The sequence below is a fragment of the Columba livia genome, chromosome 1 (assembly GCF_036013475.1).
Source record: "Columba livia isolate bColLiv1 breed racing homer chromosome 1, bColLiv1.pat.W.v2, whole genome shotgun sequence".
Taxonomy (NCBI): domain Eukaryota; kingdom Metazoa; phylum Chordata; class Aves; order Columbiformes; family Columbidae; genus Columba; species Columba livia.
In genome coordinates this window covers 188226888-188515245 of record NC_088602.1, presented here as the reverse complement: position 1 = coordinate 188515245, position 288358 = coordinate 188226888, and the positions used below count along the sequence as shown (strand labels likewise).

The 288358-nt window shown below is 39.7% G+C and overlaps 5 protein-coding genes across 12 annotated transcripts; 1 reads left to right on the top strand and 4 right to left on the bottom strand.

Moving 5' to 3' along the window:
• Nucleotides 1-80430: 80430 nt before the first annotated feature.
• Nucleotides 80431-111369, bottom strand: LOC102087427 (ADP-ribosylation factor-like protein 8B). 2 transcript variants are annotated; one of them, XM_065048873.1, is made up of 7 exons: nt 110895-111352; nt 106517-106597; nt 90458-90531; nt 90001-90094; nt 87832-87899; nt 83632-83702; nt 80431-80824 (listed from the first exon to the last, which is right to left on the bottom strand). In XM_065048873.1, the coding sequence occupies exons 1-7, from the start codon at nt 111081-111083 to the stop codon at nt 80775-80777; spliced, it is 627 nt and encodes a 208-aa protein (XP_064904945.1). In that variant the 5' UTR covers nt 111084-111352; the 3' UTR covers nt 80431-80774. The 2 variants fall into 2 exon arrangements, with proteins under 2 accessions (XP_064904945.1, XP_064904946.1); XM_065048874.1 differs by lacking the exon at nt 83632-83702 and having other exon boundaries at nt 110895-111369.
• Nucleotides 111370-116812: 5443 nt separating this feature from the next.
• LOC102087606 (hyaluronidase PH-20) lies at nt 116813-157415 on the bottom strand. 6 transcript variants are annotated; one of them, XM_021281248.2, is made up of 5 exons: nt 137139-137164; nt 131457-131594; nt 123940-125124; nt 122312-122401; nt 116813-120481 (listed from the first exon to the last, which is right to left on the bottom strand). In XM_021281248.2, exons 3-5 carry the CDS (start codon nt 124900-124902, stop codon nt 119822-119824), a joined length of 1713 nt encoding a protein of 570 aa, XP_021136923.2. In that variant the 5' UTR covers nt 124903-125124; nt 131457-131594; nt 137139-137164; the 3' UTR covers nt 116813-119821. The 6 variants fall into 6 exon arrangements, with proteins under 6 accessions (XP_021136923.2, XP_064904942.1, XP_064904943.1 ...); XM_065048870.1 differs by lacking the exon at nt 137139-137164 and adding an exon at nt 125903-129508 and having other exon boundaries at nt 131457-134081; XM_065048871.1 differs by lacking the exon at nt 137139-137164 and adding an exon at nt 128849-129508 and having other exon boundaries at nt 131457-134081.
• Nucleotides 157416-173186: 15771 nt separating this feature from the next.
• On the bottom strand, nt 173187-176248 carry HYAL4 (hyaluronidase 4). The gene is given in 8 exon segments (XM_065053682.1): nt 173187-173273; nt 175460-175505; nt 175507-175577; nt 175579-175790; nt 175793-175962; nt 175964-176070; nt 176073-176188; nt 176191-176248. Coding segments are annotated over 8 exon segments (867 nt in total).
• A 13051-nt stretch (nt 176249-189299) lies between these two features.
• On the bottom strand, nt 189300-199136 carry LOC102096865 (hyaluronidase-1). Its single transcript, XM_005507743.3, has 3 exons — nt 198200-199136; nt 191072-191161; nt 189300-189931 (listed from the first exon to the last, which is right to left on the bottom strand). The coding sequence occupies exons 1-3, from the start codon at nt 199115-199117 to the stop codon at nt 189506-189508; spliced, it is 1434 nt and encodes a 477-aa protein (XP_005507800.2). The 5' UTR covers nt 199118-199136; the 3' UTR covers nt 189300-189505.
• Nucleotides 199137-233871: 34735 nt separating this feature from the next.
• Nucleotides 233872-285960, top strand: WASL (WASP like actin nucleation promoting factor). Of its 2 annotated transcripts, XM_065048866.1 has the most exons (12): nt 233872-234395; nt 260898-261032; nt 262245-262331; nt 262876-262972; nt 267163-267186; nt 271751-271919; nt 275120-275162; nt 275572-275725; nt 276542-276559; nt 278962-279482; nt 280952-281060; nt 283272-285960. In XM_065048866.1, exons 1-12 carry the CDS (start codon nt 234276-234278, stop codon nt 283331-283333), a joined length of 1539 nt encoding a protein of 512 aa, XP_064904938.1. In that variant the 5' UTR covers nt 233872-234275; the 3' UTR covers nt 283334-285960. The 2 variants fall into 2 exon arrangements, with proteins under 2 accessions (XP_064904938.1, XP_064904939.1); XM_065048867.1 differs by lacking the exon at nt 276542-276559 and having other exon boundaries at nt 233877-234395.
• Nucleotides 285961-288358: the final 2398 nt, after the last annotated feature.

The following is a 288358-nucleotide window of genomic DNA, read 5'->3' as shown; positions in this document are numbered from 1 at the left end:
GGGATTAGAAATTCAGACACATGAAAGACAGGAAATGGCCATGCTTCTATCAATATTCAATGTTTACATAATAAAAAAATCACTCTTTAGTATCTGTGAAACATTTAGATTCAGTGATGAAAAGCCCCTGAGCATACTATTTCTCTCTTTGTGGTAGTAAGCAGTAAATACCCAAGGGGCCACAAACTAAATGACTAAACAGGAAACAAATATCAAGTACTATTTTATTAAGTAGCTGCCATCTATACTGTGCATTGAATAAGGAGTTAAAAAATAGTGAAAGATAATGTAACTTATGCTTGTCATAGCTGTAGCTGGTCAAGAGTCCAAAGAGATTTTAAAATAACAAAATGACTGCTCCTTTTAAAAATATTTGAATTTTCAGATTTCTGGTGAAGAGAACATCAAAGTGGCAAGAACCGCATGTAATTTTAAAGCTTTAAAGGCATTTGGAAATACATTGATCCCAAGAGATATCTCAGGGTGACCCCTGGAAGCCTCAGCACTGGGAGCTGGAGTTGTCAGACTCTTCTTTAGACAGCAGAGAAACTCTTACACCCTCCCATTTAAACTAAAGCTTGTGTAGGTAGGAGCTCAGGGTCCCCTGAAGAAGAGACACAGGATCCCTGAGTCTGACATCAAGAAATGAGAAAACGACAGTCATGAGAAGACTTGGACCGGTAGGCAATGAGACAAGTGCACAGCTGGCCAGTGGCAAGTCTTTCAGGTGTTAGACCCCAGGCTCCTATGAGACTCTCCATGAAGAAGGCAAGAAGCCTTTCTGACTGCATTTTGCCTTAACTTCATTCAGTCTGATAGGGCTCTATGAACCATTTCAGTTTTGAGGGATCAGCAGTTTCTGCCACTATCTCTTTAATTATATCCTGGAAATTTACCAGTCCTCTATAATCCTATTGCATGTTCACCTAGGGATCATTGTACAGACATCCCCAAAGACATTTCCTAAATTCTGAGCACTTATTCTTGATGCACTTTCTCAGTGACTTCAGATTTTTTGTGTGTTTACATGTATATGTGTGCTTCTAGTTTCTCTTAAAAGAAAGAAAAAAAAAAGCAAAACCACAAACCAATAACAATAACAAAACCTAATCCCCTCAAAAACCACCACAAAAACAAACAAACAAAAAAAACAAACAAAAACCCATACATACAGGCACAGGAGAATTCATGATGCTACAGATCTCTTTCTAGGCTCTGGGAGACCATGTTCTTGAGTCACCACAGCCTCCTCCCAGCCTCTTCCCATCAGAGACCTTTTCTGCCATCCTTTCAACCTCTTCCTGACCTCTTCCTGTACAGACATCTTTCCTCTTTTCCCTCCCACCCATAGTTCCCCATCCAGTCCCAGTCCTCACTCCCTGAGTGGTTCCAATCAACTCAACCTCTCCTCCCTGCAACACTACCTCCCCGTTTGCATATACCCACACTTGTCACTCCTTTCCCATTTTTACTGGCCACCCCCATTCTCAGCTGCTTGCCCAAGCAGGTAACTGACTTCTGTGCATTGCATAAAGCAATAATGGTCCTGGTTACCTAGTGAATTAATGTCCTGACTGAAATGCAAGCAGAGATACAGCTCCTTCTTTGGAAGGACTCCGGTATTAATTTACTTGTTCTTACATTAAAGCCTTCTCATAAATCAGCACTTAAAAATGCAGCAGATCCCTAAAACACTAATAAGTTTTATCCTCAAGCAAATGAGCAAGTCATATGGCAACTGATCCAACCTGTTATGAAAAACAACATATGAAGGAGTGTTGGATAGCTGGAATATGGAAATGAACATTTTGCTGCTAGCACGACTGTTACACAGTTTTTAAATTAGCATGCATTCTGGGTCCCAGAGTTCGGTATGTATTCAGAAAGAGTTGTCTCCAGCAGTGGAGCTTTACCTGCTCCTCTCTAGGATATTATTTGCTCAACGGAGACCCAGAGTACACTGAATGCCGGCCACTACCTCCTGAAGAGAAGCAGTTTTCTTTGGACTTCTTCCAGTCACGTCACAAACACAGCTATTCTTCACTTACACTACATGCTGAGATTGCATCTTAGGGCTGAATCATTAGTGTACAAGCAATTCTATCAACGTGAAGTTTTGTGAGCTTGGATAAAGATCAGATGAATGTCTGGGTGAAGCTAATGGTAAGATCCTCTACATAACATGTGCATTTTGTGAAAATCCTGAGGAGATTTCTGTTTGTACCCTTTTTCTCTCTGTTTATATGGCTAGATGGCTGAAGCTGCAGGAACTCCTGTAGCCAAGCAGTGATTGTTTTACTTCTCAGTTATTGTAAAAGGTGCTCTTTCAGCCATCATTTCACAAATCCAAGACTGCAAACCAAGCTTTTCTGAGCAAGAGTATATTCCTGCTTCGGACAGAGTGGCTTGCTTTTTTTTTTTTTTCTTTCAATAGCATTGAACTATTTAAGACATAGTCTAATAATTATTAAAAAAAAAAAGGGGGAGGGACTTCACTAAAAATATTTTTTTCTTTTTAATTATAAAGGCAAGCTTATCTGTGTTGCTCAAAATATGATTGATTTTTTTTTTTTTTAATTGAATTTCAACAGTTTCTTAACTTACATTTTGTTACTCTTGCATTGGTTTCTTGTCATGTTTATGCAGGTCAAAATGCCTTCTTGCACACGAAACTTTAATTCACACTGATGCGTTAGATTTCAATGCAAGCATTTAGGAATCTCTGAGGCACAATAGATCCTGCAACTGCAAGATTCAGTGTAAGACTCCCAACACTATTCAGTGCAAAGCCAGTTATATGGTTATGAACTATCTTTAGCATGTCATGGGATTTTAACTTGAGCACAGCAGTGGTGCCCAGCCATGGTCCTGGCTAGGCTAGAACTGGGAGAGCATCAAAGCTGGGACGTGACATGCTGAAGAGCTAGAGTAGCCAAAGATCCTTCCGGTGTAAGTTCTGGTGTAAAGGTGAACTTGTGAGCCAAGAAAAGAAGCAAGAATGTAAATCACACTGAAGAATAAGGTAGGAGCATGCTCCAAAGCCAAATTGAATACTGTGAAATTAAGAAACCTAGGAAGATTTTGAGATCCATGGAAGAAGGGTATCCTGGAATAGCACCAGGAGCAGGAATGAAAAATCAGACTTGTGAAGACAATAAAAATTATTAGAAGAAATTGCCAAAACTCAGAAACTAGGCTCTGGAAGGGTATCCAGGAAGAAAGCCTTTTTCCCATGTGTCATCAGAGGCCATTTAATACTTGAAGTATTGCTTTGTGCTTCTTTATTTATACACAACATGGCTAGTTGTATGAATGGATGACCTTGTGTTAACTGTCGACCTACAGACTTAAGTAAATCTGATAAAGACATAATTAGACATAAGATGTCACATTCTAGCACAAAACCCAAGCCACATAAATGAAAAACTCATTACTCATTATTTTATTTCATACTCTTTTGTCAAATTTTAGTAAGCAGAATTTTTCAGTATCAGAGAAGAATAAACAGTCAGATGACAGCCATTATAGCAGTGGGACCAGTAGTTACACGTCATCTGCAGCCCACAGAGGGTGACAGACACCTCCACAACAGACCTCTTGTATCTAAATAGCTTCAGGAAGTATCTGTGCCTGTGGTTACAATACTAATTTAAATGTTCAGTGTTTATATGAAGATGAAATGAATCTGAGCTTCAGACTGCTTAAAAGACTGGTGACAAATGAAGATGGGTTTAAGGAGGTGCCATGTCTGACATTGGCTAATGCTGTCTAGTGGTTGCTTGAGAACATTTCTTCTGCCTGTGTACAGAGAAGAGCCCTGGTTTAATTTTTACAATCCAACTGGAAGTGTTTCTGTCAACAGGTTTTCCTCTAATATATGAGGAAATGGTTCCTGTTAACAAAATTTTCGTATTTCTTCTACCTTCTAATGAAGATAATGATCTTTTTATTCAATTGCTTGGCACGCATTGATATAAAATAAATATGATTATCTGCAGACTTTGAAATCATGTATTTTAAATGTCCAGCTATCTTGTAGTCTCTTTAACTGTTTTAAAACTCATCATGTCAGAATATGTGAGAACAATAGGAATTTTTCTGTGTATAATGCCTGTAGGGGATTATGCAGATTCTTCTTATGTTTGTTTTATTTGCATCCCAAGACATTTTGAGGTCTTTATTACAAAAATGCTTATTTCCATTTTTCTTATATTTGTCTAAGATGCTTTTATGATTAGTGTCTTGCTCTAATACTGATTAATGAAAAATGTAGATCTAAAATAATAAGCCACTAAAAATGATAAATCATGTTGTTTTCAGAATATCAAAGAGAAAGCATACCACAGCTGGCATTGAATTTGCGGGACTAATCCTCTGACATGCTAGGTGCTTAAGCTTTAGTTAAATTCATTGGGAATTGTTAAAAATAAATCTAGCTGGAGTTACACCTCTTGTACAAACTAAATTAAATAATTGATAATTAGTGAAATTTCAGAGTGAGAAAGAGTATAACACAGGAGTGAAAACAACAGTTTGAGTGTCCTTGAGTTTGTCCAATCTCAAGCCTCTATGTTTTTTAAATAGTTGCCATGTTTTGTTCTTATTATATAATGTTTACAATTATGTTTTAATTATTTTATCTTTATTTTCTTTTATGACGTAGGTACATTCTGCTGCCCAGTGAAATGCACTGCCCAATGAAATGGCTGTTGCCTAATCTGGTACCAGTCTGCTACCGGTACCAGAATCATTTTGAAAGCCAGTCTGGGACTGCTTCCATTTCAGTGCGGAACACACAGAGCTCATCACTGGACCAGGCTTATTTTTCCTTTTATCTTTCCTTTCAGCACAATTCTCCCCCGGATGACGAAAATAACACGGAATAGTAATGAGAGTCTGATCAATATCTCAGTGCAATACCTCAAAGATCTCACCCTAGTGAGGAAAAGTCTCAGAATGAAACATCCTAATAAAAAAAAAAAAAAAATAATAATAATAATTCCTCAAAAATAAGAAGTACAAAACCCTGACAAAAGCACTTCTTGGTGGAAACTGTGAAACTAAGAACAAGTATTTCTGAACATCGGTTAATAACTTTTCTTTAGATATGTTATTATATTTTCCCTAGGAATTGCCCAGTTCCTTTGGAGTCTTTCCAGTCCTTTTTGACCTACAGGGTGAGCAGTACAAAGCAGGTTTTATAACACGGTAATGGAAAAAATATTTGCTGATATTGGCTGGTCGAATGCCACAAGGAGGCGGACAGAAAGACCCTCTGAAATGAAGTCTTCAGCTTTGCTTTGCAATTTTTTTATGCATGCACTGTCACTTTCTAAGATTGTGTGTACAATGGGACAAGGTCCAGGAGGTGCATGTAAATAATGATTTGCGAAAATATTTTAATTAGAAGTACTAACCTAGTAACACTGAATGTGTCTAATGACTTAAGATAAGAGTAGGGCAGAGGAAGTTTGCAAAAGCAGGGATGGATGCAGCCATAAACCAAAGAGGAGAGTTGAAAAGCCAGATAGTTAGTGCTTGGAAGGGGAAGGAGGAACTATGAGTCTCAGTGGTCCCACAAGAAATCTAAGACTTGCATATGGAAAAACAAATAAAAGTTTCTCTGAGGAGGGCAACTGCTGGATGAAATGTCCAATAGCAAAATCTGGAGTCAGTTAAAGCTGAGAGTTCGTTACAGTGAATAAGATGAGGAAATAAATGAATAATATTGCTGCTAAACTGAGGAAGTGTGGTTCAGACGATCAGGTAGTGAGGTGGATTGTGAGCTGGGTGAAGGAAAGAAGCCAGAGAGTTGTGGTCAGTGCGGCAGAGTCCAGTTGGAGGCCTGCATCTACTGGAGTGCCTCAAGGGTCAGTACTGGGATTAGTACTATTCAATATATTCATCAATGACTTGGATGAGGGAATAGAGTACACTGTCAGCACTTAATAATTTTGAAAAACTGGGCTTTAAATGGAGTGTAGCTGCCTGTTTTCTATACCAAAAGAAAGAGAAGGAGCTATGGCTAGACTACTGCTAATTGAAATCACAAAGGAAAAGTTGCTCAGGTAGAGTAAGCACTGCTGCTCACCTTCTGTATATGAAGACAAAGTTCTAGACAACAGATTACAATAACAAATATCACTGCTGAAGGCTATTCAAAAGCTAGATGACTCTTCATTTCTTTGTTTGTACTTATCACATCACCTGAATTTAAATTCCAAAGGTAGATCTTAAGGACAAGTTGGACATACATACCTTTCCCAGAAATTGCATAAACTTAGCCATTCCCCTTGCAGGCTGGATGGTTCGGTTAGTATTTGAAAACACTTCCAGACCCACTTTCAAAATACTCTGATTTTTCTAAAGGTGTGCAAATGCTGAGGAAGACACATAACTAAACCTATTGATGTCTTTAAAAATGTGTTGGCAGCCACAGGGATATGACAATGTGATACCTCCTGCTCCAGAATATCTGCTTCACAACAAAGGAGTCTCACAAACACTACCATGGAGTGACCCCAGCCCATGGAACTGCATGCAGAATGGACAGAGTCCTCATGAAGTGAGCACAAGTACAGCAAATATGAAAAAAGAGTGAGGATAAAGTCTCAAAGGGATGTCACAATGTAAACGAGTCCTGATGGAAGATGGAATTGATGGCTCAGAAAATCTCCAGTCAGGGAGAGCAGAAAATTACAAAATAACCACCCCATCGTGCCAAGAAGTTCAAGACTGCAGAACAGACCAACAACCTCCACAGCCGTTTTCATTTTGAAAAACATAATAAAAACATGTACTTAGTTGTTCACGGGTATTTATGTCAGGTGGTAAGAGAGGACACATAAGAAACACTTCTGCTGCTCAAGGCTTGTCTGTACACAACAAATCACAAAATACACTTTTTGAAAGTGTAGAAATATATATGGAACTCATATTACAAAATCCAAACGTTTCTACTCAACCTATTACTCCAGCTAATAAGGAAGTCCCAAATTTATATAATCCATTTGTAGGAAATGCTTACCTTATACACTGTTTCAAGTAATAATTCTCTGTTCATTTAAGAGTTGTTTCCTAGGAAAATTTTAGCAAAATGGCTGCTCATTGCTCATTTCTTGCAAATATGTTACCAAATATGTGGTGGTACAAACGCTCTGTTCAAAAGATCATAGCCACCAAAAAGCCAAGGGGTTATGATTCAATCCAACAGTGTTACTTTATTAATTTGCCTGTAAAGCGGTACATGATAGAGTAAGAAAAAGGGAAATATAAAAGAAATGGTGAAAGAAAAGGAAAATAAAGTGGGAATGAGGATGCGTTTACCGCCAGTCGAGCTTCAGAGGTGTACCTCTGCCTTCCGGTCCTGTAAAGTCCTGCCGGTCTTCCATCGTGGTTCGAGATCCTCTGGTGGGAAGATCTCCCCCTCACTCCCATTGTTTGAGGCCAGTCTCTGCCTTGATTTTGCAACCCAGGCTTGTACTGCACAGGCTCGAAAGACTCATGCTTTCTTTTGCCAACGCTTATATGGCCAGCATTCAGGGGTCTTTCTCTGGTCCATTGGGTGACCTCAGGACCCTTGATGAGCTTCTGGACATGCCTTTTTTTATTGGCCATTGTTTGAGGGATCCAGTGGGAGACACGTGTGACTGAGTCTGCAGGTGAGAACACATTCTTCTGGACAGCAGCTATTGTCCCTGGGTTGAAGAGATCCTCATAACAATAACTTTCAGGAGGTGGGGACTGGTTTGACTGAAGCAGCAGACAAAGTCTATACAGTGGCCATTGTAAGCAGCAGCCCCCCCATATCGGAGAAACCAGTGCAACATGATGCTTCTCCTCGGGCCTCTCTCCAAGTCATTGTCCATGCATTCTTTCTGTCAGGGCCTCAGTTCTCTCAGTTCCTGATGGCGATGGTCAGGCAAATCTTCAGACTGACTCTTACACCCTCTCAAATTCATTGTTAGTACAGTGAGGTGTATTAAACAAAGCTGATAGTCTCAACGGTGTTCTTTATATAATCGTCAGCCATTCAAACTACAGGATAAATGATGTCACATTAATGCTCACAATTAGCAAACTCCAGAATGCTCAGAGGAAAGTCACAAGGAATAACTTATCACAGTATCACAGTATCACAGTATGATTGGGATTGGAAGGGACCTCAAAAGATCATCTAGTCCAATCCCCCTGCTGGAGCAGGAACGCCTAGGTGAGGTCGCACAGGAACATGTCCAGGCGGGTTTTGAATGTCTCCAGAGAAGGAGACTCCACAACCTCCCTGGGCAGCCTGTTCCAGTGCTCTGTTACCCTCACTGAGAAGAAGTTTTTTCTCAAATTTAAGCGGAACCTCTTGTGTTCCAGCTTGATCCCATTACCCCTTGTCCTATCATTGTTGGCCACCGAGAAGAGCCTGGCTCCATCCTCATGGCACTCACCCTTTATATATTTATAAACATTAATGAGGTCCCCCCTTAGTCTCCTCTTCTCCAAACTAAAGAGCCCCAGCTCCCTCAGCCTTTCTTCATAAGGGAGGTGCTCCACTCCCTTAATCATCTTGGTTGCCCTACGCTGGACCCTCTCCAGCAGTTCTTTGTCCTTCTTGAACTGAGGGGCCCAGAACTGGACACATGATTAACTGATAAAGCTTGAACTGGTTCCCATATGGGATCTACCTTCTAACTACAAATAGGAAGCACGTTTATTGAAATTATAGTGTGTTGCAGACAATTCACACATATACACAAAGGAGCAGGTTGTATCTGCTACATGAAACCTTCCTAACCAGCTGTAGAAGTGACAAAGATGAGACCTGCAAGTCTGAACTTCTTTATTCAAGGCTTGAAGGAAAGAGGCAAGGTATTAAGGAAGAAGGAAGGTTTCTTGTTTTGCAGGCTGACAGTTGTCAATATCATTTGTCATCTCCTGAATGGATTTTTACTGATCTAATACATTTTTTATTACATTGCAGCAATTTAATGGTTCATTCCAATCTGCCAAAACCTGAATGTGGGTCAAAACCTAGCATTTGGAAATTGAGAACAATATGACCATAAGAATTTTAAAATTAAAGAAGTCTTGTCTCAGAAGCCTGAACATCGTTTTCTGTGATTTTGAGTTGTCTCCACTTTTCTTGTCAATGCCAAAGGACAAGAGACAAACAGGAGATGAAGGTAGAAGTTCTATTTGAAAGTTCCCTCTTTGCATTCTGCAGAGTTCCTGGGTGAAAATCTGAGCACTGCTCTTTTCAGATTGGCAGAGCTGGGATTCACACCTCCAAAGCCACTGTCTTTTTGATAGATTTGAAGAATTCTACTTGACATAAAGAAACAGCATCTATTCTGGCCAAGTGACCCCCTAGTATCCCTTAGTTACTATGGTTTCTGCAGAACTGTCCTCCTTGGGTTGGATCCTACCTGCTGGAGGAAAGGAGTATCTACAGCAAATCCAGGCAACACCGAGTCCATTCTGAGTTTTTCAACAGGGCTGCTGATGTGCCATGTTGCTTTAGGGAGGAAAGAATATTGAGGCATTTGTTTCACTTCTCCTCCAGATCCTCCAATTTGACAGTGTCTAGTTCAATAGGATGAAGTGGGAAGAGGACAGAAATGGTAAAATAACAGGAACACTGACAGACATTTTAGTACTCTTTGATGGCGATAAAGGACAACACAGAACTAGGAATAAGTCTTTATGACCAAGGTAAATTAATGAACACGGGAGGAGAAGGCTAATGCAAGAGGCAGTGAAGCCTCTTTATCTCTCTCTCAGCAGGCTGCCAGCCAAGATGATAAACAACAGTTACAATACAGAATGTTCCAGGGAGCATTGCATTTCACCCCCATCCTCTTGTAGGGTTTTCTGAGCCTTTGAAGCAAACAAGAAATCATTTCCCCTTTTGTTTTCAAATTCTGAGCCACCAGCACTGCAGAGACAGGCATTTATTTAAGGATGGTGGCCCCACACCCTTGGAACCACTCTTATTTCCACTGCGAATTGAGGACAGAATTATGTGTTGATTCATTAAACACTTTTTCCTTGCAGAATTTGCGCTGCATCTCTTCTATGGAAGAAGCTCACATAATGTTTACACCAGCTGTTCAGCAGGGTCCTTTCAAAATTTTCCACTTTATACCACATATAAATATATATACACACACACACACGTGCCCAGAGAATTTTCCTGCCACTCCCTCACCTGCACCCCAGGAATCTGTTGGGGCTTCAAAGGAGCTTTACAGCAGCCTGCTACTGCAGCTTTGCTACAGCAGCTGATGGAACTGACAGCATTATAGATAGAGCACAAACACGAAAGCTTGTCAGTACTAGTACTTAGTGCAAAGCCTCAGTATCAAGGGTTTGAGTCTAAGAGTTATTAGAGCCTCTGCAGCTGTCAGCCTTCAAACATGAAAATGCAGATTTCAGTTTTAAGACATAAGCACGCAGCTAGGAAATGTTATTCCATTGCATAAAAGAATCTATATTTGCTATATTTAGTAGAGTCAACAATTGTAATGTACAGAATAAAATGATTTCTAAGTCACAGTCAACATATATGCTAACTTAGATTTTGATTTTAAGACATAGCACTCAACTGGAAGATTGTATTATTCATATGCATAATAAAGTGACTTCTATGTTTAGGATAGTTGTTGGCATTGAGACATGGAACAAGCGAGTTCTTCCTTGGAGAGAAGGCACTTTTCTGTTCTTCTGAACACATGCTTTGATCACATATAAACTCATCAATAGTGTTTCTTCTTTTGGGTTCATTCTGAACATTTTCTCATTTTCCTTTATCTTTGTCATCTTAGAGACTGAATCCCGTGTCCATATAGTCCTAGTTCTTTCTGTCATTAAGTGCATTCTTAGCAAGTGTATTATTAAGTTAATAAGGTTTAACTTTGATTCTTTTTTCTGAACAAATCAATCTCTGTGCTCAATTTCCTTCTGTTTTATGATTTCTCAAAAGCTTCAGCATTATGAATAAATGCCTACTTTCTCTGATATGCCCCTCTAGCATTTATACTATGAAATGTAGCAGCATTGACCAAAGAATAAGCTTTTCTAGTTCCTTTCCATCTAGGCCTTTTTTCAAGAAAGAAATATAGGAGCTATATGATGTATTCTCTTTGCCCTGCAATGAGTATTTACATGGATAATACTTATGAATTCTAATGTGATTTGCACATTGTGCAGAATGACATCCCTTTTCAAAAATTCATCTGACAGAGAGCCTGTTTGGCAGACTGATCTCTGTTTAATAAATACAGAGAAAAAAAAAAAAAAAAGCTCTTTAGCCTTAGAAATATTTTATAGTAAAATACAGTAAAATGAAATAGAATTTTGTTTTCAGTTCTTCACGTAAAATATCTAAATACTGTAGAACTGTTATTGTAAGTATTAAGTAAATTTGTTTATGTTTTAAATAAGAATTCCACAGAAGTTAGAACACTGCCTTTTCCTTTAATAATAGTGTTTGCTTTATCTTGTTCCTGTTGTTCTTCACTTGGGGACAATTTGGGGTTAATTTGGCGATATATTTCTTCATTTGGAAGATTTTCACTTAAGCATAATTTATAATATATCAGCTATCTCTATTTCTTAGGATGAATGAGGCATATAAGAAATAATGAAAGGCATATAATGAAAATAATAAGAATGAAAAGAGGTAGATATTGCCATTCAAAAGGAATAAACATTCTAGAAAAGATTAAAAGAGACAAAAAGCAGAAAGAAAACAACAGGAAGTTAAGCTCTTTGTAAAATCTGAAAGCTGGTCTGAATACATAGTTAACAAAGATGCACAGCTTAAAATAACAAGGTTATAAAATATGCTTAGACATTTTGAAGGGGACTCATATGCTCGTATTTCAGGAATGGCTTTATTTATATTACAGAGGAGAAACTAGGAAGATGCTTTTCCAGAGAATGTCCTTCTGTCACTGACTGCTGATGGGATTCTTTCAAATTCCTCTGTCGCACAGAGCAGTGAGAGCCAGTACACAAGACTAGCTGGGCCACCAGCTGTCTCAGCACAATAAAAATACCTGCTTTGCTACAGAGTTGATTTGAAGCAAAACAGGGGGAATTAAAATGAAGAACAGAAAATATTATTTTGCATGGAAAGGATGGAAATGTTTCAAGGGGTATTGCTGAAGGGCATTTTTCCTTGCAAAGTCAGAAAGAAAATATTTGTAGGAAATCTAAGGCTTTTAATTCCCACTGGGACATGTGACATAGGAGCGGATGCTTCTCTCAAAATGTCAGTTTTACTGACATTTCCAACAGAGTTCCCAGTTCAGCAGAAGCTATGACTTCACCCAAAGGCAAGACAGCACTCTTATGCTCACCAGTACATGAAAATAGCTGTACCATCCAGCTCAACACTTACCTCAGCTCCCTGGTGGCAATAGTGGGTGCCAAGAGAGGAATACAGGAACACAATAAAAATAAAGTCACTCCTCTTCAGAGTATTTTCACGCTGTCCAATGTTTTATGAGTTAGGAAATTCTTGATCCAAAGTGTTAAATTTGTAATAGTTGTGGGAGTTGTCCCTCCATTAATTTGTCTAATTGCTTTATCCACAACTTCATGCGGAAAGTTGTTTCACAGTTACCCAGCGTGAAGCTGTTTTGTCTTTTGTTTGTCTAGGACCTGGCACCTAAAAGTTTTGCACAGTAAATAAGAGTCAGGACAACACTTGCTCATCCTCCTATGGAGATGGGAAACCACAAGACCATACTGATCATGTGTAGTTCTCCTTACTCAAACAATTCCCCTTGCAAAAACATCACTTCCCAGCCTTACTGGCTTGCCACAGCTTGGGAAGTGAAGCAGGTGAAGTAAAAGGGAATATAAGCACTTCAGTAGTTCTGACACAAGTACACATTCATTTTAAGGAATACGTGAAGTGAATAATACAAGAATGACACAATATATCAAGAACTAGATACAGCAAGTCAGTGTCTATATTGACAGTTTTGAATTGAGTCAGAGGATACTAGAAGGGGATGGAAATGACACAGAATATTTTACAGCTTTGTGTTTGGAAGATTTCCTTTTCTCCACAGCATACTCTTTTTCAAGAGCATGGAGAGTTCCTCCCCTGTGGCAGACATCTTTCTGCTTTTGGACTCTTCCTCTAGGCCGGTAACTCCTTCTTTCTTTTATAATCCTCTGTTATAGCTCCCTTGTTGCTCCCTGTCATCACACGATCATTGCATAATTGATTTTACTCCCAGGTTACCTCAATCGTGTTCCAGCTTTGGGTGCCCAAAGACAACCACTGCTTTCTCCACTCTGAACTTCAACCTGCCATTAATATGCAAAATGGACATAGTAGGTAAGTAAGCAGCCCTCCATTCAGAATGAAGTTTCTAGTTTAACAGTCATACAGGAAGAGTCCCAAATGACATCTAAGAGAATTTGCTAGCTGAAGATTTTGCAAATCATTGTAAGTAGTAAGCATTTAGATTTTTTTTTTTGAGCTCTCTACATACTCCATTGTCTTCGGTATTTTAGAAGCTAGAAAATCTGTCAGAGAAGCAGTGTATAAAAACAGATCTTACAATTTGCATTTACGTAAGTAATAGAATTATTCTGAGTCCATTTTCAATTCTGTGTTTCTTTCATAACACAGGAAAGCAACAAGAGAGAGAATTCTGAAATACTATGAAGTCTGAAAGGGAATATGAGATGTATTGAAAACAAAAGAAAATGGAGAATGCTGCTATTAGGTTTTTGAATAGCATCCTGATCTAAAGATGTTAAACATCATTAAGAATGTCTGGACTTGGAGATGGGAGGACTGAGAGCACTCGTTCGACAGCCTGGCAAAGAGCAAGCTCATATAAAACAAAGAATTCAAACAAGATTTGATAGTACACAAGGGGAGAAAAATAAGGTAGTTTTATTTGAGATATAATCTAAAACCTATCATTTCTTTAGCTGAACAACCTCTTTGAAAACCACGATCTAAATTACAGGACTGTGGAAATTCACAGAAACATTTATCCCCAAGAAGAGCGATAAATACCCACATCACTCTAGCTCTTTCTTTGTCCTGCACTCATTACCTTATGCAATCTAGGTGCCTTTCTGTAACTCATTTACTAGGTGGTGGTCATCTGCCAAACATAGTTCATTCTCTCTCTCTGGCCCTCGAGGACTGTAATCTCTAGTCAGAGTTTTCTTCTATGTTTGTGTGATCTTACATGTCACTATTTGCAGCCAGCACTTTCAGGAAAAATTCAATACAAACAGGCAAGAAGTCTTTCTCTTCTCGTGTACATCCTACCACAGAAGTAATGTACGCTTTTCACAGGAAAGATCCAGTAGAACTAGGACTAGCTGGCGTCCATGGGTTATCAGATTACCTTCAGGACAAACCTAGCACTTGCTGTACAATCACAACGTAAATACATGGATAGATTTTTGCACCCTTCCAAAATGATCTGAATTTTTAGAGAGGGGAGCTAATGTTCTTCTAGGATGGCACCCATATGGCAGAGTTTGAGATTAAAGCTTGGCAAATGGGAATCAAATAATTAAACTGTCTGGTCTTCATAAAAGAGTTTCAGTGCTGAAACTGGGGAAAGCAGAAACTGTGCTGGGAAAGAAAGTAATACACACATCTGGAAAACCTCCACTATTACCTTCTGTGGTGTGGTCAAAGGGAGAAGCGGAACTGAGAAACTTCTAGACTTCAAATTATGTCTAAGGTAGGCTGGAGTGAACGATAACCACTGCAGTTACCACTAAGAAATAATGGAGTTACATTTGTGACTGTGGTTTCAAAGTTAACAATAACCCAGCACTGCATGCAAACTGTTGACCTCTACTGAGAATAGAGGATGTATTTCCCTTATTAGCTGATGGCCAACATGGTAAATAAAATGTACACTCTGACATAAGGGCTTTTTTAAATACAACAAGCCAGTGTTAATGATATTAGTCTCATCTGCAGTTTGTGAACTAGCTATGGACGTGCTTTACAAAATATTCCTAATATTCAGAGTTAGGGCTTGTGTACTAGATTAAAATATGGAGAGAAAAAGGCAATAGAAAATAATATTAACTGAGGTGCCTCTTGTAATGTCTTCGCACTGAATAATACACTGTATCTTCATCCAAATAAACAGCTGGCTTTTATTGCAGTTCATAGCTTCTTCATTAGAAGAATTTATCAATAAGTTAGGATTTGGGGCAGATATTTCCATTCCTCTGGGTCTTACATACATTCCAAAAGTGTTCCACTGTGAAACAGGGCACACAACCTACTTCAGCCCGTTTATCATTAGAGCAATATCATCTGATGCTTATTTGGCTAGAAAAACATTGCCACTTATTCAGAAACATGGACAAAGAAGTCCTTCCTTCCAATGTGAGAGCTTTCCTGGAGCATAATACGCACCTTAAATTGTGTTTTATACACACTGTACATTTATTTTGCCATTAATGAATTACAGGCATATTTTAAGTTAAAACAGTACTGATGGTAACTAAGAGTATTCATTATATAGGGATGGCTCTTTGCTGCAAGGTAGTTTTATTACTAGGTTTGTACTGACAAAAGTGACTTGTTAGAGCTTTCATTGATATGAAAATGTGGCTTGCTGAGATCCTCACTGAAGGAAATAAAAAATAAAACAATAAACAAACAAACAAACAAACAAACAAAAATAAAAAAAAAAACACTTCCTGAAATTTCTTTGGACAATGCCTACTTTGCTGAAATTTGTTACTGTGGACAAATGCCTTACTAAAACTCATACTGACTAAAAATGACATGCATTGAAAAAGTGAATTATTTTTTTATATGATCAAAGCCATTGAATTCTCCACTGTCCATAAATGCAATTCAATTTTTTCAATTAACCAGAAATAGAAAGAGTGCAGTCACACAGCATGGGATTGGACAGGGCACAGACAACCCGTGTTAGGGTGGGACAGTCCAGCCAGCAAAGAAGTCGGCTATGACAGTATAATCATTTTGAGAACAGAGTTCCATTGCTTTGATATCTGATCTGCAAAAGTTTTGAAATGTGTTTGTAATGGTGATAATGCATCTGGAGATTTTCATGTCCTTTTACAACAGAAGATGTTATAAAACTACATGAATTGAGAAATCCTTAAATATTTTTGGAGCCCTCTACTACTCTGTTTTTTCTCCCAGTTTTTGGAAACCACTATCCCAGGGCTACAGCAGCGTTGGTGAAAATGTTGCATTGGTGGAAGATACCATGGTCTTGCATGTTCTGTTGAGTTTAACAAGGCATTTATGCTTCCTTCACTGTAAATAAACCACCTATGGTTATATTGGTGAACTCCTCTGAGAGAAGAGGATCACTGATTAAGTCAACATTTTATATTCTGTTAATCAAAATAAGATGAAAGGTGAAGAAGGTGCTGCTGAAGTTGTGAGAGTTTCTGTGTGGTTTATATTGACACAAAATTCACTTCAAGCATGTAAACGGATGTTGTAGATGCCCTGTATCCAGTAACCCACATGGCTCCATCAAACTTCTGGTCCTGTAGATGACAGACCTCTTGGACATCAGGGACCATCAATGAGCTAGTCACCTGCTTCATGCAGAGAAAGAAGCATTTTTAAAGTGAATCACTGAAGGAGGAGACCTACTTTTGAGATTAATTTCACCATAAAATGTCTTTTTCTTTTTCAGTGGAGAAAAGGTCTACATTGGAATTTTTTTTATAATTAGCTTAGCTATGGACGGATACATTGTCCATACTTTGTTGAGATGAATCCCAAATTTTTGTCCAAGTGCATAAAAATAAGAACAGTAGAAGCTGTTATACTTCTGCCTCCATCACTGCCCATTTTTCCTGCTGAGCCACCTCTATTTCCCTTCAATGCAGGGATCACCAGTATAAAAATAAGTAACAGAAGGATTTATTTCAAAACCATCAGGTAATGCTTTCTTGCCTGTCTCTAAGCCTTCCCAGAGTCAAAGGTTTTGACACCATCTACACTCATTTGATGTACACTAGAAGTTTTACTGACAAAAAATTCAGGGTCTTTTCCCTAAATCGGTATTGCTTTATTACAAATTCACAGAGCAAGAACAGAATGAAGAATGTAGTAAAGGAGATGCAACAAACCTGTACATAAGAGCAGAAAATAAGCACTCCCAACCTAAATTTTCATATTTAAACCAGTTTACTATGACTTCTTATTCTTATCTTTGCTACACAATAACTCATCTTTTGTGCCACCATGTGAGTACTTTAGCAGTGCTGGAGCTTCTTTACAGCACTTATTTACTTATTTTTACTGCATCTCTACTGTGATGACACATTCTTACGTGTATATAAAATTAATGTTTCTTAAAGATTAGAGCAGTTTATTGACTGCTGATTCTGATATACAATCTTTTTTTTTTTTTTTTAATTCCTCTCAACACTGGGAACAATTATTTTCACATTTAGTTTTTCTGAAATATGTATTTTTGAAGACACATTACTGGTTTGTTTCCCTCTCCAAAATTATTCTGAAGGATTTGGGGAAAAGCGGTCATTCACTTGATGAAACAATTAGTCATAAATAATCTGTCATTTTTAAATAATATCATCATTGCTTTACAGTTATTATTATTATTTTTAGAGGAGGAAGAGGATCCTAGGTGTAATGAAGTAAGAAATTCTGCAATGTATTACTCTAAAGCCATGCCAGTCCCCAAAAGAGAGATAAAGACACAAGATATGACACTGATTAAAAAATATGTGGTCCTGAGGCAATGCAGGGCAAATTACTTAGCTGTGCTGTAGAGAAATTGTCAATGCCTGTAGTAGCATAAGGAAGGTCTTAGAGGAATTTGGGATAATACACATCCATGCCAACTGGTTAAAAGTTAGAGGCAGAAACTACCTTGAGTGTTAAATGTTAAAATACAGTGAGTTCAGCCCATGGATGGGAAGGGTCAGTGATGCCGAGTCTGTAGGAAACTATGGCCAAATGAAAGCATTAACTTTTAAAACTTTTCCTGAGCATAGTCTTGTTGTTGGCATCTGCTTTTGATGACAGGCTGGAAAGCACAAACAGCAGGACCTCGTTAACATGCACACACTGTAATTAAAAAAAAGAAAAAAAAGATGAAAAATACAGGCAACATCTCTTCAGAGCAAGGATTTAACAGTAAAGCACTGCAGATTGACATCCTACTTCATCTACCATTACTTCCTGAGACAAAAATGGTATTGTACAGTTGCCAAGATAAACAACTAGGCACATAACATTCTTGACTTTTACTGTAAGGTCATATACCTGCTAATACAGCAAATTCAATTTCACATTGAGGGTTCACACAATTATAGCTGAGCAGTGAGGAATGTATACCAGGCACTGTTAACAACTTCAGAAAGCTCATGCATTCTGTTAACATACCAAATAAAAGACAACCTAGAGGGGTAATGTACTGTCATCCTCTTAATCAAATATGTATTTCTATTTATTACTGTCCATAGTCAGTTTACAGTGCATCTGCAATGTGGTTTTTGCATGCAGAGCTAACAGAATACTCAGGAATTATGAATCTTGTAATAACACTAGCAACTGCCTTCTGCAAACTCCTCTTGTGAATCATTCATCACACTGAATCCAAGGAGACTGCTTTCATAAGAACTATTCTTACAATTATGTGGTTTCAGAATTTGTTGTAACAGTTTTATAATCTACGCAATAAATGCATTACTCGGTGTTTTCTTTAATATCCATGTGGAATCTCTGTTTCTGTTTTAACATTTATTGAAATGTTGATTTATTCAGAAGAACAGAAGTCATCATAACTCAGTACAGGTTTTTAGAAACTGATGACTTCTATGAAATGGACAATTCATACATTTCATTGACATGAGACATGCAGCCATGGAATATCCTACTGTGCAAGTGGTCATGGGAGACTTCAAAGGAATATGTGAAACTTCAAATGATAAAAATGTGAGCTCAGAAGATACTTGTTTTGGTATCAGGTCTGAAATCACAGTAGTCAGTTCAAAAGTGCTCTCTTATTTAGGAACTGTTATTGTTTCTAAAAATACTGTTTTAAATGAGAAAAATCTTAGGGGAAAGGAGCACAGAGAGACAGAGTCAAAGAGAGCACACTTGTATTTTAACTAGATGTGACTTGTTAGAACTATAATCATGAATGCACCGCATTGGAGAAGACAATGTTATGAGACATTTTCACAGCTCAAAAGAGAAAAAGAAAAGACTGGAAGGTCAATCAGAATTGACAAATGTTGAAAAAAGACAAACAAAATCTGTTGGTAACTCACAGCACATCAAGAGGAGGAAGAAGTAGCTTTATGTGTTACTCTCTTGAAAGCAATTCCATCTAGAAGTTCTTCACAGAAGAGGCCTCTGGGTTTCCGTTTCTGCCTGTGTCTTGTCAAAAGTCACTTGTTACAATATAGGAAAAAATGCCCTCAAGTTCTTTGATTTCAAAGAAACTTTGGATATTTCTGTTTTCTGCCTTAGTTAATGCTTTTTCTGTTTTCTTTCTGCAGCTCCACAGCAACTCAATAACGACCATCTCTTATCTTCCAAGTCAGAGGGAGACAAACGCAGGCTACGGCTAGGCAAAATACCTTAAGCAGTCAAGCCCACAGCAAGCAAGAATGTTGCAAACAGCAGAGGGAAGAAGTGCTTTCATGGATTTTTCATTTAGTATGCAGTACTGCACAGGGATGTTTCAGAGCTGTAAATGGGATATGTGCTTTGCAGCTCTACTTTTGAGCACGACTGATGGATAGTTAACCCTCAGCTAAACCGAAGAAAGGATGGCTTTGGCAAAGCCATTTCAAAAGCCTTTCATTATAGCCAAAAGCTTCCAATTCCCTTTCAAAAGCAGCTTTCTCTGGGCTCGCATATGCTATATATCCCCAAAAGGCTAGCAGATCAATGAGGGGCTTCTCTGTACATTCAAATATCATCCTCTTGTCCTACAGACCATTCTGTCCATATTTGAACACAAAGCATGGCTAGACATTAATTGCTGCATCCTATCAGTAAGTAATCTTTAAATTCTTCCAGAGAAGGGCATTTTTATACAGAGCAATTGTATATTCTGTGTTTTTCCTGTCGGTGTGCCATGGTGCATTCTAGAATATTCTTTGGTCTCGGAACCAACAGCTCTATCAGAGCTTTTCTTCCTGAGAGCAATACCACATGGTGTGCCCCATGCACAGAAATCAACATTTAAAAGCCCCTGCTTCATTATTTTGCCTTATTTCCTGTCCTGATTGAGCGAGAAGGGCAAAGGGCAGGGAGCCTGACAGTATGCGATTATGGGCAGACCCCAGACAGCAGCAATGAGGAAGCTGTTCAGATGCGGTTGCTAAAGAATGAATATTTATGATTTCTTATCCTGTAACCTATTTCAAAGCACAAAACCCACAGCACAATAATGCTCAGGGCTTGGCAAAACCCATAAAGCAATAAAAAACATTTTTATGTGAAGGGGGAGACTTGTGTGAAGGTAATTGAAGGGAGATTTTGACCATGTCTTTGATACTGACTCTGACTTAACTCTAAATCTAAGGGCTAAACTATGTCTGCAGCTATCCCTGTACTAAAGAACCAACAGACCTGGGTGGATGTAGATAAGAATAGTATCTATCCCATGATGGGTAGTTTGGAAAGGAGATTCACTTCCTGGGAGAAAAACATACAGAAAATCACCTTTGTGCTTTCATCAGTGCCTTATTCAATTTTAGTTAAGAATAGCTTAGTTTAGAATAAAACCTTTTAAAAATTTAAACTACCTTTATTTGAAATGTTTCCATTTTTTATAAGTCCAAAGTACTTAGATCACAAGGATGCTTTTGTGTCAAAATATTCCATTTCCTGCCCAGAGTAACTTGTCATTCAAATGAAGCATGCATTTCTCCAAGCATATCCAGTCTCAGTTCTCAAGAACACCGTCCAGAATTATATTCAAGGAGTCCTATTCAGAAACAAATCAAATGCCTCAAATAGGAATTTTGTATCTCAGAGACAAGTGTCTAAAGGAGATGCCCAAAATAGTTTCAATGCATTGTTGTCTGGAAATTATTCTTTCCTGCACCTCTGAAGGAAACCTACAGTGACTGAGACATACTTTGGTTTTAGCAGTGTTCACCTCTGCAGATTTAGAAGTGTCTCAGTATGGGCACAGCTGGGCAGCTGAGCACCTGCTTCAGACTGGGAAGGCAAAACCCAAGTGTCTTTCCACCTGACTCCACTCCATGGTTTATTCCACTCCAATGTTTAAAAGATCTGCAGGGAGTCTTGGTCTCAGCACGGAGTCATGGCTACCATCTTCTTCACAGTCAAGCCAGAGGTGGAGAGTCATCATTTGACATAGTGACTTTGCAGTATAAAAACGGAATAGGGAAAGCAAATTCTAGTGTCATCTTCATTTTGGTGTCACCCCTGGAGCAGGTGATGTGGGCATTAGGCAGTAATTATTCCCAGCAGACCCGGGCAAGGGGAGGTGTTAACAATTTCATACCCTGGTTGGTAGCCATCTCCTCCAAGAGCACACCCATTTACTTGTTGCTTAATCAGGAAGGTTTTTGTGGATCCTCCTCTGAAACATCAAGCTCTCTCCTTCAACTCCAGTTCAGGACCACAATACCTATGGCCTTTTTGGATTGCCTGCTTAAGTGCTTTACAGCATTCCTCTTTCCTAGGTATAAAAATTATAGGATTGCTCCTTGTCAGCCCAGTGCTAGCACCGCAGCAAGGGTCAATAAGCCAGTCAGGCTTTGTTCACACAGCTCACCTTTGCAGCTTTCTCTCTTTAAATTGTTAATCCACCTCAGGTCCCCTAGAGAGTTTTAAACATAAATCCTGCCTTTGGGGTTGGCTACTTTGTGCTTCTGGGTGCAACAAAAGAAATGGAATTCAGTTGAATTGTTGAAATTTAGCAGAGGAGGCTTGGGGGACATGATTCCTCTGAGCACTCAGAATGACACCACACATTTGAGTCTTGGCAGCCTGGAGTTTTGCCCCTTGTACCTGGAGGATACCTTTCACCTGACCTTCATCCAGAAAGTAGAGGGGGAAATGCAGTGACTAGCAAATTTAAGACTGCTAGCAGTTTGTTTTCTCCTCTTTTTCAGATGAATCAGCTTTTATCTCTGCAGTCTTGGGGGGTGGGGGGGGGGAGGGGAGGAGGGTGAGTGTGCATGATTGAAGACTGTGCTTCCAAAACACAGGCAAAATACAGAGCTACAGAGGGAAGAGAGCAACATGAAAACATGGCTTATAAAATTAATTTAACCTATTCAAACTGAATTTGTGCATTCGCATCTGACAGATGGGGCATAATAACATAACCTATCCTGTCAGCCTGCCTGGACACTCACATGTAAATCCTGTTTAAAAAATGAAAAATAAAATTTAAAAAACATAAGCCAGCCTGTTTTCTGAAAAAAAAAAAAAAAAAAACAAGCTTGCGGATTAATATTCTTTCTCTTCTTCCTTCTCTTACCACAATGAATGACATCACATACAGTCCTGGCTCTGTTCCTCACCACCCACGAACCAAGAGATTAAATTCATTGACTTCAGTCTCCCCATGAATCTGTATGAGTTATCAGGCAGCTCCAGCTACCCCGTCTGCATTATTTTTCACTGTAGTTTTGGCTTGCTAGGGCAACAGTAAATCTTTAGTTCATTTCTCTCCACATCCCCTCCTTCCTTGCAGGGTCAGACAGAAGGAACCTCCAGCCCCACCAAACAGGAACTGCTCTCAAGATGACAAATGCTTGAGGCATGAGCATCCCCTCCAACTTTCAGGTGTTATATTGTAGTGGTGACTGGATCAGCCAGGATGCCAATAAGACAGTGCAGACTTCTGGCTTGCTCATCCAGGTGAAAAAAAAAAAAAAAAAATAGATGGTTCTAAGAAAAAGCCTGCTTTATTGATCTGTGTACATTCCTTGAAGGTAATTAACTGTGAAATGCCTCAGATTCCTATAATAAAGTCTGTTAATTTCTTTCAGGAACAGGAAGGCACATCCCTCCCCACATTTCAAGCACCAGCAATTCCAAAACAACAAGGAGGTTTCTATGCAGGTGTAAAAAAGCTCTCAATGTATTATTGAGAATGACATTTCAAACAGCAACCTGCTTCTACCTAGGGTGAAGTGAAAATGGCTCAACATTAGAAAGTCTTGCTCAGATTTGCCCCAGTTCTCAAAGCACTGAGTCAATCCCACCCAAAACAAGGCATCTCAGCTCAGTTTCATTTGTGTGCTGCGCCATTCTGAGGCATTCATAAAAATAAGCTTTACTCACAAGTATACCTCTCTAAATACCATTTCTATGATGCCTCCGTTCAGCATTTCAGTCAAAAAGAAACAATCTGTGCCAGCTACTCACCTAAAGAACAACTTTCCATAACGTGTCAAGGCTAAACAACTGTGCTACTTGACAGAGACTTTGTAAAGCTTCTTAGGAAATGAAAATGCTAAACCATGGTGCTAAACGGAAAGGATAGGCATAAAGTCATTCAGGCACAAATGCTGGTCATAAAAGATCTTTGCATATATATGCATTGCTAAATCTAATTCCTGGCAGCAGCAGGAAAGTCCTTGCATATGGGTGTCCTCATTTGTTCCCAGCAGTGGGTATGGCCTTCCTGAGAGGTTACAAGAGCTTTCCCTTCAACATGTACTTAGAGAGCAAACACCCTCAGTAGAATATAGCTGTGCTTCAAGGTAGCAGAACTATGGTTAGCAACAAACTATGCTAGGTGTGAAATATTTCAGTGTAAATAAAAGTATATCACATACGATGTGTCCTTTATATTGCAATGCCTGGCTCCTATATTGCCCCCTCCCTTTAGAAAACTTTTCTAAACAAAACCAGTCAAGAAAGAAAACTGTCCCTGTCTTTGGAGATATTCTTCTTGCTAGCATCCATCTAACAGACAGAGAAAGCAACTGATAATAAAAAAACCCTGAAGAGTTCAAGGGGAAGAGCAACCTCTTGTAGCTGCCAATAGCAGTTCCAGAAACACATCCTAAATTTACAAAACTCTCTATAGGAACCAGAAAACAAATTTCTACCTGCAATCTCCTTGTTCGGCAACAAAGGTCAAAAGAAAGCCTGATCTAGTGCTGTCTGTATTTTTATTTGACTTCTCTCCTGGTGCAGAAAATGTATATCCTGCAGAACATGTAGTTTAGCAGGAAGCAATGGTTATACACCTCAGATTGTTTTTGGTTTATGAACCTGCAATAAGATGGCATAAGAGGGCATGAAGATAAAAACGACTCCAAGTATCCTTTATAAATTGTTCAATTGTGGAGTTTTTGTGAAACAGATGCCTAAGAGTATCTTCATGCAACACAGATGTTATAGTATGTAACCTGTGTTTCCACAGATTTGGGTGGTAGAGAATTTCCCTTCAAAGCAGCACAATCACAGTTTGACAAACATAACCTTTGCCATGTGCTATATTTGCATATGTTGATAGCACATTAAATTGGACCTCATAGCTAAGCACGGGACTATAGCAGAGGTAGAGGTGTCTCACTTTCTTGCAGCTCTTTTTTGAAGAGTCATTTGCAAGATCACATGAAGATAATCCACACCTTTTCCCAGGTGAAAGGTGGGAGTTTCTTGTTCTGGTATTCAAGTGGGTACAAGATGACCCCAGTCAGAAACCTGAGAATTAATCACAACTCATTATAGTGAATGATGTTTCAGATGGATGAGGTCTACTCAAATTGCATGGGCACTAATGAGGTAAAACAACATGTGTTGGGTTTTAGAGGGTATGGAGAGGGGTTGGTCCTTTGGTAGTAGTTTGAACTTAGATCAACTTAAACTTCTGGTCAAACTTCACCAGGAAGAAAATTAATGGCAAAACTCCACTCCATAGGAGACTAATTGGGTGTAAAGTGAATGTTTTCAGATGACTAAGAAAATGTAGGTTTTTTGTTTGATTCATATTTAATTAGATGAGAGATAAATATAGGATTACATGTTGTTAGAGCTCAATTCCAGGCAATCAGCAATATAAAGTTCAATGTTTTTTACATTTTTTTTCTTCCTCTCACTCTCAAATGCATTCTGGTCTTCCCACTCATGAAATAGTCATATACAGAATTGTTCTCAGTTTATTAAAATGCAAAGGAATTTTCTTCATCTATTGTTTACACAAACACCTACTAAAATCCTAAGATTTGCCCAACTCAGTATTACAGGGTATCCCTCAGTGTTGTTGTTCATCATCACTGAAGGCTCAGGTTGGCATATCACAGCAGTAACATGAGAGAAAACAGGTAATCTTCCCATTATTATCTCTGAGATGCACAATGCAGCCTTTTCTCACACTGTAGCAGTCTATTTCAGACATTAAATACCTAACATAGATCTAAAATTAATCATTTTGCCCTGGTATGCAGAGTCCAGAGTTAGTCAAAAATCCATATAGTATTCCAAACCCAAATCATGAATTCCACTCAGGCAAAAGTTCCTTAAGTGGGAATAAAGTGATTTCAGATTTTATGCCTGAAGGTATATTTTTTACAAGGATATAAAACAAAGATTGTAAAAACAATTTCCCCTGGATGAATGCCAGCAATCTGGCAGACAATCTCTGGGTGTGTTACAGATACAGATAGGAAATCTGTAATATTATTAGAGAAAGAAATATTACCTACAATTGTTCCATATAGATCATTAGTAGAAAGAGCTTGGAAAACATTTTCCTGGATGTGATAGCTGTCAGGTTTATTCATTACATAGTCACTGAAACAAGAAAAAAGGTGCTGTTTAGACTTGATTTTATCAAGTAATAAGATAATTCATAACCTGTTGTACAAAATAATCTTGTATTGAGAAGTGATGAGTTATTTCTGTTCAATTAAAATCAAACAATAAAAACATAGATCTACAGCTAAGACTCTTTTGAACAACCAGGTTTGAATAACCTTGAAAACAGACTTCATTTCAAAGGTGCTAACATGATCAGGAGCCTGAAATCCTCAATGAATGAAAACCTTGGACAAAGAGCTATGTGATCCACTGGAAAACTTAGGGAGAAACAAGTCTGATAATAAAAAGGATACTAAAAATAAGAAGCAAATAGAAAAAAAGTACAGACATCTATATGTTAGACATCAATTCAGGCAAAGTTTGCTGTGGTTGTGACCAAAAAATCAAGCTGATTTCAGCTTTCTGAAAGAGAGCAGAGAGAAATGTTCTCCAGCCATACACATAAAATATTATAGAACAAGGATACAAGAATACTAAAGCGGTAGACAGTGAGATAATGTTGGTGAGGTCCAATGCTAAATGTACTCTGGTTATCTTCCAAGACTGACAATGTAGAAACCTAATGTACAATGAGACCAGATAATGAGAATGCATATTTAAAACTAGAAATTGTCACAACTGCTGTAGAGAAAAAAATTACAGAACATAGCTCAGGTAGTGAGATAATTTCCTCAGAATTGGTACTGAATTTGTAAATCCCACAGCAAGTATTTTAGCAAGTCCTTCTGCACAACTGAAGATAGCAGATTAGGTACCTATATTTAGGAAAGTGATGTGAGCAATTTCGGACCTCTCAGTCTCAACTCCAGCATAGCAAACTGGAGAACAGACTTGGAAGTAAGGGATAAGTGAAAACTTAGAGGTAGCTGAAATAAATGTAATATAGTTTGTTAAGGAGGCTTCTTGACAGATTGACTTGAAAGTGTTCTTTAATGGTCTTGGGCCAAACTTGATGAAATATATCCAGATATCTCATTTATCTGGATTTCAGTAAATATTTTGGTGTTCTTCTGTAAATATGCAAGTATTAGTTAAGCTGTCAAACACAGAGATTAATAAAGGAACCATAAAGAATACATTATAAATAGTGTGTGATTTATTTTAATTATCTGCTATTCTTTATGTTATAGTCTGTTAAAAGAGTGAGTAGGTGAGGTGCAACTCTTGGAAAGAGCAGAGTCTTGTCCCTTCTTTTGGAGTCAAATAGATATGTCTGAAAGTCAGCAGCTTTGAGACACTGCCATGAATCACAGCCAAGGAAGGAGAGAGAGAATACACAAGGCTAGGAGCTGGATCTCAAGCAAAGAAACTCAAATATTTCTGTAAGGATGGGAGAGGACAGGCAGGTCTCAGAGGGGACAGAAAGAGTTCCCAGTCAGCCAGAGGTGACTGGGCAATTTGTTGTAACTCAGAAGTCATTGAGCTAACTGAGGGTAAACACAGAAGGAAAGAGTTTTCACAAGGGCCAAGTAGGCATGAGGAAAATAACAATTAGCCCCTTTTTTACTACTCTGTCTTGCCTAGCTACATTGTGCTTTCACTGTTTTGGAAGTTAATTATTCATATCCTAATTAAAGCTGTTTTTTTGAGTTCAAGCTTTCATGACCTTCTTGAGGTAGTTTGCAACAAGAAGATCTTGCCTACCTCATTTTAAAGCTGTAGCTGACTCAGGGTCCTGTCACTCCAGGGAAGAGATTGGCATAAATAGTAAATGAAAACTGGTAGGGCTGAAGGGAAGGATAGTTGGGGTGAAAGAGGTAACCAGTGGCATCAAGATAATGGCATCAAGAGCCATTATTTACATTAGTGACTATAAAATACTGCAGTCCAGGCTCATGAAACCCATCCCTGGCACAACATTGAAAGTAGCATCAAGGCAGAGAATGTTGAAGTATCATACAAAGAGAAAGACATTATTAAAGGACTAGAAAATATGAAGTAATTAGATAGTGTAAAATTAACTAGCAATAACAACAGTAAGTTAGGAGCTCTTTGTGTAGGAACAGCAGAGAAAGATTATGTGGTTTTGAACTCGAGTGACTCTGTCACCCATGTAATGTGGACAGAGTTACATGTGACTCTATGATGTTTTAGAAGAGAGGTTTCTAGTAGGACAGTAAAACTGCTTATATTTGTCCCATTTTACAAGGCATTACTAAACCCCTGCCCACAATTTCTAGAACTTGTCTGATCCCCTACATTAAAGAAAGATGAGGTCAAACCAGAAGAGACACAGAGGAAGTATATAGGGCTGAGTTTCTCTACTTTGTGAGAACAATCTATGTCAGCATGGCAAATTGAAGCCTGAGAGGGCAATTTACTGCTTTCTATGAATATATGAAGCAAGCGAATGATAAGCACAAAAAAAAAAAAAAGCTAAGAAATAAGCACAAGTTAGAAGTGAAAGTTATGTCTAGTGTTGCCACTAATACATTTATGGAAATTAGAAAGTTTCTAACAGTCAGAGCAAAAAAAAATGGAACTTGTCTTCTATTAAAATGTTTCAACATCTTCCCTGTCTGACTGTAGGAGATAACATGGAATTATACAGCAGGTGCTAAATTATATCTACCTGAAAGTTTGAGGAGACCAAAAATGGTTTGCTTTCTTTTTTTTTAACTTTCTTTCCAAAATATCAGCACTACTGAAGAAAAATGCTAAAATAAAAGACTCCATAGTAACAATGAAAATGATGATTTGGAAAATAAATGTAATTACATTTTCATACCTCACTTTTCTCAGGTGTTTCCTGGGTGTTTTTGTTTTAAGGAGAAGCCTAATTTTTTTATCCATGTCTGACCAAGCCTGTTACATATCAGGCCTAATAGCAAGTGCAGTTAAATTCTATTGTTTTCCACTGATTTCATCCTTGTGTTCTTGACCAGCAGAACTATCATCTCCATGTTCATGTCCTCCAAAGGCAAGGCACATTCTTCACCTGGGTTTTGACTGCCATAGACAGTTTGACGTTTACTTAAAAAATAAGCTGCTATCAAAAATTGGTGCTGATACTGTATGCATGAGAGGATGAGGAAGAGAGTTAACAACATGAAACAGATGGTTGTGATGTTGCTTAATCAGTTACTAGAAAGTCCTGAGATACTATGAAGATGGAACTATAAAATAAACTATCCCAAATGGGCAAGACTACTATTTAATGCTTAAATAAGAGATTAGTAACTATCTAGGGCACATCTGTGCTTCATCACAATTGAAAATATGTCTTGTAAATTCAACTTAAGCATCATAGCCTAACAATATTTGATAAAAAATGGGGCTTTAACATCTTTGGACTGTCATATCTGAATCTGCAGCATCCAACAGTACCACAAGCTTCACCTAAATTATGAATTGCAGAACAAACCATGACTGATTCCTTGATTTCCATTTTAATGGCACTACAAATGGCAATATTTACACTCTTTTGGCATTGCACCTCATTTTGGCACCACAGAGACTGATAAATAGCATTTTATGTCCATTACCAGGAACATAGATTGTTTACAATTTATTTAATCTTGACAGTTTAGATTTACATGAGCTGGATAGAGAATAAATTTATCTAAAATCTAATGTTTGTTTTCTTCAGTAGTTCCATCTCGAGTTGTAGTTCAATCACAAAACTAAATAACGAGAGGAGAAAAAGTAGATTAAATCTTTTGGGACCAATCCTACCGTTTGCTGCAGCAGAAACAGCACCAAATCCTTCATGAGGAGATAATTATGCAAAGTAGTATAGTACAGCAATTTTTTATTGTTAATGTATACTTCTGAATGTTTATTTTTACTACATTGTGGCGACTGAGGATCCAAAACTCTTATGAGGATACAAATAAAAGGACAACACTTCTGGTTTTTTTTATTAGTGATATTGACTTTAATCTAAGGTTTCAAGACATCTCTTTTACAAAGTCAGTGAGTAAATGATGTAATACATAAGCCAAATGGATAAAGAGCCGATCAAAATGTGTTTGAGTGTACTAATAAATAAGGAAGATTAAACCCATTCTGTTAATCTATTTTTCTTCTGAAGTATTTACTTTTCAACACTTTCTAGAAGATTCTTCATTGTTGAGATGCCAAGCATACATCAACATGCCTTTTCATTAATCTGGCCCTGCTGTGATCTTTCTAGAACTTTTATGAATGTTTAAAGCTGAATTATTATTATAGAATCAGCCGATTCAAATAATCCCTTACATTACATTATATTGCAAGTATATGGCTGGTAAATAAACATTTACCCAGAGAAGTTAAGTTAATCTTATCATGACTAAGTAAAAACAAGGTTAGTACAGTGTAGTTGGGGGCTGCAGACATGAACATGTGCATTCAGCTGACACCTATTAAAGACAATTCTGACCATTGTCTTAGAAATGCCCTAAGCACAAGTTCTTGGTCCTTGGAGACTCTCTGGAAAAGTACTACTCTGGAAAAGTATGCCGCTCCTGTTCTTTTATTCCTCCCTGGTCATCTGTTAGCTATTGTCAGAGGCAGGACACAAAGCAAGACGGACCTTATCGCTGCCACTTTTCTGATACATTCTTATATTAAAAGCCAAAAGAGGCATCAGAGGTTATTGCTGGTGGAAAAGGGAGGATTTAATGGCAGGGACTCTTTCAAGGGTGTTTCTTATTAAACAGAGAACTGAATTTACCACAACCACCTATGCAATTCCAAGAGCTGCTTTATTATCCCTCTGCTGTAACCATTAAAGATTAGTAAGCAACTGAGCACCGTGCTAAAGATCGCTATTCACATAACAGAAAAAAAAGAGATAAAGCCTCTATTTCCTTTTTCTAATCACCTCCATTACTACGAAGATTCAATAGCTTAAGGGCTAATCAAATGGAAACGAAACCTTCTAGGTTTAATGTTCTTGCTTTTTTGTCCATTGTGCTTTTCTTAATTAGCTGCCCTAAATGCTGTCCTTAGACTGGTCATGTCTCACTGAAAGACATTTCTCTATGTGACATGAGCTTCACAGTTAATGTCTTTTTAGTTTCTTTATTTCCTTCTTAGAAAAGACCACAAGTAACAAACGTTCCTCAAGAGCAATCACTTCTCAGTATTTTCCATAGAAATTGAGAGTCATTTTGTACTTTAAAATATCCTTAACTTAAAATCACAATGGAGGAAAGATATTCAAACGTTTGCTTCTTCATGTGAAGTTTTAATGGGAGTCCCTGAAACCATTAGGGACTTTATGTTTTCAAAAGAGGCAGTTCTACTTATATTATGAAAAGCTGTTGTGTATCTTTCATTACTGGCCAAATATATACTTCAGGTTTATTGAATAGTCAGTAACACATAAGATTTTCTATGTTGCTGCATTATCCAGATTTCAGAACAACTGGAAGGGAGATAATAAATAAATAAAAATTAAAATATACCTCTAACCTGGAACCGGTATACTATACATAAGGCATTTAAAATGGGCAACAGTAATAACTCCTTGTACATTGAAAGCACAGCACAGACATCTGTTAATCTTCGTAACACCTAGCAGGCAAGAGGGCATATACACTTATCGTCATTTGACAGATAAGATGAGAAAAATCAAGTCCCAGCTTGCTGAAGACTGTGCAACGAACAACAGACAGAGTGAGCCTACACTAAGGACCAGAAGACCTGTGTGCCTTATTGTGCCCCATAGCAAGCCCATAAAATAAATAATTAATAATCAGGCTGTAATAGCACTGATGGTGAGGGGTTCTGCATATGTTATAACTGGACTATCCCATGTTACTTAGCTTCCACAGCATACCCTGTGGAGACTTTCAAAACAGACTTTGCCTGGCAATGTGTTTGGGAATGTCTGCAAGAGGACCCGCTGCCCGAAGCCTGCCTTCACCTGATCCATCAAGCCTATTATTTTCTTATGCAAAATAAGCATATGCTTTATCAGTAGGGTTGATCAATCCTAAGCAACCGTGCCATACAATTTTTACCCATCTACTCAAATCATGGTATGTTACCAAAGCTGAGACAACTGGATTAGTGGGCTACCGAAGGGTACAGTCTGCCAGCACTTGGTCACTGAACTCAGCTGCATGTTTTCAGCTATTTGTCTCAATGAATATTGCTTTACCTCTCCTGGCTGCTATAGAGTTGAGACTCATACAGCTTTGTATAGAAGAAGATATTGCTGTGCTATGCCCTGTTATCACTATCAAGGCATGGCTTTAGGGATTTCCCTAAAAAAAAAAAAAAAAAAAAAAAAAAAATTTTTCTTCTGTAGAGGGAAAAAATACCAGTTCTCTTAAATTCATCAATGCAGGAAATAAACAAGTGTGAATAAACAAGTGTGCAGATTTACATGATGCTTTCACAGCCCAGCTCAATTCCTTGTGAAAAACATTTTGCCTTCCTGCCCTGGCTGCCCTGCTGATAGTAAAGGAGAGAGGCAGAGCAAGGGAGAATAAAGCAACAACAATGAAGACAGAGGAATAACCTATTAATTTAGTAATCCTATAAAAATTGTCACCTTTTCTGTCTCTGTGGACAGATAGGTCTTGGTTTATTATCCCATTTTTATGACTATTTTTAAAGCATCACTTCCATCCATTCCCAAACACTTGTTTTGTCTTAATTCCTAAAGATGGATAAGGTGCTGTTCTCTGTGTGTTGACATAAATGCACATAAAGTTTGAAGTATCAGTATGAAGCATTTGGCTTTATTGCTTCAGCTTTGCTCAATGTTATCTAAAGACTCTGGAGTGCTGGACCTTTCAGGTTTGCCACAATTGTTTATAAATGAAGTACACAACGGCATTATAAACTTCTCTTCTTTCAACATATTTGCATTTATGGTATTTGTAAAATACTGTAATTCGACTGAAAATGGGACTTTATTTATGTCTACAAAAGACAGAATTTACTTCATATGAAGCACAATAATTTTTACAATTCTGTGTCTGATTTTTCTGTGATTTTCTTTTTTGGTGATCCAAACATCGCTGTTGTTAGTGAACAGAGTGAGGAAGTCGTGTGCTGCACAACACAGTTCTTACATCATGGAATCACAGAATGTTAGGGATTGGGAGGGACCTCAAATGATCATCTAGTCCAATCCCCCTACCGGAGCAGGAACACTTAGATGAGGCTACACAGGAAGGCGTCCAGGCGAGTTTTATATGTCTCCAGAGTAGACTCCACAACCCTCCTGGGCAGCCTGTTCCAGTGTTCTGTTACCCTCACTGAGAAAAAGTTTCGTCTCAATTTTAAGTGGAACCTCTTGTGTTCCAGTTTGAACCCATTACCCCTTGTCTTACCATTGGTTGTCACCGAGAAGAGCCTGGCTCCATCCTCGTGACACTCACCCTCTATATATTTGTAAACATTAATAAGGTCACTCCTCAGTCTCCTCCAAGCTAAAGAGACCCAGCTCCCTCAGCCTTTCCTCGTAAGGGAGATGCTCCACTTCTTTAATTATCTTCATTGCCCTGTGCTGGACTCTCTCCAGCAGTTCCCTGTCCTTCTTGAATTGAGGGGCCCAGAACTGGACACAATATTCCAGATGTGGTCTCACCAGGGCAGAGTGGAGGGGAAGGAGAACCTCTCTAGACCTACTAACTGCCCCCCTTCTAATACACCCCAGGATGCCATTGGCCTTCCTGGACACAACGGCACAGTGCTGGCTCATGGTCATCCTGTTGTCCACCAGGACCCCCAGGTCCCTTTCCCCTATACTGCTCTCTAATAGGTCATTCCTCAACTTATACTGGAACCTGGGGTTGTTCCTACCCAGATGCAAGACTCTACACTTGCCCTTGTTATATTTCATGAAATTTGTCCCCACCCAACTCTCCAGCCTGTCCAGGTCTTGCTGGATGGCAGCACAGCCTTCTGGTGTGTCAGTCACCCCTCCCAGCTTGGTGTAGTCAGCGAACTTGCTGATAGCACACTCTGCTCCCTTGTCCAAATCATTGATGAATATATTGAATAATACAGGCCCCAGTACTGACCCTTGATGCACTCCACTAGATACAGACCTCCAACTGGACTCTGCCCCACTGACCACAACTCTCTGGTTTCTTTCCTTCAGCCAGTTCACAGTCCACCTCACCACCCGATCATCCAGACCACACTCCCTCAGTTTAGCTGTAAGGATGTTGTGGGAGACTGTGTCAAATGCTTTACTGAAGTCAAGGTAGACCACATCCACTGCCCTGCCATCATCTATCCACCTCGTTATGTCCTCATAAAAGGTGATGAGGTTGGTCAAGCACGACTTACCCTTGGTGAAGCAATGTTGACTGCCCCTAATGACCCTCTTATCCCTGATATGCCTTGAGATGGCACCAAGGATAATTTGTTCCATTACCTTCCCAGAGATGGAGGTGAGGCTGACGCATCTGTAGTTACCTGGATACTCCTTCTTGCCCTTTTTGAAGACTGGAGTGACATTTACTTTCCTTCAGTCCTCAGGCACCTCTCCCATTTCCCAAGACTTGGCAAAGATGATGGAGAGTGGTCCAGCAATGACCTCAGCCAGCTCCCTCAGCACCCACGGGTGCATCTTATCCGGACACATGGATTTATGGATGTCCAGACTGCCTACTTGCTCCCTAACCCAGTCCTCATCAACCAAGGCAAACTCCTCCATTTTCCTGCCTTCCTCTGGGGCCTCAGCGGTACGGGGCTCCTCAGGACAGCCTCTGGCAGAGTAGACAGAGACAAAGAAGGTGTTCAGTAACTCTGCCTTCTTTGTATCTTCTATCACCAGGGCACCCACCTCATTCATCAGTGGGTCTACATTGCCTCTGGTGTTAGTTTTATCTGCCATGTATTTGAAAAAGTTCTTTCTGTTGTCCTTAACCTCTCTCACCAGGTTTAATTCTATGGAGGTCTTAGCATTCCTAGTTCCCTCCCTACACCCTCTGACAACAGTCTTATATTCTCCCCAAGTAGTCAGCCCCTCCTTCCATGATCTATAAACTCTCCTCTTCCACTTGAGCTTACCCAAGCAGCTCCCTGTTTAACCAGGTGTCCTGGCTCCCTTCCTTGACTTCCTATATGTCGGGATGCTCTGATCTTGAGCCTGGTAAAATAGGCCCTGAACACTAACCAACTGTGTTGGGCCCCTTTACCTTCAAGCAGCCTTGCCCATGGGATTTCCCCTAGAAATTGCTTGAAAAGGCCAAAGTTTGCCCTGCTGAAGTCCAGGGTTGCAATTCTGCTTGCTATTCTGATATGTGATATATTAGAAATTCTCATGTTTATGCTTCAAAACATTATGTTAATCTGACTTTTCCTGTCTTTAAAAACTAGCAGTAAGTATTAGCACCACGGACTGGCTCTTTTAATATATAACAGCATGTCATATGCAGAGAGAGCTGCATAACCAGACCTTGAAATCTGGCCAAGCTTCCATATGAAAATGTTGATGACTGATCATACTGAAGTCAATAGTTCTCACCCATGACAAATACTAGTGTCCCATTTGTTCTATTAAGAAATTTTGATTGAAAAGTCAGTATATTATGTAAACTGTATAAATATATATGGTGATCCAAGCTCTAATATTTGTTCATTTAAAGCTTATAAAAGAGATAAAATGTGTTCTGCACTAGAGGTGTGGTTGATGTGAAGGGGCAGAGCCCTGCACAGGGAAGTTGTCAATGTGACCAACCAGTTTCTCATCCATGGTAGAACACAGTGAGAGAAGAGGGCAGCAGAAGAGAGCCAGACAGCTCTGGTTGGGGATGTGTGTTTGTCAGTTACTTGACTAGGCAGGCACCATGTTGCATGGAGTGAGATAGGGCCAAGTGTTGACGGACCGGGGGACAAGCCATAGCCAGGCACTTTCTCCTTCCTGTCTTTGACCACTCAGCAGGCTTAATGCACGGAGATTAAATACTAAATCTATCACATGTCTGATTTTCAGAAAGGTCTTTCTGGCTAAAGTCAGTGTCACTTTCCCTCTTGAGTATTCTGACCCTTGTGGAGACCTGAAGTGCAGAAAGGACCCATTCCTTGTTCCTGTAGCCCCACAAGCAGAATCAGTATGTCACTTCACACAGTAACCCACAAGTGGGGTCCTTGCTCTTTTCATAAATATCATCAAGTGTTGCATCTTTACCTGGCTCCAGAAGAGCTATTTTCTTTGGTTTTGTTACATGCAAACTTCGAGTTTCTACTGCACTGGTCTGCACCGGTGTGCAATTCATGTACAGTCCATTATCTCCACTTGATTCCATTTGAGACAGTACCCTGAACTGCTCAGTGTACCTTTGCACCAAATAGTGTGTCTGGTGTAAATTCCTTTGGGGACTAATTTTGGGGACTGTAGACCTCCATATGTTTTCTTTCTGCTTGCAGCTGCCTCCTGAGGGCAGCAGTCCTGCCTGTTTGCTGTGCCGGTGGGACAGACAGATGGACGACATCTGCAGTCAGTCAGCATGGGGGACAGCAGAGAGGAGGGTGGTAGCATTCCTTTCTGCTGTCCTGTGGATCAAGTAGCTGCACAAAGTAACAGAAACAGGATGCAATCCATATATAAAAAGGAGAAAGTAACATCCAGGATTTCTTACCTGCCAGTGTGAGATTGAAAAGTGTGAAGGAAGGATGTATTTCCCTGTGGATCTAATCAGTCAGGATGTATATGTCAAAAGGTGGTTAAAATCAGTATAAATATATTTTCCTTTTCAGTTTCTTATATTGGTGCTTGTTCCTTAAACAATGAAAATTGTCATCTTCTACAGTTTCAGGAGATGCATTACAAAAATTAACCTGCCTGTTGAAGAAACTGTCTGCCATTAACATTTCTTTCTTTGACTGTTAGCAACTATATCTCACTAAAAATACCAAAAATAAAAACTTCTCATGATAACTTCAGCAAAAGCATATAGAACATGTACCACTGGACTTTGGACAGACACTCAACACATGCCCTGCTCATTTCATCATTGTCATTCAGTGAATGTGATATAGAAAGTCAGTGGAAATGAGTTTTTCCTTCTTCCAAAGTAATTCCTGTCTTGGTAGCTGGGTTCTCTGCTTCTTCATCAAATAGTGAAACTCCTGAAGCAACCAGGTAACTTACTTTGTATCTCACATCAGAACACAGTGAGAGTTCTCACCAGGCTTACCTCACTCTAATTTAAAATTGAAAAGCTCTCTCTTGTTTACCCATAATTTACATTGTAAAATGTGTGACAAAACTAGAAAATCCCAGTGGGCAATGCCATCTCTCCTGTCAGTTTGGATACATTCTCACAGATATTGTGAGTCTCTAGGATTCTACAGTTACTCTGCATACCCCAAGGCAAACAAAAACAAAAAATAAAAAGCCAGAGAAATCTCACTGTGTCTGTGACTTAAGAACAGTCTTATCACTTTTTTTGATTTTCAGTGACACCATGCAATACGTCAGCCTTTGGATGAGCCTTCCTCTGCCCAGCACCAGAAAAGGCCCTTTAGAGGAAAATGAGTAATGCTACAGGGGTTTGCATGTGTACCAGAACAAAGAATCAAAATGGTCTCTACTGTCTCCCTTCCACACTTTGGAAGATTAACGACAACAGAACTAACTCATTAGAATAACAAGTGTGTGGAGTTTCAGATATTTGTTTCCCCCTTCCCCACATAATTTTATGATGAGTGAGACCAAAGTGACAATAATGCAGATAGACAGGAAAAACTGCTATGGCATGGTTAACAGCAGCATAGTTTCTCTCCCACTGCTTCATCCATATGGTTCAGAGATGAAATGCTGGAACTACTTTCCTAAGATAGCTGAGTGTATTCTGTCTTTTTCCTCTGTGTTCAGGTGTCTGGCAAGCCCTGCTGATCAGGTCCTGGTGACAAAGTTTGTCGTACAGGAATCCATCCACTTGAAAGGAAGTTTGCAGGCCACCAACAAGATTTTAGATAGCATTCAGGCACAGAAATCTAAAGGATGCTGAGGTGAGAGGATCACAGAGCATTTTATCAGAGAAGTATATGTCCCAGGGGTTCTTCACGGGACAGGATCTGATCCTGTACCTTTCAGTATTTACATTACTGGTCTGGAGTCATACAGAAAATAATTGCTGATATAGTGTACTGATGATGTACCACACTGGAGGATGGATCTTTAACAGTGAAGAAAGGAAGACTCATATGGAATGATGTGAAACATTTGGCAAGATATACTCCTGAAACTCAACATTTTTTGAGAAAGAAAATAAAAAATAGAGACACTGTATGCAACTTAGTGTTTCAAGCATGAATTTAATTTTTATGTGACTAACTTTTGCTTTGAAAAAAATCCTTATTTTGCCTAGAAACTCTTTGTGAACTTGGTACAATTTCTCCAAATATTTGTAGCCATTTTTGTGTTTGAGGGAATAGCATTATTGGCGTTCCTTTTTATCCACTAGCTTAGGCACTTATTCACCGCATGAGAGACTATGAGGGATCAAGCCTTTCTGCCTGAAGGAATCTGAACTCACATCTGCCACACACCAATAAAGTACTATCAGTCTGTTAGAGGTGCTGTGCTCAGCGCAAACTGTTTAAAATTCATTGAACCATCATGTGAAGGAGTGAATTATTTCACTACCTGGCTTGATCCACTGGGCACTCTCATAAAATGTGGGACATTTTCATTCCAGTCCCTGCTCCAGTAAGTCTTTTAATATTAATATGAAACAGCATATGACCAACAAGACAGAGGAAGGACACCTCACTGTAGGATGATGGTATTTATACCAGCATGGTAGGTATTTAGGAAAGCTTCCTGAGATGTATTAGTTCAAAACTGTTGAAGCAAAGTGCAGAAATTAATGTCAGCCTTTGGCCTTCCTGAGGATTTTGTTAAACCATAGAAATTGGATAAAAGAAGATCAATCACTAAACTGTCATTAATTCTAGATCTTCATTTCATTGCCTGTCCCAAAGTGTATGAAAATCAAATATTCTGCTCATGTTTAATGTAATGCTTCAGTAGATATATGAATATTTTTCACTCTTTTTCTGGTTTGGCAAAGACAAAACAAACCAAAGTATAACATTTTTTTGAATTAAGGGAATTTTCATGTACTATTTTATTCAGCTGGTGAAGAGAAAATAACTACTCAGAGATCTTTAATTGCATCTATATTAGGGTGAAAGGATGTTTAGCACTGTATTCAATTGTCACCTAAAAACTTTATCAAGCCTTTAATGTGCACTGGCTGAAGTCTGAATAATTGCATTGGTGGTGACTGAAAGCTTACTATGTGATTTTAATTACTGAGAGGGCAATCAATCTCCATTCCCTGTAGCTATTACTGTGCAAAGTCCTACTTAGTGCCCATTTTCCCCATTTTCTTTTTTTGGGTAAAGGACAATTGACTGGATTAGGTTTTTCCTCTACTGGTAAAAATATATATATTTCATTTTAGGATTTGATTCTAGTTGCCTTACATAAGCAAGAGGAGAACCTAAAAACAGTGCATTTCTCACTATCAGTATAGGGAATAACATTTGTTAATAGCTCTGTATTTGCTTGTTCAAATCTTTGTTTTGCACAAGCAGGTTTGCTGGCTGAGTGGCTTATTGCGCAGTTGATTTTTTTAACTAAGTAGTCTAATATCAAAAAGACATTGCTCAATGTGGCCTACATAGGCAGGGGAGATAAAATGTTTTCCAGCTTTAGATTCTGGAGTGTTTATCCCCTTTACCTTTTAGACCCCTGCAGCTGAGGATGTCAACATGAAAAGGATGAGAAGGCTAGAAGTCCTCAAAAACCTCTCTGGTGAAGTGAAAGCAATGAAACTGGTGAAGGGTCATGAGGACAAGTCTTACGAGGAGTGGCTGAGAGAGAAAAGGAGGTTGAGGGGAGACCTTTCTCATTCTCCACAACTACCTGAGAGGAGGTTGTAGCATGGAGGGTGTTAGTCTCTTTTCCCAGGTAACAAGTGGTAGGATGAGAGGAAACGACCTCAAGTTACACCAGGGGAGGTTTATACTGGATATTAGGAAAAATTTCTTCCCAGAGAGGGTTGTTAGGCATTGGAACAGGCTTCCCAGGGAAGTGGTTGAGTCACCATCCCTGGAGGTATTTAAAAGATGTGTAGATGAGGTTCTTAGGGACATGGTTTAGAGATGGAGTTGGCAGTGTTAGGCTAACAGTTAGATTCAATGATCTTAAAGGTCTTTACCAACCAAATGATTCTATGATTCTATGTGTTGTCCAATTCTAAAGCAATTATATCTTGCAAAGTGAAAAAAGTCTTTGAATTTTCTTTCAGTCCTACTTCAAGTCATTCTGCTATAAACTAGGCTTAAATGAGAGCCCAAAACAATCTAACTCATTCCCTACCCTGTGACATTGTTGTCATTTATTCTGTCACACCCCTATATGCAACCACTTTCATAAGTACCTAACCGAATTCAGTGTGACCATTCTTGCTTAAATTCCAGATTTCTGTAATGCTCAGCTAAACATGGATCAGAGGATCATGCAACTCATTTTTCAGTATTATCACACTGTCTTGGAATAACATACACAACTATTTTGTCTAAGCTGATTTCTAGTAGGTATTTGATATGTTCATTTTTCTTAAGATCATGTAGCATTTGAACCTACCAACCAATTCATTTAATCTGAGCAAGTTTCACTGTTCTCACTGTAGTTAATGAGGGAGAGTAGCAGTTAAAAAGAAAGTATTTCATTTGGACACTTTCTCTTGGCTATGATTATAAAGAGGATCAAGGTGATTTGCTTAGACCTTTAAATAACTAATACTACTTGAGCTGAATTCCATATGGCATTTAAATGAATTAAGCCTATCTCTAATCAGTATTAGGATTTGGAAGTCATTGCTGTTTTTCAGGCTTCATGATCTGGCCATTTTTATAATTCTATATGTTCATGAAAATATTTCACTAGCACTTGGCATAGCTGCATTGAAATTAATGACATGCTGCACAAACATTTGATTATATGGAGAATAACAATTTAAACAATTCCAAATACCTTAACTTATTCTTTATATCCAGTGGATTACTTCAGCAGAAATGAATGAATAAATGATAAAATCAACTCAAGGATGTTTAATTTTTCTGTACTGGGAAATCTCTACTGCTAATTTTATGTCATGCACCTAAATCAGTTCTTTATAAAATAAACAAATCTGTTGAAAGATAAAAATAGATCAAAGGTCACTTTGGCTTAGGAGTCTCGGTGACATATAATCAGCTTAGCTTCATCTCACCATAAAGAATACTTTGACAAGCAGGACACTGCAAAGACCTATTAAAAGTTCTGTGGAACTTTGAAGTATTATGGTAGTCAGTCCTGGCATGAACCACAATCACTAAGATTCATTTCTTGTCAGTACTATTTTCCCTTTTCAAAGAATGACTACTTAAAAACCCTTCCACAGCAAAAGTTGCTGTTACTGAGGTTCATTGCTTGTGAGCAGCAGAACAGAAAAAATTATAAAGAACTGAGATAAATGTGCAGAAAACTATTCTGCAGATGCTGATCTTTCTGTATTAATGGACAATTCTTAGAGGATATTACATATACTGTGCTGGCATATAGCTTTTCATTTGTACTTTTACTGGCTGTAACTTCACAGTTCTTCCAGTTTCATGTCACTGACTCTTCATTCTCAGCTCTTACAACTGAGCTTATTTGAGAGCAAGAGAGCAGGAAAGAGAAAAGAAATCTCAGAAAGAAATCAGCCTGTGAGAAAGTGCAGGAACATAACCTGAAAATATTATTCAAACTGACACCATGATTAATATTTTTGGCCTTCTCTCACCTACTCATCAAGACTCCTTTGGAACCAGCAACATCATTTACTCTCAATTCTGCTTTATGTCCAGGTCTTTTATTCTTTTGCTCCATTTTTCTGAAGTTCTGCCTTGCTCTTTTTCACTCTTGTACTGTCTACCTCTCCATTTTCATCACCTGCAGGCCATCTGGGTGAGTTTGTTTATCACTCACCTGAGAGAGAAAGGTGGCTTGGCTTAGCCACCTGCTATCACCAAAGACCCTCTGCTCAGCCTAATTATTATTTCCCTGCTTATTTCCCTGCACAAATCTACACCACCCTCCCCAGATCCCATTTCTTACCCTGAAGGTTTCACCCTAGCCTGCGTAAATGTACTCTCATCAACCAAAATGCACTCAAGACTAAACAAAAAGCTGAACAGAGGTTTGGGGGTTTAAATCTAATTTTTATCTAATTAATTCTGCTTTGGTACATGAGGAAGATGACAGAGAAAAAAATATTTTGATCAAGTGTAAGCGATTTACAGATCTGGTCTGCACATACAACACAAAACAGGTTTCAGAAAAACAAAAGAAAAGTTCAGGCCTGCTCTGAGAACAACACAAGAAGACAAAACAGCTTGACAAGGAATTTTTCCTAATGCAAATTTAAAATTTTGGTAGGCTGTAACATTTATATTAGAATGATATATCAGAGCTTGGACATCAAGGAATCAGAGATGATTATTGCATTTCAGGTAGGAGAGTGGAGAAATACCATCTTAAGGATTTACTTTTAAAATTTATTAGTTTTCATTATCTTAAGTTATTTCAACATTTAAAGCATGAAAGTCACCAATTTGCCAGGCTATCCTCCCTTTTTAAATCCATCGGCTGTTGTACCCTAATGTTATGTCTGATCAAGCATACTACAGTGCAGCTAAAAATGTGGACAATCAAACAAATTCATCTACTTGCATCCATAATTATCCAGTTAGGAATTAATCTCATAAAATAATTCAGTCTATAGCTAGATAGAAACATACATCGGAATTCAGTATTACTATGAATGACTACACTATTTATAAGAGGCTAGGAAAGAAATGGAACAATGTACGTAAAGGACAGAAATTATGATAAAAATAAATGCTCAGTGCTATGTGCTTCATACAATCAATTTCTGCCTTGTCTCTAAGGGATTTTCTTCTTGACAAATCTGAAGTCTAGCAAATACTAAGGTTATGTTCTACAGCTACATCAGCTGTGGCACCAATTCATCACAACTGCACACATCTGGCAGACTGTTATACAGTTCACATAGTTTATTTGCTTGCTAAGGTAGCTAAACCCCAAGTTTTTTCTTGAAGGGATTATCTACAGATGTTCCCTCTGATAAAAAAAATTATATGTGTTTCCAGGAGCTATCTCATTACTTTAACAGGGCTGTATCAAAAGTGGTACACTGAAATCTGAGTGCTCGGCACTAGACAGTCAGATTGTTCCGGCTGGAAAAATTGCTACCAGCTGTGCCGAATAAGGCTGCAACGGAATACTAGCTAGTGGAAGAAAGTAGGAATTGCTTTTTCCTTTTTTGTTTTGGGGTTTGTTTGTTTGTTTTGTCAGAAGTCCAGCTCTCCCCATATTAAAGTGCTTACCTAGTACAACAAATAACAGGACCAGATCCATAATGTGCTATTTTCCTTACGTTCAGGAAGATATTCTGTTCTGTGAAATCACAACACAGTTCCTACAATGTACCTGCCTCTCTCCATAATTCTGTGGGTGAGTCAGTACACCAAACTTAGCATGAACTGGCATACTCTGACAGGGTAGGACCCAGCAGCAGATGACCCTGTTTCCTGTAGTGCTATTTCTACCTTAGATTTTAAAATCAGGAAGCAAAAAATAGGGGTAGAATTCCATTTGAACAGTTCATGTCTCAACTTTCAATATGCCTGCATGTTGGCCTGAGTGAGAGGAATCAGAGGAGATGTTTTCCAAGTCTCCTCAAATAACTGTCCAAATTCTTGATCAGTTAATGGAGAAAAACATTAAGCTGCAGAAGGTCCAGTCTACCTTGTAGACATGCTGGTTAGGGGCATGGTATAGTGGTGGACTTGGCAGTGTTGTTTACAGTTGGACTCAATGACCTCAAAGGTCTTTTATAACCTAAAGGATTCTTTAATTCTATGATTTTATGATTCTGTGGGAAAAAAACTCTTCTCCAGTGAGTTACATGACCAAAAAGCACAAGTCCTTTTGCTTAGTTTTGCGAACTACTACTCTCATTGAGAGTACAAGTGACTGCAATGGAAATAAAACTTCATCCACCTAGCATCCCATTTGAAGGGCTCTCTTACGTAGAAAACTGGGAAAGAGCAAAGGGGTTGATGGTAGGGCTCGAAAGACACATTACTTGAAATCTCCACAGGGAAGGAGTCTCTTTTGAGTAAAAAGATGAAAATCCTCCCTTCGTCTTCCATGCCTCTCCCAAACTGAGTATTAAACTCACATTGATTTACCTATTAGCTGAGCTTCCTCTTGCTGTGACATTGCCATGCCTTTAGGTATACACAAAAAGAGAAGAAAAAGATGTAAGCTGTAGGAGAAAGAAACTTCAGATTTGCAAAACCTGCCTGACAGAAACAGCTCTGAGAGAAGCTGAGGAAAAGCTGAAGAGCATCTGTGGCACATCCGGGCTAGGGCAGAGGAAAGCAGTTGTCAGTGGTTTGTTCACACCAGTGCTGGTACCTCTGACCAACACAGATCTGAAGGGGGCCTCTTCTATTTTCGTAGGTTCCTCATCTTTTCACTTCATGTATGCAGCTGCATGTATTTTAGTTCTAAATGGATGCCCGTGTTTTCATTCCTTTGCATTTTCCATTCTAGCCTTCTTGACCAGTTATTTGAGGCCAATATGTTAATAGCCGTAACTCTTGGTAGCAAAATTTGCTCTGACACCTAAAATCTTTCAGAATTAGAGAGCACTTTACACTTTCTGGCTAAACCACAATTCACGAATACTTCAAGTAGCAATCCTTTAGATATGTGCAAGTATTTAGTGTCCACAATACAGAAGTGAAAACTATTTACATTACAATGGTATTCAGTATTCTCTTTCATTTGGGCAGCTAAAATTATCACCCACTCAGCTTTACTGTTCAGATAAATAATAATCCTAGTATGTACCATAGCTATTCACTACTAAAATATTAAGGGAGACCTGCAGGCAGAGGAAAACTAGAGAAAAACTGTCTTTGTGGAAAGGAAAAAAAAATTAAAAAAGAGGCCAAATGGCCTTCAAGACATCTAAAAACTATTTATTACACAAGAAGCTTTTGAGCTGCTTTTATTCACCATGACAGGACAGTAGAGAACTGTAAGTTCCAGCTGTCCTTGAATTACAGACTTTGGCTCTGCTCTTACACAAGAAGATGAGGCTGCAACTGGTTGTCTTATGCCAGCAGGGTTAAAAAAGTTGGTTCATTCACTTGCGCCTGAATGATTTCTGATGCACTATCCATAGGCCTAAAATCATCCAATACTGAATGTTTATCTCCATACCCCTTTGTTTTCTCCTCAGAGGGTAGTTACTTGGAGGGGGGTGGGGGGGAAGGAACTTATACAGATATGGTGGCAGCTGAAAAGAAGTACATTCGAGAGTTAAGAAAACAAATCAAAGTGGTGTTGTGTCAACATGTCCATTTGTTTTCTAACAGAACCCCACATGATATTTAAGTAGTAAAGTGAAGCCAATTAATTAAAATTGCACAGAATATGTTAATATTTCAGTCTGAAGGCAACAGAGGCACATGTGAATGCATACCAACTACAGGTTAAATGACACAGAAAATCAAGGGAAAATAATATCTCAGACCTTCAAAGTTTGAATGCTCATTCAAACTTTCCAAAACTCTTTGGTTCCCTACATATTCACTATCGGATGTTGTGAAAAAAGTGCCCCTTTGGTGAAGTGTTTTTTTCTGAGAAGGCTTTGAGATCTGCTTTTCCTTCTGTCTTTGTATCATGGAAACACTGGTCATTCCTACCCTGGTGAACCAAATCCAAGAGAGTGCCATCACCCTCTCTTGCTTCTTTAATGCGATGTTGAAGGGTCCTCATAAAGGTTTCTTCTGCCACTTAACTTTTAGCTTTACTACAATAACCCAAATCCAGTGATTATGTTGCTATGGACTTATAAAAAAGAACTGTTCTCTACCATCATGCTTCCTTCAAGCATCTTCCAGTCCACAAAAGTTTCAATACACCATGGCACTTTCTTAATATCATGCAATAAGTATTCTTAATAGATCTGAGCAACTTTTCTTCACTGAATAATATTGAGCAGAAGAGAAATTTGATATATCAAGCTGACTGCAGCTGCTGCATTCTAGAAGATGCACTTTCAAGTTCCTCCAGGTAAAGAGTTGAATTTCAGTTTGCTCATTGGAAACTAGTGCTCTAACCACTAGCTGAGTGAATCAGAAGCTGAGTAAAACCAGTTTACCAGTAGTTGAGTAAAATACTAACATTCCCTTAGTAATGATGAATCCAACTTTATTGCCTATGTGAGAAGTGCTTGGGAACAAAATGGGGTAGCACGGGGAGCGGGTTGGGGACCAAATAGAGTATTTAATCCAGTGTGAATTAGTGGATTACTCAATTTTTTACTAGTTTTGCAAGGAAAAGAGAAGAAATTCTTATTTACATTCAATTAGAATTGAGGTCTTCACTTTCTCTTCTCCATTTAAAAGCAAAAATAATCACACTGATAAGTATTATTGAACAGAATTGTATCTTTAATGCAATAGGATTAAAATTAAATTACAGAGGGACAAGAAACACTGGTCAAGCATAGGTCCAGTGGAGTCCAGTACAAGCACATTTGGGGGAATATAGTCTGTGAGGATGTAAAGAAGCTGTATGTGACACAGGACTGAGGTAAGGTATTGTAGGATTGTGTGAATTCCTCAGAAACAGCATGGGATCTGAAGAAGCAGCAGTTACCAAAAGCAGTACAAATGTAAGGAAGAACTGAGACTAAGATATAAGTATTTTCAATGGACTGATGACATAATTACATGTGTTAATTTATGTTATGTTAGCATAACCCGGTCACCCATTTAATATTTTCAATGTGTATGAAGAAATAATCTTATAACATAATCTTAAAACACTTTAGCTATGACAAATGACTGCTTCTCTCATGTTATGCATTGTTATTTGCTTATTTAACACAAAAGGAAGGTTCTTTATTTTTTTAAACATATACCATTTAAGTAATTTATGTTATCATCAATTACAAACTGTAAGTACCTTTTCTGAAGTACCACGGTTTAATCAGGTACCGTATATGCTATACCTGCCTATTGACTCTCATGGCACTCCCATGTGAAATTGAGATATTGCTATGAGGCAGATGATCATATAGATGACCAAAGTTGGAAAATAATTCTCAGTTCATCTTTACCCTCTGAATGCAATTCCTCTTCCTAAGCCTCTTCTGATTTCCATTCATTTTTCAGCTTTGTCTGACACTTGAGCACTGTGATTATGTATATCAATGTACATATTTAAAGCTCAGTGAAGTCACGGGACCCTCTCCTCTAGCTGAAGTGGGCATTGGATCAGGATTCATATAGGTCAGCATAAAATCACCAAGGAATCATTTAGTTACATGCAGACTCCTACCTCAGGAGAGTGAAGAATAGCACTTATGGGGTCAAGCTCTCCCTTCAAAGAAGATTAAATACATCTATTTATTGTTAATGGGGAGGGTGCATCTAATTAATCAGAAATACCACAGATCGAACACCCTTAGTTGTCAATCTCTCCCCTGTTTCAAAGGTTTCTTGACTGTCCGTATAATAAAGCAGAACAGGAAAATCACTCAAGTTCTTAATGCTGCTGGAAAGGCTCTGGACCTGACTGGTGGGCTGCCCACCACAGTATCTGTGTGTCAAACAGGCCAACCTGCCACAGGCTGACAGCTACGTGAACTGTATCTGATGAGCCATAAGTGTTTACTCTTTCTTGTTTTCACGTTGTTCCTTATTCTCATGTTTTTGCTCCTGGGAGCACACTTTGCTCTCTGTCAACTATAAAATTGGTCAGAACTGCTGCCCTGAAAGAATGGTCAGTCTAAACAAATAAAAGGGAGGTAAAGCGCCCAGCCAGAAATCACCCAGAAGGCTGGTCACGGGATTCAGGTTCCCTCAATCCTACACCACGGCTTGATACATTATACTGTTTTGCCTTTCATCATTAGTGCTCCCAAATCCTCCTGGGGTTAAAAGGAAATGCCATTCATCTAGCAAGCTACCGAAGTGCAGGCTGCACAGTCCTTAGTGTCTTTACATACACTTCCCTCTAGTGTTAAAATGGAGCAACTCAACTGCTTCCTGGAGCAATAAACTTGCCTTTGATTTTTACATGTAGTGCGAACCCCAAATTTCTTTCTGCAGTGGAATAACATCAAAATAAATAATGCCTTAAGTGTCACAGGGGAAATTAAAAAATTAATTAAAAAAAAAAACAAAAACAAAAAAAACTACAACCAACTAGCATTTACTGACTTTCCAGAGACGTTGCAAGTCATGAGAAGAAAAACAAAGTCAAGGTAAAAGATTCAGAGCCATAACACTTTCACTAAATTCTGTCAGGCATTTATGCACTACAGCTGTGTATTAATATTGGACCTGACCTTCAATCATCACCTAAGACAGCATTGCTGATATTAGGAGTATTCCTAAAGTAAAATATGTTTGTGTCTTAAGATGAAGAAAGGATGTACTGGCAAGTAATGCCCTTCAACATAATAACCTTGGCAAGCCAAATTTAGAGGACACATTTTGTAAGTCTCTTATTCTCACCATGGTCAAAGAAACCACTGAGTTTGTTAGGACATATGCTGGCTTAAAATTTGAAATACTGTAGGATAACCATTCTAACCTATAAACACAAAGTGAAAGATTCTTTTTAACCAAAGACCAGACTTAAAGAAATTTGAATATTGTGAAGCGAGCACTTGAGCTGAAAGAGCATCTATCTGAAAACAGTCAAATCTTCTGGTGGGTTAGGAAAATTCATTCAATAACAAAACCAAAACTTTATCAGTATTAAAAATAAATTAATAAATAAATAGATAGATAAATGTATATAAATAAATAAATAAGAAGCCTTTGTGCCTGAAGCAGTGGGTACATGGTTTGGCTGATCCCTTCCTGAAGCCATTTCTACTTGGGAAATATATTTCCATTAACTACTGTGAATGTGACAAAGCTACTCTAAACACTAACACTAACACCTTAGCTACTCTAAACACTATCCTTATGCAGCCCGTTCCATCTTTTCATGTGTTAATTAAAAAAAGTCCTAGTTAAACATCTAAAAAGTGTCCATGGATGTATTTTAAGCAATACAAAAGATCCTGAAATTTGCCACAGTAAGGTGAATATGAACTTTCCAGTATTCTCCTGCTCCTTTCTTATTAATCTTTTCAGCTCCTATTTGGATTCCCTATTGTTTTGCTGACGCAAATTAATGTAAACTATTACTATTCTGATTAGCTAGTTCTTGCTCCACCTACTTCATGTAGCTGTAAACGTCCGAAGAAAACCAAAAGCACAAGAGATTTAGCTTCGCTGTTCACAGGGGTGCGTTATGATATATTCCGGAACTTGAACACAACATCTGAATAATGCTATCACAGAAAAAGTCTTCTGGGATTTAATTTAATTTAATTTAATTAACAAGGCTGTAGCCCTGAAATTCTCCCTGCATGGGTGTGCTTGTTGTAGCTTTAAGACTTTGAGAAGCCATATGCATACCATTTATTTGGTTCACAGTTCAAATCAGACAATGAAACATACAGGATCAGGTCCTAAGTTCAGATGATTTACCTCATCTGAAAAGCTGAAATAGACAACTAAATCTAGACCTTATGAAGAAAAGCTGGGCAACATTTCTTAGACTGATAATTTGTTGAAAAAGAAAAATCAGAGAACCTGAAGCTAGGACTGAATTAGCAAATAGCAACCTTCGTGTCTTCCTGTGACTTTTCTGAGCTTTTTTTTTTGATCACAAAGCCAAAATGTAACCCAGGTTTACAACTTTCTTTCTCTTATGTGGTCTTCTAGATTTCCTCAGTAATTGGTACCTCCAATGAGATAAGCCTGCAGTTTTTCTTTGTGGGAAGAATAAAATGCAAAATTATATTGAATTCTGCAATTACAGAGAGCTGCTTAGAAAAAGAAAGCAGAACTAAAAAGACTCATAAGATATGTTTATACTTTTATATGCATATTTATGCATGAATGTGGAAAGGAACTAGTTGAGTAAGAGACGCAGTGGTATCAGCTGGAGGCAAATGGAGACGTGCCCTTATCAGCCACTTTTATGAATGCTGCCTAAAAATGCTGCCACCATTTCATACTTTTCTTTCCTTATATAAATTGTGTGGCATTTTACTCCTAGAGTAATTATCTTCAGAGGGGCATCACTTAGAGGAAAACACTCAGCACTATAACCCAAAGCAAAACTTAGTGGCCCATTGTGCATAAATATTAGCAGTCTGCCAAGAAAAACTCCGGATTTCTCCTGCAGAGTTGAAGTCTCTAAAGTTTAGTAGTTAAGCAAAAATAAATTAGGTGGGGTTCGTCCATTCTAACTGAAGTAATTTAGCAGTTACATGTCCAAGCCTTGCTAATCACCCTTGGCTCTGTGTAGTCAATAGAGTGAAAGAGCTTCCAGCAGATGACTCATGTGTCCTCTCTTCCTTGTGAGGGCTGGACACAATGACCAATTGGAGGTTAATATTTCTCTCCACTGAATGTAAAAGGGCTCAAGGGTTAAAAATTCAGATATACCAATCCAACTGTTTGGTGCAGATGAATCTTCCCATTAGCTCATCAATGACAGCGGATGTTCTGGCCAGATGAGAGACTTCTCAGAAAGGTAGTATTTCTACCTTGTGATGCACCGTAAGTTGGTGCTATAGTGGTTAGTCTAGCTGGGGAGTTAAGTCAAACAGACCTCACAAATCCCAAATAAATTAATAAATAAATAATACATTCAACTGACAAGGTATTTTTTGACTGATAGGGTTAACTTCTGGAGAAAACTTGCTGTGTTTTTGCAGGTGGGTTTTGGGGGAAGGGGCTAAACTATTGAGTTTTTAATGATCTAAAACCAGTTTTAATAGAAAACAAAGATAGAAAAGAACTTTCCACAATACTCTACTTGTGATTTTAATTGGAAAACTTACAGTTCAGATTTTTTTTTCTGTTCATGTAAATTGAGGAGCACAGAGCATTGCCCTATTAATGCAATTATTATTCAGATTCATTGCAGATCTTCTTTTGCAGTTAATCATAAAAGTTTTGGCCTTCACTGCAAGTACCTGGGTTTTATGTGATGTACTCTGAATTTAGAATTTGTGAACTGCTGCACATAATTGGGATCAACAAAACTCAAAATCATGTTTGATGCATCTCAGAAAAGCTGATTTTTTTATGGGTTGTTTTTTTTTTAATTGCATTCAGGAGAGGTTCAGAGAAGCTAGATGTCAGTCTGGTTTTTATCAAACTTGTTCAGATCATGTCTGCAGCTGCATTTTACCTAAGACATTAGTATGCTAAAAGTAAGGGATGCTTCTGGGTAACAGAGTATAAAAGTAGGTCAATATACAAAGACATTCTCTCAGTGACAGTTTTATGATTTAAAGCAATAGAGCACCCCAGGCTACCTGTGTTTTGAATTCTAATATTGAATTTTCAAGTAAAGATATGACATTAATACATTATCCTTCAGCATTTGGAAGTAATAAGTTCTCTTAATTTAAATCTGTCAATGGAAATTTCAGTTCTAGGTACTATCTTTCCTAAAAGTTCAAAGTGAGTGGAATAACAATTGTCTTATTCCTTCTTTCCTCTTAAGGGAAGTTCTCACACCTTAGCATTGATCTGAATGGTGTTATCTTTAAAATATCAAAGGGTTGATAATTATAAGTTTAATAATCTCTGCAAAAACTATCAGAAGTACAATTGCTGGGCAAATGTAAGTTGATATTCACTAACGTAAGTTGATATTCATTAATGTAGACTCATATGGGTGCTGGAAAAGGAAATATAGTGTTCTCAGTTTTTTAATCTTTTCCTAAAGTCTGCAACAGCTTCAGTGTTAAAAATGCTTAAAGACTGGGAAAGATGGAGAACCAAATGGTTAACTTAGATACTTATTAAAGAATGTTGAGTTTTATTTCACCTTCTATTTTCTGTTTGCTAAAAATTTGCAATGCCATCTCTACTCAGTACGGATGGCTTATTTGGAAGCATTGCTAAGGGACTAGTCTTTGAATCTGTTGATTGAAATTATTCATTTTAATTATGCATTATGCTACCCAAGCCTGTTGGCATTGTCCTTGTTTTCTGCCTGTGACCAAACTTTTTTTCATGTTGAATAATGAATAATGAATGACAGGCACAAGTCCAAGATTTTAATCACTAGCAGAAAAATAACAGTGAAATGTTTGAGGGATTCGCAGGCATTTGCATACAATAGCCTCCAGTCACAGTGACATTTATGCACAATGGACCACATGACCCCACAAGAAGCCACAATCTCAAGGCAGCACCAGGTATTAAAGGGAAACTATGATCTCAGCTACTTCTCAGGGAAAACACGTTCCTTGACATTTATAGGGAGTGCTGCTCTGGTCTTTTCAGGTTAGTGAATACTAGGAATGAAAATATCAGTAGCAGAATAACATTTTTCCTCCTTCAAAGCTCTAATTTAAGAGGTTTTCTTGCACAATAGGAGAAAAATAAGATCTCAGGAAAGAGTTGTCACTTCCATGGTTATTTTTTATGTTGCTTTTGGGTCATGCAAATAGCAGGATCTGTTTTCATTCATTATCTGTAGTACAGTAAGTTCTCAAGGCTTGAAATAGAGCATAATCCCACTGTGCTAGGCATAGCACAGACACAGAAAACAATTTTTTTGCTGTAGAACTTACTATAGAAAGAGAAATGTAACTGTAAAGAAAAAACACACCAAAGTATGATGCAATCAGGCTTGGCAAAATGAAGTAACAAAGACTTTTAGGAGCTCAGGCAGCATAAAGTCACAGAGACATCGACTTTTGAGTTCTTCTGTGATCTATTGAACAGCAACAGTTTTGATTTTGATTGCCTACTTCAGAAAAAAAAAAAAAAGTCAGTAGTCAGAAATTTCCTCATTAAGAACCTTAAGACCTGACTGCCTGAAACTTTATTTTTGAAAACAAAACAAATCAAAACCAGCAACAAAAAAACCCCACACTATAGTACATAATGTAGCTGGACAACTCTGTTGAGTGTGGGCTGCAGCATTCCTGGGCACTAGAAAGCCAAAGACCACATCAAGAAAGTCCAGTGATGAGCAGTCAGAGTGAAAAGATGTCTAGAAAATATATTTTGTAATAGCTGATTGTTTAAATTGACATTGATAATCATTTGTACCATCAAGACACGAGCAACTCCTTTCTCAATTACACACCAGCTAACATAGCATTGCCTCACATAGTGACCTCCCAGACTGACAAAGTACAACAACAAAATGAATGCACAGAAGAGGAGCAAGGAAAGCAGGAAGACAGTGAGGTGTTTCTTTCCAGAAGAGAAGAAATAGGCAAAACATTAGGTTGGGAAATCCTAGTGGCTCAGCTTGCCTGCCTGAGGAATGCAGGAAAAGGCTCTGGAGACAAGAAGCCAGAACAAGCTTTTATTTAAAATGCGTTAACTGTGATACCTCAAGAAATGAAAGTGGAAATAGAGTAAAAAGCAAAGCCTAACAGAAAAGAGTTTTTCTTCCATGCTGTCCATTGATGAGAATATACTCTGGTAAACTGAAAGTCTGTGAACTCCGAATGTGTTTTTCCTGTAGAATTGCATATGTCATGCTGAAACTGTCAGCAACAACTGATAAATAGTATAAATACAGTAATAAAGTAATTATGCTATTAAATTTTGAGTTTCTTTTGAAAATAGAAGGTGGCATTCAATATGAGCAGATTCTGACTAGTTGAGCATTTGGGCAGTATCATCTGAGGCTGAAAGTCTTCTTACCTGACATTTATGCTGACAATGCTCTTGGGTGAAGAATTACAGAAAACAACACTGGAGGGGACCTTGGGTGGTCTCTTAATTTTCTCTTCTCATATCCAGTAGAGCAGAGTTCACACGTCTCATTCCTGGTTTAATTCGTACTTTAAACAGCTCAACAAACTGTGATTTCACAGCGTCCTTGTACAGTCTATTGAGTTCTTAACTCTCCTCCCTGTTAGAAGATTTTAGCCAGTATTGACCCTAAATTTTCTTTGCTCCAGTTTAAGCTTCTCAGACCTTGCCCTGTCTCCAGTGTGTATGATAACAGTTTTCCTTGCCCTTTGCAAAAGCATTTTAATATTTTTAGACTACAGCTATGCCTCCAGAGTTAGTCCCTTCTCCATATTAAGCAAATCTACTTCCTTCATTCTGTACCCACAAGTTTTGTTTTCCTGATGATTTCCTCTAAAATTTGATCTACCATTTCCATGTTTGTCTTGACCTGCAATACCCCACATAGATTCAACATAGATTCAATATTTCAGTTGAGGTGTTATTTAATGCTGACTATAATGAAAGAAATATTAAATGGGATCTATACTACTTCCTATTTGTATATCTTGCCTTTTTTCAATGGCCAATGGCTCTCCTGTTATTGTCCTCTTTATCAGACTGGTCTCATGTACCATAGGGTGCAATTCCCACAGGTGATTTAGAAGATTGCAATAAAATTATGCACTAGGAACTGCACTTTTTGGAGGGAGTCATCTGTATGTAGTCACAGTCTTCAGCTCACTCTCCGACTCATAAGGGAATCTCCCTGCCTCATTATAGTTTGACAAACTGGAAGAAACAAAATGGATGGACACAAAAAATGGTGGACACAAAAAAACCTGACTTCAAGTTATTCAGTGTTAGTGGATAACACTCAGCACCAGAAGGCAAATACTTTTGTAAGTCCCAAAGCTGAGTGCTGGTAGGTACCCCTGTCCTCCCCAATCTAACAGCCTGCTCAGAGTGTCAGAGCTTTGAACTTCAAAACATTTATCAAGATGTACAGAAAAGGTCACAGGGAAATGCAAGTCAGACAAGTGATTTTTTTTTTTTGTGAACATGTATTATTCTTTTGTGAGGTTTTTGTTCCCTCTATGAGAGAGTATGGCTGAACAAATTTGATCAGGATTTAGGCTAATCAAATTACAAGTCCTACTCAGATGTTCCTCATTTCCTTCACTTTCCTTCACTTCCTTCACTACAACATCTGACCAACAGATATTCTTTTTTACCCATCTGACACTACTCCTCTCAGATAAGACAGTACTGTTGTTCCCACTAACAGGCGGGAACTGAGACAGCTGTCTGGAGTAGGCTTAGGTGTTTAAATGCTGAAAGCTGCAAGGCTCTTGCAAGGTGCCTGGATCCCTAAGGGGAATTCCCCCAGATGGGAGTGTGCCTGAACAGTGTGTGGGGGAAGTCAAGCATCTCCAAATAGGGTTGACAAGACCCATTATATTGTAATATATCTTTGGAGCTGCCTAAGATAACCATTAAAAAATGCTAAAGAGAAAGCTTTACCTAAATTCCACCTCTGTCCAACTTTCTCCAGGCTCAGGGCGTGGACTCAAAGTCCCTCCAGACTAAAGTATCTATGTCAGAACAGCATTTTGGATATGGAACTCTCTTTCAAGAGATGATCTCCTGCAGGTAAGAACAGGGAGACATGGATTTGTTGCCCTCCTCAACCAAGGGACCCCAGTGGTTTGGAATAGGCATCTGCCAGAGCAGGACTGTGGGGGCTTGGGAAGCTTAGTACCTGAAATCTGCACTTCTGAGGGTTTACCTAAATATTTTGTGGCTCACACTTTAATATTTGGGATTAAAGAACCTTATATTAGTGCCAGTGGCATTGATGTAACAGTGTTTCTGGGCACATGTGACTAGCTCAAAGCCACACAACACAATCTAGAAAGTGTTGAAGTGTTATAAGAGCAGAAACAGTCCACCATCCTGATTGACATTAGTTAATATCAGATAGGTCCTTCTGGGAACATGGTAAGAGCCATCACGCACACAGTGTCTCTCAGGCCCGCAGTGTAGATGCAAGGGACGGCCTACAGCCAGACAGGGTCCCAGTCTGTATAGCACCAAGCTTTCCTCTAGAGATGGAGACAACTGGAGGAATTTCACAGGTCTCATTTCATACAATTGATCTCTGTTAATGGTGTTGGTTTGCTTCCAGATGCTTTCCAGTATAAAACTTATTGACTAAATAGCAAAATGTACATACATGAAACAATGGTGAATGATATCAGTACAGTTCATGGAGCACCAATTAATGTGAACACAGCATAGGCAACACATGGTTTAATGTTAGCTGCAGATAAGTGCACCTCTGGAAGCTCATACTGGTGATTTATCTTCAGGTAATTCCTCTCCTTAATTACTAATATAAAGTACAATAAGACATGTATGAAAGTACTTCCCATGTCCAAATAGACTCCTGGTGGCTAGATGAAGGTTAAAACTCTTGTTGGCTAATTGCCTCAATTTAATACTGTTAGCAGATGCATTTATAGTTTTAAAACCCTTTTTATGATGTCTAAGTAATCGCACCAATTTGGCAACCATCTACTTAATTTTAAACAGCTTTAACACAATGCTTACAGTTGAAAACAATTCTTGTAAATGTCACATAAATTGGCTCATTTTAACTGGTTTTTTTTTGGTGCGTGAAAGGGGGCAATTTGAACAATTACTCCGCATTGACAACAGCTTTTGTCACTGCTAAATTGAGTCACTTGAACTGTTATTTACATGTCCTATAAAATTGTATTTACTGTCAAATTACTTTTCTTACAACTGAATTTTCATTGTGACTCTTAGATTTTGTTTAGAGTGAAATGGTTAATTTATTGCCTTTTATTATACACTCTTAGTTGGCAGTAAAGTGATTAGGAACAGGGTCTGGGTTTTTTTGATAAAATGAATCTCCACCCAGCACTACTCAGGTAAAAATCATTACCATTATTCACTTCCAGCAGTAAAAGGACATTTCTTGAAAGGTGGGAGAATCACTGATTGAGTTTTCATCATCTTCCATCTCAAAGTCCAGCTTCCCTCAGCACTTTGTAGCCATTTCAATTAGACAGCCCTTATATACCAGGGTAACTGTAGATGTAGCAACTAATGCCAGATAAGACATGAAATATCCACTGCTTATTAGTGACTAGCTAGTCCATGAGAAAAGGCAGCGCAGCAGTGCTGACAACAGTTGTGTCACTTATGTCTTACATTTTCACAGATGAATCCAACTGGTTGTCAGAAGTTCCAGCTTGCCAGCTTTGGTGAGTAAAGACTTATTTAACTAGAAAAAGACATGACACAGGCTGTTTGCCCTGCTTTGCCTTTTCAGTCTGCATTGTGGATTGATGGAGAGCTCACATGAGACAATTGGTTTGTCCTCTGACCATTTGCAAGATCCTCTGCCAGAAGGAATTGTCTCATGTCAGCCCTGGTGGAGCTGTGCATGTGGGCTTGCCCCCGTTAGGAATGGATGTTTGTCTGATGAGTAGTTATTTTATCTGACCTTAGGGATGGAGTTGCATTGATAATTCACAAAGTGAGAAGTCTTAATAAAGAGAGGGAGTGCAGTAGATATTTGACATTTTAAAACACCAACTAGCCTCCACAGTGATGCAAAACAATCATACCTGGTTGAGTGAAAGAGTAGGGATTTCATGTGGATTTCAGCATCCTTGCACCCACTACAATGAGGACTTCGCTTGTTCAGGAAGACGACAGGAGGAAAGCTTGATTGTGCCTTGGGCTAGTGGGTGGATTTAGTGACCTCTCTAAATCTCCTTCCATCTGATTTTCTCTGATAATTCTTCAGGTTATTCTACCCCTATCCCCTGTGGCATACCCTCTCTCCTGCAACTTTTCCTCACTCCTAGGAGTGTGTTACCTCCTTCATGCAGAACATGCTGTGAGCCCACCCAGAACACACGTGCTTTGCCTCCTCTGCTTCTGGCTGACAGCTTCTTGGTTTGTTTCTTGCAGATCCGCATGCTGTTTCATTGATTTTCTGATCACACACACATTCTTTTCGATCATATTATATGTGCAGCTTGTGGAGGGTATTGGCAAGGTCCTTTGTCCTCATCTTCTTGAGGTTGCTGTCTCAGGGTTTCACTGCAAATTAAGTACAGATCTCTGTTTGTTTTCTTTGATGCTGCAGTATGAATGATTCTCTTGTGCTAATGGCAGAGCTGTCACAGGCAGACGAATCTGTTGTGTTTACTCAAAAGCAGCAGTAGCAAATTGCTATTATTCCAGACAGTTTTACATTTCTTTAATGCCATTATCTGTTTTGCTGCCAGAATCCCAAATGTTTTTCATCTTGGTTCCAAGACTTCTTTGACCTTCTTTGACTTTTTTTTTTTTTCCTGTGTTTTTGCAACTGTGGCAGCAAAAGAGCCAGATGCCGTCTCATCATTTCAGTTTAAATAACTACAGCTTTCTTTTCTGTGCATGCTCAGGCTCATGCATGCTCACTTCATGGGAATTCAGAGATAAGTGTGCTTGATTTTAAGAAAATCATTACTTACTCTGCACATTCAGGCATTTTGCAGTGAGTCAGACCGATATAAAGTGGGTTGTTTTCGTTTGTTGGTTTAGTTTTCAATCTTTGTTTACTACCAGATCAGAACTCAGTATTAAGCTGCATTATACATTAAAAAAATGTTCACCTCATAGCCACCCACTGAAGCCACGCTACACCAAACAATGAAGCTAGTTGGCATGGTAAACCAGTCCATTAATTCTGACTCCTTAAAATGCTTTGCAGTTCTAGACTTCTCCCTAGTTCGCTGAAAACCTGGTACGCATTTGGGAAGCCTTCCTATACAACACAAATATGCTGTCTGTTACAGGGCACCAAGTATTCCATCTGCACATCTGCAGTATACAGACTCACATCATGTACTGTTCAACAGGTGCTGGTCTCAGCCAGAGGCTGATTAACCCCACATCTGGTGTTAGAAAGAGGGCCCTTGGCAGAGGTCTCTGGGGGATCATAATCCAGTTTTTATCTTCTAAAATGTGAAAGGTGCTTTTATTTAATACAAGAATAAAAGAAAATCTTTCAAATATTTTGCTAAAAAGGAAATTGTATTGGTCTATCCCTTGAGATGGAATATGCCAGGCATAGTCAGATAGTCATAATATTGATTCAAAGCTATTTTTCTTTTACCTCCTTGATCACTTTCAGCCAGAGAGGCTAGGAAATTAAAAGAATTCTTCCATCTCTTCCCCTAATGCCCAAATCACCAAGCACAGAGTCTCTAGGGAAATTTTTAAATGCATTTCTACATTTCCATGAAACATTTTAGGTTAAATTAAACATACTTTGGAGACATTTTATGTAGCAAAAAATGTTCTGGACTGCTCTGCTTACCTGGTACCCCCATGACTAGAGCTCATTCAAGTAGGGAAGCTTACCTTCCTCTTTCAAATGAGCAATATTATCTCTGAAACTCAAGAAAATGCCCTAGCTACCCTGGTGCTAGTCATCAGCTCTTCCATGTCATGCCCTCCATTCCTAACCATGTGCTCCTAAAAGGTACCAATGCTCCTCTACTCATATCTAATAAATTGCATTTATATTCGGCCCTATCTGGATGCAGGCAGGGCAAGACACTGAAACAGCTTTGGTAGCATGGGAGGATAATCTGCAGCTGTCTGCAGATATTGTGCAGACATCCCTGTACATCCCCCTGGCCTTCTGCACCATTAATACGATCAGCATGAGGATATGTCTGCCTGGCATGAGAAAGATTAACAGATCCAGGCATCACAGGCCATTTATGGTGCAATGTACATAAAGGTCCGCTAAAAACAGTATGTGTTCCCGTGAGCAAAGAATTAACCACAACATCCCTGAGCAACTGGGGGTATGTAGGTATCCTTGACAAGAGCCACTCTGGAGTGCTTGTTTCATACTATGAGAGTATTGTTTTGTTTTCTATGATTAGATCTAATTTGGATGAAACCCTTGAGGTTGTGGGGTTTTTTTTTGTTGTTTTTTTTTTGTGAGATGCTGTGGTTATTTAAATATCTTTAGTGAAGTGGTGTTTTAGTTTTTGCAGCACATGCATCAATTTTGAACTTGGCAATTAAGGATGGAGCCCTTGTCAGACTTATGAGGCTGCATTTCAAAAAGAGCAGATAGCTGAGAGATGGGAAATGAAAGACTTTGATTATTGAATAGTTTCTCTGTGAGCATTTATTTCCCTTTGTAGCTTCTATATTTGAAAGCCACTTTAGTCAAACAGGTAATCTAAGAATATCCTGGAAAATTCAGATAGATGCTGAAAAGCCCAAAGTAAAGGGCAAAGAAGTTACAGGAATAGAAGTCCTCTCTATGTCCTTGTCATAGCCTCCTTAAATGGTAAATGCTTTTACATCTGCATGAATGGATTTTAATTAAATGTATTCATAAATAGAATATTGAGATGACACATCTTGTTGCAAATACAATCTGTCAGCAAACAGCATCTGGAAGAAATGGTGCTCTGTCAGCTAAAGCAGATAGAGGAAGCCTGAGCCTGCTCCCCTCTGAAGACAAGTGCTACCTCTGTTAACTGAAGATGATCCACGCGGTCTCTTATTTCTCTTAGTTACACTGAAGGACCAAATCTCTGAATTTAGAGCCAGGCTGACTAGATTTCAGTAACAAATTTCTGGTATCCCATGTTATCCCAACTACTCTGAGATACCGTCCAGGTATCAGCATCCATCAGCTGAGGTAGGAAGCCTATCTTTCCTTCATTGATTGCCGGAAATATCTTCATGGAAAATAAAAGATGATGCAGATATATGCCAACGACAAAATAACATGGACATCTGTGGTGGGTCTACTTGCATTTTAACATCATGTACACCTGTTAAAGAATAGGATCATTCTGAATAATAAATTTGAACAAACAAAAGATGACACACAAGAAGGATGGGCTGTGTGCCAGTACCATCACTGACTGCCACACTGTGCATGCACAGCCACCTGCCATGTGCCATGGGGGTGTTATAAGCTGTTCCAAAAGCATGGCTACTTTCATTATTTTTTTTTTTTTTTTTTGCATTCTTTCATACAATAATACTTCTTTGACTGGCTCCAAAACATAACACTAACCACTGCAGGTCACTCACTCTTGAGCACAAACACTTCATTGAGATTTTCCCTCAGTTTACATATCTGAGACAAAGTCTGTTCAGATGTTATCAGCCTATAGGTGTTCACCTTAGTACCTGGTGTGGTCTACAGTGCACATTATCACAGCAGGGCTTGCAGGCTGAGGCCTCTGAGCTCTGCTGTCTGGTAATAATAGCACTCATCACATCTGCATGGGTATGAGAGAGTGGAAGAAAAGCATAAATCTGGGCCCAGCAGGGATCTGGAAGTTTTTTGTGTAAGATACTAAGCAATGAATACACAAGGGTTTTGAAGATTATTTTGGTGATAACACAACAGCAGCTTTTGGTAGGTGCATTTAATTAGCACAATGTGACACAGGCAGTAGTACATTTTCCAGAAGAGAATAATTTGCTAGGCACACCAACTTTTTCACATTATACTAAATCTGAGGGGGAGTTGCCTAGACTCAGTATTGCATTCCTCCATACATTAAGACAAAGCAAGGCCCTTCCTGAAGTTTGATTACCTTTCAGCAGTTCCTTTCTTCTGAAGACAATCAGTTTACTTATCAGCAGTGCTTTCACCTCTTCTTAAAAATGGTCACTCTCTCCTAAACCTTTTTGGACTTTACTCAACTGCCCAGCTTTTTTGAATGTCTTCCTTATTAAAGAAATAATAATATTTTTTGCAAACTCAAATACACCATAGATCCAGAACTTGAAAAGCTTACCATGTGATTTAGAAAGCATACACAGACGAAAGACGAAGCCAATTACACAAGGAAAGGATGAGAGATCCCATTCTGTCATCGATGTTGGGAGAAAGATAAAACATAATCCCAGAGACTGTGATGTATCTTAATGAAGAGCATTTCTTAACATATAATGTTTCATCCTTAGCCCTTATTAGTCTTTTATTATCCATCTGGAGTGCTGCTAATTACCTGTAACATTACCTTAGGTTTTAAATACTTCCAGCTGATTTGTCTCTGTCTCAGAGCATATTCTTAAGCAAAAAGAAGCAGAAAAAAGGCAAAACCACGAACCCTGAGCATTATTACATGAGTGGGGTTATGTGTGGTTATGTTGTGTTCATCTTTGCAATGTGGCACAGTGAAACTTAGTGCTGGAATAAAATTCAAGAGCATGTGCTGTAACTTTGACAGATGTTACTGCTTGAGCCCTGCATTGCAGAGCTACTGACCACATGAAACTGTTGAATTAAACTACAAATTCATTATTTAAGAAAACTGAGTCTCAGAATGTATATTCTTATTCCCAGATATTTAGGCATATCCCTGGAGAACTGGTATCATTTTATATTCTTTGTACATCTGGTGAGCTGCCAATAAGGCTTCTGGTTCCTATTAACAATTGCTAAATGGAATATGTGATGTTTCTCATGGAAGAGATTGCAGCAAATACAGCCTTAATAGAGTGGTTCCTTTCCACAAATTCTACATTTTACACATAGCCATAGATTTGCATCATGTTCCTGTTATGTTTCATTAAAGGCAGGAAATGATGTAGTTGGACAAAAGTACTTCGGACATTACGATTAACAGCTCAGATGAAGTGGGGCTGTGAAGGGGTTCAGTCTCTCAGTCATAGGCGTCAGCATAATCAGAGGCCCATCAGTTTCCCTATATATACAAAAATACACAAATTAATGCAAGGTGCTGTCAGTTCCATTTCACAGGTGGAGAACACAGTAAATATTGACTGGATTGCATCCCACCCCGAGTTTATGTCCAAATCAAGTTCATCTTAAAATCAAGCAACTATCCTTTTAAATGTAACGCAAGCTGCACAGAAAACACGCCCAACTGCTTTAAATACACAGCAGAGGGAACAAGACAGCTCTGAACACCTCCAGAGAGCAATTTAGACAACCTAAGTTAGGAGTTTACGTCTCTCAGCTTCTCAGTGTACATAAAGATTCAAAGTGCCACGTGTCCCTGCCCAGACAAGCAGGCAGGCAGCTAGAGGCCACCAATAGCAAACACTGAGCACAGGCCCTCAGCCCTTCTCTTGCCTTGTGTTTCTTGCAGAAGGCAGCAGTACCCCTGTCTGTCCTCCTGCACAGCAGCCTGCTGTCTGGGGACCCTTGCCAAGCAAAGGCGAGCCCTGCAACCAGGCTGTCTGGGAGGAGTCTCTGCCAGAGCTTCCTGGTCTAGAGAAGGTACCCACACATTGGAAGATGAAGCATCCACAGTGGGAACACTGATACGTCTCCCTGCTGAGTCCAGACCACTATAAAGCTCGGGAACATAAGGCTTGGCCTGTGAGAAGCTTGAGAGAGTATGATTTTTACCTAGAGCATTACGCTCTTATTAAAAGACAGCAAAGTCACATGATAGCTTGCAATCTTTGAGTTATTTCTGCTTTTGTCCTACAGATGTCAGATGCATAAACACTCTTACAGGCAGGTGTGACTGACCTGCAAGGGAATGCACGAAGTAACCTTACCTATCCAATTGCTTCTGCCTGATCATTGGATAACAGGACTTTCCTCAATACATAACATTACTTTGTTGGTTGTATATCTGCAGTATCCAGGTCTACGTGTCTAAATAAGATCTTTGATTGTCTCTGTGGTGGTACAGCAATACCAGTAAGGGCATAATGGCACTACAGAAACTTTGGCTTTGCAAGCAACGATAGATGAAGTAAAGGCCATCTTTTCCATGTCTCTAAATTTTACTATATTAACAGCTACTATAAAACCAGTGGGTGGAGATGTTGTTTTTCCTCTTCTGAATTTTTGGTTTTCCTGCTGAACAGATTACCATGATAAAAAGGCACATAAAGGAAACCAACACTTCATTCCTTTTTTCCAGACTACTGTAGCATTGTTTTCTTCCCTTTACCACACAGCAGAGAGCAATTCATCTCATTCAGAGGCTGTATTGGTTTTATTTTCTTTTTTACACACTGTAGTGCCACACAAGGACTCCTGCTTTAGCAGAGGATGCTCTCTGTTTCAACTGTAGCTATAATACCTCTCTGGAAATACTTTCTTCATGCAACAGAGTGTTTGACTTGGTTTTGTGGAAGCTCTACTGAAGAGGAAATTGAAAAGAAAGCCACTTAGATAAAGCAAACAGTTACTTTCTTACAATTACTGCCATTGAACAGAATTTTTAAAAAAGCGCTGTGATTATTGCTGAGGAGCACAGCTGGATAACCAGCCATTGCTTAAAAAATAAAGATGCAAAGTAAAACTTCCTGGGTAAACCTTGAACATGAGTTGAAAAGAAATCTGGTTGCTTTTCACAGCAAAGTCAGTATATTTTAACTTAGGGGTTAATATAAATATATACATATATATCTATTCACAAGTCTACAGAATGGCAAAAACTTACCAGAGAGCTTGCTTGATTTCTCTATTTAAATAAAAAGATATTAATAACTTAATAATACTTGATTAATGTAATAAGATTGGAGAACTTAACTGATCCTTGTAATTCTTCGATGACATTCGTTTACATAATTAATGGCAAAACTGTGAATTTTGGTGCATACATTTTTGAAATGGGATTTGTACTCTCTTGCAACATTAACTTAATGTTGCTGGCTTCTCAGAGAAGGCAAAAAAGTTAATTTCTCATTCACAGGACTTTAAAATAAATACATTCTTTATGTCAGTTCTTCACTGCCAGTTAATCTGGGTGAAAAATAACAATGGTATATACTGTATTTTCTGGTTTGGAACTCAAGCTATTGGAAACTGAGGAAGACTCAAGTCCTATCTGCTAACCTTAATTATTCCATAATATATTTTGCCATAACATTACATTATAGGAATGAATTCAAAATAGCAGTTTAGGTTTTGCTTTAGTTCACACAGCCTGATGTACAGATGAATGAAAATATGGTTGACGATACTTCCATACAAGTCAAAATTTCAGCAGTGTTTCTGGAACTGATAGACTAGCTGATTTTATCTCATAGAGTGATCACTGGATACATCCATCAGAAGAGTCTTTTTTCCCAGTTAATTAGCTGTAGAAAACAGGAAACATATAAAAAATATATGTGAAAGACTACCTAAAGATGTTTCCCATATGGAAGCTTCTCAAATTCTCTGATGTCTCTTAGTTATTGGCAACTTGTCCTTTTTCTATTTTAGAACAATTTCACATCTTCCCACCCACAGCAAAGAATTGATCTCATTTTGACACAGATTATTAAATATGTTGTGGATGAAAACCTGGCCTTATTGAAGTCAGCAGGCATTTTGCCAGTGATTTAAGCAGAGTCAGGATATTACCTGGCTGTCTATAATGCCTGGAGCCTTATAGTAAAACTAAAGTTGTTCATTTTTCCCATCAGAGATAAATCTATTCCCCTACTCAACAGTCCAGGTCTTTGAACCATGCAGTATCTTTTGAGATAAAGCTCCCCATGACAGGAGACAGGTGTACAGGTTTTTATGAGCCTTCCAACAACACACCATTAGTCTGTGGAACTTAACTTTACAAGGCTTTGCTGAACTTAAGGAAATTACTGAATAGTTATAAAGTTGATATGAATAACTGTAATAATTTCAGTTTAATAGAAAAGTTTGTGAGAATTTAAGCTTCCAGGCTGTGGATTACAAAGAATACTGGCAAGGGTTATTTAATATAACCCTTTATATTTTATAACCCATTATATTTAATATAATGCTGCATTTCATCACATCTTCTTGAGAATATGCACAACTGGTATGATTGTAACTAACTGGAAAAAGTATTAGAATTTAAATCTGCAATAATTATTCACCTATATCCCTACTGATCTTGCTTACCCCTTTGAGGTTTAATATCCTTTACTGGTTTCGTGAAACAACACATTGAAAACACACAGATTTGAAATAAGTACTGATCTCCTGAAACCTGATAATGACACAGTTGCCATTATTATTACTAATAATATATTTTTTACTTCTATTCTGATAAAAACATAAGGAGATGCAAAAGCTCTTGGCTTGTAGGGGAGATCGCCAAGTAGAGGCAGTTCAAGAATGGTTGACAAAAGCAACAAAAGAAAATACTCCTAAAACATCTGACTTCCCTCCCTTCTTCAGTGTCTTAATAATGATCCCCAGGAGAAGACTTGCAGAAAGAGACACTGAGACCAGGTTCCTATGACCAAGTAACTTTCAAGACTGTCTGAATATAAGTTAGTATTTCCTTCCATCCTGTTAACATCTGTGAATTTGGCCTGGATTCCCTGTTGTGGTAGGCATCATATATGTAGATAACAGAGTGCTGATGTTATCCATCAGTATAAGGCTGAATGCCTGTTCAGGATGGTCACCAGGACAATCAATCAACGCCAGAATGGCTCTTCATTCCACCTAGTATCTTACATGTCTTTCCATGGCCATACTGACTGTGGTGTGTCTCAGAAGCGGCTACTGCACATGAACAGATAAATCACCCCATTTGCTCCATCTGTGCAGACAGACAGTTTTTGTTATGCCATATGTTCAAAGGTTCTGACTGGATTTTAATAAGCATGTCATACAACCGTCCTGTGTGCATACAGGTTTTCTGCCTGGGATGATGGAGACCCCTCCAGAAGTATTGTGCCAATGGCCTCCAAAATCCTGAATGCAGTCTTTACAGCTCTCTGTGGGTAGTAAAAAAAAAAGATGAGATGGTGGGGTAGGAAACTGAAATTTTAAAAAGCAATGGAATTTAACAGAAAAATGAATCTTTGTCCAACTTGTCTCTGACTTAAGGACATCAATTTTATTGTGATACAACGGGCAGAAGGAAGGTTGTTAGCAGGAATGCATTGGTGTACAGGTATTCTAAAGAAATGATTAACTGCTTTGTCTGAAACAGCATGAGCAGAGACAGTATTGATCTGTTTTAGTTCTGTGGGCTCTTCCATCCCATTACGTCTAAAGCACCAGCAGGATCTGCCTGCTACCTGCTCTATAAAGTCTGTCTCACAATCAATTACATCCCACACCAAAATTGTGTCCCACTGCTACACTGCAAACAAAGTCACCCCTATCAAAAGATATTATCTTTCCCTTTCTTTGAGTATTACATGATCCTAGCTAGTGTTGCAGGACAGGACAAGTTGCATTTTATAAAGGTATTTGCTAAAAACCACCATACTAAGATTGTGTATATAAAAAGAAATCTAATATTTTCAAAGAACTGTGAAGAACTAACAAAGTCCCTGTTTTCACTGTTTTTATCCAATTCAGTTAAGACAGAATTGACTTTCCACATAATACAAAGAGTTAAACCTTTCCCCTGTTTCTCCCATATTTTAAACACCAGACTACAGAGTGCTGATTCCTGTTCTTTTCACTGAAGAAGCAGCATTTCAGCTAACTTTACTGGTCTGTCCAATAATGGACATAGCATACAGCCCCAAACCTTACCAGAGATTTATGTTGTTTTAAATATATTTGTCTTGTTGCAATACCTGAAATTCAGCTCACTATTAGTCTCAAGGAGAATGATGAAGTTACATCGGCTGGTGGCAAACAGAGCAAGTGGATGATTCTGGATAGCCAATTTATCTTTCTGCCACTCAACCCTCCTAGCTTGCAAATATATAGCTGTAGTATTCGTCCTCAATGCTGACTGCATTATCAAGAGCAGGGTGAAGTTTGTTTTGACATCTCTATATATATCTCTCGAAACACCTTAGTTTATTTCTCTCCTCCTGAAAGGAGAACAGGGCACACATTGCATTGTTTACTGGTTTTGGTATAGTGCATTTACCAGGAGAATCTCTCCAGATTAAATTTTGCATTACATTTTTCAAATATTCAGCTTCTAATAGAAAGAAAAGTAGAAAAGAAAAACAAGTAATAAAGCTAGCAGGTCATTGACTTACAAAGCAAATTTCATTTCCCTGTGACTGCAAAATAATATCTACTGAGTTTTCTTTGATCTGGTGTCTCTATGTGTAACTCCAGCTAGAGCAAATGAGTGGTAAAAAATAACTTCAGTGCATAAGCCCTTGTTACCCCAAGCTATCTATTCTAGCACTATCTAGGCCAGCAGTTTAATAAACACAGCAGGACATTAATGTCTCCAGGTGCCAATGAAAAGCAGCTTCTCAGACAGAGAAGAGCTCTTGACTGTATCAACTCCATGTTATATGTGTGTTAAAAGGATCATGACTTGTTGAAAAAGAGACTGAATCAAGGGAATAATACCCATGGGACTATCAGATAACAAGCCCAAAGGTATAAATAACAGCTTATGCTGGGTTGCCGAAGCTTCCAAAACCAAACAATTGTTTGATTGTAAAAAGCATGCGCATTTTATGCACATTTTGATTTTGTAATCTGCAGGTTCTGAAGACTTAGTGAGATTAATGAACAGGATCTTTTTTCTCTGTGGACTGGTAAACTGGGCTTTTTTGCATCCACTCAGTATTTAACATAAATCTTTGCAAAGAGAGTGGACACAAGTCCATGGAAGAGTTTTGAGATCTTTTCTGTAAACCGTGGTGACATTTGCTGAAAATCTTTTTCATATTCCCAAATCTTTTGTGAACACGGACAAACTCTTGAAGTTGATTCAACAGCACATTTCACAACCCTTCTCAAACATCAAATAGTGTGATTGCCTTAACACCTTGAAAATTCTTGCCCTTTACATGTGTGCCTCACACCCCACTATAGGTCAGCCAGGTTCCCTGCTCTCTGCCAGCCACAGGAAGACACATCTACCTCTTGACTCCCACACCAGTAATCTTCAACCTGACCAGCTAATATGAAAACCTTCCTATCACTTTTAAACACTCTCCAACCTGGAGCAATTCTCAGAGGAATCAAGGAGTTGTTAGGTTTCCCAGTCTCATACTTCAAAAAGTGGTAACATATGCAAGGAAGGGATGGCTTGACATTTTGCAAAGTGACCTTAAAAATAGCTTTATCTCATGGCAAGCTAAGGCGAAAGCAAATGCTTATTTGCTAAACAGAAAGCAGAAAACACCATTTGCAAAACACAAAGCTACAAATGTGCAGAAATGAAAATAAATGAGCATTTATTTGTAAGTTATCCCACACTTGAGTAAGGAATTTAGCAAGTTTTCTAATGCTGATGCTTTTCACCATAACAGCTCTTCTCACTGTCCTTGGAAAAGCTCAGACTTCAGGCTGAAGCTCATTAATACATTATATCTTGTATTTAAATAGAAAGTACCCCAACTATCATACTATGTATATGTGTGTACATACATGTGTGCGCACCTGCACATGTATTTTTTACCTGTGTTCTGCTGTTTTAGATTAAGAGCAGATAGAACAGTAACCAACCACTTTGTTACAATGTTTGGGGTGAGTTTTTCCTGAACCCTGCATTTGAGGGAAGAGGGGGCTGGTTTTCCTCAGTTCTTCTCCCTTTCCCTCTCCTCTGCTGCGTTCTTTTCTCAAGCAGACTCAGCTCAATACCATTATCTTCAGAGAAAGCCACCATCCATCTCACTTCATGAAGTAGGCTGCCTGTTGCCAATTGCCTCTCATCCTCAGGAAATAGCTGCTAGTACCATTTCCAGAAGGAAGGAAAAATTTCTAGGATTAATTACTTTCCAGTTACGTGCAGAAAACACAACCCCCATGATATATTTATAATCTCACAGCATTCAAAAAGGCTAACATTTGGCTGCCTAAATGGAAAGCCAGGGACTCTATTCTAAGAAGTCTGAATCTCATTTCAGATGGAGCAGAGAGATGACAGGGAAGGACTATGAGAGGGAAGGTGGAAGTAGAGAAAGGTGATCACGTTGCTTTAAGCAGAGATTTGTGCACAATGTGACAGGACAGAAATGAGGTGTGACTCATGTTCTGCTCAAGTGGATCTCTTTATTCTTTTTAATTATCATAGCAGAATGGAGTTTTGTGGATAATCTAAAGCCAATGTCTTGTTTTCATTAAAAGCAGCAGGAATCCTTCCGCTGATCTCCACAGACTCTGGCTGAAGCCTGATCAGCCTGACTCTGCCTCACCATTTCTGTGGGGTTTAAGCCTGGCAGGCAGAGGCCAGCCAAGTAAAACAGTTCACCCATGGCTCAGTCAGCTCACAGCCTGGTACATTAACTGAAATTGCCACCCATTTCTGTTGAACGCAATACCAAGGCTGTGATCTGCAGCAGCTGTTCTGCAGGGCCATCCTACTATCTCTGATGTGAGATCAGCTCTGGCACAGAATTAGCATGAAGAGATGGGCAAAATAGCTTTCTCAGCTGCAACAGCTCAACCACCGTAAAAAAAAAATCAGAAGGGATTAAGAATGAGAGGCCAGGAAGGTGCAGCCCTGTGTGAGCCTGGCACACAGGAGTGGCATTGGAGGAAGGGCAAGCAGCAGTAAGTGAAGCAGACAAATGAGCATCATTAGGGAACAGCACAAAAAAAAAAAGGAAGCCAGATGAAAGGGATGAGGGAAACAGTCACATAAATCTTTGTCCCCTTTGTGTATCATATTAATTTGCATGGTTGTTATTTTTGTGAGGAGAAATTTTTTTCCTGAGGAGTAATCTGTCAGTTTTCATTAGCCCCTGGACCAGTAAGCCTCAGCCTTCAATGGTGACCTCCAGTTCTCCCTCCCCGAAAGGTGCCATTCCTGCACTTCAGGTTTTACACAGCATGTCTCACTGTTTACACTGTGTAATAGACCAGATTGGCTGCACTTAAAATAAGAGACTTGAGCCTCAAACAGTGTATCTGTGCCTCCAGCGACTTCAGTGGCGTTTCACTGATTTATAACAGCTCAGCATCAGGCATTTGATTTTATTGCATTAAAAACTAACAGCAAAGATTTTACTGTGCCCATTAAAAATCCCCTGTTAAAGGCTTAAAGTACAACAATTAAATGTAATTAAAACTATGCACTACAAATATCAAAACATTTTGTTCTGTACAGTGTGAAAATATTTCTTGCTGTTCCCTCATCTTTCATCTCTTGTTTTAAAGACATTGATTTATTAGTTTACAGCTTCAGTAAATTGAGAAAGCCTGATGCTCAGACTTCTTACACGTGACTTCTGAGCCTCATTTCTCAAATGTACTGCACGGTTATTTTGACAGTTATGCCAGATTTCTTTAGGAATCAGCTTTTCAACAGTTCAAATGCTAGAGAAATACTTTGCCAGTGTCTCCCTCTTTAAGTTTAACGTAGACTGAACTACAACTTCAAACTTTGTTTTGGTACACGTAAGGGAGTGTGACAGTTTTGACTTTATTCTCAATTAAAACCAATTAATACACACCAGGAAGAAAATTCTTAGAAAAACAAAGCCCTTTTGAATGATAATTCCTCCTTTCAGTAAAGTCTTCCTTGTTCCCCAGTTCCTTTAATTTGCCTTTTTCACAGAGACCTATAAAGCCACTTGTAAAATATTTCATGATGATCACATAAACATAAAGGCGAAAAGGACTTCAATGACCCTACCATAATTCAACTTTGAAAAAATACTCTAAAGGAAGATTTTAAGCAATGAAGCTGCAAACATGCATAGGATTAATTGCTAATCTCTTTAAAATGTAAAGGTCATAAATGTATTACATGTTCTTTCTCCATTCTTGCATTTCTAAAACAAAATGTTTTCAGAAAGAATGGTTGATTCTAGAACTATAGATCTTTCTGAGTAGTCTTTATTAAATATGGCTTTCTTGAAGCATTAAAGGTACCATTCTAACTCCACTTACAGGCCACTCAGCTCTGAGTTTTGTGTAGTTGATGCAAACAAAGCATGTAATAATGTTTTGTCAAACGCATGAAGAACAGCTTTAGGACTTTTTAGTCATAAGAGAAATGAGAATGAAGAGAATTTAATAAGTTTTAAAAGGTCAAGAACACATTAGGTGATTTTCATTCTTCCAAAGCACAAAAATACTTACTCCTTGTCTACATCCAAGCTTGAATTGATGTGCTAACCTTAACCTTTTGCAGATAAAACAGCTTTACTTCCTAGATTACCAGACAGACTGAGTATATTAGCAGCTATGTGGGTGACATCTGTAACAGGTCATGTGAATTTGTTGATGGTTGTGGGTAAAACACAAAGTACTTCTGGGTGTCAGGCTCATATTTAAGCATCACTGTATTAACTAAAAAGTACCCTCAAACAGAGATTTTATGTTATACCCATTTGCTTTTCATTTAGCCTTTTTACAAAAGAGGCAGCTGCTAAGCCCTAAGGTTGAATCTCATAATTTGTAACGTTTCAGAAGCTCAATACTGGTTGGGCCATAAACACTGAGAGAAAATCTCAGAGTGTAGGGAAAACTGCGTAGAGTCAAATAGATAGGACCTGAGATAATAAAAAGGTTAAAAAGCTGCCTGGAATATCTGACTTCCTCACAAGCAAAACTAACAAAATCAAGCTCTCAGGTCCTGGAAATAGAAGACAGCCCTCCCAAGTAGTTCATGATGAAAACATAATTTTTCCATTTCATTTCATGGCAGACTCGCTTTACAGTGCCAGTAATTCATCTTTCTCAAAGATTATGCAGTGTTATATGGCAAGCAAAACTTACTTTTCGACCAAGCCATTTCTCCACTCCTCAGGAGGTCCTCCAGCAAACTGGTGGAGTTGTCTGTACAGCACGAGAGAATAAACTGTCTGATAAACAGATGCATGATAAAACTGTTTTCCTTCAGCCAGTATGGAAGCTGAGGTTGTGGAAACATGAAAGGTGTCTTAATATGACAGTCTTCAGATTAACATTCAGGCCCAGGATGCTGAAGGCACCTTCCATCTGCTGCATACCAAGCACCAAGGAAACAGGTAGCGCAATGGCTTGGGAGCTGAGTTTTGGAGTGCTGAGGAATGGGACTTTGATCCAGGATGGCACGTACCAAAGGCCATCAGATGTGGAGTGGTATCACAGGCTCTTAATTAATCTGATCTGGAACCGGAATTTTATGGCACAGCACATAATAAATATTGAAATATTCTTGGACCATCTTGACAGGTTTCTTGTGGAGCACTTGCAGACCTCTACACAACATGAATGCAGCAAAAATACAGTTAATCCACATTAATCTCTACAGAGGCATGTTGGGCTCTTTCTTCCTTGTGACTGATGACCTATCCTGACTAATTTTGACATTATTCAAATAGGCAGGCAGCCAACTAGCCATCTGCATGTACAACTATATGTAAAGTACATAGACATACAGTTGTACATCCAATCAAAGTAGATGTTTGTGTGTTTGGGGCTGTGCATGGATCAAGACCTAGTGTGCGGATTTGAGTTAAAGGTTTAAAAATAAAGGTAATGCATAAATCTTAAAAACACAGTATACACCTCTGTAGGTATTGAAAATGAATGACTGTTCTCCTGAAGGTCTCATTTTAGCTATTTTAAAAAAAAATACACTTTCATATCATCCAAGAGACGTCAAAAAATCATTTTTGTCTATAAGTGATATACATTTTGCCACTTCATCCACTAACATATACCTTCCTATGCTGTCTTCTGAATTGCAGAAGCACCAGGTCAGCTCTTCATTAGTCAGAAAGTCAGCTCTTTACTCATGCCTGGGATTTCTGTGTCCATATGAGAATATAAAGGTGAAGAGAAGCTGACGCACAGTGACTCTCCACTAGGCTTTACTACACCTACTAAAACTAAAACATAGCTATTTGATTGTTTTAAAACACTCCTTGCAAGTCCTACTGCCATAAACTTGGGAGATAAGACAGCTGAAGGAAGGTACGAGATGCTGCATAAACGGTCTTGATTGCCATGGGATCTACTCCAGTCTCTTTTCCAGATTGGAGGACAACCTCTCCATAGCATGCAAGGGGGAGAACCTTGCTCAGGGATTGCTCTCAGCAGTTGCTATCAGCATTAAGGGGGACAGTTTGATTCAAAACATCAAAACTCTTTTATTTTTTAACCTCTGTAACAAGGTTTTTGGCTCAATATGGCTGTACCATGCAGCCTCCAAATCAAGTGGCATGCTGCAAATTTGCATTCCTTGCCCCTTAATTGATAAATAACTTTAAACACCAGCAGTGCATGTGATTGCTTTCACATTGGAGGATGGATTAGGGAAATGTATTAACTTGTTTTTCAATTCAGTGAAAACACTATAGCTGACAATGAGCAAAGAGTCAGGCAATGCTGCTTAACAAACCCACTTACTATAAGTGCACTTATCTGTAAATACCCTATTCCGGAAAAAGTATACTGCCTACATAAGTGTATCATTGTGCTTCAATTTTTGAAACTGGAAAGCAGATGAGATACTCTCCTTGGGGACTATTTTACAAAATTGCGCGCACCAGGTGCAATTTGGGCCACTCAGTCAAAAAACTAAAGCATTTTCTAAATGCCTGTCTGTGAGCCCCAGGGATGAGTTGTCTTTGGCAGCAAGGATTAGGTATTCAGAGATGACAGAGAAATTGCCTCCCTTTTTCTTCAGCTCACGAGTGTGGAACTTTGACTCCATCATGGGATGTGCTGGACACGGGAGCACAGCCCGTGAAAAGCAGAATCACCAGGGCAGCAGTTCTCAAAGGAGGTCTTAGGTGCCCAAATAAACATTTGAATTGCTACAAGGCCCCATAACTTGTCCACACTATCATGGCCTTGGAGAGGCATTGGCAAAATCAGTACAGAGGTGGCTAACGCTTCCAAATGTTTTTTCAATGCAAAATAAAATGCTTCTGCTGACACAGGCCCCTCCATAAAGCCAAGGCCACAGCCCCACCCAACAGCAGCCGGGCAGAGCCTGGATGCCAGAGGGCTGCCTGTCCACCCTCCTGAAAGTTGTGCTTCTGCAAAGTCTCTTAGACACAAACAGTGATCTCAGCCCCTTCCTTCACCAGCCTGAGCATGCTCCTGTGCCAGCAACAGGTGTGTGCAAGGAGAATTACCAAACCAGGCAACAAAGAGTTCACCCTGGGAGATACTATACAGCAGGGCAATAGCTTTCCTCATTCTGCTCCCTCTCCCTCTGAAGTGAAGAGCAGAGACCCATAGATGGCTGCTGTGAGCTGCGCATCTCCTGTCCTTTTGCCCTTTCAAGCCAGAAGGCCTGCAAGGCTCAGCAAGCACTGAGCCTCGAAGGACCAGCTGGCCCTGTGGCTGTGGTGACATCAGCTGTTTTCCCTTTGCACTGACCAGCAGAGACCTGATCGGCAGCCATACCTGGACAGGCAAGAGAGGCAGCATTTGCCAGAGTCAAGTGGCGTAGAAGACACAATCACACAGGTAGAGAAAAATCTGAAGAAAAGTGGGAGGTTTGGACACTATGCAGCTCACAGGTGCTGCCATTGCCTGCTGCTTGGCTTGGCCTGGCTCTCAATTTGCTCTCCCCACCCTGCTCCCACTATTCTCCTTCAGGCCAAAGTTGCTGGTATCATGGGCACTGACTACAGAGATCATGACCATGAACAACGCACACAGAGGTGCTCCACTTCCAGTCCAAGTTCTGACTGCTTCAGACCACATCAGAAACAGAGGGCAGAACAGTTTGGCTCATTAGGGGTTGGCTTCATGGCCCTTTTAGAGCAACTCAGGAGATGGGAGCCAGCATAAGGCACCTCTTCACCTCAAACATTCTGCCTGCTGCCTCACACCTACCTCCCACCTGGCTTATCCATATCCCAAGGCTGATTTATGAGAGTCTTTCTCCATGGAAAGTCTACTTTCCAAGAAACATTTGGCTACTCAGCTTGTAAATGCTCATATTGCATAGACAGCTATTGGGATGTATCTTCTTGCTCAACTGACCATGCTGACCAAGACAAAGGAGACAAAGAAATGCTCTATATTCAGGCTGAGAACATCCATAATAATCAGTTCATGGGTCAGCTGTGTTCCCCCTGTTTATCTGTTTTGAGATCGCTGTGACAGAACAGTGCTACTAATCCAGTAGTGCTACCTGCCCAGTCTTGACATTCTTCCACGGTAGATGTATCTGCAAAACGCTCATGTAACAACCTTTCCAGCATAATGTGCATGTTCTGGAGGGAGCAAAATGCTGCAGGCCATGCCATGGGGCACATCAATAGCCTTGGGAGAACTGGGGCTGGTGAAGGGACTGTCTTGGATGGTATATGACAAGCTCTTTTTTCTCAGATACCCATCCCACAGGGATTGCTTTCCTATCCAGTACTCCTTGTTAGTCCAGTTACAAATTCCTTTTTCTTCTTGGGGTCCTGTATGCGATGTCACAATGAAGACAGAGTGTTCTCAAGAAGTGGGACATGACGTTTTCTTTCAAGGGGACTTTAGCACTGAGAAGACTGTTGACTAAACCCATTTTGCCAGGAAACAGTTAAGTGCAGAGAGAATGGAAACAACAGAATAGACTGCTCATTTTGTGCAAAACACCTACAAGAATGAGTCCAAGACCTTCCCAGACCTACCCTGGAACTGACCAAGTTTGAATTTGGCTCTCACACAAGCTAAGCCTTGTGAAACATGTTAGATTCTGATAGTGCTCCAAACAGCTCATGAACAAGGGTTAAAGCCAGGACAGACATGTGTGAAGGTCACTTGCCTGAGTTGCAAGAGAAGATGGAAGTCTTGGCAGGGAGCCAAATGAGAAAGGCAGAGCTCAGTATTTTTGAGGGCAACAACATTGCTAGTAGGTCACAAGGAATCTGGAAAGGCTTCAATTGAAAGCTGAAAGCAGGAGAGCTTCCAGTCTAGCTAGACTTGAGAGACTGCAGTCTATCGTGGAGTCCATGAGAGACTTCAGCTCTTATGAAGACCTTGTGTCTGTGCTGGGAGAGCAGTGTGTGACTCCTCACAGACGTCCCATTTTAGTGTCTTCTGCAGCAGAGGAAGAAAGTTGTTGCACCCTGTCCCATACCCTGGCGGCTTTTACATGACCATAGCTTCTGAGAACCTGGAATACTCTTTTATTTTTGTTTATCAGTGTTGGCTGGTCTGTGCCTCTAGTCTGACTGCAGGATGACATGAATCATTTCACAGCACTGTCTCTTGCCAGGGATAAAATTTGATCATATCACATTTGAGGACACATGATGTTATTCTCATTCATTGCCCCACAGATCTGAAAACCATCCTTCCCCATAGGTAAGGAGGATGCAAGAACATTTCTCCTCACACTTTGCTTTCAATGTCCTGTTCTGCATCACTCCATGCTCATGATCTCTGGCTCCAGACCAGGTTTGCAGGAACTCCCCAGAAGAGAGGGTGTCAGTGCATTAGGTCCCAAGCACAAAAATATAATGGAGCAACACCATGGCTCCTGTCAGTGTACCCCAGGATCTTTGAAGGGAAAAGTATAAATGCGTCCTGCTCTTTGAAGGCATTGGAGTAAGACAAATCCTTAGGAAGAAGTGCTGCACAGACATACTGTATAGAATGCCATATATTGGTTCCAAGGCATTGACTGGCCTGGAAACCACGGTGCAGAAAACTAATAACCAACAGCCAGCCTTTCACACGTGTCCCACTTCCCTCATGTTCTTTTGAGCCACAACCCCATGGCCTGAGCCAGGTAGAGTTTGCTTTGCAGGCGCTTGCACGATCACAATGTGTTACAGACCAGACTGGGCCACAGCAAGAGGCAGAAGAGCCTTGTGGGAAGAGGCTGGCCAAGGGTACAGTCTGTTCTGTTTCACAAGCTTTAAAATTTTGGGGTCACTATACACAATTATTGTATACGTTCCATTGGCCTGATCAAAAGTCTTGTGACAGCCGATATGTACGCCCTGTCTGAAAGTGCAGAACAGCAGCATTCCATTTAGCATGCTGCTCAGGTGACTGAAGTAGCAGTGTTTTCTGAAATAGCTTATTCAGGAACAAATTATGTATGTGTCACTGATCTCTGCAATAAATGTAGAAAGTTTTATAGTGCATTTGGTAAAAAACTTGACTCAGATTTGGGGTTCTTTATATCATTTAACTAAAATTTTATGTTCATGATTGCTTTCTACAATACATAATGCAAATGGAAAAGAAATATGGGGAAAAATACATCGCTAGCAGGAAAAAATAAAAGTGCTGGAAGTAAAACAGATGGTTGGCACCTGGTGGTTCTGTATAGCCCTGAGTAACAGATAAGCTGTTCCTAAGTTTGGAGAAGGAATAAAGGGAAGGGAAACATGTCTGTATCGCTGTTACACTTGTGCTATTTTAAGGCTCTTGATGTTGTGGAGTCTGGGGTTGTGAGCTGTGCCTGAACTGAAGGCTAGTCCAAGTTCCTCAACTGTCCACATTCCCCAGTGCTGCTCTTTTCCCAGCCTGGAGGATGTTGCACACATGTCAGACTACCTCACACACGCCTGGCGATGAGGCGTCACCACCTCCCAGTCAAAGCCAGAGCACAACAGCAGCCCCTGCTGCTCTGTCCTGCAGCCAGCTTCTCAGGAGTGCCGAGAAGCAGAGAACAATCACAGAGTGGTCACTCCATGCATCTCCACACCCTCCCTGCTTCTGAAACACACCTAATGTGGATCTGTGCAAGGCACTGCACTATTTATTTCTGTCTCAGCAAGGGGACATTCCCTGCACAGAGGCTTTTCTGCAGAGAAAGTTTGTGACCTCTCCAGATAACGTTGCTGTCTCCAGTGGTCCAGACCTCTGCAACACTTCCTGACCATATGCAGTGTCAGAAATAAGACGTCAGAGTTGCCAGTCATCTACAATTCATCTTTCCCACAAAGGTATTGAGTATGACAGTAAACACTCATCTTCAGCTAAACCCATTTTGAAAAATTACTTGGAGGCAAGTTGTTGAAAATCAGACAGGCTGTTTGAAACAGGAACAGCAAGGCCAGTGCCTGCGTTCATTTGCCTTAGGTTCTGATACAAGGTCACGTAGGAGAAATGAGAAAAAAAAAAATATGCTGTATAACAGGATAATTTTGATAACAAAATTGCTCATTCTCATCTCCTATTCACAGAGATTCATTCAGCCAACCTGGAACCTAACCTCCGCCCTCCACAGGTTGTCTTTAGCTTGGATTGGTACTTGGTGACATGTTCAGCACAAAGAGGGAGATGATAACTTCTTTAGTCATCTCCCAAGGAAATACTACATTGAAAAAAAGCAAGAGAAGAAGGACAGGAGTCAGCACCGCTTTTCTCACCAGTGCTGTCTTGGAAAACTGGCTGGTTCCCATCAACCTGCACAGAGGTTTCTTCCATCCCCACAAACCCATTGCAGCAACGGAGCAAGAGTGGTCCAGACTAAGCAGTGATGCATTAAGATTTGACATGGAGCTCCTATGCCAGAAGTAAGACCTTGCAAGCCATTATAGTAGGTTGGAAGGATGAGGCACTACCATCACACACTTCTACACAGCTACAACTACCAGAAGAATACTGAGACCACAGTTACACAAACGGCTTTTCTCTCACATCGTATGCATAGTGACTGCAATTCCAACAGCTCTACTACTTTAAAAGTCCATGAGCAACAACAGTGTTCAAAATTCATCACTTTAGCCATCTAATGCTGTTTTTTCAGCATACAAAATGTCACTGGATGGATTACATTTCAGATTGTGAAAGGTCATTTCCAACATCCCATTTCAGGAACATCCACCATTTACTTATTTACTGAGAACTCAGCATTTAACACATACTTAAATTATTTTCATGTAACCATAGAAAAATTAGTCCCCTGGCCAGACTTCTGCATGTAATACTGCAAACGTTTATGAATAAGTGCAATAACCTGACTATCATGCTTTTAGTAGCATTCCTGTGACACTCGAGAAAGATTTTATGAATTCTGTGCAGTATGTTTTATGCAGCTTATCAGGGCCACTAGCCTAAAAGCATCCTCAAAACGACATGATGCTGTTTTTATAGTTCATGCAAGAACTGTATAAATGACTTACGACTTTTTTAATACTATAGCAATCAGTCCATTTATCACATCTTTAGACCAGCATCCCAGAACTTCTGCCTCCTAGATCTACAAGTGTCCTTCAACCATTTGGCCACTGAGCATCTACCTTGTAAAAGTTTGAAGTCTATCTACTTTTTCTTCAGATGGAGTCTCCATATTTGATAGAATTTCCAAACTCACAGAAGAATTCCCATCAGAGTGCTTCTAAGTGAAGCACTCAGAAGCAGCAGGTATCTGTAAGATGTTAGCAAAGCATCAGAATTTTAAGAAGTGAATTGCCCCTTCAATCTCTCTCAAAAGAACTAATCCTTCTTCAAAGCCCAGCTGTATTAGGCTGCATACTTGAAAATACTGCAAGGCTCAGGAATGGGAAGAGTAGTTCAGAAACACTGTGAAAGTTATTTCATATACAATTAAAATGCTTAAGAAATCCAGGAATTTTGAGGGTAATAATGTCAGAAAAGATGCAAATGATCTTACCTGCTCTCCCTCTTTATTTCATTCTCTGTTTAAGAGAGAAAAACATCCACCGCAATTCTACACTCTAGATTCCAATCCCAATCGAGGATGACAGGACTGTCTAGAATTTGTTTTATTTTTCATTTCCCAAAGAATATTAGTATGAAAAATGTACATCAGTGACTGGAAAATCTAGATAACTACAGATATGCGACTTTGGAAATAACTTCTCACCAATCAGAGTATTTGAAAGTGTTCTGATTAACAGCATTTTGTTCAAATAAGATGCTTTTAATTATGGTTTTAATTGGTTATTGATACTTAACCACAGGTGCTTGTAGGGAAAACATTCTGCATGAATGATTACATAATACATTCAAAAAAACCCCAGTCATATCTGTTTCCACTGTGCAGTTTATTCAGTTTCAAATTAGAAAAAAATTACTAAGGATCTGACAATTCGCATGCATGAACTCAAACATTTCTGCCCAAAAAAGTATTGTTTTCTGTCATACTTGTATTAAGGCGTTCAGGAATTTTACCTAGGCAGATAAATATCTGGATTTTTAAAAAAAGAACAAAAATAGAGAGACAAGCTATAACTCAGTTTTACTTCTGTTAACAAATATGACCAAAGTGAGTCCTGGTAGCACACAGTTGTATTCTTTATCTTTTCAGTTGTGTAAAGCTGATACAAGTCAAAGTGATTGGGAAAGAGTTATCTTCAGCAAAAGTTTTCTTCAACAGTGTCTTGACTTGGAGTGCTGAATAAGCCACTGTAATGTTATGTCTGCCAAGACAGATAAAAGAAAATTAACATCTCAACAGCCTGCTTGCAGAGTGTAAAAGGACTACAGAACACCAGCAGGTTAACACAAACTAAAAAAACCCCAAAACAATAAACAAAACAAAAACACCCACAAAACCCCACACAAACAAAATCCAGAAAACACAGGCCCTCATTTACACTTAATTAAAAACTCAGTACTTAAAACTCCTGGTAGGGTTTTTTCTGTTGTTTTTGTTAGTTCTAAAATGATGTGTATTTTGTGTTTATGAAAGATGATGACTGACATTAAGTTCTCTAAGCCATGGATGAAGAACTGTTGGAAAAAGCAAAGATTTAAGATGTACATAAAACGGACTGTAAAATTCAGACTAGAATGAAAAGCAGAATGAGAACAGAAAAGCAGAAAGGCAGAAATACTCAGCCAGAAGGAAAGAGAAGGCAAACATCAGACAAGGCATTAAGAAGCCATTTAGATAGGTTGCAAGAGTCCAAGGTCTCTGAAAGACACGCAACACTGGACTAAAATTTAATAGCTGAAATTGGTACCCCCCCTGACACAACCTAATGCACTGGGCTGAAAACTGCAGCAGTTCACAAACTGATTCATGAGCAGATTAGATGTTTTTGCCTCAAGGTAGTAACATCTGTCAGGGTAGAAGGAAGGATGTCAGGGGGCAGCAACAGCTCCAGCCCTCAAATTCAGATTTGTTGCCACATCTGCTCTAAGTTTAAGACAGCACTCCATGAATATCCTGGCAGACCAGCTCAGGCACTGAGACCACAGACAAAAGCATTGTGCAGCATCTAAAACAAAGCTAATAACTATGTACTTCTACAGTCTCTCAGGACACAGAAACTGCCAGCCTTACACCTACACCTCCTGATGAGACCAGTTAGCCAGGCTGCAGCTTGCATTGAAAAATTAATCATCTCATTCAACTGCACTGACATCAATCAAAAATGCAGAGGAAGAAGACAGCTCCCAGTCTGCTCCTTAACAGCCTAGTAGTTTCATCACTTTAATAAGCTAAATAGATTTTCATTATAGTTTTTCATTATATTTTTCAGTCCTTTGATCTCCTTAGGTTCTTGCCCAACCTCTTTTCAGTTTCTCAAGGTCTTCCTCAAATATGGCACACACTGCTCCAGTAATGCCTGCACAGTTCCAAACACCTGTGATTTATGCAGTCTGCTCCCATTTGTTATTTCTTTGGGCAAATATTCAGGAACCAGTTCAGCCTTTCTAGGCACAATGTTACACTGGAAGATACTTGCCTGATTCTCAGTTAGGATTTGAGTCTTTTTCATCAACACTCCCAGGACTTCCACAAGTAAGTGATCTACATGGTTCCACAGTAGTGATTGTTCTTTTCATGACTTTCCCATTTGCACATGTTAGTAAGCTTTTTTTTTCGTACTTTTCTCCTCTAAACCACTCATATAAGTGAGCCAGGATCAAAACCTATTTTCTCCAGGATCCTTTCAGAAATTAAACTATTTTTATCAGTTTCTAGTCACAATACCACTTTTGAGGTCGTCTGCTGCAGTCTTGCCAGTCTGATGAGAATCAAGCACTGCATTTCTAAAACCTCAGCTTCACTGTCCTTCACCTATGCAGATAATCCTGTGTTGTCTTCCTCAGTCCTCATATCCCAAAGTCTAACCTTCTCTACTATAACAGTATATTCTGTGTACTTCCCTTATTCAGAGATAACTGGTGCACCCCAAGCTGCAGCAAAGCTGGGTGTGGTCTCCTTCAAACCAATGTTCCCAAATGGTGTACACCATTTCCAAGAGAAGTCCTCACTGCCCAACGTGTCCCTGTGTACACCTGAAATTGCCCACAGTTTTCTGAAGCCTGCGTGTCATGGTATAGCCTCCTTACAACATCTAACACCTGGCCCTCTCTGCCTAGGATGGAGATCTCCCCTGCTGCCGAGAGAAACTGGCTTTCCTCCCATTCCCGCTCCCACGGTCTCTCATTTGGCTGAGCCCTACAGAGCTGCCCGGCTCTTCTAATGAGTCTGGCTCCCTCAAGAAGCAGCTATAAATATCCACCCAGGCTGGATCCCTTCCATCCAGCACCACTTGTCTCAGCAGTGTGCAGGGAAGGGCGGCGCAGAGGCAGCATGGCCCCAGGCAACCGCTGCTGCTGGCTCAGCCTGTCCTTCACCCCTTTCTCCTGCCTTGTGGAGGGAAGGGGAGAGCACGACAGAGGAGAGGGACAGGAAAGTGGAAGAAAGCAGGAAGAGGAAAGGTCAAAAAGCAAAGGCAGATAGAAGACAACTTCACGGAGCTTTTACAGGTCCTCACTGACTTCAGGATACAGCCTTGGAGTCTCCAGAAGAACAAAAGCACCAGTCCCTCAGTTTGAGGAACACCACCACACAGCCACATGTGTAAGGCCTGCTTTCAAATTAAAATCATGGATGGAGTAAAATACCACAATTTTTTAAGTACCACCTAATAATTGGAAGGCCTTCATATCCAGTTACTATTTTTTCAAAAGTAACACGGTTTTTGTGAGGGATTCAATGACTTTGGGCTTTAAATACGCTTTTCCAAGGCTCCTGTCAAATTAGTTTCTTAGCTTCTCATGGAAATAAATAATTCTACATGCGACTTTTAAATTATGTGTAATTCTATGTTAAAACAAACACAACTGCATGCAATATTTGCAGTAAAATCTTTCCAAAGAAACTGAGATTTTCAGTTATATATTTGAGTTAGGTATTAAAATATCATTAACATTTTTAACATCTGATCCAAAGTATACACTGATGATTCTGTAAGAAAAAGCAGCTTACCGATGTTATCCTTCTCCTTACAGGAAATAGAATAGCAACAGATTTCTCTGTCTTGAATAGCCGAAAGGTTTCTACAGGAACAAAAATAATAAAATAAGTAGTTCTATCATGCCGTTAAAACTCACAACAGAAATTTCCATCAAATTATATGTTTTCTGCTTTTTACTCAGTGGGTTCAATTCTATCCTCAGATATTAAATTTTTAAAATATGCTTCTGCACACAAAACCCCCACATTTCTTAAACTATAAAGATTAAAAGGTTATAAAGTCATCTCACAAAAATTCAAATTTGTCATTAAGTCAGTATAATAGTGAATAATAAAAACACAGAAACCCATGAGCTGAAAATAATACTTTGCAGAGGCAACCAAGTAACATTACCATGTCTCAGCATTCACCTGTCACTCTTTTCACCTAGAATTCAGAGTTTTTACCTCTAATCACTCTTATAATCAAATAACAGCACGCAAATTATCAAACCATTAATCTTCAGGATGTTTATTATACTTAATTATATCAGATCTGATTCCTAGTGAAAGGATGCCTCTACATTTAGGAAGAAACTAATTCTTGATTAACTTCTTTTTCTTCCTGCAAATTTCCCTATTGCCCTCAGAGTTTCTGAGCACTTTGCTATTTTTTCATTTATTTATCCTCACACAAGTGACACAGACATGCAGGAAACACATCATGTTCCTGAAGCAGATGTGGAGTGGAAGCACCGAGAAGGAAAGAGTCTTGAGATCACACAAGAGACTCTTATAAACAAGAGAACTAAATAGTGACTCTCCTTGGACTTCAAGAGAGCAAGCTTGGCCTCTTCAGGGATCTGCTTGGTAGAGTCTCATGGGATAAGGCCCCGTAGCAAAGAAGAGCAAAGAAAGCTGGTTAATATTCAAGCATCACCTCCAGGCTCAAGAGGAGCCCATCTTAATGAGCCTGGATAAAAAGCCAGGAAGCGTAAGTGGGGCAAAACCCAATCGCAAAAACAAAGTGTACAGAAAGTGGAAGCAGGGACAGGTAACCTGCAGGAACACAGAAACTGTCCAGGCATGCGCAGGACAGCCAAAGCCCAACCAAAGTTTGATTTCCTAAGGGCTGTCAAAAGCAACAAGAAAGGCTTCTGTAAGTACGTAACTGACAAATGGAAGTCAAGAGAAAATGTGGGCCCACTGCTCAATGAGACTGGGGATCTGGTTATACAGGATATGGAAAACGCATTAGTACGGAAGGCCACCTTTGCTGGCAAGATTAGCCTTCAGGAATCCCAGGCACCAGAGACCAGCAGGAAAGTCTGGAGCAAGGAAGCTGTACCTGTGACAGAAGAGGATCAGGTCAACACAAACTGGACATAGAGAAGTCCGTGAGCCCTGGTGGGATGCACCTACAAGTCCTGAGGGAACTGGCTGATGTCTTTGTGAAGCCACTCTCGATAACCTTTGAACAATAACGGCAACTGGGAGAGGTGCCTGGAGAATGGAGGAAAGCAAATTTCACTCAGGTCTTCAGAAAGAGCAGTAAGGAGGACCCAGGGTACTACACGACAGTCAGACTCACCTTGATCCCTGAAGGTGATGAAGCAACTAATCCTGGAAACCACTTCCAGGCACATGACAGACACGAAAGTAATCAGGAGCAGTCAGCATGGATTCACAAAGGGGAAATCATGCTTGAACAACTCGATAACCTTCTACAATGAAATCTATAGCTTAGCAGATGAGGGGAGAGCAATGGATATTGTATACCTTGACTTCAGTAAGGCTTTTGACACTGTCTATCGTAATATCCTCATAGATGAACTGTAAAAGTATGGGTTGGATGAGCAGACACTGAGGTGGACTGAAAACTCATCGACTAGTCAGGCCCAGAGGGTGGCAATCAGTGATACCAAGGCTGGCTGGAGGCCAGTAACTAGCAGAGTACCCCAGGGATCAACACTGGGCCCAATCCTCTTTAGCATCTTCATCAGTCATCTGGGTGATGGGGCAGAGTGCACCCTCAGCAACTTTGTTGATGACACAAAACTGGGTGGAGTAGCCGATACATGTGCTGCCATCCAAAGGGACCTCCACAGGCTGACGAAATGGGCTGACAGGAACCTCATGCAGATCAACAACGGGAAGAGCAAAGTCCTGCTCTTGGGGAGCAAGAACCCCAGGCACCACTACATGCCAGAGGCCAAATGTCTGTTCTCAGACACATGGTGTGAACTGTGGAGTTGTCATATGCAGGGACAGGAGTTGGACTCGATGACACTTGTGGGTCTCTTCCAACTCAGGACATTCTATGACTCTATGAAAGCAGTTTTGCAGAAAAGGACTTGGGGATTCTCGTGGACACCAAGGTGAACAAGACCTAGCAATGTGGCAAAAAAAGCTAATTGTATTCTGGGCTGCATTAGGAGGTGTTGTCAGCAGGCCAAGGGAGGTGATCCTTCCCCTCTATTCAGCACTGGTAAAGCCATACCTGGAGTTCTAGTCCAGCTCTTAGCTCTTTAGTCCAAGAGGGACATGAAGCTCTTGGAGAGAGTCCAGTGAAGTCCCACTAAAATCATTAAGGGACTTGAACACCTCATATATGAAGATAAGCTAAGAGAGCCGGGACTGCTTACCCTAGAGAAGAAAAGGCTCAGGGGGCATCTTATTAATGCGAACAAAGATCTGAAGGCAGGCTGCACAAAAAATGGAACCCAGTGACAGGAAAAACGGTAATAAGCACAAACTGAAACAAAGGAAGCTCCCTCTGAACACAAAGAAACACTTTTTACCTCTGAGGGTGACTGAGCGCTAGCAAGGATTACCCAGAGAGGTTGCAGAGTCTCCAGCCTTGGAGATATTCAAAAGTCGTCTAGTCCAGGGCAATCAGCTCTAGGTGGCTCTGCTTGAGCAAGTGGTGGACAAGATGAGCTCCAGAGGTTCCTTCCAACTTCAGCCACTGTGTTTTTCCTAAGTTACAGTTTATTTGCTAATCTTTGGATCATGATTCTATACTGCAAGTTCACTTGACTCCCCATTGATTAAAATTATGTGATTAGAGACAAAGAATCCTCTTCTGCAAAATTAGTGCTAAACTGGCCATTTTTACAAAATTGTACATTTCCTTTACAATTGCCCTTACAATGCATCAATTTAAGTCAGTTTCAGTAATTCATAAGTATATGCTTTGGATACATGCCAAAAATATCTGAATTGTTTGAATTTACAGATAATAGTTGTTTTAGTTTTGTTAGAAACAAGTTTCTCTTTTAGTGAATTTTACCTGTCAGCTAAAGCTTTCATATTAGCTGCATTTTCCTGGAAAATCAGATACATCTTTTGGTAATCATAGCAATGGAATGTGAGGTTATCGATAAGGATTGATGCACATCTCACGAGAGGGGCAACGAGAAAGAGGTGACCAAGAAAATGACCAACGGAGTATAACATCCCATTCACGTGAATACTTCATATAAAAGTGGGAGATCACAAGGATCTCGTCCCTTTTTCTTTATGGCCGACATTAGGAGAGGACCTTGCTAGTCGCCCCTGCAAACTGAGGCCTAGTGACAGACTGAATCCAGCTCCAGTTGGCTGCAGAGTCCAGTCCAGGACTTCAGGTGCCAGCTCTGCAGTTGCTGGGTCTTTGAAGATTTGTTTTGTATATTTTGTATTATTTTCTCTATTCTTATTAGTAGCATTAGTAAAACATCTTTAATTTTTCCAACTCTCTTCTCTCTGTCCTTCTTTTCCTCCCAATCACCTGTCATAGTGGGAAGGGGGGAGAGGGAGGGACTAACAGAGGAAGCGGGGGGAGAGGGAGTTACCAATACATTTGCCACTGTTTTATTGTCACCCCGCAATCAAAACCTCAACAGTAGTGTGGAATAGTTCTGTTCTATTGCCATTCAAGCATTAAACTGCCACTACAATGTATTCTGACAAGTGTGAGCTTATTACTATCTATAGCGGTTGTATCTTCAGTGGTGGAAAAACAGGATTATCTGAAACAACCTTATACAACCGAAACAAAAATCAAGAGAGGTTCAAATCTACTGCAGTTATCAGCCTAGATCACTATTTCAACTGCCAGCAGAGCTCAGAGTATCTGAGAATGTAAAATGAAATCTGTTATAGCTGGTTGTTGCCATAGACTACCAATGATTTTCTCTCACATATCAAACTTCACAGTGTCTCAGCTTTTTACACAGGCCAGCTACTTACAGTTTCTCAATTAACTGCTTTTCATCCAGTGCACCTGGGAGGTCTCTTTTATTCCCAAGGACTAAGACCTGAAATAAATATTCATGTTAAATCCAGGAGCAATAAAAGTTTGGTTTTGTCTCTGTTTCTTGGCATTATTTTGAATCTTGCAGCTAAGTACTCAGAACACAACAGCAGCCATATTCAAAATGGCCAATGACTGTGGAAGCATCATGAAAATCCTGCTCCTAGTCAGGGTCAGATATTGGATGCACACCCTCTGAAAACTGGATCCAATTATTTCTGAGTGTATCAGTATCAGAAGTCACTTCTGGAAGTAAATCTTCCCATTCTGGATGCCATTATGGGATGGTGTCAGACTGCATGCAACTAAATCTGGAGGAGAACATGGTGCTCTCAAGCCACCAATGGACACCCAATTCACAGGTCCAGAATAATGTTCATCAAAAACAGGGCCCCTGCAGTAGAGGCTGAGTCCTCAAGCCTCAGACGTGATTCTCTCTATGGTTTTGCTCCCCTGCTTGTTAACACTGACATACTAAACAGCCAGGCATCCAAACCATATGTGACACAAGGACCAGCCAAATGACTGATTCCTCTCCCTCCATGTTGAGCATCCATTGTAGAAATCAGAAAGGCAGCAATTAGGAATTAAGTCTGAGAAACGCAGAAAATTTACTGACTGGATGCTGGAACTTAATGAGTTTCTACCCAAGACTTCAGGCTTCAAGTATAAATTAAGGTCAGATAAATGGGTTGAGCACCTTCTAAGATAAAGTAAGCAATGGAAGGTTTTTCTAATTATGGTTGCATTATTGTTTTCCAGATGTGTTACCATTCTGAGTCAAGACTGCCCCATTATTTCCCATGAACCTCAAACACATTAAAACCCATTACTTGCAGTCTCAGGTTAATAAAGCTACCTTAAAATCTATAACGCCAAAGCCTGAGTACAATAAATTGAAGGAAGTTCAATACTAGTTACTACTTATGAAAAAAGAAGTAAGTAAAAAGTGCATTACTGCACCTTGGAAATTACTGTGCTGGTCAGACTGGGCAATTGGAATGTGATATTAAAACATAGAAAAGGAACGGAATTTAATTAAATAATTCTGAAGTTATGAGAGATCTGTCATTTCAGGAAGGAAAAGTGAGAATTAAAACAGGATGTGAAGACAGTACAAAAGGCAGAAAATGTCACTTGCCATGAATAGCATGACTAGATTTCTGTGGGATTTTTTCAACAGGTATGGAACACATAACACAACAATAACAGCAAACCTTATAAAAACAGATGGAAAGTCACTAGAAAAATTCTCCTTCAAAAATGGATGGGTGAGAACTTTATTTTCACAATGATTTTGTGTTGGCTGACTGTCTACTCATCCTCAGATGACTTTTATCACTTGCAGTGCCCAAGTGTCCAAATATTTGCTTACAAAAAAGGCACCAAGCAAGAGCCATCAAGTTGTAATTTCTTCCCGATTTGTATGAACACCTGCTTGGTATTGTCAGCATCAAAGATCAGTGCCAACCTGATGGATTTCTACTAGGTCTACATTGTTAGATTATAACATTTAATTAAATAACATTGGTCTGTACATCCATAATTCCTCACTAGAATTTCAGCAGAATATACTATTCTTTGACACTTCCTACTGGAGAACAGATGCATAATTGCATTTTTTCCACATAGCTTAGTTTGAAAAACTAAGAAGTTGAGAAAAAGTCAGGACACTTAAAAGTCAAGTTCATCCACAATCTCTGGAAGCAGAAGCCACTATTCGACGTTAGCATCTGGCAGCCTTCAGAAAGACACATCTTGCGTGCCTTATGATACTGCCAGAAACATATCTGGGTCATTGGTTCAAACCCAGCCAACAAGGGGACTGACTGGAAGTAATGACTGTCTGATAATGCCACACGTGAAAATTAATTTCTTCCAAATATATTCTGACCTTTAGATGAGAGAACGTGCAAACACACTGGAGCACTGATAAGATGCTGAGGTCTCTGAAAAAATGTCACAACAGCTTTTGTAAGCACACTCAATGTGTCAGGGCTGCATCGTGTATAAGCTAGTATTTTCAAGAGTCCAGAGGAACCAATTCATGAGGATTTAGGCTACACTGTCTACATTCAGGTAAGAATAATAATCAAAATACTTACTGGAATTCCATGCAATTGTGGCTTATCTATCAAACTGTGTAGCTCATTCCTTGAAGCTTCTACTTTTTCTAAGTCTGCTGCATCCACCATGTAACTGCAATGGGAATATAGTTACTTAGGTTATTGTCCATTACTTGCAGAAAGTTGCACTAAAACGTCTAAAATGTGAAAAATGTGTTCACATTGACAATAGCATTAGAACGGTCCTGAGTTGTGTAAGTCCTGCATTTATTAATGCAGGAAATAAAGAATTAAATACAGCCTGTGGGGGGGAAATGACCTAGAACATGACATTACTTATATATCTGGGTTGTTGCTTGTATAAAACACAGTACTTTTATCGTATTATTGTGTTGGGTCTTCTTATGTGATGGAGGTGGACAGGAAGAAAGGCATGTCTATATTAATAATATATATTTTAAAATACATTTTGTACGGCATACACAAGAAAACTTACACAACGGCATTGACTCCTCTACAATAACGCTCCCACATGCTGCGAAATCTTGGCTGCCCTCCAATGTCCCATACCTGGAAAAGTAACAACACCCCAATTCCAAAATGTTTTGGAATTACACAGTACTAACAGAACAGAGGAACACTTACATGCAGCATGCTGCTTGTATTGACAATGCCTAAATGTAGGCAGTTTTTTCTAAGTGATTGCCCTCAACAGACTGGTGGTCTCAGCCCCTTCCAGTCAATGGGAGGGGAACAAGCGTATTCAGGGCAGGTCAGTCCTGTGACATTAACAGCTACAAATGTCCATTTGGACAACAGTACCCTTTCCCACTCACGGCAAGACAAGTCTTACTCGGATATGAAGGTGAACTCTTGCAAATACACAATATGAACTCCAGAAAGAATAGCATCATACAAAGTTGTATTTTTTATAGGGCTAGGGAGACCCGAGTTAAGAATACATCACGCCTTTCACAAGATGAAGACAGATGTTAAGTAAATAAGGAGTTGGCCGGAGAGCAGCCTGATTGCACGTAAAGGCTGACACACGCTAGGGAGCTCAGATACCTCCCCAGCTCTCTCATTTGTTCATCAAATGTGCTTTAAAAGACACAGGGATTAACTGATCAAAACCAGAAAGGACACAGTAGAATAGGGTAGGCCTGAAGAGATTAATCAGTGAATCTTAAGGAAAGGAAACTCAGATTCTACTTGGGATTTTATAAAGCTCCAATCCTCCAAATACTTATGCATGCTATTAGTGTCTAGCAATCCCACAGAATTCCTTATTGTTACATGGCTAGCACAGTATTTTTCTGTACAGGAGTTATTTATTCTGCTTTGTTTGCACCAATTCAGTATTTTTGGTGGATGACAATAATCTTGTTTCAAAATTTCTTCCAAGATCAAAACACCAGGGAAAGGACTTAAATCATGCAGGCAAGGGCTGTGTGATGACAGAGCTGTTGCAGCTACATCCAAAGATGGCTGTGAGTAATACACCTATTAAAATAGTGATGAACACCAAAAAACAAATGGAATTGACCTGTTCCTATGTCAAGGACAAAGAGAAGTAACTTTTTCTTATTTTAATCAGATTTAACTATCAAATGCATGTACCACATAGCAGACCTAGGAGGCATATCCATTATAGCACAAACTATATTTGGAAGTAACATACACAGAAGCAAAATTTTCTTAAGAGTTGTCTTCGTATTTATACTTCATAAATCAAAACATATTAAACATGCTGGGGCAACAAAGACTTGCACAAAACAGTGAGACTTAGTAGACTCTTGGGATACAGCCTTTTTCAGCTCATGTGGACTACTCTTTTAATTCCACAATCCATAGATAATATTTATGTATCAGTTTCTCTGTCATTTCCCACACCTTATGTTCATATTTTAGAAAGAATTATTTCCCAATTCACCATTAAAATCATTCCCTGATTAATACCTTGCCATTCCTTCTGGCATAAAATTATCACAGCACCTAAATGTGGACTGCCTTTGATCCCTTTTATAAGATCACTAATTTTACATATGAAAGAGAGTTGAGTGAACTTCTGACCATGAATTGGGTATCAATTACTATCTGCACTGACATTTTATGTGCTGTTTCAGAAGTCTGAATAAAATAAAACTTTAATTTTAAAAGCTTGAAAGAAATAACTACACAGTTCAGTATTACAGTTAGTTGACAAACCTCACACCAACACTAATTATTCCAATAACTCATCAGACCTCGATAGTATCAGTAACCATCTGGCGCACATCTGTGTGTGTGTGTCTGGAGAAAGAAACTAAATTATTTTCTTGGTGGATCAGAGAATAAAGAAGGGGAAAGAAGACAGGGAAGGCCAGTAGTAAGATTGGATTTTTGGAGACCGACAGTGATTATTCCTGGTAGACACAAAAAATCTACAAGATGATATAGCCTGGACTAATCATAAAATAAATAATACAAGATAAAACAATACTGGGTTTGTGCTTGTTAAACAATATACTATATTAAACTGCACTGCAGAACAAGCAGCATTACCATTAGGAAAAAAAGTCACCTTGAAACGATGGAAAGATAAGTCATTTCCAGTCAGTTTTCCTAATAAGGCTGAAAGCTATTCATTGAAGTACATTACATGAGGGACACAAGATAGAATACATGTTTTTAATAGTGTTTGGGAAACAAGTTTATGTCAGTATAGTAAGTTAAAATTATCTGAAACAGGGAAAGAAAGAAAATAAATAAATAGAAATCTTCAATTCTTTGCCTATGATATTTAACCGGTGCTAGTAGTAACTTTCTAATAGCCTTTCCTATTTTGAATAGCCAATGACAGACTTAACTACTTTATTCAAAACAGAAATCTCTGCCCCAAACCATTCCTGCTGTACATGACTGAGCAGACAAAACTGTGAGAATACAAGATGCACCCAGAAAAGAAAGGGGAGAGTTCTTAGTGTTGAAGAAGTTGTCTTGCATGGGTCTCGCATGTTTTGTACATCACTTATTTTTGTATCCCAATATTTAATGCACAGACAAAACGTATATTCTGTGTGCGAACTGGGAGAGGCAGAAGGCTACAGCTTAACTGCAGAATATACAGCTAGCTATAAAAAGATGTTTATTTTGTCGGGTGTTTTTAAAAAGAGACTGGACTTCAAATTGCTCCCATGGCTTTCATTGGTCCTTAAGGAATAAAGTTTTAATAATATTTAAGAGGTAATTTTATCCCATGCTTGTAGGTCTGCACTCTCATAAAATAATGTAATATTTTAATTTGTAAACTAGATGAATCACCATCATCATTTACCACAGTGCTTATACTTACCTGTTAAATCAAAGCTTTCTAAAACAGGAACCTCTCTGGATATGTGTCTTGTTCAATTTCTCCATGTGGACCTAAGGCTCCTTCTTAAGATTGCAGCTATCAGCTGTGTTTAAGGAGCAAATTGTTTTCTTTTGCACAGCAAAAATGCAGCTGGTGAACAGGTTCAAAGGTTTTTGAAAGCTTCCAGTTACAGGAAGGCTCATTAACACTATTGTTGTGTTTCTTTTAATTAGCTTATATTGTGGGAAGGCTTGACGGTTAATGAGAAAGTTGCAGGAAGCACATTTTCTAGATGTCACTTTTACATGGCTTTTTTCAGACATGCTGGGTACAATTTTTTTGTGGAGAGAGATGTGCACAATGACACAAGTAACATGCGATAAGACAACAAGTGGAAACAGCCTCAAGTTGCACCAGGTGAAGCTGATTAGATATTACGAAAAACTTTTCCACTGAAGGAATTGTCAAGCATTGGAACAGGCTGCCCAGGCAAGTGGCTGAGTCACCATCCCTGGAGGTGCTGAAAAGTCATGTACATGGGGTTCTTAGAGACATGGTTTAGAAGTGGACTTGGCAGTGTTAGGTTAATGGTTGGACTTGATGACCTTAATGGTCTTTTCCAACCAAAATTATTCTATGATTCTATGATCTTTATCTCAGTGTCAATGCATTGGTCCAGTACTTACAATCTCGAGGTAGTCAGTGAAGCCTAAATATCTAGTCAGCTGACCAGATGTAATGTCTTCTTTAGGATGACAGAATTACACTCTAGGCTTGACAATACTGGCTAGAGCTCCTCTGGATATTATTAAAGGAGCTTAACCCTCATTGAAGACATAGCTGTTTACATTCAGGCATCCTAATTTGCAAGCTAAATCCAACACTACAAATACTTGAACTGACAAATATGTTTCTGCTTGGACGTATTCAGAACATATCAGCCATAAAACCTAACCTGAACTAACAGATGAGGAAATTCTAAACATAGAAGAGTATTTGGGCAGAATAGAGTAGCACCAGCAATAACACCATGTTGTACACAGGCAAGTCCACATATACGGAGATGTGACTAATGAACTTATGCATACACAGCAAGCAGTCACAGCACTCACAGCCAACTCAATGTGTAATGACAGGGAGTAACTGGAAAGCATGGGATTCATTCCCCTCAACTCCAGCCACCTAAAATGTGGGCATCTAACTCAAGTGACTAAAATTTCTCTGTGGCTACTGAAGAGCTCAGAGGGCACCCCCAGAAGGAGATGTCTGCATCTCTCTTACCCCCCTTGCCCACCAGGTGAACCAGCCTTGCAAAGCACCCACTGGTTACCACTGAGTTTAGACAACTGGCTTAGGCTGGTGTCCTCCCTTTCACCTGGCTGAGGTCCAGGGAGACAAATCCTAAATAGCCACCTATTCTAGACTGGAATCTTCAACCAGGAATGTTCAGTTTCCCCATCCAATAAACAGGAAGAATAAAAAGAGCTTAATTAAATCACCTTAAAATTTTTAATAAATTGTGCTGTGGATACAAAACCATAGAGCCTTACTTGTACTACCAGTCATGTAAACTATTACGGAAGTTAGAACGCATTACTGCCTTAGAATACTTACTACCCATCTATTATCCTATATTTTGGAAATGCCTTTACAGTTGCTTGTAAAGCTGGATATGCCATATGGCCACATTTTCTGCAGGCAACACTTCCCAGAACACCATGCTCTTCAAAATCAGTCTTGGTCCTGTAAAGAATGCTGTTGTCACTCCTCACTGGAGATTGAGTCCAACTTTTAAACATTTTCTACAACTATGTATTATATTTTAGGTACAAAAAAAAACACTATATGCAAACTTCACAGTTTATAATTATTTGATTTTAATCATAGCACTCACTGAAGAACTGGAAATGGTCTTAAGATTTGCATCACAAAATGTCTGAGTGTCTTCAACTCCTGAAAACAAGCACAGAGCCATTTTAATGGGAGGGGGTATTTCTCAACGACTGGAGTATACTTGCCATTTTATCAGAGACACAAGGTACAATGCTGAAAGGATCCACAGGTGTATTTTAAACGGGACACAAAAGTTAAGTGTGTTCTCAGAAACTGCTTTCTGAACCTTGTGCTGCTTACCTCCGCATTGTGTTCTAAAGCAGGAAGGCATCAGGGGACCCAGCGTTAGAGGTAAGACTGTAATCCCTTCCATCAAGGCGTAATACACCTCTAAATATAAGGCGCTAATCGATCCTAGCCTCAATATTGTGTCCTCCCCAAGTAGAAAGCCCCAGTTCTGCATGACCACATTCAATTCTTTATACCTTCTTTTCACATTATCATGAATCAGTGCTCTAGACATCAAAATCCAAGAGATTCTGGTGAAAGTAAGCATATTGAAGTTGTAGGCAGAAATTGCATTGGAAAGACCGGGGGCAAGGAGACCAGAGGCAAGGACACTGCTAGCTCAAAATGGCCGATCAATAACTACTGTAGTGATTATTAATTTTGCTTGTCCTTGAAGAACACACAACCATGAAAGCAAAAGTAGGCATTTGCTCAATAGCAGAGAAAAGCCAGGAGGATGTGCAACAGTGTGTATGCTGGGAAAATGTAATCTAATATTGGTAGATCAGACAAGAAAAGAACACTCTTCCATGACAGATTTAACCCCACAAAACAGTTCCCTGGCACTCTCCTTATGTGTCCCCCCTGCTCTTTAGCTCTCAAGTCTGAGCAATCTGGAGGTTCCCAGCATTTACCAACGAGGCAAAGCTGCTGAGGACAGAGCTAACCAGGGGCTGCATTTATGGTTCCCAGGTGTCCCAACAAGATGTTGAAATGGAACACATTTATGTAAACTACAGATAAGGTCAAGCTGGGAGTAGATAAAATATCAGAATCCTAAAGTATCTGGACTAAGTGGAGGGATGGTCTGAAATAAAGCAGCTGAAATTTAAGACACACAAGTTCAAAACGCTACATTTGAGCAGAGGGAACCAAATGCAGTAGCACAAAATGGATAATAACAAGGTAGAGGAAGAGGACAAAAAGTTTGAGCATTTCACAATCTATGCTTTCAACTGTGTTGCAGATCTTAAATCAGCAGATAGTAGCAGAAGCATCTTAGGTACAATTTTGGACATATGCACTGCCCTGTCCTCGGTGCCACAGAAGTTCTGGTTATGAGCACCAGTCTGTAGAACTGACACAAATTTGAAAAAGTCCAGGTGAGAAAAGAAGGAAGGAGAAGAGATTTTGAAAATATGAACTATCAAGACGGGAGAGGGGAGCAAAACCACAACATTTCCCAGCAAATGGCTGCCAAATACAAAGGAGAAGAAAAAAGCAGCTCATTTTGTGATGATGGTAACTCATGTTAGATATTAGGAAAAATGCTTTCTAACAGCTAGAGTGAAAGAACATTGTACAAAACAAGGGATACTGTAGAACCTTCTTCATGGAAGAACACATTTTAAGAAACAATTACCTAAGATATTTGGGTAAATACCTGATTCACCTCAGAGCACAAGTTTGGTTTAAATGATTCCTTGAGATCAGCTCTTGGTTCTCATTTTCAGGAGTCCTAACAGTTACTCGGAATGATCACTGAGACATTCACACTGCCTGTCCTGACTCTGGACACTGGCTTCTGGTCCCACGTGTTTGTCCAGACCACTGTAGACGTTCCTATCTAATGCATGATCCCGCTTCACAATCTGCAGTGCACAACTCCCAGCATACGTACAGTTTCCAACGCTTCTCTTCCCAAACTGTCAGATGGGAAACTGCTTTTATACTTTTCCTTCTTAGTTTATAATTGACTCATTATAAGTATGCTCCATACATATTCTCAGAGACACTCTCCAACCTTCATTTAATTATTTTTCACAGAACCACTGAGGCTAGCAGGGGCCTTTGGAAACTGTACAGTCCAACTCGTCCTGGTCAAAGCAGGGTCACCTAGAGCAGACTGCTTCAAGGATGGGCACCACTGAGAAAAGTTTGGCTACATCTTCTGGCTACATTGATGAGATCTCCCTGAGCCTTCTCTTCTCTAGCTGAACAGTCTCAGATATCTCAGCATCTCCTCATATGATAAATGCTCCAGTCCCTTTATCATTTTTATGGCCCCTCTCTGAACTCTCTCCAGTAGCTCCACAACCCTCTTGTACTGGTGAGCCCAGAACTGGACACAGTACTCCAGATATGGGCTTATTAGGGCTGAGTAAAAGGGAGAAATCACCTCCTTGACCTGCTGTCAAAGCTGTTCCCAATGCAGTCCACAATGCTGCTGGTCTCTGCTGCAAAGATACACTGCCTGTCAATTGCAGAATACTTTGGGCTGGAAGAGGCCTTTAAACATCATCAGTGGTCAACTTGGTGTCCACCAGGACTCCCAGGTCCCCTTCTGCAAAGCTGCTTTCCAGCCAGTCAGCCTGTAGTGATGTCTGGGGTGGAAGCTTCTCAAGTGCAGGACTTTGTCCTTCCCTTTCTTTAACTCCATAAGGGTCCTGTCGATCCATTCTCCAGCCCATCAAGGTCCCTCTGGATGGCAGTGCGACCCTCTGCTGTGTCAGCCACTCCTCTCAGTTTCATATTTTTGGCAAACTTGTTGAGGGCACACTCTGTCCTTTCTTTATAGAAATCATCACTTTGACTTGAAATCAGCCCAGATACAGTGCAGCCATTTCAGAGTGATCCAAGCCATATGGAATAGACAGTACTTGCTGAAACACTGATGGAGGTACACACAGAGCCTTGCATCACTGTACGACACATGAGACAGTGACAAGACAGGTAAGATGTTTCTTAATTGTTGCTGAACAGCAGGATGAAGCATTACAAAGCAAGAGGACTCTATTTCTATGAGGATGTTTGGAGACTTGGAAACACTACTATTCAGAGGAGGGAGGAGTGCTGCAACAAAGGGAGCTGGAAGAAGAACGCACACAGCTGGGATACTCCTCCTCCTCCTCCCTTTCTGCCACTTCAGAGCAAACAGCAAGTAGCAAGGAGCTCGGTTCCCCACTCCAGCAGACCCGCCTGCGCTGTCCCAGACTGCCGCTCCGTGGCCGGACACTGGCCTCTAGCGATGACAGCCAGGGTGGCCACAGCCCTGTCCCCACAGATCCTGTCCCCCAGCAGCTACTCACGGCTCCCTCCCAACCGCCACATTCAGGGTCAGGCAGAAACTGCCTGGTGGTGCTATTTTAAGAAAACAAAGTGCAAGAGCATGGCAAATGAGGCTGCTGCATTGCCTGTGTGTATGCATGTCTCGTATTGCTCTACATCTTCTTTATACCCAAGAATATTCTAAGATCATCGTTGTAAGAATCAAAGGTTAATTAGCTGGAGCTTCACAAGCATTTAAAATGTTTGTGACACATGTCTTCTGAGGCTCTTGAAATTTGGTTTGTTTAAAGAATTTTCTTAGCTACTGTCTAGCTTGTTAAACAGTAAACCTCAGCAAAGCAAAAAGATTACTAATACTAAGGTAATCCAAAAATAGAGACATTCCATCAAAACCAAATGACTGAGAAAATAACAAAACTTGCTGGGAACTAAAACCCCAAAATTAATTCAAGTGATATGTTTTTATATCAGAAAAAAGTGCTACCCATCAGTTTTATTATGAATTTCATCAAAAAAGTTTTAACAGATCCCTCAATTGCAATACATTAAATATTTTGATGCTGGAAATCATCCTATAATTTAATACCTCACCCACAACCTCAAAATCCATAAAGCTTCCTGCTCAGATTTCAAATATTGCCTGGTAAAATCTCTTCTCTTTGTCTCCTCTTCTTTTAGAAATCATAGGTGTCAGGTTTTATTAAATACATTGACAAGACAAAATCTGACAACTCATGATTAAAGCTGACATCTTTCCATTTCTGATCATGCTCAACCTCAATTAAAGACTATAGGAAACTGGCATCTTCCTATGAAATGTTGTGGCTTGTATAAATCAGCATTTTTCTTTCAGTATGGTTCAGATAAATACTCACACACAAGAGGCACGCCAGTGACCATATTTCTATACTCTAGGATTAGAGACTAAATACGAGAATATATCTGCTGGCTTCTGGAAACGACTGCCATAATTGAAGAAAGAACATCATGGGCTCCTTAGCTCTTGTTGCCTTCTGGAAATTGTATGGAATCTAGAGATAGAGCCATAGTCAAGAAATCAGGTAGTGACACTGCACTGGGGCAGTACATCTTTCACAGTGGCCTACCCCAACATATGGCAAAAACTACATAAAGGATTAGTTTCACCTACTACTTGGTGCTGCAACTCTCTTCCAGGGTGATCAGTCTTACCCTTCTGGAATGCCATTTTTTCATTTGATGACTTCTTGACCCAGATGGTTTCTCAGACTCACAGTAAGTTTAACTGATTCTGTCTTGCAGTGTCCCCTGAGACCTCTGAAAAAGGTCAGATGCAAGACCTATCTGCTTACCATGTTTGAGTAAAATAGCAGGTTTAGTAAAATAGCACTTTACCCAGGAATTTCAATAATAGTTGCAGTTTGATATTATAATGTTCCTATGAGAAAAGTAACCCGTTTTGTTCAGATAAACAGGTTAAAGAAAATTTCACTCTGAATCCTTCTTAACTAGGCTGCAAATAGACCATAAAAGCATTCCAGCAAGTGGCATGCCCCTCACCATCCCTCAGTCATCAACTTACCAACAAATGATGTCATTCTTCTCACAGTAAAATTATTTTGGAAACTTTATGTAGCAACTAGGCTGTAATATTTTAACAGCTTACCTAGATAGGGGAATAGTGATGTACAAGCACTTCATCTTGACAGGCTTTTAAGGAAATAAGCTTCTATACCTAAAAGCCATGTTCGCCTACACCTCTTACTTTCACTGTATGCTGTTGTAGCAGAGACCATGAAGACTGGTTAAGATAAATAATTTCCTGTGCAGACTGGCTTCCAAACCAAGTCTCATTTTTGAAACTAATAAGTGTATTAATAATGCTAGCATTATCCCCTTCTTCTTAACAACTCTATTATAACAACGATATCTAACATGACTTTTGCGATCAAAGTGTGAAACAAGGCACAATTCCACAGAAACTCAAACAACTCCTCCTTGCATGAACTTGATCTTGCAATATCATCTGTGCAGACTATTCCAGTACAAACTTATTAGTTTGTTTGTATTCATCTACTTTTAACTATCCTGGCTCAAAAAATACTTTCTTTTGAAGACTCCACTTGTGTATGATTTTTGTTTCTCTAGTTGAATGAACCATCAACAGCTTTCTCATCTTTTTCCACGTCTGACAATTCTGTAGCAGCATCGGTATAGGACTCTAACTATCCTTATGCTTTCTCTACATAAACTTTAAATCACGGCCTTATTGTTTTTATGAAAAAGACAGAAAACTAAGGAATTGAAATGAAATTCCTATTCCCATGGATTATTTATGAACTATGGTATAAGGCAGTAACTTTTTTATTGACTGTGGCATCTGTGGACTCCTTCAATCAGTGGTATATCAAGGCAGATGTGATGAAAACTGTATGAAACTGACATTTAGGAATGAACAGAAAGGGAAGTGGCTGGATGGTCACACTCAAAGAACTGCAGTCTATGGCTCGATGTCCAAGTGGAGACCAGTGACAAGTGGCAGACCCTTAGGGGCTGGTATTGGGACCAGCACTGTTTAATATCTTTATGAGTGACATGGACAGAGGGACCGAGTGCACCTTCAGCAAGTTTTCCAACTACACCAAGCTGTGTGGTGCAGCTGACATGCTGGAGGGAAGTGATGCCATCCAGATGGGACCTTGACAGGCTTGAGAGGTGGGACCATGCAAACCTCATGAAGTTCAACAAATGCAAGTGCAAGGTCCTGCACCTGGAGCAGGGCAATCCGAAACACAAATACACGCTGGGCGAAGAATGGCTGAGAACAGCCCTGAAGAGAAGGACTTGGGGGTGTTGATTGATGAGAAGCTCAACACAAGCTGGCAATATGCGCTTGCAGCCCAGAAAGCCAACTGTATCCTGGGCTGCATCAAAATAAGTGTGACCAGCTGTTTGAGGGAGGTGATCATCCCCCTCTGCTCCACTCTCACAAGACCTCACCTGCAGTACTGCATTCTGCTCTGGGGCCCTCAACATAAAAAGGACATGGACCTGTTGGAGTGAGTCCAGAGGAGAGTTGGAGCACCTCTGCTATGAAGAGATGCTGAGAGAGTTGGGGTTGTTCAGCCTGGAGATAAGAAGGCTCCAGGGAGACCTTACAGCAGCCTTCCAGTACCTAAAGGAGACCTACAAGAAAGCTGGAGAGGCACTTTTTACCAGGTTATGTGGCAATAGGAAAAGAGGTAATGGCTTTAAAATGAAAGAGGGTAGATTTAAATTAGATATAAGGAAGAAATTCTTCACCATGAGGGTGATAAGGCACCAGAAGAGGCTGCCCAGAGATGCTGCGAATGCCCCATCTCTGGAAGTGTTCAAGGCCAAGTTAGATGGGGTTTTAGTAACCTTGTCCAGTGGAAGGTGTTTCTGACCATGATAGGGGGTTGGAACTAGATGATCTTTAAGGTCTCTTCCAACCCAAACCATTCTATGATTCTAATGAAAAGAGAATCCTTGGCTGGATGAATTGGGAAGCACTGCTAAAGCTCAAGTGAAAGGTTCTCCTTCAGTACATCTTATGAAAGAGAATGGAAGGCTCAGGCAGGAAGACAAAGAACGCCTGCATACCTGAAAAAAACAGTGCAAAAAAACACCTCTTTGAATAAGTGAAAACTTAAGGCAGTTTGACCACTTAAACTGAAACAAACAGCTTTTCCTTCTGAGTCTGCATTTGCTGCTTCATATCACAACGTTAATCATAATTTTGCTGCAGGTCCCATTCTCCTACACATCTGCAATTAATGTGTAAGAGCTCAGGAAGACATGGGATAGCCTTAGGGTGCATTTGCACTTGTAAGGCAGTACTTCTGATGTTCCTGTTGTAAATACACTATTTGATTTGCCGTCATAGCTAGTGTACATGTTGACTTGTGCATAATGAAGGAGAATCTTGGGAAAGAAAATCTATACAATTAGCACATCAGACTGTTCTTCTGATATCAGTTCCCATTGACTTATCTATAATTTTGCTTTCATAACTAATATGAATCATGAATTAATCATAAGGACTAGAAACCACCATCCAACATTTGTAAATCCTAACGATATATCATTAAACATTTATTTTTTGAAAAATTGTCACTGATCCATCTGAATCCACAATCAGTCTATGTGTGCGTACTGAACACACCATTCTGGCAGCTCTCTAGCAATACGCTGCATTAGTTGCATTTAGAAATTTGTATCTACCAGAGTGGAAGGATGAAGAAAAACTTCATTTTTCCTCACCAAAAGGAGAGACTGCTATCGTCCTGTTCAGATTCCGTGCTCTAAATGTGGTGTTTTGCATCTATCTAAGTCAACCTATTCAGGCTGCCCCCAAAATGCATCATTTTGCCTGTTTCTGTATCCTGCTTTCCCACGCTGCGGTGGCATCAACAATCACGCTGCTGTTTGGGGTGCACACTGCTTAGGTAATCTGACTGGGGAGGAACTCGCCTGGGGGCAGGTTTGGTTTGGTTGGTTTTCTTCAGAGGCTGCTTTCACCTAGATCAGCTGACTGATCTGACTTCTGCTTTGCATGTGATGACTGGTGCTGATGGAAAAGGGGTGCAATGGTGCACAGCCAGGCTTAAAGTAGAATATAAAGCTTCACATTATGATTTACTTAAGCTGACTGTAAAAGCTGACCTTTGATCTCTGCCACCCACACTAGGCTGGACTGATTCCCTCTTAGGTTTCCCGAAAGGTAAGTCCAGTTTGCCCCTAGCATGAGGAACATTATACTGAGGTTTCGAAGTGCTACCATGGGCAGGAAAGTGAGTGTGTTTAACAGGTTATTTCTGAGGTGGTTTTCTTTAAAGAAGGACTGGTTTTATTTCCCTTTACAAAAAAGTTTCTGTTTGAAAATCAGAATTTGGACCCCAAAGGAAAAAAATATTCATAAGTTCTGATTTTGGTTAAAAAGGCACTCTTTGGGGAGAAGATAAACAGGAATGTATCAAGCTACCATTAGGCCAAAGTATGTTCTTTACATAGCAGAACTCAGCTCTTTGCTCAGCAACGCGTGGATGGTTATTGAGACATATTCAACCGACAGACTCATGACTAGAACTTCTTTTTCACTGACAAAATCAGTCCTGGACTAAGTGAGGACATTGGTTGCTTCGTCTTCAAGGAACAGGAACAGTATTTTGAGGAATGAGTGGTTTAGGGTTTGGCCTTTGTGTGCATGTGCATATGCAAAGGGATGAGGCACAAAGAAACCAGGCAGTGGAAGAGAAGAACACGTTTGATGAAGAGAGGCTAAGAGGCATGAAGAGAGCAGAAGGTAAAGTCCACTGCAAGGAAAGAGAGGAAACGGCTCTCTGCCGACCAGAATACTCCGTTTTGCAACATGAATACTGCCCTACTGCAATTAAAGCAGATTTTCCTGTAAATTGAAATTTGCCCTTACCAGCCTTACCTTACATGTAGAGAATGCACTACCATTAGCAGAACTGGCCACAGAGATATCGACCAGCAGAGATGAGGGACAGCTTGGATGCTCTTGTATATAATGACAACAGAGGTGAAGAAGGGCCAAGACCAGAAGTTAAATCTCACTGTCGATGAAACACTGTGGTTTTTTTGCCAGTTTCAAACACAGTGTTCATAAGAACTAACAGAAAATGTCATGAAATAACAGCCTTCACCTACAAGAAAAAGCTGCATTACTACTACTCAGCAGAATGTTCACCTTGTACGCTACTTCTGTCTCCTGAAAGACCAGTTCAGTTAAGTTTTACTCTTTCTGATTCCTGCATCTCCAAAAGAAACTGAGCATAGAGGGCTGGCTGCAAGATCTGAGAGGCTTTTGATTCTGGTCACCTACATTTTTTCCCAGATAAAATCCAAGTGACACAGGCTTACTCATATTGCCATATAAATTCCTCTGTTTTGAGAGAGCTACCCACTGTGTAAAGTAATGCTAATCTTGACCACCTATTCCAGTAGACAAGCAACTAGTAGCGAATCCCATGAAAACAATGCTGAAAATTTTGATCTTTGGGAATAAAATGTAAAATGAGAGGCATTGCACACTCACATTTGTAGGTGTTAGTGGTTCAATCAGCTCGCATTTCATCCCAGAAGAATTCATAGAAAGAAAGAAATCAAGACAAAATTTCTTCTTCCATTGTGTGTGCAGAGGGAGGGTGTTCTCTCAAAATCTCAGAAGTTTCTGCCCTGTAACTCTTGCAGTAAGTGCTTTTCTTGCTACAATATATTTTAATTAAAAATATAATAAAGGTATAATAATTTGTATTTATTAAAACATTAAATTGGACATTTTCCCCTTCTACCACACAAAAGCTGGTTGTTCAAGGCTACAGAAAGGCATTCCTTACTGAAAAAATTCTCTATTGAAATTTTTGTATCCTGGGAGGACACACTTTTTACTTAAAAGAAGACTTAGCCATGTTGCATTGAGTATCACACTGCTCATCATGTGACAGTTTGGGTTTTTTTAAACTCACTACACACATGATCTACACTGAAAAAAAAGTTTAGGCTATCAATCATTTTTCTTTCAGGAAATGTGTCAATTAAAAATGCTTATATGGTGCTACTTTGTCTTCTTGCACACCTGCTCTGTGACAAGAGTATGGGCAGATTCTCTCCCAAAGTCGGCTCTAATAACATACTTATCATAATGATAAAGCACAAAGTCACAAAGTTGAGGTTACCATGGCAATAATGATTCTCCTTCAGTTTAGTTTTACTCCATTTTACATTTTACTCTATTTTCCTTTTAAGTCTTTTACTGTCCTCAGTGTGGACCTAGTTTCAAGATACTCATCATATTTTTGGCAATCTGCCAAAATTTCCTGAGAAATTAAAATCAGGCCAAATCATGGGTAATGTTAAGAGGTTTTATTTCAGCCAAACCTGACGTGAATTTCAAGAGGGTATGTGGGAAGGAAAGTTGAGGTGATGAGAGGAAGTAGGTAACATTAGACTTTCCATTTCAAAACGACTGGCTTACTAAGCACCCTAACATACAAACAGTTTTACAGAAACCTACTGATTATTTTGCAAGATTGTAACACAGAAGTAGATACACAAGTGAAATGTACAGTCCAAGACCCTAACTCATATGAAATTTTGAAGAAGTATAGCAAGATATTAAGACCAGAAACAGACAGGCAGTCACAGTATCTATACCCCTATGGTCATCTTAGGTTTAGGGTTATTCAGTTCAGCTTCAACATCTCCCAATCAACAGAAGTAAATTACCCCTTTTACCAGCCTTTACCTGCTCACTGTTTAGAGAGAGTGGTTAGACAGTTAGCAACTGCTTATATTCACATTATAGGTTGTTTCAGAAAATCCTCCCTAGATTTAGGAGTCATACCAAATCAGAGGCAAAAGAATATCTTTAGAACTGAGGGAAAAAGGAGAGGAAATGAAGGAAAAGGAGGGAAAAGTCAAGGCAAAGGCAAAAGCCTGCATTTTCTTCACCTAATTTTAGATAGAAGTTATGAATTTGATCTAGACTTATTAACAAGGTTCTCTTTCTAATCAAATAACACAGAGCACCTTAATGCTACCAGAGCGATTTATCTCTATTTTGAAGCCTATGGCATGAATCACAACCAAACTACAATAATCTCTACAGTTCTCTGTAAGTCTAAGAGATGGTTCCCTGACAACTGACTTACATTAGATGTCCTATTTCCACAAAACTGACATCATGTGAGCTAAACTGCACTCTCCACTGGTAAATCAGGAATGAAGTTGCTTCAGATTTCACTTACAGTTGTGAGGACGAGACAGAGAGAGAGAGAGAGAGAGAAGGGAAGAGGGAGGCTCCCTTAGTATCTGAGAATTTATGGCCTTTTTAATCCGAAAGAGTGCAGCAAAGCTTCTGCCTGGCATAGATATATGAAATCAAACAGATTAATGTAACAAAGAAATATATGACTATATGCTTTTAAAATAGTTACTTTTGAGCTAGAAAAACAGATAAATTATCCTATCATCTTAAAAGGAATTTCCTACACTCTCACATTCCAAGTTGAAATCACTTTGTCTATTATTTATCCACTTTGTATTAATTCAAACATGCACACCTACCTTTATGGTAACGTTTCCTTTTGTTATTTTTCTCATATTGAAGCCTACTGTAGGAATCATATCTTCTGTGAACTGCCCTGACTAGAACACACAAGAAAAGAAAAAATTGTATTTATTAGAAAATAGTTGATCAATAACAGAGAAGTTTCTTGTTTGCAATCTAAAGTTTTTATTTTACAACACAGTAAAATATCACATTAATTTTCTACAAAAGCACTGGCCAGCACCTCAATTAATGCATTGTCATGCCCAGGAATACTGCTCATTTCAGTCCCTTTAAATGATCTTTTATTCTCCCCAGTGACAAAGATCACCCCAGAAACCACGAGACTTCAAATAATTCCTCATCTGATCCTCAAGCAAACCAGAAAGCAGCACGGTCAAAATACAGAACCATAGAATGGTTTGGGTCGGAAGGAACCTTAAGAGGTCACCTAGTCCAACCCCCAATATGATAAAACTGACCGCACCAGGATTTTTCCCTGTAGTTTCTCACTATCATTGCCAGTGGTTTAACTCAAAATGTAATAAATGGTGAAAGAGTACTCATGTAGTACTTATAGAGTACTACACACAGACATTAGCCTTCTGAGCAGGTGACAGCAGAGGAGTCCCCCTTTGGAAGCTAAGAGAATGCCATTAAGATGGAAAAACTCAAGATACTAACTCAGCACACCATAAACTCAAAACATAAAAGCAAATTTCTGCCTCCTCCCCCAGTTCAGAGAAATACTTCTACAAGACAGGCACTTGTCCTACTGCCCATGTGAACCTTACACAAATCTATCCACTACAGCAGACAGCTTTTGAGGAGAAAGGTGAAATCAGCTCTAAGTAGATTACTCATTATTCATTCTTCCTTTTCAAAACGTATCATTAATACGGTATTGTGTCTCCTAGGAGAAGTGCATTAAGACATGCAGACAGTTAACAGTCATGCCCACACAAAGGCTCATACTCTCCGAAACGTATACAGTAGTCCTGGTTTTCCAGTCACCCAGGAAGGAGAGCAGGACTTTCTGGATTTGCCACTGCACTTCCATATCCATCTGCCCATATTCCTTTCACTACCTCATCATCCCACGTGCACTGTGGTATTTTTGGGGAAATAAAATATGGATATGTGAATAAGGAGAGAAGTAGCCATGCTCCAACATGGCCCTCCCATCTGAGAATTGGACGATCAGAGCTTCGGGGTGCACTGGAGCAGCTACGTGCCTCACAGTGCACACTCTGTCACCAGCGACCCCAAGTCTCTGCTTTCTGCAACTTTTCACTGTTTGAGGCAGCCTCCAGTCTGTGTTCACGAACTGAAACTACTTTTAATCTGGGTCTTTAAAAGCTGCATAAGCTTTGGCAATTACTTGATCTTCTTACAAGATTTTGGGGTTTAGAATTAAGACTCTTCACACAAGAAACAATACTTGTCCAACCTTACCTGTGAGAACCTTCTTGCTAAATTCTGTATTATACTTCTTCCCTGTCTTTTATTTCTGAAAGTCTCTTTTTTCCCCCCTCTTTCCTTGCTTCAGCAATTTCTCAAGAAGCGGAAGGAAAAAACAGTGAAGACAATTGCATCCAAGTTTCGTACAGACACATGTACCTAACAGTGACAGTGATTTTTAATTGGACAAAGTAAGACAAAGCCAATCAGTAACTATCTCCTGTAGCAGGTACTGGCCGAATTTGTTAAAATATATAGTACATTTATCTGAAAAGGACAGATGTATAACACAGGCGAACACAGAAACCCTGTGCATCAGAATGCCTGGAAGACCAGCCAGCCAACTCAGGAGGCTGTTGTTTAAATAAACTCATAGACAGTCAGGATTCCACTTTTGTTAGCAAATTATACAGCATGTGTAATATAACAAACTGGAACACAAAGATAAAAAATTTAAAAAATCATAAATGCTCTGGTATTAGGGACAAAATGCAAAGAATTAGTGTCCCCTTTATTCATCTTTAGTCTTTTCCTTGAAAAAATTGTCCATTCTGGTTGAGCAGAATCAGATAGTATGATGTTTAAGGTTCTTTATTTTCCCACACAATGAAGCAAAGAAAGTAGTATACTGAATCTTTTGCCCACATCAGTCCAAAAACTCCGATTACTGTGTCTTGTTTCAGGTGCTGTAAGCATCATAAAGTAAAAAATCTGTTTTATTTTCTTGCTAAGGAAGTTTTTTACATGACCAATTGCCTGTTTTTGTGAATATTCAAGATGTGCAAACAAGTTTACGGTTGTATCTCAGTCAAAAAAGATTACATACTGACACAGATGAAAGAAACATGCTAAGAAGTCTGCAATGTCCTCTTTAAATGATGCTGACTATTGAACTGACAATGAATACTGCCATTACCCCCACCATATCGACAACCATGGGCCAGATTCTACTTAATTACATCAGTGAACAATCCACAGTAAAAGGCAATGATGTTATCCAAGGTTTCCACTGGCTCAAGCTCTTCAGTGAGGATATTGTCTCAAAGGGTGTTTATTCGGTGTTAGCATGGTAGGATCTCTAAATACTATTGCAAAATGGAAAAAATGGTAATTTCCTACCATTTGTTTTTGTGATCCATTGCAGTTGCATTTTAAGGAGTCACTAGTTTGTGATGTTTATTTTCATCTCATCACGCTCTAGCCACATACACACAAACGCACAGAATTCCCAATCTATTTGCCACCCCCATATCAACTGTATTCAAAAGTACGCTATTAGCCATCGCCTTACTCCCAAATTCTTCAGCCAACCTTCGACAGTGATTATCATGGCATGTCATCTCTGGATGGGAAGATCCAAAAGTTACAAAACCTGCAATCTGTGACATTCCACAAGTCAGAAAACATGAATGCCTCATAGAATATTCTTAAGTTACAAGTTTGCTGGCAAAATTAAACCTGCAGTAACAGCAGTGCTCTGCTATTAAAGATACTAGGATAAGAGAAATGAGCACATATGATGCCATTCCACAGGTAGTGTAGTATAAATGTGCGAACAAACATTTACACACACAAAGTCTAATACCACACATTAGTGTTAGAGGTCTCTGAACTGTTGTGCTCTTCTTCACTCCGTTTATTAAATCAATCCAAGACAATATACTTTGTTGTGCCTTCTCCCTCTTCCTCAGCAAAGCCCACCTTGGGAGATGAACACTTCCAATAAGCACAAGCAAAGCTTGGACCTGTGTTACCAAGACCGTCAGGGTACCTAACAAACCAACTAAAATAGCAGTTCTGTTTATTGATTGTGGATGTCCCCCAATGCATACGTTCATTGCTTTCTGTACTTTCCTCATTCTTCTTTTTCCTTTTCTCTCCACTTCTTCACTCGCACTAACCTCCTATTTTTGCCTTAATCCATAATTGTATACAAAAGCAAACAACAAATACCACATATTCATATTCATAATTGTCTTAGTCTCTTCGGCTTTAGCTGTATACCTCCCAGGCTGGTTTTGATTCTTGATCCAGTAACTTTTCAGTATAAGGACCAAAGAACATCTGGAAGTCCATATCTCATGGCAGGTGACACTGCAGTACATCTAAGAGCAGTGATCACCTTGCAGAAAAAGGTATGCATTGAGAAGTTTCATGGTCAGTATAAACCGCATTTAACATATATATTTGTCTCCATTTTCCAATGGAAAGTAAATCTCTTGGATGGACCCAAATGCGGAAGGGTGGAGGGCACAGCAAACAAAGATGAGGAACATATTTCAGCGTAGCAAAAGGAAAAATATCATGGCAGGTGTCAATGTTACAGAGGAACAGGGATGCAAGGCCATCATCAGTCACCGTGGGAAGGGAATGCCAATCAGACTTGAATCCTGGGTGCTATCAAGGAATTGTGAGAAGCATTAATATTGATACAACTGATAGGAGAACTGGACAACACACAATATATTGACTTATTCTGAGATATACTGGCCATGAAAAGACAACTCTGAATCATGGGCAAGAGTCCGTGCCCAGGAACCTGCTCTGAGAGGGGCACGCTTTGCAGTCAGACACAGGAGACATCTTCTTCTTCCACTTAAAACGATTTCACACCCACCTGAGCCTACCGTCAAATTCTCGAGGTTGCAGAAGATGCAAGAGCTGCCTCCCGCCCGCCGCCCTCCTCCCTCCGCCGGACCTCCTGACCGGAGGCGGCCCCACCGCAGGCCCAGGAGGCAAATCCCGCACTTGTTGCCGGGGGACACGACGCGGAGCGGCCGGCTCGGGGCGGGCGGGCCCCTCCAGCCCCGCCGGGCCACCGCACTCGCCCCACCGCCCGCGGCGACCCCCCCTCCCGCGGGCCACCGCCCTGAGCGCCCCCGCTCCGCCCCACCCTGCGCCTGGCCGGCGGGCGGCCGGGCCGCGGCAGCGTACCGCCAGCACGGTGAGCAGCGTGGTCTTGCCCGAGTACTGCAGCCCCACCAGGGTCAGCTCCATCTCCTCCTTCCAGAACAGCGAGCGCAGCCACTCCAGCAGCCGCGCCACCAGCGTCAGCATCCCGGTCAGCGCCCCCGACCTGCGGCAGGCGCCCAGTCCCAGCGGCACCGCCTCACTGCTGGGCATGGCAGCGCGGGGCGAGGCGGCGGCGGGGCAGGGGACGCGCCGGGGGGCGGCAGCGGCGGCGGCGGCGGCGAGGCTGCGCGGGGAGCCGAGCGCCGGGCAGGGCCCTCACGTGATGGCGCCGCCGCCCTTCTCCCGCTGCCACTTGCTGCAGACAGGGGAGGGGTCTGGGGTGGGGTGGCTTGGCTTGGCCCGGCCAGGGGCGGGGAAGCGGCGGGGTCGCCCTGCGCGGGGCCCGGGCTGGCGAGCGTGAGTCGGGGCCGGGCGCCGGCCGGGGCGGGCAGGGAGGCGCCCGTCGTGTGAGGTGACGGCGCCGCGGCTGCAGCGGGGGCGGGCGGGGCGGCTCCCACACGACATGGCGGGCGGGGCCGGGCCTGGGCCCTGGCCCGCGGCGGGGGCGGCAGGCGGAGGAGTGTGTCATCCCCCAAGGGGCCGCTGGCCCGGGCATCGCGATGGGCGCGGGGGGCACCACGATGGGCGCGGGGGCACCGCGATGGGCACGGGGGAACCGCGGGGATCGTGTGAGGTGAACAGCTGGTCCCGGCGGGAGTGTGGCTGGACGGGTAGCCCGGCGTAGATCTGCCGCCATGGGCTGGCTGCCCAGCACCCCCCACTCAACAAGGGATGCCCGGGGGCTGCGTGTGCACCACTGGCTTTTGAGATTTGTAGGACTTGGCGGGCTTGGTCTCCTTGACAGGAGGGATTTTAGAGGTCCTTCACCACTAGTGATGGCAGTTTTCACATCCCTAGTTCTGCTCTTCTCGTGAAACTTTTCTCAAACTGTTCATCATGTAGGCACAGACTTTCAGATCCAGGGCTTATATTGGCTTTATTTGGGTCTTTAGGAACCCCAGTTTTTGGAGAGTCGCCGTTAGCGCTTTTCTTGCCCCAACAAGAGACGCTTGTGATGGTGGTTTTGTATAGTGGGCAATGATGGGATAGGTGGCTTCACCAGGAATCTTCTGCCTCCACTGGTTAAGTGATAATTAATGGATTGTTTTGCTGCACAGCATTAGAGAAAGGCTTGTTCCCCCCTAAATGTGCAGACCTGACATTTAGCCTGGATCCATCTGCCAACCTCTGAAGTTGTCACACAGGATGCTCAAGAAGGTTGCAATGCTGGTGGTGTTGGTTGATGAAGGATTTTCGCACAGATGTAAACAAGGCACTTAAAAAATTTAGTATGGGTGCTTCTACTATTGAAACATAGGAAATTCATCAAAATGTTTAGAAATTTGTTTTTCATGCCATTTTTACAGACATTATTCAGCATTTTAGAGAATGCAATTTGTGACAAACCTCACTGGTTACATCAGTCAGACCACACAAACTTGTGACATTCATGTCATGAGCAATTGATTCTGGGCTAGCTGTAAAGATGAAAAAATTTTATGCTTTTTCATGCCCTGGTTGTAGATACAGTAAAAATGACTCATCTTGTATATTTTTTTTTTTTCCAAATATACTAATTTATTTACCCTTGTAAATTTAATTGGACATTTTCAGAAGGAAACTGGACACTGGGACTGGCCCTGCCACCCAGTGGTAATGTTAGGGAATTATTTTTCGTGTTTTTCTCTTAATATAGAACTGGAGGAAAGCAGACAGATTTCAGTGGCAAGTCCCAAACACACAAAAATAAGTAGGTTTTTCCCCACTAGCATGACGTATTGCCCTCGATACAGGCAGTCCTTTTATCCTAATGCTACTCCCTAGCCTTGGTGTTTTGGGTTAAAATCAGAATTTTGAATGCCACTCAAAACTGAGGCATTGGTGGTGCCATGAGCAGTTTCAGAGCATGGTACAGCTCTCAAAGTTTCTTGAAAATTGGTGGCACAGTGAAAGAAAGAACGTTGATCGTGTCCTGTATTAAAGGATCTGTTACAGAACTCTGCTGCTTTACTTGCCTCTTGGTAGCAGCCAGATGGCCGTTCAGTACATATTTACATCCTCACCTCAGCCAGCGGTCACAAATTTACTGTTCAATTACCATTTACTCTAACTGCAGAGATCACTAGAGACAGAGGTGGAAAAGCTGACGTTGTGGAAATGAGTTATTCTGGTTGGATGGGTAAAAGGACCTCAGGAAATAATTTATAGGCAAAACACTATTATTTTATTTTTCTGCTATGGATCTTGATATCTTTAAAATCTTGTTTCAGCCAAAGCAATTATCATATTTTGAGTGAATAGGTGAAATGTTTCTGGCTGCCTTAAAACTGAAAAATATAATAATTTCTCCCATCTCCACATATCACCCAGCTGGCAATGTCTGGTATAAAGACAGTCCGTTTGTGGGAGTGGTTTCTGGGAATGAAGTGGTCCTGATTACTCCATGGGGGAAAACTCAAAATTGAGCAGTCACTGTTTTTGCAAGGATTTTAAAAGTCTGCAATAGTGCTTAAGGTTCATACTGATGGAAGCTTGAAGAAACTATATATTGAAGATACAGTAGCATTATGAAAAAAATAATTGTCATATTCTCATAAAAGACCAGCTGAGCATGGGCAGGTAAATTCTAAAGCATAATTCAGCTATACACTGCCTGATATCTTTTACTCTATCTATGGGGTCAAAATATCATATAGGAAAAAATCTTGGAGGGTTTGTCCAAGTTCGAAGCTCTGTTATATTGTTCTAAAATCTGTTATATCTTTTGAGAAATTATATGATTACGAAAGGCAATTATTTATTTTGCAGGCTGTTTGGTAATAGAATATTGTATGTAAAAATATTGCTACCTTGCTACAATTAGCAGCTCAGAGGACATTTGTTCTTGTAGCTAAAAGCCAGAGCTGGGGCACAGGAGGCCACAATTCATTATCCCATTTGACTGTAGACAAGCTACTTAATCTTTCTGGGAAACATTTAATGATTGATAAAATATTTCATTTTTCTGTCTTGCCTATTGAGATTTACACACTTGAGAACCAGTTCAGCAGCATTATGGAGCTGTGCAGCACCTACCGTATTGAGCCTTCCAAGTGTCTGATGTGATAGTAAAGCAGCTTACCCCATCACAGAAACTTACTTGTGCTATAGAATTTATACAATGTATCTTACGATTCAAATGGCGATGGTGATGATGCTATAAATACATAGTGAGCAAAACTTGACCTGAACCAACAGTGCATATCCAGATATTTCCACATTTGGGTAGAGGCAAGATGTTTGGCACCCACATCTCTAGTTCAGAGTTCTACCAAAGAGATCAGATCACAGTATCTGCAGTTTAAGCATGGATTTTAGTGACAGCTGAAGATCTTAATGAGAAGAAACTTTCAGCTGAATGAAATAACCATGGAGGAGAGCATGAAAAGAGATGATGTCTTACTCAGGTATTTTCAAGTTTGCCCTGATATACCAGATGGAAAAAAAAAAAAAAACAAACAAACTGTAGAATAAGCCATACATCTTTTCTGCTGATGAGGCACGGCATTAGTGAGAGATGAGTCGTCTTCTCTGTTTGTAAGCCAGAGTCAAGCAGCTGCTTTACTAAAGAGAACAGGAAGACTGTGTTGACCTTTTCAATGAAAGCATCGTCATGTGGCCACCAGTGTCTCTGTGCATCATCCGTGCCCTCTGCTGGTTGGAGCATCGGAGACTCTTTAGTATGAATCTTAATAATTTTTCTCATGATCCAGTAAAGGAAGGAGTGAAAACAGGTTTCTGTAAGGATTCTTACACTGACAGAGTGGAACAGATAAAGGCTTTTAACTCAATAACTCTCCATTTTGGATACCTAAATTTGGTATATGCAGTGTGAAAACTGAAACGTGCATAGGACTTTAAGACAGTCTGTGTATTATTAGTCCAAGCATTAAGGTACTTCCAGCTTTGTTGTGACATTAACTATATTATTGTTATGGGACTACAGGGTGCCCTTAGCCTCCTTTTGAATGGGAGGTCCCTGCCTCAGGAAATCATTACTTGACACTGGGAAGCTGTTGTCTTGTCTTGACCTGCAAGTAGCCTGAGGGAGCAGTGCACTCCAGAAGGCAACTGCCAACATATGGTGTGTTTCTTCTGCATGATTTTGAAGTTCTGTTGAACAAATGTATTTTCGGAGATGAAAACAGAGAAGGGTGACTGTGTATTGTCTGATGTCCACATACATATGCCACTGGACACCATGCTCTGGAATTGCATGTACAGAAACAAAATATTGGCTTGAATATATAAAGTAGTGAGTCACATTAATTTTCATACTGTTTGTGTCTGATCACTAATCAATAAATATCTTAGCAGTTATAAACTAGGGGGTATACAAGCATAAACTGAAAAATCTCACCTAATTGCTGCTGGCTAAGGAGAACTGTGATCAATATGCCATGATGGTGGTAACACATTAGCGAACATAATGAAATCCAGAGTTATTCTCTTGAGGATGTTAATATTGATAGGTGCTCTTTACCTCTTCGTCCTTTATTATACTTTCTCATATGTAGTAAGGAGACAGCAAATGCAGGAAGATTTTACAGTCCTGAGTAGTATTGACAATGAAAAGTACTCGTGGAAGGTTCAGAACACCTACAAAAAATGAACTGTTCTCTGAAGATCCTGATAATTGACTGGTATACACAAAAACTTAGGATGAAAAATTCCATGGTGTGGGGTTAAATTTGTGTAGCCTTTCCAGAAAAATAGACTGAAGTGTCTGGAATAGCCACATATCAGGAAACTTTTAGAAGGATTAAGGGATGAAATTAGACCAATAAGCTTTTTGAACCTGTTTCCGGCCACCTATACAATGGTTTTCAGTAGGAGAGGAAAAACTGCCAAGAAGAAACAACAAAAAAATAAATTTCTCTAAGAAAGGTGAAATCATGTTAAGTAAAGCAGGGTGGGGTTTTTGTTGTTTTTTTTCAGTTGGTTGGTTCATTTATTTTTGGTTTTGTTTTGAAGGCATGCAATAATCAGTGTTTTGTATCAATGTTATTCTTCGGAATGAAACTCATAACTGTCTTGAAATCTCAAGCCTAATTGTGAATGCTGTTTTGCTTTGGCAGCCCATGTATCTGCCAGTGACAGGGGCTTGCACAAGCACGCTGTGAAAAACCTTTCAAGTAAGTTTTAAGTGTGTATGCTTGAAGGGGTGGAATTTACTTGTCTTTTTAAAAAGGTCATCAGTGTGCCATAACTGAATATGCTTCAAAATGATGTGACTGTCTTTGTTGTCTTGTTTGTATTGAAAAGTGATGGATAGGTACACATACAAATCTAATCTGTGCCTAGGAGCTGTCTGATGCATATTGCACAGGTCTGAAATCTTCCACACAACTCTTCGCTGATATATATACAACAGGATGTCCCAGTGTGATGCAGGGATTAGATCAAATTTTGCTGGATTCCTTGAGATGCTAGTCACATCCTAGGCTGTCTGCAAAGTGGTCTTTTGCCTATCTCTCAGAATCTCTCTCCATGTTCTTATTGTTAATACAGAGAAGCAAGAAACTATAAGGCAAGGACTAAACTATGATTTTACTTCTGTTCAGAATCTGTGAGTGCCAATAGGCATCTCTCTTAAAAGTACCAATATCTTTGGGTTTCCCAGAATAAGCAGCACACATTCCAAATTCTTCAGGTAGAAAAGCAGCATTTCTAGACATTGAAGCACAAACAGCTTTCATTTAGACCACTTCATCAAGCCCATTTTAGCATTTCCCTGAGTACGGCCAGCCTGAATTCTGCCTGGATGGTAGAAATATAAAATAATGAATGGCAAAGTGAAATGAATGTTCCACTAGTATTTAATCTTTAGAAAAATACAAGAACATAAAAAACTGAGACTATAAGGCTACAGAGACAACTTATGATTCCAGGAATTGCAGTGAGTGGAAGGTGAATGGGGGGGCATGCTTTGGGAGAATAAAAGTTTGGCTTTGAACATAAAACAATCACAGCAATGGAAGGCATTACACCCCTTTTCCTTTTTTTCTCTCCTTCCTCACTCCATGGAGACTCGCTGACTCCATGGTGACTTTTTAGCGTAGAATATAGGCAAGATAAATATAATACAGAGCAAAATAATATATTTGGAAAATACTGTAATTTTACACAGAAGGTAGCCTGAATCTCACTAGGACAAGTCTGTAGGACTTAAAGCATGAATTGCAGATACATATAGGTAACATAAATATCCCAAATGAACAGTAGAAATGTGGTTGGTAAAGCACCATGCATCTGAGCACAGGACATATTTATGGATGGCACTTAGGAAGACATGTTTCTGTGGACAGCTCATTGCAATATTCTGCTTTCCTCTCACCTTACTTGTACTTCTCTGGTCCTGATGGCTCTCAACAAAAAAGAGATGGGATCAGATGGATAGGTCTAATCTACCCTGTCAGTTATTGTATTACTTTATCTTTACAATGGGCCTCGGGGAAAGGTTGTTTGTATTAAATCGCAGGTAGATAAAAATTGTTGAGTGGGAAGGGACTGGTCTGTCCACATTCCCCACTGCTTCACTCTTCACCTACCAGTTCACTTCCTCTGCATCCACTGGGAGGTCCTGGGTGCTCTGTCTCAACTCTTCTGTGATTTTAACTTCTCGTTCCTCTTTTTCTGGTGATTTCACACTTTCCTCATCCCAAATGCTCTGCATGCTATTGCTTGGCTGATAGTCAAAACTATTTATGGCAAGACTTGCAGATTTTGTGAAGCTGCAAGCTCCCTTATCACAAAGTGCTACAGATCCAGTGTCTTTCAGAGCACTAGATACAAACAAGCCTAACCTCAGGAAACTTTCCCAATTTGTGATTTAACAAAGCAATGCAGTGTTTTGAACTCAAATGATGTGTGCCAACATAAAATTTTAACCGTGTTAAAGCATTCTGCTGAAAAAATAAAACTCCATATGAGTTATACAAAATACTCTAAGGCATTAGCAGTGACATTTCCAGTTTTTAGAAATGCTCTGATAGTTATCACAAATCCAGTAGGAAAGGGAGGTACCTCAGGTACAGGTATTATATAGAAGACATAATCATGACTTTTGTTTACCCAAGATCAAATAACTAAAATCAAAGCTGCAGTGAAGAAACAACATTTTTAAAGAGATGATCAAAACAGCTGGCTTCTTTTGTGCTAGACAGTCTGCTACACATATACTTCTTATTCATCATTCTACTTGGAACACTGGTGGCAGAAATAGCTTTGACTTGTGGACTCAACACCATATCTGCGATGAGAAAATTGTCACTTCCTCTTGATAACTTGTTATCTAAAATCCATAAAACATTATTTCTCCTTGTTGAATCTAAAGCCTTTAGCTATTTTTGCGCACATCTGTTATGACTATAAATTCAAAGGCAATGGATATAATACATGTTTTCTGCTAAATTAAAGTATTAAGTTTTCATAAATAAGGGCTACTATATTGAAATGCCAGGTATTTTCATTATTGAGGCAGGTTGTATCTGTAGAAGGTAGTGATTTATTTATGCAGATCATGCCTAGCTCTAGGGAAACTTTTTTAATCTATCCATGCCAGCAGCCACTCTTCACCCATCAGAAGTCCAGCCATCTATTAAACATCTGACATAATAATCTGGAAAGGATATTTTATCAAAGGAACTACAATTAGTCTCTTCTAAATGATTAAACTGACTATACATAAATCATAACGGGACTCTTGATGTGAATCTAGGATTGGTTTTCTTCTGAGGTATCTCTGCTACTTTTACGTTGCTTTTGGCAATGAAATAATATTAAGCAAATAGTCCTGGTTCTATCAGCAGACTGGATCAAAAAGGCGGTCCTGAGATTGGATGGGAAGAAAGGGAGCCCTGGGTTCCCAGCATCACTGCATCTTGCAGCCTTCACTGCCGAGTCTTCCTAAGGAACAAACTGGTTTCCGCCAAACACTCAGGCATAGAGAAGGTCTCACACTCACAGGTTTTGGTCCAAATGGCACGGACAGTCCTAGCCAGTTGCTAGGGCTGGCTGGCTGGAGAAACTAGGAGTGGTGAGCAGTGCTGGCCGGGAGTGCAGCGGGAGGTCAGAGGAATTGCGAGTATTGGCCAGACAAAAAACTGAAGGCCAAGGGGGGGACATCTGACATAAGCGGGAGGGCTTTGGAAAAGAAGGATAAACCACTACAGCTCAAATTTTAAATAATCAAGCTGTAATATTTGAAGTCAACATTAAAGTTAGAACCTTTTGGAGAGTTATGAACATATTTAACTAAAAGAAAAATCACAGTGTCTCTGTAGATACTGTGAAAAGTGGAGAAACGTTACATTAATCAGCTACATTTTATGCTGCAAAGTCCCACAGATCTAAAGCTAAAACAAATATTTTTAAGAGCTAATTATCATATGGAATTGAATTAATTCCTGCATAGAGCATCAAACCTGTTGACTGCTGAGACTCAATGAAATCCAGGTTGAGATGTATTTAACTAGCTTAGCTTAGCATATACAAAACAGTATTTTCAAGAAATATATTTTTTTCAAATATAAATGTTAAAAATGTAAACTATAAAAAAATGTCCCTTATTCTGGATTATCCTTTCATATGGTATAATCAGTATATACAGACCAGTATATCTTTCCAACAAATAGTAGTTCATAGAACTAAACTGAAGAAATATATTCAAGCTGAAGTGTGACCTATGGTATAGAAAAAGCTACCTGATACAGATAATACCATATGCCTTTCAGGAATGGTTATTTTGTAGATAAAACCTTTAGAAATTAAAGCAGAGGGAAGAGAATATTCTCACTTTCATGGGTCATTTATGTTAAATTTCTCAAAATTAGAATTAAACAAAACAGATTAAACGTCCTTATGTTATAGGATGGAGAACTGCTGAAAGTACGAGTATCATTTGCTCCTAAATCAGATCTAGTGGCAGCTGCAACACTCTTATTTCTTGCAGCTGTTTTATTGAGTATATTATTTCCAAAGGTATATTGGAAATCTTCTATTTCAGGATGTGTAGATAATGTCACCTTACTTGGAGAGGTAAATGAAAATATAGTTCCATTAGACGGGATCTTTTCTTCAGAGGCTTCTATATTAGAAACTGAATTTGAAGATATCTGAATGCAAATATCTTCTGAAATGCAAACATGGAGATAGTGGATGTCATTTATATCAGCTCTAGGTTCACAACTGTGCCCTGCATAACAGTGGCAATCAAATTTTTCTATGAATGTTTGCAGATCCTGAAATGTTGGTTGCCCTTGTAGAGTGTATTTTCCATCCTTTGTCATTTGGATGACAATATTCTCAGGGTTCAAGTGAAGATAGTCACTGGAATTCCATTTTTTCCGTGCGCAAGCGCCAGAGTCTTGGCATAACACTTGGCTACAGATTCTGGCTGCCATGGTGACATTGATGAGGTACGGGGTCAAAGTCCTCCTAAGGTAGTTGTCCAGAGTTCTACAGGTGTTCTGTGAAAAGCACATCATATCTGCTTAGTTTAGTACAGAAACCGTTAAAATACTGTCATTCTGACAACAGTACTGCAGTGTACATCTATGAATGTTTCTCCTGAGGTTTTGATAATAGTTATAACTGGTTGTTGGAAGCAAGTTTATCTGAGAAGTTGCTATATAGTTCAAGAATCACAGCAAATTCATGTTGGGTAGTTCCTGGAGATGTTACAAAAAGCACTTACATCAGAAAGCAGATGACTTTAAGCTTTCATTTTATCTGTGTATTACCTGTAGTATTTTGAGTCAGATGCATTTAAAGAATTTGCATTAAGGATCAAAGTTCCTTTTTATGTCTTGAATTATTTGAAGGGATCTTGGAAAAAAATGCATGTCTTCAACCTGAGCAAATAGGTTTTCTATCAAATCGTCTCTGTGGGACTCTTCAGTTTTCCCCTAACCTGAATATGTAGGCTGCAAGAGTAGGGAGCCTTCATGGCATTTTTGAACAGAAAGCATTTTAGGAGGATGGTCAAATTGAAAGTATGCTAAGAGAATTGATTATTCTAATCGATCATGAAGATGGCATATATTCTGTATCTGCTTGTCACAGTTTAATAACCAGAGGCTTTGGGAACTCTTTATTTCTGACACTGTGTCTGCTTAGGGCATTTGCCTAGTACCACATATAGATACAGCTAATATTTACACCTATAGAGGTCACTTTGATGAATCTGAGGTCTATGAGGTTTTGTGTTTTTCTTTTAGATATATATAAAAACCCTGCCTAGAAATTTTGGTTGATGCAATTCTCACAAAAGTAAGGCTCATAGAAATATTTTATTGCTGAAAGGCTACTGAGTTGTGATAGCTGTGAAAAAAAAAAAAACGGTGCGATTAATGCACAAATACATAGTCTGACTGGGCTGTGGAAAGTTGTGTTTGTTCACATGAATCTCGAAATTCAAGCAATACAAGTTGTTGTTCATTTGTGTTCTGGCATTGGGGTAATGGGCAGAAAAGCCTCAGGTGCAATTGATGCGCTTTTTCAAAGGCAGGCACATACAAACAAAGAGTCAAAGTGGGATGCTTTTGGGTCTTTGACCCTTACAGAGCTGTAGAGCTTTATTTGGCCATTCTTTCTGTCACAGGAAGTTTCAGTTTTTTGCTCTTAGAAGACTTCAGAAGAGACTTCCCATACAGTTGTTTATTGTACCTAGCTTCCCTGGGTATGAATGAGCTAGTTTGAAAGATTTATTTGAACATCCTTATAATGATGTTTCTCAAACTATGTATTTGACCTTCCTAAAACAAATTGGATTTTTTTTTCGCCTTCTGACTCAGGTCTTCCTTACAATGAAATTAACCAAAGTGCTGCTTACAACATACAAAACAGACTAGGGCTGGAATTTCACAGACTGACTCCTCCTAGAATTTCAGCTATTAAATGCACCACTTTAAAAAGCAGAAGGATCTTTTAAAAGTTGTTCTGGGAAGCACAAGTAATCTTTTATTCATCTCATGACTGGATTTTAATGAAGATACAGGAATTCTCTCCTTAAATGAACTATTAATAAACAAATGCTAACTTGCCTACAGTTATTATGGCAGCTTGTCCAGTTACTCAGAACCAACACTGGTATTCTAAAGATTGAACTCTTACTCTATGTAGTCAATGAAAATCTTCATAAGCCTCAAATGTGCTTGTTTTTTAACTAGATAAGACTGCTGGCAATATGGAATCATCATTTTAAAAGGGGAAGGTATTATGTAGGTAACCATAACGCTTTATATCCTTCTCACTTTCTCACTTTTAAAAAATGTCATATAGTAATTAATCTAACATACCTTATTTTGTGTTAAATTCATATCACCCCATATCACAATTCCAGAAGCGCCCAGTGCAGCAGATTCTCCAATGGTGTTTACTAGGTCATCCTGAGAGGAAATGTACAAAGAATCATGCTAGTGTAGGTAAGCTATAACGTAAGGCCAAAGGTATAATGCGTAAACTACAAATACAAAATAATTACTTTGAAGAGCAAACAATTATACATGATGCAAACATTCTGCTCTCAATTACACTGTTTTATTCTGAGATTCAGTTGCACAGGTGATGCTAGAAAATGTTGCCAGCTATATCCACTTTATATATGTCATCTGGTTAGAAAAACAAGCCTGTAAAACTAAGCCAGTGGTTAGTCATATGACATACACTCCTCCAACCTTTTAATATTATATTTTGCTGTATTGCCTCCTGGCCTTTCAGCATTAGTAGGAACTGGTTTCAGTAATGCTGCCTCTGCCACCTGTGGGGTTTTGGTTTTTGTGGGGTTTTTTGTTGTTTTGTGTGTGTGTGTGTGTGTGTGTGTGTGTGTGTGTGTGTGTTTATTTTGTGGTTTTGGTTTGGTTTTGTTCTTTGGGGTTTTGTTTGGTTTGGTTTGTTTTTTTGGTTTGGTTTGGTTTTTAATTTCATTTCAGTTTTTCAGTACTTTCAGTCAGAATGTACTAAAGCAGAAAAGTAGCAAGAGAAGGAGTTTTCCACAAGGGGAATCTCTTTTCTCCAGAGAACAGTTCTGGCCTTGTACAGAGACTGATCTGGGAAATTTGTTTCTGTTCAGTTCTCACTTTAGGATTAGCCCAACCCTAACAAAATCTTAAAGCCCATCTGTGATGGAAGAGGACTATGGGTAGAAAAAGAACAAGGCAAAACCACCATACAACACATGAAAAAGAAGAATGTAACGATTATAGGATATAAATAGGATTTAACTAGGGGCCCAGGAGGACCCTGGCAGCACCCCTTGCTTCCTGAAGGTTTCCATGGTCTGGGGGCACTGCCTGGTGACACTGTGTCCAGGATGTGCAAGACCACCAGACACAACACGGTCACCAGGACCACAACCTCTGAACTGCCTCAGTGCCTGCATGACCAGGAAGAGATTCTCCATATTGATGGTATCTCTGATGGGGTGGGTATGTATAAAAATATGAAGGGAAGAGTGTAGCCAGAACTGCAGTAAGATGATTAGATCTCAGCCAGAGCCTGACTAAGTACAGAATTTTCTCACTAGCATTTAAACCCTTTTTAAGGAAAAGGAAGACTCTCTTATTGCTTTTTCTTATAACCTAAAAAGCAGACATTAGGCTAGCCCAGTTGTACTAATTCTCTTTGGAAGAGGTTACTCAATTTTTTTTTTCTGACTTAATGTACTAAATATGCTATATAGCTTTGTAATATTTTGCTAAACATGAGAACTACTCAGGGAATAAAACACTATTTGATAAATATCATGAGGAAGGTTTAACAACAGACCTTTTACTGTTCCATTTGATCACATTTCTTTGGTAGATTATTGTTTTATACAAAGTATACTTTTTTTCTGGTTGGCATATTTGCATATTTGCATATTTGCTACGTACGTGTAATTTCTTTCCACTTAAATTTAAAATATTTAAGTTCTAGCTCCACTCACCTGGGAGAGATATTCCTCATAGACATCTGTGAATACTGGACGTGTATATACAATAACTGGAAGGGGATGAGTAGAATTAGAGACATACGAAATTCTCATGGCTTCTTGAACTCTGTTGCGAACAAAGAGTTGGGCATTTCTGGAAGATCTTAATGCTGTCTCTAGATAGACAGATGGATAAAGTGCTGTGCTTTCCTCCCACAACCATTTAAGCTCATTATTTCTTTCTATTTCAATATCTAAACAGGTTCCTGTATAATTATGTGGGTTTTGGTTGTAATCATAATTATAACAATCTGGATAAAGGTAATATCCCCACAGACGATTTGGCCTCATTTCTATGCCCAGTTTTAAAGATTCCAACATTATTGATTTTGCTGCAGCTTCAAATTCCGTTTTAGCTATAGCCCTGGCTTCAGCTTCTGATAGACTGAGGTCTCTTTGCTGAACCAGTTCAATGGATTCCTGTCTATAAATGTCTTTTGATCCCCAGTTCCTTATCCACACAGGCCTCCAGTTTTCCCAGTCAATGACAGCCAATCCAAACTGTTCATCTGAAGGAATATAGAATTGGATGTCCTCTTTGGCTTTTTTTAAATGATTCTCCAGCAGCGAGAGTTGGGGGAGTCCTCCGTTGAATGCCTCTCCTGTGACTTCATTTTTGTAAGGGTAATATCCAAGCCTGTCTGGGTAGAAAAGAGTGATGTTTTGCCCAATAGATGTCTTCAGTGTGCTTCCGGTAAGAGAAAAAAAATTCATGTCCAGCTGCACTCCAGCCTTTTCAGTGCAGAGTTCTGTAGGAGCATTCCAGATTGAAAGGAAAGGTAAATTAGAAAAAAGTGGACGAGCTCTTATGTTCAGGGATGAGCAGCAAGAAACTAGAAGAGTGGCAAACACCATACTGGATGCTATAGGATACGTACAGGTAGCACCGATACCAAAGCTTTGTCTTGAAGTTTCCATTGTAACATGTGCAGTCACATTAGGTGCTTCTGATCAGACAAAAATTAAATGCTCTCTGGGTGTTCAGAAAATTGGTAGGCTGTCAAAAGCTTTACCTTACAATATATTTCTTCCAGTTAATACCTATTAAGCAACATTCCTTGGATGTAAAATAGAGGTGTCCTTTATACAAGGCTCTCTGTTGTTTCAATCTGCAGGAAACCTTTCAACAACTTCTGAGGCCTAATGCAGAAAAAAGAAACAAATGTAGATAAAGAGATGATAAATATTTCTAACCATTATACAAATACCATTTGTGATTTTGAATATATCGTAATCTTTGAGTAAACTTCCCCTCTGAAGGAAAAGCACAATGGACAATTATAGAGGAAATAAACTGTATGTATATAAAATTGTATATATATATAAAGTAGATATAAAACTGACAGTGGAATGGTATCCACTGAGTCATGGATCAGAATGACTAGGCTCAACAGTAGTCCTGATTGTGCCAGTGACTGATGTCTATAAACATGAGCAATCTCACAATGTATTCTCCTAACAGTAGTCTATATGTAATATTTGACAGAGTAAATTTCTGGGTCTTAATTCATTAATTTTACTAGCACTTAAGATACAAGGTAACACAAAACTGGAACTTGAATTGTTGTACACATGCAACAGAACAATCCATGTACACTCATTTAACTCAGTGAGATCTGAAATATTACAGGCACTCTATCTTCTGCCCAGACCCCTTTTAAAGAAGTTCAAAAGCTGTGTATCATCTTGGTATATGGCCATCTATATGTTGCTTGAGGCCGTTTGAGATCTACAGAATAAGTGACCCAAAGTCCAAGTTTGCCCAGGAATGTAATTCATTGGGAAAACTGAGGTTGTCCATACACCCACGATGAGCTGTCACACTTCATTTTATTCAGGAACATTATGGTAGTAGTGGTGGTCATTAACTTTTACCAAGTACCCAGTAACTAAAACATTCCTCTGTGCAATAACTTACCTGAATCCACTTTCCTTCTGATTTTGAAATGGTTCAAACGTGGATATGTCACTTTCTGTAGAGACCTCAGGATGAGGCCATGGAGTAGCTAAGGGGTGTATAAGAGTGTGCATAAAAATGTAGGAGGCACTGTGAAGTCGGCCACATGGTGCTTGGAAATGTAAAATCTCTAAGGACATATTTAAAAAAAAAAAAAAAGGGGCAAGCAAGATTTTGGTTTGCATTCACTGAATTCAGCTGGGACTGGAAACTGCAGATCTCTGTTCCCTACACCTTGAATTATCTCTCTCCCTCTGTTTGTCTGTTCTGTGACTACTTTGCATAAAATTTATAAGCTGTATGGGCAAAGAATCGTACATCTCTCTTCTCTCAATACTGCATACAGACAACAGGTTGCAGTTATTATCCACTTGCGTTTTTTTCATCATCCCTCTGGCTACAAGATGATTTTTTAATTTGTTACAATAATATGGCACCTCCATCCATCAAATTGTTGCATACCCAGAAAAGCTTGAGAGTGTAAGGAGAAGTTGATGGAGACTTGAACCTTCCGAAATCCAGCCTCAAGCCAGATTCACAGCAGATATTGTTAGAGTAATAGTAGAGTGAGATTCCCTGTCTCTTCACTGAGTTTGATCGCATCTGAATCTACTGAAAACTCCAAATTTTCTTTGATTATGGGAAAAAAGCACATGTGCAAGGAGCTATCATTGTAGGGGTGAGGGCGGAAGGCAGAGCAGTGTGGCTGATAGCACAGTAGCATAACTTTGCCAGAATAGTGAAATCTAGACATTTAGGGGAAGGTTGTTTGAAGGAACCTGTGTCAACAGATGGACTAGATCCTGCCCCAGTCACACACTTCACATGCCCTAGAGATTATTCTGGGATTCTTCTTCATATGAGGGTAATTTGCCTCTTCTCAGGACTAGGAGGAAATGAAGGACAAAGGGAAAAGTTGTACTGAAGGAGAAGATCTCTGGGAGTTGACTTTCCCAGAGGAGGAGTTTTGGATAACAGGGATCTTCAAAAAAAATAGCAGAACCCAAACACTTGGGTTCCCAGATTAGCAAGTCTGTTTTACAGACACTCCACTTCAGTTCTTCCTCATCCATCTCCTCTGATGGCAGCAGGCAGTAGGAATATTTTCCCTTTTATTCTTTTTCTTCCTGGGCAGGCTGCCAGCTCTTGGTCATAATGTCAGTGGAGAAGCACAGAGCTGCCAGCCATTCCTTTTGCCAAATTCCCAACCTAGCTGAGGAGGAAACAACAGCCAGTTCCATTTTCTTGGCTTAGAGGTGCCAGCACATCTGAATGAAACAAGCTGCCCAAAGACACAAGCACACACAGCTGAAAGACTGGCAAACAAGCACCAGTAGCAAGGATTCTTGGAAGAGGGTTTGGCAGCAAAGGAGGATTTTTTTTTTTTTTCAAAACAGGAGCTTATAGTCCTGGAGTAGGAAATGTAAGTAGAATGAGCAGAAAGTACACCAACACAGTATCAGACATCCTTTCAGAACTCATCTGCAGGTATATGAAATACAGGTAAGCAAGGGAAGTAAAATGTAGTAGAGGTGGTGAGGTACAACATACAGCAGAGCTCGACCTGCAACAGCCTCTTCCCACCAGCCATGGCAGCATTTCTGTCTCCTCAGTGGCACTGCCCCTCAGATTCTAGATCCCAGTTTCTGACCAAAAGTCAAGGAACTTAAAGCACATGTGACACTCTTTACCAGGAATGCCACCAGCACCTCTATTCTACGGACTACCACAAACTTTCCACTAGGATTTTGGCCCTGTCATCCTCATTCCCTCAACATATTACAACAAATTACTTTTGCACCACGCTTGAGTGTCTACAGTGTTACGCACGTATCTGCAGAGTCCTCTGTAGCCTTTCAGAAACAGCTGAGTTCTGGTCAAATATAGTTATCCACTTTTTTGGTTGGTTTACTTCCCACCCCTGCCCTTTACAGTGAAAATCTTCACTCTGTCTTCAGTGGACAAGTTTTCATGAACATTTTGGAAGAAATGGAAACCAAGGGTCTGAAATCTAAACTACCAGTCAGAAAGACCAAGAGCTGTAAAGTGAAACTGCAGATACCCAAGACCCTAGGCTCAAGAGATGTATATAATGACTGCCTATTACTTTCATATTAATTAAAAAAAAAGAGTTGGATCCTCTTTCATGATCAAGCTCTTTGTCTCTCTTGGGATGATGAACAAGTAGCAGTAGGCAGGAGTTCTCACAGTTCTGGTTTGGATTCCCTCACCTAGCCTTTGATTGCCCATTTTACTTCTGTCTTATAAAAGCCTTATTGACCACAGGAGGCAAAGAAGTGCTCACTAAAAAAGCAGCAGCTGGAGTGACGTCTAAACATCCATGCAGATATTTCACCATTCCAAAGCTGCTGATGTAATAGACTTAGGCTAGACTTAGATGACAGATCTAATCACCAGGAAAGAAGGTATGGCTCTGTTGATTTAAATTGCAACAGGAACAATACGTCATTTGCATGGCATTTGCTTGATGAGACTTGTAGAAAGTAGGGCTTCGTGCACTTCCCCCAACTACTCAGAGATGACAGTAAGAAAAAGCCATCTCTTCTATGAGGTAAACAATCTCAGCTCTCTCAGCCTCTCCTCATATGACAAATGCTCCAATCTCTTATTTAATTTGCTGGACTTGCTCCAACATGTCCATTTCTTTCTTGTACTGGGGAGCCTGGGGTGGACACAGCACTTCAGGTGTGGTGTCACTAGTGCTAAATAGAGGGGAATAAACACATTCCTTGACCTGTTGGTGACAGGCACTCCTGTTAATGCCACACAGGAGGCTGTTGGTCTTTGTTGCTGCTGAGACATATCGCTCACTCTAGTCAACTTGGTGTCCACCACAACCTCCTAGAGACTTTCTGCAACTGCTTTCCAGCCAGCTGACCCACAAACCTGTACTGATGCATGGGGTTATTCCTCTCCAGGTTCAGGGCTTTGCATTTGCTTTTGTTGAACTTCATGAGGTTCCTGTCAACCTGTTTCTTCACCTTGTGGAGGTCCCTCTAAATGGCCATGTGATCCTCTGGCATATCAGCCACTCCTCTTGAGCTTGCATGTTTTGCAAACTTGCCAAGAGAGTACTTTATCCTATTGTTCAGATAATTAATCAAGATGTTAAAGAGTATTGAGCCCAGTATGAACCCTTAGCATACATCACTTGGAACAGGCTTCCAACAGGACTTCAGTGGGTCTCCAGGTGGACTTTCTGGCACTGATCACAACCCTTTGAGCCTGGAAGTTCAGCTGGTTTTCAGTTTCACTGTCCATTTATCTAGCTTGTACTTAATCAGTGAGAGTGTTGTGGGAGACAGCGTTGATAGCCTTGCTAAAATCAAGATCAACAATATCTGCTGCTCTCCTGTTGTCCATCAGGCCAGTCATATCATCACAGGAGGCTGTCAGTTTGGGCAGGCATGTTTTCCTCTTTGTAAATCCATGCTGACTCCTTCAAATCACATTCTTGTCCTTAATGTTTGGAAATGTTTTCCAGAAGTATTTTCTCTGTCAGCCTCCCAGGGGTGGAGGTGAGACTGGAATAACCAGCGTGTTATTCTTGAAAAAAAAAATAAAATAAAATAAAATATCATTTTTTAAGATAGGAGTGACATTTGCTTTATTCCAGTCCTCAGAACTTTCCCCCAAATACCAAGACCTTTCAAAGATTATCGAGAGTGGCCTTAAAATGACATCAGCTAGCTTCTTCAGCAGGCTTGTGGGCACACACTATCATGCCCCATAGACTTGTGTATGTCCAGTTTGTTTATATGTTCCCTAACCTGATCCTCCTCCACTGAGGGTAAGTCTTCCTTCTTCCAGTCTTTCACATGGGTCTAAGGAGCCTAGGAGCCTGGGATCCCCAAAGACCAGTCTTTCCAGTAAAGTCTAAGGTAGAAAAGCCATTGAGTACTTCTGCCTCTTTGCCACTGGATCTCCTGCCTCATTCAGCACTGGACCCACATTTTCCTTGGTCTTCTGCTGTTGATAGCCCTTCACATCTTTTGCCATATTCAGCTCCTGGCAGGCTTTGGCTTTCTTAACCCCATCCTTACACTTCAGGTGGTGTTTCTGTATTCCCCCCAGTTCACTAGTCCCTGCTTCCACCTCACATTCACTTTCTTTTTGTGTCTGAATTTTGTCAGGAGCTCCTCCTGTCTTTGCTTGATTTCCTGCATGTGGAGATGGACCGGTTTTGAGCTTGGAAAGGGCAGTTCTAGAAAAAGAACCAACTCCTGGATGCCTCTTCTCTCCAGGGTTGTCTCCCATGGGATTCTTTCAAGCTGGTGCCTGAAGATGCCAAAGTGTGCACTCCTGAAGTCAGTGGTTGTGATCCTGCCATTTGCCTTGTTCCCTCTTTTCATGATCCTGAACTCCACCATCTCACAGTCACTGGAGCCAAGACTGCCCCCAGCCTTCATGCTTCTCTGTTTGTAACTATGAGGTCCAACAGAGCATCTCCCCTTGCTGCTCCTCCGTTATCCAAACTGACATTTCCTCAGATGGTACAGACTAAGACTTCAAGGTTAAACTAAATGAATTCTGTACAGAAATTCTGGGGGAAAAATATTTCCCATTTATGCGAATATGGCTTATTAAAATGAAGTAAAATTATCACACGTAAAGAGCTGGCACTTGCCAGGACAGTGATCCTGTATGTAATTGGTTTTGTCATAACAGAATATCACCTCAGAAAGAAGTGTAGGAGTAGTCCAGCTTTTACTATGCCTCTGTCTCTGGTTATGAAAGATTTCTTCCTCCCATCAAAGCCAGAAAACCACAGGATACAAATTTTAATCTTTGTTCCTGTAAGCTTTTTTCATAAGTGGATTTAAGTAATTAGCTGATTTGACATAGAGGAAAAGAGGAAAGCATTGTTTTGAATACTATATTTACTTGTTTATCTAGAACTCATTTATTATTGGCTAATCTTGCAAAGTTTGGTTTAACTGATTGTTGGGAAATGGTTCTCCTTCACATCTTGCTGCTGGGCATAAGTTAATAGATTATTTTACATGATAGTTTCCAGTTAAAAGGATTGCCTTTGGCCCAGCCTAACGATGACAGCTGTGATGAATGTTACTCTTTTCAGTTTCCTTGAATGTCGGTCTAAGTAAGCTGAGTCATAAAGCTGCCTTTGTCAAAAAGTCAATATCTTTACAATATATTAACACTAATTGCTCTGGGACTACCTGACTAGAAGTACATACTGATAGATCTAAATGCCCTTAGTCAAGGGAAATAGTTACTGCTTTAGATTTTCCCAAATTTGGCATTTGTAAAGGTTAAGTATTAGAGGCAATCATACGAATTTTCTTGGTTTATTAATTTGATTGTTTTTCCACAGCATGAACTGGACTACAGAAACACACACAAATGAAAATGCAAGTGTGCTCCCATATTTTGGTAGCTGCACATCTGGGCTGTGTCACATCACTCAGAAAAGAAACTCCTCACTTGGCCAAAGAGAGTTAGAAAATAAAAGGGAGATAAGTACTATACATACCTTTGAATTTCACACAAATGTCATGCACCACAACATTGATTATATTGTTTGCCTTGTATTCACGAAGTGCCACTAAATGTTAGAAGAATTCATCTTTGAGGTGTTCATGAAAATTAGACGTGAAAGTCCACATTTAGCCTTGAAATAGGTAGACATAGCTTAGTCAAGTCAGAGCCAGTAACATTAAAAATAAACATAAGTCAATATGCACAACCAGTATCTGACATTCTTGTGCTAATGGTCTTAACTACACTTTTCAAATTTCATAAGAAGTCCATAAAATCTCACACATTCTCTGTTCTAGCTTTAACAGGGAGAAAGCAGGGGTGGCCTTCATGACTTCCAAGGGAGAAGATGAGTGTTACTGATCTGCGGTATCTGACTGAACAACAGCATCTAAAAACAGTTCTAAACCCAAGATCATAAAAATAATTATCTATTATTTTTGATTATAGAAAACATGGTTTTCAAGTGTTTATTAGTTTTTTCTTGCATTGCAAACTATGTGTGTGTTATTACATATTAAACAGTAACAGAAAACACTGATGAGAGAATTGATTGGTCTTTTCCCTGTACTGAGAAAAAGACACATACAGAAGTTTGAACATGGAAACGTTTGTTTAAGTGTTTTTTGGGGGTGATTTTTGTTTCTTGTTTGGTGGTGTTTGTTGGTTTTTTGTTTGTTTTATGGGGTAGGGAAATGCTTGTCTTCAAAGCCATGTAAAGTTGTGGTGTAAGAAAGATACAGGGTCAGATATGCAGATGGGACCAGTATATTAAGAATTTAGTCCCCATTCTTTCATTTTCACAAAAACAATGGCTACATTAGTGTCAAAATAACTCCCAGCATTACAGACAAAATATTATGCTAGACATTAGAACTTTAGAAGTGCTTTTGACAGGCTGCTTTGTATCTTGCTTTATCTGAAGGCTATGAAAATATGAAGTTGCAAAAGATGTCTAGACTCAACTCCAGCTTCTGTGAACAAATCAGTACTGGTTGAATCCCAAGGAGAAATATCCATGACTCCTAAGGAGCAGAGGAACAGACTGCGTTTAAGTTTAGTTAAGAGTTAGTGTACTTAAACTTGGAACTTGAAGCAGAATCCAAAGCTACCTTTTTTAATTATTATTATTTATTTTTTGAAAGAAAAGGGCACCAGCAGTACTCATACAGTCCATAGATTTAAGGTTCTTTGCATAGGATCAAAGCAGCCCACAGTTAGCAAAAAGCTGTCTGAGGTCAACATTTGTATTTTTCACAGATCAGTGGAAAATACTTAATGTGTCTGACATCCCTCCTGCTCTGTCCTTGGGTGCCCCAGCTGGTGCAGTTGTGAGAAATGGCCCCATCCTCTTACTGTCCATTCGGGAAGGGTCCTTCTTTAGGATGAGGGGAACAGTATTGCTGCTGGAACTTCAGCCTAGGGAGGATTTAAACCCTCATGCCCCTTTTAGAGCTGCATGTCCTGGGCAAGAGGCACTTTGTTCATTACTAACAGGTGTCAAAGTCAAGAAGCAGCCAGAGAAGAAAGGGAAGAATGACCTTGTAGTTACATTGCATTCCCCATGGCCAGTTGGATCATTTTGGCATTTCTTAAAGAGATACTCAATTAACACAAACCCATGCAGGTGTTGTGAGGATAACATTAACAACTGTGAGGAATAGGAGTCTCCTCAGAAAGCGGCTCCACCTCCGGAAGTATGAACCATCTGTGCTGCACAGCTGATGCCAAGTTTAACCTGATCAAATATTAAGTTTGAGGGATGGTCTTAGCATGGTAAGACTTAGCCTCATTTTTATGAATGCATTAAACTGCACTTGTCTTTAAAGCCAGAATTCGGTAAGCACTTATTTTGACAATGGTTGCTAAAACTCTGCCTTCACTTCAGTATAATCTTCTCAGCTGAATTAGGGCAGCTGTTTCTGGGGCCACATAATGAATCATCCAGGTTAAAAATACCTCAGCCAAAATAAATGAGAGGAAGGTTTTTCTTGTAGTTAATTACACAAACCAGCAAAACTGGCTAGTTTAGCCAGCACACCTGACTTAAGACATGCTTGTCAAACTACATCCCAGTGCTGTGCCTGTCATTATCAAGAACTGCCAAATCAGCTCTTTCACAATTGCTTATTCCCATTCTCAAGTTCTTTTTCTGAGTGCAGGGCAATGGGTGCATGAGGACCTGAAGCCTGGAAAACCTCCAAACAGAGTTCTGTGCTGACCTTCCTGACTGAGAGAATTGCTGCCTGTGGAAGAAATCAAAATACAACAGTGCCATAAAGGTCAGGAGCTGAGCATCTGGATTGTAGACAGCCCCCCTTAAAAAGGTGTACACAAATGATTTAGTCAAACTACTGTTCAATTATTTAAATATGAGTCTGTTATCTGTTTTTGTTAATACATCAAATTATTTTTTATGGTCTTACCATGACTACTGTAGTTTTCCATAACTAATTTCAAATGTTAGGAAAAACTCTTATCTTCTTCCTTCTCAGTTTTTTCTCTTGCAAGTTCTAATTCTCAAGTTCGTAAAAATTCTTAATGTCCTAACAGCTTGTTTATTGATGTTCTAACTTGTTTTTTAGCAAGTTAACCAAATAAACTGTCTGGACATGTTTCCAAGAGTATTTGGAAAATTTCATTTGCTGTATTGTGTGTAATTAGCCTTGGCAGAACTCGGATTCTGTAATGACAGTTTCCATTGCAGAGGAATCCAGGACAAGATGAAGAGTCCATCACTTTGCAGATTATTCCATCTCGCTAAGGTTAGACAACATTTTGCAGAATGTTTGCTGAATCTCTAGTACTTTATGGAAAAATGAGTCCAAACATATTCTCTATAGCAAGATTTGAAATCATTAAAAATATGCATTACTAGCCAATATCATATAAAAATATAATCAGATATCTACCACTAATATAGATTGGTGTACAGTTGACCACTACTACCCTCATGTAGAGTATTGGGCAAATAACAGCCCAGTTTTTAAAAGCAACTAGTAATTTTGTTTAACTTGTTTTTAATCATATATTTTTTCACTGAATCACACTGATCCCTCTTTAATAATTCTAATTAGAAGCCTTCAAAAAAAAAAAAAAAACCCAACAGCAAAAACCAACCACTGTTTTCTCTGGTTTAGCCTGTATGTTCAGTCTGTTACTTCTCCTGACTACCTGATGAGGTTGTAGGCAAAGTTTTCATTGATTACCTTATTCTGTGGGGACATGACCTGAGTAAATGAAATAATCTTTGAATGGTTTCATCAAGATAATGCTTTGAAATTCCACCTAAGGTGCCCTGTGGTGTTTTTTTTGTTGTTGTTTATTCGCAAGTGTTTTGTAGTCCAGTACTATTTTGAACTCTGTAGACCATTTCTACAAAGAGCTGGAGTTGCAGTACAAGAACAGGTTTCATAAGCAGTTTATTAGATCTCAGTGAGCTCTTCCAAACAAGATGATGTTGTACCTACAAGTGCGTAGAGAGTATCAAAAGGAGCCAATAATATGATACAATATTATTTCCTTCTAAGCCTTCACACAGCACAGAAATAACTGCAATACATTTTTGGTCAAAGCAGATTGGATTTAACATCTGTGTTAAAAATGTATTTTTTCCCCTCAGCAAATCATTACCATGTGCTAGGAATTAACACGATCAAAGTTATCTATACCATACAAAAGTATGTGCTGTGCCTTTGAAAGGAGACTGTTCTAGAGAACGTCTGGGGAAGAGACAGAACTGGTTTTTGCTTAATCCTAGAAGTAAGACAGTATTAAAATGAACACAGCAGCCAATTCCAAACATGAAACTGTTTCAGTCACAAAATTTTGTTATCTTATTTTGAAAAAAGTGGATCTTTCGAGCAAGGCGATAGCGGTATTCGCTTTTAAAAGCAGGGAACCAGATGCGCCCCTGGAGTAACCCTGCCTGCACAGATGAAATTGTTCCTGGATTTTCACTAGCACCAGTTCATAGAGCAGGGGCAGGGATAGTTCCTCAGAGGGAATTATCCTCAAAAATAAATATGTATTATTAACTTCAGTACAAGTTTATGTATTAGCATCTGTCTTCACAGCATGTGGTTTCAAGTTTTCTTGTGCTATATCTGAATGCTCTCTCTTTTTAAATTTCATCTCCTGGGATTGTAATTCATTCCACACTTCTTCCTCTGACATGATCATATACAAATAAATAGAATCTGAGGAAAATATGAAACTGCAGTAAAGAAGTGAACATTCCCTCAAGAATAATTTATCTTTTGTACTGTTTCCTATGGTGTCCCTGTTCACCTCCTGTTTCTTCGCAATCCTCATAGCCTTTTGTTATTTTGATAAACCCACTAATACCGAGGAGCCAGTGTAATTGCCACCCATCCCTGGAGACAAGCAGGAGAGATGGATAAGCAGATGTCAAACTCTCAAAACAAAGGTGAGTACAAAGCTATGCAGAACACTGGTGATTTATAAAGGAGACATTAGCGTTATCAGGCACCGTTTTGGGAAATGGTTATGCAAAGAATTAAGTTTCAGCTGAAAAGAAGAAAGGAGCGCAGTTGGACCTGCCTGAGCAAGCACATTAGCATAACCCTTGGAGAAGGCCTAAGGAAAAGGATTTGCAGAGAGGGAGCTGAAAGCAGAGGCCGGCAGCTCTGAGCAAAGAGCTCACTCTGCTTGGTTGGACCTGCCACTGCCAGGGAGGCAAAGCTGGTGCGGTCCCTACCAACAGCCAAGATACCTGACCTCATCACCATGTCTTCTCCTAGCTGAAATAACCTGCAAACCCTCACAAATTTTTACTAAACAGAGAAGCTGAGAGACACAATGAAGTCTACTGTTTTTAAGGGTAAGAGACCTTAACATCTGGCACATTGAGAAGGTGAGTTTGGGCCACTTGCCATGGGAGCTGGGACTCTGTGTGTGCCATTCAGGCCCGGTTCTCACTGCCCATGTCCTCACCATCTCAGATTTCTCCTTTGGAGGCTGCAGCAGAGACCCAGGACAACCCACCCCTGTGCAGGGGCTGCCCAGCATGTGCTCGGTTCTTCACAGGGAACTCTGACCCAAACCTCTTGCCTGGGATATGTTGTGGATTGCCTGGCCCATCCGTAGCTTCATATAAAAAATAACTACCACATAGCAACGTATCATTTACCAGAGTTGAAAGGCTGAAAACATTAATATGTCTTTCATCCCTGGTTAGAAGCATTCACAACTTCTTATTAAACCTCCCTATGTTTACTCCAGTAAACTCCCAAAGAAACAGAAAAATCAATATTAGTCTACTCTTATATATGCCCACTCCCTGAGAAAATTTGCTTAGGTTAACAACTGAAAAAGTTTGAAACAATTGTTATTTGAAGTAAGATTACTGTAGCAATTTGACTGGTATGGTGACATAGATTTTACTCAGTACCTATGACAGCTATATAGGAAGTAATTTTTTTGTGTGTGTAATAGTTCAATGAATCACTTGGAATTAAAAAAAAAGAAAGTTAAAGCACACTAAAAGAAAAATAAGTAACAGTATCACACATGGTTCATAATAGTTGTTGCTATACCTCATGATTCCTGACAATCTCTCTGGAAAGCCCTACTGAAATTTGCCTTCCCTCTCTGAGATTTAAATTTCAAAATAGCAAAAATCTAAGCAACATCAAAATAAGCAGTAAATACTCACCTGCCTGATTCCACGGGCCATGGCTTCCTGGAATGAATGAACAGGTGAGTGGACAAAATAATTAGTCTTGTCTAGGAGGGCAGGGCTCTGGCCCAGCCAATTGGGATTTGTCATTTGGTAGAAACCTTAGCATAATTGCAGGGTAGTTGATTAAAGGTGCCTCCTGTCACAGCTGATTGCAGTAAGTAGTATAGCATGTTAACCTGTCAGAGGTCTTACAGCATATTTTATAGTCAACTGAACATACACTCTGAAAGAAGTTTTTTTCCTAAAGTAAGAAATATGGTGGGTTTTAAAAATTTACTTCTTGATGCAGCAGTGGTTTGACCAACCAAGGTAATTTTTTTGGCTATGCAGAAATGGGGTAGGAGGGAGCAAAATTGCATCCTGTGCTGCCAGAGCATGGAGTACCCCTGGGCACTGCATCCCACGCTGGGTGGGAAGGAGGAGATCCTCCATGGTCAGCAGACGCTGAGGTTGCTGAGGTTGGAGATCACTGAACTGAGCACCATGTTTGCCCTTTGACTGCACTGACAGAGACTGGGCAGGACCACTGGAGCATCCCTGGTGGATGCCGATGTAGGGTCTGTTGACACCCACATAAAGGTAATTAAACAACTTTCTAGTGTCTGTTGTTGAACGCCCAGCTCTGATGATGCTCACACAGCCGCTGGGTTGAGAGATTCCCACCGCAATGGGGTGGCAGGTGGTAACTTAAAAGCATAAAAACAATTTTGTCTTTGATTTCAGTCTCAACACTTCCGTTTCAATATTGAGACATTTTTGTGATGTTTTATGTCACACATGTTTTCTTTGTCTAACATTTTTACTGGTTTTGGTACTGCATGATATATTCTCCTTAAATGTATATAATGATGAAAGCCCAAAACTACAAAATATTAAAAATACCCGGTTATCCTACTTTTTAAGGTCAGCTGTAGGACAATGATTTTAAATAACTATTTAGAATAAAAATATAGAAAAAATGGTTTAAAAATAATAGTTTATAAAACTAGTGTAAAATTATGAAAAAATACTCTAAGGCAGTTTGCTATGACAAAGAAAGATGATGGAATAGAATTTTTCAAAATATGTATTTTCACATAATCTCAGTAATATGCTACTGTATGTTACTCTTATTTTACATAAGAATTTAAAGCAATATTGATTGGTAAAAGTCTAGAAAAAATGAAAATAAATATTTGTAATTTTAAATATTAATGCTAAAATTTGGCTTTGGCTGAGTTGAATTCTTTCACCTGCTATTTTTGTAAGAGAAAAGACTGTCCTTCATGGAAAATGTGGAGCCAGCTGTATGTGTCAGAAGAACAAGGGAAATAAGATAAGCAAAAATAAGGATATGTGGGTCAAATTACTGCTGAGAGACTCATGGTAGTTGCCCAAGCAACAGACCACCAGGCTTTTCCACTTCACCTGTAGCAGTAGTTTTCTCTGCTGTAACATTTCATCTTTATGGCACAGGATCCACTCCACAGGAGTCCGACAGCTGGAATCCCATTCGGCATCTTTACCACCCACTTCTCTAGTCTTACAGGAATTTCCTTCCAGATTATGCCAGCTCTTGTTGGTTGCAGTGTTAAATAAATAAGTTAAATAATTCTCCATGTTTGAAGGGAGCATTACTGTGCATGGTGGAAGTGATTGTGTGGAATAAAGTCAAGGAGCCTGAGGAGATATGGAAATGGGTCTGCAGAGGTATGGGAAACAAAAAAAGAAGAGGTGCAGAGAACTATGACAATTCTTCACACCTCATTAACCCACTAGTTTGTCACAGACATCCAGCAATATCCCCTCTGGCTTCCATCATCACACTATTTATTCAAAACAAGACTTGCAGTCGCCAGTACAGAATGTTCTCATTCCCAGAACAAGCCCAACAGGGAGATGGTCTGTAAATTATTCATTCCAGTACTCTTGGGCTTCTCTGTGAGCATTGCCCCATGGTAAAAACAGCCTCACTGCCCACTGAATGTGTCCCCTGCTGAGGCTGCCAGCAAAAATGTTAATTTTGTGTTCTTATGATGTGGACATCTGTCCATTAGCAACTGGAGAAGACCCTCAAGTGTCCCACCCCACAGCTGCCAGCCCATCAGCAAACACTAAAAATTTCCAGTTGCTACTGAATGAGCTGGAATCAACTCAATAACCTATTGCTAAATGTTTCTGTGCTTCTCCAGATCATAAGAGTATGGCTGTTAGGTGACTCTTGCTTTCACGTTGGTAGAACACAAATTAGAAGGTGTTCCTGCTGGCTGTGGGGCAATAGGAGAGGATGATGAAATAGCAAAGCCACAGCTGGCAGCTAATAAAAGATGAGATATCTGAAGCCAGACAGGAAGGGAAGCTGGTAAAGATATGCAAATATCACACAGTTTATAAATAAAAACAAGGGTGTATGATGTGCAAAGGCGGAGGTGGCCCAAAGCTTCTAAGCAGCGTAGGCAAAATTGAACTCTGCTGCTCCAGGAAGAAAGCACAGGGGAATTGGCTTTTATCCCATTATTAATCAGTGGTAAAATTCCACATTGTGATTTCAGCAGAGTGGGTTGCAGAGCTAAGGGCACCCAGCGGAGTGAAGGGAGGCAGGGGGCAGAGCCAGGGAAGTGGTGTCTCCACATCTCCCCTGCCCTCCAGCCTGTCTGACCCCACTGAGATGAATCCCATCTCCCTGGCGTTTCTCTATCTCTTGTCAGAGCAAGGCCTTAAGGCACCTGTAACCTGTTTCTCAGCAGCTGTCCTCTGACCCTCAGTCACAAGTGTCAGATCCTGCACACACCATGCATACGTTCTTTTCCTAAGCACACTGAGGTCCCCTTCTCTTTCTGTATTCCAGCACAATTTGGGATGCCCCCCCACTTCCAACTTTCATTTCTCCAGAGTGCCAATCTTAACCCCTACCTCCCCCAGGCAGAAGGTTCTACTCTATAATATGCTCACCCACCACATCTGTGGTGCTCGTCTCCAATTTACATCCCTTAGGATGCTTTTTCCCTTCATCTGTTTCCAATGTGGGGCTGACGCCCCTAACTCACTCCCGGGATTCTTGACATTGGTGTTCATTGCCCTCACTGTCAGCCAGACATGGGCAGCATCATGTCCCTTGTGAGTAAGCTACGGGAGCTCAGGTCACCCAGGTAGTTTTGGTTAGTACCATGTATTTTTGGTACGTCCTGTGCACATCTGGGATTTGCTTTTCCCGTTTACTGTAAACATGACTTGGTCACATGCCTTTGTCATGATTTACCACCTCTTTCTCTTTTGTCATGATTTTCTAGATATTTTCCATAGTACTTTGTCAGCTCCAGCCTAAAGAATTCAAACTGCTTTTTGGAGAACTATGTCTTAACTTCACCCAGACCCTGCTTCTGGTACAGGGCTCAGCTACCCACAAAGGTGGGTCATCATAAGCAACTATCATCTGTGTTCTCTTTTGCTTGAAGGAGCCGCTTTAGCTGCTAGTGAAGCTGTAAGTCTGCATGAGATGTGATCAACAGACATGTTCTATGGACATCCTTAAATCTTGCTGTCTGAACATCTGTGTCAGTGGATCTGTCCTGAATTCACAGAGTCTCATTCTGCTCTTTGCCACCAGATTTCCCTACTGTAGAAGCCAAGGCACTGGGGAAGAGACGTGGAAATCAGTGCACTCCCATGCCTTGCCCCAGGACGTAGGTTAAGCATATAACCAAATCAGGGAGCTTGGGCACATACTGTTGTTTAACCTGAGAGAATATTTTCCTTCCTACGTGTGCATAAACTTTCCAGGTGGAACTGTCTCCTGAATCTTGGCAAGACAGTTGGTCTAAGCACCGGAGCTCTCTATTGTATTGCAACAGTTAAAGTCACTCTGAAAACTTCCTTTTTCCACTGTGGCGTTTGACTGTTCTGCCAGTATGTCTGTATCATGTAATGGACCCCAAATAAGAGTTGCTTCTTATTTCCAAATAAAGCAGTTTACCTGCACAGTACAATGTCATGCAGAGACAGCAGCCTGGGTCTTGAGAGTAGTAAAGCATGAAAAACTGTAGTGTATTTGTTCAGCACAGAACATTTTTAGTTTGCCTGGACTACTTTTAGGACTGGAGCTGAGCAATTTGTGGGATAGTTCTGTACTCTACCTTCTAAGCCTAAAAATGCCTGTTGACCAAACTGGCAGGTGTCGGTCCCACGCTGGGTTCTGCAGAGCAGCTGCTGTTGCTGTCTCTGCACAGCTTTTAGTCTGGACACAGCACCACCCTCCTGCAGTTCTGATTTTGCCTGTTCTGGCACATTTGCATATGCTCTGACTTGTGCTCCTCTGGGCAGGCTAAAGAAATCCTGTGATGGGCAGCACAGCTCTCCCGGGGGAGGCCTCCTGCAATGTGGCTGGCACTCAGTGCCTTCTGGGACTCAGATCTAAGCTTTAAAGGCTCTTTTGCCTTTTATTTTTTCCATCTCTTTTCCTTTCAGTTTTGAATAACTAACTCATTTTAGTTTTGAGAATGACATACCTAATTTACATTTAGATTTTTCTAATCCCCTGCCAAGCTGCCATTACAATAGGCACTGTAAAAATTAGTAAATAACAATTTTCTTATTTACCTGATTGCCTTTCATGTCTCATTGTCTTTTATGTCAATCTGTGCCAAGGCACTTTCAAGTTATATCTTCAGATGTGAAAGCTAAAAGCAATCTGAGCAAAAAAGTTTTATGTCAAGAAAGATATATTCCTCTGTGTCACATGTACATACTGAAAGCAGCAGCATTCAAAAAGGAGTAAAGAAGGAGCCACCCTTCCCTCACCCAGACCAAGTGCAATAAGATTCGCAAACTGATCTCCAGCTTGAACCAACAGCAATAGCACGGGATGCGTCTGAAGCTTATCTAGTCCTAAATTCTCATTTATTAAAATCCATGCCGTGCGGGTAGCTCTGGTGCACCTATGTGAATTTATACCAATGAGCCCACATTCATTAATATAGTGGACATTTGGTATTGTGCCTCTAGCAAGAGCAAGCCCGCTGGCCTATTCATGTGCATGTCAAGAAAAGGATCCTTTCCACATGGAGAGAAGAGAGAGAAGCACACATCCTTGTCACAATGGCATAGAAAAGGAGCTAAACCACTCTGCATCCCTGCCATTGCAAACATCGGAGAGTACAAGAAACACTTTACAGTCTTCCCTGTATTGCTAAATTCTTGCCACTTAGAATACCAGGACCACTGGATCCCAGGAAATCCTGCTTATGTCTCAGATGCCAGACTAATTTTTTTGTTGTTTTTGGGGGAGGGGGTTGTTTTTTGGTAGATTTTTTTTGTTTGTGACAGAATGTTACTAATGTTCCAGAACCTTTCTCCTGTTATGGAAATATAACCCACATGGAAGTTATTCATAGGGTAGACATGCAAAATCCATGTTACTGTTCTCCACCCACATTTTCTAAAATACTAATGTTTGTGGTAGCAATGCTGTAGTTACAGAGAGTAATAAGGTGTAGAAAATATCACATATGATACTGACCAGGAATACACCCTCCTTGGTGAATAATTCTGATCTTCACTATATGTCACTGCCCCACTAGTCAGTGTGGACTTGCATGAATTTCTTCGAGAACCGTATATTCCCTGCTAGCTTCTGTTGGGTCCTCTGGTTTGTTTTTTAAACAGATTGACATTTTCTATCAAAAGCAAAAAAGAAGTTTCCTCAGCGTGTTTGATTGATAGGTTTTTGTTTCCTTCACCTTTGCATGTATTGAACTGAATTTGGACTTTGATCTCAAAGCTTTTCTTCTGAGACTTTCTTGCAGTTAAATTTGATTTTTTTTCCTGAGTATTCAAACTTCCCTGCTGAGTCTGCTTTTTCTTTTTTTCCTCCATCCTGCTTGTGAAATCATGGAGAGTAAGACCATGGAGAGCAAGACTCATTACAGCTTTGTCATAACTATTCATGCGCTAGAAGGAAGTTCTGAAATGTAGGCATTAAAAGGTTATGATCAATCTTTGCCCTGTTTTACAAGAAGTTCAAGGGCTCCAGAGGCCTCTCTCTTTGTTTGTTTTATTTAACTTTTGCTGGCTTATATACCATTTGTGCAGAAATTAGAAATAGATTAGTACCTGTTTCTAACCAGAGCTGTCTGAAAATAATCTGTCCATCTTGCACAAACTACCAAAGGGTATTCCTTATTTGTTTCTGCCAGATGAACAGAGGAGCCAGACCCAGGGAATTTTACTTATAATTTCCATATTAAGAACAATAATACAAGTAATTTTAAATCCAGTCTAGCAAAGTTGTTATGCACTTCTAAAATAACATTGAAAATATGAATTATTTAAATAAATAGCAATCTCAGTTTATTAGAATGCTTGAAGAAACCGATCCCACCGCCTGGCCTTCAAGAAATAAGAGTCCAATTTACTAAGCCTGCTGAGAAAAGTGCTAATTAAAGTAGGTCATAAATGTTCTGTGTGAAGATGACTATCTGAATTTGAATTAAAACAAAAAAAGTCAAGGCTTTTCACAGGAACCTGGGTAGGAGGTTTCTTACCAGCTAGCTCCCATACCGATGAATTTCCACAACTAACACAGCTGGAATGTGGCCTTAAAGCAAATCTGCATTATAAACTGCCTCTGAACTGCTTCACCTGCTTGTGAAACGCATTCAAATGACTTCTGGAAACTGCAGAGGTAGCAGTTCATTTGGATTGCAAAGCAGTATAGGAAAGGTAAGTGTCTTCTCAGGCTAGCAATCTACATATTAAAGACATAAAAAGAACTACTTGGAGTCATAAAGACCAGTGCCAAAACAAAATCAGGAAGACCCATGGCAAGTGAAATGATGATTCTGGGCAGCAATGTGAGTGTTCATGGGTTATTTATCTTATGTAGTCTTAAAATGTTGTTTTACATTATAAGAATTACACTACAGTTCCACATGACACTACCTAATATTTTTAGACCCTACAGGAACAGCTTTGGGAAATGGCAATTTCCATGAGAATTTCACGTCTAGACTATATTTGATTTTCAATAATTCAATTCTTTGCAATATAGAAATAGAATTTCTGGAGGGTTTTTTTTATACCCTTCAACTAGTCATTTGAGAACCATTACGGTTTCTTCTTTGCTTGACTCTACATGGAAACTGTCTATATAAAGATGATACATGAACTTCCAGAACACCTGTATAAAACAGAGTTAATTATTTATTTCCAAATCAGTCTTTCAGACCCCAGCTGCAGGTATTTGAACTTGCTAACAAAACCACCTGTAATCATATCATTATGAAATTACATGAGGGCAAGATAGAGATTACAGAATTCAAAATCTTTATGTAGGATTGTTTTAACTGGTGGAGGGGTTTTTTCTCTTTTCTTGCTCCTGTGTTGAGCAAACTGGGAGCAAATCAACTAGTACAGATGTTTCTCTGAATATGAAATAAATGATCAGTTTATTGAAAAAGGGAAAGATCTTGCAAGCTGCAAATGTAGAAACTCCATTCTGAGTATTATATCAGCAACACAAAACTTTTAGGAAGCATTTCTTTCTCTCCTGTCATATTACTTCTGAATTTGTATGCTACCAGATAAAAGGGGAACTTAATAATGGCTTGGACAATAGTCAGAATCGCCTATTTCTTAAGATTTTATAATACTATTTTTTTCAAGAAAATATTAGGAAAATAATAATTCATTTTCAAAATTAATTTTCAAAGCTAATCACTTCCAGTGTTCACAGGATACACAACCATTTTGCTACCATATTTAGTAAATCACCATTTATTTGCTACTTCAAACAGCCTTATAATGCATAATTATCTATAACTCAGTGTTGGATATCTCGGGAATAGATTTAGAGTCAGTTAACATGTATCTTGCTCTGATCCTGCCTCAAATACCTGCTGCAGCTTTGTACAGGAGCAAGTGTGTATATGCTTAATGCTAAAGCATGTAGCACCTGCAAGAGGTCTACCTGTATCTTCTGACAAGTGTTCATTTTTTACTTAACATGACCTACAACACGGGTGGCCTACAAGTCTGCCATAGGTCTGGCCTGGGATGAAAAAAGAATTCTCAAATGGAAGGAGTGACCAGGAAAAAGTTAGATTCAGCTCAGTAGAGACTTATGTAAAAAATGTATGCTTAGGTAAAATAAATCAACTGAGTAGAATACTTAAGATGCAGCAGAACATGGAAATCAATAGAGGTCTAGAAAATACCGCATGGTAAGACTGAAGGGATAAAGGACTGTTCTTTAGAGGAGATCATTAGGAAAACACAGTAATAGTTTCAATAGGCACGAAAGGGGAAAGGATTAAAAATTATTAAAAGGGATGAAAGAACACTCACATTCTCCACATCCACTAGGGGTTAGACAAGGACTGAAGAATCTCAATCACATTAACAAAGACTTGAATATTAGAAAAAAATGTAGTAGTAAGAGCAAATAAACAGTAGAATACTTTGTCTAGAAGAGTTGGGAAATCTTTCAAGAAAGTCGTAGGTATAAATAATTCTAACTTTGGAAAGTGAGGGCTAATCAGGTATCTCCAGAGGACCCTTTCAGGATGTTATCTTTTGAATTCTGCAGTATTCAAACATTTCCTTGACTTAGATTCATTTTCTTTACCTTGGTTGATACATAATACATAATGTCTTTTGCCTTCAGATACGTCAGACAACATAATAATTTAAGAGATGAGACACATTGCAGGATTGTTTGCTAGATAAAGCCTTTAAAGGCTGCTCACATTTTCATTACAAACTAGTGTAGAAATAGAAGAACCATTGTAATTTTGAAAACTCCTTTCAGTTTCTGGTGCCACATATTTGTCTCCAGAAGCATTAAAAGCTTCTTATACTTCCATAGCCAGTGTAAGGCTAATTTGGAAATTTTAACTTGTACTGGACATTTCACCACCCAGAATTAATAACTATGTTTAAAAACATAGGCTCTTTTTTTTTTTTTTTTTTTCCGATTTCCCAGATGAAAACATCAGGTTTGGGCTCACTTAATTCCTTCTTGAGCAAAACCAAACTTTGAATTTCTGCACATTGCAGCCAGTAACACTAGAATGAGTTAAACTTCAATCTCACACTTGATCTTGCTTCTGCACTGCAGAATTCATCCCAGACCCTACAAGCCAATACTAAGCAACTTGTTCAAGGCTGCTCTTTGTAATCTTGTGAGGAATTTATCACTGTAGCAGCCAGTTGTTCATTCTTGTATGCAATATGATTACAGAATTATTAGGACCTTTAAATGACTTAAACAAACAAACAGAAAACCACCAAAACCACACTAAAAATTAATTTCAGGCATTGTTATAAAAAATAGATGATCAAGACTTGAGAACATTAAAAACCTCGTGAAACCTGTAATCTTTATCCCATATGTAGACGGTACTTGTCCTTTCTCCATCCCTTCTCTTAACACATTCAAAGTATCTACAGTTAAATCTATTTTTTCTCTCATGGCATCACAACTAAATTGAAAGTTCAGTTCCAGTCTATCCAGTTAGTATCTTAGCTACCTGCTGCATCACATAAAATTGGTATAGTGACTATTCAGCTCTCTGTCATAAAATTTGCAGTACAGCTGAAAGTAATTGAGTTAATGGCAATGAAGACTGAGCTATTTTCCCACTCTACAGGCAAATCAGAGCCTAATAACCTTGAATGATACTCACAGAATGTTATAGGGAAGTTTACATCCTGCTGCCTATTTTATCCTGCTGGATAAGCTAAAAGATTACTATGGCCCATTGAGCTGCCAAACTGATACTTCATTTAGAATGGGATTTCTCTCAGCCATCTGAAAATTAGGTCCCTGCTCCAAGGTAGTTATTCCAGATACTCTTGATCATTGACAGAAAAAGACAGAAACCCCTAGAGCATGACTCATCCCATCTATGTGCCACATTTGTCTAGTAGATTTATCGTTGCCAGGAGATCACTTCTCCCTCTAATGACTAAGTCAGGGGCACATAGCTGGGTCCACAGACCTAATGCATAAATGGTTAAAGTTGTAAGAATTGAATGCCCACAGTGTGGTTTACCCAGGTAACGTCGGGCATTTAGCTGAGGTGCCTACTTGAGGAATGCAGTTATCATAGAATCGCTCCGTAGGATTCTCAGGTTCATCTCAAATCCTGAACGGTGGGTGAAGGGGGAGTAATCGCCCTGCAGAAGTGCCTGTCTCTCTGCAGTGCCTGCAGATGGTACCTAAGGAGAGCCGGCCCCTAATTAGTGCATGAAAGGTAGGGTATGTAGATGAATTCAAGACCTAAACAGTCAGTTATTCACACAGAACATGAAAAGTAATTTCTCTCCCTAGGAGACTGAAGCACTTTCTGCACTATATTGCACTGCTCGGGATGTGATAAAGGACAATGTGAATATCATCATACAAAATTACTCAATTTGAGAGTCAGTGCACAGTCTGAAGGCAAGTGACGGACCTACTGGGGCAGCAACTGTCTGGTTTAGAGGCACATCTGAATTTTCCCCAAGATAGTGCATAGCTGAATACTTGATGTTTAGCCTAATTTTCAATAAAATTATATAAATTCTAATCATCACATACTTGAAAAAAAAATACAAAAAGTAAAATCCAAACATGGATATCGATAACTTTTCCAAAGAGCATACAGCATTAGACAGTTTAATAAAATCGTTACCTGTACCAAGTTAACTCTAAAGATGCCTACTGTATAAACAATATTGAATTGCTGCAGTAATAACTGGATAAGTTATTTTTATGAAGAACAAATACAGGAGATCAGCATGGTCAACAATAGGGTCTGAGCAGCAACCAGGGCAGATTCAATAACGGTGACTCAAAGAAAATGAATGCAGATGCCAATAGCTTAGTGAGTTCGTACATACAAGCACAAGGACATTCAAACCCTTTAGCTTTTACAGCAGTTTGGCTTGAAATCTAGCTTTAGAAAATCAGGAATGCTAACAGATCCTGAGTGCTTCATGAGTGCCATTGTCAAGCACTTGTTCATCTCCCCACAACGTAAAATAAAGAAACAGCATGAAATTAGTTTGTGTTACAGATTGATAACCCAAAGGTTGGCCTAAAATACTTTGGAAGCAAAGGAACAACCCTCTTAAATCGATCTAGTTTCAAAAACCGATGCCAAAGCAAAGGAACTGTCCCATAGAAACCCAGTAACAGATAACATCCTGTTGTACATGGTGTGGCTGCCTTTCCAGATGACTCAAATTTACACATGTTGTATCAGCCAGCCATAAAGCAGGAAGGGGAAGGAAAGAGCTGGCACTTCTTCAGTCTCCTCTCTGCACCACCATAGGTAAAAGTGTGGTGGGGAAAAATCACTCAAGGGTACTGCCTGTGCCTTTTCAGCAGCACTTGAAAACACATTTGCTCTGACATACATTGTATGTCACAATCAAAGAATATATCTGCAAAACAGGGAGAAAACCTTTTTTTATTTAATTCAGCTAAGCTATAAGTTTCCATCTGGAAGCAGGAGTCATCAAATGTAGCAAAATAGGTAACAACAACAGACAACCTCAGGGAGAAAAATTGCTTGCGCCATCCTCACTGTTGCTCCCAGGCTGGGTTCCACATGCCAGCAAGGTGCAATCCATCTGGGAGCTGTGGGAGCATGCACGACTCTCTTGCAGCAAATTCTTCCTTTAAAAATTAACTCACTGCCCTGGTTAACAGCTGGCACTTAGCAAATAGTGTCTATGCTCTACTGATTTTATCTCATTTATAGCTTTCTCTGTGACTGCCCTTGAGTTAATGGTTACATCACACATTAGTAGGGTAGTGCTCGTCATTCATTTCCCAATGTGGTGAACATTGTCACATGCTGGATCCTACGCAGGTGTAAGCCAGCCCGAGTCCCGTGTAATTAACTTTGGCCCAGCACGTGGAAGTGGGTTTGACAATGAATATCACCCTCCTCATCAGTTCCTCAAAGGGAGGGTGGGAGAATTCAGATGGATGATATGAAACCACCTGGCAGCTTTTTGTAGATCGTATGGTTGCAAGTGGATGTCTCCACATTGCACTGCAGGGATTAGAAAGCTGCAGAGTGAGTTGTGCTGGTCAAAAATGCTGCAGTTCTTTTATTTATTATCCAAAATAACTCAGACAATGACAATATGAATGTTAAATAAAATATTTTCTTTTTTTCTTATACAGGAACAAGGTGCCAGATTAACTTATTTTACCAAAAGTATCAATGATATTGAGGTTAATGACATTTCATTCTCTGAATGTAGCTAAAAGAATCTTATAAGTGAGATAAGGTTTAGTAGGTCACCTGATCTGTTCTTTAACGATTCACATATTCTTTTCACATACTTCATATAGGACAAAATAACCTTACAGCCTTCATTTTACCCTAATACTCACCAGACTTTCCCTCCTAACCTAGGTTTAGTCCATTGTTTTTATTTCCAACCTTTGACATCACACAAGGTAGGTTCCCTCCTTTTATCTGCAGTGATTTTTATTAAAGCCTGTGATTTTGTCCTCTTTTACCATGAATCTTTGTGTAATCAGTCATTTTTATATATTTTTTAATATATATATGGTCGTCTCTTCAATTCCCATTCATGTTCTCTTTCCCTAAATGGCTTATAACACTTAACATCGTTTTGAGTCAGAGTCCTGCTCAGATCAGTGTGCAATATTGCAAATGCAGGGATAGTGCTTTGTGATTTCCCACGGCTACATAAAATTTGATTGGTATTTATTTGCAGTTAGATGAAACCACTAGTTTGTCAGTCACTGATGGTTGTTATTCTCTGATAGAATTTATTTTCCTAGATACAACTCTTTCACTGCGCAAATGCTTTATATTATTTTTATATTTATTACATTATATTATTTTTATCCAACTATCTTTCCTTGAGGGATAAAGATATTTCCTTCTTTGATTGCTACCACTGTTTCCCTGTGCCCATTGGCCTGTGAAACTTGAGCGCTTTACTACAATTAGTTCCCTGAGAGCTGCTACTAACTCAGAAAATGTACTCCCGTTCCCCTCAAATGCAATTTACTTATTCAGTGGCTCTTGTCTCTGAGGGAAAATCAAGCAGAGATCTTCTCTTGCTTTTATTTGTGAATAACGCTGAGTTTTTTCACACAAAGTAAAACCAAGATACTGCAGAATGGAAATATAGGTTGAAGAGAGTCATCGCCCTCTTACACCACAAACTTTCTTCGTCAAGAGAAGAAAGGAAGAGAACTTGGCCTCACATGGAGAATTTAGGTGCAATTCAGAAACAGGATGGAAGGGTAAAAAAGGCAACCAAGTGGCAAGGAATCATAGGTTGCTAATAAAAAGGAGCAAAAGAAAGAGAATATAAGTATAGCGACTGAGGAGGTCAAGTGAAGATATTTATTTACTGTGTTTATTACCCCTTCTAAAAAAAACAAACAACAAAAAAAACCAAAACAAAACAAAATCTGCTGATAAAATGCCTTGACTAAGGATCTGATCCTGTGCCATCAAAATTAACATACTTCTTTTCATTGACTGTACTAAGATTAGGACCAGGCTCTAGAGTTACCTGGAGATCTAGAATGTAAAGAATTTAGTGGAACAGGGCTGTTAAATTGCCATGAGCTGAGGAAGGGGATTACTCTGTAAATGAATCCTGAGAACAACTGCTCTGCAGTGCTGCATTTTATGGTGAAACTTGGAGTGAAAATCTTTCCAGGAGCCACAGGAAGGCAGTGTGTAACAACTTCATTGTAGCTTTGAAAGCTTTGTGTTTGATATCTGAGGAAAGGACATGTGATATCCATCAGTCATTCTACTGAGCTCAGGTTAGAGTTGGTCAAATATTAATATTTTTCAGTGGAAAATATTTTTCATGTAGAAAATGCTGACTTTTGACCTTTTGCTGAATTCTGACCTTATTGTTTTTATTGCTATAATGTAAATGATACAATGTAAATTTGCATGTAAATAATCACAGGGGTGTTTAACATTTTTAACATCCTCATCTTCAAAGTGGAGGCAGCCTATGTGAATGCCCCGAAGCAACTAAAAAAATCGTGAATTTAGGTCAGTAAAAGATGAGGTGTGTCAGGCAGCAAAATGCCTAAAGCCACAAACATTCCAGTGTCTTTCACAGCCCAGGTTGTTTGGCTGCCCCTGGGTAGGGGACAAGGTGCTCTTTGAAGTTTCTTCAGCACAAGGAGGAGACTATCCAGGACCCACGACTATCAGACAAAATCCCTGCTCTTTCCTGCCCTTTCATGTCCAAAGTGTAAAATGTTTTGAAGGGAACCTCCCCAAACCTGTTTAAACTCCTCCTTTCTGGTTCCACACCTCCTCTAATTTAATTCTGTCTTTGTCTCATGGACAACCGCAGAACTAATAGCAATAATCATTCCACTGGTGAATAGTGTGTGATTTACATTTATGGAGGCAAGTGATGCGGCATTGGTGTGTAAAATCTCTCAAATATGTAGGTACTGAGTGGCCATCATGTGTCCTGGTGCAAGGGCTTGATCTAGTTGTCCTGTCCCCAGTGCCCACTGCCGTGCTGGGTAAGCTGAATTCCCTGCGCAGTTGATAACCATACCTCTGACGCGTCTGTGCGGAAATTAAAAGTTTGACGATTTCTACACAAAGAATTTGCAGCATTACTGGATCCATTTGCAAAGTTTCCTAATGTTTGATCTACATTTTTTGTTTGGATCACCATATTTCATAATACAATAATATTATTTTTTCCCCCACCTGTAGCCTGATACTCAGCCTTTTTGGCAATAAAGAGTTCGTATGAACTTTCCACAAATTTTAGTGTTTTCCAAATGGAAGAAGATGCTTTCTTTCAAACACCATTCTTCCATGTTAATTAGTTAAGATTAATATGGATTTTTCATTATGCAAATCATCTTACAGGCCCATTAGCTATTGCGGCTGTTGTTGGTATTCTTAAATAGCTTAGTCCTGTAGGACAATGTGGAGCAGACTCACACAAAGGTTTAGCTACATGAAAGAAAACCTTATTATCCCACTCACCTCACAGGGATACATTTCAGCTAAGCAGAATTTCAGAAGCAGCTGTGTTTGCTGCCGGGTGAATGTCTATCACTGAACTCGGCTGGATATAACCTCTTGATAGGGGGTATAGAGAATTCTTGCAGAAGTAAAGAAGAAAATTGAGGGGGAAGAATAGTTTTGCTGAAGCAATAGCAAATGCAACAGTAGCAAGGGATAGCAATGTTTTCTTGAGTTTTGCAGCTTACATGTGGTAGAAAGGAACAGCTGGCTTGTGACCCTTAGAGGATAAGTTTTTCAAGGTATTTGCTCTTTGCAGCGTGGAAACCTAATGGCATTCAAGCCCCAAAGGGAAGAACCTTCAATTCAGCCCAAAGTCAGTAAACTCGGTGTCTGTTTTTGTAACCTTTTTACATGCTAGTCTTTCTATATTGCCTAAATTGTTGGTTAAAGTATAGAGTCTGGTGTTGATATACATAAGTATAAATATTAAAAAGAATGTTTTCATAAGTAAGAGGAAAATCAGAGATGTGAATATTCAGAAGCTTTGTTCAGCTTGCGAGAAGCTGTCCAGCTGTAACTGAAACTGCCCTAAGTTTCCTGAACCAGGCAACTTTCCTAGGTGAGGCTTTATAATGCAATTTCCAGTAATTTCTCTGTTCTTGATTTTGGTAGAACCATCTGAGTAGGATATCTTGTGACATTTTTCTATTTCCAGTAAAAAAGAAAAAAAATAAAATTCTTGCAAGGAGCATGGACTATGACAGGCTGAAAGAAAACTCTCCTTTTTTTTTTTTTTTCCCTAAGAGTTCAGACTTCATTTTTCTTTAGTCTTTGGGCAAGGATCACTGAAAGGTGCAGCTGACTGTAACTGAACCCTCTTCTCTAGCCCCAGTTCTCACCTGAATTTGAGTGGTATTTCTTTTTCCTGTTTTCAGTGCTGCTGTCATCCCTGAATTACCATTATCAGTATAAATTAAGCCAGAGGGAGCATGCCTTCAGCACATAGAATCGCTTGAGCATTTAAAGGATTCGAAAGCCTGAATTCTATTTAAATTGGTTGGAGCTGGTTGGTAATTACATTCTTAAACAAAGATCATAGTGTCCACAGTGTAAACATTAGTAAAAAGATCCCCTTGTGTGTCTATTTGCATTCTAACCATCTCTGGCTTTGAGATGTTAAAGACCCTCTGCACAGGTGGAAATGACCAAATGATCTGTAGCATTCTGCAGAATGCATGGAGCAAATGTTTTAAAGAGTAGTTTGACTTTAATGTTTGAAGTGCAGAATTTAGAGCTGCCAGGAAAGCTGTCTTGCATTAAAAAGGGCACCACTCTTAATTATATGTATTTCTAAGATATATTAAATTGTTTACTTTTTCTCATAAAATCTCAGGAAAAATGGGATAGAAAGTTGCAACAATACAAAAACATTCTGGAAAAAAAAGTTTGCCATTTTAAATTACTTTCCATTTTCATTTTGATCTTAAATTTACTTGTAAGTTACAAAGCTGAAGGCAAAATCATTTGTTGAAATGAAACAGCTATAAAAGGATTTTTTCATTTCCTGACTGAAGAAAACTTTGGAGTCTTTAAAGTCATAGCCAGATAAGCATCTGGGTTACATTATCTGAATCCCTTGGAAATAAGAGGACATAACTGTTGGAAAATGCAGTTGAAAATGAAGATCTCCCACAGTTGTTCCAAGTCTTCTCTTTTTTTCTTTTCCCCCCAAGCCCTCCCTTTTGCCCGTGGGTTTCTTTGAGAAGCTCTGGCCGCTGCCCTGGCTCAGAGGGTCAAACCTGGCCCAGGGCATCGCCACCTCACCCTGGCAGGAGCAGGATTTGCTCCTCCTCTGGGTTGCTACTCTGCAGCCGGTGGGTGCTCTGAGCTGCGGTCCTGCCGTGGCCAGGGCCTGTCCTGTCAGGGCATTAATCTTGGGGAAAAGGGACCAAATTCCTAACCCGTTGCCTGCAATTCTACCCTACCTGTTGCACTTTTTTTTTTACTCTTCTTCCTAGGAAAAGGAGAAGGTATGTTTTGACAGGTGACATTTTAGTTATGATTTAATAATAATAACAAAAAAACCCTACCTTGCATTCTCACTTAATGAATCCTGTTTTGTTGATTTGTTGATTTGTTTTATGGGCTGCTTTATGCTGCTTACAAGTTGAAAAACTGGTAAAAACAGATTTATCATAACCTATGCCCCCCACAATGTATTGATAAACAGGGATCCAGCAGGCTCTGCTCAGGCTGTTTTCTTATGTCAAAAATAGGTGGTGCTACAACAGCTGAACCCCTCTTCTGTTTCATACATTGCTTAACGGCATGAAAGATGATTGTAGTACCTCGATATAAATATTTCCAAGTGACAGCACTTTCATTCTTGCCATTAGCATGTGCAAACACAATGAGCTGGCAAAGATTAACAGACTCTACCATTTTGTACCAACAGAGTTTGTCTACCTGCCAGTATCACATTCTTTCCCTAACTGCGTCTGTCTAAGAGAAAAACAGGACTTTTTGAAATCTCATTACCCTCATTATTGTCATTAATTTAGTAGGAAGACAACATCTTGGGTATGTGTCAATTCTCAGAGTTATTCTTGAGATTGCATCCCGTAGTTAGGGTCTGTTAAATAGATATTTTAATGTATACAATGCCAGGCCGCTGGGAATTAAGGTACACAATAAAACTTAAACACACAGTCATGTTATCAACACTAACAGTAACCAATGCTGTAATGTTTATAGCAGACCTGTCCATGTACATGTAAATAAATTTGAAAGATTGAGCAATGTATTTGTGAAACAATGCTCAGTATCCTCCGGAACATTTATTAGATACTTCTCACATAGTCCATCTATTTTTTTTCCCAGAGGAAGTGATATATATTTTAAATTGCTTGGTATGTCTGTGCATAAAGCTTTTGATTTTTTTCTTGTCTGTTTAGAATATTAGAAGCTTTGTGCTAAGATGTGCTAAAAATGAGTGGACTGTGCATAAACAAGTGAAATTTCATGGCTTTTAGATGCTAAGTGATTTAGATGGGTTTCCAAGCTTGTCAGCTGAGAATCTGTGTGGTAGAGCTACTCTTTCACTTAATCTAGCTTGTTACTGAAAGAGGTTACCTCAAATCTGTTTTTGTTTTCCTTTCTCTACATTCCTGACCTCTCTCTATTCAATCCTAAGGTTAAGTGAGGCATACAATACTTTAATAAATATCTAAATTTCAGTCAGAAAAAGAAATTGTATTAGGAGTAATTTGTGCTAGTATTTCCACAGAAGATCTCATGACGATGGTGAATTAGTATATTTTTCGAAGGTGCAAAACAAACATAGACTTTCACATGGCCATAAAACATGTTAAGGACCAAAGCCAGAGCAGTTCCAAGAGGTCTTAATCCAGCACTTCACCCATGGTCTGCAGAGTCCTCACCTTACAGGGAGGGATCTGTTTTTAAATGTATTATTTGTAGGTTTCAAAATATTCTCTTGTGCTGGCTTTCTCAAAATAAACACCAAGCTAGGGCACGTTGCTGGGAATTTAGGAAACTTGAGACTTTTTCCTGATGCACCGTGATGTTAGGAGAGATACCTATGTCACAGCATCCAAAGCTTCTCATGGATATGGCTCATCTCATGCCTGGAGCCTTTGCCTTCCATGTCCAGGTGACTGTTCTACCAAAGGGGTTCAAACACTTCTCTGTCACAGCCCTGAAGGCACTGGTGGCCTTTCTGTCCCTGTCCAGCCTCCTCTGGAGCTTCACTCCACCCCATCCCATGGCCCAGGAGCCCCATTTCAGCTCAGCCTGGGGCTCTTGGTCTTTACCCATAGATGCTGCAGGGGTGCCCATCTCCAGCCCTGGCCCTGGCCCTGTCTGCTGGGTGGATCCCTCAAGCCCACGCTGGAATCTTGTCTCCTACCTCATGTCCTGCTGCTCCTGAATGGGCTCTCTGGACAGCACTTGGACCTACTCTTCACTTGCCTCATCTGAGGTGGTCAACGGGTTATGTCACCAGCAGCTGGCTCTGCCTGCCATGTCCAGCTCTCATGGGACTGCACCTTTGGTGAGGCCATGGCCCATCCTGGGGTCACCCTGAGTTCCCAGCTGCCCATCCCTCCTGCGGCAGCTGACCTTCACAGCCCAAACACCCTTGTCTTTGGCTTTCTGCTCCGAGAAAATAATCATATTACATGTAAAAAGAACAAAAGCTTGCTGTTTTTCCCACCATTGTAATGTTTCAGCAAAAGTACTTCTTATTTTTTGCATTACTATGGAAAGATTCATGAACCTTAGTTAGAAGTGCAAGAGGCCTGAGTTTAAGTCTCTGCTTCCAAACAAGATCAGCAAACAGGTCTTTTAAACACATTTCCCACAATACTAGCCTGTAGAATAATACGAGATAGAGCTGGGGTTTATCAGTATTAGCTGGCTCTGCCTCAGACGTCCAGGAGACATGCTCTAAGGACACTTATCAAGTCACCCACTGGCAGTCAGATAGATGAGACTTCCAGAGGATCCCACCAAGCTGCAAGTGTGAAATAGGCCTCTAAATGGCAGGTGGCAAAAGGGGTCAGGTGGTGATGAGACATTACTAGGAAAGCCTGATGTACAGAAGGAATGTAGTGGACTATTGAGATGGGAAATACCTGAGCAGAGGTTTTTGAGGAATTTGATAATATCTGCATGCTAGATGGAAACATCTTAGTTCACTGTGGTTGCTACCAGTGGACATCTATTAGTAAGCAAAGCTAAACAAAGCACCTTTGTAAGTGTCCATCTGCATTAGGACACAGATTTTTTTTTTTTCTAAATGCAAATTTATGCAGACTAAAACCCAAAAAAGTCCCAGTGAAAAGAGTTGTAAAAGCACCTGGTGATGATTCACGTGTCTATATACAGTACATTATAACTGTCCTGTTCTTTCCCAGGTATCTGCGTGGGCTTGGCAGCTGTGACACAGTATCTGCAAGAGTCCCATGTCCCTCTGGAGCAGCTGAGGGCCAGGTGGGGTATACCTGAATCCCATCCTTAGCTTAGGAATGACCCAGCTCAAGCAGTAGCAGGCTTAAACCAAAATAAGCAAATTCATACAGAGTTTTTTTACCTGGTTCTGATGAGATCTGCTTCTTACAAGGCTCTGCAGGAGAGAGCTACCAGAACTGCCTGTTCCCAGACTAACTTACCTTTATACTGGCTGGCAGAAATTCAGTTCTTCTAGTCCTTCCCTAGGTGGCACAGAGTTTGTGGCACACCACTTATGCCCACACTCACTTGTTACAGCATGTACTCTTTGGCACAGTAAACAATGCAATCCCAACCTCCTCCCAGCATTTTAAATCAGGAGGGGTGAGGACTCCTGGTATGCAGACGGAAGCACTCAGTGCTTTGCAAAAACTCAAGAGATGTAAAGAGAATGAAAAACAGCCATTGGAAAAGCTGCAAGCTTCTGAAACATCAGCACCATCCAGAAGTATGTCAGACAGATGGAGCCTTGAAGGGAGTGTGCTTGTACTTTTTACTGGACTCTTCTTGAACTAGTGCATCAGGCCTCCTTGGTCAAGCAAGACACAACTCACTGGCAAGCAATGCTATGTAACAGTAGGCTACAGGGATGCTTGGGCAACCCTAGCACATTGATGAAAGCCCTGCCCATATGATAGTATGCTGTTGCAGACCCAGAAACGTTCTTTTGTGATTACTCTGAAAGCCGGTCCAGCAGAAGCAGGGCAGAGCTGCCAAGGAGCTGTACAATTCCTGCTCCTAGTGAGCAGAAGCAAAGCAAATGGGTACCCACCTCTGCCAGTGTAAACGGGCTGCATTTCTGATTCCTTCTCCCTGTGTAGCTGGGCTGATCTCATGGAGGAGTTTGGTTTGTTGATCCTGTTGCTGTGCTGCTTCACCAGCTGCCTGGGCTCCTGGCCACAGCGCTGTGGCACAGAAAGGGACTCGGAACAGTTCAGAAAGCAGAAATGGGACGCGGTGTTACTAAGTCAAACACAGTCAGAAAACATAGGGGTTTTTTCCTATCTCTTGAGTCATCCTGGAAAAAAATTTGGATTGCATTGTATAAAAATACATACTCAGTAGTGAAGTCTGGAACAAAGAAAGGTGATGTCACTCTTCTATTTTCAATCACCAGAAAGGTTCACCTTATTTTGGAAGTGGTCCTTTCTCAAAATATAATATGAACAAATCAAACCTTTCACTAGATTTGTTCATTTCTACACCATCAAATCTTCCACTGAGCAAAGAGAAGATTAGAAAGGTTATCTTGCCATGTTTTTCAATGTGATGAATTGATCAGTGCTACAAAGTCTGAGAAACTAGGTAATCACATTCCTCTAGGCAGATTTCAATAGATATATGACTGTGTTCATAACCTTTTCCTGTCCATTTCCAATTAGTATTTTAATGACCAAGTTTTCTTTGAAGAACCTCTTGAGGAAACAGCAAATTTTATTTGAAATGAGAGAAAATTTCTAAAAAATAAATTTTACTTTTTTCCTCATTAACATTTGCCTTGAAGCTTGATTGAAAGAATTGGATTGATCTGGTCAGAGAGATCAAGTCACTCAAATAACAAGATAAAATTGTGAATATTATTCATTAACCTATCCCAAAAAAGGGCAGAACATAAAAATGTGAAGATTCTATTGTAAAATTCAGGTACTGCATTATATTCAAGAAGCAGGCAAATCATGTAAATAAAGCTAATCTGCTACAGCTAAAGCAGATTCTGTTTCATAGGTTTGATGGCAATATAAAGAAATACCTTTCATAGACTGTAGTTCTTTTATATTGAATTCTGCATATGCAGTAACGTTTTCAGCAAGTAGACAAGACAGTTCTCACATTGCCTGTGTGCCTATAGCTCAGGTTTTAATACTGTGAACTAAATAAACGTTAAGTAGGCACCACCTGGGAGGTTCATAGCTCTTCTCCCAGGGGTACCATATGCCCAAAGGTGTGTGCCCAGGGATGGTTTGCTCCTGACACTGCAGAGCAGGGTGTGCCAGAGCAGCGCTGGTCCATGAACAGCTGCAACAGTGAGGCAGATCACTAGAGCTGCCCACTTTACAGAGTTCCTCCTCGCTTTCTAGATCTTGAGCCCAAGGACCATCTTTTGAAGCTTGCTTCCACAGGCTCAGGAGTTTGTAATTTAGGACTTTTCTATTCAGCAGCTGGAACTGGGAGCAGGCAAATGGGGAGAGCTGGGAATGGTGCTGTGGACTAGCTCAATGTGTGCGTTTCAAGTGAGTGGGAATGACTGTATTAAAAGCCTCATGTGGCACTTTCTTTCAAAAGTAAAGGACCTTTGCTACAGTTACTTTAAGTCACTCTAGAAGTAAAGGGAGAGAGGATGAATTAAAGCTACTTTTACCAGTTAAAAAGCATTCAAGACAGGATATGAGGCAGTTTAGCTAAACTAGTTAAGACAGACAAAATGCTCAGAGCTTCACTTGGCAAACTCTGAAAATGCCTGCTGATTGTAATTCACGTTTTTAGTTTTATGTAAGTAAGTCTGTGATTTATTTTTTTGTAATGAAAGAATGAATGAAAACACCTAGTAGAGATAGACCATAGGTCATTTCTGGTACCATTCCTCATGTTTAGCTGCTTTTGCTGAGATCAGGAGCTCAACAGTTGTGCACTGCCATAACTGCACTGACTTGACAAGAACTACACCAGTGCTTTTAACCACAAGCACTGAAAAAAACATGAGAAAGACCCTGGAGGAAACATTTTAGATTTCTGAGGCAAAGAAAGGACCATTTGTCCTTTGGGGCCTCCCTGTGCTGTGCTCAGGGATGTCTTTTGGAGAATGCACAGTTGCAATTGTTTGTGGTAAGGCAGGATCCAGTTCATCCTTTGGATTTGGGGGTAGCACATTCATACGGGGTTCAGGGGCTCTTGTCCTGTTCTTGGCTCAGCCATAAACCAGCTGTAAGACAGTATCTTTGGACTACAGTTTGACTATCTGTAAAATGGTTGTTTATGGCCTTTATAAAGCATTTTAAGACAAGAGCAGGTGTTTATTGGAATAATTATGCAAGTGACTTAAAAACCACCAGCTATTAAAAATAATAGGTATAAACCTCTTATTGATACTTAGCTTTATGAGTTTTCAGCCATTTCTCTACAACACGTAGGTGAAACCTAGCATGGCTTGAGCAGTGGGCCAGCACCTACCAGTGCTTCAACCCACCACAGAGCAGATGGGGCCCCAAAGCCCAGAGGTCACCTCTCAGCCTCACCTTCCTCTTTCCTCCAAGCTTTGTGCTGTCCAGGCACTCCATCTGGACACAGCCCAGGTGCATGTGATGGCCATTCTAATCCCTGTCCAAGAGCTCCCTGGCATGTGAAGGGTGACAGTGTCACAGGCCAGAGTGCAGGCAGCCCCAAGGCCTGGCTCCATGGTGATGTTCACGACTGCCATTGCTGCTCTGCCTTCAGTTCTCAGCACAGAATACAATCCCAGCACTACAAACCTGCAAAGTGAACATGTTCCTCTAAAGCTCTGTCTACCAAGGTTGCGCAGGACCAGTTATGCTGATAGTTCATTATAAAGCCCTAATATATATTTAATGGCACAAAATTTTCTGCACTGCCAGTTGGTATTTTAATAGCCTTAATAATAGCACATATTAGTAATATTACTACTTGCTTGTGTAACACTCTCCACTTTCACTGTGCTATGCCAGCAGTAACTGATGAATGCACATTCTAGGAAATTCTTTTGGAGTTATAGGTCAGCTTCCAATTTCTGCTGATGCAAAAATCAGTTTAAAAATAGATAATTCCACCTGGGCCTTTTCTGTGCCTGCCGCTCCAGGCCCAGCCAAGAACAGCAGACCTGTTGTACAAACCAAGCTGCTGAGAGGTATGAATCCAAGATGGGGAGAATCCAGTGTGCCATCTTTCAAATGATCTTATTCATCCAGCCTCCATACAACTGAAAAAATTGTTAACAAAATCAGATTAAACAAACAATATTCCTGGCTTACTGTATCAGTTTTTGGGTGTCTGATGAGTGCAGCTCATCAGCAGCCTCATATATGCAAGCATTTGGTAAAAGTAGAAAAACAGGCCTAAAATTATTTTAGGTCTTCTTTTTGGTCTTGAACGTTCCACTTTACTCAAAATACCATGCAATCATAGGCATATCAAGTCGGCAAGATAAAATGTCAGGACTGTAGACAGCAGGAGCAAGAAGAAACCTAAATTATACAGCTTGCTGCTGAGACTGTCCTCAACCTATGGGCAAATGCTGTAACCATTTCTGGCAAATGCTATAAATGCTTTTGAGACTGTTATTCGGAAGATGGTTGTTAGCACTTCCGACCAGAGCCCATACTTGAGTGATGCTGTGGACCCTCAGTGAGGACAGATGTTGGCCAGACTTGTGCCAAGTTTTTCAGGTTGGGTATTTGACTTTTGCTATCTATTTGTTATATGCTTTGTCCAAACACTGAACAACAATACCTCTTGCATTTTACCCAGGTCATCCTTCACTGCACTATCCTTCCTGTGCCTATTCAGGAATCTGGTTAGCATCAGTGAGTTGGTGCTAATTTTAGACACAGTGTTATGCTAAATAAGACCTGTTTTGACTCCTAGCAGCTCCCAGGATGATGTGGGTGGGATAGCAGTTTGACACAGTCACCCCAGCTCCTACCCTTGGTCCCATATTGGTAGTCAATCCTATGCCTTTCCCTACCCATCTGCTGAGAGAAATGATCCCAGAGCAGAAGCCCATATGGCTGTATTCCCATTTCTCCCCCTTTCATGTACCTCCTGGCTCCTTTCCCCCTTCCCTAAAAGTGTTTAAGGCCATAGTAGCTGAGCTGCTTTGAGCAGAACCTGTAACTGCTACCTAGGCAGCCACTAAAAATGTTGAGACAATTTTCTTTGCAAAAATTCCACCAGAAAAGCCAGGGACTGAACTGGCAGTTGAATGCTATTTTTCACATACCAACTGAAAGCTCTTCTTATTGATTGCCAATTAGCCTGTTCTAAAACATTCAGGGTCAAATTCCCAGCTGGTGTAAATCAGAGAAGTTGCACTGAAGTCTCTGATTTGTTTTCCAAATGATTTAAAACTTTAGCAAGAGATTTAAACTGCCAATGCTATACATCAAACAGCTGGCTAAAATTCAGATAGATAGCACATTTTCTGTAATGCTCTTTGACATTAAGTGTTCCTTCTGGACAAGATATAATCAGTGCAAGTGCTAGACAGAACATTCTGAAGGTTTCAAACAAACAAACAAAACCCAACAAAAAATAACAATGACAAAAAAACCACATAGACCTGATCAACGTAAGTTTTAGGAATAAGAGTCAAAATGTGGAACCATCTTTAACATTTTCAGCCTTTGTTATTCTTTACAGATGTGCATTAGTTATCATAGTGAATCAGAATTAAGTTTCAAAAGTCCTGCACTTCTCTTGGATGGAAGTTCGACATTCCTGTTGAAATGATGGGAAGGATTTTGCTAGCTCTGGGTGGGAGTGGACTCCATCCCTTGTGAAGCTCAGTTCTGTAGCAGGTGTGGATATTGCGTATGTGCATAGCACAGTTGTTGCATTTTTGTTCCCTTTCAGTTTTTCTGGAAACATTCAACACATTGCTGTCCCAGACAAATGTTCTGATGAAACTAAAGGCATAGGAGTTGAATGGCCTTGGGAGAATTAGAATGATGAAGAAAGCTCCAGAATGTGTGTTTTCTCTGGTAACAGACAAAGACTTGGTCTTAGGAGATAAATAAACATTGCCTGGACTTGTTTCATAACTTCTGGGAAGTCTAATGTCAGACCTGCCTATAACGTCTATATATTTTAGGAAACTTTTGTAAACCTGGTAATTCTGATTGCAATTTTTCCTATTTCCTTCAGTTACCTAACAAAACAGAGCTGGTTTGGGACTGCTGCCCTTCAGTGTATGCATCTTATTTCTGGACATAAGGACAGCCATACTCAGTTTTCTCCATCTGCTCCACATTTTTGTGCAAGAAAGTCACTGCTACTGAATTCTATTTTGTATCAAGACAAGATGATGGTGTATGTGATGGAGAGTGGTGATATTTCATTCACCAACCAGAAACTCTAATAATCATTTAGATAAAGGTAAGACCAGGCTGTAAATTACACATTTCTTTTGTCCTGCATTCATTTAAAACATAACTAAAACCTTTTCTGATTTTAATAGAGTCAGATCCTTTTTTATATATATTTAGAATACAATAAGCCACAATGCAGAATATAAAAAAGTGTAAGAAAATGTGCATTATTAAAATAAAAGCAGTGTACTTAGAAAGCGGAGAAAAGGCGTTTACCTTCTATAGAAACACCCACTTCTCCCCTCCCAGGAGCTACAAGTAAGTCTTTTGCATTCATGTTGCCTTAACTGAATGTTGGTTAGGTCTGTGTTTCTTTTTAATAAAGAGTGGTTTTCTTGGTAGCAGAGGCGTGTAGTAGTCTTTATATCAGAAATCCAGTCTTTTAAAGTAAGGACTTTCCCCTACATGCTCAGCTGCAATCCCTCCTCCCACTCTCTCAGAGAAACAAGCCTGTGTCTCATTTGTTTAACATATTAATAAATGGTTCATAGATACAGTGATGACTGGGAAAGCCTTTCCCTTTATTACTGTGATCATTTCAATGACCTGTTCCTGAAGATTTGGGAAGAGGCTAGTCTTTTCTTTGCTGAAATCAGATTCCCCATACAGCAGGAAAGTGCAGAGCTGCTCCAGCCTGAACAAACCTTCAGAGAACCAATGCTTGAGCCTTCACCGACCACATCCCATGAGGGTTAATGAAAGAGCGACATTTTCTATAGTCACACCTAAGGTGTAACTGCAGCCAGTCCTGGCAGATTTCTACATCATCTTGCTTGTCTGCTGAGAGAGAATCCTTACAGAAACATGGATTTCAGGAAGAGCTAATAAGCTTCTGCTTTCAAGAATTACTGTTTACCCAGGACCCTAGCAGAAAATGGGTTCTTTGCCATCATTAAGACATATGGTTTTGCTCTCCTTGGAACAGCAGACCATTGACTGCTCAGGAGGCTCTACCTTTGCTTAATAGAAGAGGCATGGGCTGAACTACAAATCTTGTTCAAATAAGGATCTGAAACATCTTTTTTTTTTGATAGAGTGATGGTGTGACACTTCTGTCAAAACAGAGAACGAACTACCACATGTACTAATAGATGGTTATCAGTTGTTGTAGTTTACAGTGTATTTCTCATTTCTTCTTTCCCACTCTCTCAAAACATGTTTGTAGCCAAAACACATACACGAATTCCCAAATAATCAGAGGAACAACAACAGCAACAACAGCTGATATCTCACTTCTAAATACTCAAAAAATCACATGTAGCTGAGACTTTTTTTTTTTGCAGGGAGTTCACAGGATATACCAGACTGTGAAAAGTGATCTGAGTAAGCAGCCCCATTGGCTAAGTTCACATAGCAGAGGGAAGCCACAATACTGCTGAATCCTGTTCTATTTTCTTTTTTTTTAAAGAGGCAGGCCTGTTCAGAAAACTCTGAACTAAAGTGGGAGCCCAGGTCAAAATTCAGGTACTATAAAATATGATTTAAATGTAATTCTGTAATTTTCAGAAAATGACACACCTCAAAGTTTCACCAATGGGGCACAAGGTGAAAGTATATGAAAAAAGATACCAGAAATCAGTGATGTGTTCCGCTGTTTTAAATAAATGACAGTGGTGATTAAATTATTCAATATAAGCATAAAATAATCTGTCATAACTGAGAGTAATAGGGCTCAGATAGGTAGTTACTCTTTAATCCTTTCTACCTGAAAATGAGAGTAAAAGAAACAAACTCCTAACTATTAAGCTGACTCATTAACTGTACTTAGGAGCCCTATTCTCATCAAAATGAAAGCAGAATACAATTTAAAATGAGTGTGCAATGCAATCTGTACAGTGTTTAACATACTGTATTTAGCATGGTTACAGCTGAGTTTAACCATCATTTCAGGGAGTCAGGCACCTGAATTATGCCAAAGCAAATCTGTTTTGCGCTCAACTGTCAAAGTGATTTGCAGCAAAACCCCATACTAGGATTAAGATCAAAATCCAGACATCTGGAACTGGTTGAGTGATAAAGAAAAATCCCTGTCTGTAAGATCAAGCAGCAGAAATAGGCAAGAAGGTGCAGCATTTCCCTACAGCTGCCTCGAGGCTAATGGGAAGAAAATAGTTTAGTATTGAATAAGTTAGGATGACTGGGACAAGGGCTGCCTAAACGGAATCAGAGTTTCTGATTTAATTCAAAACACTAAACCTTGCTGTCACTTGGATCTGTACCTCCTAAGTGGCTACACATGTAGATGGGGTTTGCCTGATTGGATCCAGATGAAGTAACAAGTCCATGGATTTTACAGTCTCGTCACGGTATGACCGCAGCCAGGTGCCAGCTTCAAACATCCGTCCTTTGCGGCATGACAGTAAATAGAAGCAAAAAGACAAGATATCTTTATCAACGTAAAACCAGTAGGAAATGTGGTACAACGTGTAAATACCAGAGAATTACTACAAATGGAAGTTCCAAATAACCTGAAATTCAGAATTACTATCAAGTTCCCCATTTCACAGGGACTTACAGAAGAGCTTAGGAGGCTGATCAGCAGGTAATAATATCAGAGCAGTTTTCCTTATGTCCTGTTCTCATTCGCGACTACAAATCCATTTCAATAACCTTAGTTGCCTCTGCTAAAATACTAGATGTAGTGAAAGTCATACGTAGTTTCATTTATTTGTGAGGTTCATGCAGATTTTTAGCTGACTGTTCATTAGTCTTTTGGCTAGGTGAGAGAACATTTAAGGTTATTCTCATACCTTATACCAATAAATATTGTTAAATACTGAATCACATAGGATACTTACTGATCATCTAAATGCTTAGTAGCTTATCAAAGCCTTTAAAAACTTAGATAATAAGCTCTTTTACATGAATTTAGATATCTTTTTGGTTGAAGTGCCTACAGAAGCTTCTTCAAAGCTTGTTTTTACTTGTAATACATGCCTTCCACTCTATTCTAGGAATATTCTAGCATGAAAGAGGCACCTATCAAGGTCTCAAGACCCTCGTGGTGTAATTCCCTGGGAGGCACCCCAGCTTGATGCAAGGCCTATTGAAACCAGGGGAAACTTATCATTTACTACATATGGCCTTAGGTCAGACCACCAAAAGCACTGACCAAAATATTTCTGTGCTTATCATGTCCTCCAATTTTTACTTTCATATGTTATTATTTTCACATTTTATTGCTAAGAAATGTTTAGCCCTGCAAAACATAAAAGGAAGAATCACAATTTGTATGATAATAAGATAAAGTATGTTTATTATACTTAAAAGCATCCATGCTCATGGACACACAGAGATTAGTTAATTTTATCACTACCATTTAGTAGGTGTAATAACATAAATTGAACTTTAATATTCTGCAGGGAAAAAGCCTACAGCTAGGATAATTGTTCCACTGTCAGTTTTATTATTACATTTTGCATCGCGTTCTGCATACCACAAGCAACAGTTTTAACCACGCAACTGCTGAGAGCCCAGGTGCAGATTTCCAGGCTTGTTTAGGTGTCTAACTCCTACTGAAATCCAAAAAAATAGTTTAGTCACCATAATGCGGAGTTTTGGCATGCCTAAATCTTGAGGTTATGGACGTCACGGGGAACCCACAGTCTCAAGTTTAAGCCATGTGATTCTTTATAGGATACTCTATGACAATTAGATCCCAGAAAAGAAATTTGCAAACGCCAGCACATCAATTGATGATCTTGAAATGCAGCCAACAAGAAACACAAAGAAAACAAAACAGAAATCCAAAACATTCTAGAACTGGAAATCAGAAGTGGTCCTCACAGGAGAACAGAAGAGAGGTGATTTGATCTTAGAGGTGCAGCTGATAAAAATTTATACCAGATCTCAGACAGCCTGAGTGTCCAGCCTCAAAAGGAGAGGGATGCCAGCAGACGTTTAGCTTTCCCTGTGAGAACAGACTCTGCACGTGGGGTACCCTGCCAGGGGGTGACCTGCTGTCATTTGGGAAGTGTCTCCTCACTGTACCATCCTGCATGTCATTACTGCAGATCTTGGCTGCTTGAACCTCACAAAATCATCTGGTCTGCCAATACTGATGTGAAAGCCCAGTCTCATTGCACTGGCCTGTGCTTTGTTATTTATCTACCTGGGCTGTAATAATTAAGAATTACATTTCTCCATGTAGCTGAGGTTTGGGGTTCTTTCTCCGAAAGCAGAATAGCAGAGGGTCACTTGAAAAAAACTGAGTCACTGCAAGAAAAAAAGAACCCTCTGCCTCTCTGTGGAAAGAAGCAATATGACAGAGCTGGTTTGTGCCTTGATAAAAAGGCATTGCACCCCTGCAATGGAATTGTGGCCTAGTATTAAACCAAGGCTTATGTGCCTGGAATGATAGTGAGGTGGGAAATAGGGTCCTCTGACCAAAAGTATAATCTCCAATAACGTCTGTCCAAGGGCCACTTACTACAAACCAGCTAAACCCCACTGCACCTGAAATGGTCTTCAGCAGGTGCCCTCTCCCATAATAGGTTAGCTTCTGATTTAGTTGTCCCACTTCAATGGATATATTGGGTGGGAGAAATCTGGGTCTGTGTACCTGGATGCATGTTTGGATACCAAGGGGTATCATAACATTTTATATAAGGTGCATCAATCTATTACAGATAGTTACTAATTTAACATATTCGCAGAAGAGTTTGAAATTTGGTTTTGTAAAACACTGGTTCTCTTTCCCATTGCTTAGTTACTAAGAGAAGTAAGACATGGCCTTAACAAAGACAGCAAGAAGAGTCAAAACTAACATCTGATCAAATGTTGCTCAGAAAACTTGAAGAGACATTTTATTTCCTATTAGCATGTACTTCAGTCCTACAGCACAAGCAGAATGTCAAATGAATCATTTTTACACCTTTCTTTTGAAAAATCCACCACAATCAGCTCTGTGATTTTAACAAGCCATTTTTTTCTGAGAAAGACATTCCACCAAGAAAAAAAAAAAAAATCAGTGAAAAAATCTCTAGTTTTGTTCACTATAAAAATATGTCTTAGAATATTTTTAGTGGATCTCCTGCATTTGTTTTTTGAAAGAAACAGCCTGAATTTCTCCTTTTTCTTTTTTTTTCTTTTAATGAAGGATCATTCTAAACTCAATTTATTTCTTATTGATTGGCTGCGGTTTAGTCACAGCCTCCCCTAATTTAAATGGAATTTAAAATATTTCTTTCTACAATGGAAATGTCAAAAAAATAAAATGAAATTCTTCTGATGCCCTCAAAAGCACCATTAAGAGTTCTTTCACCTTACAATCATTTGTTTAACATAGTTATTATGGTAATAATTCACTGAGCTTATATATGAGGATAATAGCATGTGTTTGAAGAATGAAAAGCTGCTAAGAGGTGCAAAATCACAAATGTCTAAGCCTGTGGGATATTTAAGTTTCTGGAACAAAGGAATAATCGAGACCAGTGGAAGCTGGGTGATGTGTTTCAAATGTTTGCCTAGGTCAAAGAGAAAAGAGCACGGAACTCAGCATAGGTCTCATAGGTCCTTTATATGATTTGAGGCTACTTGTCTGTTATTTTTCGAGCTACAGAGATTCTAATATAAAGACAATTATATCACATATATATGTGTGTATATGCACATGTTCATGTATATTCTTAAAACCAAAATGACTTCTAATTGTTTCATTGAAACAAATTTTCATTCAAGAATACTTAACCCCTGGGAAACTGGTAAGCTGAGAAGCTGGGGCTTCACGGAGTGCCCTGGAGACAGGCTGGACATTCTTTCTGCTCATTGTCATCTCTAAAAGAGCATTCTTCTCCCAACAGACTGAAAGGAAAAGCCTGGGAGACCTTCCATCCCCTCCAGAGGACAGCTGTACTCTTCACTGGGTTAAGAACTGGCTGGATGGCTGGGCCCAAAGAGTTGTGGTGAACATAGTCAAATCCAGTTGATGGCCAGTCACAGATGTGTTACCCAGGGCTCAGTATATGGGTCAGTTCTGTTTAATCTCTTTATCGATGATGTGAATGAGGGGATTGAGTGTACCCTCAGTCAGTATGCAGATGACACCAAATTGGGTGGGAGTGTTGATCTGCTGGAGGGTAGGAAGGCCATACAGAGGGGTCCAGCTGGATCATTGGGCTGAGGCCAGTTGTATGAGGTTCAACAAGGCCAAGTGCCGGGTTGTGCACTTGGGTCACAACAACCCCAGGCAACACTACAGGCTCAGGGAAGAGTGGCTGGAAAGCTGCCCAGTGGAAAAGGACCTGAGGGTGCTGGTCAAGAGCCAGCTGAACATGAGCCAGCAGTGTACCCAGGTGGCCAAAAAGGCCAACAGCATCCTGGCTTGTATCAGGAATAGTGTGGCCAGCAGAACTAGGAAAATGATTGTTCCCTTGTACTCAGCACCGGTGAAGCCCCACCTTGGATACTGTGTTTAGTTTTGGGCCCTTCATCTTAACAAGGACATTGAGGTGCTGGAGAGAGTTCAGAGGAGGGCAAAAAGGCTGGTGAGGGGTCTGGAGCACAAGTCTTTTGAAGAGCAGCTGAGGGAGCTGGGGCTGTTTGGCCTGGAGAAAAGGAGGCTGATGGGAGACCTTGTTGCTGTCTACAGCTACCTGAAAGGAGGTTGTAGTATGGAGGGTGTTGGTCTCTTTTCCCAAGTAACAAGTGACAGGATGAGAGGAAATGGCCTCAAGATGCACCAGGGAAGGTTCAGATTGGATATTAGGAAAAAATTCTCCACAGAAAGGGTTGTCAAGCAGTGGAATAGGCTGCCCGGGGCAGTGGTTGAGTCACCATCCCTGGAGGTGTTTAAAAGACATATAGACAAGGTTATTAGGAACTTGGTTTAGTGCTAGAGTTAGGTTATGGTTGGACTTGATAATCTTAAGTGTCTCTTCCAAACAAAATGATTCTATGATTCTATTCTATGATTCTATTATTCTATTTTATGATTCTATGATCTTACAATGGCAGTTGGGACTTAAGTTTATTGTCAAAGATGAGAAACATGGGGTACTTTCAGTAACTTTAAATTTAAAAGTCATTGAAATATTGTCATAGATGCAGGATGGAAGTAGACCTGTTGGAGATGGAGTTTCTGCTCTCAGCACTACTTATAAATTTTATTTTATGTAGTTACGACATTAAAAAAAAAAAAAACACACACACAACACAGGGAGACCTTTTGTTGTTACATTAGAATATATACATTCCTTTCTCAGTAAAGATACTACTCAACAGAGTATGGCTTGTCCTTTTTCTTTCCTGTCTCCTGACTCTTTCATTCCTTTCTATCTCATGGAGGCCTCAAAGCATGAACACTTCATCATGCAGGACATGAAAGAGAAAAATATGGGCTTGAATTCACTGAAATGGAAAAGAAACTAGAACCCTCCTCTCGTCTTTCATTGTCTATAAGGATGCTTTATCCAGTATGCCATCCAGTAAGAGGTAGCTATGGGTAGACTCCTTCTCTCTTTACAAAGGGAAGAAGTGAATCTTGTGGCATTTTTTTTTCAGTAGTAGCAGGCTTCTGCTGTCCTAATTGTGGCTGTCAGCTGGGCAGAAACCTAGCTTATATAATCCTAGAGAGCCTAATCTCAGAAGATGGGATCAAGAGCCAGACATGTTCCTGTGGTCTGCGCATTTTTGACTCAGTCTTCAAGATGCCCCACTCTTTCCATGGCTTATGGACATTAGACCTTGGCGCACAGCTGCAGGGTTTGTATTATGTTTGGGACCATGAAACATCTAGTCCCCAGCTGCAGAACATGTGAGAATTTTTGTTGGATCGACTCTACTATCCCTCTTGTCTGACTGAAACCAGCCCTTTGACTAAGCAGTAGTTCAAAAAGACTCACCAAATGCAAAAGAAGCAGGCAGAACACTGCAAATCTTCTGGTGAGACAGAGTCTGCAGAGCTCTCTGGATGGTCATCAGCAACTTCCTTCAGTCAGTTCCTTCATAACCCTGATAATAGTGGCAGATAAATGTCTCTGCCATTACTTCCAGATCTTCATTTGATATTTCTCCTCACATAATAAGTCCTTGGTCCTCTGAAGCATTCGTCTGGAAGCTTTTAGGATTCATATGTAGATATGTCTAGGCTCTCCAGGTTCTTTGCACACGTCATCCATTGTCCTGACAAAGATGCCTACTGCACAACTCAGCTGCTGCTGTGTCATTTATAATGTAGGGTCCTAGTTTAGCATCAACAAAATTTTGTGCTTCTGTGCAGTCACTCTGTAAATTTGCGTGATTTGAAGTATTGTTAGAGAGTTTCTATGGAAAATATAACCCAGTTGAGGTGCAAAAGGCTTTAGCAACTTGCACCCCTCAGAAAACCCCACAGTCTGTAGATTCCCAGAATCACAGAATCACAGAATGTTAGGGATTGGAAGGGACCTCAAATGATCACCTAGTCCAATCCCCCTGCCAGAGCAGAAACATCTAGATGAGGTTACACAAGAATGTGTCTAGGTGGGTTTTGAATGTCTCCAGAGAAGGAGACTCCACAACCTCCCTGGGCAGCCTGTTCCAGTGTTCTGTTACCCTCACTGTGAAGAAGTTTCTTCTCAAAACCTCCTGTGTTCCAGTTTATACCGATTAACCCTTGTCTTACCATTGGTTGCCACCGAGAAGAGCCTGGCTCCATCCTTGTGACTCTCATGCTTTATGTATTTATAAACATTAATGAGGTCACCCCTCAGTCTCCTCCAAGCTAAAGACACCCAGCTCCCTCAGCCTTTCCTCATAAGGGAGATGCTCCACTCCCTTCATCATCTTTGTTGCTCTGTGCTGGACTCTCTCTCCAGCAGTTCCCTGTCCTTCTTGAACTGAGGGGCCCAGAACTAGACACAACATTCCAGATGTGGTCTCACCAGGGCAGAGCAGAGGGGAAGGAGAACACCTCTCGACCTACTAACCACCCTCCTTCTAATACACCCCAAGATGCCATTGGCCTTCTTGGCCACAGGGGCACTGTGCTGGCTCACGGTCATCCTGCTGACAAAGAAGCCATGGTGTACACTAGAAACACAAGTGATGACAGTGTGGCTGTGTGACAAGACTGTGGGGGTCTGGAGATGATGGGGCTTGGGTTTGTCACTTGACTGACTTGGAAAGAAATTCACCCTCCTATTCACATTGACTCTGACAGAAACCACAGCCAAACTTTTGCAGAAAATTGCTGAAGTAATTGATTTTGCTGAGGAAAACTGAACACTTATTTTCAGCCATTCATTCTCATGCTGGCTGGGGTTTCTATACTATCTGTCAGGAGAAAAGCAGCCCAGAACACCCATTTCACACAGCTTCAAGGATAAAGTCTTTTCTCTTGTCAAATTTTGATGTGTGGCTGTCCTCTACAATGAAATGGCCAGGGAAGGTTCATATTGGATATTAGGAAAAATTTCTCCATAGAAAGGGTTGTCAAGCAGTGGAACAGGCTGCCCAAGGAAGTGGTTGAGTCACCATCCCTGGAGGTGTCTGAAAGATTTATAGATGAGGCTCTTAGGGACGTGGTTTAGTGCCAGAGTTAGGTTATGGTTGGACTCAATGGTTCTATGATTCTGTGAAAGCTCTAGGTCATGATGGAGTCTTATAAATCAATCTTTGATTTTAATGTGGTTAGGTCTGATATCACGTAATACAAAGCTTCTCCATCTGATCTCAACAGCCTGCTTAATTTTTCTTCCTCACACGTTGCTGGGCACCACTGGTACACCTAATTTGGTGTGACTGATGTGCTAATCAGGCTCTAGATGATGTACTATTGTTTTATCCAGCTGGAAAGAAATATGACCAGGATGATAATTATTGAGAAAATGTCTTCCAGTGCCTGATGTTAGCCATTGGCTTCCTTCCCTGCCACTGGTTGCCTGTGAGCCTCACAAGACCTTGTTGAGCCAGGAAGAACAGACCATGTCCCACGGTCATCCTGACTGTGGCACAACAAAGACTAGTTGAGCAATCACCTCTGCTAGTATCAAGTAATCAGAACTGGTGCAGTCAGGCAGTGTCTATTAACAGGATAAAATTAGAGTCTTATACATTGCATTTAAATCAGGCACAGGCTTACCTCTGAGGGAAGTTAAATTCATATTTAGACAAATAACAATATCTGCAGCTCCCAGAGAACTCTCTCCAATACTGTTAACAAGATCTCGCTACAGCGAAGAGTAAAGACATCACTGTCAGACTAATTCAGCATTTTGCAGCCTTTTTAAAGTAATCCAGTTGTTCATTTTGTGGCTGTCCCTCACACTACATTTTCTTTTCATTCTGGTCCCTATGAACTGTATTTTATTGTGGCTAAACGTTTGTTGTCTAGAGTAAAAAATTATTAAACAAAAAATGCAAAGTTGAGTACTGCCTGAGATGTTGGTAATAAGCAAGTGAACAAACGCTGAGAAAAAAATGCATTTTAATTTACTTTTATGCAAAATTTAATTATAATTATTGGATATCTCATCAATTACTAGAAGCAACTCAAACCTTTTCATTAAAATGGGATTTTTAACATGAGAATTCCCCAATGGGTTGCCTCCATTCTGTTTTTGCTGATAAGGGGAAGGAGAGCACCATTCTGCTATGTCAATCAGCTGTTTTCCAGTCCCTCACCAGTTCGAAAGCTATGATTCCAAAGGCATGCATTGTTCTTTCTGCTTCCCCTAGGAGCTCACTCAGATTCTTATAAAAACCTTAGAAAAAGAGCCTGTAAATAGGCACATTCTATAGGAGGGAAATTGTCAGCGTTGCACCACCTTAAATAAAAGGCAAAATGCAACACTTGGGGAATCCTGAGAATTTCAGTGTTGATTTTCATGCTGTTTCTAGGTTTTTTTCAGATAGATACCTTTCACTTTACCTTTTCCTCATATCGCAGACTGTAAGGAGAGGATATTTGGTGCTTGGATGTTTATCTTTTATTTGAACAGTGATTATGGACCAGCAACAAGTGAATTACTATACCACATGCACTGAAGATGAAAGGCCATTAATATGCAAATAGACATCATCATTGATTTAAGGGAGATGGAGGGTCACAGCAAATCAAAAATCAAAGGAGAAAAACTTCACAGGAGTTAGTTGCCTGAAGGGGAAGAGAGGTGGAAACTGGGCATCATGTGGCAAAGGGGATGCACACCAGCCTGCAACAGTTATTGATCTATTTACTTCTTGCAAAGCTAAGGAAAGGCAAGCTGGATGAAACCACGAAAGCAGGTGTCTGTACCTCCCTTAAAACCTAAGAACAGGCTTTTACCTTCAAGACGGAGAAGCACAGCCCCTTATTGGGAAATGTAGTGAGTGGTGGCAGTGGTAGGGGAATAGTGGGACCTAATAGGAGAGGGAGTTAATGCCCTTTCCCAGGCAAGGTACCAGCTTCAGACTCTGTACCTGGGCTAGAAGACTAAACATAGCCTTTAAAAACTGAAAACAGCTCACTTGCTAAACCCTGAAACACAGAAATTGAGACTTTTATCTACCAAGTACAGTCACTGTCTGCAGGGAAGAAAGAAGCCAGGTCTGTGGCAGGTTATGCTGCTTTTTCACAGGCAACCTACTGTTTTCTTCATCCAGTTTCTGATAGCACGTCAAGAATCATATAAAGAAGGACTAGGATAAGGCACTTATCTTGAAGATGCTTGTGTGTGTGTTCAGCTGATGTGTGCAGTACTCCTTGGTTCTGCTGTACCATCTGCCTGCTCTGAGGTAGATACAGGACTAAAATAAATGTTTTTGAGATATATGCATGCAGAAAGACTGCTGGTTTCAATTTCCCATTCTGATGTAACACTAAGCAAGTTGCTAACATCTCTGCCTCAGTTTCCCTTCTATAAAAGGGGCAGCTATCTGCGTATTAGTGATTGCATATGTAGGCAGAAGAAAGCATATCAGGGAGAATTAATGTATAAACTGCCTTCTACATACTACACCAAATTGCTGAAATCCTTCAAGCTATTCAAATGCATGTTTGAGTATAGCCTAGTGATGAATTCCAGAAAAAAAAAAAAAAAAAAGGTATTTAAGGCCGTGCTTTTTCTTTGGAACATTGAGCTCTTTAAAGCATGTGGATAATTAACATGAACCAGCAGAGCTGGCCCAAGTAGGAGGTTTTCTATCCTGATGCACCATCTGTAAGAATGGTTAAAGCATAAATGCAGCCCACATTGTTCCAGCAAAAACTTACCACAGAGAAACTTACCACAGCAAAAACTTACTCATCTCTATAACCTAGTGCAGTATACAGTATAATCTTGGAATGTCATGGAGGAAATCCTTATGGATTCATTCAACCTAAACTGAGAAAAGTGCAAAATATTTTTGAACATTTGAAAGGGGTTTCCTAATGTCAATGGAAGGACACAGGGCTGCACTGCTATCCCAGAGCAAAGAAGGTTCTTTGTTTCTCAGAACTTCACTTTTCGTGCAAGAACCAGTGCAGTTCTGATCATGGAAATTTTATTTATGACAACCAGGGTATAAACAGTATCCCCATAGGCCCTTTGGTCTGATTTTCACTCATAATGCTAACTGGCTAAATGTTTAACATCATTTGCTGAAATATTCCCTTCCGCTTTGGTTATGAGTTTCCTGGACTTTCTTCTGTAGGTATCTTTTGCATCCCGGTTGCAGGCCCACTGAGATCTCCAGTGCTCCCATTCTATAACAGATAATCCACTGAAGTCCTTGGCTGGGATGTTACAGATGTTTTTTTTCCAGATGAGTTTGGAATTTGAAGTTCTAGGGTAGGCCACCATTAACAGGGACTTCCTGTGATGTGTACCAAGGATAACAGCCAAACATAAAACATAATAGCCAAAATAAAACATGGTTGCGTTCTGCCCTCTTGCTTTAGCTAACAGGCTTCCAATAACACAGAGTATTTTCGAGTTCAGTACAACATCACGGCTCAGGGAGCTAAGATCTGTCAGTTGTTCCAGGTGGCTATGCATGGCGTCCTCTCCCAAACTGGTGGTCGGGCTGGTTTCATTGCAGGGGAAGTCCAGATGGGCACTGTGCCAAGCTATGCCAGGGGCTGAAATGCAAACAATACATAACAGTGTCCCATTTTCAGGCAGTACTTTCATGACTTAAGAGACAACACTAAGAGACAACTTTAGGATAATCTCCCAGTTTGTCTGTAGAACACAAGGAAAGAGGCATTAGTGCTTATTCCATATGTAGCTATTCAAATTGTTATCGGCCACTTCCAAGATATCTACCATGGAGGAACAAAGTAAGCACAATCTAACCCAAAAAAAGGAGAAGGATTCACAGATGTAGTAAAACAGTGTAAGTCTGTGGAAGTTGGGGTTAGAACCGTTGCTTGTCTTATCTGTCCAAGTGTTACTGAAATCACCAAGGATGTTGCCATCACTTCAGTGGGCCAAGGGACATCTTAGTGGCTGTGGCTGTTGCAGATGGAGAGGTTGACAAAGAAACGGTTTGTTTATTCTTCAAGCTTTCTCAGCAATAACAAAGATAACCATAAAATCAATCCTTGGCTTTTATCACCATCTTCACACCTTCATGAAGATCCCTGACCTGTCTAGTATAGTGCTAGCCAGAGATACTCCAAATAGCTCTAAACAAGCACACATATTTCATTGTCGTTGTGTAGCACCATAAAGGGATAAAAGTTCAAACCCCTGACAGCAATAAAGCAGATATAGGAAAGCTTGCTCTGAGCTATTTATTAGAATGGCTGCAATATCACATGGAGCTAGTGCCTTCCAGACCAGCTCTGACAGCTCTGCAGGTCATTCTGCTGTGCAATGTGGACCTTGATGCTAAGGCCTGTGGTCACTGTTACAAGCAGAATCATTAGTCAAAAGGTCGCTGCTGATTATGCACGTATGAAGCAGAAAAGAAAACAGATGTACAGCAAAACCTACATACTTAAGTTATACATGAGAGAGAGAGAGACTTACATGACCTCCAACTCCAGGCTGTCCTCTGCATTCAAAACCCTGGGGAAATCTCACAAAACTGTTCAGTCAACCATCAGGAATGATAATGGATTTGTATTTGAGTCCTACTTGTTGTTCTTCTCCCTCAGTCCTTTCCTAACTATCTCTTCTGGGAGTGTAACCTGTTGGAGATGAGGATCATGGGTGTTGTATGGGCAGCCAGACTATTACAAATACTAATGGCAATACCACATCTATGTTTTCCTTCCTTTTTCTCAAAACAAACAAAAGAAAGCAATCAGGAATATCTATGCATCTGAAGTGCTTTTATAGACCTCCCCACTCCTTCATTTCTTTGCTATTTTAGGGTAGGACTAGCATGACCTAATTTCAGGTACCCACAGCAAAAATATTAACATCCAAGACAGTCAACCTAGGTACTTTTAATAAGCCATGGATGCTTTTCGGATACAGTCATCTTACAGTCTAAGACATCAGTGTCCAAGATGTGCGTGTTCCTCCTGCTGTGAGCAGGCAGGCAGCCCACAAGACCAATGCAATGTGGTGTAGACAGTGCAGTACTCAGCATTTCATCAGAGAAGTCTCACCCCGTGAAGCTCTAAATACTTTACGTTTAGTGAAAATGAGACCCAGGTTTTCCAAACCACTACCCACATATCCACAAGTGTCCTATCAGCATTAATGGGCCTTTTGGAAAATGGTGTTAATGAAAATTAACCTGATTTGCTGAGTATCTCTCAGAAAGTATATAGCATACCAAGAAATCAAACTCAGCAAACCCGCTCTGGCTGGTCAGCATTAGAGGCCAATCTGAATTTTCTCAGGAGAAGCTGTAAGATGGTGGGTTGGCTCTTGTGAGGAGACAAGCAAACAAAGGAACAAAGGACCGGCTTTAGAGAGTCAGGCTTGCTGCCTCACCTTCCCCAGAGGGATGGAGAGAAGGGACGTGGGGCTCTTGCCAGCCCAGCAGTTTTGCCCCTTACTCCAACCCTCGTTGGGATCACCATGTGCTTCTGGCTTTCCAGGAGGGCTGCAGGGGGGCTGCAGCAGCGGTGCCCAGCACTTCGCTCTGCTTTGCCTACAGCAAACTGGGAAATGCAGAGACTTTGCTGTGCTGGTGCATGATCACTGAGCTCTGCTTTCACAGTTCACAGAGAATCAGAGCTGTAAGAAAATCCTGGCAGAGGGCAGCAAATCCCTACAATTATTATTATTATTATTTTTAAATTGCAGCATGTGATTCTAAACTGCAGGATGCTGAGTTCCCCCTGTGAAAGCTGTACCACCCTCCTGCCCCTCTGCTCCTGTGCCGGTTACAGTCTGGATGGGGAGGTGTTGCTAGCTGGGCTGGACACATCCCTGCTGTGTTTTACTCCCAGTTTCAGGGGGCACTTCCAACACAGGATCTGTGTCACTTGGCACAACACAGCAGCCACTTGTGCTGTGGGGCACCTCATGGCATCACCCGGTGCACCACAAACCCTGGAGCAGGCAGAGCCAGTGCTGCCCAGCCAGGCTGCCCCAAACCCTGTGTGGCTCACGGGAGGTGCTCTTGCTGGGCTGTGCCCACTGGTGGGAAGTGGGGAGGCTCAGTACTGCCCACGCTGTGGGTCTGCACATCCCTTCTCGGCCAGGGCTGGGGTGTAATTAGCTCTGTGCTTTACTGTGTGCTGGAGATACTGGTTTGCTGCCCCAAGGCCCTCTGAGCTGACACATAGGAAAGGCGGTATCAGCAAGCTGAAAATAATAATGGTTAATGAATGATGATGATTGTGATGATTATAACAGTAATAGTAGTAGTAATAATAATAATAATGGTTATTGAAGACTGCAGGAAAGCAGCAGACCACGCCGCCCTTCCGAGATAAATTTGTCATGAGGGACTTAACACAGACAGATATTTGTAGTTGCTCTATTATTAAGGAGAAAACAGTTACTATTTTACATTCTGTGTGAGGGCAAATCACTGAGGTTTACTGGGTGCTGAGTTTATTTCATTTGACACATTTAACCATCACACAAGCATGCACATACTCCATCTGGGAGCAGGTTCTGAAGTCACTCGTTTACAGCATGCAGGAAGGATGCCTTGTGTTCAATCTCCACTCGATATTTTTTCCTTTGCACAGGCTTTTCAAATTTTCTTCCAGTTGTGCAAGATTGCACCATGCTAAAAAATTCTTATTATTTTTTTTTGCTAGGTATTGCTTTCATTTGTATCTGTCATAGTTGAAAAGAAATGGAATTAACGTATCCAGTTATATCCCTCTTGCTAATTGTATTTTTCTCTGTAAACCAAGGCAACTCAGAGGCAACCCGTCTTGGTGCCTAGCTGACAGTGAAAATGCACAGTGGGCGGCAATTCCCAACAAGGAGAAAGCAGAAATCATATTTCTTTATTAGACAGGATACAGCTCTAGCTAAGACTAAGCAAAGTCAGCTTAAAACAGGCTGTTCTGAATTAAATAGACAGTACTTGAACCAGATCACAGGATACTGCTGAAAAAAAAAATAGCTGGCTAAATGATAAGAAAAAGACTAAGCATTAATCAGATGATATAAACCCTGTAGCCCTCTCCCTCACTTAATCTAGAGCTGAGCAACATACTTTCAAGCTTTGGCATTTGTCTTGTAAGAAAATTCCTACTCCAGTGACATTACATTATTTGTATCAAGGGATTAGAAAAATTACAAGTGATGAATAAAGACGATGATCTTTTCTCCTTTATGGTTAACACTGTAAAAACACTATGATATTGACACAGCACAGCCTTGATGGGCTTAAAACAGTCTGCCTCAACAGGCAAGCTGACTGCCAAATACCCTTATCAAAGACGTGTGGTTTTTGAAACAAGACTTTCACACCCAGAGAGATCCAATAAAAACCCTGCACTTTTACAGAATAATCCCTTTGTCCACTTTTTATCAGCAAAGCAAAAGTTTATACACTCAGAACGCTGATGAGCTGGAACAAGTTTTGTCAAGTTGAAGTTTTGCTGTCAGCAGCAAATCTCGCTCTTGTGTCAGTTCTGGATTTGGAGGCAATGTGCTCGGAGGCTGCTGATGCAGGAGATGACCCCGAGAGCCGCAGAGCTTGCAGCAGCCTGAAGGAGGACAGTATGGGAAGATGCATGGCTGCCATCCACTGCCTTCCCTCATATGGGTGTCGCAGGATGGATCTTGACAGTCTTGGTTTAGCACCTATTTGAAATATATTGAGGTATGTCACAGGTTTAGTAGATTACTTCTAGTAACGCTTAATTTACAGCTGATAAACAAAGTGACTTGGATCAATTCAATGGAATTTGTTATAATCAAAACAGTGACTTGATTAAAGATGTTACAATGGCAGGGTCATACTATTCTTACAAAGAGATTAATCAAATTATATGCACATAAGCACACATGTAAATATGGTGTAAAACACATACATACAGGGTTATAAATCACACACACTAGCACACACTAACCCATGGATATGTGAATATATCTGTAAGTATGTGCAGGTATACCTATTACTAAAATTTCCCTCTTGAGTTTAGGGAATTACCTATTTTAATGCAACATTCTCAAGGCGCAATTCATCAAGACTTGAGAGATCTTTGCTGTCGGACTGCAAAGAGTTAGGCCTTTGGAACCCTGTGAAATCTTTAGCAGATGATTATCAAATTTTCGTGAAATCAGCTCGTTCAGGCATCCCCATAAGAGGAAGGTTCTGGTCACAGCCCTCTGTGATCCAGGAGAGCTCAAAAGGGTCTCACTTTAGGATCACCACTTGTAGGGTCACAAGATCATTGACTTTTAGTCAGTTAAATTCCACTCCGTCCACAATTAGGATGAGGTAATTTCTGGTGCTTTCCACCATTTGTCTAAGTCCAGAACATTTCAGATTGTAAAGTTCTGGTACCATCCTGCTTGGGCTAGGATCCAGACAGCAGGTGTGTTAGGTTGCCAGGAGTAACTGACTGTTGCCACCTTTCTCGGGCAGAAGGGAAGTCTTTTCCTGTATGGGAGGAGCTCCAAGAACACCAAGGGAGTGCCTTGGTGCTTTGTCTCACTGCACTTGCATAATGGGAGTTGTTGTCCCTGGCACGCCCTGTTTGTCAGAGTATCCAGGTGCCTGAATGGCCCAGACAGGGGGGTTGCAACCACCACAGAGGGGACTCATTACACCAGGACATCCTTTAGCGATTTGCCTCAACGACATTTTGCAAAGTACCTCTGTTATGTAAGTAAAAGCAGGGAGCTGAATATTCAGCATACTGAATAATAAAAATGGCGCAGGACCTCACCGTTATCTGACTGACCCAGTGACATTGATGCATTATTATAGCTGAGATTCTAACTGCCAACTGCCAAGGGATATTTTATAGTGCGTCAAATTTAGGGCAGAGCACCCTCAAAATGCTACAAATTACACTATGCATCTGTTGCAGCAGAGCTATTTCCCACAGCACCTGTAAGGAATGTTGGAAAGCAGATACTTGTTATGATGAAAATTTAACTTACGATAATGAAAAATTGAGACTGCTGGACAGAGGAAAGCAGATTTTAGCAGATGACATGCAAGCCTGTGTGGAGGTCATCAGGACAGTCATCTGGTCTCTATCAACTCAGTCACTTTTGCTACCATAGTGGACTTTTCTTATGATGTACTGGAGAACACTTGTGTTCTGGTGGCTGACTAGGTAGATGAACTCCTGAATATGGAAAGTGAAGAAAATTGATCAAGTGTCCTTATGCTTTTTACTTCTCCCCCACTTAATGGTGCCTAGATGTCTCTCATCTATATACAATTACAGTTGACAGTTGTCCAGCCTAGGAGATTAGATTCATGCTTAGTCCTAGGAAAAAGGCAGATGGTTTGATGGATTGATATAATGGCCCACAGAAACATCAGTCTTTATGTTTAGCTTGTGCTTCCCTGATGCTCTTGATGCCAGTGACTGGGTCATTTTCTGGCATACACTGAAATAATCACAAAGCTACTTTGGCCTATGCCCCACCTGGCAAGGTTCTCAGTGCTACATGCCACTATTTCCTACCTGTTTTAAACACAAAGCTTTTTCCAGTACCCTTCCCTTTCCAAAGAGCTTAGCCTTTGCTCTAGGAACTATATTTTGGATGTTTTTACCATAGAATCAACATAATGGCCTGGATCTGGAATAACCTGAGTGGTCTGCATTGCTACCATGTTGTCTTCATGTAATAGCATGTTAAAAAATCACACAGATTACACCATGTGCAAAGCAACTACATTCACATTGTTTGAGGTAACGTCAGCCTCCAGATGTGAAGACAGTGTTCAGGACTAGGCTTAAGCTCTGACTCCCAGGATGCCCAGGTTTCCTGCCACATCACTTATTTATCTGTAGTTCAACATACCACCGGGACACATTCCTGTGTAGCCTCATCTAGGTGTTCCTGCTCTGGCAGGGGGACTGGACTAGATGATCTTTTGAGGTCCCTTCCAATCCCTAACATTTTGTGATTCTGTGATACCCACACCATGAAGAGCCATATTTGGGATACATGTTTAGAGGTCCACAACACAGTGTAGCCAGACACCTGACTTCAGGATGTGTTAGAAAAAAAGCGGGAGCCCATTTTAAGGCATCAGAACTGCTTGGGGTGTCTCCTCCAGGGAGCTCTTGAGTACATGGTGCATCCATGCAGCACGGACCAGATACAGGCTTCATGGCATGTCACTACCATCTTTTTCCTACATTTCTGAGATTCCTGAGAGGAAAGATCAAATACCAACACATCAGTGCTGTCTGCTCTTATTCCTCATAGTATTTTGAATAATGTTGAATTGATTCTTTTAAGAAGTAGCTTTCTTCTCTGTCCACTTTCCTGATTCAGTTGTGTGGTAAACGTTAACTGAAAACTAAATAAATGATGCTTGATGTTCTAAGCATGTTCTTCTCACAAAAATGAAACAAAAGGTTAGCCTTGCACAATAGGAAGGAGTTACCTCTCCTCCCACTGACTTTCCTGGGAGTCCAGAAGACTTGCTTTGTATTTGCAGTAGGGTAAGACTGTGCCCCCAGACTGTGCAGAACAAACTGCCCCCCCCCCCCCCCAGGAGTGATTACAGTTTGCACCCAGCACCAGCAGATTTGGTGACATTCCTTTCTTCCTACTCTTACAGAATAGCTGTAACACAGCAACAAAAAAAAAAAAAACCCAACATTTGATTCTCCTCCCCCTCCCATCCAAAGCTGAGTATTACATTAGAACTAAATGTTATTGTTGGAGGAAATACAACAACTCAGTGTTGTCAGTTTAAGGGATTATTGCAATTATTTTAAGCCAGGAGTCATGTAAACCTCGGTAAGCCTCATGTATGGATGGAGAATTTGAACAAATGTGCTGAGCCTCGCTGAGTGGCCATGCCCCAGCGCAGCCTCTCCATCCAGCTCTCACCAGCCATCATACGACCTGCTGCTTCCCTGGGAGCACAGAGGGGATATTTTGAGGAACTGCTGCTGATTGACCTTGCAGCAGCTGGTGAGTGCTAGGAGCCAATAGACTAATACCAGCCTAAAAGGAAAATCCAAGGGTGGAAAAAAACCAAACATCTTGTGCTTGGTTTTCAGCTACTGCAAATCAATAAAGACATACCAGCTTACATCAGATGAGGTGGTGCACCTTTAAGAACAGAGAAATCACAACAAAATTAAAATAGAGGATTTCATCCTGGAAAATCACAAATCAAGTAGTTTCTGTCAAAACTGGGCTAAGTCTGCCACTCAAATTTGGATCTTCAATGCAGTCAGGTCACTTTATTATTGGGTTTTAATCCAAGTATACTCAAAGCTGAGTATTGCTGCTGAGATATGAATACAGCAATGGTGCTTACACATCACCATTCTCTCCAAATCAAGGTGCATCAGTGCCTGAATTCCTGCAGAGGCCCAGAGAGAGCTTGTCTTCTTTCTCACTACTTCTAGGTTTAGAAAAATTGTTATTTGTCCAAATTCTACAAAATAAAGTTTTGCACTGACATTTAAGAGTACTTGTCTGTGGAGCAGTCCAAAGTTTCTGAAGGGCTTCAGTTCACGCTTTTGCTAAGTAATGCCACGCAATCAGCATTGCTTACCACTGTAGGCACCCAAGGACTTTGCGGGATTTTTGTGCATGACTCAGTTTCATCAGGCTTGAAGAAGCACCTTTGACAGAGCTGCAAAATGTCACCACTGGCCCTGCCAGTTTACATCTCACCTAGGGACAGTGCGCCCCCCCAACTCCTACGGCAGCTGCTGAGGATGAGGAGGAGCAGGAGGAAGATCAGCATTGCCACTGGGGCCCGTGCTCTCCCATGTAGGGGATCCCTATAGCAAACCACTCCACCTTGGATCCCCATGCCCATGGATCCGAGGCAGCCCAGAGCGGGGATGCAACATCTGGCATGAGCCTGTTTTAACATTCCCATTGAGAACCTTGCGCTCAGCATTCAAATGTCTATATTGAAGTTCACTTCCATGGGGAGAGGCATGAGCCCTGCATACAGGGGCAGGGATAACAACACAAGGTGAAGGCAAGTGTCAGCTTAAGAAAACCCAGCTGCCCTCTGTGTGCGTGACCCACTGTGGCTGAGGAGTGAGGTGTCAGCCCCATAGGATTTCCCCTATCAGTGGGAAATACAGGGAGACTGGACACAAAGCCGAGGTAAGGAGAAACTTCAGTAAGGGAAAAAACTAAATACTTCTTGTTTTGTTCTGGAAACTCAGCACCTAAGGGAGCAATACAAAAAATGCTCCTAATAATCTGCTGTCTAATTGACTGAGAAGGTTATTACTAGCATAGAAACAAACATCATTTTTCTAGAAGCTGCCCAAAATTTCAGACTGCTTGACTGTCTGAGGAGAATAAGCAAGACTGATACTCTGGGCTGCTTTGCTTCTCACAGATATTGGAGAGCACCTTAAATAAAAGCCAGGAGAGTTCTTGCTGTAATGGAAAAATGAGAAAGGAGCTCTGACTCTTTCTGAGAAAACAAGCTGCCAGCATGTTAAATATCATCCTAGTCAAAAAGTAAATAAAATGTCTGAAGAGGCCACATTTATTGTTGAAATAGGACCAGCCACATGCACGAAGTTTAAAATATTGTCCTTTGAAATTATAGAAGTCTGATTATTTTTAGCTTGTTAGGTGGTGTTAGCTTCCTGCATAAGCAGGGTTACATAACAGGCACAATCCGAGGGCAGCAGAGGCCATACGTGCCAAGCTATAGGGTTACGCAGCTGCCTCCAAGCTGGCTCCCACCAGGCAGAAAACAAAGCCTTACAACCCCACAATTGTTCTGCTGGTTCTGTCAAACTTACAGACGTGGATTGCAATATGCACAGACATGTGCTTATTCATATACACGTGGACATGTAGTTATGTATGTATATTAACACACAGATGTATCCTCCTGTTTTCTTATAACAGTTTAAGCCAGGTATTTCTTGAATCAGAAAAATACTACCTTGGAATTACTCTGGTGACATTAAATGAGGGGTTGTGACTGTTGAAAGAAGCAAAGTTAAATCTCAAACGCACTCTTACTTTCGGAAGCTACCAAAAGTGTTTTTCCTTCTTCTCTACTGACCTCTAACTGCTCCTCACTGCTGCGTGCTGCGGGATGTGGAAAGCACACGGTGCCATTGCTGAATAGGAACAAGATAGGGGCTTTAATGTCATTAAGCAGCATGTGACATCAAGTTTTTCCTGTGTTTTTGTTTTATTTTTAAGAACTGGACTTTTGTCTCTGAGAAGCTGTACTGTTCCCAGCATGTATCGTTCTTCGAAGTGCACTTATTTTTAGAGTAACCTGTGTTTGCAAATACTCTCACAGTCTGGCCCAGATTGACAGGAAATTACTTTTCCTGAAATGTAAACAAAAAAAGAAGTTGTGGCTACCACAATGTCTTAACCGTATCAAAGTATCTTTGATAAAGTCTTTCATATGTCTTGCTATTATGTGTAATGTGCAATTTTAATTCCCTACCTACAACAAATGCTTTCAGTGCAAAAATGAGGCAATTTCTAATTTAAGCAATATTTTCTTATTTTAGCAATTTTTAACAGAAAAAAATGCCCAAATGCATATTTATGCACAGTATTGCAAATCCAAACTGGTCTGAGATTTCATTCTGTTGGTTTTGTCTGTGAAGGCTGTTAGCAATATTTTTCTATAACAATATCATTCCCATTTTTACAAAGCCAGTGACCATAGCAAAGAACATTGCATTGGAAAAAGCTGATGTAACACAGAAATGCTGGTATGATTATGTTCAGCCAGTGAGGTTTTCTCATATTTTTTCACCTTAAAGACTCAGTGTCAAAAGGAGACTTCAAAAAACACGTTCAATATTCACATTTTCAAGTTGTGCCACTCCACATGAGATTTACCTGCCCTGCCCTTGGCATCTGGTGAGCCACCAAGGTCTGGGCTGGTCACTGCCAGGATCCCTCAGCTTTGGGGGAGCCCTGGCACAGCAGTACTCCCCAACCTTGGACTGTCATGCTGCCCATGGTCCCCCATGGAAGCAGAGAGGAGAGCAGAGGGTGCCAGGCACTGCCTCTCCCCTGCCGCATGGACCCCAGAAGACAGGTTGGATGAGCCACAAATGATGCTGCCAACTGCATAACAAGGCTGGCTACTCACAACATATTGTCTTGAGTGGCACTACTCAATTTATGGCTTTGCTACCATTTCCCTGTGGGTTTTTGCAACTTCCTTAGCCCTGGCTCAGCCGCGAGAGCAGCGCAATGTGAGTCAGATAGATGAATTAATCTGACTTTAGAAAAAAAGTATCAGGGGATGCACCTTTTTTTTAATAAGGGAACTTTTGACCTGGGCGGTTTCTCAATCCAGGTCATCACAAAGGCACTCAAACTGATGCACCGGCACAAGCAAGAGACAGCACAGCATGATACAAGGGTGAGAGGAAAGGCTGGGAGTGGGAAGAAGATGGCAGTGGCACCTAAAGCTGGCCAGACTAGGACTGCAGCCCCACACACCTCCCTGCTAGATGGAAGTGGAGCGAAATGAGTCCCAGCCTCTCCATAAATTTATAAGTTGGTCAGAACATATAACATTTTTCCAAGTGCAACACTCAGCAGTGGCAAGAGAGGAGAAGGATGTGAACACAACATTCACCCAAATTTCAAAGTTTTAGAATGCTAAATCAGCAAATTTGAGAAAATCTAGAAGCCTGTCAGTTGCACTTCTATTGATATTGTTTATCTTCTGATGAGAAGCAGAGGGTTAGAGGACTCCACAGCTCAGCATTTGGCAAGAGTGAAAAAATGGGGGAAGAGTGAAAACATGAGGTCTGAGTCCATTATTGTCTTGAAGCAGAGGTTGTTCAGATGAAATACAGCAAATCCTTGTTCCTGTTATCCCCAGAAACCAGTGACCACTTCCCAGGATCACTTATGCTTTGGTTCTAGCTAAGGACGTCATCATAAAGGTTATAGCACAGTTCTCTGCTGCTTCAGACTCTCCCTCCTCCAAATAATTCTGACACATACAGAAAGTGAATCATGTCTCTCCAAAGACTGGACCATACCACTAGACTAGAAAAAAAAAAAATCTTTGTAAAATTATGTGTACCAGAATGATCAGGCAAGACCTTCAACAATATTAAATAGGCTGTAATGAAATATGTACTTTGCAAAGCTTTCTCTGCTTGCTATTTATTATGTGTATTTGCTATTTATTGTGCTCCAGTAGCATCTGTAGTTTGATTTGATCTAAAGTATCATCAAAGACAGAAGTGCACTTATGAAGAAGTAAATTGTCAAGATTGTAACTATATGATATTTTTTGGGAGGATCAATGAAGCAGGAAAAAAAAATAAATAAAAAACCCAACTCCTTTACTTTCGAGGTAGCTGGGCTTTGCAAAAAGAAGCTTCTTCATTTGAATTTAGTTTCAGTGTTCAGACCTGGACTATGTAAATCAATTAGTTCATCACTTATTTTGAAGACTAATATTAATTTGATTCTCACAGAAGATAAAAAATACTTGTTACCAAGGTTTTTACTGTATTTCACATTTCTCTACAGGGAAGAGGGAAAAAAGACACTAGGGTGTCAGCAAACTCTCCACTGGAGGGGTGCTGAGTCCCCTGATAAGTGCAAAGCACCCATGAAAGAAGGGAAGGGAGCAGACGAGACTTTGGTCTCCTTTGTTGTTGGGCCATTTGGCCCTGAAGGTGGTGCATGCTCTGTGGTCCTGTCGAACAGCAGGCTCCAGCCAACCTGCATGATCCCATCCTGCATCCACCCAAGTAGAGGGCACTAATGCAGCATCACACTGTGACCGTATCCTGACAGGTGACCGAGGGCGCAGTCACCTCTGGGGTAAGGGGATCAAATGCATCCTAGCTTTGGTACCAGCTGTTGTAGTTAGTGGTCCTACATGGGAGCTCACAAGACATGGGAGCCCTTACCTGCAGCTATGCAACCTCTGCCTGCTCTCAGTCAGCAGCACAGCTGCCTCCAGCCTCACTGCTGGCAGCTGTAGTTGTAAACAACTTCCAGTGGCATTGTCTAATGGTAAATATTATTTTCTTTACAAAAGAAAGGGTTCTAAGTAGCTGAAATAGAAAGAAAAAAAAAAATCTGTAAAATTACATTTACTTAGATACTTGGTTCCTTCAGTAATTATGAAGAAACTCAGACCAAATTCTGATTTTGATCTTCTACCTAGACAACGTGGTGATGAGGATGCAGAACTGGACCTGTGATCCTTCACAAAAATGTATGAGGCAAACTCAAAGACTTTTCTTTCCAGGCAGTTGTACTACCACAGACATTCAAACACTCTTCTGTGTGAAGTGGTAACCTAGACTAAAGAAGGCCATTGGGAAAATTTACACCTGACATAAACTGACAGAGCCACATGGACTTTAGTAGGTCTCTGTCAGTGTACCTTATTGGAGAAAGGACATCACAGACTGAATCAGGAATATTGCCACCTCACCCACAGAATTTGTATTGTTTGTGTAAGCTTCTCAAAAATTACCAAAAGTTTAACTGATGAACATTTCTGTCAGTTTAACTGAATTCATGCTATCCAAACAAATTATAGATATATGTCTCTACACAGTTTATTCTTATAAGCCTACAGAAATAATGGAAACATTTACAAAGTGACTCACAACATTTAAAAACACATTTCAGTGACATAATGCATGGGCAAAATAGACTAAAACTATTTAGTCAACAATGCTTTTTCCCTTTGTAATAAAAACTTGCTAAGGACCAGAAGTCTTAGTGGCACCATTTCTTATTTCCTTGCCCTACCTCAGAAGACTTTAGTGAGCAGTATGAAGTAGAAGCTGTGTGACTCCTAAGAGGAAGACATAAAGCTTTTGTTTTCTTGATCTATTGAACACAATGTGAGCCCAGTGCTCCATTAGATTTCGGTCAGGCAATTCACAAAATATTCCCGTCCATCCCTGGTAACACTGACACATGAATCTCTGCCTCATGGCTTCAATACTCTCCAGGCTGGGTTCACCAGTCACCTGGAACCTGGGGCCCCTGTCTGAGTGACGGGTTTGGATCTTAAAATTAGCGGGTGACAAATGGAGGTAAGCAGAAGAGTCACTGTTTTTGCGGATACATCTTCCGTTCTTCTTGCACAGGACTTTGCTACACAGTTTGGCTGCTGAGGTCACATTAATGACATAATGTCCTAAAGGTCCATCAATGTACCGTTTCACAGTTGAACAGCTCTCCTGCAGGAAATAAGACCATGACACATTACACAGTAGCTAGTACTATGTCCCAATTTATTGTATCTAAGAAGATGCTAGATACAAAACTGTTCTTGGCTAAAGAAACCTGTAGAGATAAATCTTGTTGAATTTACATACTGGAGTAATCTACTCAATTTAAGTGAGTTTACTACCATGGGTAAGATTAGCAAAATATTAACCTTTACCATATTGTCCATTTCAGTGCTTCATAGCAACATACAGTATTAGACTAGGGAGGAGTCCTAGTAAATTAAAGAAGAATTTATATGCTAATCTGAGACTAACTAGTTCCTTAACTGCTGACACGGAGCAGTGCATGGGACTAACAGGTTTTAAAAAAACATGTTTAGTCTCTGCTTTGGTCCTGATCTCTCCAATCCCTTCAATTTCCCAGGAGCCACATCATTTTCAGAAATCAGCACAGATGTTGCTGCAATTGCAGCTGGAAAATTCCAGTTCAGATTTCCCTCATCCTCTACCCAAGTCAGTGGTGCTTTGCCAGAGACTTGAGGAAGAGGCGAGCAGACTGCACAAACACCAGGGTGGGCACCAAAGCCTAAACCAGGTTTAGGAGTGGGAGCTAGCCTACTGTGCCTCCTACGAAAGTCAGTGCAGGCTCCTACCTCCTCCATCACTACAAGCAGGATTATTTGTAAAAGCTTGAGGAATCTGTGAGGAACAAGTAGACCTTTTCTTGTAGTAGCATTGTTTTCCCTCTGTCATTTCAACACAAACCCCACCAGCAAAGAGAGGAAATACCCTCCCTCTGGACTTCATTCCTTCTCATCTACAAATGACCACAGCTACAAAGTAGAACACTGTAAAACAAGCTGTGCTTATATTTTTATGTATTGCTCCACAACATGTTTTTCTTCTAATCTGGACTTAATATTCCATGGTACTACCAATGACCTGCCCAAAGCAATGTGCTCTGAAGCAACAGGACTTCTCAGCCTAATGAAAGTATAGAACTAATGAGGCCCAAAAGCAGAACTGACCCACTGTCCTCAGTCACTGGCTGATGATATCGATAAAGATAGATAGGTGCTACAGAGGGTGTGGCGGCAGAGAAGAGGTATTGAGGTGATTCCTAAATACTAATAAACTGATGTGACCCACCTTTGAGCTGGCATATTGCATACTGCCCCAGAGAACAACTCCAGCTGCTCCCAAAGCTGCACTTTCACCAATGGTATTGACCAGATCTGCCTGAAAAAGAAGGCAAAAAAACAGACATTGGAAAATGAAAGATATAAAAAGCACTAGGATATGGGCATCATTATTTTTTCCCTGCAGCAGAGACATAGGTCCTGTGGTATATTCTTCAAAATAAAATCACTATTTAGCTTAGAAAGCTCTTCTGTGGATCTCCAAAAGTTCACATAGGTTACATTCATGACTGTGACTACTAAACAATGGAATAATTATAGTTTATTCATAATGAGTCCTCTAACCAAACTGGTGGAGTAAGAATTGAATGATCTATTTAATCTATCAGTCTCTGAATTATTTTAGCAGGGCCTGTTGCAATAGGACAAGGAGTAACAGTTTTAAACTAAAAGAGAGGAGATTCAGGCTAGATACGAGCAAGAAACTTTTTCCAATAAGGATGGTAAAATAGTGAAACAGGTTGCCCAGAGAGGTGGTGGATGTCCTGTCCCTGGAGACATTCAAGGCCAGGCTGGATGGGGCTATGAGCAACCTGATCTGGTTGAAGATGTCCCTGCTCATTGCAGGGGGGTTGGAGTAGATTACCTTTGAAGGTCCCTTCCAACCAAAACTATTTTATGAGTCTATGATTCTGTGATTCTATGATTACCATACCTACATAGGCACCATTTTTGGCAAGTGATAATATGCATGATCACACATTATGGGGTCACCCTTACAGTGTCTGATTACAGTTGATAGGCTTTAGGCAGGTGTCTAACTTGTACTGTTTCAGCCATGCCAATGCAGTTATAGACCTGCTGTTCCTACAAGCATGAATGGCATTATTCCAGGAAACATATATTTGGAAAATGAGCCTCTCCCCCAGTGCTACATAGTGCCAAATGAGAAAAAAAAAAAAAAAAAGACATATCTGCATACTGACTTAACCATGTCCACTCTCAAAGCTGCACCAACAAGCAGTTGCAAGTAATTGAGTTCCAGCAACAGCAGTAATACAACTCTGCCAGAGCACAGACTGTGTGTAGGACAGGAGTCATTGGTGCCTTTCCAACAAGAAGGCAATGCACCTTGCAAGCGACTTAAAGCCATTCCCTGAGACCATGAGCATTGTATCTAGAGAAATGCAACTAGATCTTAGAAAATATGGATGAAGGACCTTCTTCCTCCCTCAAATTTCAAGGTGTGACCAATTGCATCTGAAACGATTTCTACCTACAATAAGTGATGAGAAAGTAATTCCTGATAAGTGTTTGTAATGACAGATATTGCAATATTTCTCAATTTGATGAAGAAACAGCAAATTATTTTAAAAAGTTAGTGATGGTCTGTAAGACAGTCTTTTCACCTCTTCTTATGAGAAAAGAATCTGAAAGACCAACCAAATTATCACAGTATGGTGATGGCATCTTAGAAAGGGAAAATGATAGTGTGTAAGAAGCATGTTATTATTGTTAATTACTACTAAAAAAATTATTTCAATCTGTAAGTGGGCCTGTTGATGTACTGATGCATAGTTAAGGAGTCCCCATTCCTGAAACATTTATGGCCCAAGAGATACAAAAGAAGGCACAAATAAATGCTTTGGAAAAGGGAGAATCTGCTGAAGAGTTGAAGACAATTACACAGAAATCAGAATAAGTGGTGACTCTGACCCTTAACCGAAGTTCGTACAAAACAGTGTGGGAAAACCTGGAGAAGTCTGAAAGAGTAGAGTTTGCCTACTGGCTCTTACTGTAGAGTTTAGAGTTATTTAAAGTATAATTGGTCTCATCTAAAGTTCGTGTTGCTGCTGATCATCCAACCAGACTTTTAGACAATGTCATTAGTCTTAAAAGTATATAGTTCAGCACTAGTTTTATAAAAGAATAGTGGTGTGGGCTGCAGGTGCTACTTTCATGTGGGAAGTGATTGGGATTTTTTCTCCTATGAAGTATGTGAATTAAAGATCAAAATATCAAATGTTAAGAGTGTGAAATACAGCCTGACCTCTTGGTAATGAGGGTTCCCAGGCTTGCTTCATCTGCAAAACATTTTATGAAGATTACCCAGATACAAAGGCTGGACCATGATTCTACATTAGCCAGATGATGGTTGAGTGATTTAGCAATAACACAGTTCAGATGTCATTAACAATTTAACGAAACTTGTCAGACAGCCAAAATAAATAATCCATAGATGTTTAGCATTTCTGGATGAACTTTGACATGAGCAAACCCTGAAATAAAGATTTTGTAAGTAATATGCTTTAGAGTTAGGCTGCTTGACCAGAAGTCAGTATATCCATCTTTTGTTCTTCCATATTCCACATCTTTCTTTTGTTGCTTTTAGAAATCATTTAGATTCAGATCCACAAAGGAATTTCAGCACTTCATGTCTAATTCCTGTGGATATAAAATAATCAAAACCAAGAGCATGACCCTTAAAGTTCACTTAGTCCTCTGGGTGTGTGAAGTCCAATGACACTGATAATTTCACAACTGAAGTTCCTGAGGCACCTGTGCTTCCACTTTCCCACACACCTAGAATCATCACCTTGCCAATGCTGAGAAACTCAGTGCTTTTCTCAGGCTAAGGACAAAATCTGGCATTTGATTGGAAGGTACATTCCCCTAGGGATGCTTAAAGGGCTCTTGTAGCACCTGCACAGGTGTTGGATGCTGGCAAAACCAGCAGCTGCAAAAAAAAAATGGTATGGGACTTCATTTCAACCTTCTCCTTCCACCTTATATTTTCTTTTTTTATATTCTTTTTAAAGAAATGTCAAGTGCTAAGAGTCCTCCCCATGGGGAAAGAGAATTAGAAAGATATGGGCTGAATTTTTCTCTCTCACCTCATGCTTAAAAGATACATCATCTCCTGCTAACCCTCCAGTGGGGGTTACCTTCACCGTGAGGTTACAGACAACATCTAGAGAGATGGCATTTCTCTTTCTGATGCCACTTCACCTTGCACCAATTCAATGAATGTTCAAAGGAGAGCCAGAGAAACAAGTAGGGACCTGACTACAGCCTACGATGAATTCAGCTTAATAATTAGGTAACTTGCCCACAAGGAAAGAAGTAGCATTTTAGACTGTCATTTCTAGGCCTAGTTCCACTTTTCACTGAATGGCGGACTCATGTTCAGTATCTCAAAAACCATCAGCACAGAAGGGCTTTTCCCTGCATAACCTATGCACAGGAAGTTGCATCTTCTTTTTTATTTTTGCTCTCTCATGTGTCTGTTCTTTTTCGTCTAGTGATTCCCTAACTGTTTCCTGCTGTCTAACACAAGGTGCTGGATTCATCCTGAACAGGCTAGGAAGAGAACTGAGCCAAGAGCTCCTGTGCCAGGGCTGGGTGCTCTGACCACTGGATGGTCACGCAAAGTGGAGGCACCGCTGCCCCCTCATCTCCTGCCACAGATAGGGTTAGAAAATAAAAGTTTCACCCCAGATTTGGGGTGTTCTGAGAAAACAAAAACAAAGTGCCTCTCATAATGTCTGGGAGGGGCAAATGGGGAGCAGAGATAGGGAGGTACCTCCATGAAGCCCTGACTAAAGCACACGAGCTCTACCAGTGGTGTCAGACACAGCAGTCTTGGTTTTGGGGTTGAACCCACCACTGCTCCTGACACAGCACAGCTTGGCCTTAGTGGGGGGTCACTGGCATGGCTCTTCCATATGAGTGCAAGAAGTACCTCATATGGAAGAAAACATGCAAGTTTAAAAAAAATTTAGATCTCATTTTAATATGAGCATCTTGGCATATGTCTAGGCGGGAATCCTATTTTACTCCTTGTATCAGATCCTCATCCATCAATGTTAGAGGACTGTCCTGAAGAGGCAACTTTATGGGCCAGCTGCCACTTAGGTGGCTGGTATTTCTCCAAGTGATAAACAAGTCAACAAAGCCTCTTCCCTTCTGGTGCTTGTTCTTGTTCAGGCTTTTGGGGGCAGTGTGCAACAGCCAAAAATCCTCAAGATCATGCTGGACTGTCTCCAAGCAGACAGTGGATTTGGCAGTGGAGGAAGCCCTAGTTTCTATCTATGCTTCTCCAGATTTTGATCAGCCAAGTTACTGCACTGGGCGTTAAAAAAATAGGTAAGCCAAGTCATTTCAATTTTGGAGCCTGAGAGGAAACAGGACAGTCAGTTCTAGTTACCTGTTCAGGAAAGAAAAATAAGTACCTCTGTAATTTTTCCTTTGAATTTTGAACAGTCTAAGTTACAGACATGCTTTTTCTGTATTCAGGAATTGCAGCACTAGCATGGCATGGTTGCAGGGAATGGTCTCTGTACACATGCACACCTGGCTATCACAGAAGACTATCTATAGGTGAATGAGAGAAATGTTACCCATTATTCATAATTTGTTAGTTGTCATCCTGCTTTACTAATGACTTCAGCCATCTAGTCAGGAAGCACAGATGCTACTGTGTAACTTCCCCCTCTCACATGTTTAGTAGTGAACTGTCAATGCAGACAGTTTCTAAATACCCTACAAATGGTAAACTGCTTATACACATCTCCAGCAAATACAGAAAACTTTCATAATGATTGGGATCCCAATTCAGAATTCATAACCTTTTTCCAAGAAAAAAAAGCAGGATGCATTTCTCAGATACCTTATACAAAACTCACCGGATTTCCAGGTGCAGTCAGGGTGAAAGGTACAGCACATGTAGCTACAGCGTCTGTTTCAGACCTGGGTCTTTTGTCTTTCTGAAGGTCTGCTACACCTGTGTCTCTCCCTCACTGACTCTGACTCACAACCATTTTTTCTGTATTCTTCTACTGTAATATTTACTGTATTTTTCATACTGTATATAGAAGGGCTTACACATCTAGCTTGAATGTGTCAACAATTATTTCTGTTGGAGCAGAATGTCACAGCTCTTGCACAGCTTGTGGAGCAGAACAGTGGTACTCCTGGCCCAGTCCCTGTCAGAGCTCAGGTATCTATTAGCCTGCCATCTGTATTTTTCTATGGCCTTTTAGCCTGGATGTCGTTGTACTACACCAGCTCCTTTCCTTGTCACATTCATGCACATTGTTGCTGGAGCCTGAAAGTTTCATTCCTTGTTTGTAGGTTTGTGAGCAACACTTAGGGGCATGTCATGGGTCAAATGAGAAGCTCCGGTCTGGTCTAAAATCTGAACACACAAAACCATATTTAAAATACCTTAGTGGCTTCGGAACTAAGAGGGAAAACAAGCACATTTTTTCCTGATAATTCCTATTGCGAGTTTTCTTAATTGTAACCCTGTATGTTCCTGGCAGTCCCCAAGCTGTTTGCACAGATGTGTAGCATTTGAAGACACATCAAGCCCTATCCCTGTGGCTGCCTGCAGAGCTGGGTCCTGTTCTTATTAGAAGAGCATAACCCAAAGATGTTCCTCTGGCTATGCAGGGATCTTCCCTGGCTGCAGAGTTGTACAGTGATCTTTAAAGCATCCAAAAGTAAGTGGCTATGCACAATTGAAAAACAGGCCAGCAAGTTCAAGAGTATAGCTTAAGAGGAATGTCACTCCAAATTGCCACCGTACTGTTCAGAAAACAGCCTAGGCAAAAGAGTAACTTTAATATCAGCACGGATTTTGAACTCATGCATAACTGGTAACAGCATATTACTTTTCATAGCTTTCAGTTACATTTGTGGTATTTTTATATCTAGCAAGAGACTAATTCATATTATAAAAATGTATTATTACAACCAGCCTGCTTTTGAAGGATGCTCATTTATTTCACAGCCTGAGTTCTTCAGTGAAGGTGTTCTGGGGGAAATCCTGCCTGTAGCAGCCCCAGTGGCCCTTGCTCTCATTGGGACCCAGCCTGGCCTATTTGCCCAAGATTTCTGAGTCAGCTAGGACGTGCAGTTTCCACATCACACAGAAAATAGCTCCAAAGAGTCCCTAGTGATAAAAATGAGGCAGACGGAATTCATGATTGCTTCCATGTCCCACTTGCTTCCTGGGGGCAGCCTGAAACACCTCTCAGGCTGTCAGGGCTCCAACACACCTCCCCAACTCCAGCACCAGCTCCAGGCTGAAGCGTGGACTGATCATTGCCTTTTCCTTTGCCCCTTCTCTCCCTTTTGTTCTGGTCCAAGTCAAGAGCTTGTCTCTGGCAGCAGCAGAAGCAAGTTCTCATGCACCTCTCTGTACACCAAAGGGAGGGAGAACCCCCAGATGCCCTTAGCCATGGAGGGGTTGTTTCCATGAGCTCCCCGGACCAGACATCCTCCCACCTCATGGAACTGATATTGATCAAAGCAAACGTTCTTGTACTTGGGACAACTACTAGAGAAATGAACTAGCATCTGTGCCTGTCCATTATATATGTAAAAAAACTCAAAGCCACAATCATCATTACACATGCAGAAAGTCTGGGACTTGTATGCATATATTTTTACCATCAATATTGTGGCCAGTACGTATTTATTGCACTTAATCATTTGTCAAAGGAACATTGCATGACTCAAAAACTTGGTTTCTTTATTAAAAGGATGCCACAGTGTTAGCACTAAATGTTGGATTGGGAAGACATTTGAATATGTTGTACCTCTGAAAAGCAAGATGGCCAATGCTCATCCTGCAGAAGTTAGGAACTCCAGGCCAGACTCATTTACTTGACTGCTTTGTTTCTACACTGGGTGAATTTACATTTGGATAAAGAAACAAAAAAGCCCTGAGGCTCCTTTCTCATGAAAGTTTGTCTTTCCATTACACTAATTAGTTTTAAACTTCACAAAAATTTGTCAAGTTTGTTTCACAAGCTGTCCTGAAGAATTAAAATATCAAAATGAATTACTTCCTTAAGGAAATGATTTCTTTGTACTTTCTTTTTAAATTGCCCTCATTAAAAATACACAATGTCATCCTACAGAAACAGACCAAAGCACTGCAACATTAACTCTTGAAAGGTATAAAGTTTTGTACTGTGGCTATACTACAAAATCCCCTTTTTAGAGGGGTTGCCTTAAATATGAAAAATATATGCATAAGTGCTTTTATATAAGGAAAACTTTTAGAAAGTATTTTTTCTACAAGGCTGTTTTCTAATCTCTACATTTCTAAAGATGTCTATCTGCTTACCTCTGTTAAAACATGAAAAGTATAGGCATAAAACGGTCTGGAATAAACAAACACAGGCAAAACATAGTCTTTTCTAGCAATTGAGGCAATACGTATTGCCTCTTTAACCCGATAGTGAACAAATTTGAGTGCATTTGGACTTGACTTCAGTATGTAATCCAGGTATATAGAAGGGTAGAGAGCAGTGCTTTCCTTCCACAGCCAAAGCAGGAGGTCATTGCGGGAAGACTCAATGGCTGGACATTTCCCCGTGTATCTTTGGGGGTGTTCTTTGTAATCATAATTGTAGCAGTCTGGGTAAAGATAGTAACCCCACAAACCATTTGGTCTCATATGTTCAGCCAGAAGAATAGTGTTGTTCATGAAACTCTTCCCAGCATTTTCAAATTCCTCTTTAGCCACTTTCCTAATTTTGTCTTCTGACCACTGAGGATGGCGTCTCCTAACCATCTCAAGAGATTTATTTCTATAAATGCTTTTATTGCCCCAGTTCCTATCCCACTGGGGCCTCCAGTTTTCCCAGTCAATGACTGCAAGTCCCTGAAATTTCTTCATGGGTATGCAATAGTCAATGTCAGACTTTGCTTTATTAAGGTGTTTGATAAGACTTTCATTTTGGGGTACCCCTCCATTGACAGGATCTCCGTTATCTGAATAGTAGGGGTAGTATCCCAAATGCGTGTGATAGAAGATTGTCACATTGGATCCACTCAAAGTCTCATTAGTGTTGGATGCAATGTCAAAAACACTGAGATCCAGGTCCACCTTGTACCGTAGCCTGCACTGTTCAGTCGGCGCATTCCAAACAACAACAAAAGGCTTGTGCAGAACCAGAGGGACTCGTGTTGGCTTCAGCAGCTGAGCATTGACCATAGTAAGCAGCGCCGTCAGTGCTGACCATTTGACCCAAACATCCATGTTACGTTTTTTTCTGGGAAATTGTTTTGATGTGTCCTTGAAAACAAAAACAAGAGAAGACACGTTAGAAAGGCAGTAGCCACCCTGAAGGCAGGTAGGATGACAAAAGGAGGTCTTTTGGTTTAATTTGGTTTTGTTAAGATTATACCTACCACAAAAAGAGAAAAGTGCAAAACTATGGTATTGTAAAAATTAAGTATAATTTCAAATACTTTGAAAGACTTTTTGATAGACCTCATTGTCTAGAAGTCTGTTCCGATGCTCAACTTTTTTTTTGCTTTCCTTATCACAAAGATACATTCTACAGTTGATTCAGACCTCACCTTAGCACTTATTTGCTCCCTGGTGTCTTTAAAAAATTGAGTTAATAAAATGATAACTTAAAACAACAGTATAATAAAAAGAATGTGCTGCTCATTTGAAATCTAAGCTTCCAAGCTTGTTCTGCTACAGTCAGTCTTACTTGCCTAGAACATCATCACAGTGCAGCTAAGGCCTTCTTCACTACCTATGTATGCTAATGGTCACAATATGAAAAGTAATGTAAGCAAAAGGCAAACACTTCTATCTCTCCCAGTTTAATCAAGAGAACGCAGAAATGCTGCAATTTTCAGCATATCTGTAGCAAAGTGTATTGTTATCTACTCCTGAATTTAAATCTCATTTTGTAAATGAATAGATGCAAGAGTGATAATAAATCTGCAGGCTAGAAGGGTGGTTCTATCAATGACTTAATGGTTTAAGCTACTTATTACACTGATAGCAAATTAAATATCCGTATGTCAAAGAAAATAAATTATGTTATGTGGATTTGAACTAGCTGGAAAAGCATGCTGTATCTTTGAAAAAGCAACCTAATCTGTAGAAGTGGAGGCTTATTAGCACTAACCTTTCCTTTCAGGGTCTGCTGTTTTCCCTGAAAGTCACACTGGCCTGGGAACCACTAGTGCTCTGGGAGCTGCCAGGGTTGCAGGGCTGCTGGAACCCCGGGCACTCACACCCCCACTTTGCACTCCCTGGGGCAGCTGTTCACCCACTGCCCACAGTCAGCTGCTCCAGAATCTGCCTCAGCTCCTACCGCTGTCAGCTCTGTCCTGGCTTTGCCTTACAGGTCTGTTTGCTGAGAAATACAGTACCTATTACTAGTGCTGATGAGCAAACACTACACGGTGGGGTCCAGCTGATATATCAGCTTGAATTCAAAGATTATAAAAATTGTCTGCTTTCATGTGCATTACTGCATCTACAGAGTGTTTCAAAAAGATGGAGCCAACTTGAAAGGATAAGGCTTTGAAACTGAGTCCATCTTTTTGAAATTTATAGTGTAGTCATCTGTCTGTCAAGTTTCCCCACTTTAATCACATCTAAAATCACTGCAATCAGCCTGCATTGTGGGTTCAATTAACACACTAGTTATATGATTTGGAATGTCCTGAAACTGGGCATTTCCCAAGTTATCATATCATAATTAGCCTAGCTTCACTGGTCCCTGGTATTTTCTCACTTGCTTAACACCAGTTGACCACTTAACTCCTTTCTGAGACAAGAAGAGCTCTTCACACCTATTCACCCATTAGCTCACTGCCGGGATGCCTAAATTTCTTGCTTTCCAAACCAGTATATTCAACACACTACTCTAAATACTAGATTTTGCAGCAGTCCTTGGGTATTACCTTTTAATCTGTAATGAAATGACAAATCTACAGGAAGGCTGCAGGTACCCTTATTCAAATCTGCCAGCAGACTTATTAAAGAAAAATCTTTTCCACTGTTTGAAAATCTATTGGCTCTTATGAGTGATATAATCCAGGATGTCTCCCTCTGTCATTTGTCCTTTATATTCTTCTATCCTCTGGGTTTGATGTTTCTTTTCCTATCTGCGACTGCTCTCCTTGCCTTCTGCTTTTTCCATTAGTCTTTTTATCTCCTATGGAACAACCTTTCCATCCTCTATCCCCAGTCCTGTGTTTTTCCACCCTTAGTCACAGAAAAGCATTGCATCCCCCTGGTCAGTGGTCTGGTACAAGAACACCTTCCCAAGAGGCAGAAGGACACGATTTGCATTAAGCAATGGCTGGGGGCAGCAAGCGAGGAGCAGGACTGTGAGGAGCCACAACATGGGACTCCCCAGGAGCAAGTCCTCGTTAGCAAGCTAAAGATTTATGCTCCTGTCCTTTCCTCACTCACTCACCATCTAGCTGTTAGAACGTACAAGCGTGACTGTTGGAAAAGGATGGCTGGTTATTTTCACTCCACTGATCTGCTAGAAGGAAATCTTACTCTTGCAACTGATACATTATTCTCTGCTTTCCTGCAGAGTCTTGCATAATCATCTGAGTAAAGTCATAGGCTGGAGGAAAAAAAAAGCCACAAAAATGCATTTGCCTTCCTGTTTTATACAAACTGATGAATGCATCACAGTACTTTGCATTCCTTCTTTGATGCAGCAAACTTAGTACATTTGTAAGTGCTTTTTCATTACTTAGACTGGATTGCTTTGCAGTACGTGAGAACAAGCCCATAATATAAACAAAGATTTTCTCAAAAAATGATAGCTCAGATGAAATGGGAAAAGCACCAGGAGAGAAAAAAGACCTTTAGTGAATTTCTGTGTAAGAAAAGATCTGGGAAAAAATCCCAGCTGCCTATTCCCACAACCCAAATGCTGATATTGTTCAGCCTTGTGTTATCATGTACATATAATGAGATCATTTTGTCAGGTATTAATGACTAATACAGTACAGTTCTTGTCTAGATCTGACAGCCCTAGGCAGTACAATATTGCAGATAATAAATCATAACAGAGAGAGGCCACGAAATAATAGTGCAGGATAATTTTAAGTCATATTTTTAGTTCCTGGCCAATTCTTGTCACTGTCCCTGACAAGGCTTTAAATACCAGGATTGCTGAGGTCAGCAGGGACCTTTGGATGTCATCTGGTCCAAAGCCCTACTCAAGCAGCATCACCTAGAACTGCTCACTCAGGACTATATACAAAACACAAGAAACAAAATGAAAATGTTTATCTTGGGTCATGTTGAATAATTCTCAAGGGTTTTCTGATCAAATCGTCATTGAAGTTGTGAAGGAGCCTGGACACCTTTGCTCAACTGTGGACATGCAGATGTCTACATCTGCAAGCTGAACACCCCCCAAAAAAGGGGCAGGAATCTGTCTAATCCTCTTCAAACTCTTTAGAAGTTATGGGTCTGGTTGGTCAAGAACAGTTATTCAGGGTCCTCAGGTGGATACTGGACACCTCCCAAAGCTAGTATTAATTCTTTAATTAAAGTTACATGGAATTAGTCACCCAGCTATCTCCATTAACCTAGAAAAGGAGCTAAGAAATACCTAGATAGCATGCCTACCTTTTAGATGGCTAAAGCATGCAATTGCAAAGCATCCCGCTTTTCCTGCTACATTTTATTACACACAGGACAAATTCCCACATACACAATTCCTTAAAGGGGAGACAATTACAAAAAATTGTCATTTGAAAAAATTTCAATCCAGTTGCATTAATCTGCAATTACTTCTGGTGTTATTTGCACACAGATATTTAAATACAGTTGTTTACTTTTTCTTTAAAAAGATATCTGAAGCCAAATGAAACAAGTTTTTAAAGAAACAGGCAAGCCTATAGTTCTGAAAAAAGGGGAAAATAATTTATCTATTGTTTCACAAATACATGAAAGAACCTATAAACAAAAACAAAACATCTTTTATTACAACTTCCACCGTTGTATCTTTGGACTATGGCTTTTTTAGTCTCATGCATTGGCAGTAATTGGGCTGCTTTAATCCTTGGTTTTTAATGAGCACAGACACTAACAATTTATTCTTGAAGCTCATTATCAGCCTTGATTCAAATTTTCCTGGTTTTCTGATTCAATGACATATTATCATGGTTAATTTAACCTCCCAAGGATGCACAGAGCTTTCTGAGGCACTGCAGTGTTTTTAGAGCAGAATCTGTTCTGAGTGTTTCTGCTCTATATTCTAAAAACAAAAATGAATTCTTCATAAGTGAAAGAAGTGGGGCCTGATCACAAATCCATTGAAGGTGATGAGGTATTTTTGATTGTATTCATGAAAATTTGGATCATGTTCTCACTGCACAAAATAACATGTAGTTTTCTATTTGCATCAGCTTGTGCTATGAAGCTTAAGGTGAAGTGAGTTACGGCTGGATTTCAATATATCCTTGAATAAGTGTGGTAATATTTGCCATTTATTCAATAGAAAAGGAGAGTTAATTTCTGTATATTTCTTTCATCATTTTTTGTAAAAAGAAACAAGAACACGTTTTCTTTTCCCAAGTAAATGCTCTTAACTTCATCCAACTTTTATTTCAACTGTGTTTATTGGTCAGAATTCCACTATATTTATATTTCAAAATCGTTGATAACAGCTGAACTAAATGTCTTAATTGCACACTTTGATTCCAAAATAAACAGCTTAAAATTAGTCAAAATATAAACTCTCACCCTAAAGAAACCTATTTGCACACCATGTGTTCCACTATAGCCCAATAGTGTTCTCCAGATGGCCAGTTCTGCTTCTCTGCTGGTTTTTATTGATTATCCCAGCATTCTTTGCCTGGTAACACATGATGTTACAGCTGACACTTTTGATTATGATCCATATGTGGATCATATATTCAGCCAATGTGACTTCATCACAGCCAGCAAATGCATCTTCTGATTTTACATTCATCCCTATGCTGACTTCTCAAGGAAGTATGATCCATACTTTTAGCTATAATACCATTCTGTGTTTTCATTTTCTGCTGAGTTTAATTGTTCCCGATGCCCAAAACATATAATCTGTTCTGGATGAACACTTCATTTGCATGGACATATTATCTATTCAGATTTCTCTTGCAGAAGTGGGACGTTTTGTTTTGACCACCTATGCAGTTTAATGTCAATGGGCAACAAGATCAGAAGAATCTTCTATCAAATTAACATTGCAGAAAGCTTAATAATCTTTCACTGTATAACTTAGTTAACAATTGATATTCTGAAGATTTCATTTCATTTCATTTCATTTCATTTCATTTCATTTCATTTCATTTCATTTCATTATCATTCTTTACTCACAAGATACTGAAGTAATTTTTGTACAATTCTGGAGGAATTGGTGTAATTTCTCTAGACTTCTAGTGACAAAGAATTACATAAGGAGAAAGAGATTTTAAGCATAATTTGCAGTGAAGCAGAGAAAGCATGTAGATTTAGACCTAATTTCAAAGAGGATTTAAAAAGGTGGTTTAGCTGACATTTCAATCTCTCTGAAATACCATAAAGCTGGTCTTAAAAGCTAAATCACATAATGATTTTAAAACCTGGAAGGCCACATCCTATGATTAAAATGGTCTTATCTCACCTCTTCAGTTCAGGCAGAGAACTGAAAACTACACTCTCAGTTTCAAGGCTGTTGAAATGTGTGCAGTGTCATGTGCAGTGGGAAAGTAAGAACTCACAGAGATGTTGTTTTACCCATGAAGTACAAGTTAGGCTGGATATCTTACACTGAACTCCATCATTATTTCAGAATTCACAAATATATTAATAAAAAAATGTAAAAAGGTAAAGAATCTGAAGTTCCTACCGTAACAGCCACTTCAGATTCCCCCACTAACCAGTGTCTGGCTAGCATAATTTAAAATCCAGAACAGGAAGGAGGTGAAGTTAAATTATAGAGGAAAGGCAATTTTTCACAACTTATCTAGCAGATAAAAGTCATGCTTTGTGGCCTAAACTAGGTTTACAACCAAGCTTGCTTTCAGCCTCTCACATGCACTATTGACTCCTGTCTGGCAACTGCTGAGTATAGCACTGCAATTTCTTTCATTATAGACACACATTCGTTTTGATTGACATTTCTCATATCTGTAGGGAAGAATTTTGCTTGGAAAATAAATTAAACAGGATGGCACTTAAAATGGAGATGAATGTAACTGGATTGTTTGTGTTCCACTGAGGAATGTGCAGAATTGGCAGCTAAAATAAATGTCATTTTTTGAACACAGGCTGACCCACATTTGAGGTAGAAATTATTATTGTGGCTAAGAAATATGGACATTTTAACTGTATTTTAAAATATTATTTCACCATAGAATGACATTTAAAGGTAGCTTGCAAATAACTTGAAAAATCTTGTGCATCAGTACTTCATTCTCTATAAGATATGATTTATATGCACACAATATGCATTTAAAATACATCACGTATTTATCTGCACATGTATGTGTATTTCTCTGTCTTCCTGATAAATAAAACACAGACCAAATCTGTCCATCCTGTCCCTGTCTTGCTCCCTCTCTACTGTTATCCTTCTGTTTCAAAATGATATCAGAAGTCTTGCTTTTCCTGGTTTTGTTGAAAAATGATTTGCATTAGATAAGGTGGTAAGGTGGACACAGGCTGCATATCTATGGTGACTCCTTCTATGTTCCCAAGGTGTAAAACTGTATTACGGAGAGATTAAATCTCTCTTAAATTCACTTGACTTACATGTCATCCTAATTCTCCAGCTGTATTTCTCAAACTAGATTCCAAATTAGAAAGTAAACAGAAGAAAACTATTTTATTTGCAGTCTTCCTTACAGATCAATAAAAGTGTGAATCAGACACTTTTTCTTTTGTGATTCATATTACAGTTCACTTCTGATAGTTGAACAGACATAAGAGTTTGCAAGGCACAAATAGCATCCTTTTATTTTTGTACAAAACACGTAAAAATAAATTCAAAGACAAGGAGATGGGGATTCAGGCCTATGCTATCACTGTTGACATTTTTGTAAACGGTGGATTATTCATTTTAAAGCAAATGGAAAATGCCAGAGAACATTTGTGGGCACACATCAGATTTTTACAGTAAGTGATCCGCTTAGGCATTTCCTGTTTAGCTTTACTGTTTCTGTTATGTGCAGCTCATGTCATGCCTTAATTCGAGATAAAGGACTACAAGGAGGCATGGGAATGAAAGAGAAAAGAATTGGTATTCAAAAGATATTCTTCCCACGGAACTCAAAATTCTTCTCTTCTATTAAAAATAACCATTTTAATATTTCATGTGTCTTCCTCTATCCTAGTCTATCTGTAACATCTTTGTTGGATATTCATTAGAGGCCAGACTTTTACATTTTTACACACGTTGTTTCTTATGCCAATCATAGAATCATAGAACCATTTAGGTTGGAAAAGACCTCTAAGATCATTGAGTCCAACCATTAACCTAACACTGCCAAGTCCACCTCTAAACCATGTCCCTATGCATCACATTTACATGTATTTTAAATACCTTTGTGGATGGTGACTCAACCACTTCTCTGGGCAGCCTATTCCAATGCCTTCTTTCCATGAAGAAATTTTTCCTCCTATCCAACCTAAACCTCCTCTGGTGCCACTTGAGGCCATTCCCTCTTGTCCTATCTCTTGTCTCTTGGGAAAAGAGACCAACACTCACCTCGCTATGATTTCCTTTCAGGTATTTGAAGAGAGCAATAAAGTCTCACAGCAGCATGTGTACTTGCATCCCAGAAATATAATTGTATCCTGGGCTGCATCAAAAGAAGCATGACTAGTAGGTCAAGGGACTAATTCTAAAATTCTATGAAAATCTTGAGTATTATACCATTTTACATATCTAAAACATGAATTTAGTTTGTATATATAATAGGAAGCACAGATAGCATTTTTTATTAAAAAGTTTGATGTGTTGTTATTTTCAATTCCATTCCATCTGCTTCTATTGCATTATAAACTGGAAATGAACATATTATAGGGTAAAATATTATCAATTTTTTAAATCATAAATTTTATGTTAAAAGTATAATCTTTCATATGCAATTTTAATATTTATTTCTTCCCCATATGCAAAGAATTAAGGGGAAAAAACAAATTGTATGTTTTGCCTTCTCAAGGGTGCATATTGATTGTCGTAACTGTTAAAGCCTTAATTCCCTGAATAATTAAGACTAATGTCCTCAGCAGAGTTCAGTGTTCTTCTGGCTCTGGCCCTTAATGGGTAAAAATAAAAGTGCCTGCCAACAGTATTCTGAAAATAAGTTCTTAGTGTTTTATAGATTTTCCTTCTAATCTATTGCTAAATAATTTTAACTGAAGATCATGAACATTAATTGGTATTAACAGAATACATCCTACCTTTGGACATGTATTTTAATAGCTTATAAGAACAGGTAATAATTTACAACAAATAATACATGAGTTTATATTGATGCAAAGTGTTTAAAATAGTTTAGCTTCTTTCACAGCATCTGCTTAATTCACACGTTCATTTTTTGAGAAGTTTATTGTTATTAGAGGCACTTATGAAAGAGAAAATTAAGTTGAATTGGTAACACAGAGAATTCCTACAATAAGGTCTTGGCTTACTCTTGAGAAAATGCTGTAAGCTAAATTAACTTTAGCTTTCTCAAAGAAAAATTATGCTTTCAGATTGTGTAATTCAAGAAAATTCAACTGAAATTAATTGAGGGGTGTAAATCTGGAAATATTCCAGTTGAATTAATTGAGTTATTAAGCATTTATAATCTTGTGAGTGGAAAAATGTGTCTTCTAGTCAGCTAAAAAACCCTAATACATTAGCAAATGCTTAAAACAATTGCGTATTTCCACTGTAAATCTCTGCTTGCAGTAAATAATTCATATTCTTTGGATAAGACAAAAGGAAAAATTATGCTTTGCTGAACAAAAACTCAGGACAATTTGGAAAATGTGTGTACAGCGTTTGAGGTGAAATTAACTTCAGACTTTACTTGCATGCCAATACGCAGCTTGTCTGGTGTCTACATTGTCTCAAATGAATTAAAAATATCTCTAGCTCTATAAAATACCCACCACAACACATTAATACAAATCATTAATAAGCAGAACCCATTGTCAAACATCTAACTGCATCCTCTTTTCAGGTCCTGTTTGTAGGTGATGGACTGCCTTACTGTGAGTTATCTTGAAACAGTTACCCTGAATGTTTTGCTTCTAATGAAAGAAGTATTTTTTTACTTTTCATATGGGATTAAATACATGACCAACATATGATTTCTAGGTGTGCTGTGTTTCATGCACAGCCAGGTGCATTTAAGAGTTGAATTAAGGAATCAAATTCTGAAATACGTTTAAAGTAAAAATATTACTCTTCAAACATGAATTTTATTCACAAGCAGCATTTCAGGATCCGTTTTCTAATTTCAAATTGCTGTTGCACATTGGAGTGTAAAGCACCAAATAGCTATTAGACAGAAATTAAAAAAAAAAAAAAAGAAAAAGATAAAGAAAAAGAAAAAGAAATATATATATGCATATATATATACCCCAGGATTGACATGCTACAGAAAATAACACAGAAAGACTTCCTAACCAGTAGACTATAAGCAGAAGTGAAAACTTTGTCTTTACTGATTATTAATTGCGTAAATAACATGGCACTTACCTCTATAAAATCAGTGAACAGCAGAAAACTTTGGTGGAACAACTTACAACAGCTGATGTGTTTGTCCCAGGAATGTGCTCTTCCTAATGAGTGGGCTTTTAACTAATGAGAAAGTGAGGACAGAAGATAAGAGCAGAATTTTTCCTAAATACTCAACATGTCATTGCAATGTAAGTAAATAAATTAATTTAAAATTTAGATATATTACTTGTAAGCAGCCTGGCTCTTGCTATAATGATTTTGTATTACTTATTTTTATGGCCTGATAGGGCAATGACCAGACTGGTGTTTGAGAAGAATTAAATTGTGTTTCGAGTGTTACACTCTCTGGACTCAGCGGCAATGGGCATTAACAGCAGGGACAGCGCAGCCACTGTGGCGCAGGGAGAAGCAGGGATGCTTATAAAGTTGAGCAAACAAAATAGTTCAGAAACAGCTATTTTAAAGATCCGGCTGGACGGCTGAGCCCAAAGAGTTATGGTGAATGGAGCTAAATCAACTTGGTGGCCGGTCACAAGTGGTGTTCCACAGGGCTCCATATTGCGGCCAGTTCTGTTTAATCTCTTTATTGATGATCTGGACAAGGGGACTGAGTGCACCCTCAGTAAGTTTGCAGACAACACCAAGCTGAGTGGGAGTGTTGATCTGTTCAAGGGTAGGAAGGCTCTACAGAGGCATCTGGACAGGGTGGATCAATGAGCTGAGGTAAATTGTATGAAGTTTAACAAGGCCAAGTGCCAGGTCCTGCACTTGGGTCACAACAACCCCAGACAGTGCTACAGGCTTGGGGAAGAGTGGATGGAAAGCTGCCTTGCGGAAAAGGACTCAGGGGTGTTGGTCAACAGCTGGATGAACATGGGCCAGCAGTGTGCCCAGATGGCCAAAAAGGCCAACAGCATCCTGGCTTGTATCAGGAGTAGTGCGGTCAGCAGGACCAGGGAAGTGCCCTGTACTCGGCATTGGTAGGAACACAGCTCGAACACTGTGTTTTGGACCCCTCACTACAAGGACATTGAGATGTTGGAGTGTGTCCAAAGAAGAGCAACAAAGCTGGTGAAGGGTCTGAAGCACAAGTATTTATGAGGAGCAGCTGGGGAAACTGGTGTTGTTTAGCCTGGCGGAGGCTGAGGACAAACCTTATCACTCTCCACAACTACCTGAAAGGAGGCTGTAGTGAGGTGGGGGTTGGTCTCTTTTCCCAAGTAACAAGCTATAGGACAAGACAAAATGGCCTCAGGTTGCACCAGGGGAGGTTTAGATTAGATATTAGGAAAAATTTATTCACAGAAGGGTTGTGAAGTAGTGGAACAGGTTGGCCAGAGAAGTGGTTGAGTCGCCATCTCTGTGGGTGTTTAAAAGATGCGCAGATGATGTGCTTAGGGATATGATTTAGTGGTGGGCTTGGCAGTGCTACGTTAACAGTTGGAATCGATGATCTTAAGAGTCTTTTCCAAACTAAGTGATTCTGTTAATCTATTATTTAGGCATAAACTTCCCTAAAACTTAACCCAAAGTACTCGGTCTTTGAGCACTGAACCCTGAACATAATACCTGCAAGTGGACCTTGGGGATCACTGGTTCCTGATCCTGACAGCTGAGCCAGTGGGATCATGTGAGTGATCAAAGCAGGGCAGGAGCGATCAGCAATATCACATCACCTTTGTGTGCTCCTCAAATACACTTTTAAAATGATTCAGCATGACAACAGCTTAAACAGCTGTATCTTATCTCAGTGACCAGTCAAACCCCCATCAGACACATAGGAATGGATAGAAGAATGGTCAAGGGCTTTTGTGTATCATAACAGTGCAGACGAGGAGGTCAGAAACGTTCACATTCCGATGTGGGAACTGTCAAGTGTAAAAGAAGGCAACTCTGAGTTTCCTTGTCTTGTAAAGCATGACTGTTGCCACTTAAGTATTAAATTTGAAATAAATACAGGAAACAAGTACAGAGAATTATTGGAACAGCTACAGACACTTTTGTTGTTGCCACATTTGTCTCTGAATCTGCACAGCTATTTGAATTAAACAGGAAATAAGTAGCTCCCTGAGCCCTGGAAATAGTAAAGGCCAGTTTCCTATGGGCCTGTTTCTCATCCTTGACTGAGCTCCAGACTAAGGTTTCCCAAGGATGAAGCAGTACAGAAGATCTCTCCTGCGCTGGTTCTCCAGCTTGCAGCATGACTCCCATTTTTCTTGTGTTTTGCTCAGCAGGTTGTTTCCATTGATGGGCAGAGATAAGATTGTCTCTGAGACCTGACTGATGTTTGCTGTCAGGGGAGGACATGCAGTTACACAGACAGACAGACTTGTGTCCATATCTACAAGCTCTGCGAGGGCTTTAGTAGGGTGAAATAACTTCTCAGCACTGACTGTTGCCCAATGCCTTTGGTCAATATGACCGAGAATGCATTTAACAGCTGTCCCAGCCATGCCATGTCCCACCCCTGCCACGTTACTGAGGTGCCTCTTGCTGCCCCCCTGCAGCCCCTCTGCCTCACATGACAGTCCTGAGCTCAGGGTTCTCATCCCAGAGCGCAGCAAGGGGGCTCGCCCGGCAGGCACAGCTTTTCCTGAGCACCTGCTGGGACTCAGCAACAGCTTATTCTAAACAAAGCGGAATTTATTCACCTAAAATAGAACATATAACAAAGAGTAAAATGAAACAGACATCTTTTTTGTATTCGGCCTCATATCCATCTTCCTTATTAAGCTATTGTAAACATCTCTTCAGTCTAATTATCTCAGGAAGTAGAGATCAACCTGACATATGGGTGAAATGCCTTTTTCTCAATGTCTTTCTAGCTGCATCTTTACCTTGGAGCCCAGAACTGGACACAGTACTGCCCCTTTACTTTCTTGTTCCAGATCTCATTTCACTCCACGAAAATGTTTTCCTCTTTGTTATCCTTTGCTCAGGTGGAACAATATAAAGAAAATTGAGGCATAACTCACAAGGAATTAACTTTGCTGATTCTCTTTGTTCTATCTGTTCAAATATACTACACAAAGAGTAACTTTCCAATTAAATGTTATTTATAATATCAGTATGTAAGAGCCAAATAAATACATAGCTGTGCACATGTACTTGGTTCATATACATACGTAGGTAAAATCTTTGGTATAGTCAAAAAATAGACCTGAAAACATTTTAAACAGAGTGGCAGGGTGAAAAAACAACTCACTAACCAGTAGAGAGTATGACACTTCTTTACCTAAATTGGGAAAGAAAACAAACTTGAAATAAACAGCTGGCACCTACCAAGATACCCCCCACTCCAGGGTTTTACTAAGAACTGCACAGAAAAGTGAATCCTGTAGGATAAACAGGAGACAAAGATAACACAAAAACTTGCTTCTTCAAGACATCACGAGTCATTTGGGCAACACTCTGAGCTGCTGAAACAAGAGAAATCCCCCGCAGCCAGTGGGGAAAAAAGCCAGGAAGAGCACAAAGCATGTGTTTAGGATGATGAAACAGCCCCAAACAACCCAGAATGGAAGAAACAGCTTTGAGACCAAGTAGTTTCATTTTTACAGTGCTACTTTATGGCAATAGTAATACTCAATCAAGTCGGTGTGATACTCTAACCCACCACAGGTTTCAGCTTTTCACCTTTCCACCTGCACTTGGCATTAAGAACCCAGGATGTTTCATTACTGTTGTTATTTTTGCTTGATACTGTGGTTAAATTTGATATTTGAGAAATGGAGATTATGAGGGAGGTGCAGCAATTGCCATGAGTCAGCAGCTATTGATTCCTGCCATCTGACAACAGATGACTGTGCGTCTATATAAATAATTCTGACAGACGGGAGGAGAATGACACCAGGATTTGCAGTCGAGCTCCTGTCAACATCCTTGTGTGCCGCACAAAGCTTCTGCTAGATCTAGAAGCTCAGAGCAGCCTTGCTTTGTGTCGCTGAACTTAGGTGGTGGGCATCTATATTGGGAGCCTCCCCAAGTTCTGCTCCTTGTCAGCAGCTGGACCTCAGCCCCAGCCACGCAGAAAATATTCTGTGGGACAGAAGGAACGATGGGCTGCAGCAGAAGAAAGGGTACTGTAGGTAGAGACTGTTGGGGGAATAATTCAGAGAAAGACTTATGCTTTGCTTTTATTTGAATTACAAATGAAACCTAAATCTTTAAGGGAAGGAATTTGAGTAAGAAGACAGTACCTAAGTAGAGTGGTATTTGTTTAGAGCTGGAAAGGAAGCTCAGCTGTTCCCAGCCTTTTATTATCCATCTAAAAATAACATTTTTATTTCAAAGTTTCATTCCTGATAAATATGACCCAGCTTCCTATGCATCAAGAGAGAAATGCCTCCAGAAATCACAACATATGGATTGCCATTTGAATAAAATGTAGTCTGTTCTCAAACACAGAACTTGTTAGGGTTTGGGGTTTTTTTTCAGGTAACTGACAAATTAGTTAGAATGTATATTTCCTAACTAATTACTAAGCATGTATTAATATTAGTGTTCAAAGACTATAAGAGAAACACAAAGTCCTGATATATGCTAAAATCCTAAATACTAAATATATACTAAAATACTAAATTTGTGCCACGTCACAAATGCATTCTGAACAAAAAACGCTTCTAAAAACTTCACAGCTTATTAAACAACTGGATTAATATAGCAATCCATAAAGAATATACATTTAACAACAAAATTACTTTTAAGAATTTTGGAAAAAGTTAAATTCAATGCTGCCTATAGAATAACTCCTTATGCTCCATAGCTAGGAAAAAAAGCTGGAGAAGGCATGTGAGAATAATCCAGTTTTAGACTGAGCTTTAATACTGATTTTTAAAATAAATGTTGTGAAATTTATTAGATTTGTGGGCTATGGGCTTCTTTTCAAGCCCATACATGAACCTGGAACTGAATTCCACTCCTAAGGGTCTATTTTATTTAAAGTTAATGTGAAGTAAGAGGGCCCATGCCCCTGTGGTCTGATTTCTAAGTCACATCATTGCCTAAAGATGCAAATAGGTACTTACTGATATTGTTAAAAGCCATTTAACTGATTAAGCCTCATAGGTCTAAGGGCTCATATCTGTAAAATTATGCAAATATTTAATTCCTGTTCATTGGTGACTTGAGTGCAATCAGGCACCCAGCTATCTTTGGCTGTAAGACTGATAGCACTGAATCAGGGTTGTTGCTTTTGAAAATATTATTAGTTATCTGCACTTTAAGCCCCTATATAATTTTATAAATCTATCCCTTTGAAGGTTCGAGAGTTAAAGGATTACGTCCCTCTCTTGCTTTTCTGAACACATTTAATCATGAGTACTGGACATTTGATTTTATGGGGAGATAAAGTAAAGCTAAAACACATCCTAAAAATATCTAGCTACCCATGAAACAGAATAAACTGCCTCTCCCAGCTTTCTGTTTGGACAGGGACAAGTTTGGGATACTGATACCTATGGTTAGCTACCTCTTTTTCAAAACTTCTCACCAGCAGTTTTTTGGGGAAGAGCATCCTCTTGTGACAGGATTTCAGTCAAGTTTGGCTGACGTTAAGGACACTGAAGTCACCTCTGCCAGAAAAGTGCTTGGCCCCCATTGCCAGCATTCACACTCTGACCCAGTGTCATATCCAGCCTCTCTGGAGATTCAGGACCAAATGCAACCTGTCCCACTTATTTTGCTGGGAGACATCAGACTGCCTGCTGCTGAATTGCCAATGCAACCCATGGATTTCGAGCCATATAAATACATATTTATTTGTTTATTTGTTTGTTCGTTCAGAGAAACTCCTACTGAAAGGAGTTTCTCTGAATAATATATGTATAACCTGCCTGTGAGTGGCACTTCTGCCATGCAGGAAAGGACAGTGGGTGTGCACAGCTTTAGGGTGAAATAAAGGCCAGACCTGTCAATACCAAGGCAATTACTAATCAGCCATCACCAAAGTTTGGGTTAGCAACCTGGTTTTGTTAGGAAAAAGATCAGGGATTTAACAGTGTTACAAGGATATTTTGCAATTAGGTTAGAGGTTCCAGCAAAGGAACATCTAATGTTCCCTCTTAGCCTAACGAAAAATGTAAGAAATTAGAGATAAATCCCCTTCACTTTCCTTATCTTTTATAAAGAACCTAACAAATCTATTTAAGACAGAGCCTCTTTTTACTGAAATGCCTCTGCGTTTCCACAAATATTTAATTCTGTGGGCAAAGGCAAAAACCGTGCAATTTACTACCATTCTTTGGGTGTATCCAGGGTCTTGGTAAATCTTAGTTTTTAGGTATTCTTCCTAGGAGCTCCTGAGAATATGCTCAGCAAGCCAGACTTTTGCACTTAGATAGTGGAGATCTCACTCTGGTGATGATTATGTTTACAATACAAAGATTCAATACAAAAATAGAAAATACGTTCAAAACTTAAAGCTTGCAAACATTTATAAACTTACCACACTCACAACATCATTTTGGAGAGGTAAACGCTTTAGTGACAACTCTCACCAAATCAGATCTGTGGCTCCCAAACTCTTGGTACATCTATCAAATAGTGAAAAGTTTGACCGACCAGCTGAACACATTTCCCTGAAAATAAGAGTCAATAGGTATGAGATGCTGCTGTCTGCAGAGATAATTTACTTAAATACCTTTTTTTTTCTTCTGTGATATTACTATTATTTTGGCACTCCTTTAGAAAAAATGTTGTACATTCACTTTTTCCTGAACACTGCTGAACTTTCATTGTCACATCAAAAGGACTGGTAATCTCATCACACAAAAAAAGAATAAGTAACAGACCTTGTTCCTGGTTGAACAGGGGAATGAAGTTATATTTAAAGTGTAAGGAGGAAGAAATGGAATTTATTGTTCAGCTTCATGCAGAGAGGTGGCTGACTCACAGGCCTGTACAGCTGATGGTACTTGCAAGCAACAGCAGGAGATAAATGAATAAGGAGAAAAAAAATGTCAATTTATGTTGACTGAAGAGGAAACTAAAGAACAGCCATAATTTCCCACATACTTCTGCAAGGCAATTTTCTTCTATTTCTATTGTATAGCCAAAAAGCAGAGGAAGGAGCCTGTGGCTAAATCGTATCTCCTCAATTTTTGTAGATTTCCTAACGATATTGAAAACAAGCAGAATCATAGAAAACTCATAAAGTTATTCCTCTATATTGAAGGAGATTTTTCCTTTCCACCAGTTGAGAAAATAATTATTGTGGGAAATCAGTCTTTGCTTATCCAAAAGCTAGCTTGCCCTTTTCTTTGTTGATCACTCAGGCTCATGAAATTTTATCAAAAAGTTGTTTGCCAGCTAGTAGCAATGTGATAAATGAAGATATTTGCAGAAGTGTTCACTTTGGTCATGCCCCTTGGCCTTTTAAAAGCTCTTTGTGTGGGAGAAGTGAAAGGTGAAAGACTCTAAAAAGTGCTGAAGATGAAACTGGGATGGGAGAACCATGAACCAGCACGTCGAATTCACCGGCGCTGCACACCTTCTTTACACCAGGCTAAAACAGAGAGCAAATAGGTGATGTATGAACCTCCTTCCCAACTCTTTTTTCCTTCTTTGCAATATTTTTTCTCAATTCTTTCTGCTTCCTGTCTGAATGAGAACCCGTCTTAGCCAGGCAGATCGCCTGCACTCTGCTACGTTTAGCCTAATGCAGAAAGCTAAAAATCAATACCAAACAATCAGATCTAGCTTTGGAAAAAAAAAAAAAAAAAAAGTTTTCCATTAATTGTAGAGAGGAAAATAAGAGCAAAAATGCAAATGTTTTTCCTGGCCAGAAGAACACAGTTTGGATCATGTGTTCCAAAACTGCTGAGATACAGAAGTTACATCTTCCTGCCTTTGCTACTCCTTCCTCCTTCCCCTTCCTACCAAAGGGCTTTGTTTTGCTTTACGAGGAAACATGATTCAATTTTAACTGTGAAACACAAAAGCCACTGTCTGAAATCAACACTTTTTCACAGAAGGGGTGTTAATTATGACCTTAAAGACTAACAAATGAGGAGGGGTTTACTCTAAAAATATTGTATAATACAAAAAATATTATATTATATAGAGGAACTATTTGAAAATATGGAGTACTGAGAATTCTAATAAGATTTAACCCGAATTATATCCACTTATTTGTAAATGTTATCCTTAATTCTGAAGCTCTTTCTGTTTCCTCTTTATTCATCTTCCTTCCTCTTTGGAATTTTAATAAAAATGAAATGTATTTTTGCTTCTTACATAACGAGTAAAAAACAAGGGCCTTGCAATATAACTTCAAATCCAGATTTTTGTGCAAATCAAGGAAGTAGTACAGTCATTTTCCATATGATTTTGTGTCTCATCTTCAAACTAGTTTTTGTTTTTCAAGCACAGGCTGCATATGCATACAGGAAACTCCCATAAGGAACCGGATTACTCAGGTATCAGAGAAACACCCTACATGACTTGGGCTGGGACACATCCTTAGGTTTGCAGCTTGCCTAAACAAACAAGGTACGGAGCCATCATACTACCCTGAGTCATGCAAAATCCCGTGCTTAGGCAATCTGAAGGGATCTCTTTTGACACCCATTGGGATGGTAACGTGCCTCAGGTGGTGAATAACCTGTTTCCTCCAGAATTAGGGGTTGCCGTATGGATGACACCGTATCACCTGGGCCAGGCAGAAGCCAGGGTGCGAGTGGGGAATGACATTGAGACAACGACTTGCTTCACGTATTGGAGATTAATTCATGCTTTGTCATCCAGCTACTTGTATTAGGGTTTCTACACTTCAGAAGAGCTCATTGGGTAATAAAAACAATTTCAGTCAGTCACACTGCTGTTGCTAACCATGTGAATGGAAGTAGTTTTGGATTATACTCTCAAATAACACTCACAAGGCTGCTTGAAAGATGTAGAAGCATATGTGATTTGACTTGTAGTAGGAATCACACACACAATTCATTTGAATAAAAGATTGATTTTTCCACCTTAGCTACAGACTAATATTTCCATGATAAAACACAAAATTACACCTCTGTTCTTAGTAAATGAAAACATTTTCTTATCATGCATTGGACCAACAATGATGCATATGGTCGAGTTTGCCTAATGTTTTTGTGTCATTAGTCATTATTTTTGGGATACCTGAACCCAAAGTAAAAGCAAGGAGACCTGCTGTTTTTTTGGGTGCACCACAGAGGAAGCAGCTACTAAATGAGTATGAGGGGAAGCAGAGAGGGGAAGCAACCAGGGAAGCAGGTATGGATGGGAGAAGGTCAGTGCCAAGTTCAGAGTAACCAGCAGCACCAGAAGGGAATGCGCAAGGGGGAGCCAAGGGTGATGACAGACAGCTGTCAAGGGGCTGCCTCTTTTTGCCGTGTCCTACTCTTTCATTATTTGACTTCAAGATGATTTTACAGGTGAAGTGTTATACAAAACCATAAATTTGTTTCTTATTTTTTCAGGTTTTCACCTGTAATGAGGTGAAAATAATAATAAACAGCAGTCACAATCCCAAAAGGTCTTATTCTGAAGGGACTATAAAAATGATACTGTGAATGTTCTGCTTTTTCACATTCTCTCTGCATTTAATTTAAAAGTTTAAAGTGTTTTGTCTTGTTTTACTAACTGCCAATGTTGTAAACCCAACAGCAACCTAAAGAAAAGCTGGGAGCTGGTAGATTTCCACCCAATTAATCATTCCCAGCAACAAACTTACTCAAGATGTGTTCTCAGCCACACATTGGCAAACCCACTGCTTTTAAATTGCAGCTATATCTGTGCAGATTGCCCATCTTCAGTACATTCCCTTAGATATAACACTTTGAAATTTGCTAAACAATTGTTTTTATGGTGCACAGAAAGAAACAGAAACCACTCCGATTGAGTGCTGTGACCCTGAAGAACTATCAGTGACAATATGCACAAAAAGGCTATTTCTGTCACACAGATTAGAAATATGTCCCTGATTTCCTGCAGGATGTATATTATTCTTATGCTAGAGGGCCACCATAAGGACCATATGTCATTTAAATCCCATTTAAACACAATTTTAAAGGCACTAGTAGGACTTCTGCACTCCATCACCCTTTTCATGGGGATTAATTTGTTAAGTGTAATTTTTATACCATTTTCAATGGAAAATTGTATTTTACCTTGAGGAAGTGGCACCATCTTGTGGGTGAAAATGAAAGTTTTTTTTCTTTAGTAAATTTAGTTGTTTTTTACTTTTCTCTCATTTTCCTCTTGCTCTCTTTTTTGTTCTCGTAATTCTACAGAGTAGCCTTTCGAGTCTAAAGCATAATCATTGTTTCAGAAGACTTGAGAGCAGAGCTGTGCTCTGTTATGCAAAAAGTGCACAATATTTTGGTAACTTCCCATGGAACACAGATTTCTGAAACATTGGCTAATGTCTATGAATGATTTTTGAAAAACCCTTTTGAAGTCAGCCCCAGAAAATGAAAACAAACAAACAAACAAAAGGCAAGCTAAAATATGTTTATCAATAGCTACATTTGCAGTGGCAATGTCTTCCTCCCAGAGTGAGCCAAAATTGTTCAAATTCACATATAGAGGACTAAAAACTGCTTAAAAACTGAGGCCCATGCCTTCACTTTGAGAACTATCAAGATGTAGACTCATTTTTGTCAGTCTTTTTTTTTTTTAATCTCAGTTTCTTCTACTTTTAAAGGACTAGTCTGGCTTGTCAGCAACCTCCTGTGGAGACAGAAAAAGAAGTTCAAGAATATTGCTGATGACAGAGTATAACTTGCTTGGTTAATATGCGAACAGCTGTAGGGATAAGAGTAAAATGTGTAGTGTGCTTGAGCTCATTCATTCAAAGGCATGCCCATAATTACCATCAGGTATCCCAGTGGGTTTAGCTCTCTTTAGATATCACCAATATAAATGTCTATACCTGAACTTGTCACCAAAGCTATGTTTGAAGTCACTAGGGAGTAACAGTTGCTTTTAAGGTGCAGTTTGTCTCATGGTATACAAATACCTGAAATAGATCAGCTGACTCATACCCTTAAAGTGCCTATTTCTCTTCTTTGGTTATAAAGGGAAAATGATGTGATTAGCACAGATGTGGAAGCTACTGGAGTGATCTGCATGCAGTCAAATGAATCCCACCCTTTGTGCCTCATATAAATGACATTATTGAGATTTTTTTGAGCCCTGTGGATGATATTTAATTCAGCACTTCGAATTACTTAATATGGACTATCTTAAATATAGATTTCAAGAACAAGCTCTAAAGATCAAAACTGAATTAAGAGCCACTAAAATAACTTAATACAGGGCTGCACATGCTGTGTCAAGAGATTGGTATGATCCTTTGTGCTGAACCTACAGGAGGAACTATATATTATAGCACTGGTAGCTTTACATTTAGAGGCGTTTTCAGTTCTTTTTGCCTTTCGTAAATGTACATACAAAATGGCATTCACAAAAGTTAATGTGTGAAGTAACATTAACTGCTGTTTTTAATCACTGAAATACAAGTTAACCCTAAAATATTTCTTGTTAATTGCAGCTATTTGCCAAAATCAACGTGCCAGAATATCAGCTGGCCTGTAAAGCAAAACCCAACACAAGAGTACCCTCCTTCCAAAATCAGAAATTTGTGTAACGAATATGGTTCTGCAATAGCATTACCCCTTGTGAGCAAAGCTCAGAGGCTCTGTCCCTGTTGCTGAACAGAAGGCTGAACTTCACAGCATCTGGGTACAGGTCCTTCCCTTGACCACATCGCAGGACTAGACACTCCCAGAAGCATGGGGGGAAAATGGAAAGGCTGGTCGGTTTTGCTGTGCAACAGTTCCCCTAGACCTGCAAGCTGTGGAGATCCTTTCTGGTGAGATGAAGAGGTGGGGCAGGTCTTGCTCATCCTCCAGATGTGATACAGGACAGCGGTTCAAGAGCCTTCTGCTGCCCAAAGCTCATGTGGGAAAACAGAAAACGCCCAAGTGCTTCCACCTTCACCCCCATGGCTGGACACACCTGGCACCCACGCGTTTCTGGACATGGCTGTCACAGTTTCCAGTTCTTGAAGGTTAAGCTGCTAGGGGAATTGGTCATTTAGGTTTTAGGCCACACCTTATCCTCAAGGAGATTAAGCTCTCCATTTTGGAACTGCTGATTCTGGAAATACCTACAGGGATTCCAAGTGGGATATATCTTCTCTGAGATCACAGAATCATGGAACTCCTTCTCATGATGTTATCTTCTCTTGAGAAGGGCTATTCCAGGACACTACATGGATGCATGTTGTAAAATAATGGCAGCATTTAATCCTGAAGAAGCAAAAGAATATCAAGACATATACCTCTCTCTCCACATATATATACATATACACGAAGTTGTAAAGGCAAATCATAAGAAAATGCTTCCCCAAAAATCTTATTTAGCAGGGCTGTAATTAGTTACCTGTTAAATTGTAGAAATTAAGCAATACAGATTAAAATGGCATATAGCAAACCAGCCCAACTATTCATCTGATGAAGAAAGACATCAGAACCTTTCACAATAAACTGAGAACATTTATTAGAAAAAATGAAAAGTTACAGAAACGCAGTATAGACATAATTTGGGTAACATAAACTGTTTAGAAGTTAAATGTCCACTGTTTAAAGAAAGAGGATAATCCCCAGCCCAACACAAAGCTCCTGGCAAATTTAGGAGTTTCCCTGAGCTCCCTGGTTCCACATTTGCAGTAAGCATTTGCAAAGACCAAAATCATTACAGAAATACTGCCTTAGGCAAGGCAAGAATCTGGTTGACCCTTTGGCCAATTCTTGGACTGATTCTCTTTTGATGCTAGAAGCAGTCTAGCTCATTTAAATGCCAGTCACTCCACCCACCTTTTCATCTCCTGCTGTGTTTCTTGGGTTGAAAATGTCACTGAGAGTAGAAGCTGTTCCCACAGCACCCCAGGCCCAACAGCGAGCATGATGCCACTTGAACCTTTCCCCAAACCTCTTCTGCAATTTGCAGCACATGATTGCGGAATAAAGACAAGTGCATAATTTCAATGTTAAGTTATTTAAAATTCAAACTTATCCTCATCAGTTTGAAAAAAAAAGTTGGAGTGAGAATGAAAGAACCCAAAGCCAGTTTTATAATTGCAGAAAGCTTGGTCACCGTCATTCGTCATGCTGATTGCCATGTTAATTGTTATGATATCTGCACTTTCATGATCTGCCTGTATTAGAATGGGCAACACCTTAGTATAGTTTTGCTTTTTCAGCATTTGTGACAGGGCAAAATGAGGGAGTATTAGAAATACTAGAAAGAAATTTATCATTATGAAATGGAAGACATCAAAAGATTTATGCAGATTTATCATCAGCAAGATTTAGCAATCAAAAAAGATTTACTTAACATGCAGATAATAATAGAAGACACAACCAAAGCAGGAGAATTTGGAATTTCTTCATTCAGTAATCATATATTTTTAAAAATCTTAATATTTATCAGGTCTCTATAACTGTCTGCCATTAAGCTGAAGAGGGGCAGCAGTCTTTTCAGCAATATATCAAAAATGGCTTTGATAGACCAGTGTAGGCTTTTAAATCTTAAAGCAGGCAGGGGCTGAAAAGTGACTCAACAAGGGTTTAGCACTGAGCTATGGTTGTTTGGGAATCCAGGGTTGTTCCCATACCTTTCATTAGTAAAAAATTCTCATTTCCCTCACTAAAAATAAGGCTACATACTGAAGAACCAGTCAGGTTTGCAGTGCATTTAAACTCTCATACATCTACTGAGCTCAACTTGCAGCCACTACGGATCTCTTTGATTCATCGAAAATGTTTACCATAGGAGGACATTTATATTTACATGCCAGCTGCTTACAAAACCCACAAACACATCAGCACTCTGAGAGAAGGAGGTTTTTCACATCATTTTGGATTCAAATTATCCTGGATGACCAGCAGTGACTTCAAATATCCATTTGAGGAAGCAGAGCTATTCAAAGCTTTCTAAGAAAAAGCTCTACCTTCTTGGAAGTCCTGCCTGTCCTCGGGGCCCTGGGCTATAAAATCTCATCCAGACAGTGTAGACACATCAAAAGTTCAGTTATAGCCTTAGCTGGTACAAAAGCTCTAGTATAATATGCATTTGAAAGGCCAAAGACAAATGATACTCTTCTAGATGGTCCTCCTCCAGTGAGTGTTTTCTTTTACTCATGTGGCCAGGATGCATCCCTATTGGAATAGCAGTACAGGACAAAAAAAATCAGTGATTATATATGTACTAATACATATATATATATATACAAAAACATACATATCTATACACGCACAAATGCCCCCATCTATGCAATACATGGCAATTTTAACAAAATTAACTGTATACAATCATGTCGCTTTCCAGATTGTGGGCTACCACGAGACATGAAGTACCGATATGTTACAGACTTGTGAAGTGTCCATTTTGCAGAGGGAAAGGGGGTTATGAAAGTCCTGCAAATCTTTAGAGGGTATATTATGGCTGATTAACTTCATGGACTGCATTGGTTAATGGCTGATTTGGTTTCCAAAAATCTCCAGTTGCTGGCTCAGAAGAGTGTGTTGAAATACAGTTCACATGTGTAGGTTGTTTACTGGAGTTTTTTGGTTCACTTGTTAAAACTTTAGGCCTAACTTTAGCTATTCGGTTTCATCAAAAGAAAAACATGTACAGCAAAACACAAACTTTGCACTTTTATTAGTAACTGTGCTTTTGAGGGAGAGAAGGGAATGCTAGACCAGCCGACCACTAACAGTGAGCAACTCTTTGCTTTAAGTTAACAAAGAAGGAATAACACAGAGAGTCCGAGATGGTGATCAAAGTTAGTGCTACAAGACAGAAAGTGTTGATATCCATACACTCTGACAGTGGCAGGACCTCACTGCATCCCTCTTTCGGTTTTCCGCTCTTCTGATAAGCACAATGCTGAGCTGCACAGGGTTTGTGTCCACACGTATCACTTGCAATCCCCTTGAGATGCCCTTCCCCAGGAAGCTGACACCAGTGCCGTATCTTCAGTGATCTAGAGGCTGTGACAGCAAGTGAAAACAAGAAATTACTTGCACAGCATCATATGCATGACCAGCAGGAGGGATCATGTTGGGAGTGGTGGGTTTTATGCTCATGTATCTGTGTAGGTTTTGAGAACTGCACTGAGAACTGCCCAGCACCGAGGAGTGTGAGTGTCCAAAGACTTCACTGTGAGCCCAGCCCAGTGACTAGGGGCAGCTTCACAAGAGTGTAATCATGTGCTGGGATTCAATCAGAGCAGGAACCTCACGTGCTCCCAGCCTGCTGGTGTTGTCTTCTCTGCTGTTCCAGAAAGCTGTGCAACATCTTCTCATCTCCTTTTTTCAGCATTCTTCCTTTTCATCATTACAACATCATCTGTGATCTCTCTAGTTGTCTCCTCGGTGTGTGTGCTCAGCATCCTGAGTGGGTTGACTGGCCTTTACATTTGCCAAATGATTCTTTTTAATATTGGAAAAATTATTTTTCCCTATGCATATTACTTTTTTCTGTGACAAGAGTGGCATTTACATTTTTTATCATTTTTAGCACATTTAGGTTTTTCTCTTATAGGTTAGCCAGAGATTATAAGGGTAAAACCTGTGGCCAAATTCCACAGTTGCATGAGAGTGACCTCAAAATTAAGCCAAATCGATAGTTACGGGAGATAGAGCAAATGTTGATGAATCCACAAAGTAAGTTTAGAGAACATTCTTTTTCTAAATTTTATACATTTAAAATACACACGAGGAAGTATTATGATAGTTATTTGCATTTTATTGACATACTTGTTTCAAATCATGCTTGCAAGAATAGTATCCAGCTCTAATGCGGTATTGAAAGAAAACTTGACAATTTTTAATTTATGTGGCTGTTGCTTTATTCCTGTGGGCAAACACAATTCAGATAATTGCTGCAAGCTGGTGAGTCCTGTTCCATTAGATATCACATCCCCCTGATGGGATGCTAGAGATGTTCTAGCCCAGCAGTTCACAGCCTTATTTCTTTTCATAGCTACACAAATTCTCTGCAAACCGCTCTCTGAGATACCGCAGCTTAGTGCCCCCGCACACAGTGAAAGAAATCTATCCTTCAGCATTTATAGAAGTGTACTGTTTAATAGGATTGCATTTAAATTTCTATAAAGGTTGTCAATCCAATGCTTATGACTCAGAATGGAAACTTCCTCATAGAGAGACTTTATTTAACCACTGATACAGAGAGTGAGCAGTATGCTATAAACTTTCTTTTAAATTAACCAGTAATCCATTCTGCCTTCAGCAGTTTTATTACTTTTTATTAAATGCAGTAGAGATTGTCTATTATTGGAAGGTGCTAAATAGAATGAAAAGGCTTTTTGACAAGACCTGCTAGACATATTTTATAATGTATTTTCTATTCAGAGCAATTTCTTTGCTGCAGACTAAACAGAGGCTTATTCAAGATTTGACAGATTTGTTTAGAAGCGACTCTTCTCCAACAGACCCAAAATCTTTTATTATTTTTACACAACTTAAGACAGAAGGATTCTGAATTCCTTCCATAGCAGTGACTGGTTTTATTATTACTTTTTAGATGGTAAGATACCTAAAAGACAAATATGTGCAGAAAAACTGAAGGGGTTTTCTGAATTATTGAGTCCTGTTCTTTCGTGTTAAAAGCAACACTTTATAGCATCACTTTGATAAATGTCTTGAGCTCTGTTTTAAAAGCAGTTCATTTTTTTGCCCCTACTTAATGATGCCGGAGACATGTTGCAGACTATCCTCACACTTTGGAATCTGTAAATGTCTGTCTAAATGTATCCATTATTAATTTCTTAACATTTGTCTTGAACCAATGTTGTCCTTTCCTTTAAAAAGAGATATTTCTTCTCTGATGTGTCCCTCATAAACTCCCTAGTCACCTGATAAACAAGGATGCAGTCAATGTAGCTAGCTTAGAAATTACATGTATGCACAGAAATTATCTCCAACAGAAATTGTGTCTATTCAATTATCAAGAAGTACACTATATTTAAACTTTTTATAACTTTTCTCCGGTCTTCCATCATTTTGTTTTGACATGCTACCTCATCTCCTCTTTCCTGTCCTCCCAGACATACTATCTTTCCTCCGAACCTGTTCCAACCTAAATTCAACGTGTCAAAAATGGGCATAGAGAATTACATACGTTATTTCTGATCAGGTGCACGAGGGCCTTGCACAACGGCACTAACACCCCCTGGGTTTAGCCCCCAGGACCTGCATTTTCCTTTCCATGGCCACACTGTCAGGGCAGCTCCCAGCCTTCCTCAGGCCTCCCCCTACGTCACTCTCAACCCAGACACTTAAGCACAGCATTTTTTACTACTAAACTTCATCTCATTCCTATGACTCATCCCCAAAGCCACTGTGCTCTTTCTGTCTAGTATTCCAACCCTCCTTTTATTCAAAGACAATAAATAATGGATAAGTACAGCTCATATTGCAAAATTAAGCAGGCTGCAGGTTATGGATTGCATCATATTTGAAACAAGCCACACAATTACGGAGACTTTAGTAAACGTTCTGTATATTCAAGAATGATATTAAAAATTGAGTGGGTTATTATTTCATAAAAAACTTTTTTCAGTGTAAATGGGATTTGATTTTTGTCTTCTGTTTTGAACATTTAGAGTTCATGCATTTATTCCAGTTAACACCAGGTTATTTCAGTGTGAAGGAAGGCCCCATATGACACAGTCCTGTCTAATATTCCCTTTCAGCCTTGACCATGCGCACAGAGATAGCCAGAGAAAGGATAAGTACAAATACAGTGCAGCAGCTGAAGACACCTGAACCTGCTTTGGAGACTGGAACTATGACTTAGTTATACTTGGTTAGGGATGATGGGTTACAGAGCACCTTAAAACTTGTAAGACTGCCCATATTCCCAGAGCTATGCTATGGTTATAACTATGTGCAACCTAGAAAAGAAAGTGAATTTATTTCTCATGGTTATGTGTTGACAATCTAGCTGGCATTCACAAGCAGGAGAACATAATGCCTAAAGGCCATCTCTTCTGCCACTAAGAACATTTCTCATGTTTTCTCGTTCTGAATTGATCACTGTGGCTAGTAGAAATCAAAACACCTAACGAAATAATTATCATGATGTATCATTATGGGAATAATCCTATATTGCCTATATATACTGAAATATCATACCTCAGCCTACTGCAATGTGTAGGTAGTATTAAATTGGTAAAAAAATCATAACGACCCTTATTCCATCTGCTTTAAACAAATGACTTTCTACCACAGCCAAAAATGGCTTAGCTTTTAGGAAGTTTAGTGAAAAATTAAACCCCCCTAAGGAAACACCGTACAGGCTATGCTTATGGAAAATTATTCTCACAGTAATCAGCTGTACATGCTGTCAAACTGGTTCTGTTCTGGTTGCTTAGCTGTCTACCAACCTCCTCTGGCTTTCCGCCACGACCTCTGTGAAAGAGCTGCTATAGCAGTACAAAGTATTTTCTCTGAAAGCCTTATTAACTGTGCTGTACAATTCCAGTTTTCAAACAGCTACTGACTGTACTATAATTATTGTAAGAGTATTTTAAATGAAGATTTTTTTTTTCACCTTTTCAATAGATATAAGAAAATCCAGGGCCAAGAAACCTGACTAGACAAAGCAGGTCAGCATTGCATATTACACAGTTACAGTAAGCACTGCAAAATTAGAGTTACGAGCTCAAATAAAATCTCTTCTGGTCCTCTTAAAAGCCATAAAAATATCCTATCAGCTGAAAAATAGCAAGTCTGAAGCTGAGAAGTATATATTTTTATAAGAATGATGGTAAACTTGAAGAACTGTGACATCTTAAAAAAAAAAAAAAAAAGTATACATCCTCCCAAATTTATTTGTCACAAAAAAGTACAGAAAGGAACTTGACGAAGTTTCTCTCCTTTAGGTTGTAGCACACAGAAACAGTACTCAGCAATGGTCAGTTTCAGGAGGCAGGTTCTTGTGGATGTTCTCCAAGTTTAACATTTACTTCCTCCAGATCTGTTGCTGGTTTCTCAGACGTGTTTACAAGGCACCTGGGCAGTAAATCTCTATGGAGCTTCAGGCACTGCTGTGCTACACAAACAGAAGTATTTTAGTTAGCAAAAGAACAAACCAGCTAGATTAATTCTCATAGGACAGCTTCTTCAGGTTGAGCTGATGAGCATGAATGAAGTAGATATCCACATAATGCACTGATAGCATTTGTACGTGCCATCTTAGCATACCATGGGGAGAGGCCTTAATTGAAGGTAATAATATGGTAGCCAGGAAAGTACCAATTAAAATAACTTGGCTGTCTGTGCTAAATTCTAGATATTCCTAAGGTCTTGAGGAAATCTGATTATCTTTATTTACTAGGATGCAATCAAACCCGAAGATTTACTTTCAGACTTCATTACCTCTGAGGTGAAACAACTGGACAGACTGCAGATTTTCTTGTTGATGCATCCTACACATAAGCAACCGTCAATTGACTGCACATATAATTTTGAAAAGGAAAAAAAAAAAAAGGATGGTATTCATCCACCTTCTCAAACCAGCTTGCAGCATGTTCAGCTGCATTTTGTTCATATTTGTTAAAGCTCCTACCCCATATATGTGTTAAGCTTCTAGATTTGTTAAACATATAATCTTTTTCCTATAAAAATAACACAGTTCACTGCACCAGTGGCTCTAGTTGGCCTGGAGCTGATGTAAGTAAACTCCCTGAACACAAAAATCAGGCTGATCAAGATAAGCATGTTCTCAATCTTGCTTTATGAGGTGGAGCCTTACGCCTTCAAGAACACTGATGCATAAAGGCTGTTCTTTTTCTTTTTTCTTTTTTTTTTCTCCTAAGTATTTGCATGAACCAGCAAAACCACTCAGAAGCAAGATAATTAAAGAAGCACTAATGCACCAGAGACATTGTGATGCGAAAAGGAAGCCCCAGGTCTGGCCACATCTGTCAGATGAAGGCTGACCTTGGATGGGATCTTGCTCTTTGGCCTCCTAGAGAGAAGTGGCAGCGGAACAAGCCTGGCAGGACACGGCCAGCCCTGACACACCATGGGGCTGCAGGAGGGATCTGTTAGCGTGCGCCCAAACACAACCCCAACAGGAACCAAGGTGCAGCTCATGCCAGTTCTTTAGGGTTATTATGTGCCAGAAACAGAATTAAAAGAAAAATTAATAAATAAATTAAAAAAAAAAAAAGAGAGCGAGAGGAAGAAAAAAAAAAAAAACCTACATTAAAGTTATTAGGTCATTCATCAGGATCCAAATTGTGATTGTTGCTGAGTCACGCTACATATTTGCCAGCTGTTCATTGACATATTGGGAGTAAACTACTGATCTCAAGCTGGTTCTTCAAGGGAGACTATGTACATTATACTTAGCGCTTTCAGTAAAAAAGGTGGATTTTAAATGCGGTTGCTTGTGCTCCCCCCACGCAGTAAGGATGAGGCTTCCCGGTCAGAAGCACGCTGCTCAGGGTGGGAGGTCAGTCACGCTGCAAACAAGAACTGACATTTTGAAGCAAAGATTTCTGTTGTTAAGGAAATGTGCTCTAACAACAGATTTGCAGATTGCTTTAAGGAAAGAACATGTTTTTCTTCTTTTCTTTTTTTTTTTTTTTTTTTTTTAACTGGTAAAGTTCTTGAGCTTTATGGTGGCTGATTAATGGCTGAAGGGAGATCTCATTATATTGATTTTTAGAACCTGTCAGGAAACTTAGAGGAAGGAGTAAACATTCCTTTCAATACCTGTGGATAAATCAAAATAATCTCATTTACTCCACTCATGGTTATTGCTGGGTGTAAAACTCAGGAGTCATACCTCTGCTAAAGCATAAACCAAGCAAAGAGAATAAAGAGTGTTTCAACAACCCCCACGCTATACAACTCTGAAGAGAAGATTTGATGCAAGGTTAGCTGTGCTGGGAAAGAAAAATGTTTTCTTCCAATGTGCAGAGCAGCTAGAGAACTGTTCCACAGTTACTGTAGACAAAGATCAATAAATAAGTATTAAGAGGAGAGAGGATGCCTCAAATTCCAGTATGTCATTTGGTCCATCTTCTCCACAGTCCTGAAAAGAAGACTGATACAGTCTGATATTTCAGGCCACAAAGGAATTGTACAGGAGCTCTTGAAAAGAGGTTGATCTCCCCATAGCAGATTTCAAAGTTAACCAGAACTGCCCATATCTCACTCCAGCATATTCGAAGTACGACTCTACATTCAAAGTAAAATCAATGTTATCCTCTGCTGAGCAAATAAGAAGGGCAAAAATAGCTTCCCTTCAAGTAAGCAATCTGAGGTTGAAAATGAGGGCTAGAAAAGCCACAGCAAACAGAAAGACAAATGTAACAGGCACTACAGGGAGAGAAAAAGTTCTAGCTGGCACCCAAGATGGCATTCGTGCAAGAAATGAAAGAAGTTATTGTCCCACAGCATCGATTCTCAGGCTCCAGCCTGCTCACTGTGTGGCTGGCCCACAAAAGGAGAGGATTCGTCCTACTCACACTACATGTCCACATCCACACAGAGTTAGCAGGGGCTTTACTGACTAATTAAAAACTTAATTGTCAACTTTGCAACTTCTGTAGCTACTTCATGTCCTTCTGTAACTGAAATCTACAGGATATAAATTCAATACAGAGGAAAAAAGCCATCATAGGATCCAGATCCTCTTTCTTCCAGACTATTACCCACCTGAAACAGACAATATAACATCTCTGAGAAAGGAAATGCAGCGACCGAATCTGAAACCAGCCATAACTTAACAGATGACTGTTAAGAACAGTTACCTTCAGAGTGAGCTGGGATTCCTAAACATTTAAAGGTTCAGTGCACAGAAGAATAGAAATGAATTAACATCTTGTCAGTAAAATAATATATCATTTGCCATCAGTTCAGTAATGATGTAAACCCAGTTCTCTTTGATGAGGTCTGTTGAGAAAAACAATATGTTTCACTTGAAAAAAAGAGAACTTGTCTTCACAGCTCAAAACCCACTTTCAACCACAAAGACGGTTCCTTTTTTCGGTTGCCAGAAGCAGTTTTGCTGCAAGTGGACTGGTGTTTTCTACAGGCTCAACCAAATAGGGTGTTGAGGGAAAGAAGCTCTTCCCCACTTTTGTTCATTTTTGGTCTGCCCTGTGGACATTCCCGTTCCATGCGGTGACCATAATCACAGGCTCTCACCCTGGATCTGCCCCAGCCGTGCTCATGTGGTCACCGCAGCACAGTCTGCACTTGTCCCGGGCTGCTCCACGTGTCACCAAGCATAACAGGGGATGGAAGAGTAATGGTAGGAAACATTTCTTCTATAGAGAGCCACGTTCTCCTTTAAGCCTGCTCGTTCTTTGCTGTAATCGATTCTCTTCATCTTACGGAAAAGAAGAAAACCAAACTGTGTGACCTAAATTGAGCACTGGGACAAAATAAAGATTTAGGAAACACAGTGGCACTACTAACAAAAATAATAAATCCTTGGAGAACTAACTTATTCTTGCATTTAGATCACTCAGATTGTGCTAAAACCTTTAAAAATATTATCACTTGTAGCACTAGAAAAATGAACTTTAATTATAAAGTTTTCCTTACCCTTTTACTCCATTTTCAATTGTAGCATGTTATTTCTGAAATTGTGTGAATATTTAAACTCTGAAACTCAAAGTATGAAAGTATGAAAAATTACCATAGAGGTAATTTAAAGACAAAATTCGGAGATACATATTTTCTGACAAAGATTAAGTTTGACAAGGATAATAAAAACTGTTTATTAAATAACTGTTTATAATACAAACCTTTACAATCATTACACTTGCTTATATTGATACACATTATGTCACTTCCAACGTATTTCAGTATCTCAGTGCTACAAGCTGGTACCCCAAAACGGAAAAACACAAAAGAAGAGCAGCTTTCCGTAAAGCTTATGGACATCAGCCATGGGTAACTACAGTACAGAATTCAGAGGAAAGCCTCAGATGAACAATGACAACAGCTTCCCTGAGACAGGTCAGAAAGAGCATTGCAATTTCTTCAAAATACAGACACGTAATTCTAGCTGGTGGTCTTCCTTGAGATAACTTTGCCTGAAACTGGACATTTCATGCAGGAATAGCAACTCACTGCTGGTATTACTGCAAATATAAATATCAAAGGCAAAAATCTATTTTTCAGTGGGTCCCTTAGACTCAACACTTAATACTGATATTTCAGTTTCCCTTCAGGACTCGCTGAAACAGCTTTTGCATAATTGATGAAATACAGAGTCTGGAAATAGGCCTTTTTTTTTCTTCCCTTTCCTGCTTGCCCCTATTAAAAAAGCAAACAAAATCCTAACAATAGAGCCTGAAGGTTAAAGGGCCCTTATGAATAGCTACCAGCCACCTGGTCTGAGAAGAACAGTATGAAGCAAAATGTATCACGCATAACACCCAGAACTCTCTTTGAATGGCCCAATTTACACCATAGGGAACAACAAAATAACAGAAATGAGAAAAAAAATATCAAGGAACATAAGTGGTCAGAAAGGTCAGGATAGTACCAGCATGTACTCATCAAAAGTGTACTATATTTTTAGCTATTTACACCATGACCACCAACAGAGGTACGTAAATATCCTTGAAATGGCTTTGGCTATGAAATAATTGTTTTATGAAATAAAAAAAACAAAGCAAAGCCAAGCCCATGTTTCTTGTAAAGTGCTTCCATGTGTTTTATCTTTTCATGTACAGTTTCAACGAGCAAAATGCTGCCAATATTCTTTAGCTAAAATATTTCCCCGTCCACTAAAATATACACATACTTATACAAGAAAGGAGTGAAAACTGAAGAACCTAGGATTGCTGAGAAGTACTTTGGAAGCATTGGTTTCTACTGTGTTGTTTTATTTTTCCTTTAGAGCAAAGGCCCAAACCACTTCTGCAAGATCTGCAGATTGAGGAGGCCTCTATATGCATATATTTTAAATTGTTTTTATGCTGGAAGCTCAGGATTTTCCACCATATTCTCCCTTCCTTACACTTTTGGACACAGTTACAGGCTTTGTTAAGCAAAGGGATAAGGGCCTATAAGCAGAGCAGAAGGGTTTGCCATCTGTTCCTGCTCAATCTTTTGGAACATACGAAGTCAGTACAGCTTTGTACAAAGACTTGTGTTCACAGGTTTTCCTCCTGTGCTTCTCTAGTTCCTCTCCTTCTATGCTTCTTCACTTCTTTCCTATAATACAAAGTAAATAATCACAGGAGAATTGCTGTAGCGTCTTGCAGATGGACAATTAATTTACCAGGGGACGTGAACCCAACACATTCTTCACCTAAAAACAGGAGCTCACTTTGACAGCTGGTTTTCACTTTTGCATGCGAGAAGCATGAGCATTTATTTCATGCAATCAAAAGCCAGGCTGGGCATAGGGCAGCTGTACTCTGGGTCTTCAGGCTTCAAAAGGTCTTCCACTTCCATCCCAGCTATTTGCCGTCACATGTGGAGAAGCAGGGGGACTAGAAATCCAGCTGACAAAGGCTGCCGACTGTATAGGTGATTCCCCCTCAGCTGCTGACCCCCCGGAGAGCCTGAAGTACTTGCCACTGTTTTTAGGTCTTTCACCTGAGGCTTCGGCCGGCTGGTCGGGCGGGGGGGCTGGGAGCCCCTCACCTGCCCCTGCCCTGCGCGGGGGCACCAACGGGACCGCCCCGAGCACCCGGCCCGCGCAACGATACACCGCACTGGTGCGGGAACGCTGGCCCTTCTGTGGAATGACTTTTGAGCTGCAAATTAAATCAGGTTTCATCAAAGATTTAAGGGCTTCTGGCACACTGTCGTTCCCAAGCCCTGCGTGAGGCGCGGCTGCCCCGCGCACTCGCTCGGTGACGGGCCCCAGCCGAGCCAGTGGTGCCGTTCACGGAGTTTCGGGACTCCCCCTGCCCCAGGGCAGCACGGCCGCACGGTTCCATGGCCCCTCGCCCGCAGCGGCCCGCGGCTCCCCCTGCCGCGCTCCCCTCCCGCCCCGCCCCGGCGGCTCGCATGTCCTCCGGGGCAGCGCTGCGCCGGCCCCCGCCGTGCGGCCGCAGCCCGCCGGACCCCATCTGGGGCAGGCGGCGGTGGGGACAGAGGCGACCGCTCCTTCCTCTTCTTCTGCCTCTTCATCTTCCCCCTGCTCCCCGCCTCCGCAGCCGCTCGGCCGGCCTGGCAGGTACCGAGGCGGAGGGCGCGGGCGGCTGCGTTTACCAGCGGCTGCCGGGGCGCGGCCCGGCGGGGCGGGAGCGGAAGGCGGCGCCCACTCCCCCCTCCCCGCACGGCGCATGGTCGCGGCGGCAGCGCGCTCGGCGGCCTCCCCTCTGGCTGCCGCGCGCAGTGGTCTCGCCCGCCCCCGCTGCCATGTTGGATCGTGCGGCCGCCGGAGCCGGGCCGGAGTTGGAAGTTTAGCGCTGCTCGGAGCGGCGGGTGCGATCGGCTGCCGGCGCGGAGCGGTACCGGCGCGGCTGCACGTCCTCCCCGCGCCCCCTTCGCGGGCGGCCAGCAGCTGTCCGAGGCCCCGCCGCCCTTCTCCACCTCCCTCCTTCCCCGGCCCCGAGAGGGAGGCTCCGCGATGCGGCTGCTGTGAGGCCGCGACGGCAGCGGAGGAGGAGGGGGCCGCGGGCGCCAACGGTCGCAGGGCGGTGAGGGCAGCGCCGGGCCGGCCCCGGCCATGAGCAGCAACCCTCAGCAGCAGCCCCCGCAGCCGCGGCGGGTCAGCAATGTGGGGTCCCTGCTGCTCACCCCGCAGGAGAACGAGAGCCTTTTCAGCTTCCTTGGCAAGAAATGCGTGGTGAGTCCCGGCCCGCGGCGGCGGGGAGCGAAGCGGAGGGGACGGCCCGCGGCGCTCCGGGGCCTGGGAGCCCGAGCCCGTCCCCACCCCGGGCGCGGAGGGCTGGGGGAGGCAGGGGGCGTGTGAGGACAGGCCGGCCGGGGCGCCGCCAAGTTGCGGGCTGCGGAAGTTTGAGCCAGCCCGGCCCGCTCCGCTGCCCCGTCCCGGCGCCCGGGAGGGGGGCGGCCTCCGCAGGCCTCGCTCCCTGCCCGCGTCGCCAGTAGCACCCCGGGCGGTGGGAGCGGAGCGGAGCGGGGGGTGCTGCGGGCAATGAATGGTGGCGGCCGCGGCTGCAGGGGGCCCCTCGCCCAACCTGGCCCGGCTGCCTGCCCCGAGCGCCGGGCCCGGCCTCGCCCCCTGCGCCGTGCGGTGCGCACCGGGGCGGCTCCGAGACCGCTGGGACGGGCTCTGTCCTGCACTACCTTGTGCATCGGTATCGAGCTCCCGGTGGGCAGCCGGCGGGGCTCAGCCCGCCCGTGTTCTACACGGGAACTGACCAGCGAGGGAGCAGCCGCGGGGCTCGGCAAAAGTTCAGCTGCTCGGGGAGGCTGGGACGAGCCCCAGGTGCACCTGCGGTGTAACAAAGCAATGTTGGCGAAGTTAGAGGAAGGCTCGTATCAGTGCTAGGCCAGCCTTGGGTGTAGTCTGTGCTTTTCCTAGCCTAAACAACAGGTTCGTGTACCTAAACGTGACCCAAATACATTTTTTCCTGTTTTTTTCTATATATGGCAACATAATAGTTAAAATAAAAAGCCGTGTAGTAAATGTCTTGCCAAGTATATCAGTAAGTTCTTAGTTTTCAGAATACTTTCTTGCGTGTTAATATAGAACTATGTTAAAACTGCATTTATCTGTATTAAATAACTACTTGAAGGCCTCAAAAGTTAAACACTTTCTTTAGAAAATAATCAGCTTTTAGAAAAATTGTATTTTGGAAAAAATGAAGAAAATAAAGCTGCTTCTTTAAAACAAACAAACAAAAACACACACACCATTTGGTAACCATTGACAATTATGTTACCTGGCTGCCTTCTGATGCTTTGTGTCCAGCACCTAGCATACTCGGGCACTGTGCATCTTGCTGTAATGTTATGACTGGTATTTAATGAACTTAAAATTATGATTTAAAACAGGATATCCGTGCAGTCATAATGGATCCACATAACTCTTTGGACTTTGAAATGGTATTGTTGATCAAACTGGCTGTTGTAAGGAAAGCATAAGATGTGGTAGCTGAACAGGAAGTAGTTGATATTTACGCTGGGGTGGGTTAAATAAGATGCTGTCACAGTAACTAAGTTAAATGGGTCAGAAGGTGTGACCATAAAGTATGTAAAGAGAGACTGCTTTTTGAAAACCTATACATTGATAAAATAACTCACCTTCAATTTATTGAACTACTTTCAGGCACACTTTTCATATGTTTAGCTCATTTGCCAAAAAAACCCAAACTTTTCTCTGAATTCAAAAACAGTGCATGAATTTGCGTAAGTTGATTTCCAGTTTGTTTTTCTACAACTCATATTTTCTTGTCAAGTGAACATACTTTTCGTTTTTGTTATGCTCAGCTATAACACTCACCTACTCAAGTTCTCAACTTTTCTGCATAAATAACATGTTGAAAGCACACTTTGGAGGTAAATATCTTCACAGTATCTGGTAGTCATGCAATTTGTGATGGGTTGATAGTTTCATAGACATGACTTTATATCTTTCTTGAAACTACCTGTTCTTTCAGTTTACATGGAATCTTGGATGACTTTTCAGTTGAGGTTCTTCTAATTGTGGCCTGTTCTCTTCGCCTTTACCCCCAGCCCTATGTGCTCTCTAGGTTAAGCCTAGGCTCTTCTTGCTGTAATTCAGGGTCTCTGCTCAATCTTGAGGAGTTAAGCCTTGAAGCTCTAGAGATATTTAACCAGGCTTGTTTGGTTTATTGTCACCAAAAAAGGTGACAATTCAGAAACTAATTAATGAACAGATTGAACATCTCTGTCTCTTGGAGGGCAGTGTCTATCGGAGAAGTGAAATGGACACCTTGAGATGGTAACAGCTTTGACTGTCTAACTGGAATCCATAATGTCTGTCTGTCAGAGCCTGATGGTACTCTTGACCTTCTAGCCTGACTCAGTGTTGGCATGCTTTGCTGATAAATTCCTTTTTACTGTAATGTACATGATATTTGATCTCTTAATAACTGTGTTTGAATTATTCATTAGTGAAACTTCAGACTGTAAATGCTACTTTTTAAGAAAGGAAAGTCTTGTGAGTTTTAAAGGATGGCACAAGCTTGCTTTCCCATCAGCTGGACTGACTGTGCTACACGGCTGCTCTAGGTGGTGTTTCTGTCTGTGTGGTGCATGGGTGCTATTGGATGTGACATACACTTGCTGTATTGGCACAATTTTAGGTTATGTTTGACTTGACCTTACGTTTATGTCACTAGTGAAATAAATGACAGAGGAACAGTTGAGACATTAAACTATTATCTTAGAACCTCTATTTGTAGTAATAATTTATAGTGTTCTTATGGAGAGCATGTGCTGGTATCAGTCCTGAGGGACTTGGGCAAGAAAGCCTGTGGCTCTCTGGACCTGATTTATTTCAACCGTCTTGCCTTTGACTCTGTTTTTGACTGATAACAAGGCAGCTACTTTGAAATAACATTGAGGATTTAACTGCTTGATTTTTGCTCTATGGAAAAAGCAAAGGAATTTATCAAGTAGCTTAATTTTGATTGAGCACTCGCAACCTATGAACTCCAATGCTGACATAATTTCAATGGCATCTTAAGTAATGATGACTGATAAGCACAAAAATTATCCGGGAGTGGGGGAAATGGTAAAGAGCCATCGCTGTGTGTGTTGCTGAGGCTGATACCACTTTCTGGACTACTACTGATACTCTGGGAATCTTGTCAATTAGTAGGCAAATGTACACACAGGTTACTGATTTTTTTTGTTTGTTTCTTCTTTCCCTGCTTGCTGAGCTGTAAAATGCTTATCTAAATCTATAAGCAATTAAAATACCTTTGCCCATAACAGATCAGATTTTCAAGACCAAGCCACTGGCTAATAGTCAAAGCTGCAGCTATGTTAATTTAATTGAAATATTAATCCAAATGTAGAACTACTTGCAGTAGTTGTCCAGCATAAGGTAGCCTTTTAGGACTTTAATTCTTGCTTAGGCATGCAACTAATTTTCATTCAGGTACATGACATTTGTTATCTAGGTCAGGTGTAAAATTTACTATCTGTAAAAGTTTTTCAGTAAATATTTTTAATGTAATGAAGAAATAAAAGTCTGTGTCAACTTTTGTGCGTGTTAGTGAAGTATTTTCATGATTATGCCAAACTTGGAAGTTTTTGCTTAAGTCTGCTTAGTTATAAATCAGTCACTTTAATTTTCTTGTAATGAATGAGATTTGTAAGGAAAAGCAAATCTAGGTGTCCCATTAATGACTTTTGATAAGGAAGGTATTTTTATGATTTTCATGACTAATACTGGTCAGTAATGTCACTGAAAAATTAGTTTATTCTGTAGAAATAATTTTCTATCTGGGAGAGGCCTTAGGAAAGGAAATATGAGAAATGTGTACTTGATAACATTAGAAGTAGGTGATGGAGTATGGATATTGTATACCGCTTACAAGTGGGACTCAGCACTTGGATAATGTCTAATGAGTAAGGCTAGGATTAGGTTATTATTTGTAAGATCGTGCTATGGTTGATATGGTAAACAGGAACTGGAAAAAAAAAAGCAAAAAGAGAAGTGACACAGCAGTAAACTAAGAAAACTGTTTTGGCTGCTTTTAAAGTGCATGTGACCAGAATAATGTATGTCAGAGCCAAAAGACAAATTACAGTAATGGTTGACATAAAACAAAAATAAAATCCAGAATGGCAGATATAGCTCTTAATTGATAAGAATTAAAAGGTTTTATCAAGAAAGGATATGCAAGATCACTTGAGTGCATGAAAACAGCATGAAGTAAGACTTGAAGGTGGGCTGCAGGTCTGAGTAATGGGCAACTTCATGTGGCTGAGAAGTATTGGGACTTCAGTTTGAGTTTGCGCTGCAGGCCATACATCCAAAAAAGGCTGAGATTGTAGTTTGAGAAGAGTCCTTTCTTGAACAGATAGGAAGAACTGAGTCACCAGTTCAGTGCTGGTTATCTTTGCATGTGGTTTTAAATGAGATGCAGAGGGAGAAGACAAAGTGTATATGATAGGGTCTTGTGAAACGGAAGAATATTGAGAGTTACGCTTGGATTTCTTTTGAGGTCTGTCCTGTTCTATCAAAAGACATGTAACATCTTCAGATGCCTCACTAATATCCACTGCAGTCACTTCCCTAAACAACTTGTCAGCGATGATCTGCCCTTTTAGAGGGAATTATACTGGCTTTTGAGAGTTCTCTGAACCAAATCTGTGCCTAGAAAACTGATTTTCACAGGGATGGGTCAGGTCAAGCTCTTCAGAGCAGGTGTTTTTGCCATCATCCTCAAACTGCCTCTGTGTATCTAGATTATGGTTGCTTACCGTAAAGTGTTTCTCATGCTTACCTTCCTCACAATTTGCTGTTAAACCAAGGTGGTGAACTGTGCAGTAAACAGATTATTTACTCATGGATTAGATGTTTTGAGACCACATGTAAACACGCCACAAGGCATTGCATCTCATAGCTCTATATATTTGAGGCAAAGCATCAATTCACAAAGTGTGGGGTTCAGTTCAGGAGTAAGAAATGATAAATTTAGATGTTAAAATCCCATCATTGTCATTCGACATTATGGGCTGCTATCTAAATCTCCTGTTCAGCCTAAGTTAGAAACTTAAAATTATCAGCTGAATTTCTGTCTTTGCTTCAGTGACTGTAGTGGTTAAATCTCTACTGACCGTGCTTGTAGCTCACGAGCTAGACACAGAAATTTGTATCTTTCTAGGCAAGGTGAGTCCTGCTGCAAATTTCAGTCACTGTTCATCTCTGTTATGAAGTGTTATGTGTTGTTAAACCAAAGATGATTTAATAATATAGGACTGGAATAAGTATGTCAATCTATTAAGGCTTCAGCACTCATGCATTCTCTTCTGAGCTACTTTGTAGATCTTCCCTCTGGTTTGGAGGTAGTCAGGTGTCTTAAGTCTCTTAGCATCTCTGTAGTTAATCTGCTGGTGAAGTACACCACTCATGCACCTGATAACATGCTCTGGAATCATATAGTTTACAGAAACAACAGGATGAAAACAATTTATAGTCACAAGCTGTTGTGTCATAACTTACCAGCTCTTCACAGCAGAGTCAGGTGAGGGAATTCGGAAGACCGTGAAGTTTTAACGTAGGATTCAGACAAACAGTCATGTTTTGACTACAAGATTTGCGCCAAGATGACTGGATATCACTTGTTTAGGAGAACACTAATGGAAGATGTAGTTTCTTGTTAGGAGATAAAGATTGAGTTTACTATTTTGTGAAACTATGTAAATGGAAGGACTCTCTCCTTTAATGGATAACTGATGTGGTTTCTCTGCAATATCTTGTCATAAATATCTATTTGAATGTTATCACTAGAATGTTGCCTCTATGATTATTTTTTGTGGGGTTCTCAAAGGGTTTAGTATAAGCCAGATTTGTAGCGAGTAGAGCATACAAGATCCGTCTTATACCATGCGATTTCAGGGTAAAAAGGTGATAGTGGAGAATGTTTTAACTGTAGATTTTGAATCTCTTCTATCAGTGGGGTTCTGGTATTTCTGCCTGAAAAAACTTCCCCATCTTTTCTGTAGGGCTTGTGACCCTTATTGCTCCACCATTACTGTCTCTAGTAGTGCTGGAACTAAGAACTTGTTTACTACTATCATGGTAAGTAGTGGCAGCAGTTGCCTCTGGCAGCTCCTAGCTCAGTGCTGGAACGGAGCAAAGTGTTGAAGTGGTTTGCATATGAGTGAGTGTCGTGTAGGAACTTTGCAGTAGTTCCGTAACCAACATGATGGAAGGCTTGATTCTTTCATTGACCTTTTATAGACAGCTCTGCAGTGTAGATGGTGAGCTTTAAAGCACTCTGTTTGTCAAAGGAAGTTTGCTGTTCACTTAAGCAGTGTGGTGAGATTTATGGTGTCCTTTCTTCCAGTGAGCATACTTCATAGGCTCGTCTCTTGAGGAATCTTTGAAGTACAGAAATAAAATGGAATATATTGCAGGAGACATATGAAATCTGTCATGGGCACTAGAAAGAGTTGCTTATTGGTAGGTTAGGGTACAATTTCCTCAAGAAGAGTTGGCATTATGAGTTACTTGGGCACAGAGGGATTTTTTTTTTTTTTTGGTCCAGTTTGTTTTCCTTGTAACAGTAAATCATGCAAAATTGATTTAGTGGAACTAGAAGTATATCTTCATGGGTGGTTTTAAACAGCCCACTCTGCCAGGGCATGACTCAGTCAGATGCTGTACAAGATAGTTTTATTTCTCAACATATTTGCTTGACTACACTGCTACACTAATTTCTGTGGCTTCCAGACATGTTGTTTATGCCTGGATAACCAATAAAATGGGCGCAGTAGGTGTGCAGTTGCCTTTGGGACAGTTCCAGTTAAATTCTAAGATCCTGAAGTGTGCTGTGGCCTTCACAGGACAGGAGCAGTGTACTAGAAGGGCCAAATAGAAAAAAAAAAAGTGTAATGCAAGGAATCATAGGGACACTTTTTTGGAAAGCTGCTTAATTCTTCAAATTCAGTAGTGTGTTTTCAGCTAGTCATGAGTTAAAGGTAGACAATTTTCCTAACACCTTATTGTGTTTATGCAGTGAATGACACTTCAGGCAGCTCGGATTAGAATGCCTGTGTTAAGAATGTATGATTCTGGAAGAAGTTCATTAAATTAATTACTCAGTTCCTGTAGACTTAATGTTCTGTGGAGAAGATCATTGCTGGCAAGGAAACTGTTGCTACAAAGCTCCATGGCACACCGGCAGATTTGCAGATTGCAGTTCACCTTGGGCACTTGCTTTCATATATGCATCCCACCTTGTTGAAACTGTTTTTCCTGTACTGTTTATTTGGCTGTCATTAAAATCCTCACTCTAAAGCAGTTTTTCTTACTTTAAGTTTTCTCAGAAGTAGTGTTAATGCATTTTCCAGTTCTCCTGTGTGTCTACCTTAAAGCAGAAAGATCACATTAGAGCTTGCTGATCAAGGTTGTGTTTCCATTTCTGTAAGATAGTTTCACACACCGTTTTCCCCTTCAGAACTTCATGTAAATCAGAACTCCCCTGCATTCATCTCATTTCCCTTCAGAGCGAATGTGTTATTTTGCCTTTATCTCCACTTGTTAATGAAACACTAAGCGACATCAGGGTGTTATAGTTATACAGGAACCTGTCTCTGCTCACCAAGTGTATTTTGTATGCAGGGGTTCTATGCCTGCAATCTGAGAAATGCCAACTTAACAAGAGAAAATATGTCTTTTCTCTTCTTTGAAAAGTTAAGAAATCTGTATTTCATTATTTGCATTTTAAACTATGGAAAGATAACCCTTGTCTCTAAGATTGCAAACACTTTGAAAACGCATTTACTTCAAGTGTTATTGATGATGGTTTTCCTGAAAGTTAGCCAGTGCTTGGTAGGATTATTTACAAGAAAGATTAAGTTAAAATATGGATTCCTAAATAACATTCTCTGAGTATTAAGTAACAAGGCCTATTACTTGCCTTGCTGTGTAGACTGAAGAACAAGAAGAATATGTGAGTATGGGAATTTGGCACTAAATGATAAACGCTTTCTCCCCCCTCAAGGTGATGGCCAAGAGATTTATTCACATGTATGCGATATGTGGATAAAAAAGAATATTAATATATTTTATTAATATCTTTGGGTATAAAATTTAAGAGATGTTTTATGTCTTTCTTTGTATATTTTATAACAGAAGCGGTCATTTATTGACCTAAAAAGAATCTTATTTTCTAGGTAGAAGATACATCTGTTAGATTTTTATACAGCGGACTGCTGTGAAGTAGGTAATGATATTTTAGAAATCAATTTAACCACTATTTCTCTTGTAAGCCACATCCTGCTGATTTGCTTTAAAGTTCTTTAAAGTCCTACACGGTGACCTCTGTACCTTGACTCTTGTGTCTCCTTACACTCTCTTAACACACTTTAACAACTTTTCTTCTGTCCCAGCAAAAGGGGACAGAACCCTTACTTCCTCTTTCCCCTTTGTACCTCAAGTGTTTCCAGGATCTTCCTTTCACCCTCCAGCCCCTGCAACTGTAATCCACACAAAGGTCTCCAGGTAGAATTGTCTCTCCTCTTCACCATTCTTCCCCTCACTCCCTTTTCCTGCTACTTCTCAGCTCCACAAGTGCTTTATTCTCAGTGATGAGCTTGGTGTCTTGTCAGACATGCAGTTCTGCCCATACCCAGGGCTGGTATAGACATGGCTTGTGTTCTTCTAACTCAACAGAGCATTGCACGAGGAAGGAAATGAAGAGATGGTCTCTATGCCATCCAGCTGTTTGCTGCTGCATACACAGAGTGCACTTCAGCCTCAGATATGACCATTAGAGATTTCTCTCCTATTTAATCTTTACTGGCCCAAAGTCATTGTTAATGTTGCTACTGAAAAGAGAATGGTAGATAGAAGAGGGGGAAGCAAAAACTGGAGTATGATATTCCTCAGGCTTCTTGCACTGCTCCACCCTCTACTGCTGCTTCTCCAGGGAGGGCCAGACTCTCTAGTTCGTAAGCTGCTATATTAAGAAACTGTATACTGGAAGATACAGCTTCAGCAACTCTACAGGCTCAGATTTGAAACCACAGAATTGCTTAGTCCTGCTTTGAGTGAACTGTAAGTTATTTCCTGCTCCTCTAACCATGTGACAGTTCTCTCTGAGCACAGCTAAGATGTGGTCATTCTTTGTAAGTAGACTTTTTTTTCTTTTACTCCCCCTCAGTTAGCCAAAGCAAATAGAAACATCACTTGGCTTATGACACAGAATATACACAAAGGCATCCAAATAGGCTTCTCTCTGTAAAACTGTGCTTAATTTTTGTGGTTAACTGAAAAGAGGAAGAAAACTATGAACATCCTGTTAGTGGTATGTGTTCTGTACAATAGCACAGGGAAAAGCTTCCCCTTGTGTTTGCAAAGAAGGAAGCAGTAGTTTCTGATAAATAAAATGCAGGGATGTTTTTTCTTTATTTGCCTTTATTCTGTAGTTAAGAATCTCCCAGATATGAAATAGATTTTATAACTGGGCACATGGAATTCTTTGGGTTTATAATTTTAGTAACCTGGCAATTAACCATTAAAAAAAAATAGGTTTGGGGCTTAGTTTTCTGCAATTTTATCTCAACCAGTCTTTTTTAGCCATACAGTAGGTGTTGTAATTTTGACCTTTCTTAAACAATGTTGGCCTCTTTAGGTGTTATACTGCACTTTTAGCACTGTTCTCTGTTTGTGTAGCTGGAACTTTAAACTGAAAACTCTATGAGGTTTTAAAGTGTCATTGCAACAGAAGATTCTGGTTGCACTTGATCTCTTGAACTCAGTAGTGATTCAACAAACTGCTTATCTATTTAAGAAAATAATTTGTTTTAGTTTTGTCTTTGAGAGATTTGCCCATATGCTATTCAGGTGCCAATATTTATATCCTTGAGAGATGGTTGCTATATCTGTATCTCTGTACAGGGTATGCACTTCCTTGCCTTAGTTCAAGCATGTACAAGATGCAACACACCCAGTTGCATTATGTTAGTGTTTCACAGCATGAATGGAGATGGATTTCTCTTGGAGGTGTGGATTTTACTTATTCCATGTAATGGTTTTCACTCATCTTTTTATGTCATTTAGAAGGGCTCTCTTCTAGGGTTTCTGTTCTTCATTGAGACTTTTCCTTAACAGTCTCTTTGAACACCTCTGGCTTTTGCTACCTGTAAGCAAGAAATCCCATCTATTCCAGTGCCCTCTGTGCTGTTTAGATGAGGGTTGCTTATTGAACAAGTGTTCCTGCTGCTCTCCCAGCTTCACACTGTGTAACCCAGGGGTCCATCCCTCATGCTAGCCATACCTGTCTGGACCGTACTTTTCTGTTCCCGATAACCAGAACTGACAGGCTCAAAATATGAGATTGCCACCCAAGGTACATTGAAGCTTAGTGGCAGAAGAATGTGTCTTGTCCTTTCTCTCACCTATGGTCAGCCAGTTGTGATAATGTATTGATGCTGACAAACTTAAGTAGGGCAGTAGCATGAACTCAGGCACTGTCTGTGACTGTCCATGGTGTTTAATTTGTTGGCACACTCCCTGGCACAGGTTTGGGTAATGCTAGCTAGTGCTCGCCCAAATTAATGAGCATGGGTTTGGGAACAGAATGGTGTCAACACGTAGATGGTATGGGTAGGGCCATCTTTGCCCAATTGGTGTTGTGTTGGGAGGAGAGTGAGTTCCTCTGTGCAGATGTGCTTTCTGCTGTTGCCATCAGATCCAGAAGGTGCCCCTGGTCCTAGTTACTAATATTTGCATAACCAGTCAAAGGTGCCAGGAGACAAAAGCAAATATAGTGCTGGGGATAGAGAGGCAAAGTCAACCATCTGTTCTGGTGTTTTAGTAGCACGTACATCACAGAATAAGGGTCAGTTCTGCTGCTCTTCTCATAACCGTCCTCTCTGACATCAAGCCAGAGTCAAACCTGGTTTTCATGCCAGCAATGAAATTTAGTCTTGTCTCTTTGCTGTCAGAAATTGCTTTTGGAAACCTGAGAAAATGGCAGGTGACTAGAAGTTTCCAGCAGACAAAAATGTGCCTGTGCTTGTAGCAACCTACTGCAGTAGACAAATGAACAATTGCATCTGACATGCTGTGAACACAAGCTTGTAGGGCTCCTGGTCCTCTTCTCCAATTTCAGGAGAAAAAAAATCTGCTAAGGAGATCAGGCTAACTTGTAGCTGTGCTTCTACAGATTGCATTAGGTACAGCAGGGGTGACCTTAGAGGCTGTTGCATTTAGCTTACTGTACTTCTTGGTTACAGAGCACTGGCCTACCAAGAAAATGAATTCTTGTCTAGAGCTTTCTTTTCTGATGAGTAGTTTGTAAGTAATTTAAGAGAACTGCTCATCTTCAGAGACTCCAGGGATGTGCTGAGGTCTCTTGGAATCTTCACTGCAGCTGCGTTTTGGAGCATTTTAGCAGGTTTATGTCAGTTCAGACACAACAATTTGTTTCCCACTTAAGCTCTAGAGACAGCTCAAGGGGGTGTTGGAGTGTAATTAATGATAGTTTAATCATCACATACTCTGTCTGTTCTGGCATCTCGCCTTAATAACTTCATTCTGTCCGGGATGTAAAGGTGTGAGCTCTGGAACCTTTTCAGTTCTGTCTTCTGCATCCATTAGTTCTGTTAGATAGTGTTTAGATGCCTCAGTTCTGTAGACAATTACCTGAAGGTTTTATTTTTTTTTTCTCTAGTGTGATCTCTTCTTCCTACTCAAGCCATATTTTTTCCAGTGTCTGGTTTTGTAAGTCAGCACTGGGAGGAACTGCACCCCTGGTGATGCTTGGCACTGTAGAAGCAGTTCTTCCACTGCAGGTAGTCATTGTTTCAGAGCAGAAAGGAGATAACAATCCATCATGGATTTAGAAGCTGAGTGCTTTTAGTCTTAATTTCAGGATGGTGACTTGCATGTCTATTCTGGCTGCGATAATTGCTCTAGCAGTGAAATGACGCAGTACCCATATCTGTGTCACTGGAAATAACTTCTTCTCCAAGGTCACCACATACAGACAATATCACTATGATGTAAGTCTGAATTAGCAAAGGGTGTTCTGTAGTTGGCTTATTCTGAATAAACAAGCCAGCCATAAATAAGGATGTCTGCCATGCATCATTAAGGCTGTTTTTTCATGTCAGGTGCTTGTTGGCACTTGTTGAAGTTCAGTGTGGTGCCCTGGTTTGTTGGAGTAACCTAGTCCTGAAGTGATGTGATATGTCATTTCTTTGACTCTGGGATTCTTCAGAGGACTGTAGAGTTTGTCAGAGAACTGCAGCTTTTGCATGGGGGTTGGCAGATTTAGAGATCTTAGTTCCATATCAGCTAATATAAAACTCTCAAATCCTGTAGCATATTGTATTGTCACATGATGGATGGCAGAGGCTGTCTTCTGAAGGATGCACTTTTGAATGACAGACGTCCTATGGTGTGCTTTCAATGCTAAAGCTAGTCTTGCAATTTGTCTGTAAATCTGCTTCATCTTTTGTAAATAAGTCCATGTGCCTGGGAGTGAATTCTGGACTATCAGGAAATTGGGCTTCCCTTTTTCTTCCCAGGTCTCGTCAAGGTGTGGCTGTGTTACTGGCATACACCCATAGGGAGAACATTGCTGTTTGTACCACAATATTGAAGTTTCTGGCAAACAATATAATTCCTAGGTCTTCTGAGAAGCCAGTTATACAGACTTTAATTGGATGTTCCTAAAATTTGCTATATGGAACCTGTAGCAACCGTTATGCATTGCTGGTATGTAGGTCCCACTCCTTATTTCTTTCAGGAGACTGGAAGAGAGATCCTGTTTCTATACTCTATATTTCTATTTTTTTAATAGGGTGTAATTTTTCTTGAATGCTGTCTTGATTGAGTGATCAGCTTGTTTTCTCTAAACTGTATACTCCTGGGACTGATAGTATCTTCTGTATACTGAACATAAAGAGCTTCCTGTTTCTATGCTAACAGATTGAGGCCGTTCAGGTGCTCAGAGCTATTGGTGTAGTTAGTTGATCACAAAGGAAAGGCATATCCACAGAAAAACTGGAAACTGTCTGCTTTGGACAAGGAGGACCTCCTTTCAGTCACTGGGATTTAAGTTATATCTGTACCCTTACGGGGGAATATCTGATTTCCAAAGGTGTTAGACATCTGAAAAAAGCAATCAGCATGTCACTAATAACCTTTTTAAAATAATTTAATGGTTACAACAAGTATTAATTAAGATTTTTATTCTGTTAGTGTGGTGTCACAATGTACTTGCTGTCTTTATAGTGTCATAAAAGCATTGCAACTTATCATTGCACAAGTGGAGGTTTTCAGAAAAGTGGCAAACACGTGACCTGGCGGTAGGGCTGTTGCCAGCTCTCCCAGGCAGCAGGAATCAGTGACATTGGGCGTTTTAGCCTCACTGGCAGCTCCAGAGCAGGCACAGAGACTTGCAGAATAGCAATCAAATCTGATGCTTGATTAGAGTAATGATACCGGCTGATTGCACTGGCAGTGCAATACAGATTGATTGTTTTCAGTATTTCATTTTCACTGGGATCAAAAGCAAAGCTGTGTTAAGATCTTTTTCATTAAAGTTGTTATTTTAGCTCAGCTTGCACTATTACATTAATTCAGACAACACTCACCAAAAAGAGTAAAGTACAGTTTCAGACCTAACATTTCTTCTAAATGTTCTTTGTAACAACAATTTTCTGTCTTAAGAGTTTTTAAAAAATCTTAAATAACTGTGTTCATGTCACAGTTGTATTGGTGTGACTTTGTGGATTCTAAGCTCTTTTATTTATCTAATAAATATTGATTGTCTTTATTGTTAGCTTTGTTTCTCACAAAATATGGTGCTACTTCAGTACAGTTGTAAGTAGAATAAAATAATTGTAGTATTATCTGTAAATTCAGGCTGGGACATATTTTTAACTTTTCATGTAGCATATTTGTAATTGCTGCGGAACAGTGTTCACAAGTTATGAGCTGGAACAGAGCAGTACTGGAGAACTAATTATCTTCTTTTTTTTTTGTTTTTTTGTGGGGATGCTTTTGTTCTGACCCATCCAAACATAGGAATATTTAAGAATAAAAGATTGAGAGCAATACCACTGGCTCTGTTCCTCAGTTCTGCCTGTGGTTGCTCATTAGAACCACTACATGAAGTTGTACTACCAGCTGTGCACTGAAGGAAAAAAATAGTATTAAACTGGAAACCGATGAGTGGACATGAACACCAAAGTGTTGATTACAGAGGAAAAATACATCCTGCTGCCATCTTTCTGCTGTCTTTGTTGTATAAATAAACACTTTATCATTAACTGTAAATGAACAAGTTCTTTGTAATTTGTGCTGTTCTAGTTGTGCCCACCAGAACAAGGAACCTGGTGATAAGAAATTTTCTGGCACCTTACAGAGTTACAAAGGAAGAATCTTTGCTTCAGGGAAAGAGTTTTCCCATTCAACATCCCTCTGTGCATTTATTTTTGCTTAGTAGGTAGAAAGTTCAGAAAGGAAATTGTAAACTCTGTTGTTAGTATCTGGGCTTCAAGATTGTTCTCCGTCTGAACTTTTTTGCGAGTTCTAGCTTGGCAGAGGTCACTTGTATCAGTTTCTTTTTTCACCTTGAAAATTGAGTATGGGGAGCTTTTCTTACATGGTATAGATTTGGGAGTTCGTCATACCTGGGTTCATAATGCAAACAAAAATCTTGAGCTGCAGATCCCATGCCACAGAATATTGCTGAGGCCAGTCTCTTAATGCAGTTTCTAAGAGACCTAAGTAGTAATGCCAAAAGCTAAACTAAGCTATCTCTAGCATTTTTTATTATGTAGCCTTAATTCCTCATTAAAGAAACTTAGATGTATGGGTTGATGATTGCCCTTATTGAAGAGCTGTGTGGGAACAAGGATAGAGTGCTGTAGTTTTCAAAACTGCTTTTGTCAGGTGATTATCTAGTTCCTCTGGCATTGCCAGCATCAGTGGCTTTTAGTTTGTTGGGCTGAGAGGAGACCTTATTGTTCTCTACAACTACCTGAAAGGAGGTTGTAGCAAGTTGGGTGTTGATCTTTTCTCCCAAGCAACAAAGAATAGGATGAGAGGAAACGGCCTCAAGTTGTGTTTCTTTACCAAAAGGGTTGTCAAGTATTAGAATGTGCTGCCCAGGGAAGTGGTTGAATCACCATCCCTGGAGGTGATTAAAAGACATGTAGATGAGGTTCTTTGGGAGAGGGTTTAGTAGTGGGTGTGGCAGTTTTAGGTTAACAGCCCCTCAAAGGGCTTTTGCAACCAAAACAATTCTATGGTTCTCTGATTTAAGGGTTTTTGCTGGTCAAGGTTATCATGGGAGAGACAACTGAGAAATGCCAGGTAGGTGGGAAATTACTTTTATTTCATAAAAATAACTTTCTTTTTGCCATTAAGTTTTGAGTCATTTGCTTTGTGCTCTTTATTCTTCCATCTTAACAGTCAGATGTTAATATGCTGTTTAAAAAGTCAGTAAACTTGTTACAAAGAATTTACAGCTATGGTTTTGTCTAAATTGGAAGTAAGTGACTTACCTTAAGCCCAAGATTTGCATAGAATTGGCCGCATAAGACCGCCATTCTGCAACACTGCTTCCAAACTACTAAAGTTTGTTTATATGTGGGTGAATTCAAGTGGCTTTTGACCTCCACAGTACGTTAGTGAAAGCAGTGCTTTGGGCCTACAAAGGAGGAACCTGTACAGGCAGTGACAATTGTAGCTGTTAGATGTAACTCAAGAGGCAACCCTCATGGTAAAAGAATATCTCAGTTTCCTTATGTTCATGCTTATAGCATGTCAAGGACATTCTGAAATAGTCAACAGTGACCAGACTATCAAGAATTAATGTTCACGCACTGGGAAGAAAACTAACAGTAATGATGTGAAAATTAAAATGGTTTAACCTTTGCCATGTAGCAGAGAAGGTAATGTAGACACACACATCCCATACAGCCCCAAAATAATGGATTTCTGTCTGTGGCAGCATACTACTTTGTTTTTTTTTTTTTTTCATCAATAGTTCTGAAGGCACTTTACAGAGGTAGACGTCTGTGTTTCCATATTACAGATAAGGAAACTGGGGTATGGAGGAGGAATAAACTTCATGCAACAGGCTATTGCCAGAACTAAATGAAAAATAGTAGTCTTGCAAGCATTCAGGTGATGCTTTCACTTTTATGTGCATCTTCTACTGTGAAAGAGCTTTTAGTGTTGTATTCCTGGAATGAACTTTGAATTTGGCCAGGGATCATATAACTACTACATCTTCATGCTGCTTTTTCCTGTAGTAGGACTTCGAGCTGCAAATAACTATCCATAGCAGACTCCATTATTGGTATAAAAAAACCTTATGTACAGTTATGAGTTTCCTTATATCTGACTTGAATTTTCATAGCTGTTGTGTTCAAACATGAACTGCTGAGGGAGGAATTAAAACCTGTAGAGCCATGGCAGAGTGGAAGTGTGTGTGGGGGTTGCATCCCTAAGTACCTTTATGTAAGTGGATTGAGGCTGCTTTAGGGGACAGGACACAAGTTCTATACACGATTGTGAGACCAGTGCTGGCTATTAGTCAAAGAGGTTTTATTTTTAATAGCCTTTTCTGAAATTTGTTAATATTTTGAAGGGGTTCTTTGTTTTACATTGGCATGAAGTTAATGTTTTCTTATAAAAGAGGTTTTTTTCTTTTAAAGCAACTTAAGCTGTTTTATTTCAGTGTTCTTTAAGTATCTGAAGTCAAAATTCCTTCTGTTTTTCTGTCCTCAAGTATGAAGATCATAACAGAAGTTCACCTAAGCATCACCTATGCAAAGCAAATATTCCTTTTTGATTTTTTTTTTTTAAATCTAGGCCTAGAAGTACCAGTATATGCTAAATGGCATTTTCAGGGGCTCATTAGTGAGTGTTCCAGAACTGGGATAATTTGAGAATTTCTGAAGCTTATGCTTTACATCCTTTCTTTAATAAATTTAACTGTTCTGAAGATTTTTACTTGTAAACATGATGATACATATACCATTAAGTGGATCTATAAAGAACTACAGTGGGTCTAATTCTTTAAAAAGCAACAACAATGTTGTATGTTCAAAGAAGGTGTGAGGATCTGCTTATAAGAACCTGCATTAAATATGAAAATAGTATGTAGCATCTGGAAAAAGGTGGTTATGCAGAAGACTGATTGATGAAGGCTGAAGAAAGAGGACTGTAGTGCATGAACGCAATGGGTTGCTGGTAGAAGAGGGGAAGATGTTGACTCAAAGGAGCTGGTTTCCCTTATAGCTGTATAGGGAGTGGAACAAGGCAAAACAGATTTGAACTCAAATTTTATCATGTGAGTTGTGTGAAACTCATGATTCTCGCCTTGAATCTGTATGGCTTGAAACACCAATCTGTGATTTTTTTTTATTTTTTTTTTTTTTGTATATGACCATGAAACATAGTTTTGAGAACCAGTTACTCTACATATCTGTACAGTTCTCTATTACTGTAAGGATTATTCTAGACTTGTGAGTCTTGATTACTTTAAAATGGCTCAAAATCAAAAGGTAGACTTTAATGTTTCGTCTAAAAACTCCCTGAGCTTTGAAAAGAAACAATCTCATGTGCCTTGATTCTGAGTGTCTTGGGAGGCTGGGGGTGGGACTCCAAGACAAAATGTCTTCTGTAGTGAGAATTTTTGCTCCATGGCAGTAGGACAGTGACAAATTTGTGGACAGCCTGTTGTTCTGAAAGTAACTAAACATACAACTTTACCAACAGAAAGAAAAAAAACTGTATCTTGTCACATGTCTGCTGATTCCTGGCCATCTGGGGTTTGAGCAGTGTTGGGCAGGGAGAGTTGGCTGAGGAAGCTGTGGGGATGCTCTGCAGGTCGGCAGGATGTGACCGTGCTCAGCTGCTCCTCAATGAAACCCCAGGTTGTGTGTGTCATCTGGGAAATGATCTGCTCTGCTGAGATAGCTTGGCATACTGTAATTGGGAGCGTGCTTGTGGTTGTGGTTATGTCACATCACTGAAAGGCTGAAGTCTTACACGTGTTGTCTGAACTGAGGTTGTAGGATTTAAAAATAACTTTATTCTGTGTCTGATAAAAGCATGTCTCTTTTAATTAATCATGTGCTGCTTGATTTGGTTTTACATGCTATGCCATTTACCCACATCTTAATTTTTCATCTTCTGTGATCCACAGTTGTGCAACAAGTGTTTGAAAATGAGCTGGCCAGTTTTAGCTGAACTGGGGGTTCTGGAAGGTACTGTAAGTGAAGTGAAATTGCATCTGAAGACACACAGAAAAATGTGACCTGTATGTAACTGGCCGACTGAGGATTAGGAGAGAAGGATCACTTTGGACAATTGTGGACTTAAGTCTGGACAAGCCCTCTTACAGTTTTTTAGATTTATTAAAGAGCAGCCCCATGTTTCATCCTTTTTTGTTCTAACATCACTCAGTGATCGCTAGTACCTTTTCCGCATCAGTAACAGATTTTCAGTGAGGATATTGCAGCTGACTTGTGTGCTGATCAGAACAAGCCAGGGGATCTGTTCTGGGCTGTTAACATTTTTGGGTTTGGTCTCTTGATCCTTTAAGTGTTTTGGGCTATGTGTTGTGTGGAACTGTCTTTTAACTTAGATTAAGATTCTCATGTTTCAGAAATGATAGGAAATATGAGACATGGCTTTTTGCTACTTCAGAAAATCTTCCTCTCTTCTCCCTTCAAATAAGAAAAATGGAAGCATCTCTTGAGCAGTGGCTTTATTTTTAATATAGCCTTACTTTGTGTATGGGGAAAAAAATACTAATTTCTTAGCATCTGTCCATGGTGCATTTTTTAAATTTATAAGCAATCATAGGAAATTAAGAAATGAAATGCAAGCTTTAAGCTTGAAATTGAACACTTGGTGATTGTAGCACATAATTTCACAAACAGAACTGATGAGGCCTCAGTGTCCTCAGTTGAGTAATTTTTCAACTTACACCAAATAAAGCTTTTCTCATGTGATTATTGGTTATTTACAAAAGACTCTCTTATGTCAGTTCTGTCAAATAAAGGGAAATCTTGCTTTAGTTTTCCTGTCTGTGAAGCAATCAGTCTGTCTTCCGAAAATAATGTCCTGTAAATGGAATTAAAGTTAGAAGATTGTTTCCAGCTGCTGAACTTCTTGAAATCTGCCAACAAACTTCTGAGGTTCTGTATCTCTTCTTTCTGTGGGGAAACTAATTTAAAATCCTGTCTGTAGCATCTGAAGATAACTTTTTGCAATACAGGTTTGTCTTTAAAGATTAGATTATTAGTGATTTGTTAAATATATCTTTAACAGTTATAATAGGTTTAAAAACTGAAGTAATAACAGTTTACCCAAATTGCAAATAAAGAAGTATCCAAATCCCCAGTTGACAAACACTGTCGCATGTCAGACTAATTTATGAAGATTCTGGAGGCGACTGGGTGCAAAGACATAAATGATAGGCCAGTCTGAGAGTTACAAAATCTAACTTACTAATAACCAGTTTCATAGTCAAAATATTGTGCAGTCCTTGAAAGTATTTTTATCTACAGAAAAGTATGTGTGTACTCTCAAGACAGTGTCATCACACTTTTTCTTTTCTTTTTTACAAGATATAGTAAACATAAGTAGGCCCATTCAACTGTTATTAAGGGGGAAAGGCTAAAAAGACAGTCAGATGGATCTATTGTACTCGTTCTTCTGTCATCTGGGGCCATAATTCTTGTGGGCCTTCAGATGAAGTTGTCAGCAGGAAGCCAAAGCAGTCTGCCTTTAGTGTCTGTAGTCTTTCTCCTTCTGCTGCTTCTTCCTATTTCCATCCCTTCCCATTTAGAACAGCAAAAGTAAGTAATTACTAGTTGATACTTCTGTGTACTTACTGAGATCTTTAAAATTTGCTGGCAATGTGTAGTTGTGGTTGTATTTCTTGCTGTTACGCCTGATTTGCACCTAAATTATCATACTGAACACCTGGATTACCTGTTATCCAGGGCTAATAAATATTGTAGAATTCTGAACCTAATTAAACTCAAGTTTTCTAAGTTACTGTGAAAGTGCAAGGAAGTATTTTTGTATACTCTCTGAAATGCCTCTGCTACTTAGGTGGAAATTGTTAGGGAAGCACACTTGCATGTTGTTTATGTGGCCTAATTAGCTTAGGGATCATCTGAATAGTGGCAGGCTTATTCAGTTCACTCAAAAGCACTGTTGGAGGAGATTGCAGTGCATGCCTTCTGTAGGATTGCGTGGTGATGAGAACATTCACCCTGGAAGTGGGTTATCAGCCTTTCCTAGCAGGAAGGGAACGCACTGTTCCCACATGGCAGGAGATGTCCTCAATGCCAAGAAAATAGCTTCACTATGCAGAAGGAAAATGAAACTGCCAGAAAGAGCAAACAGAGCTTGGCTGTGTAGGCCACCAAAGGCCTTCCCTTGAGAAGCGAGGAGGAGGTTCCAGCCCCTGATCCCTGCAGCAGGTTTTGTTTATGTTTTTGTGTTAAGAGTGATGAGCTTAAATGCATAGGTGTGTTGAGCACAGAAACATTTTTGGAAGCTCTATAGATTTATGACACTGAAGATGATTGCAGAACAACAGGAAGATACTGTTGCTGTCAAACTTCAGTTTTGTTTGCTTTGAGTAACATAAATTTATTCAAGTATTGACATTTGAGTGTGTAATTGTTTAAACAAACTTTTTTTGAGATAAATTAAGATTTCAAGCAATATTTCTGCTTGGTTGGTCAGTGCTACATTCTGGAGTTCTATCTTCAGAATACTTGTAATCTGCAGAAACCAATATCAACCACTGAGTCCTAATTGCCTCATTTTCTGTGGGTTAGTCTTGATTTCTCATAATGTTAGCTGCCCTGTATTCTCACTTCTGCTTCTTATCTGTCTCATTCATGAGTCTTGATGAGTTTCCATGCCTTCTGCTGTGACTCAGATAATGCTAGGCTGTTAGGGATTGCCGTGGTACTGAGGCTTCCTGTCCTTATTGTGGTCAAGATTAGAGTTACACCTAATTGATTTCCGCAGTGAAGTGGTACTTGACATTAGCACATCTCTATTCCTGAATCTTGCTGTCTAAGGAAGGCATGAATTTACCACTGTTTTTAATGTCAATGAGTAGTGGTGGCCCTTGATTCTTGCAGAGTCACCCTAGAAGCAAACTATGAGCTATCTTCCTCCTCTGTTATCAAAAAGGAAATGAGTGATGCAAGAGCACCCAGCATCACCTGGTCAGGCTTTCGCACATTGGCTTAGCCATAATAAGGATTTCCACTGTAGTAGGTCTTAAAAAATGCTTGCCACAGGTACCTTCTCATCAGCTGTAGTATTGCTCAGGCCATTTTTTCTAGGTGTCTGCTATAAGAAAAAGATAATAGAAATATTGATTTTCTGTTCTTACAGGGTTTGAATTGCACACAACTATTCACCATAACTTTTTTTTCACAGAAGCCTTACAGTGTCTAATTGTGTTCACTGTGATTTTCAGACCAAAAGTCTTCAGACCTGATTTAGTGAAGAACATGAGGAAGAAATTTTTTACAATTAGGGTGGTAAAACAGTGATACAAGTTACCCAGAGGGTGGGGGATGCCTCATCCCTGGAGACATCCAAGCCCAGGCTGGATAGGGCTCTGAGCAACCTGATCTGGTTGAAGATGTCCCTACTTATTGCAGGAGGTTTGGACTAGATGACCTTTGAAGGTCCCTTCCATGCAGCCCAAACTGTTCTATGATTTCAAGAAGCTACAGGCATTGTATCAGCATGTTTATTTTTTTTCAATAGGTTATTCTGCTTGGAAACAATGGCTACTATTTGTATTCTTACATTACAGGGCAATGTCTTTTTTTCCCTGGTTTTATTTGTAGGGTACTTCCAGGGACTGGGAAGGGTAACTGAGAAAAGCAAGCCTGTCATGTGAGATTAAATTACATATGTATGCAGCGTTCCTGCACATTTATTGGAAAAAATGTGACTCTTAATATTGGGGAAAGATTGGTACTTGCTGCTAGTGTGTCCTCAGTAGTACTGTCAACATGTAGCACATAACAATACTGAGCCATTAAAATCATACATCAAACTTAGTTGTGTTTTTGCATGCACTAAAATGGTAGTGATTAAGCACTGGAACAGGTTCCTCAGAGGTGATTTGCAGCCTTTAAACTTAACTGGACAGGACCTTGAGCAATTTGAGCTCTAGACTTTTACTCTTGCTGTGAGCAGGCGGTCGGACTGGAAGACTTATAGGGGCCATGTCTGACCGAAGTAATTTTGAGTCTTTGATCTTTGTACCACAAGCAGTTGTCAGCTCTACATGAGTGTTACAAAAACCATCCCGATGGGCCTTGAAATGCTTTCTGTTCTGCTGTATACTGAGGTGGCTGAACATCCTCTTAACAGCCTTAATCTTGCTGCTGCTCTTTGACTTTTGGGCCACTATGTTTTACTGTCTAGTTTTCAGTAATTTCTCAGCTTTTCACAATCCATGTCAGCCATAACTGATCTAGTGTGATGACTCTTGCTTGGAATGAGGTGTGCCCACTGTCTGTGTTGACTTGCTTTACTGTTTTTGAGAAACACTGAGTTACAGCAAGTCATTAACTTTACAGGCTACTGCAGCAACTGTTCACACCAGAAGCTCATCACAGTACACAGCTATCTGCTGCCCAGTTGGAAACCACTGGTGGCTGCTGTGATCACATTCTACAACTGTGTGATGACTAGTTGTGGCTACCTTTTGCAGGCAGGAGGTGTTTTCATTAGCCTTTGCTGATAAGCACATATCCTGTAGTATGTGTGTCCAAGGATGAGACCAGCTCTGCCAGTGAGTCAGCCAGTGTACAGCTGACAGCACCAGACTCATTGCTTCGTAGCTCATCAGTTTGAGGGGTGTGACAAGTTTCTGGAATCAGTGGCATGTCCTCTGGCCAGAGGTTGACCATGGAAAAAATAAAGGGAGCTGGGGGAGGGGGGGTTAGTTCTCATCTCCATGGCCCATCAGTTTTTGGTGAGCTACCTTATGTCTTTCCCCATGCACCTTTTCCAAATATATAGATACATAAAAAGGACAAGGTCCTCGCCAAAGCTGTTAAGCAAAGCAGTAATGCCAACTTCAAAATTCTTCTCCTGAAAAAGTATTAACTTTAGACATTAAGTAGCAGATCAATTTACTATATCTCAGAAAGAATGCACTAGTTACCTTGAGGACTCAACTGTAATCTAATTCTGTATGTAAAATGGGTGGCATGATCCCCACAGTTTTAAAGAATGTTCTCTTCAAGAATGCTGTGAGAAACTGAACTGAGTGTATTAATTGGCTTCAAAATAGACAAAATGAATGCTTATTCAGAAAATATAGTAGAATACTCAAATTATGATATTTGCATAAACATTCTCAGATGCTGCAACTGTGCAGTTAAAGATCACTATTTTATTAATTTATGTGACTAGGATTCATAATAAATAGTAGTAGATTATGTTCATATATTTTCTCAAGCTTTAAATTTTGCTGATAAGTTTGTAAGTTTCCAAAGGCTGTGGATGATTACATATTTTTGCCACCTGTCTTCCAGAAGCTGAATAGCATAAAGCATGGAACCACTGCTCTGCAGGATGAAAATGAGCAGTGGCTGAAGTAAAAGGAGTTGGATTTTATTGTCCCTCTCCCCACAAAAATACACCTTGTATTTTTTCCTGTATTGTCCTTTTACTAAAAAAAAATGATAGTGGTGTAACAGTGGAATTCATAATTGTATGTTCTAACATCTGAAAGCCTCATGGCGCTCTGTCAGCACTAGGAATTTGCACAATGCTAATGAATAAGTTAAAATGTAATTGAACTCTAAGCTTAGTAGGCCTCAAAGCAGCACCTACTTTAGATTCAGTGAAATTGTTCTCTAACTTGTAAATTAGGCTCTACTTATAAAGAATTCAAGTGTACATTAAATCTGTTATGATTGGGCAGAATGAGGACATGCTCTTTTTGTACAATATTCTTCTGACTACTCATGGGGTGGGTGCTGGCTCAGTGTTTTATACACAATCATCGAGTTACGACAGTTACTGGTTTACCCAGATAATCCAGTTGGTGCTTTTACTGCTAGATATGATAGGAGGCAATGCACAGGGAACCCTTCCTTGACTCAGATCACTATTTGCTGTGCCTTGAATTTAAGTTGCATAGTTCCTGCCAAGACCACCCATTTCTGTGGATAGTACTGTTGGGGGGAGGTTAGTAGAACTGGACTTGTTTTGGAGGGTTGAGAAGGTTTCTTGCATGGACAGTGGGATGATTGCTGCAGTTGAATGTGATGCCTTAGTTACACTGTAGAATGTCCCACCTATACTCTTTTTTGTTGTCTTGTGTCTACAAGATTATCAGCTTAACAATGGGGTAATGATGGAGAAGTGAGAGAAAAGACTGTTAGTGGAAGTTTTGAACGAAGTCTGACCAGTTGTGCCCAAAGTTAAGTCTTCGCCTATTGCAACATAAGAGTAAAAATGGCATCTCTTACACCTGAAACTTAGTGTCAGCTGTTTGGTTGTGGTAGTATGGCTAATTGAAGGGTCTCCTTTTTACTCATCTGATAAATCAAGTTATGATTAAAATATTGATGTTGCACTGTAGGTTACAGGGAGAGCAGTTTTACTCTACACTTAGCTGTAGAGCATTTGAGGAGGCAACTGCAAAGCTTTCTTTTCATCAGTCAGTCATGCTTTAGCTTTTTCTGTAGGTTACCAGAAAGCTTAGTTGTCAGTCTGACAACTTCTGAAGAGGTGGTTGCAAAGAGGAATAGAATTATATCTTGCCTTGGGAAAGTTGCATCACAGTTCTTGGTCAGAGGTTATAAAGCTTTCCCAAGGAGCAGCTGTCAGTCTGGCTAGATTACTTTGACTTTATTTTAACAAAATTGGAAGGTTTTTTCCCATGAAACTTAGGTTCTTCTTTTGGTTATTTTAAACCCATTGAAAAGTGTGACATGGGTGATACTGATATTTAGTAGATAATGTTATAATGCAACAAGACATGTCTGTATTCTAGATGTCAACTGTTCTGGCAAGTAGTCAGTGTTGATGAAGGCCAAGTAATGCTTGTAGAGCGTGTGGGGAAAATTTAATATGGAGCCCATGACTCAGACTAGGAGTGATCCCTCCAGAAGGGTCTGGGAACCATAACAGATCTATGAAAACTTCTGCTTAATGTTCCATAGTGAAAAGAAAAACAGAACTTTTTGATTTACAGGGAAATAGAGAACAAAACAGAAAATATTATTATGACCCTGTGTTCAAAGGGCTAACAGACTGGATTCATACAGCATTAGTCTCATCCACAGTCAAAGAAGGATGTAGTAGGACTAGCTAAGATCCATGTAGGAGACTGACAAGGCTAATTAAAGTGTGATTTTTTTTTTTTCTTGGTATAAGACTGGCTTAAAACTAGTATGACTTCCAAAACAGTAGAGAACTTTTAGGGCAAAGAAGTGTCATAAATATATATAAAAGCATGTGCAGCATGGAGGGGCAACTATGAAACCATTAACTCCATGTCCTAATATAAGAACAAGGAGGGACAGTCAACTGAAACTAGAAGCATGGCAGACTTTTAGGTAAAAAAGCTCACTCTTCACACAGTGCCTACAGGAACAGTGAAATACAACCCTGCCCAGTGTTGTGATGCCCAGAGGTTCACATGGCTCTGAAGAGTGATGAGATACATTCACAAAGGAAAAATCCAACATGTGCTGTAAAACATGTATGCTGGCTCAGGGAAGCTTTGAACCTGCCAGTTCCTGGGCTTGTGCTCCCAAGATTCTACAAGATGATGAGTTTAACAATGAGATGATGTTGGACTCTTGTATTCTTATGTAGGTGTCTGGTGCTGTTGGAGAGTAGATCTTGGGTTAGGTAGCCTCTGGTCTGTCCCATTACAGAGCCTCTAAGCTTTATGACTTGGCTGGTAAACAAATATTCTTCAGAGGCTCCAATTTTCATTTCCTCATAGACCTCTTAAGGTAGGACACATATATACTAGAAAATCTGTTGAGGAACATTCCCAGTGACTGAAGCAATTTGGTGTGGAATAATCTTAATCTCTTATTAAAAACTCTCAGTTTGAAAACAGGATGATTTCAAGTTGCCAGCAGGGAATGAGCCTAGCTCATCTGAATTCTCAAACTGTGCCCAAGAATTTTAGGAGTTTGCTAGTTGGCATAGGCTAAAATCATGCCAGAGGCCATTTGAGCAACTAAGCAACATAGACAGTTGAGTTCCAGTACCCAGGAGTGTTTCCAGGCACTGTGTAATTTACAGCTCTAGCCGGAATATTGCTTATCTGTCCACTTTGAAGTACTGAAAAGAAAGAAATGCAGTTGCACAGTGGGGCTTTTCTGTGTGACCACCATAGTAACTGGTCTGCCTCTGAAAGTCTCTTTGCTGATTTTTTTTTGAGCAACAATGAATAAAATGTTCAGTTGTGTTCCTAAGCTGTCTAAATCTTGTGTAGAATTGAAAATCTAAAGCACAGAAGTGATTTGGGATCATTTGAACTTTACCACCTGGGAAACCATCAGAGTTGTTGCCTAGAACAAGGAACAAAATTAAGAGATGTTTTGATAAAAGGCAAAATGTAGAATTTGTGATTTTTTTACCTTAAAAGTAATAGCTACCTTTTCTTTTTAGACGATGTCTTCAGCAGTTGTTCAGATATACGCAGCAGATCGCAATGGCATGTGGTCAAAGAAATGCTGTGGTGTAGCTTGCCTTGTAAAGGACAATCCGCAGAGGTCATATTTTATCAGAATATTTGATATTAAGGTAAGCATCTTTTTTTCATTTTTCAGACTCTTTAAGCTTGGTTGTATTCTTCATTTTGAATTGAGTGTTGGTTGTCGTAGCTACAAGCTCATAGAAATTGTCAAGTAAATGGTCGTGCTTTGAGCAGTACAATTACAGTGCTTATTAATAGGCAAGTGCAACTTTCTGAGGTATTCTAAATTTAAATTATTTCATAGATGTCAGGTTTTATGGATGAAATAAATATCAGATACAATTTTCTTACAGCTCACAGAAGCCATCCTCTGATTAGTCAAACCAGTGAAAGTATAGTGTCACTGATATGGATAGCTGTCAAAATTATAGCGGCTGTCACTACTTTGGGTGATATTAATGAAACAGATGCTGTCTTCTGTACAGGTGGAAACAATATTTTTGATTAGTGTGTTGGTGCATGTGGAAACTGCAGGACAAACAAGGTGTTTGGGTTTTTTTCCCCACCACAATATACACATTCATACTGAAAAATCTTTGTCCTATTGTAATATTTCACTCAAGACAGTGGGAGCTAAAAGATGAAGTGTCCAACATGTGTTTTCATAACAAAAATGATACCAAGAAGCATAAGTCCTACTGACTTTGAGACTTTGGAAAGCTTCCCGTTATCCGTGTAGCCAGGAACAGCTTGTTATCTGTCAGCATCCAGTGCTTGAAGTCTCTCAGATTTGTTCAAGGTTGCCAGTTGGCGCTTGCATTTGACTTTGTGATTTGGTCTCTTGAATATTAGACTTAATGAGAAACCTGTTCCTTGGGTCCTGGACTGTAATGCCATTTAAAGATATAAAAATTCTTAAAAATATGAGTTTTTTGTTTTCTTTAAGTTAACTGTTTTCAAGCCTGAGATAATAACAGGAAACTGGAAGTCTTCTTTATTGCTGTTGCTGTTATGGCTGTGTTCCTGTCGCTGGTCACTATTACTGCTCTCGGTATCACTATTGCAGGATTGTAGAACTTGAAGATGTTTTTTGAAAACATGCGGGAATTGAAACAGAACAGTGACCTAATAGAATAGTATTCCACAGCACTTCCACAAGTTCCAGTATTTTTTGATTTTGATTGAGCTCATTTGTTGGCTTAATAGCAAGGTAGTTTCTTAATGCCATGCAACTTCCAACTCTTAATAGATTCTATTGTGAAAGAAGCTAAACTCTGCAATTTCTCTTAAGTTTTTTGAATTTTTTTTCTTTTTTTCAGGATGGGAAATTACTGTGGGAGCAGGAGCTGTACAATAATTTTGTATATAATAGTCCTAGAGGATATTTTCATACCTTTGCTGGAGATGTGAGTCTCAATATCTCTTAATACCTATTTTAAAATACCTTTTATTTGAACAGTAGTTTCTTTTAGTATAACCGAGGTTTTTATTTCATTCTCTGAATTATTTATGAAAGTAAAATATTACCTGTCTTCCTGTAAGCTTTTTAGGCTTATTTATAAAAGAATTTTTCTTGTATCTCAACTACAAAACTTAATCCACAGGACAAAAGCATAAAATGCAGTACTTTATTTTCCATTCCCTTTAATGGAATTGCATTTTGACTTGCAGATAATGCTTGTGAACTGTCATATATTCTTAAAGCAGAAATTTTCCTCTCCCCGCTTTGATTCCAAGCTACAAGATTTTGCTCAAATTTGTCAGCCATGAGCTCTAGAAACTTGATTAGTAGACAGACATTCCTAAGAAATAAAGTTGCACTAAGACTTGGTTCTGAATTTGCAGTCATTATTTTTTCTGATAACACCTGCAGGAGGTGTAAGAAGACATTTAAGAAAGGCTTTGAAACATTTTCTTAGTCATGGGTGGGGGAATATTAATGTTTTTCAGACATGTCAAGTTGGTCTTAATTTTGCTAATGAAGAAGAAGCTAAACTATTCCGCAAAACAGTAACAGATTTACTTGGACGACGACAGAGAAAATCTGGTAAATATTCAAATTAATCTTAAATTCAGGCTTGTTTATGTTGTTTGGGGGGAGGCAGGAAGCTATTTCTGTGTCTGAAAGCTGCTGGCAGCACTACTGCCATATTTATGTTTAGGAGTAATTGTGTTATTAAAGCTTGCTTTTTTATTGTGCAAAAATAATATTTTTCTGAAATAACTTAATTTGGTGCTCCTTGCTCTAAGTTTCCCTGTAAGCTCAGACTTCAGGGTTGTGGTGTTTGAAGGTATAGATCAGGAAGAAGCAAAGATGGTAAGCTGTCAGCAGGAAAACTAGAAATCTTTCTGTAAGCTGTTTTTGCATTTGATTAAACCCTCTTTTAGCTCTGGGCTGTTTATAACTGGTTTGTTTAAATTCAGCCCAAGTGGGTTGTAACAGATTTTACCATATGGTATATTCAGTAGTTTATGTGAATGAGTTTTTGGCATTGGTCCAGCATTTAGTAGAGAAGTATCTTTTATTCAAAACTAGTGAACAGAAGATATGATGTACCTATACTGTCCATAGCAGCACAGCCAGCCTGAAGGACACTACCCTTTTTGCCAGCTGCAAGATGCCTTAGGAACATGGTCCGTGTTTTAAAGGGAGCTCAGACTTCCTACAGATCTCGTGTTGGTCTTTTTCCAAGGAGCCCATAAACAACTTGCCTGTCTGACAGCAATGAGTCTGTGAAGAATAAGGTGATATAAAACATACGCTGGGAACACATGGATGTGCTCAGGCTTGCTTTAAGCTGTAGCATGGATTTGTGTTCAAGTTACAGGATGCATTTTTGTGGTCCATTCTGGAACTGAATTGCACTAGCAATGCAGAGTAGAGTAATGTAAGGGGGGGAAGTTTTCATCTTGGAGTGCCATCCTTGCAGGTATTCTTGGCAATCCACATGATCTGTATGTGTTCACTTGGATTTTGTTCAGGTATGGTGACTCAGGTGCAGAGCATTTCTTCCAGAAGCTTAAATGGCTTCTTTAAGATTCCTTCTGCTCAGAAGTAGAATAAGTTCGTAGGGTTTCATGAGAAAAAGTGGATTCATTAAGAAGTGGCATTAGTAATATTTCTTATACTTGTATAAAATTGGTCTTGCATCAGCTTGCATCTTCCGTTCCTGGAGTTTCAATTCACTCTGTTATGTGTCTAAAACACAGTGCTACAGTGTGCAGACTTGACTTGGGAGAAAATACATTTGCATTATTGGCCATAGCAAACTTTGAAAATAGCAGTCCAGTCAAACCTCCTGTTCACAGGACAGAGCTTGACCTCTGTCCTTCCATATAGGCTAATATCTTGGTTTGTGTGCCCAAGTTCATGTTGTAGGATAAGCTTAGTCCATACATTGTATTCTAACAGCTCCCCTTCACCAAGTGCTTACAACTTCAAGACAACTTGAGTTAAAAACAAAATAAAAAATCTACAAGTTTGGTTTTTTTGCTTGTTAAGAGCTGCAAAACGAGAATTGAAAACAGTAATGAGATTACTTAGTCAATCCACCAGATGGAGTTCTGTATTTGTCATCGATGTGACTGTATCTAATTTTGCTTTTAAAATAATGGGCTTTGCAGTTGCCCAAGTCAAAGCTGATTTGCTGGTGGCATTTATTTATTTATAAATGCTTATATAAAACATATATTGATTTATGCATAAATTTATAGATAATATAAATGATATATGAAGGTTGTATCTTATTTATAATGTATGTATAAGTTGTGTGTGTATTCTAATGCGTCTTAACCTCTCAAAACAGCGGAAATAGTCTGGTAGTTTTGATGCTTCTCTCTTTTAATGGGATCTTTATTCCCATGGCTTCCAAAATATGTGCCATTTCTTAGCAATGACGACTGACATGCTTTCAACTGAAGGAGTACTCCATGTGATCACTTAGCAGCCTGTTTTACTGTTCAGGACTTGCTAGGAGACTTCTCCAGGAGTCTTATGGAAAGCTTATGTTATTGGAAGGTAGCAAGAACAGCAGTTCTGGCTCTCAAAACTATGTTGTGGTGCCAAGACTAGTGCACAAAATATTGTCTGACAGCTGCAAGAGGAGGCAATGGTACTCTGCTCTTCCTCACTCAGCATGAAATGCACTCTAGCATACAGACAACTCCTGAGTAAATGCATCTGGAGTTCCAGAGGGGTGAAGGTTTTACTCTAAATGAGGAATGTACAAAAGCTTGTAAATGTAGAGGTTATCCAATGGAACAGAATAAGGGAGAAAGGCAGAGAAATAATTGTTGATGTGTTGTCTTAACCTTTTTAATATCAGGCTGGTTTTCATCTAGCTAAATTCTCATTTAATAATTTACTTTTAAAGTCAATTAAATTCTTAACCTTACTTTAGGGAAAAAATACTATCATTAGTTAATTTCTTTGGTAGATTTATTTAAATAATCTCTCCTTAAGCCTATGCCAAATAGTGCCCCAGGTAAACAGGGTAAACACAGTGTTTCTCTTTTCAGTATTTATCAGTGTAGTACATTCTCACTTTGGGTATTTTTGCATGTAGGTACCATTAGTTTTTTTTATTATCTTGCCTCAGAAATGTCAGTGTGTACACACACACAAATGTCCTTTCCACCTACTGAGCACTCAGTTTCTTGACTAATTTTAATGGACTGCTCATGGGTGGGAGCTCTGTTAGCCCTCTCTGAAGCTGCTTTTTTCCTCCACAAGCTTTTTGCTCCTGATGTGCTTCCTAACACACTTCATAAGCTTCAAGCTGGATACTTAATATAGAGAACTTCTTTTTTCCTTCATCTTTGGTCACAGTTTTTGTTTTTGCTGCCTGAGAGACAGGGGCATCTCTGAAGTGCTCGGATTGCATTGGATTCGAGTCTCAGCAGAGATCCTTCTTGTTTCCAGGAATACTTACCAAAGGGACCTCTGCTTTCTGGACATAGGCAGCTGGTGCGGTTGATCTGTTTTGGATCAATAGGCATCTCCATTTTCAAAAAAGGATAAATCTACCACTATCCGGTTAGGTCAGCTGCAGTTCAGAACAGGAGATCCCATTTTCTAGTCAGCAGTGGGAACCACAGGAAAACAGGTCTAGTGTCTTTGGGCCATAAATTAACCTTTTATATACCTAGCGAAATTACAGGAAGTGTTTAAAACATCTTGCTTTGTTTTCCACTATCTTTTCTCTTGAACTCTTTCTTCTAATGGAAATCATAATGGATTCCCATGATTTGGCCCAGTGCCACTTAACACTTCTATGAATACCTTGCTGAAAAGTGAAATGTCCCTTACAAATTCTTATTGCAAAACTCTTGAAAGTCTGTTAGGTTTCAGATACTCCAGATCTTAAGGGGAGGGATGTACAGCCTTGACTATAGAGCCATGTTTTTTTGATGTGGTGAGATGGCAAACTGCTTGCCCATATGGATACTGCTAAATGAGAAACTCTCAAGTGTGTGTGTGTAGGTATACAAATAGTGTAACGTGTGTGTAGGTACACAATTACTGGGGGTTTTGAAGGACGCTTGCATGGCAGGTAAATCTGGTGGTTAGGAATTAATAGTGAGGGAAATCTTTAAAGGAGAATTTACTGTTGTAGGCTGAGAGTACTGAGGTGTGAAATGTTTACAGCTGCATTTTTAACTATCAAGCCAAATTCTTCATGGTCTGTGAAACTGTTTGCTGTTGTGAAGAGAGTATCAGATTAGTGCTAAGGAACTTCTAGTTCTGTTCCACATTATTCAGTTACCTGTTGGATAACATAGGGAATTGTCTTGACCTTCTGTGTCCTGTTTTCTTCACATAAAACAAAGGGAGAACAATACTGTATAAAAGTGCTAATTTTATTTCAAATAAAAATCAATAAGCAGTCTCATTCAGTGGAAATCAAAACACATTTCAAAAATCTTGCATTGATAGGTTGTATCAAACCAGCTGCATTTTGAATATTTCACCTTAATTTGGAGTCAAATGTTTTAAACCAACTCAGTAGCTATCTCGTTATGTTCATACTTTGTTTACTTACTTGAAACCTGTGCTTATTATTCAAGATAGAGGTTTTTTTGTTCTGTAATGCTTTGTTTCAATTGCACAACAAGTAGGCTTTAAGGGTATTTATTGGTAGATTCTTGAGTTTGAGGTCACTGGAAACTAAAATTTAGATTTATTATTTCCTGTGATACCTGTGAATAAATACGACTGTTTTTTTTTTTTTTTAACAGAAAAAAGACGAGACCCACCAAATGGTAAGCTTCTTGCATGAATCACTGCATTTTATTTTTTCCTACTACTGTTACTTAGTGTTTATGTACAGCTTTGTTTTGGAGTTGTTCAGGATGGTCATGAGGTGGCAAAAGCAGTAAACTTATCCTTCAGGCTAATATATTTGTTTGGTTTCTGTTCTATGGCATTTGTTTAGTTTGTAGCTTGAAAGAATTGTGGCTTAGCTGGCATTTGTAAAGAATGTTTTTGGAGGAGCATGTTTCGTTGCAAATGGGACAGAGGCCCTTGAGCATCAACTGAGAAGAAAACTTTGTATCTTGCATTTGCTGCTTGGTCTTCGGAATATTTGTGCATAGGATCACTACACAGAAATGAATGCTGAAATTAAAATTTAGCTTATTTGTCTAAAGGCAGCCATAATGATGGCTGATGTCATAAAACATTCATAAAATTTCTATTTCAATGTATCCAGCTAACTGTGTAACACAGATATTGGTCATATGTTTGTCAGTATGAAACTTTTTTCATGAAGGCTTATTTGAATCTATTTGCCTCTCAGAAATACATTTTACTGGCATGAAGATATGGATTTCTCTGGAGATCCTCTCAGTAAATTAATGGAAGGAGTCAAAACTAGGTATCAATTTGATTTTTAAAAAAGTTACCATCTATTCTAAAATCAAGTGAAAAATGCTCATCCGTGAACATCAAGTTTGGAGTCTTTGTAGTTCTGAATTCACACTGACATTAAAAAGTGATTTCTCCTGTGATATTTCTGTTGCTGATGTGGATTGTGGGTTGTATGGCTGTACCTGTTAGTTCACTGCTTGAGCAAGGGCACAGTTGGCTGATCATCTGAGGTCCCCTTTAGAGCTTGAGGAGGTAGTCTTAATTTTATACTAACAAAGACATCCAAGCATCTTGGTCGGTGACCAAAACAGATAATCCTTAACTAATTCTTAATTATGGGAACTACTGATATTTTTTATATCGAAATAAAGCCCCTCCTTACCCACTGCTGTCCCCATGTGGAACGCTTCTCAAAAAAAGTTACTCTTTTTCATAAACTTTTTTTGAGGAAGTTTGGGCAATCATCACTTTAGACCAGGCATTTTCAGTATCAATTCCTTCAACTGGGACTGGGTTGTTTAGTTCTGAAACATTCATAGTAATACCATCCATTATGATCTTACCAGCTTTTCTGAGCTTTCAGAAGGTTTTAACTGTTTTGCGTCTTGAGTGACATTTGCTTCTGCTCACCTAAACAGTGTTATCTCTGATGGCAGTGTCTGCAGAGCAGCTCAGAAGGAAAGCAGCAGTGGTGATTCCGTAGTGTTACCTACACTGTTCCTAACATTTAAAGTAGAGACAAAGGCTACATTTTTATGTAGGCTTTTTTTACATTTTTATGTAGCCTTTGTCTCTACTTTAAATGTTACCAACTGTAACACAAACAATATGTTTGTCTAGATTGCTATCTGTGATTGGAATAGATTTAAGAAAACTAAGTCTGCAAAAACTTTTGTGCTCAAAATAGTCTCCATAATTCATCCTGTAAGACCTTAGGCAACAACTTTTTTTTTGTCGAGAAGAATACTGAACTTGCATTCATTGGTCCTGTGCCTCAATCCTGAATATTCTGTGGAAGACATAGGTTTATGCCCAATGTTTCAGGTTATAATCCCTGGTCAAAGCTCTGAACATCCCTGCTCTTTAGTGAGCTGTTTCCCTGGGACATCCATGTACTCTTTCACAGCCTATCCATTTTCCTTGTCTGATTCTATCAAATTCTTATAAAATTAGCTGGCCTCTCTGCTGGCAAAGAGTTGAGTGTGGTCATGCCCTCTGTAGTCACAGGTGAGACATGGTCAGGGTATGGGTTACAGCCTCAGGGGTTATACTCTGTACAGACTCTGGATTTCAGTATTTGCAATTCAGACTAGAGCAGATACATACTATCAGCATATAACTAGAAAAAAAATGTTGTAGGATCAGCAGGTTTTTGTTCATATGCAGTGAAATTCTATTGGGAACAAAAAAAGAAAAGAAACACCTGCTTCTTTTAGTGGGTATCAATGCATAAAACTGAAAAACAAGAACAGTCACATTTCTGTATTCACATGATCCATGCTTGAAATGCTGTGAGGAATTTTGGTTTAGTGGGACTTGTTCGCTTGGATTTTCTGCATACATTGAAGCTGCATGGAAAAAGCCCTCTGTCTTTTCATATGACATTTTGAATGGTACAGATTTAAGATTTTTTTTTTTTTTTTTTGTAGAATTCCAGGATTAAAATCAAATTGGCATTAACAGTTATGTAAAATGTATTAGTCTGTAATTTCCTGGGATTTATGTTCTACGCATTTGTAATGGCTAGGTCTCTTTATGCAAATAAAGAAGTGTTATTGTGGTTGAACTGACCTCTTAGTGCAGTTCTGGATGAAATAAGGATTTGTCAGAGAATTAGGTTTTATGGGGATCTTTAAGAACCATGTGGCAGAATTTTGTTTCAGATGTTAACTAGAACAGTTTGCATTTATTGTAGGGCTGTCTGTAGTCTGGGACAGATGCCTAGAGAGGTTCTAAATAAAATACAAAGAATTTATTATAATTAACATTTAAAAATGTTCTGTACTACATTTTCTGGAGCCCCTTCTGAAGATGTCATGGATTCTGGTAACAGTGGATGCTTAAAGCCACTGTACTGTCAGGTGCTTCCTAACGATGAGCTCTATATGCCTCTCTCATCCTCATTTATTGAGCTGTCTACACCTGATGGGGAAGGTGCATGTCTTATGATGGGAAAAATTTTACTGGATATAAATATGGCAGTTCTAGAAGAGTACAATTCTTTCCAAGGTTCTTTTATCCCTCGTGGACATCTAAGGTCTAAACCTGACGGTAAGAAAAAATTTCATCTTTAACAGTTTACTGTGATCTCTGGTATGAATTAGCATCAAGGAATAAGTATCAGGCTATCTGTCCTTAGTTTCAGCTCAGCTGAATAAAATTTTATTTGCAAACAGCTGCTGCTTTGTGGTTAAAACCATGTATGGTTACTTTAGGATTTTACATGCAAAAAGGTGTAATTTTATAGAATTTTAGGAATTTTCAGAAGAGTATCAAGGACTTCCCAGAAGTGCTAAGGTGCATCTTTCTTTTTGAACCTCAGTATATCTTTTGAAACTACAAATATCTCTGTAATGGTGAGAAAATACAGTAGATGACTGAAATGAAAATGAACTCCTAGAGTATTTTGGGGTTTGGTTTTGAATCTAATGAAATTAACGCTTTTAGATCAAAGCATTTCTGCTTAGTGGAGAACACTTCAGAAAATCTTCCTGCAGTTTCAATTAAGTTTTAAATCGTGTCCTTTAAGACTCCTACAGTAGTGTAGGGGTTGTCATGTGGCTTCAGATGAGTTTTGCTGTATCCCAGTGTTGTGTTTCTGTTCTTGTTTCTTGTTCTGGCCTGTACTAGGTCCTTCCCACTGAGGTGTTAAACCAGCTATGTTATCGATTGTTTCCTTCTTTATGATTTGGACTTTTCACTGTGAGATTACATATCATTTTTGCAGTTGTTTTTTTTTTAATATGTATATGTGTGTGTGTATGTATATATACATATATATATAAATATATATATGAAAAATGCATAAACTGCCTCTTAGTATTTAAATCCTACTTTTAGTTACTTATGTCAAGGATTATCTTCTGTCAAAATTTAAAAAGACTGGAAAACATGCCAGGTATTATATATTCATTTGTTAGTATTTTAATACTAAAATGTGAATATTGGCAGGAGTATAATTCAGATGCATTTTAAATAAGAAGAGTAGTAATTCAGAATTGTTTAATGAAGAAAAAGGTTTGAGAACATAATTAATAATTTGAGCGTTTAACTTCTATTCCTGGTGCTGTTTTCACTGTCGCTGCTATTCAAGCTTTGTTTTTATGTGGGACTTTATTTTGCAAACCTGACAAAGAGTAAGAAGTAAGAAATCCAGAATAGCTCCATAGATATTGAGATGGAATTGAAGACATTAGTGTGTCCAGAGCAGTCTTCTCAAGTTCTGTGCTGTCCTGGTTCTGTGTGCATTGGCAGAAAGCATTCCTGTATGGGAGCTCTTCAGCAAAGGTTCCTTCTCCTTTAAGATCAGTTTGCCAAGGTGATGGTGTCCTGGGTGTTACCATTGATGGCACTCACATCTTTCATCTTGTCCAAGATTGTAGCTGAGCTGTACCTTAATGTGTCTGTTTCCATGTGTTCTGTGCACCTGAAAGCTTGTTAGTTTAGATTTACTGTCTTTGCCAAGTTTGCAAAAATCAAATTCTAGTGTAGAAAATTTTTCTGCCATTGCTTTGCTTAAGCATTGTGGTTTTGGGTTTGTTGGTTGGTTGGGGTTTCTTTCTTCAGCAAATCACTTAATTTCTGTTTCTGACATCCAGAACCCAGACAGATATGTGTGACATGTAGAACTGTGGCTATGATACAATTATTTTGCCACTCAAAAAAAAGAAATATTTGTAGGTTAAATATGGCTTTGTTGAAACACAGTAGTAAAAACCCTGTACTTTACCTTCACAGGCCCAAATCTACCAATGGCGACTGTTGATATCAAAAACCCAGAAATTACAACTAACAGATTTTATACTCCACAAGTCAACAATATTTCATATACCAAAGAAAAGAAGAAAGGAAAAACTAAAAAGAGAAGACTGACAAAGGCAGATATTGGAACGCCATCTAATTTCCAGTAAGGACTTTTTTTCCTTTTTTCTTGAGTTTGGGTTTGTTCTGTTTGTGATTGTGGTTTTGGTTTTTTGTTTTGTTTTGTTTTGGTTTTTTTTGTTTGTTTGTTTGTTTGTTTGTTTTTTGTTTTGTTTTGGTTTTTTTTTGTGGGGAGAATTGTTTGTTTTGGGGGTGTTGTTGTTTATGGGGTTTTTTGTTTTGTTTTATTTTAAAATGTCTCATTGAAGTGGTCAGCTCCATGCAGACTCATGTTTAGCCTCAGTGGTCAGCTCTTTCACACTGTTATTCTTACAGCTGTGCCTGCTTAGCTGTGCTTCCGCGTACAAACTGCACATGGGCCCTGACTCGTCATAACAACAGAAATGGTGTAGCCATGTTTTTCTCTCTAGCTTTCTGTTTACAAACTTACTTATTCTGGTATATGGGCTAGTACCCATATCTTGTGATGAAAGTACAGTGTGCATGAGTACACCTCTTAGGAATGGGTTGGGTTTTTTCCTAATACCGTTTCTTATGTATCTTCAATCTTTTAGAATAGTTATGATGTATGATTTCAAGTTTTGCTTTCATAAAACTTGGGTTTGGTCAGTTTACTGAATTAACTGTTGTCTTCCTGAACTGTAACTTTGTATTTTAATCTTCTGCCTTTTAAAATAACTGTACTTTACTTGTTAAAGCAACAGGAATTTAAAGAGCTTGAGTTAGTTACTGGAAAGCTCAGTTTCTGTCAAATACTAGAAACCCAGTGTCAGGTTTACATGCCAAGTGAATGTCTTGTTCTTTTGAACCATTATTTAGCTTTACTTTCACTGATGTGCCTTCCCAGAAAAACTCTCCATAAAAGTAATGCTGGTATTACCAGTTACAGTAATGTTACTGGACAGTGTTTTGAGAGAGTGCTCTGTACAATGGGATAGTGGATAGAAAGTAAAAGGAGAAATGGGCTAAAATGATTCCCTAACCAAACTGTGCTTAGACAATTCGGACATCAACCATGTTCTGATCTGAGTACCAGTGAAGTCCTCCATTTGTTAATGTCACTTAAACTGAAAAATGCAAAAAAGAAGGGAAGGAAGAAGGAAAGAAAGAAAGAAAATCAAATAGTGTTTGGTAGCTGATCACTGTTGTAACTCTACTGATGCAGACTTAATTGCAAATAATGTTTTGCCTTAGTGTGTCTCACCTCTGATCAGAATTTGTAGAAGTAGCGCAGATATAAAATTAATTTGAGACTTCATTTATGAAGTCTGTCAGGTTGTGACCATTACAAAACACTATGTGCACTCATAAAATATTGAAGGAGACCGAGACAAGCTGAGAATAAGATGATAAAATATTGAATGAAGTTCAAACAAAAATATATGTTCCCAAATCGTTAAATGTAACGTTAAATTTTAAATGTTGAACCTTGGCAAAAGAAGATTGGAAGTCTATTTTTTTCAGCTTAAGGTCTAGTTAAGTTTCTTGTAGAGTGCAAAGTGTCTGTTTACTGTGTAAGATACTTTAATTGCTGTTTTTGTACAAAAGTGTGGGAATTGGTGTTTGGTGATGTTAGGGAAATAAGCCAGTAGGATAACTGGTATGTAACTTGAACTGTGATACTGGTGAAGACAAACTTCGTTGCTGTTTGTTTATGCTGGATCAGCTTTGCAGTCAGTAGATACAACTTTTAAATGCCTTCTGTTGGACAGGTGTGGACTTTTGGTGTTCTGAGAAATAAAATAAACTATACTTAACATTAGCATAACTTACTGCTGCATGAGTTCTTTTAAATAATGTAAGAGTTGCAGTTTACCTGGTAAATAGGCATTTTAATTGAAAAGACCTCTGAAAACAGTGTGTTATGCAGTCAATGTGTACAAATAACTTGTTTTATTCTGAAGGATGAAAAATAAATGAGAAATAATGCTAACACTACTCTATGGAAATTTTAATATCAATTAAGTACACTAAGCTCTGAATCGTATACTCACAGCCTGTTAAAAGAGCATCCTGAATTGCACAGATGTGCAGAGATACATGGGTAAGATTGTGTTGGCTGCTAAATTTGTCAGCTTCCATATGCCAGTTAATACGTTACAATGGTATATGAGGGTGTGTATTAGGAAATGCATGTCTAATTTATGTGAAACAAGCTGTAGCTTAACACCCAGAATTCTGTAACTAATAAAACATCCTATAGTTCGGTAATGAAGGGCCTTTAAATATTTAGGCAAAACAGAGGTCTTCCTTTTTTTGCCTTTTCTGTAGCATAGTGTCACTTTTAAAACAGAATTTTTACTTCTTGTCCTTCAAACTAAGTAGTTAACAAATCATACTTATACCAAGACCAACATTAATTATTGAACTTCAGTAATCATGTTAAAAAAACTTATGCTGTTGGTGGTACTGACAGACCCAAGCAGGAGCGCAAGGTCTGTTGCGCTGTGTAATTTGGCAAGCAGAGCCTACCTAGACTGTTGGCTACTAATGGTTCACCTGGTATTTTTAAAACTCTGAAATCCAATTCAGGATACTGCATTGTGTTTCTAGAACTGGTCATTGACAAAAAGAAACCCAAAACATGGAGTTCTGGTGACACAATGGTTCTGTGTCCTAGAGCCAACAGCAGTTGCATGAAGTAGCTTGGAGGGGGCTCAAACTCTTTGCCTTTTTAGCTGATTATAGAATCACATAAAATAATACTTGAGTAGCCGTGTGAAATGGCTACTAGAAGCCTAGGAAGATGGCAGCTGAAAACAGTCCTGACTTTCCTTTGAAAGAAGGCAGTGAATGGGAGAAGGGTGATGAGAGAACAAACAGCGATGTTGGGAGGAGGTTTTTCAGCTGCATGATGCTCAAGACTTTGGCAGTAGCTTGAAGTCCAGTTACTATATAAAGGCCAAACTCCTTCCTCGATCTCCATGCAGTCCTTTTATCACCATCCATGTGCACTACAGGGTGACAGGGAACCTTTGTTTTGCCATGGACCATAACCTGAGGGGGGAAAAGAACTTCTCCACTTGGTCTTTTTGACAAAAAGTGGGAGTAAAGAAGGTTTTACTATTTCGTTCTCAAGTGGGGTGCTGAGAAGCAAGAATTGCTTAGAGTGTTATAAGCCTGGAGGCAGAAGCTGGAAGTAATCTCTAGTTATCTCGGTGTCCTGTTATTTTAGTTAACAAGGTCCTTTTTATGCTGATTAAATGGACTTTTCTGCTCTTTTAGACATATTGGACATGTTGGTTGGGATCCAAACACGGGTTTTGATGTAAGTAATTTTATAAGTTATTCAAGATACTGAATAATTAAAAGTTTAGAGGTTTTTAATGTAAGTTGTGAAGATTTGCATTAAATAAACTTAACTGCACATCAAAATAATTATAAATTGTGATTTTATGATACAATTCAAACCTAGAGAGATGTTGGAGTAGAGGAAATAGGAGAGATTCAAGATCGAGGGGAAAACCTGCAAAATTGAGTTTTTGTGAAAGGTACTTACCTCTCCTAAAATAGTCCTTTCTGACTGAAAATTCAACCCAGAGATGTGTCTTTGGCTTTGCTGTTCCTTTTAACTACACAGTTTGTGTTCATTTGTTTGTTTTTTCTCCCAAAACAAATGATATTTTAAAAAATTATTTTATTTCAAGCTACTTAAAACTAATATATCTGACTTGCAGGTGAACAACTTAGACCCAGAACTGAAAAACCTGTTTGATATGTGTGGAATTTCAGAGGCTCAACTGAAAGACAAAGAAACTTCAAAGGTCATATACGATTTCATTGAAAAAACAGGAGGTGTGGAAGCTGTTAAAAATGAACTGCGCAGACAAGGTGGGGTTCCTTTGATTTCCATATAAAAATTAGCAGGGCGTTTTTAGCCTGAAGAGTTAGAGTAGAAGCTGTTGGTGATGAGCAATTTTTGATTCTCGTCTCTGAACTTCGTGTTACTGCAGTTACATTGGATTTCACAATGTTTCTGTATAGCATACACTATGTTAAATGTTCGTGCATGACCCACGAGAGTTCCCTAACAACTAAGGATCTTATCTATGTCAGTTAATTTCCTGTAACAGTCTGACTATAAAGCTATGCAGTATATTCCATGTAGACTATTTTCAGACTGCATATGTTGCATATTTACTTTATAATCTCAATCTTATAAATAAATTAAAATCTCAGAAGCAATATTGCTGTTTTCAGTTAGAGTAGTAGCACATGTCTGACAGGTGTATGTGTGGTGCCCGTTTACCCTGGCAGCACTGTGTAATGAACCTTGCAACAGCTAGAGGCCTGAAAATTTTATATGAATATTTAAAAACAGGAAAAAAAACACTTTTTTCTAATTTAAAGTGAAAAGTACTAGTTTTGAGTAGGCTTCTGCTGCAAGGAAATTCTCAAAGAAGCCATTTCCTGCCCAACCTTGAAATGTGATCTCAGCTGATGCATTATCTAGTAGAATATAGCAAGTAGGTCTGAAAATTACAGTGCCAAGGTCAAACTTTCAAAAACTTGCCTAGAACACTTTGTAGGAGGAATAGGATATAAGTGCCATTGAAATTATAGCAGTTTGAAACTAGTGAATAATTGTTCAAGTGACTGAAGAGATACAGATTCAGGGTAGAATGACTTGTTACATTTGTTCCTCAGGTCCCCCTCGGTGGAGCGGTATGTATGTGAGCTGGTGTCTAAGCATATGCTTCAAAGTATTCATGCTGCTGTGTGATTTCTTTCCTAGAAAACTTAGTCCATATCTGGTTTACTGCAATAATAAAATATGGTCAAACTTCTTAATTAAATTGCAAGCAAAATTTCAGTTATGAATTTTTTCATCAGTAAGAAATCTGTCGGTCTTAACTCTATTTAAATGCTTGCAGAGTTGTTGATCCCTGACTGCGGACCATAAAATTGGATTAAGAAGACTTGTCTTGGAGTCTTACAACTAGTTTAAAATATCTTAAAAATGCCTGTCTTTTATTACACATGTGTTAACTTCAAGTTACAGCCACTTGCATGTATGCAATTGAAAGAAAAGCTGCCTTATCTTTAACATGCATGATAAAAATCTACCTCTGTACCTTTTGATAGAGGTAGATAAAATATTCCAGTATTTCAGTGGGTTTATCTGCATTTATGTTAATTGATGTGTTGGTTTGATTGCTGGTTGAAGTGTTCTTTCTCAACTGAAACATGTTTTTCTGGGTTTTATTGCAAGAATTTCTGTGCTTACTTATTCAAGCTGCTAGGATGCTGACTAGAGAGTTGCAGACACATTGCTACTTTTTTCCTGCCCTTTCCCTAGTTTTGGTATTGCTGGTTGTTTTTTGGTTTGTTGTGAGGTGTTTTTGGTTGTTTTTTTTTTTTTTTTTTTTCTTAGTGACAGTACCACTAGTAAAAGATTTTACATACTTTTTTTGTTAATAGCCATGTTCAGCTTAATGTGCACTTATTAAAAAAAGTTTTCTTGTTTTGCTTATACCGTCTGTTTGGGGAGGGAGAGAAGATGAGGTGATGGTGCTCCCTCTGTGCTCCTCCTCCCTCATTGCACTCCAGCTGAGTGCAGACAAGCCTTATAAAAACTCCTGAACTATTGCCACTGATTGGCTGTGGCATATCTCTCTATATACCATGCAAATAAAACCTTTCCCCACAGGAAAAGTGAAACCTTGTGTTCAAAATCTACAGCCTCTGGAGCATGACCATGTTATGTATCTTACCAGTAATACAGAAAAGCTGTCGGTAGTGCCAGCTGAGTAAGTTATATTTGAAAATGCTGGCCTCCAATGGCCGAAAGGGAAACTACAGTCTTGTCAGCCAAAAATTGGTGGGATTTTATTTTTTTCTTTTAATCAGCAATGGTGGCACTATGTGTCTTGCGAAATATGTGACGTTTGAGCAGAGGTTCTCCCGTGTCATTCTTTTGAAGGGATGGGAAAGAAAAATGGAGCAGTTTCTGGAACTTAAGAACATAACACATAACTTTAGGAGGGAGCAGGGAAGGAGGTACTGAGGCACTAGTGTCTCCTATTTCCTCAAAATCCCTTTTTTTTTCAGAATGTCTCTTCTCTGTTCCAATGCAGACAGACTGCTTTTTCAGTATGTAATAGGAAGGAGATAATGAGAAAGAGGTAAAGAAGTATCTTCTTGAGTGTAATACAATTTTTATTATGAAAGCACATGAAATCAAATGTGAATTTTCTCAGTTGTGTGACAACACCAAGATTATTAAGTAGTTAACATGCAACAACTGCACAGCTTAAAATACCGTAAGTCATTACGTGCTTGATGGAAGAGGAAATGCTGCTATTTAAAATGCCATTAGCAGAGCAGGTCCATTTCAAGGCCACTTCATCTAGAAATGATCCTGTGCATTGAGGTAACCCTGAAGTTGTTTCCTTTCTACAGTCTCTTCCCTTCCATAAAGGTATTTTTGGAACGAATTTTCTGTAAAAGGAGCTAAGAGTCATTTTATGCTGCAACATAATGCTTTGGTAGGGTTTTTTTTTACTAGAAGATGATGCTTCAAAAATATTTGCCTGTATTATTCCCTAATAAAATAATGGATAGATCATACAGTGGTAATTTTGTATTTTAATTCAAGTGTATTTTCTAAAACATTTTTTCTCTTGCCTTCTGTCCTAGCTCAACAAAAGTTTAGGGGATTTTTTTTGGGAATTTTTCTGCATTTTGTCTTGAGAAATTAAAACACTAACTTAAGATACACTTGGATTATGTAGAAAATTGCTACCATAGGACCAAAGCAAAATTAATGACCAAGCTTGCTTTGTAACTTTTAATTGTCTTTTTATGTATTGCACTTGCTTCCTGCAGTGCTGGTTCTGTTACAAAATACACGACAGACCTGGGGGCTATATTCAGTTTGATTGCATTCCTAGGAGCATAACTTATACTTAGCTATATCCAACTTAATCTGGAATTGGTAAAATTCGCACAGACACAGAGATCCTTGCAAAAGGCAAGGCGAAGCCTTGTTTCTTTTTCTGCTAGTCTTTGAAAGGCTTACGGGTATTGAGTAGTACATAATTGTAAATTGTTTTCTTTCATTTCAGCGCCACCTCCACCACCACCGTGCAGAGGAGGACCCCCTCCACCTCCACCACCACCTCCCCACAGCTCGGGGCCCCCGCCTCCCCCTGCCAGGGGCCGAGGGGCACCGCCACCTCCTCCTTCCAGAGCTCCCACAGCAGCACCTCCACCCCCACCTCCATCTCGGCCTGGTGCCACGGTGCCCCCACCTCCTCCCAACAGGATGTACCCTCCACCACCACCAGTGCACTCGTCATCTGCACCATCTGGCCCTCCTCCACCGCCACCACCACCAGCAAGTGGATCATCTGTTCCTCCACCGCCACCTCCTCCTCCACCCCCTCCTGGTCCTCCTCCACCACCAGGCCTTCCTTCAGAGGTTGATCACCAGCTTCCAGTTCCTGCAGGAAACAAAGCAGCACTCTTGGATCAAATCAGAGAAGGAGCTCAGTTAAAGAAAGTAGAACAGAACAGTCGACCTGTGTCCTGCTCAGGAAGAGATGCACTGTTAGACCAGATACGGCAGGGTATCCAGCTGAAATCTGTGAGTAAAAGCTGGTTCTCATCTATGTCCCCTTGGGACTTAGAAATGGCTGCAGTGTGTGTGAACAGTAACTTGTGGCTCATAACTTTCAGAGTTAGGGCTGGATCATAACTTTTAGAGTTTTTGAAGGGATCCTTTAAACGGTAGTACTGAGGAAGTCATAGAATCATAGAATGTTAGGGATTGGAAGGGATCTCGAAAGATCATCTAGTCCAATCCCCCTGCCAGAGCAGGAATACCTAGATGAGGTTACACAGGAATGTGTCCAGGCGGGTTTTGAATGTCTCCAGAGGAGACTCCACAACCCCCCTGGGCAGCCTGTTCCAGTGTTCTGTCACCCTCACTGAGAAAAAGTTTCTTCTTATATTTAAGTGGAATCTCCTGTGTTCCAGTTTGCACCCGTTGCCACTTGTCCTATCATTGGTTGTCACAGAGAAGAGCCTGGCTTCATCCTCGTGACACTCACTTTTTACATATTTATAAACATTAATGAGGTCAAATATGCTTAGAATGCATATTTGCTATAGATGAGAACTAGTGCATGAAATTATCCTTGTTTCAGCTCACTTCTCACTGTTCAGTAAAGCTTTAAGCATTAATCCTACAATGATGATACCACAGTATTGTGGCTGTAAAGAACATATGCAAGAACTATGACAGATTGCTGCTTTCCTGAATACTTTAGTAAAATCATCTGAACAACTGCAGGGGATGAGTTCAGCAGTAATGGTAGTGGAAGGCAAACACTATGTTATTACTTAGTAGTAGTAGTAGTAGTATTTTTCTCCATCCTAAAATGGAGCTGTGCTCTGCAAATATTGGAGTTTGTAAGAAGGTGGCTGCCTGTGTCTGGAAAAGTGCCACCCATGAGAGATGTTTCTGGTGTTCCTGCTGCAGCTCAGGCTATTACCATTACTATTTCTTTTTGAGGCCTATAGTTAATTATTTTTTTTTTTTTTTTTTTTTTTTTGCCACTCTGCACTTGAAGCTTCTGGTATAAGAAGTGTGAGGGCATGTTAATATTTATTTGCCATTACAGATGTACAGTATCAAAGTCTGTTACTTTCAGAAGGGATTATTGGCCCAAAACAGACCTGGTTAACGAACCCAGACAGGAAAAATTATTTTGTGTGTATACCAAGGATAAAATAAATAATGATTGTGCAGCCACACAAGTCATGCCTGCACAACCATATTAAGAATCTTTCCTTTAGCTGAGCACTCACTTCATGATAGTCAGAGCTAAAATATTTAATTTTGAGTATGGACTAACTACAGTTGTGTTATGGCAAAAGAAAAAGGGTTGGCTTTTTTATAAATAAAAACAGCTTGAGCTAAAGAAACAAACTGCAGTTTCTCTCTTCCCTCTGGCTGAAAATAAACTCCTTAATTTTATAAGGAAGCTTGTCTCAAAATACACAGGTTCTGTTTTGCTAATTGTTTATTTCTAATGTATCCCTTTTTAAAAGGTATCTGATGGTCAGGAGAGTGCACCACCTACACCTGCACCCACCTCAGGAATTGTGGGTGCATTAATGGAAGTTATGCAGAAAAGGAGCAAAGCCATTCATTCTTCAGGTGAGTATGATGGAACTTTTCTGACCTCCTGGTATCAGGTTTTCAAGAGTTAACACTTCTATTCAACATAAAATATTGTTGGATAAAAGAATGGATTTTGGCATATAGACAAATACAAAATGCTCTAGGCATTTGAAGTCTAGGCAGACCCCTGGCGATGGACTGAATGGTTGGTTCATGCTATTTTGAATTACTGGTGCATAGTAGTTTGCAGTAATACTGAGTTAAAAATTACTAATCAAGGATAATATCCTTTTAAAGTTTTTGTTTGTTTGCTTTTTGTTTGTTTGCTTTTTGGGTTTGTTTTTTTTTTACAACTGACTTATTTTTAGCCACTAGATTTCACATAATCACAGAATGTTAGCAATTGGAAGGGACCTCGAAAGGTCATCTAGTCCAATCCCCCTGCCAGAGCAGGAACACCTAGATGAGGTTACACAGGAATGCGTCCAGGTGGGTCTTGAATGCCTCCAGAGTAGGAGACTCCACAGCCTCCCTGGACAGCCTGTTCCAGTGTTCTGTATCCTCACTGAGAAAAAGTTTCTTCTTAATTTTAAGTGGAACCTTTTGTGTTCCGGTTTGTACCTATTACTCCTTGTCCTATCATTGGTTGTCACCGAGAAGAGCCTGTCTCCATCCTCCTGACACTCACCCTTTATATATCTGTAAACATTAATGAGGTCACCCCTCAGTCTCCTCTTCTCCAAGCTAAAGAGACCCAGCTCCCTCAGCCTTTCCTCATAAGGGAGATGCTCCACTCCCTTAATCATCTTTGTTGCCCTATGCTGGACCCTCTCCAGCAGTTCCCTGTCCTTCTTGAACTGAGGGGCCCGAAACTGGATACAACATTCCAGGTGTGGTCTCACCAGGGCAGAGTAGAGAGGAAGGAGGACCTCTCTCGATCTACTAACCACCCCCCTTCTAATACACCCCAGGATGCCATTGGCCTTCTTGGCCACAAGGGCACAGTGCTGGCTCCTGGTCATCCTGCTGTCCACCAGGACCCCCAGGTCTCTTTCCCCTATGCTGCTCTCTAATAGGTCATTCCCCAATTTATACTGGAACCTGGGGTTGTTCCTACCCAGATGTAAGACTCTACAATTTGTGATGAAATAAGTTGTCAAAATATTTTGGAAGGAAGGTTTTTAATGCTTTTAGTTTCTAGAAGCCAAAGATCTTGCAAAGATTCATGCTCTTAAAACTGTGGCTTCCAGTGTGCTGTGAATGCCACCTGCTGGATAAAAATCAGATAACTAGTGTTACTTGACTAGTCTTCTACGAGTACTGAATCAACTGTTCATACTTCAGTGCTTCGAAAAAATAAGGTTGTTAGATGATTTGCATTTCTCAAATATTTGCATGTAATCAAAGCAGTTAGAAGCTGCAGCACAGCTGTTTGGTCCCATCTCTTCTGTTCAGGCTTTGATATATTTTTGTTCCAGAGCTTGCTTCCATACCAAAACTGCACTTGCAGTCTGCAAACCATTTGACTAAGTGCAATATAGTTTGTTGATTTGCTGCCCTATGTAGTTATTTCCAATTTTGGTACTTTACATAGATTAAATAGCAGAAGAGTGCTCAATACAGCATTTTCCCAGGGAAGGAAATACTCTTGCCTAACAAATAAGTAGTTTAATTTTAACAGGCTACAATTTTGAAATTAGGATATGTGTAAAAATAGTGGAAGGCTGAATAAAGTTAACAACAAACATTGATGTTGATGTGCGTTACACAGCTCAGAATGTTCCAGTAACCGCAATGGACTTCAGCTCACAATTTTAATTTTTTTTTTAATCTGCTTGTACAGTAAACAGAAATCTTGTTATGTAGTAAAGCTGTAGAAACAGTTCTTACATTTCAGAAATCTGTCCTTGAAGTTTAAAACCCAATCTGGAACAAGCTGGCCATTCTCACATTCTCTAAGAAAGAGTAGTGAGTGTTAAATGAGAACTTCTGATTCGTTTTCTCATAATAGAAAACAAGGCACCTGAGGAAAGGAATGAGAATGGAAAAATATTAGATTTAACTTTCATCCACTATCAATCTAAACTTAATGTCATGTCTAAGAGTCTTAAAATAGAGTATTCCCAAATGTATTGTCATGTCCTCCTTGAACTGATTGCACTGTTTTCAGAAAGTTGTGAGAGAAATCAGTAACACTTTTGCCATGTTAACTGGTTGCATGCAAGTGACTTTTTTTTTGTCTTACAGATGAAGATGAGGATGAAGATGATGAAGAAGACTTTGAGGATGATGACGAATGGGATGATTGATCATATATTATTATATATATATATTTTTTAAGGTGAATGATATACTAAACACTACTTTCTGTCTATGGAATCTGTAAAATTATCATGTAAATGTTCTATCAATTTGCTGTATATTTTTGTTGCCTTTTGCTTTTTTATTAATCTGTGCAATACCTCATTTAATCTGTAAAGGTTTGTCATAATCCTCTACAAAGCTACTCCCTGTTAATGTGTGCAAGTTTACACCTGGATGATCGTGTACATGTGAATACTTTCCATTCCATCAATAAGGGAGTTTAAATGTAATATGCGAGACTGACAAAAACCTTAATGTAATTTAGTTATAATGCAAGAAGGAAAACACTATTTTCATACCCTACTTTTTCTGTATCTAAATTTTCTTATTAAAACCTAGTATAGCACTATGTTCTTTAAGTGATGCAGCTCTTAGTTTATTTAGCCCCTTCATTTCAAATGCAATGCTGCGTGAATGTTACAGCTGGTTTATACTATTGCATGGTTTCAAATACATCACAACGTTGCAGTTCAAATCTTAGCAGTATGCTTTACATAAAACAAAATCATGACAGAAATGCACAGCTAGTTGTGAAGATACCTTGCCCTAGCTGTAGCTCTACTGACTGCTATTGAACAGCAGTAGTAATTAAATCCTTCAATTAGGGAGCTCTCTATCTGAAGTTAAACAGGGTGGCTTTAGTTCGTAATAGTGGCAAAGGCATCTTTGATGCAGATAAGTTGTCTTTTTTCCTTCCCAGCTCTTACTTGCAGAATGAAGAAGTGTAAATTACTGGGGACTATGCTGGAGGCTGCAAATTGCTACAGTTTGATTTATTTTTAAAATCAATTTTATGTGGTTTTCAGGCTGAAGGGCTGCGTTTAATGCTTGCTTTAATAATGTTTAATTACTTTTTAAAATTTGTAGGACATTGGTGTACTAATAAAGTAAACATAAGTGGTATTACTTTGCAGTCTTTGCGTTGTGGTACACAAGAAATGCTGAAACGCCAGTCCTACATCCATGAAGTTGGAAAGCCATTCACTCAGAATATACACTTTGCATAAAGTTCAGTACTTATTCAATGTTCTGTCTTTATGTGTTGGCTTTAAGGGTTGTGATGAAGATCAAGAATACTATTTGAATAAGTGGATGGCAAATGGGATTCTCATTTCACAGCTTGCACATTTATATAAGTTGTACTTTGTAGTGCAGTAAACATTGGCATATCTGCCTATTACAAAATACTAATCTCTGCTATGTGGGTATTCAATATCTGCAGCATTAATTACTGTACTTACTGTAACTTTCAGATAGAAAATCTTTTAAAAAAACACATTATCTGACACAGAATGTTTAGTTAAGTCAGTCATATTTGGAGTGTAGTTAATGCATAGTGTCCTGGGTCTTTGACTGTAGTCAAGCTATCAAACTAAATTTAAGTTATCGGAGTTGTATTGACTGAAACCCAGTGTTGACCTGATCTTGACAGGCTGGACCTGCATGATGCGGCTTGGATTTCTGACTCAGTTATAACCTAGTCTTTAGCGAATTAATTTAGTCATATGAGAAGAAAGGAAAGTTGCTGAAAAGTAGTGGGGGAGGTAAGGTTGTAGTTAAATTATTCAGAGGATGCTAACTTCCTTCCAAGACTAATTTAAGCACATTACTTGAGGAAAATATTTCCAAGTGGTCTCATTGTCTTGCAGTAAGTTTCGCCTTGCCCTCTGCTGCTGGAAACACTTCTGCTCACTTTGCTGCTGGAATGGCTTGAGTGTTGGATCAAGTGCAAGGGCAGCCTGGGGCAGCTAATGGCAGTGGAGTTAAGAACTTGTGTATAAGGAAAGTATTTGTATGGCTTTCATATAACTTCTGGCACTGCTCCCTTATTTTTTTATTGCATATAAGGCATTTTAAAATGAAGCAGATGAGGCCTAGAGGTTTTCCTAACATGCTACTTACTGGGTATGTTTAGCTGTTACGTTCCCAGAATTGGAATTTCTGTAATATAGTTAATAATTAAGCATCACAGCTCAGAATTCAAAATTCTGTTCCAGGTTTTGGAAGCTCTGAAGTTACCTTATTAAAGAAAACTTTGATTTGTAGATACTGGCCAAAGAAAGCTTTTGGGTTTTCTATTTCTTTTACTTCATACGAATAGTACACTCACGTTCTGTGGTGTCCAGGTTAATATTTACTTTAAAGTAGTGTTTTGTACATGATAAAATTCAGGCATAACGACTGCAGTGGCAGTTAAGTTAGTCAGAACTGCATGCTTCAGCACTCCGCCACATGCACTATGAGCAGAAGATAGCAGCGTTTCATGATACTGGTGCATTGTTGCTAAACATTGTAATGAAGGCCTCTCTTATATATTCTGGTTAAATGACTGTCCAGATAGCCTTAGCAATTAACAAGCTAGCATGAGGCTTTTGTATCTCAACACTCTATGTGCATAGACAATATCAGGTAGCCACTTGTACGTATGAAATCCGTAAGAACTTCTCAATCATTCAGTTTTCCATATATCGAACTGAAATTTTTAGTATGTGAATTTTTGAAATGTACAGTGAATAGGATGTTGCACTGGTGGCAATTCATCATGGAGCATAATAAAATTAATTTGACCCAACTAGTGTAAAACTGTGTGGTTTTTAAGTGCTAATGGTGGCACAGCTTTTAAAATAGATCTGTATATTGATTGCACATTTTAAAAGTAACATTGGTCGCATAGCCAAGTTCACAAAGCGGTAAATAGCTGCTGTCAGATCGCAGTAGTTTTCTTGACTCTGGGAAGTTGGATTGTGCTGGTGAACAAACACAATGAGTAAGAATGTGACACCCCGTCCCTCTGGCAGATGTCACAGCTGCTCAGCGGCTCCTCTGGAAACAGCTACTGCTGCAGGCAGCGCGGTGATCCAAACAGTTCAAGGTCAGACAAACACGCTTGGCTCTTCAACGCTCCTGCAGGAGTCCTAGATGGTTAACTCTTGTTGATGAAGGCTGTAACCTAGGAGGTTTTTACAGATGTAAATCTTTGTCTTGCATATTGTAATGTTTGAGCTCAGGACACTTCAGACATCTGCTTTCCTTCTCTAAAGCAGCTGAAGAGTCCAGTATTTCACATTTTTATCTGGTGTACACTTTATTTTGGAGTTTACTGCTTCTGTGATTATTTAGGCCTTAAGTGCAGGGTGAAGTTGGAATTGTTACTTGCAGGGTGTGCTGAGGTATGTAATTATTTCCTCTCCACTTAAGTGAGCAGAAGCCTGACACATGCTTTTGAAAGCAGGCTTGTCTGTCTTCATTTGACAACGATTACTTTCTCAAGTAAGATGCATGTAAAATGGAAAAAGCAGGAGAGATCCTCTTGTTTTTGTTTAAGGCTGTTACCAATCCATTGCAACAGCCTTTATCTAATCACTAGAGGAATTCCTGGTCTAATTAAAGTTCCTGAAGCTTAAGTACAGTGATAAGCAGCTTTATTTATAGAAAAGTGAAAATGGTTTAGGGAAGCTTAGAAGATACTAAAGCTCTGTCTCTCAAAGGACCCGTGTTATCCTCTGGCACTGCCGTGGGGGCTCCTGTTGCTATGGGATTGTTTACTGCCTGGAGTCTTCTTGTGGGAGAGGAGAAGGAAAGGGCAGAGTAGCATGAACTAGAATGTGAGCTGTGGAGGTTTAATGCCCTTGTTTAAGCCTGACACTCCTCTCTAAGGTAGCATTCGAAAGTTTGAGGATGTTTATACAGTTGTGGAAGAGACTTTTTCTTTCTAATCACTGAACTGCTATGGCATGTCTGCTTGAAGAAAGAAACCATTGGTTGTTTGAAATCACAGATTGGAAATTCATGCAGATACATGTTGAGAAGTAGAATCGTTGCATCAATATCGAGATATTAAATTGCTTTCTGACAGATTTTATTTCTTGCTGAATTTTACAGTATTTTTGGAGTAACCTGCTAAAGTGAACTAGAGTAGTCATTTATTAGCTATTCAAATTTTTCTCTGGCATAGTTTTGTGTAACAACTCCAGGAGTTACCCATCTGGAAACAGCTTAATACCCACTTGAAATTCTGAAGCTTGATATTTTACATCTATTGTGGTTCTCGGTACTGGCAGTCATACTCAAAGGCCTTTTGCTAGTGCTCTAAAGTGTTTTTGGAGTATCTTTGGAGTTAAATTCTTGAGCCATTACTTCATGTGTGGTTTTTTCCCTCCCTGAAGCTTAATCATCTTTTCTGAGTTTTGTTACTCGAGCAGTGTGAAATTTAAACTTGTTACTTGAGGATCAGATTAGGGGTGCAAGGTTTTCTGAGGGAAAAAATCTTCAGATAATCTTTAAAATACAGAACAAGTTTGGAAACAGCCATCACTGGCATTATATTTTTGTATGTGCCAGCCAGGGGACACAATACAACCCAGAGTTTAAAGCTTTAGAAATATGATAATGCTTGTATCATATATCAGACACAAAGTATTTGCTCAAATGACATTGGCAGGCATGCAAAATCAACAATCAGCTCTTCTGGATGTTGATACCAAAAACCAGGGAACAGCCGGAGCAGCCGAGCTGGATCTGGAGCCCTTTGTCGGTAGATGGCGCTTTCCCTGATGCCCGGGATACAAGGTGCACAGAGCGACAAGCTGCTGAGAAATCTGTATCCGTTGGTTTGTTTAGTTGGGGTTTTGTTCCTTTGTTTGTTTTTGTTGGTTTGTTGTTTTTGTTGTTTGTTTGGGGTTTTTTTGGTAGATGCTTCTGTGGAATTTTTCTGGTTAAAATAGTCTTTTGGACCAAGGGAAGAAATGATCCTCAGCATATCGCCCTTTCTCAGGGTTGTGACTGTTCAACTGTTAGCAGAAAACAAGTCTTTAAATTCAAAATGAAATGGGAAAAGCAGTTTAGACCCAGTTAACTTAAAACAGGGTTTCTGTGGTTAGCCTCCTGAGGGTAACGTGTGTGTAAGTGTGAAGAGCAATGCAGAAATCTGCTAGGTAGTATTAGTAGCATTCTCATTCCAGGTCCTACAT

Coding starts and splice junctions, on each gene's coding strand:
- LOC102087427 (XM_065048874.1), bottom strand. CDS start 111,083: ATGCCCAGCAGTGAGGCGGTGCCGCTGGGACTGGGCGCCTGCCGCAGG. Junction 90,532..106,516: donor AAGGAAACGTTACCATAAAG/GTAGGTGTGCAT, acceptor TTACTTTTCCAG/GTATGGGACATTGGAGGGCA. Junction 87,900..90,000: donor CACAATTGCATGGAATTCCA/GTAAGTATTTTG, acceptor TATTTATTTCAG/GTCTTAGTCCTTGGGAATAA.
- LOC102087606 (XM_065048872.1), bottom strand. CDS start 124,902: ATGGAAACTTCAAGACAAAGCTTTGGTATCGGTGCTACCTGTACGTAT. Junction 122,402..123,939: donor ATGAGGAATATCTCTCCCAG/GTGAGTGGAGCT, acceptor ATTTCCTCTCAG/GATGACCTAGTAAACACCAT. Junction 120,482..122,311: donor TGAATTTAACACAAAATAAG/GTATGTTAGATT, acceptor TGCTTTTCACAG/AACACCTGTAGAACTCTGGA.
- LOC102096865 (XM_005507743.3), bottom strand. CDS start 199,117: ATGGATGTTTGGGTCAAATGGTCAGCACTGACGGCGCTGCTTACTATG. Junction 191,162..198,199: donor CTTTTCATGTTTTAACAGAG/GTAAGCAGATAG, acceptor CTTCTTTTTCAG/GCAGATCTGGTCAATACCAT. Junction 189,932..191,071: donor TGCAATATGCCAGCTCAAAG/GTGGGTCACATC, acceptor TATTTCCTGCAG/GAGAGCTGTTCAACTGTGAA.
- WASL (XM_065048866.1), top strand. CDS start 234,276: ATGAGCAGCAACCCTCAGCAGCAGCCCCCGCAGCCGCGGCGGGTCAGC. Junction 261,033..262,244: donor TCAGAATATTTGATATTAAG/GTAAGCATCTTT, acceptor TCTTTTTTTCAG/GATGGGAAATTACTGTGGGA. Junction 279,483..280,951: donor AGGGTATCCAGCTGAAATCT/GTGAGTAAAAGC, acceptor CCTTTTTAAAAG/GTATCTGATGGTCAGGAGAG.